The sequence below is a fragment of the Pezoporus occidentalis genome, unplaced genomic scaffold (genome assembly GCF_034315485.1).
Source record: "Pezoporus occidentalis ecotype Australia unplaced genomic scaffold, CSIRO_AGI_Poc_V1 ctg89, whole genome shotgun sequence".
Taxonomy (NCBI): Eukaryota; Metazoa; Chordata; class Aves; order Psittaciformes; family Psittacidae; genus Pezoporus; species Pezoporus occidentalis.
This window is the reverse complement of record NW_026916253.1, coordinates 3,585,752-3,849,382: the sequence shown is the minus strand read 5'-3', so window position 1 is coordinate 3,849,382 and position 263,631 is coordinate 3,585,752. Positions and strand designations below refer to the sequence as shown.

Sequence of the window (263,631 nt, the reverse complement as noted above, 5' to 3'; positions counted from 1 at the left end):
CCGGACCGCCTCACCCCCCTCCCGGCACGGAGCGCCCGTATTTACAACTCGTGTTTAAATAAGCCCGGGCCACATCCTGCAGTAGAGAGTTATTGCAACAGCACAGCACTGGCTCGGCGGTCCAGCATCCCCCACGGCTGCTCACACCCAAAAGGCATTGCTGTTAACATGCAAAAAACATTACTAAACAATATTATCTAACCTCTACTTGACCTTAATAAGGAAACCAATTACAAAATACTTCCCTGTAGTGCTATACAAAAGTTACAAAATTAAGGTTCTATCACCACTTTTAAATATCCCAATTTTCCAACAGTGCAGTTTTCCACCTTTTATCACCACTGAGCATTGTGAAGTTCAAGAACAAAAATAAAATGAAATCTGCAAATTAGAACAAAAGGTTTTAATCTTTGGATCCCTTTCTTTCTGTGGCCTTCATACACACAGATAGACACAAATGACCGAGTTTCTATTCCAGCGCATGAAAACATCATAACTAGTCACTCGTAATTGGCAGAGTCCATTCTACATCAGATGTGACTTCACCGTCTTACAACCAGGGTCATAATGTCTCCAAGCTATGGCCTAGCAAAATGCAAACAACTTCAAACACTAAGAATTCTTTAAATTGCTTATGTCTACAGGTATTACAACAAAGTTAACAGCTCAAGAATTGATAAATGGAGACATGTATCAGACCCAGGCACTCCAGGAGAATCACAAACTTGTGTGCCTGGTCCATCATTAGAAAAAGGAAGTTAATATTTATCACTAAGTAAAATTAACTGTAAATTTGACACACTAAATTTTCTGTTCTCCTTATTTTAAACTATCTCCTTTAATTTGGTCAAATCCTGTGATATGCCAGAAACTAAAAAATTATATCCTTGCAAAAAAAAAAAAAAAAAAAAAAGGAAAAGTGTATCCAGTTCTGTGTGATGGAAGCAAAACGTCTTCATTAGAGTCCAAATACAAAAAAATCAAACATTTAAGCCCCAAAAGCTGCTAAAAAAAAAACCAACTAATTCAGTGTTCTTCAGCATATCAACTTTTGCAATAACACAGTATGTTTGCTGACTTAAAAATGTTTATTCCTTAAAAAATTAGTTGCTTTTTATACAGCTATACAAAATTTGTGATGTTTCTTTGGCAATGGGATATAATGGAATTTTACAACTATATAAAAAGATTCCTTTGCCTAAGAAACAGTATTTACTGTGTGTACATACTTGACTGACAAAGCAAGTTACCTACTGTCCAGCACTCTAGTTGATAAAAGTACAACTATCTCAAAAGGGATATTACAGGATTTCCAAAAAACAACCTTCAGTGGGTCAAAACACTCACAGTATCGACGGCCTTCTGCATACAATTGTTCTTACAACTTGAAGCAATTATCAAATACAGTTTAGTAATAAGAAAAATCCTTTCAGTGATGAAAAAATACTTGAACTCCATCGAAGTACTGCTTTATAATTAACTATACATAAGAAATTACTCATCCTTCTTTCTCAAATATATTTAATGTTCACTGCTTTCAAAGATGGCCATTTTTCATAAGTAACTGCATGACACCCCTTTGAAATTAAATAGTTAAATCCCAGTGCTGGTGACAAGTATACAGCAAATTAACTTCATTCTTTTCAGAGATTGAAACTAATTCTCTGGATCAAGAAGATCTAGATGTTCACCCGGTTTCAGCTTTCCTGTAGACTATGCAGCAACCTTGTTGTCTTTCTAGAGGGAACAACAGTGTAAGATGAGAATTAAATCTGCAAAACAAACAAACCCCCCTAAACAAAACAAAACCAAACAAAAAACACACCACAAAAACAACTACAAAAATATAATCACAAATTAATCTGGGCAACAGCATTAGACCAAGACACACTGTGATGGCTCCTTACAACAGGAAAGGAGACCTCCTGGTGTGAGCAGGGTTAGTGTCTGGTCAATGCTCCCCTCACCTGGCACATACAGAAGCAGCTCGTCACTTGGACATGGCATAAATCCTAGGTCTTTACGCTACCTCCCACTTATGTGGAAGGCTGTGAAATTCTTTCACACAGAAATTCTGATCTTCTACCCCTCATTTCAATTCATACTCGGCTACCAAAAATGTCTTTAAATCACAGGACTAATTGTTGCAAACTAACAAAGGAGTAATTGAGGGACAGTCAGAAATCCTTAACCAAGAGAAAAGTCTCTCCCCCCCCCCCCCCCTTGTTTTTACTAAAAATATTTAAATTTTCAGACATAAAGCAACTGCTCATGCCGTAAACTACCAGAGAAAGTTTTTCTGTTCCAGTCAGAGTTGTAAAAGCCTACAATTCCTTGCACCAACTGGATTAATTACATTTGTTATTGATTCTGAACAGGGTGCCAGTTATTACTGCTGTTCCTTCACAAGCCAATGTTCCAGTCGCATATACACATCTGATGCCAAGAAAAATGTCCTGCACTGAAATGAAGAGATTTTGCTTTTCCAAGCAGCTCAACTCTGCTGACTGAGATCATATGTATAACCCACAACCTTTCATACAGAACTGAATTTATACGGTTTCCAATGCAAACTGGAAAATTTATTTGCAAAGTATTATTCAAAAAATTCCAGGTCAACATCAAATCTAATAGCAGGAGGTTTTTTACTACTAGTTTCCAAGAACAGTGGATCAGGTCACAGTAACATTAAATATATTTTACCCTGTATTCAAAGTCAGCAAATTCCCTGCCTCCACGACCTCCTCTGAATCCACCACGGAACCCTCGGGGGGCAGTGAAGCCACCTCTTCCACCTCCTCGACCTCTTCCACCTCGGAAACCAATTGCCCCTCTGCCTCTGTACCCTCCACGGCCACGATTGGGACGCAGTGGAATCCCAAAGGTCTCTGCATTTAATCTTCTTTCCTCAGCCCAGGTGGGTCGCCGCTCTCTGTCACACAAAAGAAACAAGGCTCACCGTAAAACACACTTCAGAAGAAAGATTGCCTGTCTTAGTCAGAATCACCAAAAAGCCCATGAAATGAAAAATGATACATTAATCCCACTGTAAATCTTCATTATCCCTTCTGCAAGAATCTAGGTGTACACCACAATTCATTTCTCTCAACAAAAAGAGGTATGTTACCACTAATTATATATTAATAATGCTGTAAGAGTTTCCCATATAGAAGGACACAGTCTGTATCCTCTGCATATAACATCATATAATTAAATAAATCTTAAAAAGTTATATGCAATTTAAAATGACACAGAAAATATGAGTTTGCAGTTACAGATATTATTCTATCTAGCTGTCAGTATATGTTCTGCTGACAGGCAGAGTACACAACAAAACAGCATGTTATACACTAGCTGTATAGAGTTTACTAAACAAGTACACTAACATGAATAGGGTCTGTATCCGTCTGTATACAGTAAATAAGTACAATAAAGCAAATCAGTTATGTGTGTATATATATATATATATATATATATACATATACACGTATATACACACGTAAGTACAGAGGAAAATTTGCAATGGATCAAGTCATTACTCCATGGAGAGAACAGAGATTAAGAATACATGACCAATCATCATCCAGGCCCACACTTTCAGCTGGGAAGCCCCACTGCAGCCAATGCCAGGAGTTTCAGGTAACTGGGAAAATTCCTATGCAGTGTGTCCACCCATAGGGGATGCTCTGTATCTGGCCACAAGAGGGTCCTGCATTTATACCCTTTGAAAAACAACTGGCTTTATGTCAGATCTCTAATTGTTTACTTGTGGGGCCATGCAGTTTCTCATTATCTCCCTTGTCCACTCTTGAGAGTGTTGGCCAGGCACACCGGTGTAGCCAAATTATGAAAGTCACAGAACAGCTGCACATCTATGTTTTCCTGCCTCTTTGTGAGAAACAGTAACAATGAACATATACATTCTACCAAATACACTTTGACAAAACATACTCCCTTGTATCTCTTAGTCACAAGAGGGAATCAACTCTCAGCTAGGTTCCCATCCATTACATCTCAACACCTCTCCACCCCATAGTTCATATAGGTCAGCAATCCATACCATCTTGTCTAATAAGAAAGACAACAGCAAAAGACAAGCTCTAACATTCCTGAAATGCTGTCTTCCCATTCAAACACCATGACTTGCCAAGACAGTTATGTGATCCACTTAGAAGCCATTACCAAAGCAGAGTTGCAACTGATTTAACTGAAGTGGTAATTTAGTAGGAAAATAAATCGCAACACCTACTTCAGCAAATCTGTAAAACAGATTCTGGAGTATGCACACCAAGTTCCAGAAGCACAGTTTAAAAAAAAAAAAAAAAAAAAAAATCAAATATTTTCTTATTATTGCACTGGACTTGCCCAAAAAAATTTTGTGCTTGGTATTACTATTTTATTTTTTGCCTACTGCATGTGGAAATAAGCTTTACTCATTTTCAAACCAGAGTTGACTTTAATGAATAGTGCTGACACTACCTTGCAACATAAACAGGCATTAAGTAGACTAACAAGTTTCCACTCACAGGTCATACCTATTGTCATCACAGGAGATGTTATCAAAGAAGGATTTGGTTTTGTCATAGTAGCAGTTGGGTCCAAGTGGATCTTCCTCATCCGCATTCCCTTCACTATTTTGGGTATCAACACCTGAGTCACCTTTGTCTTCTCCATTTACAGGCTTCTCTGGTTTCTCAAGTTTATCTTCTGGAAAATAAACAGAAGCTTTCCAGACTATCACACTAAATAAAACAACACTATTAACTTATTCCCAGACAGACAGAAACTACACTGAATGCTCAAAAATACACCACCACCACCATCCCCCACCACCCCACCCCTCCCCCCCCCCCCCAAATTTAATGGGAAAGTCAAATACTTTGACACATAAATTAAGATGTTTTGCTGCTACTGTCTGGAGGTTTGATATCCTCTACATTCTCTGTAGGTTTAATTAAGAAAAACCAACCAACAAACCAACCCCCAAAACAAAAAGAAGCCTGTGGTAAAATGCATTTGATAGCCGTCTATTTTCTACCATCCCAGATACACCCTTTCTAAACATAAAAGCCTCACTCAGTCATTCCTCATAAAAGCCGTTCATGTTTTTCTCATCCCTGTTGCCCTTCTCCTTTGTCTTCCAGCTTTGCCGTTACTCCTTTGAGACACAGGGCCAGCACTCATGATATGCAATGAACTGACTTTGTATCTGCTTCCTAATAATGCCTGAAGTTCAGCTTACTTTTCTGAATGGCACTGAAAAGGAAGCTGGTAGTTCAGCAGACCTACCTATTACAGTCTTAAAGCCTCATTCCTGAACGGTTACAAATTTACATCTCATAATGCTATGCACAAAATTCAGATAGCCAGCTCAACGTTTCCACAACACTCACACAAAATCACCAGTTTCATAAAATATAGCTCTTTATGGTTTGCGTTCCCTTTCCTCTTATTCTGAGTAATAAAAAAAAATATTGTATCAACAGCAAACTGTCAACTAATTTCTCATTTAAGAATGATCCAAAAAGAGGTAAGCATCACAGAACAAATACTACGGGACTCCACTGGTGGCTTTTCTCTACACTGAAATCTGACCACTTATTCCCACCTTTTGTTTCCTGGTTTTTAGAAGTCATCTACTGAAACAGGCAACTCCGTATTTTAACCTGTGACAATTTTGTCCAAAAATAGAAGTGGCAGTGTAACAAACAGGTGGCTGGTCACAAAAGAATGAGGTAATTAAAACAGAAGCCTGATAGGAAAAATAGAGACAAACATGCTGGCAATATAGATTCAAACTACTCCTGTTTCCTTGGAAAAGGGTAAAAGTGAAAAAAATGGCAGAAACTTTCTTAAATTGAAACTCCTGTGGATTCTCCAACAAAGTTTCGATTCCAAACTCATGGTTTTATGACTGCTTTAATCTATTAATAATTGGAAACATAAATGCAGGTTTTCTTTTACTGTCTTTTCCAGAATTCAAAAGTAAACACTGTTGGGACTTCCGCTCAAGTAATCCTAATTTTTAATTAACAGACTTGTTAGAACATGATGTACGGTATTTGGTAGCTGAAATGCCTTCAAAACCCAAATACTGACACAATCATTTAATTAAATAGATGATTCCGGTTTGCTTGTTCATTGATTTTTTTTTTTTTTTTAAGAACTGCAAACAAGACTTAACAGAATACATCTTTTACAAATTCTTCTTCAAGACAGGATTAAAACAGCAAGACAGATTTTCCCATGATTAAAGCAAAAATGGTTTACCTTTTAGTTTAAGTTTATTATGAAATTCTCTATCAATTTCCTCCTTATTGAATTGTGCATTTGCACTTTCAAAGTCAAAGTCCTTCTCAAACTTCATTGGACCATCCCTCCTAATACCGAATCTTCCTCGACCCCCTCTGTGACCTCCACGGCCTCTCCGTGCTGTAGGTCCACCTGGAACTGAAAAGAGGGAAACTGCATTTTGCTTTGTGGACTGGCTTTTCTTTGAGGGTGGTGGTGATGGTTGGGTTTTTTGGGTGGAGTTTTTTTGTTTGCTTTCTAATTCCTGGGGTAACAGGTTGGGACTTCATGCATCCTCTTCCTGCACTTCTGTTGTTAGAAGTCCTGTCGGAGCAGCTTGTAATTTGTAAATTCACTTACAGTAATTATGGCAGTGACACACAAAGCATAATGGTACTGAACTTGGCACTAAAATGACTTTCTAGAAGTCATAAAGCTTTTGGAAAAAGAGTTAAAATGTTAGTGGCTTTTCAGTTCATCGTTTTTGTAGAAAGGTGACAGGTTTTATTTTATGCTATTGTGTTTCTAAATACATGCATACTGCTTGGTTTTGCATTTTTATTCAAATTCCTTAGTATGGAGCAATCAGAAGATTGCTCTTTAAAGAACACTCTTTAAGGAATTCTCTATAATGTTGACTTTTTGTGCTTGTATGATTCTGACCCCAATGCAAAGTTACTGTTACTCATTAGAAACAACTACATGAAATAATTCTAAATACATAAATTCTTTACTAATGTAATCCGAACTGCAAGACCTCTGGCTGTTTATGAAGTCCTAACACTTTGCAAACTACAGAGAATGATGTATTTCAGCAGACTTTTAAAAAAAACTTGATGAAGTCTGGAAACATGACAGCTATTTCTCAAAACAAGATTTACCAATTTGTCGTTTGTTTTCATTTCTGAGTTCATTTTCTGATCTTGAAACCTTGTGTGCTTCAGCTAAAGTTGGAAATAAAAAAGTTAGTTGTTGATCCAATTAGGTATCTTTGATTATACTTTTGTATATAGTGATGTAGTTCATATTTCAAAAAAATTCCAAACTATAAAAAAAGTAAACCAGAAATGCAACTCATAAAAGGGGGAAAAAAAAAAGACATTTTGAATATATGCTTTGACTTCAAAAAGAAATACATGTAACCTAGGTCTCTGCTAGTCAGTCAAACAGAAATGGACAGCAAGAAAATTCCTAAACGTTACCCTTAAAAAGAGCACTTCATATGTGTATGGAAAAAGAAAGCCATATGAAAATTATTCAAAGCTACCTCGTCTGTGCTCCTGATTCTCTAACAATTTTTGGCTAGCAGACACCAAAGGTCTGGCTGATACAGGACTCCTCCTCCCAGCTGGCACTGGAGTAGGCAAGTGGGCTGAAGCTGTTTGTACTGACTGCTCCACGGAGGGGCTCCTTCTCAAGTGCTCCATCTGAGGGCTTGAACGACCTGGGACAAAACCAGAACAAAACCAAAACCCAAGGAGTTATTTCTCATCTACAAATTTGAGTTACTGGTCTCAAGCAATCTAGACTGACAGGTTTATCTGCCTTACCAGTCAAGACAGCTATGTCCAAAGAAATAGGTATTTCTTTACCCTCAGATTCACTAATCTAGAATGAAGGCTATTTAGCAATTCCCCTTTCCACAGCCTAAAAGAAAAAAAAAAAAGGGTAGGACAACTGATCCCTACCAATCCATCCATGATGTGCACTTAGCTGTGGAATTACAGTTTTTGATCAACTGGAGGTAAAACTACTCTTTCTGCTTCTCTGGAAAGCCAAGTGGAAAGTGACTTCTCCTAAATGCAGAGATGTAGTTATGATACTGAAATTTCATTTCATCAAGCACACACTGTTGTATGATCATGACAAAGTAAACGAATGGTGATGGCTAGGTGCCACAAAGTGCTGTTCATATATTTCAGTTTGCAGCCATGAGTGACTGGAGCCAGAGGCATGCTTAGAATGGAGACATTTGACCCAGCCAGACAAGTTTATGACAGCATATAGGTAAATCTACTAAGAAATTATAATGAGATTCAAAACCCAGTAAGTAAAAGAGCAATGTTATATCCTGTAAAAAAAGAGCTTAACAAAAGAAGAAACCACCACAATAAAACCAAACAAACAAGAACCCACCACACCCAACAAACCAATGCCATGGAATCTATGAAGATGACAAAGATTTTAAAAGCAAACACACAGAGATGAAAACTTGTCGGTGTCCCCAGGAGATTTGGTGTCAGAATACATATTCATCTGGACTATGTGTCATACATTAAGTCCAAGGATCATACGTGTTTCAATTTCACCTACAGAAACCCAAGGCTCTCTCTCAACACAGAAACAGTAAATGCTGAGCATACTTCCCCCCCCACTTTCCATTAATGCAACACACACCTAGAACCTATTTTCGGTAATCCCCTCAACTAACCCTAGAAAATAGTCCTAACTGGTATACAAATCTCATGTCAGAAAAAGCCCTGTTTCCTGCGTTTTGCATTTTAACATGACTGCATAAACTTAAAAGCAGCATCAGGAACATATCTTAGAACACACTTTTATAAGCAGCAAAGAAGAGTGAAGAGCAGGAAATAATGTCATTCAGATTTTGAGGAGAAATCAACAAATCTGCATGAAAAGCGAGGGTGAAGGTGGTCAACATTTAGTTTCTTTTTTCTTTGCCACTCAAAAAAGCATAAAGAAGTTCCTTTTTGCTTCTACTTTCTTTTTCCAGTATTACACAAACTACCCATACGTTCTACTACTATTAAGCTAACTTAACTGTCATGTCACTTTCCTCTACAGGCGATCAGGTCTGTTGTTAATATTACTCATCTAGATACACATTAACAAAAAAATACCTTTAAGAATAAAGATTTTTAAAGTGTAGGCTGAAGGACTTCACAATTCAGTCAGTATGAAGTACCTTGAGTTTTGACATGTAAGCAGTAACACTAGGTATTGAGTTTCCATATGCATCTATTTGCAAACAGTATTCAGTGCAACTAAGTCCTGCTGTTCAATACAGATGCTTTAAGAAGAGCAACAGATATGTTGCTAACAGTTACCTATGCAGCCCATCAAGATAGGAAAACACTTTTAAAGAGGAAGTGCAAAGCCTCTCAGTGCTTTCTGGTTTTAATATCAAGTGTTTCATGTCAGGATTCAGCTGTTTGGTCACCATTTCTGGCAACCACATAAGTCATAGAGGCGCAATTGGTTGAAGAAGATCAGACAGTTATTAAAAAAGATCTACCTTGAGACATCTGTGTTTTTAGTGATCTTGCATCTGCTGTAAATGCAGAACCAACTGTAGTGCTTTGGGACACGCTACTGCTGGCTGAAGAATCTGTTCCAAAAGATGTTAAAGAACCTCCTGCTTCAAAAGAAATAATATAGTTGTAAAACTTGGTTTAGACTTTTTTCCTGTTTTTTTTTTTTTGTTTGCTTTTCTTCAAATTAGCACTAAACGATTAGTGAAGTCATATTACGCAGTTATTCTAGAATATACAAAAATCTGCCCTTCCCATATGCTTTTAAGAATAATGTGATACATGTATTCTTCCACAGTAAGTTAAGACTGTAATATTTTGATCTAACCCCCCACAAAAAAAAAAAAAAACACAAAAAAAAACCACCAAAAAAAGAAAAAAAATCACTGCTAACTTTTATGTCACAACTATTAACATAGCACACTCACAACAGCATGACAGCATCTTACGGAATAAACAAACTGTACTGGCATATGTTTCCACTTGACATATTTTAAACAAAAATATGACTGCCACATCTTATTAACTGATACCAACTTATGTCCAGCTCTACAGCCTTCCTTTCACATGGCTAACATTTTCAGCAGCAGGAGTAATGCTGATGCTGCAACATTTACACAAATGTAAGTTCCTATGTGAAAAACTAAAATGTGGAATTAAAAAAAAACAAAAACTTAAAAGGGAGGAAGCTGGTTGAAAGTTGGTTGGTGAGTCTCCAAAAGCATCTGAAAGGAGCATTTAACCAATGCAGCTCACAAATACTTTACGTATGTACTTCACACCAGGCTACCATCTTCTGAACAGCTGGAGGACTGTGCTGGCAGATGTATTGCTCAACAATCCAAACCCCTTGTTAAAGTCCACGCTACCCCATCAACCTGGAATACAGCTATGGAGGTTTTGTGGGGTAGCTGCCTGCCTCTTGTGAAATAAAATGAACATATGATGAATACACTGAATATGTACAAAATAGAATGCATTAATGCATACAGGAACCCTCTTGAAATAGGATGTTTAATTTTCAATCATCATTGCTTTGATTTGAGCTACAAAGTCTATGAAAGACACAACTTTTGAGATACACTGTGGGACTGATACAGATCGAAGACCTTGGATCTGCCTTTAGAGTAAGAAAGACATAGATGAAAATGTAAGCACTGATTACTGTCTATACACACATAACTTCACTTACAGAAAAACACCAAGTAATCAAAAGCAACATACCAACTCCAACGGCACCGAACTGCTGCCCCACCAGCGGGCTTGGACTGAACTGACTGTATGCAGGCATTCTGCCAAAAGGACCATAGGACCCCACATTCTGGAATGAAGATGCAGTCGAAGATCCTAATGAAGACTAAAAACAAAATACACTTGCAGAAACTCACATTTACGCAAAAAGAAATAGTTCTGCAAGGCAAGAAATGCAGATACTATCTTTTAAATTTACCCTACTACTGCTGTGGCTAGTATGTGTACAAGATCTCAACATTCACAAAGTTGCTTCTTTTAATATCAAGAATTCAACCACTTTAACCCAAGTGAAGACAGAACAAAAAAAAAAAATTTAGACACATTACTCTGTATGAAAACTCATCACAGACAACAGTTGGCAGAAAACATTTTCACAAGTATGACACAGTTTAGAAAGTACTTTTACCTTTCCAAGATCACAAACCTGTGAAAACAGTACCACAAAATTTTGCAATCTTTTCCCTAAAACCTCAGACTCTACACGTATAAGATTTCATAATCAAATCTGGAAAATGTCTTATCTTTTTCCCTATAGTTTCAAATACTACATGAATAACAAAAGACTCAAGCATACTGGAGAAAGGCAGACCCTTACTATTACTTGGCTTAGCAGTAATGCTATTTCACAGCTCTCAACCACCACTGACAGAAGGAGTTGCACCAAATTTAGCAAAAGAGCTCAGAGGATTGCAAGAGTACTTTGTAAGGAAGTATCAAGAATTTTATCTTATGGAGTAGTTAAACATCAGAAATGTAAGCACTTACAGAATTACTAAGCTCCATTTGAACCAAGAACTTCTATCTTGCTCTCAGGGATGATTTTCAAGACCCCAGAAACACAATCAACAAGGCAGCAAATTTCAGTCATCAAAAATATCCCTGTCAGTCCATTTACTATGAAATAATGGATTATTTAACCTTGAAGACTTGAAGATATAAGCTGCTTTCTCTTTAAGCAACCAAGTATTCCTTTTTCAGGTAACTGCCCTTTTGTATGAAGCCTTTTCAAAAACACATTGCTAGATGAAACTTTAGAATCATCAAAAAAAGATGAACATGAAAAAAGAAAACAAAACAAACAGAAGAACTCACTAATGATTTTGAGAGGTTTCAGCTTCTATTCCGTTTGACTTACACCAAGTCTTACCTTTCCAAGAAGTCTTGCATACATGTCCTCCTAATCCCAGTACTTTTCAAAAAAGACATCAAGGTCTACTAAAAGTCACTAGTTGTTTTGGAAAAACTGACAGCCTTGGTATCCAGTGCATTGTGCTAGAGTTAGATTTCAGCCTTGACTTTCAGTTAAAAGACATGACTCAGAAGAAAATCCTTCCACAGTTCTTTACCTTGGGCTGTGAACTTTACAGCAACAAATACTTTTAAACACTCAGCCAGAAAGCACTTAAAGCTACCAGATTATAACTTCAGGAACAAACATCTAAAAATATGCTTCGACTTACCTGAACAATAGCAGGGTCCTGTGGCAAAGAACACTGGGGCTTTGGTGGCTCACAGACAGTCAGGTCTTTAATGTCACTGCCACGGAATATAATATACTCAAAGACTTCATCACGAGGTGGTATAGGTCTATCAGTTGGTCTATCTTCTGTACCAAAGGAGCGAACTGCAAAATCCAGAAGGCCGGAAAAATAAAAACATCTTGCATTTAACAAAAAGGTTTCAAATATACTGTGGATACCAACAGCTTTAAACAAAAAGAAACAAATTTTGTTCAACAACAACAAAAAACCCCACCCAAATAGGCAGCATAACCTTTTGTTGTTAGCAATTGTTCAGACTTAAAACAAGTTATTTGATCTTATAAATTTCAGCTGAAAATGAAGCAGAAAGACACCTATTTTTCACTGAGACATCATTTACACTATCATACACATTGAGTATTTTGACTGTTTTATAAGGGGAAACAACAAAGCAGTTTTTTGCAACGTTAAAACCTTCTGGACGTTACAGCAATAGGAACACCAATGAAGTGTTTGTCATTCCTGTGAATCATAATAATAAGTCATTCCTGTGAATCAAGGGCTACAGGAGTTTGCATTCATATTCTGCACTTGCAGATCAGGAAAAAAATATGCTACTACTACTAGAAATTCAACTATTAAAAATTACATAAAGCAAAGTATTTCTCAATAGATTCCATGTCTGAATCAAGACTGATATAAAAATTAGGAATTCTATAGTAGGTATATGCAATTTTCAGTAAGCAAAAAACGCTGGTGGTGTAAGGTTCTCACGATCTCTGCCAAATTAAGTAAATTCACTGGGCCCCAACCATCTTCTTAAGTGGGCCCGCATAGGGTGCAACATATCAAGACATTAGATTTATTTATATGTATTTAGTTGAATTACAACGGTTTTCACATTGCATAGGGATGAACCTTATCATGCTTCTGCCTCTACACTACATAAAATCACTAGCACTGTGTATAGGTAACATAAGTTTACTTTCACTACCCTCTCAAAGACTTTTCCTCACCTTAGGACTACCAACCCTAGGTGAAAATAAAGCAAAACAAACAAAATTTGAAGAGTTACTAGAATTCTGTAATCAAAAACTAAACAACTGAAACCAAAGAAAAAAACAAAATCATGACAATCACATTCTATTGAACCTCAACTTGCAGAAGCTTCAATAATCCCTCACAACTATTTATGAGGCTTTTGTTTGCTTTGTAAGGTACTACAGGTTATGCTGAGAAAATACCTGTATTTTGCTTTAATTCACCAGAATATGTTTTCCCTCCATTTTCAAATGCATCAACAACTTGGAGACATCACTAGGCACTTATCTGCAGCCATAAAACCATTAATCAAGAAATGCAGTTTCCTGTAGAGCTGTGTAAAGCAATACCAAGTCATTTCTCAGGCTGTGCCAACTATCTACCATCACTGCTGCTTCTTCTAGTACTGCATAAACAGTCAAGTATTAAAAATCTCTGAGAAACATAGTTCAGAGGTAAAAGGATCAATTCCACACTACAATGAAAAGTAACAACAGGTGGTTACAATTATTTTGTTCATACTTATATCATCTGCTGAGCTTCATTTAATCAAGTTTTCTTTTTCTGTGCATCTCAAAATCTGTTCTGTATGGTAGTAAAAAAAAAGTGCTGTAAAAAGGCATATACTTTTAAGTGATTTTCCATTTTTGTTATAAATCTGTCTTCTCTTCTTCCGCTACAGAAAAAAAAATATCCAAAGCTGAAGAATTTCCAAAAGTTAGTTCAAAGTAATACAAAATAGCTTTACAATGTTATCAACTGGTCATGTGCATCACTGTTGCAAAATTTTTATTCAGCAGGCTTTTTCTATTTCACTGCCTTGACCAAGGATCCGCCTTCACTTTCTAGCCATCCTATACTCTATTTATCAGATAACTAATAAATTAACTTGGCTCTTCATTTTGCCTGCTGTCTTGATAAGTAAAACCAAAGCTGATTTTGTGTTGGTTCTCTTTACCCACACTGAAATGGTTGCTCCAGTAGCCATTTTGTCTACAAAGGTGCACAAGAATGGCCACAGTGTCATCATTAAGTGTCCTGGGTTCAGCCGTAGCAGTCATTTTTCTCCTTCTTTGTAGCCAGTGCAGTGCTGTGGTTTTGAGTTTCAGCCTGGGAACAACACTGATAACGCCGATATTTTCAGCTGTTGCTCAGTAATGCTTTCTCTGACCAAGGACTTTCTGAGCCTCATGCTATGCCAGGGAAGAGGGGAAGCCAGCAGGAAGCAGAGACAGGACACCTGACCCAAACTAACCAAAAAGGTATTGCATACCACAGCACATCATGCCCAGTTATGGGGGGCAATCACCCGGAAAGTCTAGATCACTGCTTGGGTTGGGCTGGATATTGGTCAGCAGGTGGTAAGTACCTGTATTTTCTCCTCTTATTATTTCCCTTATCATTATTATTATTGGCGGTAGCAGCAGTGATTTGTGTTATACCTTAGTTACTGGACTCTTCTTATCTCAACCCTTGGGAGTTACATTGTTTTGATTCTCCTCCCTACCCCTTCCAGAGTGGGGGAGGGAAGGGGGGGAGTGAGCAAGTGGCTGTGTGGTTCTGGGCTACCAGCTGGACATAAAGTTACCGAACTATTTAGCTTTCGAGCTATAGTGAACAAACTAAGCAGTAGCAACACCATAAAAAGAGCAGTAAATTAGAGACTGCATCTCACATTAACATACAGATAAAAATTTGATGAACTACTGAAGAAATCTGTTCTGAAAGTAAAGTCAAAGCTATGCTGCATGGATAAATATTTTACTATTAATACTAACATCACATGACTCTTACAGAACAGTTTTAAGAACTGGCAATTACCTTTTTCCCTTCTAAACTTTTTTTTTCCCCCCTTAAAAGTTGAAACACTTTTCATTTAATGATACCTTAAAAGATGTAAAGGGTTGTACTGTGTGTAAAAAAGAATTTGTCTTTCTCCCTATCATAAAATTATGAAAACATCAAAAGGAAGTATTTTCAACATAAAAAAAAAAATAATAAATCAGAATTCATTTTTAAGACACTCAGCTGTCTATGCAACTGCATCAAGACACTGATATGGTCATCAAAGGTTTTGCAGTGAAACACATCAACAGTTGCTACTAAGAGTTTGGGGTTTTTTCTCTCTACCCTTCCCCCGCCTCAAACCAGACTTGTTTTAGTGCAACTTTCTGCAAAATATAAAGACAATTTCATCTAGTAAGGACTCACACTAATAGACAGGGGTAAGCAAACTCCTCCAATTTGGAGTTAAATCTTCCCCTCTCATCCCAAAGTAACAAAAACAGTCACCTCCAAATCTAATTTCCTTCTAAAACAAGGAACCAGAACTGCACAGGCAGCAATCTAGCAATGCAGTTTAAGATGAGGACTACTTGATGATTTTGCAGTTTCAATCCCAACTAGGCTCTTCAGATAGTATTATAACATAAATGACTTGAATGTTACTTTTAGTATTTTGCAAAGGGATAGCTATCTTTACAGTTTCTTCCTAGCTTGGATCAGGATTTAACATAATCTGAGCTCATCAAAGAAAAAGCCCAATATTAAATAAGTAAATAAGTAAAATAAGAGTTTAGAAGGAAGCAGAAAGAAAATAGAAAGAAAACCCACAGTTCTGCATAATCAGAAATACTAAGTTGCCAGAGTATGAAAACCACAAGGTATTGTAGCGTAACAGTCTTAGAGCTCTATCCAGCTCTTGTCTCTTAAGGAATTCACTCGGACAACATTCTTCCTCCAGAACCAGGTACAATGGTTCATATATAGTAAAATGCTGAAGAGTGACAGGAAATTAAAATAAGCATGTGAAAGATAACATAGTCTTGTAACACCTCCCAGAACTATGGTAAACCCATTTAATCTTACCCTGTCAATTTAAGTGTGGTGAGGTTTTTTGCTGGTTTGGGATTTTTTCTGTGTGCACATTCTCTTGTTTGTTTTCTGTATTTTGGGGATTTTTTTTTTTTTTTTTGACTTTGGGGGGGTTTTCTTGTCTTTTTTTGGGGGGGAGGTTGTTTTGTTTTGTTTTTTAAATGAGTTAAACTGGCTTAGGAACTTTCAAACAAAAAGGCAACCATAATAAGTTAAAAGCAAACATATTTTTTTGTCAGTTTAAACATACACAATTCAGTAGCTAGCTAGAAAGAAACACCAATGAGCCTGACAAGATTCGTGTATGTAACATTATGCCCAAGCAGTTCCACTAACTTCGTATTAAAGTGCTGTGGGCAAATTTCTGAAGAGATTTTTTTACTCACTTACGTGTTACTACTATACTATATTTTAACAGATATTATTGTATTATACTACTACAGCATCCAAGGAAAACACTGCAACCATCTCTACCAGTTAACAGAAATGACTGCCTGTTGATTAACACACAAAAATACAGTGTTAATCAGAAGCCAAGCTATACATTCTACTAGCAAGAGGACTTTCTTCCTATACAATGTGAATTATTGTAAACAGTTCAGTCTCTGTACACAGCACTGACACAATCTTACCAGCCTTACTTCATATTAAGCACACATACGTGGAAACCAGTTTTTCCCCACTAACGCACCCATGAGAAGCTTGATGACTAAAATTTGATCATTTCCATGAGAACAAGTAATTTCAATTGCCATCTCACTTCAAAACATATCCCTTTCTCTGTAAGCATGCTTAGATGCCTGCACACACCATTACAGGAAAAGTATTAATGCAAAGCAGCCAGCTTGTGACAGGCTCATACCTTCAGAACAATTAATTCAGTCTGTATTGCCTTACTGGTAGGGGTGGTAAGCTAAGAGGAAGATAGATAGAAGGGAAGCAGCCAGGAGTGGGCTTTGATAAGGCGAATTTTACTGCTGTAACACACTATGCACAGGGTTGGTTTGGCACATGTGCCCTAAACCTCAAGACATGAAGGGATCATGTCATTTAACTGGCTAAAAAATAACTTCATAAAAAACTTGATACAAATTTAACCCTCCCCTTTCCTGTTCCCACCTCTGAACTATAGGAAATGCTCAAGCCTCCACGAGAATGTAACTAATTTTCCAAGTTTTTTCCCCAATTAATACTGCGTAAAAGTCTAAAAGAAAGCAAGTTTTCTCTTTCATGTGTCATTAAACTATGTAAAAAACTACCACAGATGGCTAAAAATGACAGAAATTTAACTACTACTTATATTACTGGAAGCTATTTCATTAACATCTGTTATTATTAATGACAGGGTTTCCAAATGCAAGTCTCAGTGGTCCAGTAACTGGTAACTGAAAACCGATGCATTATATCAAAGAGACAGGAAATAATTTTCTGTTTCTTATACCCACATGCCTACAGATTCCCCACTGCTGTTAGAGAATAAAGCCTTTTCTGACCCAATATGGTTGTTCTTACACTGCTTATCAACATTAAAATGTCTAAATCAGTGCCTTGAACTGGAAAGACATTATGTGCTATTAACATGACAGATCACATCTAGGTTTTAATGCTGCAGTATGCAAGATGAAGATTATTCTGTAACTCCCCCAGGTAAGGCAGCAATCACTCTACAGGAAGAAAATTTTACTCGCAACCATGGCTTGCAAACACTCTACTCTTAAATTGGTTGGCCTTGATGTTGACAAAATTAAGCATGAGTTGGAAGTACGGACTAAGAGGACATCCCAAGTTAATTTAACTTGAAATTTCAGAGTAAGAGTGGATAGTTTTTGGTTCCAAACACTAGCTCCGAAAAGCTGGCTATCCCCCCCGAAAAAGTATACATTGATAATATACAAAACCCTCAAATACTTGTACACCTTGCTTAACATTTGGAATCCTACAATGGGAATTTTCCCTGTTATTTAAATAACACACTTTCACGCTTTGTGAAAGACTGCACTGCTTTCACCTATCAGAGTCCATTAGGACAAAAATGCTGTTATTTAAATGCTGTTTTCCTCTAATTTGCAAGAGAGGCCACAACTTTTGCTAGCAAAAGGATCACAGCTTTCTAAACAAAATGGTGATTAGAGAACTGCAAGAGATTGCCCCTCAGTAGGCAAAGACTACAATCAGTATACCCTGTCAGCAACCCAAAAGTATTATTTCTGTCTAAAACCCCAGAAGATTTAAGCTAAATGAATTCCATATGTACAACTTTATAAGATTAATCTCAGACTTCAGTTTAGCCCACGGAAGTCCTACTGTTAGGCAAATCTGTAGGTACTCAAGAACAAATTCTACCTCTACTTTTGCAGTTCCTTCCACAAAATGTCAGTAATTTCAGTTAGGAAACAAACAGTGATAAGAGAAGACCCTGCACTCAACACAGGTAACAGCCACATGAACCCAGCTACCTAGCAGATCAACTGAAAGCATTGAGTCATCTTCTGGGGCCTTTCTTGTCTCTTTCTGGCAGAAAGTTTTGGTATCTGTGGTAAAGATCCATGGTGAAGAGTTCTGGTTCGACTTCTGGACTCACCACAGCAACACAAGATAACTATTATCTGATCAACATACTTAAAGCTACGGACAGTTCAGAAGGAAGATCTGCTTTTTTCACGTAACGATCTGGCCATAACTAACCACACTTGCCACCTTACATATGAAGCTATCATACCGCGTTCACGTGACCTACACTTTCATTTATTCAGAACCTTCAGTACCCTAGAGTTGAACATCTTGTTCATAAGCATGGCGAATTGTTTTGCAGTCTGATCTGGCTGTTACCAGCTTCCAGATTAACCTCAAGGTTTTGGGGTCTAGGTGACCTAGAAACACTGGTTTATTCTCTTCTGAATCATGACACTGTATTACAAAACACACATTCTTCAGCTAACTCATCTAAGTTTTATTTAATAGTTTAGATTTACATTTCTAATGAGAGCTATAGGAAGAGAGTAGATCAAATTCATAACTGCAGTTCTATCTATCTTAAATATGTACACTTTGGCAGATAGGCCATTATATGACTTAACCACTCTTGAGAAGTCATGCAGAATTGACTTGGTCATTAGTAAAACTATCTAATTTAGTGCAAGGCTATCATGGGTTTCTCAAGGATGAGATTCTTCTAAGTGCTTTTGTACAAACCTTAACAATCACAGCATGCAACTGGAATTTCTAACACTGCTCAGGCTTTTTCTCATGTAAATACTAGCTGTGGTTTTAAAACAGATAATTCCAGTAAGTTTATTATTGCAATGAACTATGCAATTCTGGGACCAAACCACCTATAAGGTGTTTCAAAGCATTTTGAAAGTAAAAATTTACAGACCAAAGCAACCTATTCCTTAAATAATACTTGTCGGTGGGGAGAAGGGGAATAAGAGGACAAGGCACACAAACAAGAATTACCACAAAGGCCAGTGCGAGATGAAAGCTAACGAACTGCTGCTACACAGCATCAACTCCACAGCCCAGCTATTACACACAATGTAAAATGTAACATATTGTCATTATGCTGAACTGCTAAACCTATCGTACCAAGCAGTAACTGAGGTTCAGAATACTCTCAGTGCCAAGTATTTAGTTTACACAAAGCAACTTCCTCCCTTACCTAATGACTGGATAAAGTCTCTACTTTTACATATGCATTTAGATTATTAACAAGACTACAGAGTCAAGAAGTGTAAAGTAAAATACCACTGAGTTTTGCAGACTCTATTATAAAGAAGTTATTAAAAAATCTGACTTTTTTTACCTCAATATTACACATTCACTGCCATGGCTAATACACTTGTGTTGAGTGCACGCTATCATGCACAAGAAACAGCAAAGTCCTTCGATGCCCAGTTTCAAAGATCCTCTTCTCTTTTTTACTTCTCGATCTGACTCTTCTCAGTAAACATATCTGCCTTTCTTATACATATATACACATACATTCTCTGGACAATACATTCTGATGCCAGTACTCAATTTCGATTTATATAGTGCCATACAGCTACTTCCGAAATCTAGATCTCACAGCCTTTGTCGATAGCCTAACACTCACAGGATCCCCTTTAGATCCCAGCTGCCTCGTAGCCCAGGATGTGTAACACTTCAGTCGAAGGCGGCCCTATACCCTGAAACCCTTACGATGCAAAGAAATTCTCTTTCCAGCCTCCCCTTTCTATTCCCTTTTACGCACTAACTCTGACCCACTTTCACCTCGAAGGGCGTTAATCTTTTACTCTATTCAGGAATCCTATGAGCAGCCCCTAAAGAGGTAACGTTCTTGGCTCTCTTTCGCGACGGTCCCTCGGCAGCCGCTCCGAGTCTTCCATACCGCTCCCTGAAGCCATGGACGCAGCCCGGGCCGCGGGAGCTGGGCCTCCGCAGCGCGGTCCCGCTGCCGCTCCTAACCCCTCACTCACGTCCACCTCTGCCAGAAAGCGCCGCGCGTCGCCCCAGCCCCGTCGCAGACTATCCGTTCGGGCGGATGGCGGGAGGTCGCGCCTCCGGCCGAAACTACGCCGACTCTTACTAAAGCTCTGCCAAGACCCTCACAGCTGCTGCTGGGCACTCGCAGGCTGCAGGCCCCCCCTCGCACTTTCGCATTGGCACACCACCACCGACAACTCCGCCGCGCTTTCAGGTTCTTGCTCGATCCCGACAGGGCCCCTGCGCTCCCGCTCCCATCCCGCCCTCTCCCGAAGGTGTTGCTGGGCCGCCGGGGCCCGGTCCTGCACTCCACCAGGTCCTTACCCTTGGCCAGCGCCACAGTGGAGTTTTCGGTGTCGATGGTGTACAAAATCCCTTCATAGCGGATCTCGGCCTTAGAGATAAGGCTGATCTTGCTCCCGATGTACGGCGTCCCCCCGCTCATGGTGCTGGCTTCTCGGTCAGGGACAGCCCCCTCCCTTCCTTTTGAAGCCGGCCACAAACAATTAAGCAAGCTCGGCTCAGAGTCGTAGTAGGCGTTCAACTCCTCCTGTTTCGAGCCCGACCTTCCGTCGATCCCCCAGCGACAGGTTCCCTGCGCAGACTCCCTCAGCACACCCCGCACCAAAAGCGCCCTGAAGCTCCCAACATGGCCGCCGCCTTCATCTTCCCTCAGAGCCGCCCCCCTTCGCTTCAGCAGCGAAATGGATGCCGGGAGCGGATATGATCTCGCGATAGGTACCGGCCGGAGCGGGGTGGGGGCCGTTGAGAAGGGGGTGCGGTCATTTGGGCCCCCGGGAAATTAATTCAGTGGTGTCGGAGCCATGCCCGTGTGTGCAGTGTGGCTTCTCCGGCGGCCGGGCTCGGCTGTGCCTCGTAGTGCTTGCCATGCTTGGCTGTGCTGGCCTTGGGCTGCGAGGGGCCCGCCACTCCCCCGTCCCCGGGCTCGCGCAGGTTGAAAACCACACCCACGGCCTGTAACCTGTGAGCACTGCGGGATGTAGGAGTTCGTTGGATGATCTCGTGATTTGTGATCATGAGATGGTCGAATTTGAGATCCTCAGACGGTGAGAAGAGCGTGCAGCAAGCTCACTGCCCTGGATTTCAAGGGAGCGGACTTTGGCCTCTTCAGGAACCTGCTTAGTAAGGTTCCATGGGATATAGCCCTAGAGGGCAGGGTGGCCCAAGGCTGTTGGTTGATATTCAAGGATCACCTGCTACAAGCTCGGGAGTGTTGCATCCAACCAGAAGGAAGTGCAGCAGGAGGGCCAGGAGACCTCCTTGGGTGGATAAGGAGCTACTGAGGAAAATTCGAGGGGAAAAAAGAGGCTTATAATGAGTGCAAGCAAGGAGAGGCTGCCTGGGAAGAGTACAGGGATGTTGTCTGGGAAGCTAGGGACCAGGTTAGGAAAGCTAAGGCTCAGTTAGAATTAAACTTCGCTAGGAATGTTAAGGATAACAGGAAGGGATTCTGTAGGTACGTAGTGAATAAAGACAGACTAGGGACAACATACCACCCCCCCTCCCCCCGGAAGCTATCAGGAGAATTGGCTACCCTGGATTTGGAGAAGGCTGAGGTTCTGAATAACTTCTCTGCCTTGGTCTTCACTGGCAAATGCTCTGACCACAACACCCAAGTCTTGGAAGGCAGACGCAGGGACTGAGAGAATGACAATCCTAGGCCCACTGTAGGAGAGGTTCTGGTTTGAGCACATCTTAAGTTTGGGTCAGGTGTCCTGTCTCTGCTTCCTCCCGACTTCCCCTCCTCACTGACCAGGGGAGCTGCCTGCTCTTCGCACAGCCACCCGCCCTCTGGCCGGTATCCACCCCTTACACCATACCCTTCACATCGTGCTCAGATCCTAAATTTTTCAATATACTATCACTCTTCTCTCATATATATATATACATATATATACATATATATATATATATATATATATATACACATCCACACACACACAGAGAGATATCATTACTTAGTACATGGACCAATCCCTATAAAGGTGCTGAGTTCATCTGCTCCATGATGCCGGGCTCCATCTCTTGTAGCAGTCTTTCAGAGCAGGAGAGATGGTGTGCAGTGTTGGATTGTTGCCTGCTGATGACACCATGGAACCCGTCTGGTCATTGCTGAGCACGTCTGCTTTCATCATTCCTTGTTGGGATGAAGGTCAGAGGGAAGTCAGGGCCAGTTGTTGGTGACCTGAAGATATCTAGTTGGTGAGCTATAAAAGTGCTACACAGCAGGCAACAGCATACAATTGAGTTCATTGGCTGTTTTCCCCTAAAATCAAATTCCCTTGAGGTACACATCAGACTTCCCATCTTCCCACGTTACCCACCAAGTATATCCGGGTCCCTGAGCAAAAGCAATCCCACGAGTGGGTTTGCCTTTACCTGAAGCAGGAATAACCCAGACTGTCTTCCCCAGCAAATTCTTTACGTGCACCACAGGAACTTTGTCCCCTTCTACAGTATGTAAAAGTTCTGACTGGGCTGGGCCAGTCCTGTCGGCAGATCCTCTGGTGTTGACCAACTAGGTGGCCTTTGGTAAGTGTGTATCCCAATGCATGAAAGTCCCACCACCCATTGCTCTCAGTGTAGTTTTTAACAGCCCATTGGGCCGTTCGATTTTCCCAGAGGCTGGTGCTTGGTAGGAGATGTGATATACTCACTCAACGCCATGCTCTTTGGCTCAAGTGTCTATAAGGTTGTTCCGGAAATGAGTCCCAATGTCTGACTCAATTCTCTCTGGGGTGCCGTGTCGCACAGAATGTGTTTCTCAAGGCCCAGGATAGTGTTCTGGGCAGTGGTATGGGGCACAGCGTATGTTTCCAGCCATCCGGTGGTTGCTTCCACCGTGGTAAGCACATGGCACTTGCCTGGGCGGGTTGGTGGCAATGTGGTGTGATATAGTCAATTTGCCAGGCCTCCCCATGTTTGTACTTCAGCCATCGTCCTCCATACCAAAGACGCTTTAACCACTTGGCTTGCTTAATTGCAGCACGTTTCACAGTCATGAATAACCTTGGCAATAGTGTCCGTTGTTAAGTCCACCCCTCCATCACAAGCCCATCCATATGTTGCATCTCTGCCCTGATGGCCTGAAGTGTCATGGGCCCACCAGGCCAAAAATAATTCACCTTTATGTTGCCAATCTAAGTCCATCTGAGCCGCTTCAATCTTAGCAGCTTTATCCACATGCTGGTTGTTCTGGTGTTCCTCAGTGGCCTGACTCTTGGGTACATGGGCATCTACACGGCGTACCTTCACCACCAGGTTCTGCACCCAGGCAGCTATATCTTTCCACAGTGCAGCAGCCCAGATGGGTTTACCTCTGCGTTACCAGTTGCTCTGCTTCCATTGCTGCCATCACCCCACAGGGCACTTGCCACCATCCATGAGTCAGTGTAAAGTGCTGGCCACTTTTCTCCTTCAGCAGTGTCCAAGGCCAGCTGGATGGCTTTCACCTCAGCAAATGGATTCGATTCACTCTCTCCTGCAGCAGTTTCTGCAGCTTGTCATTGTCATACAGCTGCCTTCCCTCTCCGATGCTTTCCCACAATAAGGCAGGACCCATCAGTAAACAAGGCATATTGCTTTTCACTTTCTGACAGTTTATTCTATGGTGGGGCCTCTTCAGCACGCATCACCTCCTCCTCTGGTGACATTCCAAAATCTTTGCCCTCTGGGCAGTCCATGATGACGTCTAGAATTCCTGGATGACTGGGATTTCCTGTTGGAGCTCGCTGTGTAATTAGTGCAGCCCACTTACTCCATGTACCATCGGTTGCATGATGTGTAGAGGAGACCCTGCCTTTGAACATCCAGCCCAGCACGGGCAACCTGGGTGCCAGGAGGAGCTGTGCTTCAGTACCAATCACTTCCGAAGGAGCTTGAACCCCTTCATAGGCTGCCAGTGTCTCTTTTTTCAGTTGGGGATTATAGCTGGCCTCAGGTCCTTTGTATCCCCGACTCCAAAAGCCGAGGGGTTGACCTCAAGTCTTCCCTGGAGCTTTGTGCTGGAGGGTCTAGGTAGGACCATTCTCCCTGGCGTTGTGGAGCACATTTGTCACATCTGGCCCGGTCCACTGCATGAACTCTCTCTCATTTAATTTGCTCAAAGGCTTGTTGTTGCTCAGAGCCCCATTTAAAATCATTCTTCTTCCAGGTCACATGATAGAGAGTGATGTGCATTCTCCAGAACCCCACAGCACCCAAGTAAGCTTGCGTTTCTTTCTTATTAGTTGGTGGAGACATTGCTGTTATCTTCTTGATCACATCTGTGGGGATCTGGCGATGTCCATCTTGCCATTTCATTCCCCCAAGTTGAATCTCCTGTGCAGGTCCCTTGACTTTGCTCCATTCTATGGCAAAACTGACTTTCAGCAGGATTTGGATTATTTTCCTCCCTTTCTCAAAGACTACTTCTGCTGTATCGCCCCACACAATAATATCATCAATGTATTGCAGGTGTTCTGGAGCTTGCCCCTGTTCCAGTGCAGTCTGGATCAGTCCATGGCAGATGGTAGGGCTGTGTTTTCACCCTGGGCCAGCTGGCTCCAAGTGTACTGGATGCCCCTCCAAGTAAAAGCAAACTGTGGCCTGCAGTCTGCTGCCAAACAAATTTAACACAGAGCTGTTGCAGTTTAAGCCCAGCCAGTAACTCAGATCCACACAGCTGCTCGCTCACTCCTCCCCCTTCCTCCCCCCACTCCCAGAGGGATGGGGAGGAGAATCGAAAGAATGTAACTCCCATGGGTTGAGATAAGAACAGCCCAGTAACTAAGGTATGACACAAACCACTACTGCTACCACCAGTAATAGTAAGATAAGGGAAATAACAAGGGGAGAGAATACAACTGCTCACCACCTGCTGACCAATACCCAGCCTGACCTGAGAAGTGATCTAGTCTTTCTGGTTAATTGCCCCAGTTTATATACTGGGCAGGATGTGCCCAGTATATAAACTGTGTATGGAATACCCCTTTGGCTAGTTTGGATCAGGTGTCCTGTCTCTGTTTCCTCCTGACTTCCCCTCCTCCCTGGCAGAGCATGAGACTCAGAAAGTCCTAGGTCAGAGTAGACATTACGAAGCAGCATCTAAAAACATCGGTGTGTTATCAGCGTGATTCCTAGGCTGAAAGTCAAAACCACAGCACTGCACCAGCTACGAAGAAGGAGAAAGAATGACTGCTGCTGTTTAATCCAGGACAGTATCTGAACGTGCGCAAGTCCACGGGACCTGATGAAATCCATCCACGGGTCCTGAAGGAGCTGGTGAAAGAAGTGGCTAAGCCACTGTCCATCATATTTGAAAAATCATGGCAGTCAGGTGAAGTTCCCAACGACTGGAAAAAGGGAAATATAACCCCCATTTTCAAGAAGGGGAAAATGGATGACCCAGGGAATTACAGACCAGTCAGTCTCACCTCCATGCCTGGCAAAATCTTGGAGCAGATTCTCCTGGAAGGCATGCTAAGGCACATGAAAAACAGCAAGGTGCTTGGTGACAGCCAGCATGGCTTCACTAAGGGGAAATCCTGCCTGACCAATCTGGTGGCCTTCTGTGATGGGGCTACAGAACTGATGGACAGGGGTAGAGCTGTTGATGTCATCTACCTGGACTTGTGCAAAGCGTTTGACACTGTCCCACACGACATCCTTGTCTCTAAATGGGAGAGACGCCAATTTGATGGATGGACCACTCAGTGGATAAAGAACTGGCTGGATGGCCGCACACAAAGAGTTGTGGTCAATGGCTCAATGTCCGGCTGGAGACCAGTAACGAGTGGTGTCCCTCAGGGATCGGTGTTGGGACCGGTCTTGTTTCACATCTTTGTCGGTGACATGGACAGTGGGATTGAGTGCGCCCTCAGCAAGTTTGCCGATGACACCGAGCTGTGTGGTTCAGTTGACAGGCTGGAGAGAAGGAATGCCATCCAGAGGGACCTTGACACGCTTGTGAGGTGGGCTGATGCCAACCTCATGAGGTTTAACCATGCCAAGTGCAAGGTCCTACACCTGCGTCGGAGCAATCCCAGGCACAGCTACAGGTTGGGCAGAGAAGAGATTCAGAGCAGCCCTGCAGAGAAGGACTTGGGGGTGTTGGTGGATGAGAAAATGAACGAGCTGGCTTCAGTGTGCGCTTGCAGCCCAGAAAGCCAACCGTATCCTGGGCTGCATCAAAAGGAGTGTGACCAGCAGGTCGAAGGAGGTGATCCTGCCCCTCTCCTCTGCTCTCTTGAGACCTCACCTGGAGTATTGTGTGCAGTTCTGGTGTCCTCAACATAAAAAGGACATGGAACTGTTGGAACAAGTCCAGAGGAGGGCCACAAGGATGATCAGGGGACTGGAGCACCTCCTGTATGAAGACAGGCTGAGGAAGTTGGGGCTGTTCAGCCTGGAGAAGAGAAGGCTCTGTGGAGACCTCATAGCAGCCTTCCAGTATCTGAAAGGCTCCTATAAGGATGCTGGGGAGGGACCCTTCATTAGGGACTGTAGTGGTAGGACAAGGGGTAATGGGTTCAAACTTAAACAGGGGAAGTTTAGATTGGATATAAGGAGGAAGTTCTTTACTGTAAGGGTGGTGAGGCACTGGAATGGGTTGCCCAGGGAAGTTGTGAATGCTCCATCCCTGGTGTGAGGTGTCCCTGCCCATGGCAGGGGGGTTGGAACTAGATGATTTTAATGTCCTTTCCAACCCTAACTATTCTATGATTTGGGGTGTTCATTTTTTTTCGAGAGGCCTAAGCCACCTGTTATTGAATGCTATGTTTATGTGATCCTTAATAAGCGATTTAGAAACCAGTCATGCAGAGACCTGCAAAAGTTGTGATGACAGTTAACTATTTAGTTTGCATTTCAACAGGATTCTGTTTTACTGGGTCATCAGAGCCTTGAGATGGTGGGATCTTGCCAAACAACACTGAACAATGCAACTGTTGATGTAATCTTGACTGAAGTGTGGGATTAATCTGTAACAAATACCCTTTTAGTAGAAGCACACACACAAAAAAATAATTTTGAGATTGCACTTGTACATCTCAAGTAAAAATTACAAATGGGGCTTCCTGTTGGAGGCTTTGTCTCTTAAAACATGATACTGTCTCAGGTGCCCTTTGTATATTTACAGTCTAGAAAATTGCATGCAACAAAAACTAACTTCTGGAAAAGAGCACTTAATAGCTTTTGTTGCAGCAACTGGACACTCGTATATTGCAAAGATTCAGCAAGTATTTTGTTCAGAATAGGGCTTTGAAGCACAATAGCAAGACAGATTTTTTCTGGAAGATCCTGTGGGATTCTAAATAGGAGCTATATTAGATTTCCAGAAACTTTATGCACAGGTTCAACTGTCTAACGTCGTGGAGGACTTGAGTGTCCAGGGAGCTTTACTGTGATGTTCTTTTAGCATGTCCTGAACTAACTGAAAGATTTTGGAACAAAGTTGTGCAGTTAATTACTGGATATACATGTCCGTGTCAAGTCCGTGGGAGACCACTGCTGAAAATCAACATTTTAAACTCAGCTCAAAGTAAAGCTTTCCATCAAGTCCTGTCTTGGTAAGTACAGACAAATATTTATAATGACGATTAACTTCAAAACAAAAGCCCTAAATTTCTATAAACCATATATAAAAAATAAATTTGTTTGCAATTGAAGTACATAAAACTAAAATTAGACATATTTCTAGAATAGCCTTTGGATACTGTCCTGGGTTTAGCAGTAGCAGCCAATTTTTCTTCTTGGTAGCTGGTGCAGCGTTGTGTTTTGACTTTCAGCCTGGGAACAGTGCTGATAATACTGATATTTTCTAACCATCTCAGTGCTGTCTACTTTTGTGGAATTTATGGTTTTTAATTCATGCTTAAGATAGGAGCTGAAAGAATATTTCTACAACACAAAGTGAATTTCAATTCTATGTGTAAAGCCTGATTTGAATTCATTTTAAAAGTTATCTGAAAGCCTTATTTAAACTTGGTAGGTACCATTTTAACATTAAATATAAACTTAAGATAAATTGTATATTTGAAGGCACTGAAAGTGTATATTTAAAAGGAACATGTCATTGAACTAGGCAAATAGTGCTCCTTTCTAAGTGCTTTCATTCTTTTAGCGGTGTCCTGGTTTTGTCTGGGATAGAGTTAATTTCCTTTGCAGTACCTGACGTGGAGCTGTGTTTAGGATTTGGTAAATCAGTGTTAGTAATACAGAGATGTTTTAGTTACTGCTGAGCAGCTTACAGAGAACCAAGGACTTTTCTGCTCCTCACGCCATCCCACTAGTGAGTAGGCTGGGGGTGCACAAGGACTTGGGGACACAGCCAGAACAGCTGACCTCAACTGACAAAAGGGGTTTTCCATACCATATGGTGTCATGCTCAGCATGTAAAGCTGGAGGAAGAAGGAATGGGAAGACACGTTTAGAGTGCTGACATTTGTCTTCCTCAGTAACCACTAACATGTGGTGGAGCCCTGCTTTCCTTGAGATGGCTGAACACCTGCCTGCCAATGAGAAGTGCTGGATTAATTCTTTGTTTTGCTTTGCTTATGTGCTCAGCTTTCGCTTTACCTATAAACTCTCTTTATTTCAACCCATGAGTTTTATCACTTCTATCCTTACAATCCTGTCCCCCATCCCACTTGGGGGTGGGAGGGTGAGTGAGTGGCTCTGTTGTGGCTTAGTTGCCAGCTGGGGTTAAACGATGACTGTCCTTTTTGGTGTCCAACATAGGGCACATAGGGTTTGAGATAACAATAGATGTGACTGGGATTGCTAGATGGAGTTTATAGCTGTTACTGCTGTTTAGCTATTAACTGACAGCATGCTGTGCTTGCCATGGGGCTTGCTTGCCTTACTGTGCATCAGTGTTGAGCTCATTAGTGGCTGCCTTTTGCTTTCACTGCTTGCTGTCCTGCTTATCATCTAACTGCTGTGCCTGGGAACATTTTGATAACAGGAATGGCAATGTGCCTGGGCTGGCAGATGGCCAGGGCATGGCTGCTGTTTCTGTGCTGTTTCTGCTCTTCCTGGACAGGCTGGAACTCCAGTGTGAACTCAAGTCAAAGGCACTGTGACCCGTCAATCAGCCCACATAGGAGCAGGACACCCTGAACCATCTGTGGCTATAGGTAAGTCTATGCCAGAGCAGGTACACATCTTGAAGCATCTATGGCCCTTGTTATTTTTGAGCTTCAGCAGGTATACCTCTGAAGGGATGCAACTCAAGAATGAGTCCATGCTGGAGAAGGTACACCTTGAAGCATCAGCGGCTGTGCATGAGGTCATAACTGCACCACCTCAAAGAACGTGGCCGAGGATAAGACTACAACAGAGAGGATACACCTCTGGAGGGTCTGCAGCTGTAGATAAGGCCATGTTGGAGCAGGTTTATTTCTGAAGGGGGTATAGCTTAAGGCCATGCTGGTAGCAGGAACTTCTCTGAAGGCATTGTGACCCATGGAGGCCATGCTGGAGAGGTGCACCTCAAAGCAACTGTGGCTGTGGATAAGTCAGTGCTGCAGCAGGTATGCCGCTGGAGACACTGGCTTGTAGATAAGGCTCCACTTGGAGCAGGTACACCCCTGAAGGACTGCAGTCTATGGGTAAGCTGAAACTGGAGCAGGGGCAAGGGGAGGAATTCATTGCAATGTTAAACCCTATGGTGCGGTCCAAAGGGACTAGGCGTGGAGATTGTTAATGGAAATATCTTTAAATTGTTACAATCCATGGTTTGAGTTGCATGTTATAGGAATTACTGTAAGTTATGTAAATATTTGAAAAAGATTTTTATAATAAAGGAATGAATATAAAAGTTCACCAAGATTCTGTGCTTTACCAAGTCTCATTCCCTACACAGAAGCACAAGCCCAAAGGCAGCTTCAGCAACAAGTTTATATACATTCTTACATATGTCATAACTTCTTGACTTGAAAGGAGTCCAATATGAATCAGTACATATCATGTTTTATTAAATTATTCTTTTATATTTCCTTATTCTGTGTGTTTATAGATATAAAATGGCTCAATTAAGAAGAGGTGAGTGGGAAGAAATAGCAATTAATGTTTTACAGATTACCCACCCACAAGTGTACTCTAAAACTGTGATTAAAAGTAGGCAACTTTTTAAGTTTTGAAATCTGTTGTGTAAATCATGACTTCCCATTTTCTCCCTCTGGTGTGAAGATTACTTCTTATCTTCTGAAGTCACAAAGCAATACAATTTTCTTCTGTGTGTGTTTTTTAATGGAGACGCCCAGTTTAATGCTATAGTGTTAGAAAAATGTATACAAAAACTTTTTTTGCCTACAGGACTAGTTGCAGAATTGTATGTCTACCTCTTCATTAGAAAAATACTGGGGATAGTGGTATGCAAATCAAGTCCAGGATCAGGGTATTTAAGTGAAGGAAGCATGGAGTCTTCTCTGAAGTTAATAAAATGTGCAACTCTTAAAGTAATAGTGGATGGCTTCTGATGTTTTTTTTCAACAAAAATGAATATTCTGTATTTTTGTGCAATAGCAAATTGAGTCATAGTCTACTAGTACATTTTAATTAAATTTCCAGGTAGAAACTTGTTTAAAGTCCAAATTTAATTCAGTTGTATCATTCCATAAAAACAATACTCACTTTCTAAGCAAATTTTTGATGCATAGATCTCCTGTGGACACTTACCACTGTTTCTCATAAGCACTACTGTGCTTTCACAGTCACTTAACTGCACTGTCTCCTGTTTATGCATCCTGACCACACCTTTGGGCTTTCAGTACTGTCACTGGCCACTTATGAAATACATACTGGTTTAATTTCAGGAGACTTGTAAACTTAATTAAACTGGTGCAACCTATTTTTTAATGCATTTTAAAAGCAGTTTGATTCATCATAAGCCTGCTCTTAAAGGTATAAACAGACAACCAGGAAAAACTACTCCAAATAAAAATGTAACCTACATTGAGAGGAAACAGATGGTAACAAGCCAGTGATTAGCAGTTTAGTGACTTGACAAGTCATACAATGTTTGACTTAACAGATTGAGTCTGGGAATGGAGACGAGTTGTGCATGCATACACTGTGAGCCCTTCACTCATTTCCATCAGTGGCTCATGCAATTGAAGGTGGGGTTTTCACCAGTGCACCTTTTTCAGTTGTGTGGAAATTCCCAAAAAATCACAAAATGGAGAATGAGTCACCATTTCAGGCCACAGCAGCAGCTCAAATACATTCAAGTTTGCAGACATCCAAGTTACTGCAGGCTGGCAGAGACAGAATGGAATCTAAGCTGTTTTCTGCTGGCAGCATCACAAATCCATGGTAGTTATCACCTGTTTGCAAGAACAGATGCAACAAACTGTGGGCAATGGTTATTCGTAGGGGGATAATTATTTTGAAGGCCCCATCAAACAAACTGCTCTGTCATTAGTCAAAGAAATTACAGTTTAGAACCACCACCTTTCTCTTAAGTTGTATTTCTGAATGCATGAGGCAAACCTTGATTAGAAAAGGGCATACAGGAGTGCAATGGCAAGTGTTAGTATCAAAATGAACTACCTCAAGTTTTCTGTGTGGATGCTGAGGGAATACAGTATGCCTGAACAGCTGCTGTGACGATGCAAAGAATCCTGGTTTTGGTTTACAACTCTTCTGTTAACAGCGTCCACATTAGGAATTGTATTACTGCAACCATTCTTGTTTAGGTGGAGCTGCAGCTTTGAACAAGCTCTTCGTGTTTCTTAGGATTTCAAACCGCCCCAACAGCATATGCAGTGATCTTCTTTGAAGGAGCTGGTGTCAGGCACCTGAGCCACTATAGCTGGCTGCAAACATGCTTTCAGTTCTACCTAGGCGTGAAGAAAATTGTCCTGGCTGCAGCCGTCCTCACAGGGTATGAAGTGAAGGCAAGGAGCATAATTACGGCAGCTCTGCTAACAAAAAGATGACATGACTGCGTGACATTTCAATTCCCAACGTGCAAGCTCACACCTCTCTTTCAGCACTAGGGCTTCCTCCAATAATCAAACCTCCGAGCCAAGTCCCTACAGACACAACTACCGGCACGCTCTCACACGCACCACCAGCACCGCACAGGCACCTGTTCGGAGAACACCGCCTCTTCCCGCGGCGCCCGGGGAGCAGCCGACAGCTCTCTCACTAAATGCCCCAGGCCCTGTACCTCCCGTGGCCGTTCCCCAGTCAGGCCGCTCCTCAGAAGCGCGGCGGCTCTCACCGTGCAGCCGCGGAGCCGGGCGCGACCCCGGTCACTCAGAGCCGGCAGCCGAGGCCGCCATCGCCTCAGCGCCCATAGCTGCCCCGCCCCAAGGGAGGGTGGAGGAAGCCGGTCCCTCCCGGCATGCCCGGCGCGCGGCAGAGGCCGGTGCGCTTGCGCGCTGCGCGGCCGGCTCCCAGCTCAGCGCAAGATGGCGGCGGGCGCCTCGGACCCCTTGGAAGAGATGCTGCTCTTCTCCGAGGAGGTGGACGAGAAGGCGGTCAGCGATCTGGTGGGCTCCTTGGAATCGCAGCTGGCCGGCAGCCGGAGCTCCGCCGAGGCGCCCCAGCCCAGGACTTCCGCCCCGTCCCAGCAGCAGCAGCAGCAGCCGCAGCAGCAGCAGCACCAGGGGAGCCTAGCGGGGGGCAGCAGCCCCGTCCGGCAGCAACAAGGGCATCCCGCGCCTCCTCCCACTCCTGTGGCAGATGAGGCTGCGACGGGGTGTCCCGGAGCCGCGGAGAGCCGAACCCCTACTCAGGGGCAGCTCCCGTCCCCGTCCCCCCCGGCGGCGGCAGCGGCGGCGGCAGCAGCAGCGGCGGCAGGGAGGGGAGTGAGTGTAAACAGTAGTAGTGTGCAGCAATCACATGGAGCGGCTCTCCTCAGCAGCGGCAGCAGCCCCGGCGCGCCCGCCGCCCCTGCCCCTGCGCAGCCCGCCGCTCTCTCGCCCTCCGGCGCCCCTGCCCAGCCTGTCAACAGCCATGTGGCTGCCGGCGCCACTGCCCGGGAAGCGGGAAGCCCCAACCCCAGCCCGCCCGCCGCCGAGAGCACGCTACCGCCGTCGCAGCGCAACGAGGCCGCGGGGGGGAGCGGGACCCCGGCCGGGGGGGGCGGGCCGGCGGGAGTGGCGGAGGGTGCTTCTGCTGCTGCCACCGCGGCGCTCCCCGGCGAGGCGGCGCCCAACGGGGAGGGTGCCAGGGGCCGGCCGGCGGCAGTCCCACCAGTCAGCAGCCACGGCAGAGCAGACGCCGCCACGGCACAGATAAAACCCGCGCACGGCCCGCTCTCCGCAGTAAACGCACTCAGTAACTCAGCCAGTCCCGCGCCCGCCGCACCGCCGGGGCAGGGCTCGGCCCCCAACTGCGCTCCGGCTGCCCCCGCAGCGCCCAAGCCGGCGGTCAGCGCTGCCAAGGCGGGCGCTGCCCCCCTCGCAGCCCCGCAAGCTCTTTCGCCCCGTCCGGCATTGAGTGGTGCCCCCAGGATCGTTGCCCCGCAGCTGATCATGAGGCCGCAGCACCAGACCACCATCCAGCTGCCCCCCGGCTTCACCATCCCGCCGGGTAAGTGAACCGCACCAGCCGCTCGGGATAACCTTTTCTATTTTCTTTGGCCGAGGTTGTTTTCATTCCCCAAAGTTGTCTTCCAGCTGCTCGACGCGCTGGAAACAAGAGGAGGCACCTGTCTGAGGGCGACGTCTGACAAACAGGCTTCCGTTAATGAGGGTGTAATTGGTACGGGACGGGCACTTGCTAATGCAGTTTAATTACGACTGTAGTGTGGTGAGTTACTTGTTCTATCCTGGGGTGAGAGCGGCAGCCGCGGTAAGTTGTTTTGGATGGATGTAGTGAGCAGTCGCGCTCCAGATAAAAGGCTGGGTGTTAGCGAAGCATAACTTTATATGTGCCTTGAAGGACTCTATTTTCTGCTTGCCTTCTGATAGACTTGAAAAGTTTTTTTTTCTTCAGGGAGTGCCTTCTGCTGTGAATTAGGCGGCGAGATGCAGGCTGATGTACATAATCTAAAATTTCTGATTTCAGCAAGTGTGATGGTGTAATTCTCTGCTGTGTCTAGGCAGTCTTTACATCAATGGATTTTATTTCCAACTCTGAAGTAACGGTTGCATTCAGTTTATTCTCCTCTTAGTTTTTAACTGTCATTACTAAAAATGTAAGTTCAGCAAGGTTGCTAACTAACCAAAACAGCCTCACTTCATCCTGGTGATTCCTATTCTAATTGTGTATTCTGTCAACTGAAATTCTAAAGGATTCTGTGATCCCCTACTTAGATTTTCATGTTGGAAAAAGTTGGTAACTTTTTGCCTTGATTTAGGAGATGATTTAACATTTGAACTGATTTTGATACATTTTTGCTAGTACTATGAATAGCATGATAATATGTGGAGCTATTGATGTAGTCTGAAACAACTTCTTCCAACATGTTTCTTAAAATATTTGATATTAGCTAAGTATAGTAAAAAGCTAAGTGTAGCAAAAATGCAATGGTATTGAAGCTCACTTCTGAGTGGAGGTTTAGTAGTTTTATATTTGGCTGTAGTTTTTGAAAGTCCTGCTCCAGATTCTAATGCTCCAAATGTAAAAAGCTCAGTGGTTTCAAACAGGTAAGAGGTTGCTATTCAGACTACATTAGTGACTTTCGCCTTTGATTTTCCATTGTTTATTTGATTGATAATTAGTATACACATATGATGTGTTGTAACTTTGCATACTGTTGCTGAAGTTTCTTGTGTCGACACTGCATTTTGCTACTTAATTTTTAAGCAGAAGAGGGAAAACAGAGCCCTTGAAAGCGATCTGATCCAAGATTTAGAAAATGTTATGGAAATAATACTGTGGAAAGTTATAATTTGAATTCGATTTTTATTACAGGTCAGCTTGAAATCCATTGTATTTTCATAAACAGTAAGATAGTATGTTCTAAAATGAAGTTATTTAGAAAATACAATGTTATTTTTGAGTTTTTCATTCCTAAAATTGGTGGATCATTTATAATTAATTTTGAAACTCCCACATTGTAAACTTCTCTCTAAAGAAGAAATTTAGAATCAGCTTTTGAGAATAGGTTATTTTACCATATAATAATCATAAGTTGTGTGTTTTGTCTTTATGTGGCTGACAGGAAAAAATAGTCTCATAATTTAACCAGATTCTAATTTGTATGTATTGCTCGGTAAAAGAAATTTCAAGTCCTCCAAACTGAATTAAAACATAACATCAATACATGAACATTTATTCATCTATGGTAGTAATTATGTCTAAAACTTTTATTGAAACTGTGGCTTGTGTTGCAATTAATTTGTCTTCTCCATTCATTATTTTTTTAATTCAGAATTGGTTTTAGAAGATTGGAAGATAAATCAACACACCCGTGAATCTGTGTAGTGGAAATAGAATGTGTAGTTTTTAATGTGTGGTAGGCATTATCCTAGGAGGATTTTATATAAAATTCACAATGTAGTCAGAGGAGGGATATGTGTTTGGCCAGTTGGCAATGTACTGGTATTTTTGTTTCTGGATGGTTTAGGAATGGCATATACCGAGTACATAATCTGTATATGGAATTATCTGCAAATACAGACCATGAGGTTTGCTGCTTAAATGGCTGATGGACCTTAAAAAACAAGTATATTTTGGAAGAGTTTTTATGGGCTTTTTTCAGCTTTTCTTTTAAAAATTGCTGTCTGGTCTTAGAGTTATGAGCGTGGCATTTGGATGTGGTTCTTCTCTAGAGGTCTGTTCCTTTAACCTTAAAGCTTGTTTTCCAAAATTGTTTAGTTTGTAGTGGCAGAAATTTGGCTCTTGTTTGTGTTTTTAGCAAGGAGGGTTGTGTGGGAGCACCTAAGAGTATGAGAGTGAGGGCTTTTGTTGGTGCTGCAGTTCACTCTTGTGTTCATTCCACAACTGGGATTGGTATTTTTATGTTAGAGACTGAAAGACTTTCTTGATACAGGGTACATCTGAAATTTGTTATTTGCTTGTTACAATAGTGTTGGATTTCTTTATCCTGGTGGTATGTTGCAAGCCATGTCTCTCTACTGAGGTAGGTTTTCCCCCCCCATGAAGCTAATTAGAAGTGAATGTATGCTTTTACCTTCTTTATTTTCCCTTGAAAAGTAAAAATAAAAAAAATAAAAAAGCAGTTTGCACATAGAGGCAAACTGTAGAAACAGTGTGAACTGACTCTTACCAATAAAATAAAAGTGACTTCCTAGATTCTTACATGTTTTTGGTTCTCCTGTAGTTGCAGTCAGGATATTTTTCTGTTTATAGACCCATTGTACCCTATCTAGGTTGAACTATGAAAGTGTATTCTGGACCTAACTTGGAAATTCTTTTAAATGATCTGGCTGGGGAATTGCTCCTTAATAAGGAAGCACTTTACATGTTTTGCAGTGATGTTGAGTAAGTGTGAAGCTCCAGGTGATCTAGGGACCAGCTTAGCCATTGTCTCCCCTTTTCTGACCTGATAATTATGGAAAACTTAAGACAAAGCTTAGTGGCACTGTCTGTGTTGTGTAGAAGGCCTCTATTTGTGAAATGTGTTACCAGAAAATAATCTGAGAAAAATTATCATTTACCTCCAAAATGTATTAGAAAACACTTGCCAAATACTGTGGTGATTTTTAGAGCAATTTTTTTGGCATTTGCCTAAAATACATGCTCATGTATCATTTTCTGCTGAGGAGTGGCTGGGTTGGTTCTCTGGATTTGGCAGTATTTTTCTCTTAATGTCTAAACCACAGGTAGTGCCTCCCAGTACAGTGATGATGGGTACCCAATAAATTCATCTGTTAATTCTCAACAATTAACTAGATCTCAAGTATTGTATACTCAAAAAGGTGGCTGGCCTGATGTTTGCATGTGCACATCTCCTGAAGCTGTTGTTTTAGTAAAGCTGTCATGTCATTGTCCCTGCTATGTTCATACTGAATTCTATTCTCAGCTACTAGATTATCACTATAGTTTAATTTTAATAAATATTTCTTTCTAATTTTATTCTGCTCATCCTGACTAGACTGCTGAAAGTATGCGTATACACGCAAGTGACCTTTTTTTTAGTCACTGTTATCCGTAAGCTACAGTTATTTGAATTCCAGACTGAATAGGGTATTAGTTTTTGTCTGCTGGTGGGGGTTACTTTTCGTCCTTGAAATAACGTCTCATGTTACACCAGAATAAAAAATGATACAGTGTAAAGAAAAATGTGCGCTGCTATCCATAAGTTTTACTGGTATTCCTTAGTTACATAGTACCTTATATATTATTCTTTATTGTATAGTTATTGTTACTTTTTTCTCATTAGGTATGGTCTTAGTGCGCACGGATGCTGGACAGCTTGTAATGGTGCCTCAGCAGGCTCTAGCACACGCCCAAATGCAGGCTCAAGTACATACTCAGGCACAGGGTCCTCCCACCATGTCACCGAGACTTTCCGTGCCCACAGCTGGCCCTGTTTTTCGCCTCTCAACAGCTCAGGTATGTGTGGCTTGATTTCACATTACTTTTGTGCCTTGTGTTTTCCTCTGTCTTACATATTGTTAGTTCATGTGTGTTTGCAAATATTCTTTCCTCGCCTTTTTTGTTGTGGAACCACTAAATACTTATTCAAATGCAGTTTATTTTCTGAGGCCTAGGATTACATTTTTTTTGTCATCTTTCAGAAAAGTCTCAGAAAGAGTCTCTCAAGACCTTTTTCAGACTGTGAGATCACTGGAGGCTCGAAGACTCAGTCTTAGCCTAAACCGAGTTTGGGCTATATACTACTTGTTCAGCAAGTGCCCCTTGTTCCTCTGAATCAGAAGCACTGTGATCCTGACATGCTGAATGGATGCACAAGATGGTTGGATTTTAATAGAAATTGGAAAAGAAAAAGCCAGGCACATTCAATACAAAGATTTTCAGGAATTAACTTTTCAAATAACACCTTATTAAAAAGAAAGGTTTGATTACTTCATCTTTGAGTGTGATAGGTCTACACTTAGTTTTGCCTGTGTCATAACTACATTTCCTTTTTTATATGGATTGACAGGATAATGTACTTCCTTACCACAAATTTGTCAATGGAGTGTTTACGTCAGCTCAGAAGTGATGTATATTCAAGAGTGGAGGGGTATTGTTTTTAAAAGACTTGGTAGGCTGCATTGGTTTAAAATTGTTTAGGGAGGTTGTTCATCTTCAGGCTGTTTGGAGCTAGAGCTGAGCTATCTTACTAAAATGTATAGTCAAACACATTTAGATGTTAGTACAGAGCAGCTGTGATATAATAATGACAGGCAGAGTTTAAGGTAGGTTTGCCCAAGTGTGGTAAGTTTGCAGAAGTGGTAAGTAATTCTGAATGGAAAGAGAAGAGGTGCCTTTATAATTTTTTAATTGATGGTTATATAGGTTGCCTGAAATAACTTAAATATGTGTTTCCCAATGTTTAACATTTGATTAATGTCCTGTTACATGCTTTGTGAGTTACACCATATTTTTAGTCTAAAGGATTAATAAGTTTAATTCAAAACTGAAAACAGTGATAAACTTTTCAGAAGAGAAGGAACCAGAACAAAATTGGAGAATTGAAAATAAATTAATAACATGGGGAAATCTAAACCACAGAATAGCAAGTAGAATGTAAGTTTTAGAAATGAGTATCACTAGGAGGATGGTAGCTCAATGGAATGCATCTCGGAAAAGACACAAATAAAAGTCTGGAAGCACTTGAAGGACTTGTGGTCTCAGGAAAGAGATAAGTGTATATTGGATGGAATTTGTAAAAGAACTCTTCACAGAAAAGGCAGATGTTCAAGGTTTAGATCTGTGATACCCTGGAGTATAAGAAAACTTGTAGAAGCCTTCAAAGTTAAAGTTACTTGAGGAAAAATACACAAGGAGATAAGCCTGTGTTAATTTTGAGATTTATTTCTTTTTACAAGTTTGATGACACTGAAAATCCAGACAAATCGTTCTTTTGAATTTATCTGTCTGTGTTTAGGGCTTTCTTTGTAAATGAGTACAATCAGTTCTTTAGTACCGAACTACAAGGGACTGTATGGCGCACATTCTAGTGAAGGATCCTGAGATAAGTGCATAACATAAATGCAAACCAGAAACTGGGGTGGGACTGTGCCAGGAATATGATCTCAGTCTGTTAAAATGAGTTAGTTTTAGCTGTTTCTGTTTCATACTGTTAGTTTTCATGTAATACGTTGTCATTATGTTGTGGCCAGCATACAGAATTAAAATTCAGAGTGGAAACATTCATAGCAAATTAAATATTGTCTGTAGTATGGAAACGTTCAAGGAATGCATTTTTATTGTACGTAGAGAAGCATACAAAAATGTAGGCTGACTGCTTGGCTATGTGTGTTCAGTCTTTACTAGAAGACTGGAGTTTGGATCTCAAAGTCAACCTCAAGATGTGTGCACAGCAAATATTGGAAATTGATCATGTTGGCCTCAGGGAGTTACAGGAAGCAGTTAAAGTTGCAGAAAGAGTATAATCTGATTTGCTGGATTTATATAAAACTGAATCTGTGAGGATACTATATGTTCATATGCTTGTAGAGATGCCTAAAATCTGAAGGAGTTCAGGTATTAGAAAGACATGATGCTTTTTATGCAGGGTTCTGCCCAGATAAATACCCCACTGCATTACAGATACTCCTTTACACATGTTAGTGCTAATAAGCTGGCTGAAAGTAGAGAAAGGCAGCAAGACCTTATGAATGATTAATGTCTTTTATAGGATGCAAAAGTTTGATTATTTTAACATAGTGGGATTAGAATCATGATGTTGCAGCTTGTCAGGATTCATCTCCTTTGACAGATCTTCGTAGTAGCTGCCCAAACTGTACAGCATCATTTCTTTATTTGTTGTAATTAGCAAGGATAAGAAATAATTAATATTGTCCTTTGGAAATTTGCATTGAACTTCCTTGACTCTGCATGTGGTCTGAGGCTTTTCTTCCATTTTGACAGCGCTTATGTTTTATAAATGTTTGACCTTAACATTTAAAAATGATGCTTGATGGCCTTTTAAAACCAGACAGTGAAGGTTTCAAGTCTAAAGGTTTATCCTGTCAAAATTAGGCACTAGACTTTTATTTGATTAGGTGGATTATAACGAGAGTCCTTGGTTTTCTGGAGGGAAGTCCAGTGACAATTATTATGCTAAGGTTTTAGAAGTGCTAGTTATTTGATTAGTCATTATGATTAATCAAGAAAAGGGATCAAGTTCTAAAATATAAGAAATTCTATATCCTGAAAAATAATTTTTTCAGTGAGTTTATTTTTTTTTTTTTTCTTTCAGAATCAAATTCTGGTATGTCAGCTAAATTCTGTGAATTAAAATTTTCAGAATTTAACAGGTATGGAAAATAGTGTCTTACGGGTTTATGTGAAGTATAATAGTTAATCCTAGTCTCAACAGTGACTGAAACGGAAAAAAAAAATGTGTGTGCCATTAGCTCAAGACAGACAAAATATAAACATTACTTGCTTGAGTCCTGCAAAATATTTTGCAAAGTTGATGAACATTACAAGCTATGCATTTTTTTTTTAACCTCTAGAACTTAAAATGCCTATCTCTGGTATGTTAGTGGGATGATTGTTATGTTACTGTGCAGAGCTCAGATTTACTGTCATGTTTTTATTCAGTTATTTCAAGTTAGTTTTATTTGAATTAAAATGCAAGGTGCTTTAAATACGTAGAATTTACTAATGTACTTCAGTCACTGACTTTGTGTTTTACTCTATTTTACTTACGTAGAAAGTCTATGCAGGTGGTAACTTGCATTGTGCTGTAAGTATTTTAGGAAATAGTAACTTATTTTATCAGAAAAAGTCAGGTTTCATGCTTTATAGGTAGTATGGTTGCTTTTCTTCAGCTTGTTCTAATTCCTAGCCACTGTCAGAAGTTACTGAGCTCAGTGATTGCTTTCAGTGTTAATGCTATAGACACTTTAAATAATTAATGTGTTAAGAAAGTGTTTTGAGCTATATAGTTAGATGTAAAACACAGGTTATTAAATAACATGGGAAAGAAATTGCAAAAGCTCACAGTTATTTTAGGCAAATCATTAAGAAGTGTTGAGAGTGATAACTGGAGAATATAAAATGAATTATGAATTACTTTCTTTAAAAATATGAGATTGTCTGAAAAGTTACCAAATTTGACAGCTCTTTGAATCACTCCCCTTGACAATTAAGTAATTCTTCCTTCACTTGCAAAAAAAAGGAGGAGGGGAAAATAAGGCAATGTTTTCAGTGCACTTGGATGAGATTGACTTAGTTGATACACACAGAGCGGTCCAGGTTCTAAAGTGCTTCTGCAGCACTTGAGAGATTTTTTTCTTGTATCTCAGGCCATCATTTGCCATATCTTCTCCCAGCTGGTTGGGAGGAAAAACAATTGGGTTTCTCATGAAAATTCCTTTAGCTTCAGCAGCTGGGCCTATATCCAGGAAGGAGCCACCTTTCCCTGGGAAAAAATGGAAGCTCTTGAAATATAGAAAGTGTAGTCTTTTTCCCTTGGGATTTAGTATATGGCCTTAGGATAATGCTTTGCTTAAAGACAGGGGTTTTATCCTTACATGTTGCATTGCTGAAGGTTGAGAAGTCAGGTACCTCTATACAGTAGTACTTACTTTTACAGGGAATCAATATGGCCATATGTAACAGATGGGAACCTAGCTAAGAGTTAGTTCTCTCTCATGACTGAGAGACATAACAAAGTATGTTTTTGTCACAGTGTATTCTGGAGACCATAGATGTTTATGTTTGTCATTCCTGTTTGTAAGAAAGAGGCAGGAAAAATAAGTGCGCAGTTGTCCTGTGACCTTCATGTTTAGCCGCATCAGAGTGCCTGGCTGATGCTCTTGACGTGGTCAACAGTGAGATATGAGAAACTGCCCGGCTTCACAAGTAAACAGTTAAGAGATGTGGCATTAAAGCTGTTTGTTTTTCTAAGGGTATAAAGGCAGGACCCTCTTGAAGCTGAATCTGGAGCCTCACCTGTGGGTGGGCACACTGCACAGGAATTTTCTCAGTTGAGACTCCCAGCGTTGACTGCAACGGGGCTTCCCAGCTGGAAGTGTGGACCTGGATGATGATTCGGTGGTGACTGGTCATGTATTTCTTCTTAATCTCTTTTCTCTCTATGCAGTAATGACTTGATGCATTGCTAATTTTCCTCTGTACTTATATGTATGTGTGTGTGTATATATATATATATGATTTGCATTAATATATATAGACAGATATAGACCCTATTCGTGTTAGTGTGCTTGTTTAATAAACTGTGCACATTATGTGTATATTATACAGCTAGGGTATGGTCGTTTTGTTGTGTGCTATGCCTGTCAGCAGAACGCCATCCTCTGCGGTTCCCAAGTTTAAGAAAAGATACTTTGATTGGAGTGCCAAGCACACAAATTTAGAAAGATTAAGATACATAACTTCCCACTCATCCTATACTAATTTCTTGTGTACGTATGCAGCAAATTCCTTACAGTCTGTGTGAGATAAAAGCACAGAGATAAAAGCTTCAGCTAGGCAATCAAGGCACAGAGTTGATGTTGCACAGCAGACATAAGTCTAATGTTTCTTATATTTTGAGCTCTTGACTTTGCTGTTTAAGTCATTGTTTGACTTGTATTGTTTGTAATACCTTTGGCTAATTCTTTTGCAGCTTTTAGGGGTAGATGATGTAAGTTAATGTAGTCCAGCTTTGGGGACAATTTTGAAGAAGATAGGCAAATCCAGCTTGAAAGAAAGGTTCTTCTTGACTCTTAGGTGTGCTCATCTGTTGTTAGACAGTTATGCTTCTCTCAATTGCTGCCGTGTAAAATATGAATAAAAGCTGCTTGTTTCAATTCCTAGGGGAATTCTGGAAAAGTGGCTAATGAGAATAAGCAGCTACCTTGTTGGAAGGGTTTCAGTTCTAATCGGTTTATTGCCAAGCTCAAAGGCTCTGGAGCATGGGCGTATGTCAAAAAAGGATGTACAATGTCTGAACCAGAGTCAGAAGTAGTGAAATGGATTCAATCAAAATAATTAAAATATCTAAATAATAGAATAGTACAGAGAAAGCAGTAAGTGAGAGAAGTGCCTTTAATAGAAAAATGTTCTTGGTCTTTTAATGATATTTTACATCAGACTTTCTGTTTTTTTTTTGAAATAAAATGTTCAAGAAAAGCATGAATAGATGCGATTGCACTATGCAACAGTTTTAGTTTAGGTCCACATAAGATTGTATAGGACTGTAATAGGGGGATATTGACTACAACTAACAAAGCTTTTCAGGTTTTTTGGGGGGGAAATATTGCAAGATATTCAGGTATATAACACCAAAATATTTTTCACATTGTGAATATATATTCCATCTTACTGATGCAGCTATGAGAGGCTTGCCTTTTTTAAATTGGCATCTTATGTTTTACATGGAAGTACTCAGACTTCCATGACTTGGTCAATGAGAAAATGAACATGAGGAGTGTGTACTCCCAGCCCAGAAAGCCAACTGTATCCTGGGCTGCATCAAAAGGAGTGTGACCAGCAGGTCGAAGGAGGTGATCCTGCCCCTCTACTCTGCTCTCGTGAGACCTCACCTGGAGTATTGTGTGCAGTTCTGGTGTCCTCAACATAAAAAGGACATGGAACTGTTGGAACAAGTCCAGAGGAGGCCACGAGTATGATCAGGGGACTGGAGCACCTCCTGTATGAAGATAGGCTGAGAAAGTTGGGGCTGTTCAGCCTGGAGAAGAGAAGGCTCTGTGGAGACCTCATAGCCCCCTTCCAGTATCTGACGGGGGCCTATAGGGATGCTGGGGAGGGACTCTTCATTAGGGACTGTAGTGATAGGACAGGGGGTAATGGGTTAAAACTTAAACAGGGGAAATTTAGATTAGATATAAGGAAGAAATTCTTTACTGTGAGGATGGTGAGGCATGATCTGAAGGTCCTTTCCTTAACCCTAACTATTCTGTTTCTTTGACTATTATATTGTAATTTCTTGATGCATTATGAACTGTAATTTTGTTGTACTGTGAATAGTTTTTCAGGGATAGTATGCTTGTTTGAACAAAACATATGTAATGAAATAAAAAAAAAAAGCTTTGGATGTTTAAAGCATACATTGGTTTGAGTTAACTGTGCATAATTCTTATTGTACTATTTTTTCTTCATAGTTTCTGTTTCCTTTAAGTTTTGATTGACAATTTAAGATGGGTATTAAAAAAATTATTAATGTTGCCAAAATTTTATCTACTTATAGGGTCTTAGTTAAGGTACAGGATTTTGAGGAAACATGCTGTAATGTAATGGAACTTTGGTTGATCTTAGAAAAAAATTGTTCTGGATTCTTGCATTGGAAGCAGGTTAAATAAGCATGGGTTTGCTTGAATTACTATATTCTTCAGATGTAATAAGTACATTTAGAAGTCTTCTAAAACGGATTGTTTGATGATGTTAAATTTTTGCCTCCACATCTTGTTTTGAAGCTTACACTTGTGAAATTATGAAAAATAGGTAGGTGCTGCCATCTAGTTTTTCTTTGTTGCATTTCTTTTGTTTACATTTTTCATTTGTACAGTTTATGGCATTTCATGCTTTTCATGCAGCTTGTTTGCTAGTTTTCAGTATCTTAATACCCAACTGGGTTTATATTAATAAAAAGCAAAAAATAAGTTACATACTTAAAATTATTTTAAACTAAAATTATTTTATTACTTACAAAATTAAAGTGCTACTGTCCTTTGAGAATATGAAGTGAGTATCGTACAGGAAAGACCAGTGTTAGCCTCACCCATAATATGTTATTACAGAATATCTGTTGCTGGAACTTACAAATGAGGGGAAATAGTGTATATTGGAATTTTTGTTCTATATATTGGAATTTTGGTCGTACGACTTTACTAATAATTTTGTTTCAAGTTTGATTCAAAATGTGTTTTCCAGCATTAAGTTGCTTTGTATATTTTAGTGATCAGAAAATGTAGTGTGAAGTTACATGTAAAGTTTGATGGTTTAGTCCATCACAGGCATCTAAGTAGGCTATTTAACAATTCTTCTTCTTTAACAATTCTTCTGTTACAAATATAATTACCAGTCACTTGAGTTTTGCTTCTGTGGCATAAGTTGTCCAATCGACAGATATGTATATGTATTTTTTAAGAAAATGATAATGCTTTTCTAGCTTTATTTCATCTTGCTTTAGGCATTTTCTGAGTTCTACTCTTCAGAATTTCAAGTTTGTGATCTAAACTTCACTGATTTGTTTCCTGTATTTTGTTATTCACTTTCTGTTAAGTTTCCCTTTGCCATCATTTATTAAAATAAGTCTTTTGAACTTGCGAAAAGTGCTCAATCACCTGCTCTGAAAGCGGCTGTATTCTTTGCTATGGAATATGCTCAGTGCAGGCAACAGCAGTTTAGTCTTTGCCATCATATATAGTGTTGAGAGGAGTTCTAAACTTGGCTGATGTTTCACAAGCTGCTGGTCTTGCTAAAGCAGAGCCTTTGACATGACATACTTCCACTGTCTGTTTTCATCAGTGTTTGTACTTTTATGTCATCTTTTAGTATTTTTCTTGTTTATTTTTCAACTGTTTTTCACACTCTTACTGCTTTTTTGACAAATACTTGTTTTGCTTTTTGCAAACATTGAAAGCAAATTGATAGATCTTTTTTGTTGCCTGAGGTACATTGTTATCAAATAGGCTATTCTATGCTGTTTCTTTTGTACAGTCAGTTTTTGGGCTTCTTGCACAATATTCTGGAGAACAGATTTGAGTTAGCAGGGCAGATAGGTTGGAAGGTCAGAGAAAGTAAAAAAATGTGTGGTCTTGACTGTGCTTTAACCACAAAAAATTTTCCTTCTCTTCATGGTGAGCTGATCTTTTCTGTATAAGCAGATAGTAAGTTCTCACTACTTACAAATTCTACTGCTTACACTTTCATAGTGTTAACGTATCTTCTAAAACTTCTTAGAAGACACTCAAATAATAGTAAAGCTGTAAAACTAAACATGCAAAGACTAGAAAATGATATAAAGAAGGTTCCTGAGTAATCTAATAGTGTCTCCCACTGTTCAGTGGGTTTCTTCAGGCTTAATTGTTGCACACTAAGTCCCCCTCTGAAGTGGGAATTAATAACCGAACAGGATTTTTTTTTCTTTTTCTTTTTTTTTTTTTTTTTGGTGAAGCTTATCCCTGTAACAGCTTTCTCAACAATGTATTTAAGGGGGTTATCAACCTCTTTTTTTTTTATAAATGGAAAACAACCTTACTGTCTCTATTTAAAAATACTAAATTAAAAATACTGTGGTTTTGTTTTGTTTCGGGTTTGGTTTTTTTTTTGTTGTTTTTTTTTTGTTTGTTTTGTTTTGTTTTTGTTTTTTAATTGAGCTTGAGTTTATTGTCTTCAGTTGTAGTCATGACCGCTCCTGGTCACAAACTTCACATTTCAAGTTGGGTACTCACATATATACCATAAGAGACAGAGACAGATCATGTCTGTATGCAAAAGGCTATCATAAGCATTCTCAAGTGTCCCTGTGGAAGTTGGTGGTGGACTGTACCCTGTATTCACTCAATTTCTAGTTTCCCACCTGTTAATGCCTGAGTGGAGGGGAAAAAGCCTCTTAAACATTACCTTAATATATTCAGGAAATGTAGCAATATGTGATACGTCTAATCAAAAATAATAATTATGTGTGAAAATATATTCCATTCTAAGCTCCTCTTTAATTAGGGAATTTAACAGCATCATACCAATTTAACCTCAGCAGGTTAAAAAACATCATAAATTCTTTTTGCTTTTTCCAGTAGGAGCTCGACATGTTGGGTTATGATTTTTTTTTTTAACATGATGATAACTTTTGTTTTCTGTTTGATAGATTCTCATGAGATCTGTTTACAGCTTTCCTTTCATAGAAAACACAGCTATTTGTTTCTAAACAGTTTTACAAGTTGTTCTTGAAGCATTTGTGTTGAGAGTCCTTGGAGTGTCTTCTGGTAACTTGTAGCTGTCATTTGAAGATCATTTCCATGATACTTAAGGATTTCTCTAGGCTAGTTGCTTGTTATGTTTCTCATCCCTGTATTTCATAGTTAGCATTTTAACATTTATGAGTTTTGGGACCACGGTAGTAAACTGTTGCATTACATTGTTTGCAGTTCTGTGGTAGTAAGGCTTTTATTTCATATCCAACACATTAAAATAAGAGGTTTTAATGCCATTTTGTAACAAAGGCTTTTGTCACTATTGATTTTAAGACCGAGGGTAAATTTAGTCTTCATGTTGCACAGTTTGCTCATGTGGTCTAGCACAGTAGAATGTATACCTAGTCGGATAACACAGTGTTATGATAATGAAATTTTATGTTCTAATTACATGTGGTTTTGCTTTCATGTATATTCCTGTGATGAATCATGGGTATTTATTAGATGAGGGGAAAAAAACCCAACCCTCTAGTTAGCAGTCTGAGCTCTTTGTATTTACAGACTTCTGGCTTCAGGTATTTCTTGGAACTGAGTGGCTTCCGGAAGTTTGCCTGGTCGTCTGCTTGCTTAGTATATCCTCAGCTCTGGAAGCACTGACAAGGGGGCAGATACCACAGACATGCTGCATTTTTAGGTTGGAAACACTGATACACAGTATTTCTGGGTTGGTTTTTGGATTTTATTTTTTTTTTTTTAGTTATACCAGTCATCAGGTAAATACAATTTTATTCACCAAGTATTTAAGGAAATTGAAGCAAGTGATCTTTACAATGAAGAAAAGGGGTATGATACTGAAAACCAGAAAAGGCTTTTATATGATCATTCTTCAAAAAACCCCCAGACATTCTACTTATTCATCATGATGCTGTTTATTGTTTCTAGGCTGTCTCAGTATGGAAGACAACTCTAGTCAATATTTTTAAAATCTTGAAAGCTGTTGAAACAAACAAAAAGGTTTTGTTTAGATCTCAGGTAGATTTTTTTTGTTTGTTTTCCTTTCCCTTCTCCCCCCCCCCCCCCCGAGTACAGAAGGTTGATATCCAGTAGATGATGATGCTGGACTGATTGTTAAGGAATGCTTGGGGCTTTGAATGCCTTCCTGGGCCTTTGTTCCTTTTGGAGATCTCTTAAGCATACTGGCTGTTCCTTGAAGAAGTATTTTATGTAGGCTTAATATAAAATGTAAGAATCAAAAATAAGCTATATTTTTATAAAAATATTAACAGAAGATACATAAATTAAAATTTCAATCAGGAAATATTAGTTCTATCTTGTGAGAAACAGTATTCTCCATGAATTTATTTACTAGAGCCACTTAGAAAATTTGCCGTTTCTGAGTATTTGTTTGAATGCAAATCTTGATAAATGCAAGGTATAAGAGACTGGGGAGCTCCATTTTTTGGTAAGGAGTGGTTCTCTTTTTGTCAAAATTGCCACGTTGTGTGATGTATTTCTTCCATAATGGTGTTTACTTTCCTGTAGAATTAAATAGCAACATACCTGAAGATATTTTTTATTCCTAAATCTTGTCCATTTGTATGATGGTAAGAGATTTTGGTCTCCCAGTTAAATTGCAAGACCAGCATGTTTGCTGCACGAGACAAATTTACAGAGTTGTAGAGTATGCTACTGAGTGAAAAGCTGTAAGCCAGTAATTTTCCTTTGTTTGCACTTGACATTCTGATCTGGTTACAGTGTTCTTTCTGTGACAAAGGTTTTCCTAATGTTTAGACTTCATTTCTGCACAAGTTAGTTTCTGTATAATTTAATCTGAAAGTGTTTTTCTGCTCTCTGGATTTTCTCTTAAGGAAAAGGAGTAGAACAGACCAGCAGATACCGAAATGAGCAATATGTGTTACTGACAATTATGAACCAAAATATTGATGAATACTGACCAGTAAATGTTACAACTGAACTAATGCATCGATGTAATGCCAATTTTTTTTTCAGGTCATGTCCTGTTTTTCCTGATCTTTTCCACAAAGCTGTAAGAGAAATAGTTTTTTAGCAGAAATATTAAAAATACACCATTAAGTGTAAGAAAGCTCATTATTACATTATTTGTGAATATATATTTAAAACATATTACTGGTTTTGTTGTTTTTTTTTTCAGCATTAATAATGATTCCTCATGTAATCACTATCATTAAAGTGTCTTAGAGATCAAATTACTAAAGAGGAAAACCAATAAAATGCTTATTTTTCCTTTATTAGCAACCAACTTCTGTAGCCACATCTCCTGTCCGCCTGGGACTTCCAGTGCAAGCCAAAGTTGTTCAGTCAGCTGCACCTGTCAGTGCTACATCTGCTGCAACTCTGCCAGGAGGCTCTATTCTTGCCCATACCACAGTGAGTAGTAACAATACAGAAACTATAAGGTGTGTGAAGAAAAGGATGTTTGTAGTTACATGTTTTTTTTTTTCAAAAGTGAATTTAAGGTTCTGATGTTTAGTGTTCATGTAGGACAAGGGGGAACTGGTTTGAGCTGAAAAAGGGGAGATTTAGATTAGGTATTAGGCACAAGTTCTTCCCTGTGAAGGTGGTGAGACGCTGGCACAGGTTGCTCACAGAAGCTGTGGCTGCTCCATCCCTGGCAGTGTTCAAGGCCAGGTTGGATGGGGCTTGCAGCAGCCTGGTCTAGTGGGAGGTGTCCTGCCCATGGCAGGGAGTTGAAACTGGATGAGCTTTAAGGTCCCTTCCAGCCCAGACCATTCTATGATTCTATGTTTGTTTTTATCACAAACATAATCTCAGAAATTGATAACAAATGTATAGTCAGACTGTTACACAGGTCCTGAGTGGTAGCCTAGATTTTATTTTCTGTTGTTTCCTAGGTAAAAAATTGCGGGTACTATAGATTCAGTTTAAGCTTCTTCTAAAAGAAAAAACTTAAATCAGCTGGACTCACATGCCATCTCAGTAGTGGACATGTTGCACTTCATTTGCCCCTGTAGAGAGTAGTGATATCCGCTGTGTGGTCGCTGATGCTGCAGGATCCATGGCATCTGTAGCATCACAGTGCAGGTGCATGGTTGGCTTGTAACTGTGTACAGCAACAGCTCATATCCACATGACATGACACTGGTGTAAACCTGATGACATGACCACAGATCGCTGGGAATTGACTTGTTTGTGTTAAGAGACAAATTTACAGCAAGTTGTGTTACAGAAGTCACATCATTGTGGTGATCTTAAACTGCTGGATAATAGCAACTAATTTTTAGTTGTACATTCATTTATATAATAAAAAGAGGACTTCACTGTTCAGTAAAGAGTAGCAAAATTAGGGTTAAAAGCAAGTAAAGTCAATGGTTTTATATTATCAGTAAGGCTGTATTTGAAAAGCAGCAAGTTTTTCTTGTCAGGCTTTGAGAAACTTTATGGTTGAGTAAAAGAATTAAAGGAAGATAATTACCTAGGGTTTTTTCAATATAAAATATGAACAGGTATCAGTAGCTGCGACGAGCGCTCAGAATTTATTCAAGGCAACAGTAGCAACTGGAGCATCAGCTTCTCAACAACTTGCAGTAATTACTGGTGGACAGACTCAAGCTTCAGCACAAACCCAGGGTCAGCCTCGGCTGCCAGTTCCACCTCATACAACAGCACAAGTACCAGCACAGCCCCCCGTCATACCAAGCTCTCCTGTAGCTGGAACTACAGTTGTATCACAGGTAAGCTTTAACATATTAGAAACTTGGTTTTCTTAGTACTTTTTAAACTTCTCAGGCCTATTCAGAAGCAGGAAGAATTTTTCCTCATGCCAGCACTCTTCCTTTGATGGAACAAACACTTTACAAACAAGAAACCCTTCCACTCATTTCAGCTAAATAGGATACATATTCTGCAAGGGAGGATGAACATTTGTGGTCAGTAGAGAAACAACTATCCTCTTTCTGCTGACAGAACAATCAGGCCTTCAGTCTTACAGACTTCATTATTATCGTGTTACTGGGCCTCAAAACTGTGGTTACACTGAAGTGTTTCCATTTCCGTGAATAATTATACCACATAAAAATAAAGGCTTGAAAAAAATTACAGCATCTGTTTTCCTTCAAAGATTAAATAAGGTGATATTTGAAGTCTATTTCTAATTTGATTTTAGTGCTGTAGCTGCATTGTACAGAATCATACTGAATCAATAATTTAACAAATTAAGACAGCTTGGTAAATGTTGTACATTGTGTATTGGGCTCTTAAAGGAGAATGCATCTCCCAACAGGTTGTTATTGGAGATATACTACTCATATTTAAGGTTGTTTTCATCAAAGCAGACTGTAAACTATTAAATAAATTTTTGCTTTTTTTTCCTTCTTTTTTCTCTTTTGTTTTTGTTAGTATTTGTGAGGTATGATGTTCAGTTACGTAAAAAAGGTAAGAAAATGTCAGGTGACTAGAAACAAGAGCAAAATACCAGCAGATGTATTTCAATGTCCTGCCTCAATTAGAACAATTTTATCATTTTTCCTATTTGGAGTGATCAGAGCATGCATTGATCCTGATTGCAGAATAGCATGGATCTGATGTTTCTTTTCTTTGGCTTTTGCAGGAAATGCAAGAGAATGTGAAAAAATGCAAAAACTTTTTAGCTACCCTTATAAAACTTGCTTCTCATAATTCACCATCTCCAGAAACATCCCGTAATGTGAAAGCTCTGGTTCAAGATTTGCTGGTAAATAGTTATCTTTCATTCTGTTATTTATCTATTAAGCTTGTTATCTGCATACGCTAAGGACTATTGCTTTAATCTTTGGGGTTTTTTTGTTTGTGTTTTTTCTGTAATGTAAATGAAGGGCTGCATCAAAATGCAAATATTCTGCATATTACATATCTTCAGAAGTCTCTTAAGGGTAGACTGTCCCTTCGATTTCTGAAGGGGGAAATGCAACAAAGCAGTTTATATGCATTTGTGGAGAACACTCTTGTTTTGATGGGTAATACTGTGGTCTTTTAGTTAGGTAAAGATAGTAAAATACGGTATTTTCCTTGAGTTCTCACTCAGTTTCTTTTCCCCCAAACTGTAGTCTTTTCTGAAACAGTAAGAAGCTATTTAATGTTTTAACCACAGAATGAATTTAAATGCATGCCTTCACAATGTGGTTTATAATTTATAGGGCTGAAGTAGAAGTGTTTTGCTGAGCTGCTGAGTCCAGGCAGTTCTGCAGGCGGATGCCCCTGCATGGAGCCTAAACTGCAAGTGGATTTCAAAAGGCAAAGTTGTGTTTCAGCTAGATAGAATCCTCAGGCCCAGAAAAAGTCTGAATTACAGTCTCCAGTACAACTTGCATTTCAGTGAATTGTATAAATGAGTTGCACACATAAAGTCACTGTCGAGCTGGGCCAAAAGGTCAAGCTTCTTAAAAAAAGATTAAATATAGCCTATGAAGAACTTGGATGTAAAAGCAGTTGATGCATATTTCTTTGAATTGATTGACAGAGTAACCTGTGTGTTTAGACAAGTCTAACACTTTTTTCACATAGGAGTCATTCAACAGTAATATTAATGATTCCAGTTTTGTTTTTACTTTTGAAAACTAAGATTACCTAAGTAAAGGTAATAACTATAGTATTTTAAACCAACTAATAAGACATATGTATAATAAATTCATTTATTGAAGGTTGGTTTTGTTTGTTTTTGTTCTTGTTCTGTATCAGTCCAGGAAAGTGAATGAATGTCTTTTTTTACAACCTGAGATTGTAGCTAATAATAGTTCAGAAGTATTATAAAATACACCTTGATTACAGAGTTTTTCTGTATTAACTGCTAAACAAACAATTATATATTTCGTATATTTAAACCTGTATGTTTTGTGAATATGCATCTATATACATTTATACAGGTGAAAATTTTATATATATACTTTTACGCATACTTTGTATATATGCATATGCTTTACATATATATGTGTATATATATCTATATGTGTATATGCATACACATATTCTAAGTTAAATTGAACCCTCAAAATTGGTTTTGGAATTAAGTAAAGGTAATTTTCATATTAAAAGGGCTGGCAAATTTTATAATAGTTGGTAAGGTTATTTCAACAACCTGTTTTTTTTTTTATCAGTCTTTTAATTTTAAAAGAAGAAACCACTATGTAAATGTTAGCATGAGAATGGAATCCCAAAAAAGACTTAAGTGTATGGGAGTTCATTGTGTCTTAAATTGTACATGCTCAGGGGAACTTCCTGAATTCCAAGGGGCTTGTTGCATATGTAGGTTAGCTCTTGACAGAAGGATTTTATAGATACACAGGAGCTGAGGGACTTCAGCTTTGGAAGTTGTTCTTGATATGGTAGCCCATTTAGCTAGAGATATATGCATATACTTACCTAGAAGAAAACCCAACAAAACAACTCAGATGAGTTGTTGACGCTTTTTTCTTTCACCCTAAAGGATGCGAAGATTGATCCAGAAGAATTTACAGCCCGCCTTCAGTCGGAGCTCAAATCGTCTCCTCAGCCATATCTTGTACCTTTCCTTAAGGTAATGCAAATCTTGCTTATATAAATTTATTTCCATAAAATGTCATTACATGACATGTTAGAATATACTTTTAAAAATATATTTTAAATAATTGATCTTTCTTGTACTCTGCAATTAATTTAAGATGGAAGTTCTGATGTGATACCAGATGGATTTATTGTAGGGTCCTAAATTAGTATATGTGGGGTAAACTTTTATTTAGTTCATGTATGTCAGCTGCAAAAGCATCTATATAAAAGATTATATGCAAACATACAAAATATGTTTAATTATGCCCCAACAAAACCACAACTGTAATTCTAGAAACATTTTTCTTCTAGTCCAGAGCTTCTCAGTTTAGGGCAGATATTTTTTTTTTTCCCCTTCAACTTTTCGTCAGAACTCTCGCCCTCTGCTTGTGTTTTTTCGAGTTATTATTAACCCTTATTTGTGCCTTTTCCTGCTGTTACACTGCAGTCATTTATAGAATCATGATAAGTTTTAACTTGTTTCCTTTCTTTGAAGTTCTTTCTTGGCAACAGAAAGGCATTAAGTTTTTAAATGAATACTAGAAGTTTAGAAAGAACTGTAGCTTGGGATAAACACACTTGAATTCTACAGCTGCCTGGGGGGAGCACTTCAAAAGTAAAACTGCTACTTAAAAAGTAAAAAGTTTGTTTGTGAAGGTACAGTATAGCTTTTTAGAACTGTTTTTGCTTGAACTGGTCTGAACATGAAGCATACAATAGTACATTTTTCTAATCCAGTCAGAATACATTAGATCAGTAAAAATACAGTAAACAGCTATTGCTGTAAGGCATCAGCAGTTGTATCATCTTGTTCTAGGTACTCGAGGCATGTCAGAAGTAAATTGGTGCAGCTTACTTCTTCTAGCATGCAGTGGGACTGGGGCTGTTCTTATAGTTCTGCCTTTTCTGTTTCAATTTGTTACCCTTCCAAAGACCTAAGCTACAAGTTCTAGATAGTTTGAGGAGACGAGTGTTCTGTTTTATGGCTATGGTGGAGTTAGGGCACATCAAAATTGACAGGTTGCAAAATCCAAATTGAAAGCTTATTAAAAGTCTAAATTGATTCCTGTCTCTTACAAGATATGCTCAATCTTACTTCTTTTTGATGAATAGGCCAATAGTAAAATGGGAAAGCAAGCTGCATTCTTTTAATTATGTTTACAGCAAATTTCAAAGTATTTTTTGGTCTGCGTGCTAAATTTGGTATTTCATAAACTTTCTTCTGTTTTTAGAAAAGTCTACCTGCACTGAGACAATCTTTACTGAATAGTCAACATTCAGTTTTGCAAGGACAGCCGTCTCAGCAGTCACTTCAACAAACCAAGCTATCACAAGTTATACCTCAGTCTGCCTCTGGAAGCATTTCCTCTGTTGTCACCACACAGACAATGGAAATAAGGCAACCAAACAACGTTTGCACAGTCTCTGTATCAAATACAGTGCAGCCTCCTCAGGTTAAGGTGGTACAGTCAAATCAGAGTTCACAACTGGTAGGTACTGTAGTATAAAAGAGAATTTCTTAAGCTGAATAGCAATTTTCAGTGTTATTTTTATTGCAGCTTGTTTTGGAAAATACTTTTTTGTTTGTATCATATTCAGTGATATTTAGTAGTTCGTCATTTTATGGCAGTACACATGTATGTGAACTTAGTTCAGGCAATGTTATTGGCATAGCTTAAATACAAGAAATTATGCTCTTGTCTGGGATACAGTGATTGTTATATGAGCACAGTGGAATGTGAGGTAATTACAAATGTAGAACAGAAAGCTTTTCAAGACTTGCAGATGGGTATAATTTTTACTGTGTCATTAGATATGCTGCTTTGTTTAGATTCATCTGCATAAAAATTCTTATTTTAAATTCTACACATAGTTATAAAATATTGTAGAAGAATAGCTGTACTGTACCAGAATTTTTAGAAATAGTGCTGTACTTTGTTATTTACCGAAATATGGTACTGTTGTACATTCTAGAGTATTATTTTGAAGGCACTATCAATAAGGCAACTTTACAGTCAGTTACTCATTCAGTGTGGTGAATTTATCCTGCTGTTACATAGGATCTTGCATGTGTGTTTACAGTGGTAATTAAAATAGGTTTAAGATTTTTACAAGGCCTTAATTTTACATAGGCATTATCATCCTTCAGGCAAAGATGTAAGAGTTTTGTCCGTGGTTTCCATGTATGTATGAATGAAATATTTGACTTAGATTTCAAAATCAAATTGACAAGTTCAAGAAGGTGTATCAGGTTGGCAAAACTTTGTCTGAATCATATTACCATGATTCAGAAATGCACATATGATAATGTAAAACCTTACAGTGATCTGTCTTTGAGCTTATAAGCTCTGTAAAGGATGTAAATAATTTGTAGGGTGTGTGAAGAGAGAAATATTTCTTTTAATTTAAAAGTAGCAGTGCACAATCTAAATGCCTACACCAGCAAAGCCATGTCTTTTGAAGCTTACAAATACTTTCTAGTAGCTAAATTACTAGCTTTAAAATGAAATTAATATAATTTTACCATCCTTTAGTGAGCATGGTTTGAATGTGTAAGAACATCTTTCGTGCTTAGACTTCTGACTCTGGCTTTTGTAGTACACAGACATTTGGCTGTTTTGTACCTTACCTTGGCTGCTTTTTGTTCAGCCACTTGCAGTCTGTCTTTTTCTCAGACGGGTTCTCCCTACCTCTACTGGACTGTTGCATTAATTAGAATAGAGTTTTTTAGGCTTTCTTTGGCTTCTTTATGATTTATCTTTGTTAGTCTCTGTTCAGTTACGTCTGTGTAAGACTGAATTGACAATAACTTTGGTTCTTCAAGGTAGGGAGCAGGAACAGGTTGCAATTACAGGCAGTAGATGTAAAAATTACCCCTTTTTCTGGGGAAGGCAGTTTCTCAGAGCAGCTGACAGGTTTCTTGAAAGTATAAATGTTAATGGCCACTAAGCATAGACTTACTTTATGCAACAATCTTACGACTAACCTACTGCTGGGTAACACAGCTTTTCCCAGTGTTTCGCAGCCCAATATAAACACTCTTATACCTGCTTTGCTGGTTGCACCCCACCTTTTGCCAAACACTGACGTAGAATAAAAATGTTTTAGTAAGTCCACAAGAATTTTTACTGTTCCAGTTCTTGTGGAATATTTTTGAGCAGGATAAAGTCAAATTTATGGGAAAGACACTTGTGTCTCTCTCACATGACAGTGCTTGCTCAAAGCAAGCAATCATGATGTTTACTGTGGTAGAGATTAGCAATATGAAGAGTTGCTCTGTCGTCTTATTTGGCATACCTGTGCAATATGAAGGAGATGAAAACTGCTAAAATAGTGTATTGTCAAGATTGATCTCATGGGCAAAAGGAGTTGTTTGTGTGTCTGTAGGAAGTCATAGGTCTAGGATTGATTTTTTTTTTTTTTTTTTTTCCATCTTATTGGGTGCATGAAATGATCACTGCATTTTTCAGAAGGTAGCAAACTGCATGGAGCAAACCTATGCTTAATACTATTTGTTTTCTAGAAAATATTTAGGGAGGAGCAAATAACTTAAAAATTGTAATTTATTGTTTTATTGCAAAACTGTCGTTCAGTATTTGCTTTCAATTTATCAGTAATTAGTTAATTGAACCAAACATTACATTTAACCAATCACTTCTTAATGGCCTTCAGATTAATTCTATACAGATAAAAGCAGCATCAGGCAGTAAGATCTACTGCATAAGAAAAAAATCTTATACACCACAACCACCATCAACTCAGGTGCCAAGCAGAAAACCTAGCAGCATCTCTATATTGCAGTAGTAATTGTTCCTAAGTATTGACTTTTTTGTAGTGACACTGATCACACTCTTTACACTTCTTTGTGCTCCTCAAAATCAGAGCATAGTGAAGAGCTGCTGGCCATCTTGCCTGGGACTTGTCCGGAAGAGGAAGATTACAGCTGGCTTGCCTAGGGGTGGCCAGCACTGATGGAGGAAACTGGCTGAGCTCCAGACTTTCCAAGCCTGAAGCTCACTGGAGAGAGTTCCAGCTGGCTTTGCAAACTGTCCAGCTGCAGAAGGACAAGCCTGGTTTGGAGTATAGATCCTTCTATACCAGCCACCTTACAGGAGTCTAGTTTCTTTAAAAGTGTGGGGCATCTGTTAGTTGTTCATTTGTTTTCACTTTCTCTTTTACAAAGGGGTCAGATATGGTGATACTTCTTCCAGTTAAATGGAGGTATCTTACAACATGGGAATTCTGTGTATGCTGTTTAGCACACAGTGTAGATTGCACAGAGGAGACCAGCATTAAAATATATAATGCTAGTAGATACAAAGGAGGAGACTATTTTATTTATCTGGCTTGTAAAGTACTAGAATTATGTTCCAAAACTGTGAAAAAGCTATGCTTTAAAAAGCTAGATAGTGTTAGTACTGGTAACTACTGCTAGCTAGGGAAAAAGGGAATAATCTTAGGCTAATATTTTATTGATGAGATGTTAGTGAGATAAGCCAGCAATCATTTTTTTTAAATTGTTCTAAGAGCAGCATTCAAAGTTTATCTTAGTTGTCAGGGTGCAGGAGCTCTAGATAGCCTTGTATATGTAGACATTACCTGTTTTGTTCTGGCTGTTACAGCAGGCAAAATTCCTATGAATGAGAAATATTCTCTATTAAATGTGTTGAAGTAGACCAATGAGTAATGGAGATCAATGAGCACTTTATATAGAGAGTTGACACTGCATTGTAAGGAGAAAGTACTGCTGGGGGGTGAAGCCAATTATTAAATGTAAATGACAAAGAAACAGTAAGAAATTGAAAGTGACCCATCTTAATTAAAAAGAATTTAATTATATGCAAGGCAATATAAAGATTTAGGCAGATCTGGGATTTGGAAAGATGTGTAGAAATACATCTGTACATTTGTTGCTGCAGTAAATTGTGCACAGAGTCTGGAGGGGAAATTTCGCTATCGTCCAAGTTACATTGAAAAAGTAATTGCTAAAATGTTTACTATTGCTTTTTCAGAGACTGTCATAGTGGTTGGAGGCTCCCAAAAGTAATGGAGTTTGGAGACAGGACACAAAAGCGGAATAAGCATTGTATTATATGGGGATGTTCTGCTCTGCTTTTTAATTCTCTACTGAAGCTTAAATGATTATAATTTGTACACTTTTTAGTGACATACAGGAAATAATTTTCTTCCTGTCCTGTATGCAAGACAGCTTAGGAGTAGAAGAGTAAAATATGGCCATTTGGATAAAAGAAGTAGTTTCTAATAATGAACTAATAAAGATTTGTTTGATGACTTAGAATTTGGTGTACAATAAAATTTAAGTAAAAATGGCTGTTGAACATAAAAACCATTTACAAATAAGAGTTTAAACATCAAAGGATATCAATGAATTATTTAGAGTGGTCTGAGAGAGTGTAAATATGAATAACAGGATATAATTAAGCAAAGTAGGGTTTAGGCTGGCCATAAAGTGAAATATCCTTACAGAAAGACAGATCATTAGATGGTAGATCAGGCTCCCAAAGGCAGTGATGAAACAGGCATCACTGAAAACGTTCAAAATTAGACCAGGTGAAATAATGTAGGAAGAATTGAATCATAAGATTCAAACCTACTCCTTAGAGCAGGTGGTGTAAGTGATCCAGTGGCTTCTGGTGTTATTTTTCTTCATGGCTTCTTTGAAAACATATATTCAATGGAGCAGTATTGTCATATTAACATTAAAAAAAAATGCTGAGTTTTAAAAAAGCCCATATCTTTCTGGTTTTGGTTGTTATTTTTTTTTCTTATGCAAATTTTGAGGCACTGTTGAAAAATAGTAACTGTTACTATTACAGCATGGTAACCAATGCTAAATATGAAATCTAAGCCCATGAGCCTGAACATTGTAAGTTAATGCTGCCAGATTACATGACAGCTAAGGTTTGATATGACATTTATCTTCAGGAGTGAGTAGACTGATAAATCACAAATGGCATAGCCACAAGTGAGTTAGCAAGTGTTTACTCATGAGTGAAGATAAATGTCATATCAGACCATAGCCATTCTGAATTTTGTATATTTACAAGTGGCTTGTTTCTTCCTTCCACAATACTTTTTCTTTCAAGTGACCAAAAAAAAAATAATAAAAGTTTGTCAAGGGATATATTTTCCAAATTTTTTTTTTTGTCTTTTTGCTCTTTTTTTGTTTTGTTGTTGTTGTTTGTTTTTTACTTTGCAAAAGCTTCTGTTCTGTTGCAAGGTATGATTTGTTGTAATTGAGTTAGGCTGATATTGCACCCCTTGTTAAGTAAGGGGAAGCATATTGTTGGGGCATCTGCATTGGTAAAGCAGCATTTAGATTGTTGAAGACTTGAAAAATCCTTGTCCTCGAAAACTTCAGCAGTGAGTTCTGGTCTAATTGTCCCAACCGATTTTTCCTTTCATTACTCTGAAGGTAGTAGCTTTCAGTTTTATTTAGTATCTCCTGTTTGCATAAGAGAAAGATAACAGAAATTATCAGTCTTTCTGTTTTTATACGTTTTCTGTGCTTTGGCTAAATTCTTTCTCAGCCTAAATTTGCTGGTCAATTGTGCTGTTCATTAGTGGCCTTCATTCCTATCTGTAATTTGTTCTTTGTCCTGCAATAACACATATGGTAGCAGATTCACATCTGTCATAGTATGATCATCACCTTTTGGCTTGAGACTGGGATCAGAGATCACTGTTACTTTATTCTCATGTAGTTACTGAATACTTTTAAAGAAGGGCCTTAAGGAAAACGAGTACTTCAGCTGTCACCACTTAGTTATTCTGGTTATCAGGAGTGTGACATACCCTTTTTTCATCTCTGTAAGTCGTCTTGTTTTGTGGAAACACCATTGTATAAACATCTTTTTACAGATGTGAAAATAAAAGTTAACTTTAGCAACAGACAGAGTAGTAGTCTGAAGCGTTCAGAAAGTTAGAAAAGGAACTTGTCTGGCTGAGCAGGCAAATGGTGAAAAAAATGTGAACGTGCCTAGTGAAATGGAAAGGTGGTGGTTAACAGGAGAATTGCGAAGATGAAATAAAAAAGGAGAGAATACTTTGTTGTGAGAAATGTGCATTGTTTATGCATAAAAGTGTTATTTCATAGAATAAAACTTGACGTAGCTTTTCACATATTGCAGTCAGAGAAGCAGTGCCATGACTTTCCTGCTTTAGTGTGTTCCTTGAAGAGCTCCGAAGTGCATCAGTCTAGGAGATGTTCTTCAACTTTTGATTGATAAATGAAGAGGAATGAAAGGAAGAGATATATGACAGTACTTGCTGTCTCAGTACTGTCTTGATCATAATTTTGTTTGGTAGTTTTACTATATTCCAATTTTTCAATGGCTAAATCAGATTAAATCTTTTCCTGTTTTCTGTAACTTTGTTGTTACTGTTCTTCTGTTGTGCTTGTCTTCAGTGGTGGAAATAATGAAAATGGCTTCCCTTCTACTTAGTGGAGATGTACCGATTAACAGTTTCTGTAAACTTTGAAGGTAGTCTGTCTTGTTACCTTTTCTGACTCAGCACTTCTGTAAGATCATTGATAATATGGTTACGGATGTAGTCATAAAAGGCTGGAAAGGACTACTGGAGGTGTCTAGTCCAGCCTTCTCTTTACCGGTTAGCATGTTGCCCAGGGCCTTGACCAGTCATGTTTTGAAGCATATTTAAGATGACATTACACAGCCTTTCTGGGCAACCTGTTCCAGTGCTTGCCCACCCTTGTGGTAAATCTTTTTTTTTCCTTACATTAAATTGAAATTTCCCATATTTCAACTTTTGCCCATTGTGTCCCATCCTTCTGCTTTGCATCTCTGAGAGAGGCTGGCTCTGTCTTCCCTACATCTTCCCATGAGGTGGTTGCAGACAGCAGTAAGATCTTCCCTTTTCTGAAGTAATCTCTGATAACCTCAGCATACTAAAACATCCACTTCTGAATCTTCTAGGTCAGGCTGGGTTAGTAAATTTGTCCTCATGAATGGATCATCTGGGCATTTAGCATCGATTTAGCGTATCAAGAGACAGCAATAAATGGGGTACACACATCGTGTGTGATTTTAAGGTGTGAGAAATATGAAATAATATAGTTAGTTAACAATCTCCCAGACTAGCTTGCTAGTACCTTGCTTGTTGTCTATACTTTTCATGCTGAGTTAAGGACATAATATATGTTTATGCTGTTAGCAAAATAGACAAGAGAGTTAGAACAGATAGAATTATTTTAATTGATGAAGAGTGGTTTAGGTTGTTTATAAATTTTAATGCACAAGTAATTGTTTCATCATTATTTACTATGTTCCTTGTTTGCTGCCAAGGAAGGTTACACATTCTATTTCAGAAACAAATTGCTAATGTTCATTCCTTAATCACTTCCAGTTCTGAAGATGACATCTGTGTTGAAAGGTATCTTAAAACGGCATAGAAACTGGAATATAAGTTAGTGTAAAATGTTGCTCTGAGTTCAGGTGCTGTTTTTCCTTTTAGAGAGTATACACTTGTTGCTGATTGGTTTCTGTATGAAATTTAAGATGATGATTTTGATCTGTGCCCCTTGGAAAAGTTATTTTTCAGTCATTTTCTATACTTGCAGCACTTCTACATATGTTGAAGTCCTCGTACTTACCAAAGGACAGTTTTGAATGTGTTTGATAGCAAGGAAATAATTAGCATTATTTATGTAATCTTAAAATGGTTAAATGCTGTTCTGTCTTTTATGGTGTTAGTGGGTAATCTTTTAGGGCATTCACATGGGAATATTGAACAGGTGAAATAGAACTTGATTCTGAACTGTAGAAGTTGCTTGCTTCACAGAGGAAAAAAAATGAAATCACAGACAATTGTTGTAATACCAGATAGTAATTCTATCCACAGGTCACACACATCTCCTTTTTGCCCTGGCTTCTGCCCAGTTAAGGTGTGGCTGCTTTTCTTCACTATTCTCTGAAAACTCACCCAAAAAATTACTATGAAAGTGGCAACATTCTCCTTGGGTTTTGTACCAATGTTTTGGGTTGTTTTTTGTTTTTTTTTTTTGTTTTCTGCAGGCTGTTCTACCTCTTTACTTATTGAAAGTACATGTATATGTACACTTGTACATGTTTCCTGTGCATCAAAATGCAGTCAAATTCCACTTTCCCCTCATTTTTACTTGCCACCTCTATTTCTTTCCTGTTTTAAGCATGGCAGCTACTTCACTCTTTCCTCTCAGAATGTCACTATATACTTACTGCCTGTCTTGAACAAGTAAATTGACATCCATTTGCTCCATTTTTGTGCTTAGTACATTTTCCTTCATTGTCTGTAGTTAAAGCTCACTCCTTAATCATTTTTTCCCTTTTTCTCTTTCTACAAGGTAGCTATTGCTAATACTTCTACATCCACAGGTTTATTAAGACTTAAACTGCTGTATTTTAGGATGTACAGGATGCAATTTTGTAACTTCAGAATGGCCCTGTTTGTTTGGTTTGGGTTTGTTTTTTTTCTTTTTCTCCAGACAACATCACAGGTCTTGTTCCCTCATTACTGTTTTCTTGTTTGTAGTTTTCACCTTCTCCTCATGGGAGCTGTAGTTCCTGCTGATGGAACAATTTCTTATTTATTCCATAGCCTGTTTATTCTCTATTTTTACATCTCATTTAAAAATGCTGTTTCTCCTTTCCTTTCTCCATAGCATACTTGCAAGTCAGAGATGCGGCCATTCATTATTCAGCTAATAGTACAGTTTTAGATATAATTTGTAAGAATAATGCCAACTGGTGCTGAACAAAGGTGCAGTGGTTCCTGTTTGCTTCAAGTAGCCATGTGTTGTGTGGCATGTTGTGCTCTATGAGGGAATACTGCACCCTGTGGATATGAGACTGATACCTGTAACTTGGGAACAGCAGACACATTAACACGGTTGTGACTGAAGAGCAGATGACTTCTCAAGTTGTCATACCTGAGCTGTGGTTATTTTATTTGCAGCTATTTGCCCATATTTTGTTTCCAAGTTTATGTATGGACTTTTTTTTCCAGCTCTGAAGCATTCACACATCTTTTAGACTCCTCTGTTTGTTACATGCATGCCTACCTTGTCCTTGATTTCATGAACATACATTTTGCTGTTGCTTACACGTAACCCTTACGGACTTTTTCTTTTTGATTTAATTTGTTTATGGGTCAAATTATAAGTTTCTAACCCAGTTTCAGTTTTGGGTAAGGGCTTCAGAACTTGGCTTAGTAGTAAGTGAAACCTTGAGTTTAACCAGTTAACATTTAAAAGATGAATAGTACATGATTGCTACAAAACATTATTTTCTTTCTTGTGCATATCTGACTTCAGAACCCATGATATTTTTGAATTTACTTTTAATAAATTTTTTTTTTTAAGTGTAGCTATATAGTGAAAGGCCTCATGATTGTAGGTGGAAACCACTAAACTTGTTGCAGGATTTTCTTCTACAAAAATGTTTTTCTTCCTAGTAAAACTTGCGAAGAAAAAAGTCTAAACTTTAATATTTACTTTGATATAGATTTTTGATGAAGGTTGTGACATGACATTTGTGTCGAGTATGATTTTTTTTTTTTTTTTTTAAGGCATAATGACAAAATAGGTATATACACACACACACAACCACATGCATTACATGAATATGACTTTTGTCACTCGCTGGTTGTGCTTTTAGAGATCCACATGCTTATATTAGTAATTACAGGTGTTAGTGTATTTACGTTGTGTGTGTTTGTGTATAAAGAGTATAATATAAGTATACTTTTTTTTAATAATAGCAGATTATCCAGTCAACATCTGCTCAAACTGTGAAACGAACCCCTGCTTGCCAGACTACCCAGATTAGGATGCCAGTGGTAATAACTCAGACCATTAGACCACAAGGTATGGGTTTAAATGTTTTAGTGAGATTGTTACCTTTGTATGAATTTCATTGTAAATACAAACTAGTAGCATGGGAAAATTTTAAAGTGTTGACATTGGCAGGCTTGACATATATTTTTTTATTCATGCTGGCTGAGGAATGCATGTTTTTGCTATGCAGTTTCAAGGTATTTCAGACCAACACAGCTAAATGTTTTGGAACTCACATGCTTAGTCCTTTGCTCAGCAGCTGTTCATGGAAGGTTCTTGAAAAACGTCACAATTACTGTCCTAAGCTTGTAACTCTGGGCCGAGAAAGAAATCAGTTTGTTTTATCCCTGAACCTAGAAGATGCCTCAGTGTAATCACCCTATTTCTAACTTACTGCTGAAGCAGAACATGATAGTCACTGTGTCTGGAGCTACAGAGGTCAAGATAGGAACTCCAGAGAAATTTCTCAACCCCAAACTGCAGCAAACTGACATGCCATGATCAGCCAGGGGAGCAAGAGGAGTGGCTTGAGTGCAAGTTCCTCATATCTCTCTGCACAGGTGAATTAATGCCTGGCTTATACATCCCACTTTCTAAGAGGGTTCTTGAAGCCTTCTTACTTTCTAATAAATAACCATTTGTTTCTTTCCACCACTAGACTTACTAGGCTTGGTCTTTATTTTTCCTGATCATGTGTGCAAGTATCGTTTTGGGTGTGGGCATTTAGATGATTCAGGGTTTGTAATGGAATACAGAGCTTGTCATATTTAGATACTCGGAAATCAAACTCGTTTAAACTCACAAAATGTGTTCCTGCCTATTTGACTTGACTGCTTGGTCTTCTCTGTCCTCTTGGGAAAAGAAAGCATCAAAACCAGTTAACAGCAGTTGATGTTCTGCCGTTCTCTTCAGAGAATCCAAAGGTTGAATGGACATGGAGACCAAACTGTTGCTGTAATCTTGTAGGCTGTTTTTCCAAGTTAGGAAGAAATGCCATTAAAGTTGCCAGATATTTGATAGCACTCATGTCCTGACTTTATTAACATGAAAGGTATTCAGCATCTTATAGCGTGAACTTCCACTTCTGACTAATGTGTCTGATATTGAAGGCTGATTTAATTTCTGTGCTTGTTCAGCCTCTGAGTTGTGAAAGTCAACAATGTGCCAAGAATTTGCATGATACTGGCATCTGTTTTCTAAACACTAGTTTTGGAATACAAATTTATTCATAATAACAATTGATCAGCCAACAAAATGTAACTTAGTTGGCAGTCTGACTTAAAGAAGGCAATGGTTCATAAAGGCAAATTCATGCAAACCCCTGCTTTCAGATGAGCATATTCCTAGTTGCAAGCTTGTTTAAGCTCACCACTATGTTCTTTTAATTACACAAGAATTTAGAAAACATCCCATTCTGCAGCCTGTCTGGTGAAAAGTCTGTCTGTGTGCTTGCAGCTCTTAAGAAATGCCGCTACGGCATACGGTCAGATACCAGATTATTTTGATCTTGATATATTGTTAAAACTTTATATATTTATTATTTATTTATTGCTAAAACTTTGTGTTAAACACCAGTATAATGATGTTGTATACTGGCCTAGGCGTTCCTATAGAAGGAAGTAAATAGTAATAGGATATGATCTATATAGAAAAATAAAGTAGTATAATTCGGTGGAGTGTGATTTTAGTTACACCAGAATTGAGCCACCTTCCACCAAATGGTGCATTTTCCTTCTCAGATTGGAGTGAACCTCCTAGTGTATTGTGTCTTAACGCATCTATGTGAACAGAGTATAACGCTTTTTAAAGCAGTCGTACAAATAAACAGGCTTTAAGGACTCTGATATTAATAAAATTACTTCCACACTGGGGAAAGTGACACTATAGTTACAGCCAGAAAAATTCACGCTCCTTTATCAGATCACTTGTCAGTATAATAGTAAGGTGAATTGCGCCTTATGAATGGGAGAATTGAGCCATGGAATAATTACCCAGCATATTCATTGCAGCTATTTAACCTGTGCCGAAATACAACTAAGCTCCTAAATTTGGGCTTATTTCTCTAGATCTTGCTACTAAAAATTTTGAAACAAGGATGCAGTGGTGAAAGACTCTGTATGTCATTACCAATCACATGAACTATCTAGGCCCACAGGTGATTTGTGATTTAAACCAGAAAGCTTCTATGTCACCCCAAAACTTATATTTACTTTAGCAGATCCATTTGAGTGGAAGTACATATACATGGGGTGAAAGAAAGTGAGACTTATTTTTCCATATCCAGTGTAGACGTACTCTTTTCTTGACACCAGGAAGCTAACTAACTGATCTCTTGCTGTACCTGTTTTTGTTTTTTCTTTTTTTTTTACCAAAATTTATCATATCATCTGTAGAAAACAAACTGTTAATACTAGTTCTAAAGGAATGTAGTTGTAATTCTGGAGGAGTTAATGCCACTGTTACCTTAATTTTGCCACCGCAATAATTTTCAAGGTTAACACACTTTTAATCTCCTTGATGTTAGTTGTAGAAAGCAGAGATCTGCTAATTTTTATTATTCTATTATTTCTTTCCTTCCAGTTCACTTAGTACTGTTCACATACCTTTCAATTAGTTAATCTTAAATAGATAGATGAACTGTCCTGTCCATGAACTAATGCTATCTATGACATCTCATGGACTCTGAATATTCTGATGACAAAATATTTTTTGTTCCCCAGGCTTGGAGCCTCAGGTCCTAAATCTTGTTTTGTATTTGCTAATGCTGAGAGTCCACACAATGGTTGATTTATCCAGATTGAAGAACTGAACAAATACTGTTAGATCAGTTTAGCTTTATGATCATATGTTGAAGTTGATGAAGACTTCAAAATAAAAGAAATTAATGCTGGACTCATTCAAAGCTAACACTTGTTTTAGCAAAGAAGTGTTCTCACAAGGATTTGTTTGGGTAATACATTTCAGGTTTTTATAATTCCTGAAAGAAAAGTAATGCAACTCTACTAAGGTTCATAGCATGTCATTTATATGCAGTTGAGTTACAGATGTGTAGAAATAACCTCATATCCTCTCAGAGTCTTAAGTACTATGTGTATGTAACGCTCAATAAAATTGATTGAAAAGAAGGTGAGATCTTTTAAGTTAAGCAGACACGAATTAATTATTTTCACATGCCAAAACACAGGTGGGATTGAAGGAAATATAAAATACAACCCAAGTAAACATGTTTAAGTAGTAAAGGAGGGCTTACTCCAAAAGTTCCATTTATCACTCATTTTTCATTTGTATACTGATGAAATATTTTTAATAGTAATAATACGGGTCTGTTGATTTTTCTAACTAGCAACACAAACTTTATTAGGTATTAGAATCATAGAACTGTAGAATGGTTAGGGTTGGAAAGGACCTTAAGATCATCAAGTTCCAACCCCCCTGCCATGGGCAGGGACACCTTGCACTAAACCATGTCACCCAAGGCTCTGTCCAACCTGGCCTTGAATATCAGAGAGGAATTAGTATAAATTTTTTAATTTACTGTCACAAGAAGCTGAATGGTCCACCACAGCCTGGCTCATTTAGAAAGCCCAGTTTTACTTCCAATTTATGTCAAATTTTACAAAAGTGTCTTTTCCTTTACATGCAACATGAAATATTCTAAAATATTTAATGCTTTCAACTCTGAAAATACATGCGTTTCACTGTAACCAAGAACAATGACTATATAAAAAATGTAAAAGGCATAGTTAATCCCCTGAGTGACTTAAATCGTCTGTATCAACACCATTTCAAATTCTGCTTCTTTATTCTGTGCAGATTAGCTAGAAAAGTGGTTTAATGGCAATTGCAAACACACTTATAGCCATTATGTGTATTATAACCAGTTATGGCAAATGGTTTTCAGTTTTGGAGTCCCCAGTATCTTATAAATATTGAACAAACTGTAATGTTAATGTAAATTTTTTTTTAAATTGTTCTTCTTCAGCAGTGTAATCCTTAAAAATAATAACTTCCTTTGTTTGCAATTTACAGACAGTTAAATTTAGTTCCTGGACAGAAGGTTCTTTGATGTAAATTGCCTAAGACAGCTCATAATAACATTGCTTGGTGTTTTTCAGGCACAGTAGGGAAGGCACCAACAATACAAGCCAGCAAAAGTCCTGGGGGCTTTGGTGTTCAGGTCTCTGCAAATCAGAAAAACAAGCTGAATGACCCTGGAGGTGGTTCTTTCAGGTAAAAAAATAAAAAATAACAAGAGAAAAATGCGGGGGATGGGGGGGTGGGGTGGGGTGTGCTTGGGGGGTGATCTTAAATATAAAATAGAATTTAGAATTGGCTTAACACCAGAGGGCAGTGTTTTACAATAATTCCTGCCTTTTCTTACTATTATTGGGTGACAACTTGCTTACTTAGTTCTATTTTAAAAAGGAGGGGGTCACAACATATCTTGAGGATTTTTCCCTAAATGCACTTTTTAATGTTTAGTAAAGCCTTCAGTTCTGTGGGTTATAATAAAACTTCTGGTAAAGGGAATGATGTGTATGAAGTTTTTAAAAAATAATGGGTGGTTTCATGCTATCAGATTCTAACATTCATATGGAATGTATCGTGACGAGAAGGTGTCCTGTCCTTAAGCTTCTGCAGCTATGCCCTTATCAGCATAGAGAAAATACTGTACGGGTTTGTTAGTGGGTTTGGGGTTTTTTGTTTTTTGTTTTTTTTTTTTTTTTAGTTTTGGGTTGTTTTTTTTTTCTGTTTGTTTGTGGTTTTTTTTTTGTTTGGTTTGGTTTTTTGCTTTGTTTGTTTGTTTGGTTTTTTTTTGTGTGTGTTTGTGACTGTGTGTAGGGTTGTTGTTCCTGGTTGTAAAGAGAAGACATCATTGTATATATTCTTCACGTGCTTACTCTTCAGTAGCAGAGGTTGGGGCATTCTGTGGGTCCCTGTACTAACCAGGTGCTGCAAAGGTTCAGCACAGTAGCATTGATGCACTGAGTTGCTACACCAGCTCTTTTGTACTTCAGAGTTTTTTTAATGTGTATTTTGATATTTTTACTTTTTGTAGTGAAAAGCTAGTCTTTACTGCATTTTGCTTATGCTACCATAATTTTTTTTTTCCACTGATGAAAGTACATTTTATTTGTGTTTAAACATTTTCTTTCTTTGTTACATGACAAAGTGTTCTTAGATTTTCATATTCTGTATCTCTTATGTTGCTCTGACATCATCAAGCCAGTAATTAATTTTCAGGCTTATGCTTTTGCAGGTGAAGTAGAAGAGAATTTGTAGCTCTTTGAAACAGCTCTGCTTTGAGGCATGTCAGCATTGCAACTAATAGTGGTAGTACTTAGTATTAATCTAGAAGCAAAATCATTCAATTTTTTATTTTCCAATGCTTTTGCCTCCCACTGAGTATTTAAATGATTTAAAATGTCTGTTGGGTTCAATTGTACTGTCTTAATAAGTATTTTTTATGTTTGTAAGCAACATGAACATTTATTCTTCGTTAGTACAGCTTTCAATTTTACATATACCAAAAGGGACAGCATTTTTTTTAACTGGATGTTGTAAACCGTGCCAGGATTGATTCTTGCATTCACTTAGTTTATACATAGAATATATTAGGTTAGCTGGAATTGTTAATTTTCCCTTGGGGAGAAGCAAATGCTCAAGGCGCTGATTGATAAATCAATAAATCTTTAGTGAGTTTGGTAAATAAGCTGTCAAGGGTGTATGTCATTTTTCCTCTAGAGAACAAATTTTAGTCAGAATGAATGTGTTTGTTTCCTTACATTGTTTTCTCCTTCAAAATAGTAAAACACAAAGCTGCATTTAAATAAGTCCATAAAATTTCAAGGATTTATTAAACAGCAGCAAAGATCAAGCTTTTTCTTGATATCGTAACAAAGAATTCAGTTGTTTGCATATTTGCATTTCAACCCCTAACCTCTCCTGAGGACAAATAGATGTCTGACTGTTAAGCCTGAAGGCACAGAGCTGGAAATCTGTATTAATCCTCTGAATGCTGACTAGTTTTCCTCAGCATTCCCAGCGTGTGTGAAGAATGTGTTTTTAGCCAGAAGGCAAACCAGCATCTAAAGCAAAGCAAGAATTTTGAAAAATAGTTGTGTTATGTATAAATTTATTTTGCCCTTAGTGTTTTATTATTGCATATTTGTTTCATTATTTTATATTCTGCTTTCTTTAAAATAACTTACTTGAGCTTTTCACTTTTGTGAGCAAAATCTTGGTCACTAGAAATGGAAATGTGAACTTTGTTATTTTCAGTTTCCTCTGTTCTGGACTGTGGAAAATAGAAGAAAGAATTACATAAAAGCAATGAGGAATTTTGCAAATTACAGCTTAACCTTTAATGTCAGTATTTATTAATGAACTCTACTGGATATTGTAGTAGCTGGTTTATGAAGCAGAGTTTTCAACCCAGAACTTCTGTAACATAAAGTTGTTGTATTAATGAATTACTGTCACTTTTTGATATTAAAGTTTGTTGTTGCTGAATTCTTCAGAGAGCTCTAGACATACTCCACCTAGTTGAACTTTCAACTCTGTTAGTATTTGAGGATGCAAATTTGAAATTTTTTTTTATATTTTTTTGTTTAGTTTACAATAGAGATCCAGACTTGCACTTGTACTGTAAGAGGTTTCTGTAGTCCAGAGAAATGAACATACTGACATAATCTACCATTGACAGCAATGAAAGTAGCAAACTGTCAAATTAGCCATAGTTCAGACTGTGGCCAATATATAGAACTAGTGGAAACATTTTTTCTCCCTTTTATTAGGTAACAATAGTTTCAGATGGAAGGGACCTTGGGGGGTCAACTAGTTTAACTTCTGACTTGGAGCAGGTTTGGTTAGATCAGGGGCTGGCCAGTCTACATATCTTCAAGGATGGAGATATGGTGTTTGTACTCTTGTATTATCCTCCCACTTCCTAACTGTATTGAATAAGGCTCAGTGGCATTGCATGCGCAATGAAGCAAGAAGCGGACAGAACCATTCTTAATGTGTTATGGACAACTGTGCGAATACTTTGTTTTTTCTTATTTTCAGATAAGATTATTTTTTGTAATTGCACAAATCTTTTTAATGAAGAAGAGATGGGGGAGGTATGTTACAGGAGGTTGAATGCAGGCGGAAGAGCTCAGCTCAGACTATTTTAAGATGCAGCTTGTGTTTGGAAGGAGTTTGAGAAACCGTGCTGTTTTAAAAATAGCATGTATGTCAGGATGTTAGAATTATCCCATAAGACTCGGAATTTAATCTAGTAAAAAAAATGGAAATAATTACTGAGACAATGTAATTAGTATGAGCACAGTAATATACACCAAGAAACATGAAATTGTTAAATACTGTTCTGGGATGAAAAGGCAAAGATAGACATTAATCATCAATCTAGACGACCACTGGATGGCATCTTTGTTCCACAGGATGACTTTGGAAACTCAACTGGACTTAAAAGTTGACTTTTATAGGAAACAGTTTTGAAAGAATGCCAGCCCTCTTAATATGTAAATGTGTGTGTGTGTGTGTGTGTGTTTCAGTATCCAAATCCAAGCTTTTACTCATGATGAAGTTCCTCAAAGTTGAAAAGAACATATTGATAGTTTTTCCCTTTAGACTGAAAAATTTTTACTCCCAACTATGCTTAAAACATATTTATTTCCATGTAACATTTAAAAAAAATAAATGTACTTGCATTAGATTGCTAATTTAAGATGGAAGAAAATTATTCTTTCCAGCAGTTAGTAATGATCATTATAAGTGCAGTTGCATTGATTTTTGGTAATTTCATTGGAATCCTGGTTTGTGCTGAAATTAATTGTGTGGGTTTATTTCAGGCAATATTTTTTTATTTATAATATGTTCTCAGACCTATACTAGGAATTAAAATTGGAACAGTGAAAATGCTAAACAAAAGGAAGGTACAAGATAGATTGTATTTCTCTGCTATTAAGTAAAAGTAGAGGTCAGTATAAACTTTTTAAAATTGTTTTCTTGAAGTCAAGAGTGCTATCTTGACTTTTTTATGGATGTTTGCTTGAAGAAGATGAAGCTCTGGGCTTAATTCTTTTTTCCAGTGGCTTCTTATATCTTACATAGTTTCAAGTCTGATTTATGAGAACTTCCTTTTAACTGTATTTGGTTTTGCTGCTGTTTAAAAGGCCTGATGGATTTGGGCCTTGTGACTCCTGGGTAGGTTACTTTGGGTGGGTGATGCTTTTTCTGTTTTGAGTGCTGAGGTTTTTAACCTCCCAAAATCTTAGTTTTCCCCCTTTCTTCAGCTTTAGTTCCTGTTTTTCATTTATAGCTAGACTCTTTTAACTCGTCACTGAAATATTTAAATCATTGTTAATTGCTATGTGGCCAAGTACATTTATCAGCTGTGGTATTTGGGGACAGTTTCACAACTGGTTGGACAAGGCGGAAGAGTTTTTTTGGTTATCCATGCACTGAATGCGTAGGAGCCCAGTTTCTCCATGGCAGTTCCTGTGTCCCTCCTGTGAGTATCATACACATACTATGGGAAATGTGAAAGTGAAAATCCTTTAGACTCCTCATGAAAACTGTCAAGTTGGAAGATCAATTTTGTGATATTGTCCTAAGGAATTTCACAGAGAAGAAATCATATGCTTAGTACTCATGGGAAATAATAAAAGCTCGTTTGTGTAGCATTTTTCTGGCAATCATTGAAAAATTTTCCATTTTTTGCCTCAATTGTTAAGCACACTTATCCAGGTTTATATGAACAGAAGTTCCTTCTTGAAGAAATCCATTCTCTAAGAAAACATAGAAGTCTTCCACCAGAATGGGCTGCTCTAGTGCAGATACCAAAGTGTAGAAGGGGACAGATAATAGATTTCTAGATTTATCTCATTTTGTCCTCAGACCTTACTTGTAGCTTTGGTTTTGACTGTAGGCATTGAACTTGTAACAAGTGACAGAAAATATTCTGGGATTGCATCTGTGTAATGTTTTGGGTTTTTAAATCTTTCAAATTAAGCTTTTATTTGTTTGCTTTATGCAGTAGTTGGAGTCTAGACTTGGATGTATGTGAGTCTTTTCATGTTTATAGTCTCTAAAGTTGTGCTTCTAGAATATGCTGAAATAGTGTTCATGTCAGTAACAGTCCTAAACAGAATGTGCTGAAAAACAGATGGTTATTTCCGCAATTATGAGTCATACCTCATAGAGGTAAAAGATGCTTGGGAGATACAGGTATGGAAACTCAGATTTGTCAGTGTACTTCCTCAAGCTGTTAGGAAGGCTATTGCAGGGCAAACAAGTGAAGTCCTGCTATCATCTTCTCAAATTGTATTTGAGAAGATGATAGCATCTAATTTTTCTAAGACTACTTGACATATTTAGCTAATTTTTGTATGTTGCCATGGAAAGTACCAGTGCACATTGAAACCACGCTTGGAACCCAAATTTACCCAAGAATTCATTGTGGTCAAAGAATCTTTCCTGACTATTGGTGTCCATTTTGATAGGAATTTGTGAAATAATGCAGTATTCCAAATTCATATTTTTCCTTTTAATGTCTGTGCAGTTTTTATTTATTATTTTACTTCTAGTTTTCAGCATAAAAAGACTAGCCAAATGCTGTGTCTTTAATGGTGATCATTGCCTGACCATCCTGGTTTCATTAATATTACTGACCCTCAGGTGAAGAAAGGACACTTCAGTCACACCTTCTGGTACAGACAGATTGTTCTGCTTCCAAAGTTTTCCTAATGTGATCAAAGAAATAGTTATTTCTGAATCTAGAATATGTTCTATGAAAACAGAGAACTTGGTGGTTGTGCTCAAGTTGGCCCAGCCACCGGGCATGTTGCAATGATGATGACTTCTTGCAAAGCAGATAATCACAAAATGAATGTACCACATGCAGAATTATTTTGTCTGTTTGTTTTATTATCATAGAGATGATGATGACATCAGTGATGTTCCCTCTATGGCTGGTGTTAATCTTAATGAAGAAAGTGCCCGCGTTTTGGCTGCCAACTCTGACTTGGTTGGAACTCAGATACAGTCCTGTAAAGATGAACCCTTTCTTGCTGCTATACCTCTACATAAACGCATACTTGAAATTGGTGAGAACCATGTCCTTTCCTTTTGATAGTGTTTCCTTTGGAATAACTGACTATGCTTAGCGCTTAAGATTGTTTTTTTAGGAGTTTTATTGCTTGATCTTGTATTACTAAACTTTCAAGGTTTTTGTGATAAAAGTTAATTATGTCACATTGAAAAAAAAAAAGTATACTGGTGCTTTTAAACATGCTTTCCCTCTGTTTTTATATCCAAGGATCTCAAAGCTCTTTGCAAACATTAATTATTTCTCACAATCCTCCTTCATGTTTTACACATGAGAAGATTGAAAGAGAGAGGTAAAGTAAGTAGTACAGGTCACAGAGGACACCTGTGAATAACATTTAACACAATGTTGAATTTATCTGTCAGAATTTTCTTTCACTGTGCAAACCAGTTATTTCTTAACACGTGCATCTGTTTAAGTTAATTGTGATTTTCGCATAGCTTTTTTTTTTTAAAAGGTGTGTTTATTTGTCCTGGTGATAAAGTGTATTTTTTTGTTCTGCTATTTGAAAACAGAAGTTAAAAACTAGTGGAAAAATAACTCATCAGTATTAGTGATATTTTAAGGTTTGTAAGTATCCTCAGAATGTATTTCATATGACATACTTAATATACTGTGTATGTTCTAGTACCTAAATGCATCTTTTTCAACACGATTTTGTGATATTTTCAGAGCTATCAGTGTCTTTAGATACTAAGCTCAAATTATGTAGGGGTGTGATTCATGTATTTCTTTTAGAACTATGCTTGTATCACTAGTAAAATTTTTAGGGATCTAGTAATTTTAAAGATAGAAAAAGCTTGTTACACATCAGTACCATTGGGTTTTTAAGTCATGATACTTCTGAAATGTTGTGTTTGTGTTCATTGAATTAATGGAAGCCTTTTTTATATTGCAGTTGCAGGTAAAGTTTTTCACTGGCTTATTGTCAAGCTTCATTCTTGGATTTTAACTAGTGCCCTTTTAAGTTCTAGGAGAAATAAATTATTTTGCATGCTGTTGTTACTACGTTGCGATGGTGCGATGATGGCATTATGTGATACTATCTGGGAAGGCGTATGCACAGCATTTTGTGAGATGGTTCACCACCACCTGAGATAGGAAGCCAACAAGGTTTCAATTAAACTTGAGTAACTGTTGTGCAGAGTGCTCACACAATAGATAATAATGGTGTAAGGAAACAAAAAGGAAGCAGATATAAAACTGTTAAAAGAATGGGAAATCAGTAATAAATTTGCCATATAAGCCTTAATGAACTGTCTGGGTGTAACAATTGCTGCACAACATGAAGCTGTAATTACAAGTGCAGGATTTAAAGGAATCTGTACATACTTTAAGAGCCACAGAATCCATCACTCTATTCATCACTGCCTTTTGGGGTTTGCTCCTCTGAGGAACAAATCCCTATGGCTGTTTTTGAAGCTTTATTGGCTTTGATAATTGAAATGAAACTTTCAAAGCTTTTAAAAGCAGCTGCAGGGATTTACTTCTCAAAAGTAGTGAATCCAGAAGAGCGGCCACTCCTAGTGATCTCCTGAAGCCACTTTTAGAGCTTTATTTTGGCTTTACATGAAGCCTTTTATAGTTTTGAAAGTGGCTGTGGGGTTCACTAGTGGCTACTATCTGGGATCTATGACTCTTGGGGAGAGAATTCCTTCAGCTGGTTTTGAAGTTTTAGGAGCTTCGTTTTCACTCTGTGTGGCCAGATTTGTTGTTTGCATAGGACCACACACAAATTTAGTAGTTTGTACTACTGGGCACTTAAAATAACGACACTGTAAGGTCACGACAAAACTCAGTCTTACCATATGTTGCTGTGCCTAGACACATGAAGGGTAAGCAAAGGAAGCTGTGACCTTCTCAAGCACATTGGGAAAAAGAATGATGCGTGAGTCTTCATTCTTCTGTTTTTGTTAAGCCTGTTGACAAATGACATAAAATACATTGTTCCTTCTTTGTTTTACCTGAATAGGACTTAAACAGACTTTATTTTCTACCTTTAAGTCTATTCATACTTAATCACTTCAGTTTTGGGGCACGCTTTTAATGTTTTAGTAAAAGAGAGATTTGTGGTATGTACAGTAATAGGAAACTGCTCTTCTTTCTTTCTCAGAAGCTAGATCTTTCAAGTTTTCTGTAATATTAATCTCCTTCTCTTTTCTGAGTAAGAGCTCTGTCAAGCAACTCAGTAGTGTTCCCCAAAGGCTGTTTCAGAGATTGTGCTCCCATTCACTAGAGTCGGAATATAAACTGCTAAAGTAAGAGCAGATGCTGTTCAGTCTTTGGCAGTAACCATCAGCCAGATGCCTCAAAGTTATAGTGAAAGAGGTTTCCTAATATATTGTACATTCCTACCTCTACTGTAACTTTGCAGTGTTATCGTCCAAATGTTATTTTAAATCTTAATGACTAATATTATTATTGATCCTTTTAAATGGAAGAAGTAACTGAAAGGTAATTCATGCAAAGTTATTCATCCACTTCCCACATGCTTCCTTATCCAATTCTGTATCTCATCTTTGGCTGGTAAACACTGCCACTTCTTTATGTAGGAAGACAGGGCTGTGACTGTTACAAATGCTTCTGATGCAAAATCAAGTGGGTATTTCTTAGCAGATAATGGTGGGGTTGTTTTTTTTTTTGCAATTCCATGCAGGATCATAAGACTTTAAACCTGATCTTTCTACATGACGGCACAGCACAGTGAAACATATGCAGAGCTGTAAGGCTTTTGTTTCTCTTTTTGGGAAGCTGAGAGGCAGAGTTTGATGTTCTTTATGCATGTGCATGCTGATGTCCATATAAACTCTTAAAACTTCCTAGGTCTTTAACTCTGTTACTAAAATGGGCAGTATTTCTTTAAAGGGCAAGCTAAGCCAATTAGACACTCACAAATAAGTAATGCTGAAATCCTAGCTTTTTTATGTGGTGGTATGGGAAAGAAACAAGAAAAATAACCTTCATAATTATTTCACCTTTATTAATTTGTAAGGTGGTTTTTCGTGGGTAAGAATGCTGTATGAGTGAAGTTTTAGAAGCTGTTTTGTGACATGCTATGTTTCTGCTGTTTACCAAAAGGGGCAACACTTCAATGAATGAAATAATTTGACTTACTAGGTTGTTCAGTTTCCTCTGGTTTGTACCAACCTTGTGAAAATAGAAACTTTTTTGGCTCAGGAATTACTTTGTTACAGCATTGTTTCTCAGAGCAGGTAAGAATTAGGATGCATTGTATTTTATATTTAGTATTCAATAGTAGTGAAAGGTAGCAGGACATAGGGAAGAATGGGATAAAAACTGAACACATTTTATATTGCCTGCTACTAAATCCATGGAAAAGGGAACAGCTATGTTATGTATTTTTCTGAGAAGTCTGTTGACTGGGATTTGGTGGTCTCTAGAACACCCAGTAGTGGTTTCAAAAAGCTTGCTTTATGTTTTGTGATCAACCACGTGTGATATTCTCACAACCTCAGAATCTGTAGCAGTTTATTAATTCCCACAGCTTTTGTTTTATTTCTGATTATTTTTTTTTTCTACAATCGATGATGCCATTTTGCTTTTATTGGCTATCCTGGAAATGTCAGAACTTGTGGAGAATCTTAACCATAAATTAGCTGTCTTAATGCAGTGATAATGAAACTCAAGTTAGGCATACTGTATTCATTGGCCTAGCTTGTTTTTTTTTCTCTCCGTTCACTTTCAGTGTTCTTCACCCTATTTTTCCTACTTAATTTTTTTTATCGTTACAGAGCACTGGCTAAATAGAATAATTGCAAATGTGAAATTCTTAAGAAATGTGGGACTGGCTTGACCATACTGAATACATTTTAACTGTCCATCTTGTATTTTCCAAATTCTTTTTACCTAAATATGTATGAAAAAATGTATTGGAGGATCATCAATTATATTTTTGGTTTACATTCATTTGGAATTATTTTTACACCTCCATTAGGAAATATTTTTTTCTGTTGCATGATTTTATGAAATACTGTATTTATGTCTGGTTTCTAGCCTTGTTGTAAATTTCCTTTGGAAAAATGTTGTTACATTGACAATATAGCATACACCTGCAACATTTCCTGTCACAAAATTAGTACTAGATTCTCTTGCTTCATCCAAATAGAGTTAGGCAAGAACACATATAGTGGTGCAGGCCAGTTATTAGGAAGCTTGAAAATGTGCAGATGAATCCAAATCCTGCTAGTCAGTTGTTAAAAGGCCTACAGTCTTTCTTGAAACAGTTTCAGAGAAGCTTGGCTTGTAAGAATTAAGCCACTGTCTCTGTTAACATAGCAGTTGTAGGGTTAGGCTCAACATAATTTATAGCTTTACATGTGATATATTTTTTTAAGTCAGTCTGAAATATTGATAATTGTTCTGCCTTCCTTCTTTCTTCTGTCATAATTGAATTGCATGTCTGCTGTAAAAATGCATGTTAAAATATAAGAAAATAGCTTATGCTTTTTCTGTATTCTGGAATGTATTGAATCTGCTATGTGGCATCACAGTGGCAGCCCAGTTGTATGCATGCATGTGTATATATTGTAAATAAATAAATTGGATACTCTAGAGGATATTTAATGTTGCTAAACCATCTAAGAATTGGTTGGGATATCATTCATGGAACCAGGCCAGTAGATTTCAGAGCTTCTATTTAAAGCATTTGTTACTAGTTTAATAAGAGTTATTCTGTCACCCTGCTTCATCTGTTTGTCAACAGTTGTGCTTATGTTTGAATGAGATGAAACTGCACTATTGATGATTGCTCTTTCATATACAGAGAAATTCTAACATGAAAGCACACTTCTCTGGTTTACTTTAGAGAGTTTTATAGCTGCTTACATTACAGCTGTGGGTTCTGAAATTCTGAGCTATTGTATTTACTGTGACTGTAACCTTTTGTTTTCACTGCACTTTTTGTTGATGTGACTTGGTCATTTTTATTGTTGACTTTTAACTTTTTATCCATGAGTTGATTTGTCTTCAATCTGAAACATTCTTTTAAGATCAGTTTTTCTACCAGCATCTTTCTATCAGGGTGATCTCCTTAAATGCTTGTGGACATAACTCTTGATTGTGTTTGGAGATAGTTCTAACATGTACTTGTTCATAAGCCTAGCATTTTGAAATTGTACACTGCCCTAATGACCCGCATGCCTGTGGCAGGGGGTTGGAGCTAGATGATCTCAAGGTCCTTTCCAACCCTATCTGTTCTATGATTCTGTGATTCTGTCTTAGTATCAGCAGCAGTATTGCCAAATAAACATAACCAGTAAGTATTTCAGCAGAATGTTAAACTGTATTGTTCTTTCTTTAATAGGTCCATGATCAGACTTCCTGTTTTACACGATGTCCCAACATGTGTTGGAATGATAACTTCAGTACCACCTGAGAGCTTGGAGTCTGCCTTTCTGTGAAAGGTAGGGCAGCTTCTGTTCAATATTTTTTGTGTATTTCTAAGGTTTTCTTTTTACTAATCTTACTGGTTCTGCAACACTACAGAATCAGAGTTATGCATTTAGCAGTATCACCTTTAAGTGGCAGAACTGGTGTTATTTCATCAAACAGTAATTTCTCAAATTAAATGTAGATCTGTTCAGAATATGATTATTTATGAAAATGAAGCTGTTTCAGGCATCATTTTCAAAGGTTTCACTCCAGTTGAACTGACAGCGCGAACGTAGTACTTGTTCCCAGAAATATTTGGAGAGTTCAGGTTTTGTTTTCACCATAATACCTTGCTTCTGTTTTATGAATGTAGTGGAAGAGCCTTCTTGAAAAGGTCTTGCTATTTCTGGAAGGTAGTTCCGGCCTTCAGGGCCTACCAAAATATGTTGCCCAGCCTCAAAATAAGTTTGTATCTGGGAATTGAATGGCTCAAAGATCTTGGGCTCTCTGCAAAGGAGAGCAAAATTAAGATCATCATTCTGTGGAGATGCATTCTCTACCAGTTTAATTTATAAAGTCCATCTCATAAAGAGATTTCTGGTAATACATATTGGATGTAAAATAAGAACAATAAAAAGAAAACCTTAGAGAACCATTTAATATTGTAATAAAGCTGACTTACCTTATCCCTATAGGCAAACTCCATGCTCTAGAGGTGGTGCTAATGTCCCTAACTCTCAACACATGTTGGAACATCTTTGTGGAGTAGGAAGTCATTGATCAGTGAGCAGCATCTTCAAGGATCATTTAAAGGGGAAAAGTAAAAGGTAATATATTCTGAAGTGTATTGAAATGATTGTTCATTATGTTTATTTGGCAATCCTGCTGCTCATACTAAGGTCGTAATGTTTTAATTTCTTGCATTTATTAAAAGTACTGAAAACCTCATAAACTTCACTTTAGTTGTTCCTTCCCATGAGTTTGAATTGCATTTGTTAGCCTCCTTCATGTTGCTGAGTCTACTGCATATAAAGTCCAGATTCTACTGTAACTCACTGCCAATTTGACTGGGTTTTTTGGGCTTTTTTTTTCAGTGGTTATAACATGGAGAGGGTTTGTGTGTGGTTTAACCAGTTTTGCAGTGTCCAGTTGTAAAACTGGTACAAATACATTCCACTGGTAATGAAAGGGTATTTGGTTTTGAGAAGTAGCTGTAACACCGAAGGTTGTGCTAGATGAGGTGCCACAATCTGTTCTTGTACAATAATTCCGATGTGCAACTTCAGTGTCAACTATTGTAAACTACAGCTATGTATTTTAACAAAATCAAATGACCATGTCTGATCTGAATAAATTTTATAGTGGAAGATGATCCAGCAATGCACAGGTTTGGTGTTAATGAATGTGGCACAATTTCCTGATCTTGACAATTTTTCTTCTAATCATGGACATACAGAGGTGAAGATGCTGATGTTTTGAAATTCAGGTTAAGGTCTTTGGTCTACTGTTCTGGTATCCTTCATAATTTCCTTTCTGGCTGACACCTCCATAAGGTGACCCTCATGTTGAGGGTTATCGTCTGCCTGTCATTAGGCTTGTAGTGGACAATATCTTACCAATAGGACTTCTATAGTGACAGAGAGGCAGTTTCTCTGGGAGGGAAGAGGGAGGAAAGTCTGCATTGTTTGCAGAAGTTGCTAGAAAAGAGCAGCAGCGTACAGGCAGATTCATATACTTGGTATTTTTTTTAATCCTCATGTGGATGTGCTTGAGAGTGTGTTCTGTTACTGTGACGACTGTGCTACAGGATGCTGACATTTGTGCCTACACGCATGTTTGTCATCTCTGACATTCTTACGACAGTTCTCCATCTTGGTCTCACCTGACATTCTTTCATAATCGTAGGCTTTGTACTTAAGCCTGAGGTCCTGTAATGACTTAGTGTCTTCTGATCTTGGGTTTAGCCCAAGAAGTACATTCTTCTAGCCTGCATGAGAACAGGTAAGAACTAAATCCCCAGATAAGAACTTCGCTGTTGCTTTCATAAGGACTCTTAACTTGCATCATTGCCATATTAGTTCTTTCTGATCTGGTCCCTCTAACAATCTCTTTTGATTTGGCTCTGTAGTGAGTACCCAAACAAAAGTGCACTGAAGCATGTACTATTATTCATAAAAACAGAGAACATATTTTCCAGTTCTGTACAGTAACTCTGTGTTTATTCTTGAATGTCTTTGGAGACACTTATTATATTGTATTATATTTTTGTATGGGGAAAACTAAGATTAAAAAAAAAAATCCTATTACTGTAATTTGTATATTCTCATTTGACTTGTTGAGTCCTGCACCTATTACAGTTCTTATCCCTCCTCTGTCTTTTACATTTTACATTTTCTTCACATTGTACAGGTGGTGCAGCACAGGTTACTGGGCTCATAGGGTAGGATCTGAATGTATTTCCCAAAGGTTCTTTGACATTCAGTTGCTCCTTTTTAATAACTTCATCACCTTCCCGGTTTTTTAGGATATATATGTGCAATTGAACAAAAGTAATCTTAAAGAGGAGTTGTTAAAGGAGAAGGAATTAAACATCAAAATTAAGGATGTTTCCTTAGTGCATTGAGATCCTGAATTTGGAGAAACTAGGTAATATACGGTTTAGTTACAGAAAAAAATAGGGAACAGTAGTAATAGCTTCTCTTCCTTCAGAGTTTACATTTTTTCTGTCCTCTCTGATGAGATGTAAGGCTTCCTTGCTATCTGAATATCAAGCATTCTCTTCTAGATGCACTGTTTATACGTTCACACTTTCATTATTTGTGGCAACTCCTTCCATTTTCTAGGCTTCCACATACCTGTACATAATGTTGTTTGGTGAACAGCTTGGTTCTGTTTCAGAAAAAACACCTAGGGATAATAAAAGGACTCTTTAGGGATGATTAATAGCTGCCTTTCAGCTGCTTAATTATCTGGGTTAGAGACAGAATTTTGGAAACTGGATTGTCTGGTTACATATATTTTAAGTCAGACCTCTTCTCAAATTAGTTCTTTTTGCCAAAAAGTATGAATTATGTGTGGGTTTCCCCGACTTACCCACCTTGTTGAGAATTCTTAGCAAAGTGAAAGCTTTTACTTAATTTTTTTCCTTTTTTCTTTTTTTTTTGGTCATTCTTGCATGCCTTACATCAAAAAAAAAAAGCCATTAATTGTATAAGTAGGGTTAAGTAGGATTCTTGAGAAGTTCTTTTTCTACTTGGTGAATATTTTTTTTCCTGCCTCAGATCCCACCAACTTGCATAAGAGCTCTGAATTGACACAGAAAACAAGGGCAGACATTTGGCCTGCGTTATACATAGATTTTGCATGGGTCTAACTATTTCTCTGGTTCTCTTGTGTTAAAATAATTACACTGGTATGTATGACCCCCATTTTTCTGGTTTCCCCTGTGCAAGAATTAGGGATACAAAATTAAATTAGAAGGTAAAGCTTAAAAAAAAACAGGGTGGGTTGTTTTTTTGTTTTTGTTTTTTTTTTTTGCCAGGAGAGTAGTGAAGTTATGGGACTCTGTTTTAAGATGTTGCAGGTTCAAAACTTCTCTTGAAAAATTGATAGGAGGTAAATTCCATCCTGACCTAATAGAGAGGATAGATAAGATCCTCTAACCTAGGAGCGTCCTAGGCAATATATTGTCACACAATTATCACTGCACACTTTTTTTAATAGTCTTCCAGCAGCATTTCCTCTTCTGCTGTAAGAGAAGGGATGAGAAACTGTATTATCCCCTGTATAACTTCTTATACAATACTATAATTCATAACTATTTATTGTAGTTGTAGTTAGTGGTAAGTTAATCCACTATAGTACCGAAAACAAGCTTTATGAGTGGTTTTGTACCAGTGTGTTCATACTACAAAGTTTGAGCCTTGGTTAAACCTTCCTTCACTAGAATAATTTAGTTAGCGTTTTGTGTGGAGGGAGAAGGAGAAGAGAGTATTAAAATCTATGTAACATTTATTAAGATTTTTTATTCCTTTAGGTTACATTCCAGTTGTATATCTGGTTATCTTTTTTTCTGCTCCGTTTTGCACTGAAAATTGTAATGTATTTTGAGGATTTTAATCTCTAAGTTTGGGATTTCTTAATTGATTTTTAAAAAGCAGCTGATTTTTCACCAGTTTCTTAATTTCACAAAATGTTTCCTGGGGAATTGTCTCAAGGTGGTTGTTCTGAAGCATAGAACAAATACTACACCCAGCAAGTTAGAATTCTCAAGAAGACCTCCCACTTTTATGCAGATGCTGGCTCATGAGGGTAGTTTTTATCCTATGAGAGGAGAAATCATAGAATGGTTTGGGTTGGAAAGAACCTTAAGATCATCAAGTTCCAACCCCCCTGCCATGGGCAGTGGCACCTCATGCTAAACCATGACAACCAAGGCTTTGTCCAACCTGGCCTTGAGCATTTACCACTTCTTCAAGCGACGTGTTCTGGTGACCCACCACTCTCACAGTTCAGTGTTCTTTTACAAACAAGATTACTGAAGTAATTCATGTTGGGTCTTCTGTTATTTTGTAAATTACAATTACATGGTGATAAGTCATTTTCTTTTAACAAAGTCAATTTATTACCTATGAATGTGAACTGGTAATGTTGAAAAGTTTTACAAAAACTTTCCCATCCCAGTTTGGGGCTGATTTGGAGCTATGGAATATATCTTGGCCTTGTGCCCCTCACAGAGGGGTGCTGAGTTTTACCTGCTAGAGGAAATCATTTACCAAATCTTGAATCACTTGGCACTGATTCTCTCTAGTTTGGCAGGAAATAATCTGTATCTTGTGGCTTCCCTAAATGCACTCCAGGTTATAGGTTCCTCAGAGATGCCTGTGCAAATGAGTTCATTTGGATTAACTGTTTTTGTGAAGAGAGCAACTAAAGTTTTATGGTTTCTCCTTTCTTCATTCTGTCTTCCAGCACCAGACAGGCTTAACGGTATAGCAAGTCAACATTTATTTAATTATTTATGCATTCAGCTAGAAAGACTTAAAGTGAAGCTTTTAGTTAAAGGACTGAAAACAGAAGCATCCCCTGATCTGTAGCTTAATATTTAAGGTGGGGCTTTCCCTTTGATAACAGTATGAAAGCTATATGGGAGATTTACCCTGTTCTTAAGTAGCACCTGACTAGGTTGTGGCAAGTTCAGTAATTACCATTTGTGGCTCCCCAGGATCTCAAGAGCTCTTCGTACTAGAGTTGTTCTGCCTTTGTGCCTCATCAGCCTGATAGTTAAATGCTGTTGCTCAGTTTAGAACTATTAATGCAACAGTTTTAGACAAAGTACCTATAGTTTATGTTGGTTTCATGACCTGCTTTCTGTAGAGACCACGTATGGTGTGTCATAGGACATAGAAATACCTAGTTTCTAACTAGAAATAGAAATTTCTAGTTTTAGGTGTACTGCTCTCTCCCCCATATTTTTTCAGCTGTTAGTATCCAGAAGTTCCTGTGTAGTGTAAGTCTTGAACAGTGACTACTTAGCTGATCACATGTTTGACTGCATCTAATTTTAGAGATTAAGATGTTTTGAATATCTCACTGCTGACAACTACAGCAGATCTGTAAAATCATTAGTTGCCCTTATGCTGCAAGTCCTGTAAAACTCTGCTGGTTCTGTTGGGATTAAAAGAGGAACAGGGCTCAAGCCTACAGTTGGAAATGCAATCCAAGACACAGCCTAGTACTTTCTGTGCTGTAGATATGACCATGTGCATCTTCATTGCATTATTCTACATCTGATGTCATTGAGGTTAAATAGAAGTTTAAACAAATCATGTCCCAGATTCATGAACTTTCCTGATTTGTTTCTGTTATGTAGTATGCAAGCCATCTGTAATAGCAGATGAGGTCTAGAACTCAGAAATCTGGTTCCAGTTGCACTTTGGGCCAGTATTTCATGCATAGAACTACAGCATGCAAGAAGTTCTTTAAGAAATTGCTCCTTTTTTTAAGATGATGGTAGACAGTGCTTTCTCCATTTCTGCCTGACCTGTGATTAGGGCAAATAGAGACTAATTATGCATTCTTCCAATGTTTCTGTTGAAGGACAAGACAAATTCAAGCCCTAAATACATGCTGTTTAACTGTTTAAAACCAGTTCTTCAGGGTTTTTCTGTTTTAAGTGTAAACGTAAAGACATTTTATATACAGGCACTCAATAATTTATCACATCAATAATCAGTCAGACCTGATGTTTTACAAATAATTTTTTTATCTTTGATCTCAATCCTGTCAGTCAGTATAAATTATTAAAGTAACTTTTTGATTCTTTGAAAGCCTATCTGCAAAGATGGTATTTTTCTTCTGCTTCTCAAATAGGGCAGTACTCTTCTTACAATTTATTTCAGTTTGTTTGATCAATAAAATATAATTAAACTTTTAAAGTGCAGCAAAGCATGTACCTTTCAGGTATCTAAGCAGATGATAGCACTCTCAGAATTTTCACTTCTTGGGACCTAAAAGTTTTCAATGACAAGGTTTAGGTGCTTTTATGTTTGTATAAAACAATCTTGTGCTAGTGACACATATGCCAATATCGGAATAATATTGCTGAATGTTTTTTCCCCTCAAGGTTTTTGGAACTTACATAAAAGTTCTAAATTTATAGAAACTCTGTTGCAATATCTCAAACTTTTAACTAGACTATAGTTTATTTGTAGCAAAAAAACCCTCCAAAACTTACACTTCCTTTGCATGTCATGTTGTATACTGTAGATCTTTATTAAATGCTGATTGAACCATGGTTTGCTATTAAAGTCTCCAAACATGTAATTAAGAATTATTATGTAGGTAGGCTTTATCTTGTTGTTCTGCAAGTATTTGGCAGATTAGAAATTTGCTTAGTTTGGGGGTATTGATTTGTTATACTTCATGTTTCTCATATAGGATAGTGTGACTCAACTGACTTGCTTTTTTTGTTGATTTTGATGCCTCTGATGTGTTGAAACTGAGTCACGCCACGAAGAATTGAAGTGTTCATGCAAACAGTCATCAATTCTTGATGGTCTTGTACAGCTCTGGTGGAGTGGAGATCTGGCGAGAACACTTAAATGAAGAATGTGACCTTAGTTATGTCTTTAAAAATATAAAACCTCAAATTCATGTGGAGAGAATGGTGAAAATTATTGCTTGGAGCATTGCTTTGCTCTGGCTTAATTTTTATTTTTATCCTTGATGATGTTTTTATCATAGCTCTAGGGAAAGTTCAGAATTGTATTGCTAAAGCAATTTTAAGAACTTGAAGCATATACTTGTTATCAAAAATGTCTAAATTTAACAAATGTGTTATTTATAAGCAAGAACTTTTTCAAGTTACACATGTTTTTATGTTTTACTTTCAAGTGTATGGCTCCTGTTTTAAATGAAGAATTTTGGTCTTAAAACTACAAATAAAGAGGGCCACATTACTGAACTTAAAGCACGTTAAGAAGGTCACCTGAAAGTCAGAAAAAAGTTCAACTTTTATTAACCAAAGACAGATTGTAGCAGTTTCTTGGTAGAACTAAGGTGGGAGGTTTTTTTATTTAATCCTAATTTTCTCCTAGGGTTTTATGTTTCTGTATATATGTAAGTGCAAATATTATGACTTACTATTGCATTGGTCAGATGGTGCAATTAAGACTGGAATCCAGAATGCTAGGACCTAAATAAAAATACCTGTGGATGAAGCCACTGTCTAGTGACCTGGTTAGAAAGATGAATAATATATTGAAGATATTTGTGGTTTGTGATGCAATTAAGTGTAGATAGTATTATATATATGTATATACCTTCCTAAAACTGTATTTTTATAGAATCATAGAATAATTAGGGTTGGAAAGGACCTTAAGATCATCTAGTTCCAACCCCCCTGCTGTGGGCAGGGACACCTTATGCTAAATCATATCACCCAAGGCCTCGTCCAGCCTGGTCTTGAACACTGCCAAGGATGGAGCATTCACAGCCTCCCTGGGCAACCCATTCCAGTGCCTCACCACCCTAACAGGAAAGAATTTCCTTCTTATATCCAATCTAAACTTCCCCTGTTTAAGTTTTAACCCATTACCCCTTGTCCTGTCACTACAGTCTCTAATGAAGAGTCCCTCTCCAGCATCCCTATGGGCCCCCTTCAGATACTGGAAGGCTGCTATGAGGTCTCCACGCAGCCTTATCTTCTCCAGGCTGAGCAGCCCCAACTTCCTCAGCTTGTCTTCATACGGGAGGTGCTCCAGTCCCCTGATCATCCTCGTGGCCTCCTCTGGACTTGTTCCACCAGTTCCATGTCCTTTTTATGTTGAGGACACCAGAACTGCACACAATACTCCAGGTGAGGTCTCACGAGAGCAGAGGAGAGGGGCAGGATCACCTCCTTCGACCTGCTGGTCACGCTCCTTTTGATGCAGCCCAGGATACGGTTGGCTTTCTGGGCTGCAAGCGCACACTGAAGCCGGCTCGTTCATTTTCTCATCTCATCTGTTTTTTATTTGCTACATACCTGTAGAATCCCTTCCTGTTATCTTTAATACCTCTAGCCAAGTTTAATTCTAACTGGGCCTTAGCTTTCCTAACCTGGTCCCTAGCTTCCCAGACAACATCCCTGTATTCTTCCCATGCCACCTGTCCTTGCTTCCACTTTTCATAAGCCTCTTTTTTCAATTGAATTTTCCTCAGGAGCTACTTATCCATCCAAGGAGGTCTCCTGGCCCTCCTGCTGCACGTCCTTCTAGTTGGGATGCAACACTCCTGAGCTTGTAGCAGGTGATCCTTGAATATCAGCCAACAGTCTTGGGCCCCCCTGCCCTCTAGGGCTGTATCCCATGGAACCTTACTAAGCAGGTTCCTGAAGAGGCCAAAGTCTGCTCCCTTGACGTCCAGGGCAGTGAGCTTGCTGCACGCTCTTCTCACCGTCTGAGGATCTCAAACTTGACCATCTCGTGATCGCTGCATCCAAGGCTGCCCTGGAGCGTCGCATTTCCAACCAGCCCTTCCCTGTTGGTGAGCACGAGGTCAAGCATGGCACCTCTCCTTGTTGGCTCCTCTATTACTTGCAGCTGGAAGTTGTCTTCCACACAATCGAGGAACCTCCTGGATTGCTTGTGCTGGGCCATATCGTCCTTCCAGCAGATGTCAGGGTGGTTGAAGTCCCCCGTGAGAACAAGGGCCTGTGAGCTTGAGGCTTTTCCTATCTGTCTGTAGAGTGCTTCATCCGCAGGTTCTCCTTGATCAGGCGCTCTGTAACAGATCCCCACTGTAATGTCTCCCATAGCTATATTCCCTTTAACCCTGACCCACAAACTCTCTGTTATCTGCTCACCTGTACCCAGACAGAGTTCCATACTCTCCAGCCTATCCCTAACACAAAGGGCAACTCCCCCTCCCCACCTGCCAGGCCTGTCTTTTCTAAAGAGCCTGTAACCTTCCATTCCAACACTCCAGTCATAGGAGCCATCCCACCATGTTTCTGTGATGCCTGTTATATCATACCCCTGTAGATGTGCACACATCTCTAATTCCTCTTGTAGTTTTAAGAATATATATTTATATTATATATAATATATATGTAATATATAATATAAAACTATATATTTTTATATATTTATCATCATCATCAGGCTAGGGAAACTTGCGAAGGGAAGCCTTTCTTCCATGTCACTTGATGATATTAAAACTGTGAAAAGCAGTTACACACATTAGAAGAATAGCTCAGGAATTTCCTAGTTAGAGATCAGCATTATTTTCCTTTGATGGCAGACAGAATTCCAGTGTGCTTTTTATGAATGTGATTAAACTAAGGAGGAAATGCAGCAGCAGAGAAAACAAAAGCCAAGAAACAACCCAAGTCTGTAATACAGAAGTATCTAGAAGGTAGTGGTTTCAGCCCTTTACATAGATTCAGTTTCTGCTTGGCATTTTCTCTGAGTAGAACAAAGCAAAAGATGACGATCTGTAAACAGTGGTATGAGAACTTCTCTTAGGTCAGTGGATCAGTAAAAGGGGCATGCATGATTGTTTATGAAAGTAGGCCAGCCTTCCCAAGCATAGATGAGATTGGTAATTTGCCCATCCTTGCCCCAAATACAATTCAGCTATTGAAGTAGGATGCCAAATCGTCATGTAGTATGCAGCTTTGGAATGCACCCTGCTTCTGACACCTTATGCTAACAGGGTTTTAACTAATGTTATTTATAGCAGGGAAGAGGTGATGATGCTTCCACACATGATAAATGTTGTGCATGACCAGCTGACTTTTTAAAAAAGTATCTTTTTGGTTTTTTTTGTAGTCTGACTTCTTGACACTAATTCATTTTTTGGGGGAAATTTGTTTTGTATTCTTTCTTCCTTAGCCTGTTTTCCAAAGAAAACTGGCTTTAAATGATTGAACATTCTATTCATCTGCCTTCTCTATCCCTTCAGGTAACTTTTGAATCAGCAGCTAGATTGCTGCTCTGTGTGTCACAGTTGAGGGGGAAATGGACCTTTTTCTTTGTTTTGCTTGGCTGCCAATCAGTGCTGTTGTACAGACTACTCAGGCTGTCCTCAGGCTGAGCAGGCTGTGCCCAGCTAGCAAGCTGGACAAATATGTGCTAGGAGGCATGCCAGGGGGTGATCCTAGATGTACGAGGGAGCTGGGGCATTGTGCAGTAAGGAGCATAGGAGGAAACTGGAGCTATGCAGGAGGACAGGAATCGCTGAGTCGCTCAGGTTGGAAGAGAACTTGAGTGGTCATCTAGCCCAACCTTTTGCTCTAAGCAAATGTTAAATACAGCCAAGGTTGCTTAGGGCATTGTCTGTCTGAGTCTTAAAAACTTGGAAGGTATGAGAGTCTACAACTTTTTTGTGCAAAGTGTGCCAGTACTTCATCGTCTTCAGAATGAGGAATGCTTCTCCGTATGAAGTCAGAACTTATACTGTTTCAGTTTATGAATTTATTTCTTTCAGGGATCCTCAATAAAGAGTCTGGCTCAATCTTCTCAATGACCTCTCCCTCAAGACTTCTCTGGGCTAAAGAACCCTCAGATCATCCTCATATAAGTCATATGCTCCAACCCCATAACTGTCTTGGTGACTTCTGGGGATTTAAGTGTTTTCAAGGCTTGTACAGGGTGACCCAAAATTGATCGCAGTATTCTAGATGTGGGCTGAGTTTAAAGGAATAATTTGTTCCCTTGATGTACTGGTTACTGTTGACCTACCATTTTGCTGTGGATACATATTACTGTGATGTTAGTCTTCACTGTTGCCAGGATGCACTGTTGAATCCTGGTTAGCCTGTTGACCACCAGACTCTCATGTGCTTTCCATTAGTGCTGCGGCTCTGATAGGAAGCTCATAGCCCATATTGTGGCATAGAGTTAATTCCTTTGCATTTGTCCTCCTAGAATTTCATGACGTTCCAATTTGCTGCTCATCAGGTCCTTCTGACCAGCATCGCTCAGTGTGGTGCCAGTTGCAGACTTGATAGGGGTGCTTCGTGTCTTCCCCCTCCAGGTTCCTGAGACACATATAAAAAAGGAAAAGTCCCAGCACACACTCCTGAGGGACTACATTTATAACTGGCCTCTGGGTAGTTTTCTGAACTTTAAAATACTGTGTTGAGGGGTTTCAGGAGTAGAAAGTTACTGGGATATTGAAGAGGCTGATGATAAGGATATAGGACAAGAATCTTTAGGAACGAGACATCTCGGAGAATAGTCCTTTGATTATGGGTGAATTTCTAATGAGCTGAATAAGCGACAAACCATATGATGGTTGAATTTACTTAGAACAAAAGTCTTTAAAATTAGGAAAACCTTTATTGTGGAAAGCCTAAAGTGGTGATAGTTCGATTGTGTTCAGTTTGGTAGCTGTAGTTACACCACTGAAATTCAAAGAATCATTATTTTAACAATTACTTATTCATACCCTTACCTGGAATACTCAGCAGAGTATTTCATCTCAAACCTGTTTTCTGGATACTAGTTAATTAAATTTCCCTTCTTACTTGCGTTTTACCTTTCAGACTAGGGCTTTTTGTTTGATAGCTTTGCTTACACATCTTTGCAGAATACAATGGTGCATGCTCAAGTAGGCCTTGATATTGCAAGTCTGACTTGCACAAATAGCTTGTACCAATATGAATAGTCTTACCAACTTCAAGGACTAAATTTGCATGAGTAACAGTTGCAGCGCGGGGATCTGAATGTATACGTCTGCTTTCCATTACACGTTCAGCTCTCAGCAACTTCAGCGGAGTTCTATCTATTACAGGAGACAAATTGGGCGCCAAGAAAGATGTAATTTCTTTCCACGATAAAGCGGAAATCAGTTAAAAAGCGTATGTGCATATTGCTAAAATCCTTCAGGTAACATGTACAGTGTGGAGTCGGTGGTGGCTTAAGTTAGCTGAAGAGATAATTTCCTTAATAACCCTTTGAAGTTGTTAATATCGGAATTACATGGCATAGGGCGCTGGGAAGCGCAGGAATGGCGTGCTGTAGTGATGCAGTAAAGCACGCACTGAAGCAGACACCGCGGATCAGAAGATGAAGGGGAGACGGGCGAGGGAGGGCCGCGGTATCCATGACCGCGCCAGGCTGCCGGCGTTACCTCAGCGGGGCCGCCGCAGCGCCCCCATCCGGCGGTGTCTGCGGCCGCCGCCCCGCCCCGCCCCGCCCCGTTGATGGAGCGGCCGCAGCCCGGCGCTGACAGAAGCCCAGGGTGATGGTGAACGCTGCCAGCTCGCCTCAGATCACATCATGGAAATAACAGACGTGTACATCCCCGTAAGATCGCTGCTCACTTGTTCGCCCTCATTTTTTAGACGTGTGACGGTTTCTTGCTCTTGAATTTGGCCACAAAATGCCTTGCAAAACAAATCCTCGTTCTTAAGCCTCTCAGGTTTGTATGAGCTTCGGGAACCCTCCCGCACACCAGGATTACTTCTGTAATTAGCCACTCAGGAAACGTGTTCCACAATATTCTCAAACGAATTTCCTGTGCTGTTTTGTACGTACCAAAAGCATATTCACAAGTGTTTTTAAAAGCCTTGTGGAAAAGTGATTCAGTGTCATCAGAGTGTTAACCCCCCTGCGGTGGGTCAAGTCCAAGAATCCATACAAAATGCAACTGCTGATTTTTTTTAATATGTATTATATATATATATATATGCATGTTTGTGTGTGGACACAGAGTTTTTTATCCAGAATACTGTCCCACTGGCAGTACTTACATCTGTGTCCTTGTAGGAGTATAGCTTAGATTAATATCTACAAATTTATATCCAATATTCAGGAATTATTTTGATGCATTTAGGAATTCTTGTGGGTTACCCATAATCCTGTTTCCATAGCTCAGGTGTTTTCTTAATATATTAGTACATTAGACTGTAGAGTTTGCTTTTCAGATAAACTTAGCACAAAATACCAAATATCTAAACTACAAATACGACTTTTAGCAGTGTTTGAGGGACAATTGGTGTTTCTTAATAACTGTTGTTAATATGGCTTTATTTGTTTGTATTTAATTAATAGGTTTTTTCCCTAAACTGTTTTTATTATCACTAGCATGCCAGTAGTGTAGGCTAAAGTACATAAGCAACAGTATGCTTTGGGCTGCAGCCTCATCTCATTGACACTGAAATTAATGTGCACTATTGCTTCTGAAAATAAAGGAATTGCTTTGTCTTTTGTAGAACAACAAATTGTTTATGCTTTATTTTAATATACGAGGATAAGGTTCGATAAAATTTCTTATGCTTAAATTTCTAAGTGGTTAAAAAAAAAAAAGCTCTGATATCTCTTTCAAACTTTGAAATGCAGTCACACCTCTTTTCAAGGGGTCATGAATGTATCACCAAAGCCATATAAATACACTGCTGTGGAGTTTTCTGTTCAGGAATATGAAGTTGTGACTTTACGTTCTTTAGAAGGTGTCTTTTTTTTTTATGGCGGGTAAGCTAATTCTCTTTTGGTTTCTTTTTGGTTTAGCTAAAAAACTTGGAATTACTGATGTGCCAGCTGAAGTGGTTACTTTTATTTCCCATGCAACACAAAACAGATTAAAAACAATGATAGAAAAAGTAACAATGATAACCCAGCACCGGATGGAATCGTACAAAGTAAGTGTACAAAGAAAGGTATTCTGTATGTTGCAGAATGATGCAGTGTGATTTTCATAACATACAGTAGATGTTTTGTGTCATTCTCTGTGCAAAGTGTGTTTTAAAGGCAGGTTTGTCCATCTCAGCAAATAGAAGGTGGTGTGGGATGATAGCACTGTTTGCCAGATCTGTCTTCCTTCTGTAGGAATTACATTTTCATCTTCTCTGCTAAAGTGTCTAGCATGGAGCATCTGTTAAGCTATTTCTGTTCATAGATTGTGACTAAGATTGTTGATTCTTGATGTCTCCTTTTCAGACCAAGGTATCCTTCAATTGGATAAAAACTGTTTCAATATAAAGGAATCTATGATAAATTTACATATCCTTGTCTGTGACAAATATTAATTTTTACAAAAGCTACCAATCTGTCTTAAACCAGCAAATAAATTTCAGTTGCAAGTTCTGCACTGTAATTAAACCATCATGCTCTGTTTAAAAGGAACATTTCAAGATAAAATGCTACCTTATCCCATTGTTAGTGATTGAATTCTTAAAGAAAATTAGAATTATTTAGATATATTAAACCAGAGAGGAATTTTAAGTAATACTCTGCAAACCAGCTTGAAATTCAAATAAAGCAAACATCTTTATTGATAAATTTGAAATATCCTAAATAAGATGCTAATAGCTGTTAAACTGGTGTAAAAGCAAGATTACAATAACTATTGACACACTATGGTCAAACACTAAGCTGTGTTTAGATTTCTTCAGCATATATATATATACAGTGAGTAGCTCTGGTTTGGGGCTCTTTTGCTTGAGGGATTTGTTTGTTTGCTTGTTTGGTTTTAACCTTGAGTGAAAGCCTGGGCAAAAAAGTTTGGACTGTACCTATGCCCACCAGTTTCCCAAACCTGAATCACAGTTAGACTAATTACATGTGGCATTTTTGAGAAAAATTAACTAGGATCTATGACTAGAATTAACATTACTGTGATAGAAAAATAGATTCAAAAAACCCCGAAGTCCACTATGCCTGTGTGCACTTACATCTTTCCTTTCAGTTGAGAAATACATTCTACTACATTGGATTAAAAGTAAGTCTCTGTTTCTCCCCAGTATTCTTCTTCAGCTTCAGCAGTGTTAAATCCTTCTTTCCTTCTCCCTAGGATGGCATCTGAGAAAAAAAACACTTTGCTTAGTCTGTGCTAAGCCAAAGATGCATTTAAAGGTTCTTAGGGGGAAACCAGAGTGTTGTCTCCAGTTTTCATTGTCTTCTGTATATTTCTTGGTTAATGGTTTTCTTTGATTCATAACATTACAGTCAGAAAGGAGAATTTTAAGCAGATTAATACGATGGAAGCAATGTGAATAACTTATTATTCTGACTGACATTCTGAGTGTTCACCCTGTTCATTGTCATAAATTCTTACTGTTTGTTGGGTCCTAGGAAAGCTTCCATGCTCTTAGTTGTCATAAAGTTACTCTATTTTTAATAGTAATTGGAGGCTTATTTTCAACTGAATTTTTAGCTTTAATGCTTTTATTTTTTTAATGCTGCATCTTGATCATGTCTGTTACTAGTTCAAGACAAGTACATATACAGGTACTCTGTATTGTACAAATACCAGGCTTATACACTATAACTAGGATTGTTCAGTAATAAAGTTGAGCATCCTGAAGATTTTTAATTAGTGTTTGCTTTAACTCTTTGATGTCTCTCTTGCTGATAAATCAATCCTTTTTTTTTCAGTTTGCTTAAATATTAATTAAATTTAGCTGCATTATTAACCACAGGCTGGTTGCATTCCCCTGAGCTTACAAAAATTGGTAATTCATTTTTTTTTATTGTTAGTACAATGGGAAGATTTTAAGTTATAGTACCTATAGTCTTCTTTAAATGCGTAGTCTCAATTAAAACATTTTATAAGACACTAGTTTTATTTTACAGGATGATGAGTGGTATGAACAATCTACAGATGTCCGATCACAGTTAAAGTTTTTTGAACAGTTGGAGCGTTTAGAAAAGCAAAGGAAGGATGAACAGGAGAGGGAAATCTTGTTGAAGGCTGCCAAGGTATCTGTTTTGCTCTATTTTTTTTAAACTACTAAGCAATTCATAGACTTCAAACAATTATTTAATTTCATTAAATCTGTTTCATAAATACTTTTTTTTTTCTTATAACAAAAAGATGTTGTGACATTACAACTTAAATTCAGTAAGTCATGCTATCTTATCTGATGACTACAGACCTATCTACCTGGAACTCTCCTGCATTTTTCAAGATACAGCTCTGAATTTGAGGAGTTCTTGGGAATATAGGAGGCAATGGCTAACATTTTCAGAATAACATGGTGAAATAATTTTCAGAATTGCCTTTGAAATTTAATAGATGCCAGGGTTTCTGTGTCATTTGAAAATCCTAGGCTGCACTTCTGGTATTTAAACGCAATCAGTAAATTCTTACAGATTTTTTTTTTTTTTTTTTTAGGCTTCTTACTTCCTGAGTTACTACATTTCTCTTATTTTAAAAAAGTTTTATTCATTTATTTATTTTAATTTAAATACTGTGTGTCGCTCTTGGTGTTCTTCCTCTGTATAAGTGCATTATTTTATTGATCCATACCTGTCTTCAGTTAGCTATCAGTTCTTCTGGACTTGTTCCTTTTTAACTTTAATTCCAAAGGCTGAATTTTTAAACTAGGATAACACTCTTTCAGGAGCATACAGGTATAGATAAAACCTCCTGTTTGTAGCTGAAAATTTAATTATATATATCATATCAAAGTGCAAATAAGTTTATCCTTTAGTTATCTCAGTTTTAATTGCATTTTCATTGAATTATTTATTGTATATTCTGAAGATATAATACAGAACAAGTTAACACTCAGTGGTAAGATTTAGCATCCTGATTTTGTGCCACTGATGTTCATAAATTAAGGTATTTAAAAAAAAAATCAACAAAAATACCTGGAAAAATAACCTACCTTTTCTTATGTCAGAAATTTGTTTCTCAGCGTAGCTGCTTTAATCTGTCCCATTTTCACTCTTAAATTGTGACTGTTCACATTGTTAAATATTCCACAAACCTCTACGTAATGTATATACTCTTTAAATGTTTAGACTGAAAAAGATAAGTAATGCTTATTAAAAAAAAAAGTATTTATTTTTTATCCCATTTCCTTAATTCAGTGAACACATCTTGATGACTCATGTTTTCTGTGTATCTTGCTGCTTGTTTGTTATGTTGGTTGTGGTTTTTTAAGGACATTGAGGAAAATACAGTAGCTTGTAATCCTTCAAAACATTTTCCCTGACTTCATGAAGCCTTATATATGCTGATCTCAGGTTGGGTGAGATGACCTCTCCTGTTGTCCCTTCCAACCTTAATGACTTCATGATTTGATAATCTTTGTGAGTTGTTTCTTTCTTTCAGTCTTGAATAATCTCCTGTGAAGTCAAAATTTAGGAAATAAGTACATGATCAACATGTTTGATTACTATAGATAACAGAGCAAACCAAAGAATTCTACAACAAGCAAATATAATAATATCCTATTTGAAGAAATTTTATTAATGAATTCATAAATCAATTTTATAACCAGAAAGTGATAAGAGGCAGCTTGGCGTAACTACGTGGTGTACTGGAAAAATATCTGAAGGTGTTAAATAACCAAAACTAAACCACAAAGTAGCCATGGAAGAGCAATGCTGATTGATCAGTATGAATGTTCAGAAAGAGAAGCTGGAGGTATTGTGAACCTTTTGGGAGGTGCTTATGCTGTTGTGATCTAAGTGAAAATGCTTATTTGGAACTGAATTTACGTTGATAGTGTCTTCTTTCTGGATTGTTCAGCTGGCTCTCAGCCATTCTGTTCTGAAGGATTGACAACCTATTGCAGCACTTATGTAGGACGTAGTTTGGCAAAATATGGTCAGATTACAACCTTAATTTGAAATAATAGATTTTTCATTATTTCCTTTGAATCTAGGGTGCTGCTCAAACTTAAGACCACCCGTGCAATAATATCAGTAACTATTGAGACCTTTATTCTGAATTTCTGTGTACTAATTCCTTACTCAGGATTTAGAATTTTCTGTCTTTTATAAACTTGCCTAGTAGTGTAAGGAGATAGACGTCTTTGTGGAAAGAATGCAGTAATTGTAATGACACAGGTATTACCTGAACACAGTTAAAATCTGCCCCAGCTGTCCTGGCAATCGAGATAAAGATCAGTAACCATTTCATGTCTGTTTGTGGGTGGTGGTTGATATTTGTGCCTGTAAAAGGGGTAATAGTTAAACTGTCTGTAGAGACTGAAGTACCCACTATGCAAAGAAGTCTTTTCCCCAGTCATGGCGTCTTTATCACCTTGACAGTGCTGTGTGCTTAAAGGTTAGAAAACTTTGGATTTTAAAATCAAATTTCTGTTTCTGATTTTTTTCTACAGATGCTTATATCTAAAAATCAGATTTTTTTTTTATTTATAACTGCAGCTTCTTAATGTGACTTTCAGATGAACAGATTTTTTTATGTTGTACATGTTTTGTGCATACTTCTAAAGTTACTCAGCAGAGTAATTTTAGGAAGAGTTTCAAAATTGCCTGCTAGTGGTATCTCATCTATTGTCTGTTCTGTGAAAATGCTGTTTTCATTATTTCCGCTTTGGAGCTTTGTTAACAGCCAAAGCCCAGGTTTTTGACAAAGAGTAAGACAAGGAACTGTTTTGGCTATTGGAGTGAGTGGTATTAAATAGTCAAACTTAACAAAATAATCAACTGAAAAGATGAAAAAACAAAGGGATAGATAAAAATGAAATGGGAGTCAGCATGAGTGTTTGGGAAGCCTTGAAACCAATTTAGTAATTTTGCATTGTAATTCAGCAAGGGGTAAGAAAATATTGGGTTTGCAGGTTTTGTTGTTGTTTTGGGTAGTGGGTTGGTTTCTTTAGGAGGAGAAAAGAAAATTTAACACTAGTGTTCTGATTGATCTGCAACCATAATTTCAGTTGTTATAGTAGGATGTGATTGCAGAATTTGTAAGCACCCAGGATGGGGTTGATTTTGCTTCAGAAAATGTTTTTGAGAGAAAGAGATAAAATTGGATTGGAAATAGACTCAAAGTTAGGTTCCAAAAGGGATTTAAAATTTTTGCCAATCTGAGAAAGGTCACTATCCCAGTTAAAAATAAGTGTGAAGCTAGAGAGTATCTTTAAAGCAAAATAACAGTATTATTTGGCCTGTTGAATGAGAGAATATTACAAAATTTTACTTGCCATGCCTGATAAGTACTAGAGAAATAGAAACTTCATACCACAATTTAGCGAAGAATGACTCATGTTTGCATTTCAGCGAGGTATTTTGGGGGAAGACACACTAGATAGGAAAGGAAAACTCATACTATGCTATAGTAGCAATGCAACACACAATTTACCATTACTTCTGGATCATCTTCCCGATAAGTGAACAATTAGGTAAAATAAAAATGTCACAGGGAAGGGGTGTCTTGAATATGAACACATACATTGAGTGCAGTTTCTTTAAAGGAGATAGTCAGCTCTTCACCCTCATTTGTTTTCCTAGTAAGAACCTGTTGTTTCCACATGTGTGCAGAAGCAGAGATCTTTCGAATGTGTCTTTAGTGACGTAGAGGGAATTGCAAGAAGAGCTAAGTAAAGTCTTAAGACTGCCGAAAGGTCAAAAGCCAGACTAAAATCACTTGAGGAGTTTACATTTGACGTGGTGTGTGCTGTTGGACTTTCTTAAAAAAGAAAAAACAAACCCAAAAGCATCAGTCTTGCTGTAGTAGAAGATATGTTCCTTGCTGGTTTCATGGCTATTTCCAAAACCTGGAAAATGCAGGCTGTGTGTGTCAAACTGAATAAGGTTCTGGTTCTGGGCTAATAATTGAAATATTTCCAGCAGCAGGAGGAATAGGAGATAGTACTTAATTTTTTTTTGGTTGGTTAGTTTTATTTCTGAATGAATTTTTTGAGAGGGTAGTACTTAATATAGCAAAGAGGTGCAGCTTGGGGTTGCCCATGTTTTCAGAAAAATCTATTTTCTATTATACAATCTATATAATAAAGCAAATCTTGGTAGAATTACTGTGTTAATTCATCCACTCAAGTAGGCTAAATGCATGATTATTACCAGATTAATTTTGAAAACTCATTTCCAATATATATATATATATTCCATTAGTCTATTATTTTGAGTGCTCTGTATTAGTAACACAAGCCTGTCAAGTTTTAGGGTCTTGTCTTAACTCCTACGAGAGTCATATTTCTATTTTGTAAAAAGAATAATTACATAAGTAAATGAAAATTGTTTAGTGTTGTTTGCAAAGTTAATTGATGTTTATGGGTGATAGTGATTTTTATTTTTTATAGTACCGTAGGCTGAAGGGCTTTTTTATTGGAGAGAGATCATTGAACTTGGGCAATGCAAATTTCCTTACTTGAAGGGGCTGCCTCTTTGAGCCAGAGATGAGTTCAGTCATCATGCCAATTAAATCCTTTTCCTCTCTTCTGAGAGTACAGTGCATGTAATGCAGTTTTCTGTGAGAAGTACTCTCTGAATGGAAAGTTATAACTCAATTCTGACGTGAAGAGAGCAAAGAGGGAATTATTGTGTTGAGATAATTTTCTGTATTTTTAGAAATTTGTTACTGCAATTTTAATGATTTTAAAATAAATCATTTTTTTAGACCTCCGTTCCTGCATTCCACCTCACTGTGGTCGTAGCTCTGAATAGGGTTTTACCCTCAGCTATGCTGCTTTTAACTTTCACTTTTTATTAACAAAGCTAATGTGAAAGCAAAGTGTTTCATGTTGCCAATTTAATTTCTTTAATTAAAAGTGAAAGTTATAAGCTGGTACAGCCGTGGGTGAAGTTCTAATGTCATCAATGGGGAAAAATAGGTTTAAAATTGAAACTGTTGGCACAGCAGTGACTCTCAATAGTACAGCACCTGCAGTTGTGACTCTTAACTTTATTTAATGAAAAAAAAGATGAATTTGAAGCATTAAAGAGTCCCAGTGTATGTAGTGGGAAGGGGGAGTAGAGTTGTAAGTGCCTAAACTGGGATCAGATGTTGCTAAGTGTAGGAGACACGTATTTAGGAGGAGAGATCTTGTGAGATGTTTTCTAACACAGGGTTAGCAAGCTGAGACTTTGAAATCATTATAAATCTGATAGGAAACATTTTTTGTTCGTGAGACAAAGAATGTATCAACATTTGTAACAAAGCATCTTTGACATTACTAATTACAACAAAATACTGGATAATGGTCACAGTTAAATACATCAGAAGGGCTGTTAGTCTGCACATCTGTATAGATACACAAAATACCCTCCAACTTGAAAAATAATTGCTGCATATGTTTAAGTAGTATGTGAATAATAGATACCATTATTTAAAAAATACTGTTACTTTCTAATTTAAGAAAATCCTATGAAATACAAAATCCCCTTCCTAAAATTATACTATTACAGGTATTATTAGATGTCTTTGTGGTATTCTTTGTTAAAACAAGCAAGGGGAAAAGCTGAGGTTTGGAACATTATGAAGTTTGGTAACATGTAAATGACCCCCTATATTTCTAATGTGTTTTGAATATGCACATTTAACATACACTGCTTTTCATACTTTGAAAGTCTAATATTTTCATAGGCCTGATGTGATCTATGCAGTTTTAAGATAAATAAGATAACAACTTCTTTATCACAAAGCATTTTCATTCTTAACAATTAAAATATCAGGCTGTCTGGTCTAATAAAAATGGCTTGTGTTTGGGGGTAATGTTAACAAACCTGGTTTGGTGAATAAGTTCTTAGTAGGAGAAGGCATTTGATGTATTTAAAAGTATATTATATGGTTATGATCAGTCTTAGGTTTTTCTAAAATGATAATGGGAAGCTACCTTGCTTCTAAAGTTGTTTATTCAGCAACATGAAAATATATTACACAAATCCAGCTTTATTTAGAGATCTAGACATGAAGATTAGAGAGCAGAAAGGAAAGGAGTTGTGATAAAGTCCTTTAACCTATTTGAGTTGGGGGGTTCAGTGATTGGTGTGTGTCTCCAAAGCTTTTTAGAGGAAGGAAGCATTGGTGTATTAAAATATTTTTGAAATATATGTTTCAAAAAACGGGTGAGTTGCAGCATGTTAAGATTTGGATGTTAGAGGGAAAGGGGAAAACAAGAAAAAACAAAAAATACAAGATGATATTGAAGAAAAAAAATGGAATTTCAAAAGAAAAGAATGATTAGTCAGTAGCTTGTCAGAAGTATAAAATGGTAACATAATTGATGAGTGAAAATGGTGGCACAGAAACAAGCACTACAAGAGCTGAGGAGCAGCAAAATTATTCATACTCTTCAGAGAAGAGACGCTTGTATGTGGAATGGAGTGTAAAGAGAAGCTAGTGACATTTTAAAAGCTTATCTAAGCACCTCTGTTAAGCTTGACATTTTTCTTTGTTTATATTTGCTTTAATCTGTGTTGTATTGGCTTTGAAGAAGCCTTTTATAATTTGCTTAAGATCATAAAGAATTAGTAAAGTAGTCTTTGTTTATACTTTACACATTTTAGCCTCCATATGCTGATGATTTTATTTCTGAACCTTCCTGCTTTACAAACTGGCATGGTAGTCAGCAGGAAGGTATTTTAGTCTTAACAATCTGTTAAAAAAAAATCCAAACAAACTATTAAAATGTGTCTGAACACAAAAAGAAACAGAAAATGACGTTTAAATTCCTTAATTTTTTTACTTAGTTATACCAGTAATAACTTATCCAATGTAAAGTTCAGATTCTACTTTTTGAAACAAAGCTCCTTGAAAAGGCTACTTGGTGTGAGTTCAAGCAAGAACTAGAAGCTCATTGCATTATTCTGAATATAAAAGTAGTTCTACCTTCACCTTCAGTATGGGTTTGTATATCTAAACATCACCTGGTATTTTTAATCTTCCTCACTGAAAAATTCCATGTACTTAATACCAGTCAGAAGCCAAGGACCTGTTTTCAGCTCTGCAGTAATTTTGATTATTTATTTACTGTGAATGAGCTGAAGGTTACACAGTGTTAGATCATATGGGGTTTTGCCTGCTTTTGGGCTCTGCTTTTTCAGAGTGCCGTGAATTCCAGATCTACTTTTATTTGGTCAGTTTCTGGAATGGGCCAGGGAAAGGCCCAACTTTTAAGTGTGTCGTAAGCTGTAGCACGTTCAGAGTTGTTCCTTCACTTACAGAGTCCAGGAAGTTGCAGTGTTACTTTGCATCTGTTACTTTAATTTTTCTTACAGTGTCCCCAAACGCAGTGTAGATCTGGTGTGTTTTCCAGGATTCTATCTTGTACAACTACTTTCTACGACTTTCTTGTCAAAAGTTGGGAACAATATTAGAAGTCTTAGTTTGATTCTCCCAGGACACCCTGCTTTCTCCTTAAGCTGAAATGCTTTTAACTTGTACTTTGCATTTGGCAAATGATTCAGCTTCATACAGTGGTATAACAACACTTTTTATTTCTGTACTGCTTTCACTGAGACTCAGAAGGCAATAGAAGTTCATTGCACATTTATAAATTTATCATCAAAACCCATGAAAGGACTAAATATGATTTTCCATACATCATGCTGGAGAAACTGAGGCACACAACAATTAACTGTCATCACAAAATGACAGAGCAAGGACCTAATTCAGCTCATTTCATAAATATTCACCTAAGTGTATCTCCTGGATAAGGAACTCATTGAATGGGTTTTTTTGTTTGGGTTTTAACCTAAAAGGTGTAAACATAATCATGTTCTTAGTAATTGCTGTACTGAATAGAGATCTGGCAGATCTACATATTTAATGAAATGCCTTTTTGTTCTTTAAATGTTAACTAGTTCATAGAATCATGGAATCAGAGTGGTTTGGGTTGGAAAAGACTTTGAAGATCATCTAATTCCAACCCACCTGCTATGATCAAATTATCTACATTTTTCTTATTGTCTGGCCACAGCAGTTAGAAGGAATCTCCATCTGCATTAAGTTGGAGTTCCTTTCTTTGTTGGCACAACTACAGCATTGAGAGTCTAATCTACCTACAGATTTTAATTTGTCATTACTTTACTCCATCCCTTCAAACTGCCTTTTATTATACCAACAGGCACAAAAGCTCTTGTAGGTGGTGGTGGAAGATGAAGCTAATGTGCATAGTGGAAGAGTAAAGCATATCTAAAAATCTCGTTATTGTTTAATTTGGCCATGTTTTGTCATCACTATGTTTTGTATGGGTGGTATATTAGCTGAAAAATAATCCTATTTTAAGAAAAACCCAAACAAACATGAAAAGAGGATAGAAAATTCAGTGTCATTGGTGCGCTGTATGCCAGATCATAGTCAAGGTTCTCTCCAGATATATCAATACTGTATGTCCTCTTACCCTTAAAACCTATCTCCCATTGGTTTTCTTCATGGATTTTTTAACTTCTGAGCAGAATATATTATGAAAAATTTAAGCAACAGGAAAAAAAAAAAGAAATCTAAGTTTGCAAGCTAAAATTCTTTCAAGTTTTAGGCTTGTCTTCAGCAGAGAAGAGGCAGAGAAAGGTAGATAGGAAAGGGTATAGAGATTCTTATTCCTTTAGGAACTGTGTAAATGATATCACTTTAAATGTCAAAGAAACGCCAAAATAAAACAATTACATCTTTAAGGTATCAGGGATAACAGTTCTCCATGGATGTCACAGATTTTATTGCAGCTTCTTACAGCTTTTCATGCAACCTTTTCTGAATCCTGACAAATCATGCCATTGAAAAGTATAATGTATATATTATCTATCTCAAGTTTTGAATTCCATCGAGTATGCCTAGTGAGCATGAATAAGAAGTTAATAGTTTTAACATATGGTTGTAAACCAGTTTGTATCCCAAGAAATGTACAGTTATGTATTGTCACTGTAATTTAGCAGTTATTCTTAGTGGAATTTTAGAGCTATTGTTCCTGGTTTTGAATGAAAATATTAAAGTTGCCATTTGACAATATTTCTCCAGTTTTAAAAATTATAACATTATAGTATTAGTAATGCATGAATGAGTTTAACTTAAGCATATTTGTATGCTGTACTCTTAAGTTCATACAGCTAATAATAGCTGTATTATGAGCATCTACTGTTTGGGAGGGTGACTTTACAACTGTTCTCTCCACATTCTCTACCAACAGCTGAATAAAAGCTTAATTGAAAACAGTAGATAATTTTAAAATAAGTGACTGTAAGGAGTTCAAATTAAAAAGTTCGGGTAATGGAGAGGGTGTTACTTCTGCTCTTGAATTTGTTTGTGTTAGATAATTGAAATCTAACCTGTATGGAAACTTTGACAAAAACATGTTGGTTTTTTGGTGTTTTTTTTGGTTGTTGTTTGTTTGTTTGGGGTGTTTTTGTTGTTTTGTTTTTCTTTAATTTAAACCAAGGGTAGATCTTACTTGCAACTGAATATTTAAGAGTCTTTTGGGTAAGGCCTACAGGTTTATAGTTGCACTTCCGTGAATTTAAGCATCCCATCTTTGACACCTTGTATCCTGTTCCCCTTTCTTTGTTATTTTTTAACTTACTGCAACAGATGAGGGGTTCTTAAACCATCTGTTAACCTTTTTTCCCCATTTTTTTTAAACATCTAGAGTCGCTCAAGGCAAGAAGACCCAGAGCAAGCCAGACTGAAACAAAAAGCAAAGGAGGTAAGCAGAGCTAGAGATCATTACACTTGACATTTCAAGGCTTGAACATATTAATTTTTTATGCCTTGCTACTTGTATATCGTTAATAAAAATCTGACTAAAAACTTTTTAGGATGTATTTGTTGCTTTGCCTTTGATCTTAATGTTTGCAAACTAATACATTAATACATGTGAAGCCTAAGGAAATTTTATAAGAGAATATTTCCATACATTACATTTTCATTTCCATTTTAGGTAGCTGTAGCTTTTGTTGGGTTGTTGATGACAGCAGCACTAGATTTTGGTGGAAAAACGTATGCCTTTGTCTTTCTGTAAAATGTCACTTTCTCACAAATGTGCTACTTAACAATTTTGTTCTGTTAATAGTCTTTCAAGTAATGTAATTGCCAGACATTTTCTCTGTGATGTGATTCAGTGGACTGTTTACGTATCAGTCTAAATTACAACAATCTAAAAATTACCAAATAATTTCAGATGAAGTTTTGATATGTTATCCGAAGAGTAACAATTTGTGAACTAGTGAGTACCTTAATTTGCTGTAGGTAAGAGTAGCTGTCCCTTGCTTAAGGCATCTCACAGTTTAGGGTCTGGTTGTATCTTAAATCAATTAGAGTAAAATATCTATCAGTTGATAGTCATTCCTATTTTAAAAATTTACAACATTATTTGCAGCAAATTGATGCTGGGATTTTTAGCCAACGTCTTTGGATATATGAACTAGGATGTAATAATCATACATTAGAAAGTAATATATACAGAAAAATGCAAATAAAAGTTTTTTCTATTGCCCTGTTCTTCCTGTCTTGTTTCCCTGTTGGCAGTATTCTACAATACCGTTAGCTATACAGATCTTATATATATAAGCATATAACAGTCAAAAAAATTCCAAGTACATATTGAGATGACTTTTTTTCCTTTTCATTATGTGTTTATGTAGTAAGATTTGCTGAAATAAGTTCTTGTAAACATCAGACTGTGCCTTAGTGTTTCCAGAGCTGGGTTTGTCAAACAAGTATTCAAATGAAATAAGTTAGTTGGCAGGAAAAGACATAGGATTTTAACACTACTTGAGTTTAGTATCTAGCCAATGTATGCAAAGGAAGAATCAGGTTTGTGAAATACTTGTTGGCAGGTAAAACTTGCTGTTGAGCTGAGAACTAAAACTACCACGCTGCTTGAAGTGAAAGCAAGCTAGAAATTACTGCTTTTCTTGCTGCCACAATATTTGCATTCATGGTAACTCTTTTTTGGACATTGGAAACTTGAGGAAGCCAAATTAAACAACTAGACCCACATTTTTCTAGTAGTCGGTGTGGTTCTCTTTGTAGCTGTGATGGAAGTCTTGCACTCCAGTAAGTGTAGTTGCTTTTGGTGTAGCTGCAGGAGTGCTTCTCTCTTGTATGAAAATTCAGGTTGTCTGTGTAAGCTCTGTTTCTTACCCACTAGAGGGAGTGACGCTGTGCTGATGTGAATGAACGTGTATGAAGTGTGTTCTTAGTAATAGCAATAGTGGTATTAGTGAAGAGGTAGCAAATATTTTGGTGGTAACCTAATTAAAAATGCTTAGATGAAACTGGTATGTAATTTTAAAGTAGCGGTGTTCCTAGATATGGTAACATGTTTGAGTAAATGCAGAATGAATACTAGGTTTTCTGTGTGAGTGCTGCACCCCATTCTTTTGTATAGTAGCCCTGCCTTTTTTTCCCACTCTTCTAATGAAAGTGTATAATTTATTGGCACCATGCCTCTCTCTGAAGTTGAATTTCATTCTACCTGTTTGAAACCGTAAGAAATATAAGCATGTCTCTCTTTTTAGTTATTAGCGTTCTAAAGCTCTTTCTTCAACTGATTTAGAGACTTCCACCTGAAATGCTCCAATATATTTAACAAAAATATTTTTTTGCATTAACTTTTGCAAAGGGGTGCGGGGATGTCTCAAATTGTACTGCCACTGCCAAAATTAAAATTTAAAAAAAAAACAAAACAGCCTGGAACTGTCCTCTTCAAAACTGGGTCTGTGCCAGGTAGAAATGGATGACCATCTAAAACAAATACAGCAAGTCTGAAAACGGGAATATAGTCCAGGATACTTAATGAAGACAAAAGTCAGAGCAAGAAAGCAAAATACCAAATAAGAAAGTCTTTTACATATTTAAGGAAAAAGAAATTTGTGGAAACATTGAAAAAACTCTAGAAAGCATTGTCTTGGAATGCAAAATAAAGGAACCAATACAAGGATAATAGGATAAAGAGGAAATAAAAACTAGCTTTGTTCAAAAACATTCTCCTTTATGGGTATTTTGGGGTCTTCCATTCCATAACACTCTGTTTTATTTCCTAACTAAAAAAAAAAGTTTGAATTCTTTCACTGAACTTACACCCTTAAGAAGTGCCCTTCTTGCTTATTGCTCATCAAGAAAATGTAAAGGGAGATTACTGTGTCCTTTGAACATATTTAAAAATTAATTTAATAAGGTGAAAGTTATTTTATGTTTTGTTCTGTAACTTCATTTTACTTGATTTATTAGCCAGTTTTCAGCCATTCTACATATTGTTTAAACCAAACTGGCTTAAATCCAATTTAAATTGTGTTTAAATACTTACCAAAACAAACAGAAAGTCTGTCTACATATGGTCTTATTATGGAGACTAGACATAACAGTGAGGTTTCATTCACACACAGACTAGCACTGTTTTAGTTCAGTCAGTGCATACCCACTCTTATTTCAGTTTGACTTACTTTGTTTTAGCATTAACCTGTTTCAAATGGACTTGAGTGAAAGCAGTAAGAGAATGTGCCTGTGGTCATTTATATTGCTTAAAACTCTGTTTACTTTCACACTTCTAAATTGGTGTAGCTTTTTGTCAGTGGACATTATATGATAGTTTTAATGATAAATTTCTGTAATAAACTAGTGAAAAATATTTTCCGTGGAGATTGTTTCTAGGAAAAATGTTGCTCTTCAACTGTTAGTTGTTGCATTGTTTTGTAACACAAATTTGGAAATATTTGAATTTCAGTGCAATTTAATGTAAGAAATAACATCATTTGTGAGTAGTGCTTACCTCAGGTTGCATGATCTTTCAGATTCAAACTTTAGAAAATATGCTGATTTATGTAGTCTGTTGGAAGTATGAAAAGTCACAAATATAAGTTAAAGAAATTACCAATTCTCTCTAATTTCCAGGAAAAGGGTCATTAAATAGGTCATAAAACAGGCCATATAACAGATAGAAGGAATTGATCAAGATTCGGAATAATGGAGTCAACACCTAGTAATTAATAATAGAAATAATTTAAGAGGCAGGAAAGGCAATATCCTAAACATCCTTTCCATCATGGATATTATTCTACATATTCAGTGTCCGTTGGCTAAAAATCTTTTAATTTAAAAGTCAGGTAGTTGAGTTTGATCTTTAAAGATTAACTTGGTTAACGTCTTTGTGTCATCACCAACCAACAACATTGCATAATAATAAAAACTTAAACCAGACACCATAAATGTCTGGGCATGTATCCAGAACCTAGATCAGTTTAGATAACACTCAGTTGAATCTGTTCTCAGATGTACTTGTTAACCATGCAGGCGAAATCTCAGACTGGTTGATATTCATAACAAAAGCCCTAGTAATCTGAAGAAAAAACACAAGACAGTCCTTTATATGCCTTCGTCAGCACAGATATCCCATCTTAGGGGGTTGGATCAGTTCCTTTAACAGTGAAATTTATTTAGGCGGGTTGCTGTTCTGACTGTTACACTGACTGGGAATTCTGGGAGTCCTCTACTCTTCCAGAAGCAGACCAGGGGCAGGTATTTTCCGTACTTCCAGAAGGGGTAGTACAGTATAATGGTAACCATTCTGCTTGGGTGCTGTCATTCCCCTGGGTTTGCAATGTCTTCGGTAATAAGAGCCTCACTCAACTGTGTTTCAGATTTTGAACTGTATCCTTTTCTGAGTTAGATACGCGAAAACATCTGGGCTGTGAGCATATAGAGGTCTATAGGAAGCCATACGAACTGATTAAAAATAAGAATGAAATATGTACGATGTATGATGTATTTCTTCTGTGGCTCTAACACTGCCTTAGAAATTGTGAATACCACATAAAAAAAGCAAGTTGGCAAAATTACTGTAACTCCAGCATCATATATTTAATAGATCATGAAAACAATTTTGCTTCAAATAATTTCTTGTCACCACATTAATATTTATGCATCAACTCGGTAGGAGTGGTGCCTTTTAAAACACTTACAGTTTACTGTAGTTATCCTGTTTTCATAAGGTGTTACTGAAAATGAAAAGCAAATAAAAAATATTTTGTTTTCTTGAAGTTCGTTTATTCCCCTTTTTTTGCAAAATCAAGGTCCTTAAAGATTGTAGTAGTAATGCAGTATCTCTTGTGATGAGAAGTCTGAAGGAGTTTTCTATTTTATCAAGCCTGACATAAAAATATTGATTCAAAAGCAACAATCTTCTCTTAAAAGTGTTTCTTATAAAACATTCCACTGAGAAATGGAGCACTTTGACAGAAATGAGTTTAAATTAAATTTTCAGTTAGCTCTGTAACCCATCTGAGAGTCAGTAGGTGGAAAGAAGGAAAAGCTAGGAATATGATACCTGAAGTAATCATAGTGCAACATTTAGGCAATAATGATTCCTCGGAACTGAGTTATTCTATAGATAATTTTCTGCATCAGGTTACCAAAGCTGCATCTGTGATGAAGAAGGAATGCAGGCATTTTTGTCAATACGTGTAGAAGGTTAGTTAACAGAGTTACTTTGTGTTCAGTCTTCCTTTACTACAGGTCTGTTATTTGTACCCAGAAAAATGCTTCTGATAAGTGTTTAGGCTGTTCTAGTACCATCTAAGGCCATTCAACACTGCCATGGATTTGGCTTTAGAGTACAAGATTTTCCTGAAGTCATAAAGTTGTTGCAGTAACTTCATATGTTAGTATTAAACTTGCATTTCAGAGAGAAGTGGTCCTTTCATCAGTCAAAATACTGTCATGAAAATCCTGCTGCATTATCAAACTTACTGTTTTATCTTAACTGGATTTTTTTCCTTTTGAGTACATTTTACTTTAGATGTAGAGATACATTAGCATAAGTTGATAAGTCACAAATTCTGAACAACTGAAGTTGTTTATGAACTTCTGGGAAGGACAGGAGAGGACTAGTGTTACGTTTGCATATACAAATACTGCTGCTGAAGAAACAAGAAGATCTGTAATCAGTAATAAACTTAGTACATCTGAATCTTGGTGTGTAGCTCTTCGGAGTTTCAAATTAGTTTAAAGACAGTGGGTTTTGACAAAGTATTTCCTGTGTTTCCAAGGATAAGGTGGTACCCTGTCATGAATTCTACAAATCCTGAAGAACTTCAGGCAGTAATAGTCTTACTATTAAGCAGAAAAAAATCAAACACATCCCACCTGGTTTTGTGTGCTAAGAGCAGAAGTGATGGCAGTTGTTTGGCTGAAGATGAAGTGTGGCATTACCCGTGCAGTAGAGGGAGTCAGAAAACTGGGTAACTGATGGAAAAATGCCATGGGATCAAAGGAATGGCCATAATGTTTTCCAACTAAGTCAAATTGGTTTATTCCTGCTTGGGTGAAATGTATATTAATTAGAGTTGAGTTAAGGGCTAGGTTTTGGGATTGATTTTGGGTTTGATTTTTTTTTTTACCTAACCCAAGCTTGACCCAAGATTACCTGGTTAGTGTAGTAGAAATCTAAATTAAATCCAATCCTCTCAAACATAATAATTTCCTTCTACAAAATCATGTTGGTGGAGTTCCACAGTGATGCAAGATTTTAGTGTATATATGCTGCCTAGCTCTTGCTTAGTTAACATGAATGCTTATTTTTTGTGACTAAAACTTATTTTTAGCATTCTAAAAGCAAATGCTGTTTTACTGATACATGAGCTAAATACACAGCCCTTCTTACGTAGCAAACTATTTTTATACTTCATGCATCTTTAAAATATAAAGAACACTCTTTTAATATTTAGTTATACCTGCTATCTAGAAAACAAAGTCTTAGAACTTCATTTACTCCTTCACTAGAGTTACATACAAATTTGAATGCAGTGTGTGAGGAGGACAGTCAGTGTTGTATTGATGTGTTGTGCTACCTCACAGAGCCATGTCAGAACTGCGAGTCTTTGTATGTGGGTTGTTTATAAGCACAGATGAATGAGGCTGCACATCTTTGAGAACGGGAGCTAATGTGAAACAAAATGGGGACAGGAGATACGAACAAGAAGGCAGGCTGCCTAGTCAGGCATTTTTTTGTTGTATAGCTGATGTCTCAGTCTAGAAGAGGTATTTGAAAGATAGCAGCCTTTGAATTAACACAGCAACAGTGCAATTTCTTTTAGACTTTGTATGACAACTGTATTTGTACTAATGCAGTCTGCTATTTGAGACATTAGCAGCAATGTATGCAAGTGAAATGTAGTGATTGTTTTACCTTGCTACCAAAAGGTTCCCATGTGACTCTGAGAATTTGGGAACATTAAACAAGTAAAAGTTGTATAGACTTGTATAAGTAGGCTTTTCCTTTCAGGTTTCTTTTTGTTTTGTTTTTTTTTTGTTACTTTGCCAACAAAATTTTAAGTGACTATGTACTCTAATTCTCAAAACTAGTGAGGAAGAATGAAGACTGAATTTAGCTCTGTTATGAAACACATTTGGTTTGGTTTTTTAATATATCAAAAAAAGGAGTACCTGTTACCAATTCAGCTCTACTTAACGGGTTTCATTTTTTAAAAAAAGCTGACAAGAGGTTAGGGGAGGATAAATCCATCCTTGTGGTTTACATTGACTTCCAGAGTGTATACTCACAATGGAGTCCTGCCTAATAAAGATTGTTGTCTGTCATTATAAAGCAACAGGACTACTAAAATATGAATTTCCAGAACATGGATTTAGAATGGTATAATCTCTTTGTAATGAATTTCTTTAGCTGAAGGTGACTTTGCTTTTATGAATCTCGCCAGAACACTCCAGCAGCAACTTTCTGTTGTAAAACGAGTTCCATGAAAGTGGTGTCTGACTTCAACTGCAGGAAGGTAACAGGAGAATTTGCAGCCCTTCAGGTCCCTTGCAGTTTTCCTTCCATGTCTGTAGGAATAACCAGTGGTACTGCTGTTGGATTTTGAGGGACTGCTAAACAAGTGGAGAATGACGACCCCCTTTTTATAATTGCTTTTGGATGCCCAGACAACAGAGCTCAGTGAAGAGATAAGGGAACTGTTTTCTTCCACCTTTACAGTGTGAGATTTGTGATAAGGATGGTTTGGCTTTGCTTCTCCTGAGTACTAACGATTGCATCCAGAGGTTCCAGGAGGGGCAGTGAGGAATGCATGCAATGGTATGTCCTTTTTTAAAAAAAAACAAACCCTTTTTAATGTGTCTAAATACATACAGATCAATTTGCACAAGGAAGATATCAAGACTGAATTCCCAGTTCCTCTTCTGCTTCAGTGGTATGTTGTCTGAATATTGGTCTTCCGTAGGTAGAAACAATCTTTTACTTAGTCTGCAACGTCCCAGCCAGAAAAGAGGAAAGGGAAAAGTGTGTGTGGGAGAAAAGATATTTTCATTTGAAGCAAGCCATAAATGTAGAAAAATCACATAACTGTTTTACCTGAACACTGCAGCAGATTTACTTCCCTGCTGATCTGACAAAAGAGTGGTGCTTTAGACTTCAGAATATGATTGCCTATTTAATAAGTAGAGGGCAGCAAATGTCAGCTGTGTCAGCTTGTCAGAAACTGAGGAGTTTACTTGGACAACAGTCTAAATTATTATTTAGCTGTTTTGTCCCTCAGTCAAGCCTGCTCTACTCTATAGAAGCTTGCAAGGAGAGGTCAAGGTGTACTTAGGCTTCAGCCTGCAGGGCAAGTTTTCCCCCATCCTCAGTATGCACACTGGTTTCTTACCCCAAAATAAACTCGAATGAGGGCTTTAATTCTGCCGCTGAGCTAACATGTTTGTAAGCCCTGTTTGGCAGCCCTGGAGCGCCTGAGGCAGCACACAGCTGCCAGCTTTCATCTGCCCCCAGTTCCTCCAGGCGCTCCCGTCACATGAAATAACCTAAGGGGATCGAGACGCACCTACTAAATCTTCTGTTCCTCTGCCCACTCAGTCTGGGTGCTGCACATTGCACCGGCAGCAGGCAGCTGGCCATCAGCAATCAGCTGCATACCTCCTGCTGACAAATCTTCAGTCTCTTCTTTGTGCAAGCTCCACATACAAAAGTCTACCCGTGGTCCCCACATCTACTTCCCGGCTGTAGTCTGGAAGGGTATTTGCATGTTCTTGTCCTTTTGCAATGGCAGGACTTTGTTTCAAATGTATATATTTTGTAGAACACGCTGTATTTCATAAAATCTGTGGTCTTCTAACAGTCTTCTAACCTGTTAGTGGAAGATGAAAGAGTTCATGGGAGCAGAGTTAAAGCTGAAGTTGGAGCTGTAGTAGTAAAATTTTAAAGAGTAATTTTAAACTTCCTTGCCAGCATATTTTTGAGAGAGTTAAAATATGTGCATGCAATATTTCTGTGTATCTCCAAGTAGCTTATGCACAAGACATTAATTTTCACAGATCTCTTCAAGAATATTTTATTTAGCTGATTATAAAATCAGATACAAAGAAATAATCTGATTCTGTAAATGTGCTTTGTAAAAGTCTCATAATTTTTGTGCAAGGCTCATTAGCATCTTCGGTTTGTGCTGGGATGTGAGGATTTGCGTTTATGTATTTACATATGTATGTAATTATTGTGGAGTAATGGGAATAGTAGCTTTGTTGTCATTTTCAGGTAGTTTACTGTGGTAAAGTCATAAGGAATATGTAAAACACGCAGCAGCAGAGTAAAAAGTGTCAGTATTACTAAAGGTAGATACAGCTATGTCTAAAAGGTACACTTGAAAAGTATCACTGTATTTTTAACTTTATTAGGCAGTTGTGTAATTATTTATAAGGATTTTATTTTCATTTAGAGTTGAAAGTTATTGCTGAATTAGTGGTTAACTTCTAGTTTTCCGTAGGAATGGTCAGAAAGATGAGGATAGGATTTTCTGGAATGGGAAAGCATGTTATATGTTTGTGCTGACAGGTGTCTGTACACTGGGGTGTTACAGCTTCCTCAAAAGTGATACCTCACTATATGTAGGGTAGAAGGGGAGGGAATTGAAAACCAGTATGATCCAATTACAGTTCATGGGTTTATTGACTCTGCACAGCCATAGGAAAACCTAAATAAGCCATCTGAAATAAGGAGTAGGCTTCCTTACTCTTCCGTGTCCTTTCTCTTTGCAACTACTAAATTTATATTCAGAAAGGCATTTCTATTATTAAAAAAAAAATAACACCATGTAGATTTCTGAAGGTTTCTCTTAATCTTGGTTTTTTTTTTTGACATACTATCAGGTTTTTAAAGTGATTTTCACCCTGTATGGCCAAACACCATATTCACATGTTAAGGTGTATGAAAATCTATAGATTTCCCCAAAAGTAAGAATAGCTAAATAAATAAATAGATAAATAAATCTAACCTGGCAGAAGTGCTCATACCTGGCAAACACGTCAGGCAAGTCAGGTAAGCTTTAGGAAGGTGTCACGTAATACCAAATGAGAAATTAGAAGCATGAAAAACTTAGGTGTTAATTTTGTGCAGGAAGACGGGAGAAAGAGCAATTTAATGAGAAATCGGATAATTTTCAAAATCTGTATTTAAGTTTTTGAAAAGTTTGCCTTAAGGCATCCCAGCACTTTGTGGCTGTAACAGACGGCGTCAGCTCCAGAGAAGTGAGATAGGCTCCCCAGTATAGGGGTACCTGCAGAATACATAGGGATATCTGCTGTATCTTACTATGACAGGTAATAATTGAGAAAGTTATTCAATATACCTTATTACTTCACTGTATATGCTGCTGTTTAATTAAGTAAAGAAATTTTTACTTCCTATTTTAAGGCAGAATAAATTCAACATGAAACAAAATTGTTCTCTGTTTTAATCATGGTCTGTCATTAGCACCTGCCGGTTTCTCCTTGTTAAGCAATATGCAGAGGGAATCCAGTGTTTACTGGGGTGTGTCAGAATACACAAATACAGGGTGATTTTTCCCCTTTCTAAGAATACAAATTGTTTACATTTCTTATATATTTTACTTCGGTAGAATGATACAGACCTCCAGCTTGAATGGAAAGTACCTAAAGACCATGAAGCTACAGTAGCTAACCCTAAAACACCCTAATTTAGTCTTGGATTGAAAACTTGTACCTTATTTTAGGATGCAGAAGTCAAGCAAGGCTCTGGATTATATTAGAGATGTATTTTCTTAGGGGAGAAAAATAACTTGAGGTCAGGAGAGATTGGCACGCTTATCAGAAACCAGTTGTTCATTCCAGTTTTCTCCAGGTTTAATCTCAGTAGTTTACACTGAGATAAAATACACTTCACTGTTGAGCTAAACTTATGTACGTGTTGCATGCAGTTGTGGTGCTCAATAGAAGGTGCTGGGTTTCAGTAGTATGTGACAGCAGTCTACTCTGTTTTGTTTTTTTTTTTATATTCTGGATATAGAGTGATTATAACATATTTATCTTGTGTCTTGTTATGTTATCCAAAATGCCTGTATTTCTTAGGTTTGTCAACTGGTGCTTCTGTGAACATTGCAATATGTGATGATTTCTGTGATCTGCTCAGTTATATGAAAGAAAAAAATCATAAATGTACATTTCTTAAATATCTTTACATAATTTTAACTGAGGCATTAACAATAATTCCTGGGTAAATGACTCTCATGTGTCCAACTATGTATATGCAGACATTATTTCTGGTTAAGTACTGAAATTTGAGAAACAAACCCCCTAAATCTGATGGAGAAGGAAATGTCTGCCTGAACAGGCATGCCAAGATAGGGAATGCTGAGGACATATGGTAGACTAAGTGGCAAATAGGAGAATGATCTGACTATTCTGTCTTGGGGGTTTTATTTTTGCCCTGTTTGCCGTTGTTGTGTGTTTTTACTCCTGTCACTTTTTAAAGTATGAGTTCCTCATACTTAAAATATTGGAAATTAATTTCTTCTCTGTTACACCATTGTAACTCTGGGATAACTCTACTGACATCAGTAGCAGTATTCAAAACAAACAGAATTTGTCTGTCTAGTATTACATACAATCTCATATCAAAGCATGTCTTGTGGACAATTATTTTGTCTTATCAGCTGCATTTAACATTTTTCCTTAAATGCAGAATATTTTTGTAATTACAGATATATAATTGTGTTTATGTATACCATTTAGTTGAAAATCAACTCAAAATTTTGTGATCTTTTGCATTGATTTTTTTATTTTGCATATTTAGCATGTATTTCCAATCTCCTTGCTTTGATTTTGTTATTTAAGATGCAAAGAAGAATGTAAAGCTTTTTAATGCACTGAATCTTTTTTCTCTTTGCAGTAGTCTTGCATTTAATTACAGTCTTTGATAATAAATTGTGTGCCAGAGTTTGTAGTGTATTTTATAAAGCAAAGGCCTTTGGTGAGTTGGTTACTGAAACAGTAAGCATTTGTGACAGGTTGTTTGCTGAATACTTCCTCTGTGCATATGGCAGATCATAGTTCAGTTGTTAGCAAATTATCTGTTGTGCCTTGATGTTAAAAGAGGATACTTCTCACCCTGTGTTTAAAGCTCTTCTGCACTGTCCTAAGAAGGGTTATGTTGAGTGGGATCTAAGAGAAGATAGGGGAGGCTCAAATGCTAAGAAGGGAAAAAAACATAGCAAATAGCTTGTAGTGATTTTAGCTTTCTGCTTATGATCTCTGATACTATTTATTGTGGATATTCCCACTGAATTTAAAACAGTTTTAAAACAGTTAATCAGTTCTATAATAGAACCTCATTATAGATTCTTCAAATTTATAACCCCCCAAAAGAACCTTTAAAGGCTTGTAGAACCCTTTATTACTTTGGGGCCAGTATTTTAATCCCATGGTTTTAAAACTGGACTGATGAAAAAAGCGAAGGTATTTTTTCGACATCAGTATTTTGAACATTAATTCTAGAATGTAAGGAGATTTTATCCAATTAGAAGAAGAAAGTCAGAAATATTTCTTTTCAAGATTGTGAGGAAGAGGGACCTGTAATGAGGGGAGGGAGAGTCTGTAGCCTACCTACCTCACTTAATGTACCAAGGAATAGAGAGCTAAGAATATAGTGGAATTTTTCTGTGAAGAATTATATTCCGCTTTTAGTTATATGCATTTTAGACTTGCAATAAGTTGAAGAATTGTTAAGATCTAAATCAAAGGTTCAATTTGCAGTAGATGGAAAATGAATTAAACCCCCATGTGTTTTGGAGATGGGGAGAAACAGAAGGAAAAGTGGAAGATTTAAAATACTTTACTTGAAAAGATGAATGTAAGGAGGTACATTTTAGATCATCTCATTTCTTTTTTAATGCAAATCTGCTTCTTTGATTATTCACTTTTATTATTTATTTATTCTTTTACAAAAGTTAGAAATTATTACATATTGGTAATATAGGCATTTTTATAATGCAATAATAAAAGTGCTGTTATACTCATTTTATCTTCTGGTGAAGAATGATCTCAAGAAAAAAATTCTGAGTAGAATTAATTACGGGATTCTGCAAGTGCTAAGCGTAATGTAACTGCAGTTCTTTAAAGCAGAAGACGAGAGAAAACAAATAATGCCCCTTAAGCAGATGCTTACTCACGTAGGATAGCTACTCTTTGATTTTGGAGGGGTGGTCCAACTTGCAGTTGGAAACCTTGATTTATTGTGTCGTTATTTATATCTGCAATAAATGAGGAACAAGCATAAAACATGAAAAGGGAAATTAGGTATTATGCTAGTTCTCTTTTTGTATTTTATTTACGTGAAAGATACGTATTTTTTTTAATGGTGTGCCTTTTGTTGACCATATCTGTACGCCAGGTCTGTCTGCTTGTTTCCATTGGCTTGTCATGTTCACTAATTAGGGAACTGCTGCATGATTCACCTTGTTAATTAGAGGGACTTGCACACAAAGGCCCTTCGGGCAGTGCGAAAGAAGAGCCTAGCACTAGTGCCCTGAGAAAGCTACAGCCTGTGAAGTAATTCTTCTCATCTACCTTCTATTTTTTATTTGAAATGAATAAATCATTGAGATTTTCCTTGTGGAGTGAGAATGCAAGAATTCACATCTTTATAAGATGTAAATTATATGTGATCAATAGAAGGGGATGACTACTGTATTGTACTTACAAGGTTCCCTAATTTACTACTTGTCAGTGTATGAAAAATTGCTTGAAATATTTTGTCCCCACACTGTGGTGTGTTGTTTCCTTGATCTGCAGGAGAAATGAGCGGTAGTGGTTTTGCTGTCGTTAAATCTAAAGCAGAAAAGATGTAGATTATTTAAATTTTGAGGTTGTTTTGCATCCCCAGTGGAACTTCCATTTTGCAAGTGAACCTGTCCTATCCTTTTAAGGGGGAGAAGGAGGTGGGCGTCTGGCTATTTTTGTTCCCGAAATTGCTCTGCCTCAAATTTTGCTTCGGAAAAGAGTAGCATACTTGCTATACTGTGAGTTCTGTAGTTGAATATAGTTTCAGAATAAATTAAAATTTTGTCATGTCACTTAGACTTGATCAAACCACAATCCACGCTGAAAAAAAGGATATTGTGTTAAAAGTGCACAACCAGTCTCTACACTACACATTTCCCATCTGTTTATGACTTCAGAAATTAACTTCAATGCCATTCTCTCTCTCTATTTGATTAAAATTACTTATTACAGCCAAATGATTTTTAGTAGATTGCTCCATTTGCCTCATTTCCTCAAATGAGGCTAGCAGTTTCAAGATGCAGATTTCCCATAAGAATGTGAGAGGACTGGTATCAAAATCTGGGCATTTTCTTTTGGAATAATCTAGATAATAAAGCCTCTTACCAAAATTTCTGTTAAACTATTTTGAAGTTTTGTGGTGATGGCATACAGGCAGAGAAATTGCACCAAAAGAGATTTTTTTTATTTTTTTTTTCTTTTTAAATGGGCAAAATGCTTCAGGCTGACTTGAGATTTTATGGTATGACTTCTGTCACTCTCCACTTTCACAGAGCTAAGATCTTCCTATGTACCTTGGTCTTCAGTTAACTCCATTGATGCACTAACCGAAAACATACATTCCCTGGGTTTTTGCTACAGTTCTGTTGTTCTTAATTATTTCAGATTTCAAGTGTGTGCCAGAGATGGAATAGAAATAAAAGTAACAAAAGGCCATGCTCTGCTATCAAAACTCGTGATGCACAAAGATATGCAGATGAAATTCTTGATTGGAGTCTCATAGTACTAATGCAGAGTTGTAGCCGCCATGGAGAGCTGTCAGTATCCAAGAGCTGTTGTATTACTCAGATACAATGAAAGATTCTTTAAGGGGTAGTTTCAGAATTGTTTTTTTCAGGGACACTTTGCCATCTGAAAAATAGAGCCATTGATTCATGTTTTAGTACAACCTTTAACACTTTGTTACAGTGGACAGCATAGCCTCTGGGAGTTACTGCATGCACTCCAGCTGCAGGCATAGGGGCTGGTGGAAAGCTTGGTTGTGAGGTTCATCTGACCCTTGTGTTTTCCAGTGCATGATTTTAAAAAAATAAAGCGTATTTCCTTGCTTTTATTAGTTTGAGTTGGCTCCCATTATCCCACTGTTTCTGTCAGACCTCCCTAACTAAAGCCGCAGCTCAACACGTTTGCTGCTCTTTGTAACTCCAGTCTGTAAATCTAGAAATGATCATCATTCATACAGGTTTTCACTGTGTTTTATATTCCCAAATCTTCATTAAAATATCTATTCTGGAGCCCTCATACAGTGTCTCACTTCAGGTGGAAAGGGGAGCATCCTAGAAATCTTGGGAGGATAGTAAACCCCCACTTAGATTAACAAAGGGCCTGAGAAAAGATCTCAACCAGTCTTTTCTCAACTGTGCCCCAGAAGTGAAGGTATTCTTCTGTTGCTTGCACTTGAATTAAGGAGCTTGTGAGTAAGCCATCAAGCTTTTTGACAGGTATTCTTACTAGTCTTATTTATGCTTTACGGGTATATCCTGTTTCCTTTGAAGAACAGTTTGAGAAGATTTGTCATTGCCCATTCTTGAGTTGCTTTGAAATAAAATTAAGACCAATAACAAAAAATAAAATCACAGATCTTAGGGAATTTTTTTTTCAAAACTTTTTCTGATTTACTACAAGTAAGTTACTGACATCTCAGAAAGTTGCTAGCTCTGGTAATACTGATCCTGCCAGTTTTCTGTGCCTCAGAAACCCTTTGCTCAAATGATCTGTATCTGCTTAGTACAGAAGAGCTGGAGGTAAGTTGTTTGAAGAATAGTATAACCAAGAACCAACAACAGATTTTGAGGAATTAAGAAATGTGATTATTAAGGTTACTATAAAGACAAAACCCCCTACATAGTTAGAGAACTCTTTCCAGAGGAATTTGAGACGTATCTTTGTTAAAATAAATATTATATCTTGTATTACTGTAGATGGGAATATGAAGCTCAAGAAATGGTTGGACAGCAGCAGAAATAAATGGTTTTAGGTTAAACTAAAACAGTGCATTGTATTTGGAAAATCAAAAAGGCAACCAATCAGGAATATACAGAATTAACCAAAAGAACTTCATAGATACCTATAAAGACCATTAGTTGATTAAAGGGACTAGTGGGGTAAGAACTTCAAAATATTTGCAGAATACAATAGTACTAGAGATGAAGTATGTTAAAAAATGACAAGACTTTTTAAAATCACTCTTAAAATTCTTCATGCTTTTGATCTTTTGTAAGCTGTAAGGAAGCTTCTAAGGAAACTTCCAAGAAAATTAAGCCTACAAATATGAATATATATATGAATCAGTTCAGACAGTATGTGATCTGAGTAGTAGTAAGAAGATAAAGCTAGTTTTACTGATAATTATTTTAAAAATTGCATTAAACTCGGTAATGTACATGACAGGAGAAAAATTACAATTAAGGTAGCTTTTTTCAGGGAAAAATAATGATGAAAGGCAGGATGCACTTAGTTTTCTGTATCAGAAGTTTGACATACATAGTGTTCAAAGTAATAGGGCAAATGTTAATGAAAAATTTGGGTAAACTTCTACCATAATGAAATTAGATGTCATAAATACAAATGCCTACTGTAGGAAAGACACTTGGTCAAAAGTATCGCCATTAAGGTTCCAGTACTATAATCAGATGCTCATTATTTTGAGGAACTCATCTTGGGGGCTGAAATGTTCCCAGCTTAGTCTTTGCCTAGGGTGTTTTTTTTCAATACTGTGCAATAATTTTTGACTGTTGTTAAAAGGAAAAAAAAAGGAGGGAAGAAAAGGAAGAAGAAAACCAACCAATGCACACACCTCTTTGAATAAAGTAAAATCTTGATCCATATCAAATAGATGTACAGCCATTGCAAGTGAGGATCAGAGCTTTACTGAGTTGTGGGAGAGCATTTGTGGAGAAGTAGCATCCAGCTTTGTATTGTAGAATATTGCATATAATTCAGTAGAGCTGTGATGTTTAAATGTATCACAGAACATGTTCAGTGCATGGTTTACTGTTACACATGTATAACTTCTCTGGTATTGCATTATTGCAGTGCCACTTCTAAACTTTAGCTTCTTTGGACCAGTTTCTTACCAGTCAGTGTTATTGCTGTAGGAGTTTTGCTGACCTTTAGAGACTTCAGAAATGCAAAAGAGAGGCAGAAGCACAGCATGGGCAGTCTGCAGACATTATCTGTTTTTCAAGACACGCTATCTGATGTTCACTGTTCCTTCTTGATCATTGTCCTGAACTTGTTTAGGTTACTGCCAACATTTTTAATGAGTTTCATTTTTTAATCGCACCTTCTGTTGTGGGCGTCTTAGGACATGTGTAATGGTTCCACATTTCAGGCCCTCCTCAGTAAAAAAGGTGTTTTTCTAGGGGGTGTAATTACTGTCTGAGACTGATAGATATATGTTTCAGAACCATCAATTAAGACAAGCTTTTCCCAGCATATGACCCTCTTACCAGGAATTAAGCCATCCATCGCAAACAGCATTAGGAGGGCTCTCCATTGATGCCTATTGGCTAGAAATCAATGCTTAAATCATTGTGTATATGATCTTGCTTTCACCAAACATTTCTGCCATTTTGTGCTCTCTGTTGCCAATTTCCTGTTTGTTATTCATTCCTGGCTGTATTCATTCTTGATTATGGTTTACAGTCTGTCAATATTTATAGCTTCTGTTGTGCTGTTAGCCTCTTCTTGGTCCTCTTTTCTTTTTCTTAGGTGGTATTTCTGAATGAATTTGGGAATTGAAAGTAGCTAAAATCTAGTTCTTTGTGGGCTGAGTTGGCTCTGAGTCTTATAGAAACTTACTTTTACAACTTAGCTTCTCTTCCCTTCTCAAATTCTGTATTGACGATATTTAAACATACTTGAATATTTCCTCAAGCTCTTACTCCTTCTTTATCTTCACAATCATCTATGTGTCTCTGTCACTGGATTATTTTCCTTCCAAGCCAAAAAGCATCCATGATTCCTGCCTGTAGGTAGCAAAACACCTCTTTGATCCCTGTCTCTTCTCCCTTTTATTTTTGAAGGTGTTTATATGTAGACTTGAATTGTTAAGAGTTCCAGTCATCCTCTTACTTTCTGATTATATTGAAGGAAATTTTCTCTAGGTGTGGTCATTACTAGGTCAGGCCCATATTTCATCTGCATCTTTTGCTTTAAACAAAGCTAATTTAAGTTTGCTTAGTCTTTGCCCTCCATTTGGAGCACACTTTACCTTCCTTTCAATATGCTTTTTGCTCATGGTTGTGTGCAGCTCCTGTCTTTCTGATGTGTAGTGCAGTGCTTCATTTGCTGTGTGACATTCCCTTTTCCTGTAGATTCAGCTGAGCATGTTAGGTTCACTGGGATGTTTGCATAGCTGACATTAACAGACTTTTGTGCTCACTGAAGAGGGAGAATTCTCTGTTGACAGTAGAGATTACAGCCATTGCTAGGCCATTTAATTTTCTGGATTGGAGAAGGTGTTTGATTTGAGATCTGTAGGCGTTCATACCAACTATCCAGCATTTGTTTTACAGTTGCCTTTCCAGACTAAATTCATACCTTGAAAAAAATCCATAGAATTTATTCCTCTAGCAAGAGCTTCCTTGAAGTTACTGATGGTTTAATTGATTTTTTAAGAAAGCGGAAAATAATCTTCGCTGTTCTCTGTGGTTATTATAATACTAGAGTAATGGATGCAAGTTCTTATGTCTTGAAAATTAAATACTAAGTCTTTAAACGGGTGGTTTCTTATAGTTGCGTGGACTGTCACAACTGCCAGTGGAAGTAAAAATCTAAGTGTGGCTGCCACATTCCTGGCAGTGTTCAAGGCCAGGTTGGACAGCAGTTGGAGCAACCTGGTCTAGTGGAAGGTTTACCCTGCCTGTGGCAGGGGGTTGGTACTGGATGAGCCTTAAGGTCCCTTCCAACCCAAAGAAGCCTGTGATTCTAAGAAGAAAAAAATATCCACTAAGCATATTAACACCACATATTATTATCTCAATGACAGTTCTCACGGTGGTTTGTAGTGCAGAAATGGCTTAAAGTGAAAAAGGCTTAAAATGCTTGGATTCTATTACAAAAATTACTTACAAAGCATGCCATTGATAAGTGAGTTCTTGGTTTTTTGAAATTATTAAATCTAGATTTTAAGATCTAATGTTGATACTTTAGATAGACATCTGGCTGTTTTCCTTGTGGCATATGGCTTGTGGCATTTCTTTCTGAAATATGTAAATGTATCAGAACAGAGTGATCTAAGGAAAACAAACTAAAATTCTAGGACCTCTCTTCTTAGCTGTATTGAAGTAGTGGTGTTCTTCCTGGGGTTTTAATGTCATTGCACCATCACAAAAATTTCGCTGTGTGAAAAAATGTTGGTGCTTAATTTTTATACCGTACTTTTCCATCAATAGCATCTAAGTTAAAGTTGTCATTAAGTGATGAAAATCTTTTCAGTAAGTAAATGGCATGCTAAAAATAAATTGGGATCAGATAAGGAGCAAGGAAAAGCATCTCATCTATAAGCATTTTCCGTGTATAATATGGCAGAATATTTGTGTTTTAGATTAATATTTTGACTTTCAAAAAAGTTAATTGTTGTTGATTAGTGTGGTTCTGAATGAAGCATTGTTTTTTTCCCAGAGGGTAGAAATTTGAATATACTATTGATATATATCTCCATATTAATTGTGATGAAGGCAAGTTGAAGAATGTTACTGCATCAGCAGTCCAATATAAAAATGGGAATGTGAATGAATATAGGTATCAAATAGTAGCATCTTGTTGGTTGTTGTACTGAGTTAGATTCACTTCTGCTAAATCATATTAATTAACAGGAAATTTATTTATCAGAATGTATAGACATTAACAGGTCCTTCATTTGTTCAACTATCCAGGAATTATTAACTAGCTTAGTTAGAAGATAAACTATACTGTAGTAACAATATGTTTTGTTACTTTAAAGTCGAGTAAGAAGCTTAAGTAGCTTTAGTTTTTAGTTACTTTTAAGAGTGATTTCAGAACGCCGAAGATAACTATTTAATTCACCCTATTCTTAGTGCTAAGGATTCAGAGGGTGATTACCTTGGAGCTCTGTGTGCAGAACTGGTTGCAAAGTCAAACTGGTTGCAGAGTCATTTCCACTTGTCGCAGGGAATACAGTTCTAGAGTATACTGGGGAGAAGATGCTCCAGTGGTCAGGGTCATGCATTTGGCATCTGGTGGTACAAGAGGTGCATCTTAAAAGTAATCTCTGTTGGCACCAAAGCAGGATTATTAAATCTAGGTTATTTACACACCCCCCATGAAGCTTGGATATTCCTAAACTTCTTGCAAGTTACCTGCAATAACCATATCAGGTTTTACGACAATTAAAAATAGCTCCTATCTTCATGCCATTAATTTTGAAAAGCTCCTGTTGAATCAGATGTTAGCAGCCACATTGCATGTGTAAATGTCTTTATGAAGCATGTAGCGTCCCCTTTTTTTCACCAGAGCCAAGATACTGCTTTTTTAAACAAGGATTACAACTGGGGATAATATTTTTTCTGAAGGGTCAGGTGATGAGTAGGAAAGAGACTAGTACAGATAATCTCATGTAGGGTATAAATAAACATAAGTATGTGCCTTGGAGAGGGAAATCAGAGCAAGCTGGAATAAGGGTACTAAGAAGCCAACAGTGGTGATTGTTGTGCTCCAGGATGTTAAATAACATCCAGGAATCTTGTCAGTTGTTTTACTAGTAAGTATCCATAAACTGCAAAAATGTTTTATTGTAAGCAAATGAGTAGTGCAAAGATGTTCCCTTAAGCCAGCTAAAGTAACCACTGCAAGATAAAGGCTTCTGTTGGTAATATCAGTATCAGGGTCATAATTCTCTTGATTATTTTCAAATGTAATTTTATCATCCTCTACCTTCAGATGAGCTGGGGTGGGCAGGAATCACCAGCAATAAAGAATTTTTAAAAGATTGATGAGAATTTGTGTACTGTAATACCTATCAAGTATTTCACTGCGTCAGCTCTTACTATGTAAAACACCAGGATACAGTGGTTGTACTGATGATGCAAATATATTTGCTGTATTTGATATTTTTATGACCAATATTCCTTGAAGTATTCATAAGGAGGTTTTGTTTTCTATTGTAGTATACCAAGGTGTGTACTGTAAAACCAACATCAGAAACTGTATTGTGTTTTTGTCTGGAGTTTTTGTACCTGGCAGCATATTCCTTACTTGTATTAGTGTGTATTAGTCTCATTGGGGCCAGATTATAAGTAAGGCACATTGAGGAAGATCCATGTCTTGAAAATTTACAGCCTAAATAATAGACATGCTGTGTGAAGCAGGGTGAGAGCCACGGGAAAGTGAAGAAGGGAAGGATCTTGGTGGTATTCACCCAGTTTCAATAGAACAGAGCCCGGCTCCATTACCTGACCCAGATTTCATGTCATGTGCTAAATGGAAATGGTGACTTTGAAGAAGATGCTCGTGTAACTTCTGCATGATACCAGTTACCTGTCAGACTTTATCTTTGACCCGCACTTCCAGGAAGTGAATACTTCCTCCAGTGCAACATTTCTTATTCTGTGAAGCCATCCACTTTACAACTTCGTCTGAGATCACTCCAAGCCAGTTGTCCCTTGCTTAAATATTCATCAGACTTTGGATAATTGTGATAACCCTTATAGGCTGGCAAGCATGGCAAATTAGCAAAAAGATGATTGATCTTTTTTTATATGCAGTTTTATCTTCAACCTTTCCTGGATATATGTTATACTGTAGTAATAATTTCTTCTCTAAGGTATTTGCCAGTATCTGGATTTGCACATCTATTTACAGTTGCCTTGAAGCCTCATAATTACAATACAGCTGAAATGTCCATTTTCTTTCCCTGACTACAAATAGGGATCAATCGAATTTTAAATGACTGCTTACGGGCTAGCTTCCGATCATGACCTTTGTAAATGATTAGAGCTCACCACTGTTGCTATCTACCTTGAAAGGGTAAGCGGGCAAGTCTGTCTAACTGGCATTTAATCTGGAAGAGAGCCAAAGATATTTGAGCTAAAAAGCTAATATGAGTTGGCAAAGGGAAGTATGTATAGACCTTTGCACTATTATTTAGATATTTTTCCACATTTCATTTTGTATTTAGGAAATTCTTTTGTCCTGTAGATGAGATGTGTGTTTGTAGATAATGTTATATTCAACGTATGATAATAACTGAAGTGACAAAATATATAGCATAAAAATGTGGAAAATGGGGTTTCGAACTCTAAATGAACTGAATTTGATTTTTCTGAAGGACATGAAAATATGTTGCATTTCTAAATGAATGAAACTAAAAAATACACTAAATAGAATGCATGAAGTGGACCTGCTCTTTCTAGGCAGAAGCAGCTGGAGAAAAGATACCATACATTGGTACTTTTAGTTTGAATTTCCTTTCCTTTTCACATTGGCCAAGATAGTTCAGACCCTGCTTATGTATATTCAGTTCATGTAACTAATGGCTGAGACACTTCCATCTACACTTGTCAGTTCAGTTTTATTTTAATGAAGAATTGTTTGTATCATACAAGGTTTTCATTACCAGTACTGAATTTCTTGAGGTAGTGTTCTGTGCATTTCTGTTGAAGTGAGAATAAGTATGACAACAAAGAGATTAGAAAGCAAACACCTCCTCTGAATTTACTGAAGGATTATGCAAACCCAAGGTTTTGAAATTTGCAAGAATGATTATTAGGAGCTATGGAGCTTTGAATGCTTTTATCTAATTAAAATAATATGCTGCATTACCTAAGTTATTCTCATGTAGTATTGCTGATCAGAATATTTTTTACAGTAAGATTGTTCATGGGAATATTCTGTTACCATTAACTCTCTGAAAGGATTACACTTAAAATGAATACGCAGACCTTCCTCTTCAGCATGGGGTAGTCAGGATACTTTCTCTTATTTTCTGCAGTTTGGTATATTGTTGCATAATGCATTGGCAGGTTATTTTCTTAGCTTCAGTCTAGTCAAAGGTGGTGTTACCTGAAGTCTTAATTGCATAAATCCGTTATAAATTCAGTTTGTAGGGGGTTTGTGTCAGCACTAATTTCTTCTAATACTTAGAAGTGTTTTATAAATTTAGGTATGTTGGGGTTTTTGAAGCAAGTATCAAGTATATTTGAAATATTCAAAATAAATCTGAGATGAAATAATGTTTGAGATATTTTTTGAGGATTTGAATTGGTGTTTACATTCTTCGTATCAATCTTAAGCTGGAGATGTGTGGTTGGTATATCGTACTGGCTAATGCAGTTTTCAATAAGGGTGGAGATTTAAAAAAAAAAGTTGAGTTACTGGAAAAAAAAAGAAGTCAAGAGATCTTCTGTGTCTTCATTACTCTACTGCAAGGCTGCATGCTTGAGCTGCTAAAGTGGTATTTCTAGGAACAGCAGAGTATTCTTAGGGATTGTTCATGTGTCAGTTTTACTCGATGCTCACAGGGCTGAGAATAACTTCTTGAAATGACAACAGAATTAAAAGTAACCAGAGTTTTTTCCTCTCTCTAATAGATGCAGCAACAAGAACTTGCACAGATGAGACAGAGAGATGCCAATCTCACTGCATTGGCAGCTATTGGTCCTCGGAAGAAACGGAAGCTTGATTCACCTGGAATGCTTGCCACAGGGGGAGAGGTACATGTCGATGCACAGAATCAGATAAATTACTCTTTCAAAACCTGGTAGGAATAACTAGAAATGCTACATGCTGATATTTTCATTGAACTGTGTAACTTGAACAAGGTGATGCAAATTCCAAAGTTAGAAGGACTGAGTCCAGTTTATCTTGCCTCAGTTAAACTGGCATGTTAATTGTATTTTCAAGTGTTAACTTTCAACAGATAATGGAAGAATATTTTTAGAAAAAATAAGTTAAATGCGAAGTATAGATCTCTCCCTGAAACTGTTCACTGCCTTTATACTGTTTTTCTCCTCTGCATACTCCACAGGAAGACAGGAAGAAGAGTAGGGCATGAAGAAATATCTTGAGAAACATAACTGTATTCTTGCTTACAGTTTGGACTAAGAGCTTGTAGTAGTAACATTAAGTGCAGTTTGCTTACAAATATGTGTCTAAACTTTTTACAGAATGGCTAGTTGTCCCCTGCAGCTGCAAAAATGTGTTTGCAATCTTGCTAAATTGTATGCTTTTTTAATAAGAATATTGTACTCTAGAAGCAGAATCTGGTTCATTAACATGATTCTTCTGTTATCTTAAATGGAGAAGTAGCTACACTACTCAATGGAATGCAAAATCGTCGTAAGCATGATATATATTAGCCAAAGTAGAAAACTAGGATAATTAGGTTAACTTATGTTAGATAATGCAGTAAGAATACTGTGTTGTTTAGTACAGATAAAGTTTGGGTGCTTTTGTTTCTGCTAATATGACTACAAATAAGAATCAAAGTAATTCTCCCTATTATATGCATGTTCTGAGGAAAATGCAAATGTTTTGTTTTGAATAACTGACTAACAGTTTTGGCTCTGACATTTGGCTATCTAAATGCCAGGCGATTCCAAAGACCTTTTTGTTTCCTATTTTGGATAGCTTTTATCTGACTTCTCTCTCTTTTCATGTGCTAAGATTAGTGCAAAGGAATTAGCTGAGCTAGGAACAGAAACGCATCTTGCGTATATTCTGAAGTTGACTTATGACTTTAGATATGTTGAAGGTGCTCCTGTTTTCTAGTCAAATTAGTTTCAGGCTGAGGGAGCTTGCTGGGTTTTGTGCTGTCTTGTTGCATTGCCTTCCTTTCAGTCTCCCTCCTTCTCTTACATTCAGTAAAGAATTCTGTTCTCATCTGCAAGCACTTGTAAGAAATGCTGGGGCAACAGAACAAAAAAAACAACTTCCATTAGAAGCTAAGCAGTGATAGCTTTGGCTTCCATTGTTTAATTTAAAAATAATTTGAAACTTTGAAATAATATATGGTCCCTTCAGATTCATGATGTACAAATGTACGTCCTCCATACATCTTTACTTGATGAAAGGAATGTTTTTTCCTAAATACCAGAATTTCATTTTTATTTTCTATTGTCCCCTTAAAAATATCTTTTTTTAAGCTTTTATAGTTTGGTTAACCAAATTGTGGTCACCTTTGGTGAAACATTTTATTCAGAGCTATATGCCTGGATGGGTTATGGTGAACAGCTTCCCTCTGTCTAGAAGCTCCTTGCTCTCCTGGTATAGTACTTAAACGAAAGATAAAGGTCTGTGGCAAATTCCAAAAGTTTCTGGAGATTTTTTACTTCCTTTGTTGCACTCTTAGTCCAAATTTTGCTGAACTTCTTTGTTACTCAATTGACAAATTACCCTTGAGGCTTTTGCTGATACATAGATATCCTGGAGTCATGAATTGTGTGACTTCTGCCAGTTCAGACTGAAGTGCTCCCATCCCTCTCCTTCTGTCTGACTTATATTGGTGTCTGGCTAAAATTGATTTCAAGGACTTGGATGCTGTATCTGGATTATTCAGAGTCTTTTGGGGGGGTTAGTATTGTAGAAGCTGTGTCATACAAGTTGGCTGCTAGAAACTCCCTCTCTTTTTCTAAGCTACATACGAGGGCTGCTGTGCAGAAGTAAACCGAGCTCCTCAAAAATGTTTCGCTTTAAAAAGGTTCTGGAAGTTTGTATTGTTTGTCTAAGGCTATCTGATTTATCTTCTTTGGATTTCTGGAAATTATAAACAACAGAGAAAACTATTTTAAAACTATATCCTGTCCAGACATCCCCTTAGCCCAATTCGAGTTTCAGATGTCTGATTTCCACTATGGTCTGTGACCTTCTGATCTCTCTAAGCGATTTCTAAGCTGCTTAAATCCTTGCTACTGATAATCTATTTGCAAGGTCTGAGTTGGTAAGAGCTTTCTTGGCCTACCCTTTTTGACATACATGTCTTGCTTTTGTTGCAGCTAGGACACTGCACATTTGCTGATCCAAAGTGATAACATTTACAAATCATCCCACCCTGCATGTTACATTTTTTCCATTTCTGAACTCTTGTTTGATATTTTACTTGGTTGCATTGGCTATTTCTTTTCAATGAGAAGTGTTGAATTTCAGTCCAGTTTCTTGGTTTAACAGAAATACTAGCTCACAATTTCTCTTTGGAAATTAGATGTTTTTAATAATAACTTTTTGATCTGAGCAGGAGGTCAGTTTGGGGAGTAGTGGTGGTTATTCTGCTTAAGAGAAGTTGATGGGAGAGTTTAGTGTTTCTGTGATCAAGTACTGTTTGTTGTATACAGAGAAACAGCTCTTTTAAATGTGAACAAGTTTGTGCTCATGATTGGAAATATTCTTCTACCAGCACTTTGTTCAAGAGTGTTTTCTTTAAACTGTCTCACATTGCCAGGGCTCATTTGAACTTGTTTGCTTGTTTTCCTGTTGTAGATAAATTGACTTTTTTTCTGATGGTAGAGTTAGTTTAAATTATCAAGGCCAGGCACATCATTTGCCTCTTCTGTACTAGTATGGCTGCGGGTTTTGACCACTTTTACCTGGGGAGAGTGAAAATTAGAAGTTTTGGAGTGAGGCTGATTTTATATCATATATGTTTGTTGTTTTGCTTCTCCATGCACCCATATTAAAAAAAAAAAAAAATCCTGTCAAAAAATAGGAATAAAAGATTTTATAAAAAAGTGCATGAGCAGGGGTTAGGTGTCCTCAAATAACACTGCCACTGAATGTGTAACTAGTTTCAGACTGTGATTACACAGTAACCTGAGCTAATCTGAATGTGATATGTGATCTCTATCCCAATCCCTAGTAGTGCATTCCTGCCCCTTCCCTTTCATTGGCTCTGGCTCTTGTTGTACCTTGTGCTAACCCGTTCCCATTTGATAAATTGGCAGAAAACTAACCTAACAGCAATAAAAAGTGAATAGTTTCAGCTTAGCTTGTTGAAGTAGTTTGGCCTAGGGCCCAGTGGGCACTGGAGAAGGAACTTACAAGAAGACAGAGACGGCAAACTTGAGATCACCTGCTCTTCATTCACTTTCTTTTTAGTACCTTTCTTGTCTTCTCATATTTTAGATAATCTGCTAGAAACACAGGTTCCTCTGTAGCAGCTAGCAGCTCATCAGTAATTCATTTTGCTTATTATAATATTGTGGCTTAGATCAAGAGTGAAAGAGAAGGAGTAAAGAGAAATGAGGTATCTTTAGAAGAATTCAGCTTCTCTGCCTTGCAGAGTTGAAAATACTGCATTTGCAGATTTTTGTTTTTTCATGTTCTTAATGATAGGACAAGCTTATTGGAAAATAAATGTTACTGCATTTTGGAATTTAATGCATGATTATCAAGTTAGGAATCTAGTAATCTTGAGCTGTATTATGCATTTATCAACAGTGCTGTGTGATTCTTATTTGCTGTGTCCTGTTGATGCTTGTGTTGATACACAGCAGTGGATGGCAAAGGATGACATATACAGGAATGGGAGAACAACCACTTAAGCTCTTTAGTTAGTATCCTTAAGCACCTCTAATGTCAGGTTATTTTGAGTTGCTTTTGTTTACCTTATGGATTTTGAATCTATTCAGTTCATGTTTTTCAAGCGTTTGTCTTGAATCTTAAGGCTTTTTCTTTTTTATTATGTAAAGTGTGGAGGTTAAATACAAGTAGTTTTCTGTATTTAATAATAATAAAATAATTTGGCTTTACATCAAGACCTATGGCTAGTATCCCAAAATACATAAATACAGAGTATATGTTTGAAATATCTCAGGGTATAATTTGTTTAAATATAAAGTGAAAGCCCTCTCCTGGTACTTGCTGGCACAGATGGTTTTTAAATACTGAGCTTCCAAACGCAGCTTCAGGGCTAGTTCAGTGAATCACCGCTTATTGAAGACAGTCATTTTAGGGATAAGAAAACCCCCTCTTTCTCACATAGTGGAAGAGCACTCATGTTAAGAATATTCACCATACTGTACCAAACACCATCTTTCAGAATTTGCAGGACCATATGTTGGGTCAGCGCTCAAGGGAGATCTGATACTTTGAGTCTTTTCTTATCCAGTATATTCCAACCATCATATTAGTCAAGGAAGAGAATGTTCTTGCAGATCTGGAAGGTCCCAAAACAGCTACAGTTCAAACAGTGATGTTTTGTGTAGAGAAAAGCTAATTATGCAAGTGATTGTAATATGTATTTTGGGCATGAGGCACCACATTTTTTTAATTAATCTTTCAGATGGCACAATTTGAGCATTTTAACACTGTTTTCGTTTTAAGGTTTTGTATAAAATATAATTTAAAATTCTGTCTTGAGACTTGGAAATCTGTGTTATCCCAGAGACTTCCAAATGCAGACATAGAGAAGTTACTTAATATTCCTGTCTATCAGATCTTTATACTAGTAGTCATTCCTAATTTCTAAGTGGAAATATAGGGATGTATTCATGGTGATTTGGGAGGCATTTGAGTTCTATGACAGACCTGGAAAAAAGAACTTTTGACTACCTTTTCTTTTTTGTTATCCAGGACTGAATATGATTAATTTGTTTGCACACATTACAGCTGCCTTCCTCACTTCATGCTTTGGTTATTCATAGACATTTCAGCCACTACAGCAATTATTCGTCAGATCTGCTTTTAATATTGTAACAATATTAAGAAGAAATCAAAGTCCTGGGTAATTTTCAATTTGGAATGGGTCAGACATGATGAAAAAGTAGGACAGAGCTGCCTCTAGGAAAATCTGGCTTTGTTTCCTTCCTTTCTCTCCCTTTTAAATAAGAAAGTATGTCTTGCAGAAGTCTTTGTTACAGGAGGGTTGTGCATTGGGTTCTCTCCAAAATGTCTACTCAACAAATATCATGGAGATTCAGAAGTTCATGAATCAGCCAATGTAACTGTGAGGCATAACTGCTTCTGACACACCTGAAAGAGTTAGAACCAATGAATAGCCTTATTTTGAAGAAAAACACCAATCAGTGGGATTGCCCTGCTCTGAGCAAATCTTCAGGGTATTCCTTCACAGTTTTTGGCACTGAAGTAATTCTATGGCATGCACTTTCAAAGATCCTTGGAAGGACTTGTTCTACAGCTCAGGTCACAGCTTGGTCTTCATACTGTATAGTTCGCTCTTGATAAATTACTTTTTGTTTAAAGTGGTCAAGATGTGTTTAGAAAGGACTGGAATATAAAGAGCCTTTACACTGGTTAAGCTTGAGTTATATGAAAGCAGATACAATAGACGAGAACACCTTTTGCAAGTGTTTATGGTTCAAGAAGTTAAAGCTTGCTTTTTGTGCTTTTAAACCTGTAGACTAATGGCAGAACAGGAGGAATTTTTATGATTTATTGTATCATTGCCTTTTCAAGCACTCTTTGCTCCACGTATCACTGACATGATAGAATGCAGTGGTTCTCTCAGACCTGTTTTGATGTAGGATGTTATTGCTGCAGATAGTTATGATTTCGGTTGAGATATCCCAAAACTACCAGTTAAATACACATGTTTGAATTTTCAAGGAGACAGAAGGAAGTTATGGACTTTTCTCCTCTAATTTTTTTTATGTAATTCCATGCATATTACTTTGAGTCTTTGAAAATCTCAAGTTTAGTTTCAGCTTCTCTGGCCTGTTTTATTTTCTGTTTCCAAAAGTCAAATATATATTAAAATAATTCACAGGAGATGTTTTAATATCTATTTGAAAATTGGTCTTTTGAAAGACTATATACATGTTATCCTAATTAATAATTGCCGCTATTTTTCTCATTCTAAAGTGAATGAGGTTTCAGTTTCAAAAAAATTTCCCCAATAATAAATTTCCATTTAAAAAGCTTTAATTTCAAAGTGGTTTTAGCCCATGATGAACACAGGTGATTTTTTTTAGAATTCAGGGGTTTTGTGAGACAAGGTTTGTAAACATGACTCTAATGCATCTTACAGACTTAGTAAAATGTAGGAAGGCTTAAGAGATGATGGTTAATGCTGTGTTTGCATTGGTGATAAATAATTCTAATCTGGAGAGAACATATAGAAATACATTTGTGCCTGTTGCAGACAGGCAGGAATACAGACAGTGAGTCAGGAGGCAGAAGAACAATTTTGCATGGATCTCAGCTGACAGGAGGAAAAAGCCAGGCAGCAATGCAAGAAAATAGAAGGTGGCTCTCTGCCAGCAAAAACATTCTTTTTTGCTAGTAGAACAGGTTTGCATACTGTGTGTATTCCTTTGATCTGTGTAACACAAAATATTCTGACAGAGGTTCAATGATACTAATAATTTTTCCTTATTGGGCAAGACAAATTTGATTTTTACTTCATTTGGAGATGGAAATGGTAGTTGATCCCTCCTGACTGCATGACAGCCCTAACGTGTTCTAGCATACAGAAGAGCACTTTTCTCTGCTTTTCAGGGGTTCCTTATTGGAGTCTTAAATAGCATTTGGGGGGGGGGGGGGGTGTTGATATTTTTTTTGTTTGGTTGGTTTGTTGTTTTGAGGGTTTTTTTTGTTTAATTTAAATCCTCCTTGAATTAAAAAGAAAAAAGTTGCATTTTTTGAAAGAAAATAGTTTTATCAATGTGGTAATATTGAATACAGTCTTTATTTACAGATATTTTATAAATATACTGTGTGCAGCTTATTAGCATGGAAACTGAGAACCTGGCAAAATGACTTTTGAGTAGTTAATAGTTCATCCATTATTTGGCACTCCCTAAATAGGTTTGCTGCTGTTGCTGTGAAAGAGTATTGTTTTTCCTCTTGCGAAAGGCAGCTACCTTGAGGATTTGTGGGGAAAGAGGGTATGTGAGCTTGCTTTTTGGTTTTGGTTTGGGGGTTGGTTTGGGGTTGGATTTTTCTGTATCTTCAATTGTCTTCTCCATTTGTCTTCGTGATTTTTCAGACAATGAAGGATAAAGCAGATTTTACAGCCTATTTTTCTGACACAGTTCTAGCCTATTTCTTTCTTAGGGCTAAATAAAACTAGTAAGACTAAGACAAAGTCTGAAAGGGTCTAGCTGAGGGTTTGTCAAAATTGGCTTGAGTCTCTCCATTGATTTCAGAAGGTGAGACCCAAAGTGCTATGACATTTTTAGGTGTCAGTAAAAATAATTTTTAAAACCTGACCATAGAATTGGAAAAAAATCTTAAATTTAAAAAAAAAGTTTAAAACCTGACCATAGTATGTGGAAAGATTTAGACCTATATCTTAAAGTAGCGATGTTTCCCCTTTAATTGGTCCTCATCCAGAAGAGTCACATGAGTCACCAAATAGATTCATTTCCTTCAATGCCAAATAGATTTTGTGGATTTTTTTTTTTTTCTTTTTGCCTAAAAAGTCATTTACTGAAGTTAAGGTATTGAAAAAGTCTCAGGAATTTGAAATTTATTGAGATGCCTATTCTGGGATATTTCCAGCTTGATTCTTTATAGGAAGTCAAGGTCATACAGAGAGTGACTGTAATTTAACATTTTAATCATAGAATACCAGGTTAGAAGGGACCTCAAAGATCACATGGTCCAACCTTTCTTGCCAAAAGCACCGTCTATGCTACATGCCCCAGTACCCTGTCCACCTGAATCTTAAAGTGTCCAGTGTTGGAGAATCCACCGCTGCCTGTGGAGAAGGACTTGGGGGTGTTGGTTGATGAGAAACTGAAAATGAGCCAACTTCAGTGTGTGCTCCCAGCCCAGAAACCAACCGTATCCTGGGCTGCATCAAAAGGAGCGTGGCCAGCAGGTCGAAGGAGGTGATCCTGCCCCTCTACTCTGCTCTTTGTGAGACCTCACCTGGAGTATTGTGTGCAGTTCTTCAACATAAAAAGGACATGGAACTGTTGGAACAAGTCCAGAGGAAGCCATGAGGACGATAAGGGTGCTGGAGCACCTCCCGTATGAAGACAGGCTGAGGAAGTTGGGGCTGTTCAGCCTGGAGAAGAGAAGGCTGCATGGAGACCTCATAGCAGCCTTCCAGTATCTGAAGGGGCCTACAAGGATGCTGGGGAGGGACTCTTCATCAGGGTGATAGGGTGATGTAGTGATAGGACAAGGGGTAACAGGTTTGCACTTAAACAGGGGAGATTTATGTTAGGTATAAGGAAGATACTCTTTACTGTGAGGGTGGTGAGGCACTGGCACAGGTTGCCCAAAGAAGTGGTGAATCACAGAATCCCAAGGGTTGGAAGGGACCTCAAAAGATCATCTAATCCAACCCCCCTGCAAGAGCAGGGTAACCTAGAGTACATCACACAGGAACTTGTCCAGGCGGGCCTTGAATATCTCCAACGTAGGAGACTCCACAACCCCCCTGGGCAACCCGTTCCAGTAAACAAGTTTTTTCTGATGTTCACATGGAATCTCCTATGCTCCAGTTTACACCCATTGCCCCTTGTCCTATCCTTGAACATCACTGAAAAAAACCTAGCTCCATCATCCTGACACTCACCCTTTACATATTTGTAAACATTGATGAGGTCACCCCTCAGTCTCCTCCAAGCTAAAGAAACCCAGCTCCCTCAGACCTCTCCTCATAAGGGAGATGTTCCACTCCCTTAATCATCTTTGTGGCTCTGCGCTGGACTCTTTCAAGCAATTCCCTGTCCTTCTTGAACTGTGGGGCCCAGAACTGGACACAATATTCCAGATGTGGCCTCACCAAGGCAGAGTAGAGGGGGAGGAGAACCTCTCTTGACCTACTAACCCCACCCTTTCTAATGCACCCTAGGATGCCATTGGCCTTCTTGGCCACAGGGGCACACTGCTGGCTCATGGTCATCCTCCTATCCACCAGGACCCCCAGGTCCCTTTCCCCTTCAGTACTGTCTAGCAGGTCAACCCCCAGCCTGTACTGGTACATGGGGTTGTTCTTCCCCAGATGCAAGACCTCTACACTTGCCCTTGTTGAATTTCATCAAGTTCCTCCCTGCCCAACTCTCCAGCCTGTCCAGGTCTTGCTGAATGGCAACACAGCCCTCTGGTGTGTCAGCCACTCCTCCCAGTTTAGTATCATCGGTGAACTTGCTGAGGGTACACTCAGTTCCCTCATCCAGGTCATTGATGAAAACATTAAACAGCACTGGACCCCTGAGGGACTCCACTAGTCCCAGACCTCCAGCTAGATTCTGCCCCATTGACCACAACTCTCTGCCTTCTTCCTTTCAACCAGCTCTTGATCCACCTCACTACCTGATCATCAAGCCCACACTTCCATAGCTTATCTATGAGGATGCTGTGGGAGACAGTATCAAATGCCTTACTGAAATCAAGAAAAACCACATCTACCTCTCTACCATCATCCATCCACCTAGTTACTTGCTCATAGAAGGCTATAACGTTGGTCAAACATGACTTCCCCTTGGTAAAGCCATGTTGGCTGCTCTTAATGACCCCCTCATCCTTGATATGTCTAGAGATGGTGTCAAGAATAAGCTGTTCCATCATCTTTCCAGGTCTATAATTACCCGGGTCCTCCTTCTTGCCCTTCTTGTAGACCGGCGTGACATTTGCCATCCTCCAGTCCTCAGTCACCTCTCCTGTTTCCCACGACTTACCAAAGATGATGGAGAGTGGCCCAGCATGACCTCTGCCAGCTCCCTCAGCACCTGTGGGTATATTCCATCCGGACCCATCGATTCATAGATGTCCAGATTGCTTAACTGATCCCTAACCCAATCCTCATCTACCAAAGCAAACTCCTCCTTTATCCTGACTCCTTCTGAGGCTATAGGAATCTGGGTTCCCCAGGGAGAGTCTGCAGGAGTAAAGACAGAGGCAAAGAAGGCATTCAACACCTCTGCCTTCTTTATATCCTCTGTCTCCAGGGCACCCACCTCGTTCAGCAGTGGGCCTATATTGCCTCTTGTGTTAGTTTTATTCATTATGTATTTGAAGAAGCCCTTTCTATTGTCCTTAACCCGACTTGCAGGATTAAGTTCCAAAGAGGCCTTAGCTGTCCTAATTGCCTCCCTACATCCTCTAACAACTGTCCTGTATTCCTCCCAAGTGGCCAGCCCATCCTTCCATAATCCATAGATTCTCTTTTTCTGCATGAGTTTGCCCAGCAGTTCCTTGTTTAACCATGCTGGTTTCCTGGCTCCCCTACTTGACTTCCTACCCACTGGGACACTGATCCTGAGCTTGGAAGAAGTGGTCCTTGAATGCTGACCAACTATCTTGAGCCCCTTTACCACCTAGTACCCTTTCCTATGAGACTTCCCTTAGCAATTGATTGAAGACGCCAAAGTTGGCCCTTCGGAAATCCGGAACTGTGGCCTTGCTAGGTATTCTATTCCTCCCACACAGGATCCTAAACTCCACCATCTCATGGTCACTGCAGCCAAGGCTGCCATTGACCATCACCACTTCAACCAGACCCTCCTTGTTGGTGAGTACTAGATCCAGCAGTGCTCCTCTCCTAGTTGGTTTGTCCACCATTTGCATTAAGAAGTTATCATCAATGCACTGGAGGAATCTCCTAGACTGTGAATGATTGGCTGTGTAAGTCTTCCAGCAAATACCGGGTTAGTTAAAATCCCCCATGAGGACCAAAGCATGTAGTCGTGAGGCTGCTTTCAGTTGCCTGTATGAAAGCCTCATCAACTCCTTCGTCCTGATCAGGAGGTCTATAATAGACCCCCACAACTGTATCGCCCGTACCAGCCTGTCCCTTGATTTGTACCCACAAACTTTCCACTTGCTCCTTATCTGCCCCTGAACAGAACTCAATACATTCTAGTCGCTCTCTCACATAAAGAGAATGCTCCATCACTGGTTGTGTTCAAGGCCAGGTTGGACAGAGCCTTGAGCAACCTGATCTAGTGGGAGGCATCCCTGGCCATGGCAGGGGCGTTGGAACTAGATGATCTTAAGGTCCTTTCTGAACCCAACTAATCTATGATTCTATTATTCCAACAGTTGATAGTTCTCATTGTGAAAATTTTTCCTCTTGTGTCCGACTGGAATCTTCCCAGGGATAAATTTTACCCGTCACCCCACATTTTTTCTATGTGACTCCATGTAAAAATGGAGTCTCTGCTGTCTCCGTAGGCACCCTTTAAATACTGGATTAAGGTGATAAGGTCTCCCTTGAGCCATCTTCTATCAGGACTGAACAAACCCAGTTGTCTCAGCCTTCATACGGCTTCCCACTCTTTGGGTCATCATTGTGGCCATTCTCTTGACTATGTCCAGTCTGCCCACATATTTTTTGTATAGAAGGGACCAAAACTGACCGCAGTATTCCAAGTGTGGCCTGAAAAGCATTGAGCAGAGTGGGGTAATGACTTCTTTATCTCTGCTGGTGATGCCCTTGTTGATATATCCCATTTATTTTATCTTGAGCCTTTAGACAAACAGGCTTGAAATTCAGTCTTGAAAGATTAATGTTGCCATCTTCTAATGTGTTGTGGTTTAAGCCCAGCCGGTAACTCAGAACCCTGCAACCACTTGCTCACTCCCCTCCTCCCCTGTCTGGGCAGGATGGGGAGGAGAATCCAAAGAATGTATGCCCCACCAGTTGAGATAAGAATAGCTAAAGTGTAATACAAAACTACCACCACTACTACTGCTAATAATAATAAGAGAAATAAGGGGAGAAGACAGAAAACTGAAAGAGGGAAGTAAATTAACCAATAAACAGAAGTGATGCACAATACAATTGCTCACCACCTGCCAAGCGATACCCAGCCCAATCCTCTCACAGGTATCCAAGTGATCTGCCCTTCTGGGTGACTCCCCCCAGCTTATATACTGGGCATGGTGTGCTGTGGTATGGAATACCCCTTTGGCTAGTTTGGGTCAGGTGTCCTGTCTCTGCTCCCTTGCAACTTCTTGTGCCCTTCCTCACTGGCAGAGCATGAGACTGAAAAGTCCTTAATCGGGGTAAGCCCTGTTGAGCAATAAGTAAAACATCAGTGTTTTACATGATGTAGGCACCTTACCTAGAACTACTGAAATTTTTGTTATTTTACCTGATGTAAACTGTAGAATCAAACATTTGTCCCAGTTGTGTCTGTCCATCATGCATAGTCTTGTTCCTCATCTCCCCATCCCAAAACAACAGTATCTAAACTCTGCTTCTGTTCAGTCTTGACTATTTCAAAGAATGAAATCTATCTTGCATCCTCTTCTACATTTTCTAATGTAATACACAGAGAAAACAGTTTAGAATTATCAGATAAGCTCTTGTTTTTTGAAAATGTAAAGTTATCTGGATAAGCTTTATTGATGATTCTTAAATGGATCTTACCACCACTATGCATCATGCTACAGTTGAATGTTGCATTTCAGTCAGGACTTCCTGTCTTACATACAGAAAAGGTTATCCCTTCAGTGTAAGTAGTTCATATCAAAATAAAGCTCAATGTGTAATAAAGACGAATGAAGACGGGGCCTTAATGGTTGCTATTTACCATACACAAGTCTTCCAAGATTGTACTGTCATCTGAATGCTTTTTTTATCAGTTTGGGAGTATTTCACGTATCATATTATGTGTATATGTGCACAAGTTTTAGAGTTGGGTCCCTTCTACAAGTTTCTTAACTGATGTCATTATGAAATTACGCAATATCAGCAGTATGGGGTGCAGGCAAATTTATTGTGATGAACTTTGGTGTTTATTGAACATGACGTTTTTAAATCCCCATGATATAATCTGTATTGTAAGAGTATTTTGAGCAATTATTTTATGAGTTTGGAAATTAAACTTCTTCCACATATGTTGACCAGTGTTCTACTGTCTCCAGGCCTCTTCAAAATTTGGCTGAAATTTGCCAATGAAAAATATACTGAAACTTTGAGCTGAAAGTAACCTTCCAGCTTTTTTAAGAACTGTTTACAAGTTTGCTTGAACAGTGTGTATTGCACATCCCTTCTTTGTAAGAGAGAGAGTAAAATGGGTCCTGTTTGGCCACATTCACAAGAAGTTAAGGATTTGAGCTCTAGACCTGCAGGGACATGTGTACATGCTTAACTTTAAGCACAGTGGTTAGTTTGTTTGAAGTTAGTAACATGCCTTGTGTAGTACATTAATTACATGCAATAAGCTTTTGCTGGATCTCTGTGTATGTCAGTGTTCCTGTCAATCTTCTTGTGTTTCCCGCTGCTTGAACTTGGGTTTGCTAATCCCCAATGGATTCTGATGTAGGAAGTGCTTTATTTCTCTTTTATTTTTTCAATGCTAAAGACAGGAGTTTCTTTCTAGAAATTTTCATATTCATGCTTTTGAAAAGCTTTATTTTATTTGACCACAAAAGTCTGTGGGACTTTGAGTGTGTGTTATGTGCACGTTTATGAAGTTTTCCAGTGTGTCTTGAATATTATAGGCTATATTTTGCTTTCAAAAAAATAATGTAGTAAAAATATCTGATAGTGGGATCTTCGTCTTGGTGTTCCTTTTGTTACATACTCTGTTCTAGTCAGTGGCTAGGAAAAAAGGGGGTTTTGTTTTTGTTTTGCCTAGAGTCACACAGGAGCATGCTGGTTAAAGGGATTCTGTGGGGGAGTTGGGCTGAAGAAGGCCTTAGGGAACTCGGAGAGACATCTACCACCAGCAGCTTGTCTGTGCTACCTAATTATAGCTAGGGTACTGTTTACTTTAGTGGTATACTCCTTATTTATTAGTTACTTAGTTACTGCTTGCCTTCAAGTTACAGGCTTGCAGCCAGCTCCTGCAGGGGAGGTGCTATAGGAAGGGCAGAGCATCATGCAGGACTCCAAATCACAGCTCCCCAGCCTTGGCGTGGGGTTTTCTTTAATATAGACAATAGGAGAGACACTCAAACACAAAATCAGACAAGTTAAAAAATGGCAACAACAAAAGATTGAGGAAATCTTTTACAGTCTAGAGGGATGGGGGTGATAAAAGTATGTCTCCATGACTTATTAATCAAACTGGGGTTTTCCCCTGTGTTTCCTCCTGAGTAAAATCTCACTTTTTGGTCTATATGAAGTTACATTGATTTCAATAAAATTAAAGTTTTTATACTTTTTTTTAACTGGGGTCCCACTGCAGGAATCTGGAGTTAGTTTCACAGGGCAGTTTCACTAACTGGTTAGTTTTGCTTTAGCACTTTTCCAAGCATGAGTGAATCCACACACATTTCACACAGTTTAAAATTAATTTAAACTTTTAGACTGTGTGTGGAAACCCTAGGTCATGTAAGAGTCCAAGTCATTAGGGGTTAGACTCCTAGGCCTTTAAACCACTTTAGGAAATCTTACCATAATTCACCCTCTCATTTTTAGGATACTTTGAGCAGGGCCCATGGATTAGCTCTCTAAAGAGGGTAATACGGTACACCTATTTCCACTGCTAATTTTGCTGTTGCTCTTGTTATTCTGTTTGTAGTAATCTTGGTGTAATAGTTATCTCAGCAAACAAAAGGACAAAGAACAGTAGGGGTTCTTTTTGTAGAGGTGAGGGCAAATGAGAGAATTATGAGATTTTCTGCAAGTGTGTTTGAGAAAGTAGAAGGTATCGTAAACAGTGATTTCTGTGGTTTAGCAGCATGGAATAATGTTGGCCCATGCTGTAATTGTCAATAAAAGAGACATTTCTCTAGTCTTTTTGAGCCTGACAGTCTCTTGCAAAGCCAGGAGGATAATAAGAGCTGAACCTCTGTGTGATGGACCAATTACTGAGCAATTTAGAGGAAGCTCTGTTAGGACAATGAGCATCCTGTAAGATCCATAAAAAAGGCAAAGTTTCTGTCTCCAAAGGAGAAGGTAGGAAATAAAAGGAGCACAACAGGTTAAACAGCCTTGGCCAAAGAAGTGAGTACCCCTAGGCAGACCAGCATCTCTAATCAGTGGTAGTGGTACTAGCTCTGAGGGGAGGGAAATTCAGGCTGGTGCTCTCATGTAACATTAAAAAGGACAAGCAGTCTGTCAGGGGAAACAGTCATTGGTGTGGGATTTCTTCTCTTGATCAAAAAGACAGCAGCGCTACAGCCTGCTTTATCTACTGGGGAGGTGTTTGGCAGAGGGAATTTTTTTCCCAGGCCATATCACTAGCCCGTGATACAATTTCCTAAACCATAAAAGAAGCCAGCAACATTTTCATTAATCCCTCCTTTTCTTCTTTCATTTTCATTTTTATGTTATTACAATAAAAAATAAGAAGTATCTTTACAGAGTGGAAGGTGAGCTAAACCTGATGAACCTGGAAAATATGCCTGGTGCTTGTCTCCAAAGCCAAAGTAAATTTTCTTATAAGTAATTTTTTATAAATAACATAAAATAGAAGTCCTTACGTTGTTTCCCCTTCCCTCCTCTGAGTTTCAAATTATAGTCTTCTCAACCTTCCCCCCACCCCAGATAACATTGACAGCCATAGGTCTATTGCCTTTTGATAAAACTTATGTTCCCAGAAAATCCTTGTACCAAAAGTTGTAATCCTCAGCTGTAGCTACACTGAGATGGGATGAATTTTATGCTGCTGTTGATTTAGCTTTTATCTTACAAAATGACAGAATAAATCTCTAATGAAGAGCTGCAGGTACGGTTTCTACTATTGTTGTCAGCTATGCAGGTAGTCAAAGTAATAGTATTTGTGAGTGATGTTAGAAAAAAACAAAATAATCAAGATTCCAAGTATTCTGTTCATTTCATAATATACCTTAAATAACTTAGAACCAATATAGAAGGGTTTCTAAAACAAGAAAATTAAAATGGAAAGTAGGTTTGCTCTGTTTGAAGAAATTGTAAATAAAAATTGCCTCTTTGGAAATACTTGACATCACAGTCTCATTTCTTGATTGAGAATCTAGAAGAAGAATTATTTACTTTGAGTCTGAATCTTCAATTTGTTACTTCTTAGTATTGCAAAATGCTTATTTGTATGATCTCTAATGGGACATGTTTTGTGGCTTTTCTCGGTTAAAGGCAAAGAGAATTACAACAGGTGATCTCATTCTACCCCAGATCATAATTTTCGGGTTTGAGCATCTGTCAGTGTCCAGATCACTCAGGTGGTAATACATTATCTTAGAAAACTCTTAATGAAGAGTGTCCAGAGTAAGGTCTTAAAGTAACAGGCTAAACTGAATTGACTCTGATCCCTCCATAATCGTATCTGTAGATTGTATACATGGTGCATTTCAGTCCTACATCTGATCAGTTTGCAACAATTAATGAATGTTAAGAATGCTTAATTAATATTTTAGTACTTTTTAATTGACATTCTTGATACGTGTTGGAGACTTCAATGTTCCAAGTGTCTTTAGAATTCTCTGCCTAGATCTACTTTGTGGCCCATTAGCTGATGTTATTCACAGTACATATTTTATCAATAGTGATTAATAAGTCAGTTTGACCTATGGGGATTTCTTTTCTACAGTGCCATATATTAAAAAAACGTAATGTAATCCATAATTCAGCTTTTTCAACCTATATTGAGCAGTAAATCCTGGTTGGTCTGAAGTCAAATGTGTTTTTACACTAGCTCTACTGAGATAGAAGATTTTCTGGACTGCAGTCAGACAACTTTTAAAAGGTTATATATTGTCTTTTAAGCCATTGCTTAAAAGTGCTGATGAAGATTCCTTTTAACATAATTTTCTATATTTCTGCCCTTATGTACTGCTGTGGTAAATCTATTAAATTGTACTAAGTGGCTGGCTGGGAGATAGCAAAGCTGTGTTTCTTTTTGTGAAAATGATTCTCCAACTACAGATTCTCCGAAATTGTATATTCACTTTTATTTAAATGATGAATTTAAGTCTTCTAATCTCAAAATAACTCTTTTAACAAGGCTACATCATCTCTAATTTACTTCTGAGTTATTTCATTAGACTATATATTGAGGATCATTGCCTTTTACATTAAATGTGTAATCATATGCGCCTTAACAAAAATTATACACTTTTTTTTAAGGCTTTCAGAGGTACATTTTTATCTACAGCATTCAACTGGTATAACCGAAGAATTCCAATTTGTACTGAATTTCTGAAACAGTTTTCCTCCAGAAGAGCAAAACAAACCCAAGCCAATAGCAACTCACTAATAGCTTTTTTCCCCTCTCTACTCTCTCGCTCTCAAGACAGAGCTACCTGACTTATGTCTGGTTAGAATGAGCATTGCATAGAGCAGACGAATCAAGCTGTGTCAGATTAATCCTCCTTAAGCCGCTTACACTCCAGTTGCATAGAAAGACACCATAACATGGAGAACTTATTCAGAATTGACACCCAACTAAAGATTGCTTATCAAAGAAAATGCTTTACCTACCTATTCTGAAGTCTACCCTTTAGTGGGAATTGTTCTTCTAGATCTGATAATACAACATTTTTCTCTGGCTGTGCTGTATCATCTTGACATTTGAAATACAGATACATGAGAAGCATGTCATGTTAACAGAACACTACAACAGTCATACTTTGTCTCGATGGGGGAATTGCAGTGTACAGAGTAATTCCTGTTGACAGTAAGAACTTGCAGATAGGCAGCCTAAAATGGTGAAGTCATTATAGAAATTTATTTCACTGGTTGAATGGCTGTAGCAGATTGGTTGAGCCAGCCAAAGACATGGACAGAGATACCATCCCTACTGCAATTTTCAAGATTAATTTGTGGCTGGCTTATGTATGTTTGGAGTGCATACATTTCTGTCTTTCAGTATCTATACTGATATCAAAGCTAATAGTAATTGGTAAAATATTAAGTACATCCTTTAACCTCTGTTGTTCAGACATATAAAGGTATTCTTTTCATGGTTAAATTTTGGGGAAACATGTTGAAAAGAGGGCAACCATATAATTGAAAATAAACTCATTGAATTTTCATTTATATTTCATTCTCCTTAGAAAAATGTGTTAGCCATTTACTGAGTAATATAGTTTCACATCTTGTTTTAATTAATTCACAAAATATTTTCCGATTGCTTCTTACTCTAAGTATCTAAATCTCTTATCCATGATGGACATCTGTCTACAGAAATTGGATAGATAATTTAGAGGACAAGCTGCCTTAAGTATTTAAACAATACTATTTAATGAAGGATCTCTTTTTACTTTCTTCTTTGCAAACTGGTACTGTAGTTCTTCCCTCTTACACTTTTGAGAGTAAATTCTTTTGATGTGTGTTAGCTGCAGCATTATGTTACCTAGTTAAAAGAGGAATGTTGTTACCTGGGTCTATCAGTCTAATAATGCAGTGGCATCCCTAGGTGAAGAGCAAGAGGGATGGTGGTTTGTCACTGCGTTTTGTTTGCAGGTAGAGCTAGCTCCTTTTGCTTAAGTGTGACAGCGTAAGTGATCTTCCGGACATTTTGCTCATACAGGACAATGATAGCTTCAAATGAGAGAAGGAAGCCTGTTGGTCTGGCAGTTTTTTTTCATTTTATAGGAATATTTTGCATTACTCTTTTTATCCAAAGCACCTGATACCAGTCAACCCTGTGTATTCATCATCAGAGGCAACTGGCTATGAGAGACAGACCTGGGAGTAGCTCCTGTTCTTGACTTTAACCAAAGCCTAACCAATCACTTACATGTACATATTTTTTTCGAACTTAATTTCAACAAGTTTTAGTCATACCCTCTAGGATCGCCATAATACAATCCTGTAGGTACAGCAAATTCTTTAAATTGCCGTCAGCACCAGAGCACACAGGCATGTTACAGATGTTAAGCACGAGAGACCTAAGTCTGTAGAGAGAAATATGCTTTGAGTATTACCCATATAAAAAAAGAGAGATATTCCAAACTTTGCATATAAAAATGCTTCTCTAAAGTGTCTTTTTCAGTGTAAATGGTGTGCATTGGTGTTGAATGACTATATAGAGAATGCTCTGTAGCCCAGTAGGAATGGAATTCTTCCCTTGTCAGTCTGGCTCTGCTTCTGTTTGTGGCTTACTGTAGTTGACTTTATCTTATGTGTTCTTATCTTGTTCATTGCTATTCATAACCCGTACTTTTGTGTGAAGATGGGCCTTTATTCATAAGAAATATATGCCAAGTTCCTTGTTCCTTTATGTAAAGAAACAATAAATACTATTTGAACATATATACCTTTGATTTGTTTTCATGCTCAGTTTAATTATGCAGTGTGTATTTTAGACAAATATGTCTGATTCTTGTCTTGTATTAATTTGTCTTTGCATGTTAACAGGCTTGGAAAGAAAGAAAACAAAACCAGTTCTGCTTTCTAGGTATGGGTATATTTCGGGTCATCTGTAAGTTCTGGTGAGAGGCCTGCTTTAGGAGAAGGTTATAGCCAGGTGTTCACAGTTTCTGGATAACTTAAGAAAATCGCCTCCTAAGATGTAAAAGATGAAAATTTGGCAACTCCTCAGCTATATGAGAAAAGAGGTCTGACATTTGACTGTACTCCTTTTTTTCCCCATTGATTCCCCAAACTCCTGCTTTGTTTAGTGTTTAGTCAGAGGAGAAAAGGGGTGATTGTGTAGGTTGTGGAAAGCAAGTGGAGAGTAGAAGATAGAGTTTTCAGTAACTTCTACTAACTTGTATAAATTCTGTTGACTAGAACTAAAGCGCTGCAAACCTCTTCCTTTAGTTGTTCAACCAGTTGCAGTTCAGCTGACCTACATGATAGGTAAGGAAAGAGTAATTACTAAGAATTCATGAAGCAAATGAAAGGTGTATGGATCTGGGATTGATACTCTGGTACACTGCTGCACAGGAACTGTTTAAGGTTACCATTTCTGATTGAAGTCTCCCCTTTGTATGAAAGCAGCATAATTAATCAGGCTGTAATGAATTCAGGTGCTTCCAGTTTGTCACCTCAAAAGAGAATTTACCAGAGCAGGCTGAAATCCAATTGAAATTATGGTTGCGCTGAGTATTTACTATTTAAAAAACCTTTTTAACATGTGTGGTGTAATAGTAGACACCTTTTGGTAAGGTTGGGAAGTGTGTGTTTTATGTCTTGAATATCCCTCCAAAAAGTAAATGGAAGATGATCCAAAATTCTCCTGCAAATTTAGAAAAAAAAAAAAACAAACCCAAAACCAAAACTGATTTACAGTGCATTTACACATTGGAAAGGGGCTATTTTAGAGCTAGATATGGAGTCTGCAGCTCAAAATGTTACCTGATTTGTATATTTAGATTTGTCTTTATTAGCAAAAATCTCAGCTTATTTTAATGTGAAAGTTGAGTCAGGCATAATCTATTCTCTCAAAACCGAGAATTACCTAATGGTGTTTTGGCTTATGGTTTAAGTTTTTACTCTTAGTGATTTCTTAACAAGCCTTATTTGAACAAAGGTGATGATTTTGGTGCTGTGCACATTTGATGGGAGATCTATATCATTATTGTTTGTGCTGTTTTCAGGTATCAGTGCTATTCTAAGTCCTATGTGTAGTTCAGTAGGAAAATAGGTGGTTTTGTTGAGTAAATAAAATAATCAGGTTTTAGGCATTGCTTTATTTGCTTAGCTGATTTTTAAAACGCTTTTTATTTATATTACTGGGGAGATGGTATTTTAGAAGTGACTGTTTTCTAGGGCATCAGGAAGACAAGCACAATGCAAGCAACTATACTAGTTGCCATCCATGTGAATTCTTATCAGAGGTCACCACCATGAAGCTCTGACAGTGGAACGGTTTGTTCAAGTGTATTCACTTCAGACAAAATCAACTGGATTATTCTAAATAATGTAAATAGGTGCTATGTGTTCGACAGGCTGATATTGCCTGAAGTGAATTAGGGAGCTGGCAGATCTTCAGGATAATAACTTCAGCAGGGGGCAGTGAGGAGCAGCTGGGGGGCATAAAGCCTTTGATCAGCACAGCTGGATCCAAAGCTAACATCTGTCTATAGTCTTAGACTCGACACTTTTGTTAATACTGTGAGCAGTATTTGCATTTGTTAGATTATTTTGGTAACAGTACTTTCCTGTCTCTAGTGTTCCATTTCTTTCTATAATCCCCTCTCACAGCAAAATCAGTATTGGCAGTTCAGGAGAAATAGAACAATTATCATTGTGTAACCCTTTAACAATTATTAACTTTCTTATAGTTTTCTAGCAATGGTTATATGTGTAAGTCTCAGTAAAGAACAGCTGTGAAATTAAAATACAGGAATTACAGAAAGAAGCTGTTTAGTTGTGCTGCAGTTGCCATCAAAGAGTTTGTATACACACTCGGTCTTTCAAAACTGATGAGGTGGAGTCCATGTGCCCATGTACTCAAGATATTTCAGGTTCCTCCAGTCATGAAAGTTCTCCATGCCTTGAGGAAGTGAATAGCTGATGGGAGGACCAGAGATTTAAATTTACAGTCCAATGCGCTCTTGACCATAACTGAGCTGATTATAAAGATCCTTATAATAATTTAATGACAATTTGAGAAACACAGGGAGGAGAAGCTTAGATTTAAAAAGGGTGCTGTGAAGTAGCAGTTTTGGTATCTATTCAGCTTCCCTGTGTATGCTTATTCATGTCTCTTCCTTGTATCTTCTTTGTATGCTTCAGAGAAAAAAATCTTGTAAACATTTGCTTATTTTTGGCATGGAATAATAAAGCAGACAAGTGTCACATGAATGATTGTGACACTTGTACAAATGTCTCTGAGCTCAAACAGGACAGGCAAATTATGTTTTGACCTATTAACTATAGCTGTCCTAGGTAAAAAAAAAGAATACCAATTTCTCTAAATACTTTAATTCAAATGAGCACTTCAGACTTAAAAATTCTACAGAATCATACCTTCAAAGATTAATAATTTGTCTGCATACCAAAAGCATGTTAAGATGCATTGTTCCATCCTCAATTTACTGAAAAAATACAGCTTTGAGTGGGTGACAGGGAGGAAAATCCAGCAGTGTTTGGATTCCTTTTCATACAGACACAGACCATCTTTTTCCCATTCTTACTGTTTATCCATTTAACTGCAGTACTGTGGAAAAGAGAATGCTGAATGAAGGCTTTGGATATGTCATTCTTTGGCATTAACAACTTCTCAAATTTCCTTTCAACTTCTCATAGTGTTGATTCTCGGGTGATAGTAAGAAGTTTTTGACAGCATAGTAAAGTGTCTGTCTGTCCATAAATGAACATGGGACAGCCTGGCTTTGGGGCTCAGATACTACAAATACTTTATTTTATGATTTATTATTATTCATGTTGGAAAATTTTTAATTTGAAAGATTTTTTTTTCAAGAAAATAGACTGTATATATTCTGTCATGTCTCAAAATAATTAAAATTTACTGCTATTTCCTTTTTAGTGTAGGTGTTTATGTAGTTACATTACTGTGTTGGAGTCTGATGCCATATGAATTTTTCCAGCCAGTTCCCAGCAGTCTTATTCTAGAAAGAACATTCCATACCTGTGTGTTGCAGTAACTGAAGATTCCCATCTTTTGCTGTTGTTTTCTGTCTTCTTCCTTGCATGTTCCTTACCTGAGCTTTTCCTTACCTATTCTCCTTTTTCTTCAAATAAGCAAAAAAAGTCAAGGCAATTTTTTTTTAATGCTGGATTTCATTTTCTGTAATTGAGACCTCACTTGTGAAGCATTTTCTGAAAGATGTGTCAATGTTCATGAATTCTCTGTTGCTTGGTTTTGATTATATGGTCGATAGTACAGCTCAAGAATTTAGGACAAAGGATAAAAATTTTAAGTATTCACATACTCTTAATTTAAGCATTCTAAAGTGTACCTTTACTCAAAGTGTAACCTTTTATTAAGGAGGGTATTTTGGAAGAAGATTAGCTGTCTGTAGCAAGTAATAAACAGGCTGAATGTACATTTGTGTAGACGTCTTTAGTATGAACAAGGAAGTGAGATTGGATCTGCTTAAGGAGGAGATAAAAAGCCTTAACTTAGTTAAAAGGCATAATAGGAGTAAAAAAGTGAGGCACAGTTTTAGAGTGAAATGAGAGTGAAGACTTGGCAGATTAGGTTTGCCTTAAGTCTATGATAGTTAAAATAACCCCTTTAAAATGTTGAGAGTAATTTACATGTTCCTTTATTATTATTCAGATTAATACTAAAAGGGCAGAAGTCATCCAAGGAATTTACGCATTAATTTTCTTCCCTTTCAGTACTTGGCAGATTTGTTTCAAAATATTTTTCTAGCACCTTGAATTCTGTTGTTATTTTTTTGTTTTGACAAGAAGTAACTTTTCTTCCTGACTGTCTATTAATGCTGCTGAGAAATAAAGATGCTTTTACCAAATGCTTTCGAGCACAAAAGGAGATGGTTTTCAAGAGATTATTTTACATATTTACATATTTTACCTTAAGCATTTTGTAGTCACTGCCTACTGGTGAATGTATCAGATTTTTACACACACTTTCAAAATGAACCAGTTTTGCTTCTAAGCCATTGCAAAGGGAGGAAATGAATTCTAACTTTTTTCACTTCATTTTCACATCCTCACATTTCCTTATTTCACATGGTTTAAAACAAAATGCCTCTAGCATTATTTTTCCTTTCTCAAGAGCAAAGTGAATGTGACTTTTCTAAGGGGGTCACAGGATGCCTCTGAGGCCTGTGGGTGTTACTGGACTGCTGCCTGCTTTCAGCTTAACTGAAGGGCTTGTCATAGTTTTCATCTCCTAAGAAATTAGCCCTAGGTGCTGGCCAGAAGCAGGAGAAGGCAGCATTATGAGTCCCACGCTGGTTATTTCCCACTGACATCAAATCCTGAGGTTTTTAAATTAATCCTGCACAAAGACAACCCTTCATTTTGGTGCCAGTTTGAAATTAGACTGCGGTAATGACCTTCTAAAGATGTCTAGTTGTTAAGATAACCCCCTGTTGAAACTTGAAGGTAGCTGTTGCACCCCGTGTTGATAAGACCTTACTGACGCTTTAGCAGATTTTGTAAAGGTGACTGGAAGTCGTGGCCAGTGCCTTGACCTGTGCTGCCAACAGGAATGAAACTGATAGCCCACTGAGGCTGCCTCGCCTTGTATCTCCCTAAATCCTGGTTCCAGGAGCAAACAAAGGGTCTTTATAAAGTTCTGTTGAGCAGATTAGTTACAAACTAGTAATAGAAGACTTGCACAAAAGGAGACTCTTGGCCACCAAAAAAAGTTAATACTTGGCTCCAAATGTGAATTAAAAGCACACTTTCTAATGCTTTAACACTGGCTGGCAACTGGAAGAACTTGGAAAATGGAGTGTTAACAGCAACTGCTAATATAAACAAGTAAAACAAAGTGATTTAATATATGCTACCCTCAAGTGTTACTACATGTGAGTGAAAACTGGCCCAGTAGAAAACGGGAAACATAGAACAGATCTGCATAATAGACAGGATTTTTGGCTATTGGAATAAATAGAAATTTGTCTTGGTCCTCACTTAAGATTACCTACCTAATTGTTCCTGTCTTTTCACCTTAGGGTTTTGCATCATAAGCCTGTATGAATTTACCATGTGCAAAATTGTCTTTCATTGCTATAATAAATAGGTATGAAGTTGGAGATGATATCTCTTCGTAGTCAAAATAGGTGTGTATAAACAAAAAGGAGACGCTGTATATCTATGAAAAATCTTTTCAGTAACCATTACCATAGCAATTTTTTTCTACATTTAAATTATGAAAAAATGCTATCAATCACACTGTATTTCTGCAAAAAATGATACCTGTGTCATTTTCAAAACGTAAAATTTGACTATGCTCAGTTTTTCAGGGTTTTTGAATTTTGCAGTGCTTAAAGGCAGTTACAACTATATAGAGTATAACTTCGATTGTGGAGACAAATTTGATTATGATTTTAACTATATGTAATATATGAAAATTTCAGCTGTATAACCAGCATCAGTGGCATGTTTTCATGTAAAAACTGTAGTAGGTCCTGTGGAATGAGCACTCTTCATCTGTTTCAGTACTCTGCCTTTGACTATTTAGTTATTTCAGTTCTGTTCATCAAAAATAGAAAATATGCACTAAATAGTTCATTATTTGATGGTGCACTACACAATCTGCTGCCATAATGCACACAAATCTTCCTTGCTTTGAGAAACATACTGTGAAATCTTTGTTTGAGTTTGTATATTTTGAAAATGTGCAATATACAGATGTTTAAGAATTCCTCTTTTAACCTCTTTTAACATTGTTAGAGATTTCACAAGCTTCTTTACAGCATTTCATCAATTGAAGGCTTACCAAATACAGACATAAGAAAAATGCTGTTTGTATCTTATATTTCTCTTTTGGCTATTAAAATAGTGAGATTACTTGCTTTATCAATTTAAAGAGATAGTAGAAAAATTGTATCTCTTATTTTGTGATCATTTTTCTTTCTTAATACATTTCACCTAGTTTTAGAAGTATGGATCAGAAACTCACAAGGAAAACTGATGCCCTTTCCTGCAGCTAAATTAACAGGAATCACGTGGAAAACAATCTGAGCCTTGTATGAAAAGGGGAGCCATTAAAATTAGCCCTAAGCTATGGACTGCACCCAATATCACTAGAACTGCACTCACTGCAGATGTGGAGGCTGGCTCTCAGGCAAACTGAGCTGTGTTGTATAGCTACAATTAAAATCAACTCCTCTGCCAAAAAATAAAAGGGAGGAGGGTAGAAGGAGAACATCAAAGACAGATTGAAATGTGTAGTTAGTAATAAGAGTGGTCTCCTCTTGAACCAAGCCCTGCAGCTATTCATGGCCCCCTTGTTAATGAGAAATTTTGACCTCTGGTTTGTAAGTTAAACTTGTAATCCCAGCTAATGAAGTAAATCAATCCCAACTTCAGTCTGTTGTTCCCATTTTTCTTTCCACACTGTGTCTGGGAGTTAGTATCCAGGTCTACAAATACAATTTGGGGGAAAAAAAAATATTCTGCTGCTATGTAACTTCTCCTATTTTGCAGATTCATGTAAACATTATCTGAAGCAGACAGATTATTTTAACTTGTCTGTGGGCTTGTAGAATGTTCTATTAGTTTGGGTGGTTTAGAGACATTTAAGTAATAGGCCTGAGTTAACATTTTAGAAGGAAAGCTGAATTTGTAACTATCAAAAAATATTCATCTCATAAACAGATATATGCTTTAGATATGTAGATCTGTTTGAAATTATTTGAGGAGCCTTAGTTTTAGTTCTTGTTTAAGGGCTTTGTGTCAGAAAAAAGGTCTCCCATTTCAGTCTCAATTCTGAGAGAAAACAGATTCACTAGCAATAAAATGAATGTGAATCTAAGATACTAATTCTCACGATGGGTGGATCGTCCTTTCAAATACATACTTCTGTGTCTGGTAAGCCACTGAGTGACAATAAACCAAGCCTCAAATCCAGCCCAAAAGCCCTGGTAAAGCTTCTGAGTTGATTCCATGTCATATCGTGTTATTAAAGAATCTGTAAAAGATCAGCAAATGGTATAAAAGGAGGTGAATCTGTGGCAAAAACAAGGAGATGCCAGGTTCATAGTAATCCCTTAAAAGAAAACATAACCAGCTAGAGAGAAACAAAAAAACAAAAAAAACAACCAACCAAAACATGCTTGCTTGTAACTGCTTTGCTTTCCTTCTGCATTAGCAATTGGTATCACTCTGGTCCCTTCTAAATGGTACGGGCCCTTTTTTGTTCTGTTTCTCTAAAAACAGAGAGGTTTTACGTTATTTTACTGCAGTTTAGTGCTGCAGATACTGTGTTACAGGAGCAGAAGAGTCCTAATAAAGTGTGGTTTTCTAAATGAAGGGGTTCACAGGTCCCCCTCTAACTGCAAGCAACTTGCTGCATCTTTGCATGCACCTTCACTTTCCCTGGCAGCTGTGGCACAGAGCTGCATGGAGTTGCGGCTGGCAAGTGTTGGCTCATATTCCTGCCATTTGCCCAACAAGCCTTATAGCATACTATCTTTTGTAGGCATCACACACTTAGATTTCTGTCACGAAGAGGAAACAGAAGACCAAGTGCTGCTGCATTTTATGCAATTTCATTATAGAAAAGTTTTTTACACCAGTGAAGTAGGAATCTAGGAGGATTGACACAGTTCAGGAGTTGTTTCTGCGGTGACCCCGGAGGTGCTGTATTTTGGTTACCTCTGAGACCGAGCTTGGTCTCAGTCTACTTCTTTCCAGCAGTAGAAGCTGTATTATTTTTATTCCTTAAAAAAAAAAAAAAAAAAAAAAAGGATTAAAAAAAAAAAGGTGACTCCTGACTGGATTTGGTTACTTGCCGCCAGAAAGGCGACACCGATTTCCTCAGGGCAGGCAATTGTCAAAAGGCTGCTGGGGTACCCAGAAGGGATGCATTCCCCCGGGGTGGGGACACAAAGGCTCCTGACAGCTTCAGTGAATGATCTGTCGTCAGCAGGTGACACCTGGTCGTTATCCACTGCTCTCCTAACTGATGGAGACCGGGGAGCTCTGGGGACCGTGAGATTCAACCAGATTTGGATAAGAGGCTTCTTTGTAACAAAGGCTGTTACAAAAAAGGTGTTACCGGAAGAAGAAGCTCAGGCTTGCAGGTATAGACCCTGAGTAGTTTCTTTTCAGCCTTCCCGAAGGGATGGGTCTGGAAAGAGGTTAATGAACAGTAGACCAGAAAGCTGTGGAGGGTGATGTGCAAGAGGCTCTCCCAGCGAAAAGGAGGAAGAACTTTTCTGTAGAGTAACGAAATATTAATACAGAGATTACATCCCCTAATAAGTTTTAGCCTGTAATGTATATTTTTCCTAAGGATCAAATGCAGTGAAATTTTTTACTACTCAGAGTTCCTTTGTATCTAGAGGGTCTCTGTTTGGTTTGAAAGTAGTGCATGAAGTGATACATATGATCCGCAAAGGGGTGAAGGGTTAAACTGTATGCTATTTTTGTTGGTGATAATACTGTACAGTCGTTCACTTTACCTGTATTATTCTTTGAAGATGCTCACAGCCTTCATAATGATTTGAATCTGGATACTTTAGACTGCTGCAAATCATTAGTACATTGTAAGCAAGAGTTTATAATAACCTACTTTTTGTCTCACTAAATTTAAAAGAAGCTTTGTTAATGCTGACAACAAGTGGAAATCGCAGCAGTGAATCTGTTCTCAAGTGATATACCTTAGTATATGGAGAATCCTGTTGCGAAGAACTTCGAAAATAATCACGGTTTATTAGCTGCACAGTCTTTTCCCCTTTGTTTCTATTCATTTAATTTAAAGTGAAACAACTCAGCATGCAAAACTAAAATTAGCTGCAAAAAAGGTGTAAGTGAATAAACAGGCAAATCCATTAGAGTCGATGGGTTATTGGATCCCTTGCCATTCCTCAGATGGCGGCCTATTAAAAGTGGTAATGTCTGCCTTCAGCATGGCCTTAAGGCAAGAAAGAAGGCCAAGACAGGCATATTTCACATGCATCAGACACAAGAATTAAATAGACCAATGTTCCCTAAAAGACTGAAGTACATCTCTTTCTGACGTTCATCTCGGGCAAAAATTCATTGATCTCAGTATGTCCCTTGGCAATTATAAAATATTAAATCCAAGTCACACTTTTCTAGTTGGCTTAATTTTTTCTCTATTCACAGCTTTCTATTTGATCAATTTTAACAAGTTAGGAATAGCATCTAATAATAAAATAAAAACTGCAGAGTGAAAAAGTTTGTTCATTTGACAGTCTTATATTTCTGTCTTTAGAGCTGCCTCATTTTACTGTATTTTAAGTAGATTTGCAGACTAAATAGATGAAAAGAATATATGTTTATGCACCCAAACCCTCCCTCCACTGTCTCGTTTGAATTAGCAACCTCTTTTTAAAGCTGGATACTTGTATGTGGTGATGGTATTGCAGTGAAATCTGTATTTTAAAGCTAAATCTGTGTAGTTAATCACCATTGTTTCTTCTAGAGTCAGACAGTAATTATTTTTGCTTCATGTTTCTCTTATGTCAGACTGGAAAACGTGATATTGGTAGAACCTTACTTCTAAATGACTACGTACATGAGTATTTGTTTTGTTTTGTTTTGTTTTAACTGAAATTTGGGTTTGTGTAAATACCAGTCAGGTAGAAAAATGAAAAATAACCTGTCAGAACCTGGATCTCTTTTAACATAAATCTGGAGATTGCAGCATATGCAGTACAGCAGAAAAAATGTCTTTGCCGGTGGTCTTTGCTGATGAGAGACTTATTTGGCGGAAATCTTTTCCATATAGGCATTCTACCTGTTGTGTTAGCTTGTTCCCTTTCTGCTTAGCATGCTCATCTGGCTGGCACACTTGCAACCTTCCATTCCTTAAATAAGCTCATTCAGTGGCCAACAGCTAAAAGCAATCTTGGCTGAAAAGATGTCAAGAAGAATGCTTAGAGACTTGGTTGGCTTTCAAAAAATGACAATTTTGATTATTTACTATCAGCAGAATTAGCGCACAGAGAGGGGGAGGCTAACCAGTGGGTCTTAAATTTTCAGAAAAGTGAAGTTGAGGATTATGTGTTACATTTTTGGAAACAAGACCCCGTTCCCATGTCACTACATGTTTATAGACTGCTTCATTTTTTATTTTAGTAAGAAAAGGTATTGTAACTATTAGAAAGAAAAAACAACGTCAGGGAGTGTGGCTGCTAGTGTAGCTCCATCAGCACCATTGGAGAGGAATCAGCTTGCCTTGGGTGCATGGTTAAAAACATGGACAGATTAGATGCATATTTCTGTGCTTTCTCAATTTAATTTTTAACCTGGAAAACATTTACATTAACATTCAATCCAGCATCTGTAAGATTAGTTCTTTTATCCATGTTTATAGTCCTTGACACAGTTTTGTATCCACTTGCCATGAGTTGCAGCTTCCTGGGTGGCCCTGGGAAGTGGACCAGCTCACTCCTATGGCTGTACTGAGGTTCCCTGGTTGTAGAGACATCAGAACAGCTTATCATCCTTTTTTTTTTTTTTTTTTTCCAGACTGCTAATTGTGCCTGTTCTTGCTGTGTCTTTGTAGGGCATATATTGTAACAGAGCTCATTTTTAGATGGGACTTAAAGGTTGATATAGTTACTGATTGACCAGCATCCATCTATCCTGTCTGTGACGAACAAAGAAGTGTAGGTATAATACAGTATTCAGGGATCACAGGAAAAATGTACTGGTGACCCAGAATCCCAGTAGCTGTAGAGATTTTTTTTCCCCTTTTTCATAGAAATTGTGATCCAGCCATTTAAAAGTCACTTCAAGAGCAGTGTTACTCAGAAGCATATTGAGTCTTGGAAAATACAGGTATAATTTTCCCTTTTTAAAATTCATTTTTTGTTCTTCTGAAAGAGCTGCAGTTTGAAAAAAGGTCTATAATATAACCTCTACTGAAATGCTTGTGTATTTTCCTGTATGCACACACTTAGACATGTATGTGTGTGTGTATATATAATATTTTCTAAGTATATATCTGGTTTACAGTCAGCCATTTGATATAGCATTATAAACTGTTTCAAATATGTCTGAGACTAATATCAATGAAATTAGAGCAGTTGTGTTCTGTGTTTGGTGATTCTAAGTTGACAGGGTAATTGGATCGTTCCAAGTTTCAGCATACTACTTGTTAATATATTCTCAGTAATGGTGGTTTTGTTGAACTGCCAGCAGCACACCTTTATGACCAGCCAAAATTTGGTTTCCATTTCTTACCTAATGGACTGACACATAATATATTATTTATTAAAACCATGATTCTAATTGATGTTTAGTCTAAGTAAACATTAGTACATTGGCACTAATGGTACTCTGTTCACAATGTTGTTTCGTTTATTGAGTCCGTGCGGCATTAGCCATACACTTTTAATTTCAAGCTATTTGTCTCATCTGTCCTGAACACCACTCTCACTTATTCGTGTTTGAATGTATAAATTGCAGAACTAGATTTGCTTTTGAAATCCACTTAAAATTCTGTATTTTAACAAAATGAGACAAAGTAGGTTGATTTTAGGTATTCCAGTTACTAATGTTTCCATGACTTCACATAATATGAAAAACTGACCATCTCCAGCTATCAATTTTGTTTTGTGAAATAAATGGCAAAAATAAATACAGCTATTATTTTTTTTTTTTTTTTCAGTTCTTTGAACATAAATTAATAATAGTTTAACAATTTTCTGGGTGTTTGCATGTTTTTTCCTAGTCAGTTCTACATCATGATATCCTTATACATTATATTATGATGCTGCGATACAGAAGTAAAATTAATAGCTGTAAAAAGTGACAGCATTGTTCTGTAAGGATGTGCAATATTGTTTATTAAAGTGATCCTGTTTAAAGAACATTTTACTGAACTTCATTTTTCTTGAACTGCATACTAATTTTAAAGGTCAGTGTGGTTAGTTACCATAGTAGTGACCTAAAAATAACCTTTCTAGTGTACCTGTATATTTCTGATCTGTAGTGTTAGCATTCAGAAATGTTCTTTCCCTTAGAGTTTCAGCAGCTAAATAAGTTGCAACCCCTTCAGCTATACTCATAAAAATTTGCTTCCAGACAACATGGTCTGTTTATTGTGTAATAATCGAAATGGCACTAAATTGCAATGATTGCTGAACACTTAGGAATTGCATTAACCACTTAACTGCTATACTTCCATTTTCTTCCTCACTGTGAAGTATTATACTGATTTTCCTCTTAGTTAGAGCTGCTTAACTAAACCTCTGAGATGAACAGAATATTTTAGTAGCCTCATACACCATCATATTTTGAGTCAATCAGTAGTGACCTTGGCTAAGAATTTTGGAGAAGTTTTTAAAAAAGCTGTCAAGCAAAATAGCTCACAGTGCATTGCCTTGAATCTTTACAGAAAACAGAGGGAAGCACAAAACATCTCTAAGTGAGTTTAAAAAAATATAGGGAGGATTAAGTCTTTCTCTTTCCTTCTATATTAGATAGGTTATTTCCTATTCTGATACACTGCTGCTAAGACAAAACAGTTAATAGTTTTGAGGCCTTATCGAAGGACTTAATCATAATCTGTAATGTGGTGCTGAGAATGTAATTAAAAATCTAAATACACTGATAGGTGAAGGATTTTAGTAGTGCCATTGTTTTTATGGGTATATTGATGATTTTTTGTTGTCTACCTATTTGCTGTTAACTGGGGTAAACCAGACAAACATTTGAACAATATCAGACTTCAAAGCTCCATGATGATTGCCAGCTAAAATAGTTTTGATTCCAAATATTTTAGTTTAGAATTGATTTCTGTTTTCTCTCAAGGATTTATAAATTCTGGTCCTGTTTGCTTCTAAGAAAAGTTGTCAGGAAAAGGAAGAGGGGTTTTGGTTTGTGGCTTTGTGTGTGTTTTTCCCTTTTTTAAGCAAAACTCTTCTGAAATCTTGCTGCAGAAAAGGGGGAAAAAGGCTGATACAGGTAAGGAAGAGTTAAATAGAAATTGAGCGGGGATGCTGGGGGGCAGCAGTGCTGCAGAACATAGCAGTGTTCGTGCGAAGGCAAGTCATTTCCCGAAACACTGCAGACACATGGCCTGAGGCAGTCTAAAACCTTTGGAGACCAAAATGGCTCGCAGGAGTTAGAAGTAATAAGGTGTTTTTCCCTTCTTTCTCCTTCACTGAAATTCTGTAAGGTTGCTATGCATTACCAAGGAACAATGCCACTATTTTTGTGTTTTATATGGGTATTAAGATCCATTACAATTTGACATTTTTAAGATTGGTTATCCTGTAGTTTGGTGTTAAATTGAAATTGTTTGTTTTGAATTTAATTCTTTCATTTTTCAAAGGAAAAAAAGGCAGCACTGCTGTGCTGATAGCTTACTGAAGTATGCCAGGATCTGATGTTTGAACTGAATGTTTGCTATCCCAAAATATAGGCAAAATTATCCGTAAAACAGTTCTCGAATCTGGGGTTTTATATTTTTTAATAATTTTTTTAAGCCTGAAAGATGCTTTCTGGCTAGCTTTTCACAGGTTGTAGAAGATATTGCACATGTAATATCTTTAAGGCATGATGTTTCTGGGATTATTTTTAACACTGTGTTAAGCATCCAGGATGTATTGTGCTTTATGCAACCTGCTTATGATTATTATAACCCTGTATGTTTGCAGCAGCTAAATAAACTGCACATCACATAAATTACTGCAGCAATGTTATTAGGCCAGCAGCAATTTTAAGGACATCTGTTAACTCTTTTTCAAATGTCCTGTCCTTACTCGTTTATTCTAAACATTTCTGTTGTTAATTACTACTTAAATACGTGAAGCAGTTCTTCAGACATAGCTGTGAAGAGCAGCTGAAGAGGATGAGGCAAATTTTGGTCCCATCTTTAGCCTTGCTCTGAATGCCACAGTCAGAAGGGACCTGTAGCATATTATTTTACGGTAAACACAGGTAAACCAGGACAGAGCAATGGATAATAGACATATATACCCATTGCAGTAATAGTCATTGCTTTAGCCAGGAAGGCCTCCTCTCTATATCAACGAGGCACAGTCCAAGCAACTTTCTCCACTTAGGCCCTAAAAGTCTGACTTCTTGTTATTGTAGCTGGTGAAAAAAAATTGCGATGAAACTTTCTCTCTCAAAATACGTTTTTGTCAAAGAATAAAATGTTTAGCAAAAATACATCTGTTTCAAAAACATATTTGGCAAGGAGGTTTCCCAGCTCCATGATGACATTTCTAGTGAGAAAGAGTCTGTTGCCAAGTGGTGCCAGCCTGGGTGTGGGATTTGGAAGATGAATAGTGCCTTAGCTACTGCGTTGATGCGTCTCTCTGCCGCTCATGTTTGTTCAACACAGAAAAAAACCATGGTTGAGAATTGAAATGTTTTCTGGCCTAGTCTTTATTGTGTAATAAAATGTTACACCAACAAAATGCCCAATTCATAGTTCTCTTAAATATTACTTCTTTCCATGTGGAATTCATGGGAGACCATAAGGTGTTTTACTGGCACCAAGTCACCCAGGTCTCCTCTTCATTTTTAATTCAGTGAATTGCAAATACTTGATCATGAAAACAAACAGGATGCTGTTTTTCAAAGGTTAGATGGAACTTAAGAGCAGCTCTGGTAAATTAAACAAGCAATAATAAAAGGTCCTGCAGAAATTCTTTTCAGACAGTGTAAAAGGTTTCTGTTTCTGCTGGGAAGTTTGCCAGGATATTGTGAACGTATATAGCTTTTCATCAGCCTTGTAGGAAAAATAGATGCAAAGTAAGGAATATTCAATAAGTGGGTTTCGTTTCTGTCTTCTGAGCAGTGTCTTATTTTCAAATTACAGTCTTGTCTCTCGATGCAATTGAAGCAAACCTGTAGTATATACTTACAGTATTGCCAATTCAGGTATTTTCTCTTGCTCACCACTACTGCAATTCAGTTAATCACAAAGTGCATATAGCTTATTGCAGTGCGTGAAGCTGTGGAGGATCACAGCTCAGGTAGAAACCTCTCGTTAAATGATCTACCTGCAGACAGGCTGATCAACCAAAGACAGACTAACTGCCTGCAAGTGTACAGGTTCCAGGTTGCAAAGCAGCATCCTCTCCTTTGTCCTCCTTCTCCTTGGTGAGACCAAGACACTCAAGTGGAGCACTTGACCTCTGTTTGTAAAGCCCAGCGGCTGCCGCCACCCCTGACCAGTGTTTCTCCCATAGTGAGATTCCCACAAGTGCTCCCCAGAGTCTGTCAGATAAGATCATGGGTTGGCCAACTTTATTTATGGACCAATGAATTATGCAGCTGGGGTAATTAGATGTTTTTGTTTTGTGAATCAGAATTAGCTCCTGGGGTGCCAACATAGGAAAGTCTGTGAAACGGCATAATAAAAGTCATTTTTATGCAGAGGTGGAAATATTTGAATGCAAAAGAAAATTGGGAGGAGGGGGGTGGGGGAGCTGAGCTTAAGTCCTTATGTATTTGTAGTGGAAAGGTGAAGTGTAAACTCTAGTTGTTACACATTAAAGCTTTTATTTCTCTTGCATTGTATAGGGAAGAAGGAGGCTGTTTTAGCATAGACTCCAAAAGAAAAGAAGTACTTCTCCCTTCCCCCAAGTATGGCTATAAAATACAGATGCTTTTGTGTAGCTGGAAAATATGTATGGAATTATATATGTATATTCAGGGACTCTATAGTCACCGTATGCTATTTGTAGAATAGACCTGGATTACAACTAAATTCAGCATAGTTTCTATGATACCCTTCAGATGCATATTTTGAAATACATTTGAGGTAGCAGACTAGTATGTAGTTTTGACTTCTCTAACTTATATGCCTTATGTTTATGCCTCAAGATAACATTGAATAACATATTTAAACTACTCATGTGTGAAAAAGCAAAATTATATCTCATGAACTGATTTCACACATTCAGAAAATTGAATTCCTGTTTTGTCCAGATACTAAACAGAAATCAGAAGGGAAAATGCTTGTAGAAATGATACGGTGTTTCAAAATGGAGAAGATACGAGTACTTTTAATGAGAAGGGACTAATTTTAAAAGTTGAATCATTTTACAAAGGTATTCTTTACAAGTGTAGCTTACATTGTGTAGGCATTACAGTCTGGTTCATTTGATAATGAGTCAGAGAAGTTTACTGGGCTGTTATGATTTAATATTTGGAGTTGAATCTAGATATTGTAAAACAGTAATTGGTAATAGCCATATTTGATTCTTTCTTCAATTTCGTCATCCATAAGAACTAGTACTGTCAGGTGGTAATCCTTTATTTACATATAATAAAAACTAGAGGTGTATATAGTCTTGTGGCTATCATCAGTATTTATTAAATATGTATTTGTTTTCCATATGTCTGTGTGTACATAGTAGTTTTGTATGGGTATGTATAAATTACACTAAAGCCATGGCCTTTCATGGATTTTAATTACTATGTAGCTATCCTGTGAGTTTTTGTAAACAAGAAAGACATTATATTTGAAAGCAGTACACTAGATGAGCTGTTCTGGCAATCCATAGAGTTTAAAGCTTAGACTTTTGAATTCCAACATCTATATGAAATAGCGGTTGATGACATGGCATGCAAGTCTTAAAAAAACAAAACACAGAATCAACCCCACCACCAGTAATTACAGAATTGCTAAAGGTCCTCTCTCAATTTACATAATCTGTCTGGGTTTCTGAACTTTAGAGAGGATTTAATGTATATTGCCATAAAATTGGCATTTTATTTTTCAGTATGATGCTACTGTTTATGAGTATGCAGAGTTAGGAAGATGGTAAGGTGTTATGGTAATGGTGTTTCATAGTGTGAGTTGATTAGAGACTGAGTCAAGCACTGTGGGGAGCATGGCTGAAAATTTGGAAGTTTGCTCTCGGAAAGGAGAGTCCACTGTAGTTCCATTGAAGGTGATGCACTGCATAATGAAAACCAAGTGCTTTATAAATGAATATGTAAAGAATATAGCAGGATCTTGAGCAATGTTTTTCAGAATAAGGAATGTTCTGGTTGTTGTTTGTCTTACTAGCTGGAAAAACAAACAAACAAACAAAAAAAAGAAAAGACTACTGTGATTTTGTAGGGATTCTGTATTTAAGACCCTGACCAAATTAAGTCACCTGGGGAGCAGCAAAGGCGTCTGAAGAGCAGCGTATAATCCAGCTGTGCATTTTGCTGCAATTTAATTTTACAAGGTTAAGTAGAAGCCAAAATCTTAAGAACTGCGGCAGTTATCAAGAAAAGCTGAACGGGATTATCAAGGTTAGGGTTCAGATAGAACAGATGGTAAAATAGTTATAACCAACTGTACCATATGTTACTGCTGCACACATTCAGGTAGCACATTATATGTACTGTGTGGAAAGTTCAGTGATCCTAATCCAGGTTTGTAGAAAGACCAAAAAAGCTCTTGAAAATCGATTTCATAACTTCAGACCAGGTTAATGAGAAAGCCGTAAGTGGTTAAACTGCACAACAGAACTCCCTATTCCAGAAAGGAATGCAAAAAGTTAGGCATAGTATGCAACTGTTACCTTTTCTAATTCCCAAAAAGCTAAAATGAAGCTTGCATTTCAGGAAGTGTGTTTCAGGCTCCTTTTACTTGAATTTCTGAGGAAAGTTACTTAAAGGAAAAACAAATTCACAGCACTTGAATTCAGACCATTCAAAGCAGGTTAGGATTTATGATTTTTGTAACTTTTAATCAGGGGCCAGATTTTAAAGGTGCCAATGAAATGATAACATTTCTTATCAGAAACAACTGGAGCTTCACAGCATCAGAGTAATTCAGAAAATGTGACCCCTGAATCTATAATCTCTGCTGTTATTACTCTCATGCTTTTTAAGGCATCTGATATGATGCCATAGGAAAGTAAAAGACAAGAAAGAGAAAAAAGGGTTAATCAAGTCAGAAGTACTGGGAGAAGTGGAATGGTAACAAAGAAGAAAAATGAAGGCAGAGAGTTGTGATTTGGAGTGGTGCTAAAGAGCCTCTGGGCTTGAGATTCATCTCGCATTTTATAATGCTCATGTTGTGTTGTATCATAATGCACTTGCTCCTACCAGAGCTAGCTGTTCCTCCTCTCTTATTGCCAATGGTAAAAATATGCCAGTAGCACCATTCCGTATTATTGAGCAAATTCTGAATTTCACGTTATTTTTTCACTTGTCTCTCTAATTAATTTAGTAATCCTCTGCAGTGTGTGTGCATGTGTACATGTGTACAGTTGCCCTCTTCCATCATGTGTTAGAATTCTCACGTTGCTGATGATTGGTCCTGCCAGCTCCCTTCCAGAGATGGTGAATATGTTACTCTCCACTGCCTTTTGTTTAACTTTGCCAAAAAAATTCCCATCATGAGCCTCGGGTTCTGGCTGGTGCTTTGGGAAAGGTTTTTCTTCTGTAGTTGCAACCCTCTTTTTTAATATAACTTTTATTTTATTTTGGGAGTAATTAGATATGAGAGACTTGTCAGTTTGTACATTGGTCATTGTCAACTGTGGAGATCTGTTAGTAATAGCTATTCAGTATGTATCGGATGATTTATGGTATTAGGTGGTTTTGTGTCTGTCTTAGACTTATTTTCTATTATTTATTATTATATCTGTTTCAGTTACAATTGTTCATAATGGAGCCTTTGATTTTGGCTATCAAGGTTTTAATTTATTTTAAATAATTAATAACTATGTATGTTGGTGGTGTTTCTAATACAGGAAAGATGGAGATAGTTGATTCTTCTTTTTGTTGATTTTGTTGATTTGTTGATTCTTCTTTTCTTGCAGTAGTCTTGAGTGGTATTCAGATTTATGAGTATAGTAAAGTTTACAAGTTAGAGATAAGTAACAGGAGAGCTTTAACATCTGAAAGAAGCATTTTGTGTATCACCATGTCTTCTCTATGTATCTCTATCTGTAGACTGAAGAGATATTTTTTTATATTGATATGGATTGCTCAATCATTTTCTCACAACAAAAAACAGTTGGTGAAAGGATGTTCTTTGAAAGCTTTTGTGATGCATTTAATCCCACTTCATAAAAAGAGGTGGATCTACAATAATTCTGAGAACATGAAAAGGTTAACTTTACAAAAAAAAACAAGAGAGTTAAGGTGGGTTTTTTTTTTCAAATTACTTCAAATTACTTTGAAATTCAAGATTTATTCTCTGTTGTCTGTGTCTTTAAAAGGTTGGTTGCTTTGTTGGTGAAATGGGTTGGAGGAAGATAGGGATTTGGAAATTCATGGAGAGGGGATTACAGGTTTTCTAAAATGTTAGAGCAAAGTTTAAATTGTCAGTATAGTGTCAATAAGTTAAACTGATCTGCTTTTTATTCAAGGCTTGGCTGTCTTATTTTGTCTGATAATGGAGACAAAAAAAACTGAATAGACATTAAGAGGTTAGGGTTCAGTATGAAGCAGAGGTTTTTGTTTTGTTTTGTTGTGGATTTTGGGGAATATTTTGTGTGTTTTGTTTTTTTTTGTGTTGGTTTTTGTTTATTTTGGTTTTTAAAGGTGTTTTAAACATGTATGCTGAAACAATTTGAAGTTTGGTGGCAGGTTAGATTGCAGTCTGGAGGACAGAGAACAGTGAAGAGTGGCGGAGATGTGGAGGTTACTGAAGCATATGTACTTTGAGTCCTGGATAAGTGATCCTGGTGTGGAAGAGAGAGGGGGAAAGGAGACATAGAAAAGGACTTCAGAAAGAGTACAGCATGATAAGCAGCATGGAGTGACCATGACGTGCAAGGGACTGTCTGCGTAATGTAGAAGGGGAAACAAAAGAACCTATTGAACAGGGGCTCCTATAAGCTTACTCATGTCTGCAGGAAAGAAAACCCACCTTGTTTCTTTTTTGGAGCCATTTGTCCAAACGCACAAAACCACTAACTTAAAAAGAGTCAAGAAGAGTGAGACTTAACCGGTGAAACAGAAATGTTAAGGAATCACAAAGTGAGTGGCTAAATGATTCAGCATCTTCTCCCTGCTGAACTCTGGATCATCTCTCCCTAGTGCCTGAAATGCACCATGCCTTAATTATATTCTGTGATATTTGCAGTAATAGAAAGTGTTAGCCTCTTTCACATTATATTTACAAATGTTAACATCTTATTTCCTCTACACTGGCACTGTGTTCTGACAATATGTTCATCCTGCAAGATAAAGGTATTAGCATTTAGGGCTTAATTTTATTGCCACTCAATCCAGAGTTATCAGGACTGTCTGCTTTGTTTTGCTTTATTTAATGGGCTGGGTGTACGAGTTAGGGCCATATACTACCCTCAATCCACAGAGGAGCCTCTGGTAATTATAGAGAAAGGTTTATACTGCTGTTCATGGATGGTAACTAATCTACAAGCAGATTTTACACAGGAATAACACGTGCCAAGAGCTGGTAGATCTGTAGCTATTTTGCCTGTTGTTTGGCAAGTGGTGCAATAAAGTCACTTGATTGGCACTTGCACAATTGCTGGGAGTGCGCAAGATGACCAACAGTTGCAAACACAATAAGTCTGCGTGTTATACATCATAATTAAGCTTAAGAACTGAAAGTCAGTTGAGATGAATGAGGGCAATTCATGCTCTCAAGAGCTGAGAAAGTGATTTTGTGGTTGCATTAAGATTTAGATACTTTTCTCTCTGTCTGCAGCTCTTCCCCCCTCCCATGGGAGGACTGGCAATATATGAAACAGGTATATGGTATCTGTGTCTCACCTTAAAAAGGTGAGATATAGCTAGCACATGAAATGTCATGATGTACTTATTGTGCTGATTTCTTCATCAAAACTAGCTATGAATGAATCTAGTTCCCCACAGTTCTGCTCAGCGTGTCTTCAGTAAGAGGTAGACCAAGAAACAACCTTTACTGGACAGCAGTTGTATATATATTAATTAGATATTTAAACAATTAAGTTTTACAGTTATATGTGTCTAGAGATTGATGGATGTCAAGAGTATTTTAATTATTTCAAGTTTCTGATTAAATTAAAGTCACCAACAAAAAAAGAAGGAAGAGGACAATTAAAAGCAAGGGGCTTCCTCCTATATGTGTTCTCCCCACCCAGAACCTCTTTGCTGTCCTGCAGGGGGGCTGATGAGGAAACACACTCGCACCATGAATTGGTGCACTGGTAAAGAAGATCACTACTGGTGCTGCCAGGAAAAAGCGCTGGGTTGTAGTGGTAGGCTACTCTGAAAGGAACAGAAGCACCCATCTGTTGGCCTGACCCAGTCTCAAGGGGGGTGTGTTGCCTACCAGGGGCACGGATCAGGGATGTTGCAGAGAGGCTGCCTGCTCTAGTAAGTCCCACTATTCCCCACTTCTAGTGATCAATGTGGGTGCTAGAGATACAGATAGAAGTAGCCTGGAGAGCATAAAGAAGAAGGACTACAGAGCCCTGGGAGAGGTGGTTAGAGGCTCTGGAGCTCAGATAGTCTTTTCGTCAGTTCTCCAGGATAAAGGGGAGGACCCTAAAAAGGCTAGGAGGATTGGCCAGGTTAATAAATAGTTAGAATGGTGGTGCCATAGGCAGGGGTTTGGGTATCTTGAACACGGGACCCAAGTTTGTAGGCCAGGTCTAGTGGGGGCTGGTGGAGCTGGTCTGAGCGGTTTTGGTAGGAGGCTTGCCAGGCTGGTCAAGAAAGCTTTAAACCAGATGTGTTGGTTTGCCAGCACCTATAATAAATGCTCGGAGCAATGTAGAGATATTCCAGCTGCTCCAGCCAATGAGCCGGCTTCATTTGGAGCTCGGCTCAGATGCCTCTATACAAACACCCATAGTATGGGGAACAAACAAGAGGAATTAGAGATGTGTGCACATCTACAGAGGTATGATGTAATAGGCATCACAGAAACATGGTGGGATGGCTCCTATGACTGGAGTGTTGGAATGGAAGGTTACAGGCTCTTTAGAAACGACAGGCCTGGCAGGTGGGGAGGGGGAGTTGCCCTTTATGTTAGGGATAGGCTGGAGAGTATGGAACTCTGTCTGGGGACAGGTGAGCAGTCCACAGAGAGTTTGTGGGTCAGGGTTAAAGGGAGAACAGCAATGGGAGACATTACTGTGGGGATCTGTTACAGAGCGCCTGATCAAGGAGAACCTGTGGATGAAGCACTCTACAGACAGATAGGAACAGCCTCACGCTTGCAGGGCCTTGTTCTCACGGGGGACTTCAACCACCCTGACATCTGCTGGAAGGACGATATGGCCCGGCACAAGCAGTCCAGGAGGTTCCTCAACTGTGTGGAAGACAACTTCCTACTGCAAGTAATAGAGGAGCCGACAAGGAGAGGTGCCGTGCTTGACCTCGTGCTCACCAACAGGGAAGGGCTGGTTGGAAATGCGACGCTCCAGGGCAGCCTTGGATGCAGCGATCACGAGATGGTCAAGTTTGAGATCCTCAGGACAGTGAGAAGAGCGTGCAGCAAGCTCAGTGCTCTGGACTTCAAGGGAGCAGACTTTGGCCTCTTCAGGAACCTGCTTAGTAAGGTTCCATAGGATATAGCCCTAGAGGGCAGGGAGGCCAAGACTGTTGGTTGATATTCAAGGATCACCTGCTACAAGCTCAGGAGTGTTGCATCCCAACTAGAAGGAAGTGCAGCAGGAGGGCCAGGAGACCTCCTTGGGTGGATAAGGAGCTGCTGAGGAAACTTAGAGTGAAAAAAAAGAGGCTCATAAAAGGTGAAAGCAAGGAGAGGCAGCCTGGGAAGAATACAGGGATGTTGTCTGGGAAGCTAGGGACCAGGTTAGGAAAGTTAAGGCCCAGTTAGAATTAAACTTGGCTAGAGGTATTAAAGATAACAGGAAGGGATTCTACAGGTATGTAGCAAATAAAAAACAGACTAGGGAGAATGTAGGCCCCCTCAGGAAGCCCTCGGGAGAACTGGCTACACAGGATTTGGAGAAGGCTGAGATTCTGAATGATTTCTTTGCCTCCGTCTTCACTGACAAAGGCTCTGACCACACCACCCAAGTCTTGGAAGGCAGATGCAGGCACTGTGAGAATGAAGACCTTGGCCCCACTGTAGGAGAGGATCTGGTTCGAGACCATCTTAAGAACCTGAATGTGCACAAGTCTGTGGGACCTCATGAAATCCATCTGCGGGTCCTGAAGGAGCTGGCGAATGAAGTTGCTAAGCCACTGTCCATCATATCTGAAACATCATGGCAGTCAGGTGAAGTTCCCAACGACTGGAAAAAGGGAAATATAACCCCCATTTTCAAGAAGGGGAAAATGGATATCTGGGGAATTACAGACCAGTCAGTCTCACCTCTGTGCCTGGCAAAATCTTGGAGCAGATCCTCCTGGAAGGCATGCTAAGGCATATGAAAAACAACAAGGTGCTTGGTGACAGCCAGCATGGCTTCACTAAGGGGAAATCCTGCCAGACCAATTTGGTGGCCTTCTGTGATGGGGCTGCAGAACTGATGGACAGGGGTAGAGCTGTTGATGTCATCTACCTGGATTTGTGCAAAGCGTTCGACACTGTCCCACACAACATCCTTGTCTCTAAATTGGAGAGACATCAATTTGATGGATGGACCACTCAGTGGATAAAGAACTGGCTGGATGGCCGCACACAAAGAGTTGTGGTCAATGGCTCAATGTCCGGCTGGAGACCAGTAACGAGTGGTGTCCCTCAGGGATCGGTGTTGGGACCGGTCTTGTTCAACGTCTTTGTCGCTGACATGGACAGTGAGATTGAGTGCGCCCTCAGCAAGTTTGCCGATGACACCGAGCTGTGTGGTTCGGTTGGTACACTGGAGGGAAGGAATGCCATCCAGAGGGACCTTGACACCCTTGTGAGTTGAGCTGATGCCAACCGTATGAAGTTTAACCATGCCAAGTGCAAGGTCCTGCACCTGGGTAGGAGCAATCCAGGCACAGCTACAGGTTGGGCAGAGAAGAGATTCAGAGCAGCCCTGTGGAGAAGGACTTGGGGGTGTTGGTTGATGAGAAAATGAACATGAGCCATCTTCACTGTGTGCTCACAGCCCAGAAAGCCAACCGTATCCTGGGCTGCATCAGAAGGAGCGTGACCAGCAGGTCGAAGGAGGTGATCCTGCCCCTCTACTCTGCTCTCGTGAGACCTCACTTGGAGTATTGTGTGAGGTTCTGCTGTCCTCAACATAAAAAGGACATGGAACTGTTGGAACAAGTCCAGAGGAGGCCACGAGGATGATCAGGGGACTGGAGCACCTCCTGTATGAAGATAGGCTGAGGAAGTTGGGGCTGTTCAGCCTGGAGAAGGGAAGGCTCTGTGGAGACCCCATAGCAGCCTTCCAGTATCTGAAGGGGGCCTATAGGGATGCTGGGGAGGGACTCTTCATTAGAGACTGTAGTGATAGGACAGGGGGTAATGGGTTAGAACTTGAACAGGGGAAGTTTAGATTGAATATAAGGAAGATATTCTTTCCTGTGAGGGTGGTGAGGCACTGGAATGACTTGCCCAGGGAGGTTGTGAATGCTCCATCCCTGGCAGTGTTCAAGGCCAGGTTGGACAGAGCCTTAGGTTAACATGGTTTAGTGTGAGGTGTCCCTGCCCATGGCAGGGGGGTTGGAACTAGATGAATTTTATGTCCTTTCCAGCCCTACCTATTCTGTGATTCTATGATTCTATGATCATACAGGTAAGGAGAGAAAAGGCCTCCCACTATGTGAAACTGAGATAGTGTTGAACTAGTATCAGGGATTACTACATGAGAAAATTCGGATGGGAATCAAATATGATTCAAGGAAAATGTGAATCCTGAAAGTTCAGCTATAGGGCTTCTACCAACATTGGTTTGACCTCTCTTGACTCCTGGTAAAAGAGAATACAGAATATAGGGGTGTACAGCATGTCTAGGCTGGAGTAAGATAGACAAATACTTAAAAAAAAGTCACCAAAAATCACCAACCCATCCAAAAAAAACCCTATGCTAATACTGAAAAATGAGAAGGAAAAAGCACCACAATGCTTGGGAAAAAAAAAAAAAGCATTAAAAATTTTGGCAGGATTAGTGTTTCAAAGGGAGCAGCACTTGATTAAACATTTGGAAAGCATGGGAGGAGAAACATTCCAAGCAAAATGAAAATACATGTGTATGATGGAAACAGGATAAATAGAATATTCCACATATAATTACCACAGCAAGAATGCAGCCCAAACTTCGAGTTCTTAATCAGGTAAAATTGTCATTGCTTTTAATTCCAAGTAAGGCAGTGACTTGTGATAGGTACGAGATGTTTGTGGATAAAGATGTTGGCAAGATCTATAGCCGTGGTGAAAGCAAGTCCATGAGCGAAGTAAGTAAAAAGAGCCAGAGACTGTGCCACAGAGCAAATCATGAGTGTGTTGCAGGAATTCAGAGGATACAAGCCATTAGTTTTTATCACATACCAAGTGGAGGATCAAGGGATACAGAAAGATCTTTGAGAGGTTAAAAGACCTCAGAGAGTGCAGAGCTGTATCTCTCTGCAGGAAAAACTGGAGGCTTTCTTTCTCACGTTAGCACAGTGATTATTCAGAGATGTACATGATTAAGAAGTTCAAATTAGTTGCAGTCTGGTTTCTTCCTGAGAATGACCTGTTGAGGGCTGGGTGGTTGAAAACCTATCTCCCTTGAGCAGGTAAATGTCATAGCCCATAGCTGCCTTACAGCTCATCTGCATTATTTATTTCCATTGGGGCAGACTTCTTTTCAAATTGTTCCTTCCTGCAATGCTGCCCAGCCTGCTTTTTGGCCTTGCTCTTGTGCAGTTTTGGGGGGGGGGCGCTCTCCTAGAGGAAGGAATAGGTGGTCAGGTTTGGAAGAGATGCCCAGTTCTCTCAACTGGAAGATTTTGGTATGATGGTGTTTTACAAAGCAGGTTTTCAATTGTAATAGTGCTTGCATATGTGACTTAGCTTGACATAGTAATGGCAAAGAGCAGGTACATATAAAGCATTCTTCTTGTAATGGCAGCCCATTTCTTTAGGTTGAAATTGCATCATGTAATTACAAACTAAAGAGATTGCATTGAAAGAAAAAGGTTTCACTGTATCCATGTCTTAGTATGATTTACCTTCCTCTTATTATTTCTTAATATAAAAATTACTGCATGCTGTCTTTGAAATGTTACAATTGTGTTGGTATTTGAAGTACTTGTAAATACTTGTGCAAATCAGTTTTTCTGATGTTTGTCTGCAGGGCGAGGTGTGTGTTTATGTGCCCAGGGGAAATGAGATGCATTTGCATCCAAGAGGGTGTAGCAAGTGAACGTGTGCCAAGATGGAGTCTGTAGGAACAGCTGCACTAAAATAGTACAGGATAAAAATGTTTGCAAATTAAAATAACTAGCTTCCGAAGAAATAATGGTAGCTAATCCTCCCTGTTAGTGTTGCTGATCTGAAGGCCTGAATGCCAGCTTTTGGTAATGAATCCTTCTAAAGGTACTTGTCACCCTACTGCCCGTATGAAGATGTACCATCTTTTTGTAGATGTGATTTATGGTACTGACAAGTGGTTATAACTTACTTTTCTGTAATTCAGGGGAATACTAATCTAAGGATGTTTTGGCCCTCATTTGAATCAGTGAAATCATTACTATTAGCCTCAATATGTGCTGAATTAAACCCTGAAATATGTGGGACAGCTAATCATACATAATATACTTGGTTTTCATGTACAAAGTGCCTCTCAGCCAATGATCTAGTAAAACTTTAGGCAAGTAAACATCATCGCTGCAGAGTATCTCCACAGTATTTCTTACGATCCAAGACCTCTGATTGGTAAGAGCAGACTAATATATACCTTATCTTCCCACTTCTCTTCAGTGCATGGAGGTTGGAGAGACAAAATTCCTGGTGTTTTTTCACTCCATATATAGCTTGGCTTTGAATTGTTACTGTTCAATTCCCACTTTCAGACTTGGGCTTGAAATGCAAGGCTGCCACAAGGATGAGCCATGTAGCCTGGGAAGAAAACCAGCAGATCTTTTATCATTATTGCCTTGTCTCTCTGGGTCACAGAGAAGCAATAGCCGCAGATCAAGACTATGTTCAAAGGAGAGTTGTCAGGACTGAATTGTTTTCTGGTGAAGGAAGGATGGATAAAATATTAAATGCAATCTTCTATTTGCCCTTATCTTTGTTTTTCCTGACAAGAATATCATGCTGTATTTCCATGGTTCTATAATTCAAAGCTGAAGGTATACAGATTTGTGAAAAAACTGATCTAATTGTTCAAATTGTCATTATTATAAAAGTAAGTGTAGATTTTGTATTACACGTGCTTTCTTATGTGAAAGCATTTCTACCTCAAGAAAGAAATGGCACACTTTGGGGAGTTACTTGGTTTAATTTTCATACTCCTGATGAAGTAATTATTGTAATTTAGTGCACAAGGACATTTTTACTTACTGAGCAGTTTGTCCATGAAGATTTAGAAGAGGCATGTCTGTCTCAATCCTCTTTCCCAGTTAAACCTTTTGGGAAATGCTGATCAAATCTGGTGGTGGGGACCAGCAGAAGAGAGAGAGAGGTAGAAAGGATCTTTGGATTCTAAGTGCCTGCAACTTCCGTGTGAGCTGATGACTTGGATACAGGAAGGAGAAACATGCCAGTCTTGCCAGCGAGGAAGAGGCTGTGGTATGAGCCCAGCAAGCTTTGGGGTACATTTAGCTTGGGGGCCATGTGTCTTCTGGGTGTCTGATGAGCACATGCATCCACCCTATGGGACATGTGATAGGTGGAGGGCAGCACTGTGGACCAAGAGTATTTCTAAAGCAGGCAAGAGGTGATGAACACTCTGTAGAGGAGATGGTTTATTGTGGTAAGTAGTACCAGAGCAATACAACACGTCAGAAATGAGGCTTCATTAGCTTTTTTGCACAAGACTGTTGTAATTCCTACCCTGTCACTGTGTGAGCGTGTTTCTTTGGCAGTTTATTTTTAACCATTTTTATTCTGCTTCTCTAACAGCATGAGTTTTCCCACAGAGGACGATCATGAAAATAGCAAACAAGCTGAGATGGGTGACCCAAACCTTATGTCACATCTCACATTAATTCAGAATTACTTCAAAATGTGCATGCTGAACTAGTACTTACTTTGATTCTTCTTCTTCCGCCATCATTTCAAGCTAGGTAGCTTCTGACAGTTGAATTAGCTTGAGAGTCCAGCAGTGTTATTTAAAATACTCTGAGCTCTGTGTAACTGAAGTGCATTAAAACCCGTTAAAGTAAATGGACTCCAACAGTTTCAGTGTGTCCTGGATTATAGGTTAGCAGAGAGCATGTCACCATGGCGGTCTGTAGAATTCCTGAACTTGATTTCCTTGAACTTATTTTGTCTTCATTCCCCGCTGGGAGTGGGAGCTGTGTGTGTGGGTCTTGGGAAAGCCCCATTGTAGCCCCGCGAGGAACACGTGGAGCACAAAATAATTTGTTTGCTCTCTGTGTCTTCCTTGCTGTCCTGTGGGATTTGCAGCTTCCAAGTTCAAGGCTGTCACCAGTTGCTCTGGTGTGTTACAAGCGAATAGGATTGAAGCGGCAAGGGAGAAGAGGCAGTGGGGGAAAGGGAAGGGTGAGATGGAAGCAGATGAGAAGTCACTGTACCTTGTGTATGTAAGCAGTCTCAAAATGAAGAGGAGAAGGAGTTTACATATAAATTAAATGATTTTTTCTGGTCTGGAACATCTTAAATTTCCCTTAATTTTTAACTGATACCAAAGCTGGTACTGATGTATATTTGAGTGGGTGTGGCAGGCCAGGAAATAAATTATGTAAAAATTTTTTTTATTAAAGCTTTTGTCTTTGTAACTTATATTAGTTGCCATTAGACACAGACAACAAAGGGCTTGTTGGGGTTAATGAAAAGTCTGTCATGCTGACAAAAGATGTAATTTTTCTGGAGAAAAATCTGCATTTTACTTCAGTTCCAGTATTCTTGGCAATTAACTCTGCTAGCATTCATGTATATAATTAAAAACTTACAGCATTTAGTAGTCTGCATTTCTTATATAGCATCTGCAGAATAATTCTGAGTACCAAACTAATTAGTCTTTAAGTTAGAAATCATATTGACAGATCTAAATCCCTGTTCTGTCAGCTTAGAGGTGCTTCTGTACTTCCTAAAATCTTACAATTTTGTATCCACCTTGCAGAACAATTACGGAACATTGTCAGGTAACTGGCTCACCAGTGTGGTTATGAAAGTGCACAGCTCCATGTCATGATGTTGCATGAAGTATTTGCTCTTCCTATGTGAAAGTTCAGTATCTTGAGTGATATATGCAATGAATATAGAGTCCCAGACTGGTTTGGGATGGAAGGGACTTTAAAGCTCATCCAGTTCCAACTGCCTGCCACAGGCAGGGACACCTTCCACTAGAGCAGGTTGCTCCAAGCCTCTCTGTCCAGCCTGGCCTTGAACACTGCCAGGGATGGGGCAGCCACAGCTTCTCTGGGCACCCTGTGCCAGGGCCTCACTATCCTTATGTCTTAATTCCAGCTGTTTTGTCCAAATAGGAAATGGGTTTATGTGAAGAAAAAAAATTAAAAAATTAAGTAGCTTTTCTATGACTGTTCGGTAGTGTGTGCAGGGCGGCTCCAGTCCAGTATGCTATAGACAGTGCTTTTGAGTAAGTTCAAGATGGCCACATTTCTTACTAGCGTGTTTGTCACTGTTTGGGAACTGTAGTGAGGGTTAATTTGAAGTACTACTGGGAGCAGGGGGAAAGATGCAGCATGTGGGGAGCAGAGAAGAAAGAGAAGTATTTTTGCATCAGCTTGACTTAAAGATTTGGTGGTTACTTGGAGAGTAGGAAACAGTGGCAACAGCCCTGGAAAGTGGATGCATGGTCAGAGCATGAGTGAGAGGCAACTTAAGGTAGTGGATCATTCCAGACATGTGGAAGATGAAGAGCAGGAGTTTAAATGATGCTATTTCTTTTACAAATGCAGACTGTTTTGGCATAGAATTCAGAGCACTACGAAATAAATGAATTGTGTGCTGGGGATATGTTTGGCGTCAGCATGGATGAGCAACCCTTGCAGCTGCAGCACATGCTTTTCCTATGAGCAGTGAGGTTAGGTAATAAATCAATCTGTTAACAAAAGCTGTTCCACACGGGAGAACAGAATACTTCAGATCAAATGCTCATGGTACTCAAAGGCTGTGGGCTTCTTCCTCTCTTGCTTGCAAGCTTAGCCACATTCATGTAACTTTTGTGGTTTTGGTTACAAGAGAAGAGGATTTGCTCCACTACCGTGGTTTATGTATGTATAGGAGAAATTATCTTGAGTGGCACAGCTCTGCAAGGAGTCTGACTGCTGATATGCTGTGAGAAAAGCAACAGAGAAAACAGTACCATGTCTTACTTGCAATGTACCATATATGTTTCCCCTACAATCTTTCAGTAGTAGAATTACAATTAACTGTATTTTTAATGCCTAGAATCAAGATCCTAGAATAAGTATTTCCTGGGGAAAGAAAGGTTGGTTTGTAAGAGCAGCAGTATGTAAATTTGGGATTTCAAAAGTATTGAAAACTTCTCCAGATATTTTAAAGGCTTGAAAAATAATTTAAATAATTTTAGAGATTAAAATCTATTTTTCTAAGTTAAAAGTTTGTTTTGCGAGAAATCAATTGGAATTAATAAAATCAGTGGTCTCCTAAGGATGAAAAAAGGGTTGCATGTGTGTGTGTTGCATTTCAGTTTTAAACTCAAGAGGACTGCAGAGTCTCTGTAATTTCATCCTTTCAGCTCCTAAATAATCAAAGCACAGTGGTCTCATGCCCAGTTTGTGTGTTTTCTCTAAGGAAAGCCAGGATAAGGTACGCAGTAATTCAGTACCCCGAACCAATTTAAACAACAGAAATAAAAATTATTTAATATAACTGTAGTACTGATATTTGTCTTTATCATCACACAATGTCCTTGTGATTTTTCTGTTTGATTTTCCATCTCTGAGCTGAGCATTGGTTGTGTACTGGAGCAAGGTTGCTGACCATCTCCCCACGCTGAGCATTTCTCTTTGGTAGATTCAGAGAGAATCAGGGTCCCCATGGGACTCACAACTGCAGAGGTTATTGCAGTAGCAGTATCCTGATACACCACTCACTTTTTTCCAGTCCTAGAGCCAGGATGTGGAGTAGAATGGTGCACACATTCACTGTACTGAAGATGGCTTTATCTGCTGCAAATAGTTTTGTCCTAAATAGATTCCTGAAATTAAACTGGTCAAGCCTATGGTTAACATGAGTGTAGCAGGAGAATTAGTCAGACATACTTATCCCCGGTTTTAAATGAACCAAGGTCTAGCCTCACGTGTGTTTTCAGTGGGGTTTCTTTACTCAGGATAACTTGGTGAGACTCAGAAGAATAGAAAAAGAAGAAAATAAAATCTTGTGTAATATTTTCAGAATTAAACTCATAGTAATCAATCTAAGATGTTTCAAATGATACAGCAGTCAGTTTATAACTGACTGCTGTAAAAAGTAGTTGTAAACCTGAGAGTATGAGGAAACTCTTTGCTGTTGCAGGACTTTTGACTTTGCTATGTTCTGTTTGCAGGGTCTCGGTATGTCTAGTGGAGGTCAGGCTGGTTTGGGCACTCCTTCATCCCGGCAGTATGCACGACAGAAAATAACTCGCATAAACCTCAGGGACTTCATCTTCTACATGGAACAGGAAAGAGAAATGAGCCATTCTCTCCTGCTCTATCGAGCTCTGCTTAAATAAAGCCAAGAATTGTACTGAATTCTCCATACAGAAGCTCAACCTGCATTAAAAAGCTGTCATTTTAATGTGCCTTCTATTTTTTTCAGAAGTCAATGTTCCAGTAATTTTATTTTGTAAAATTGTCAAACACATGCAATAAATTCCCTTTATGTAAAAAAAAAAAAAACAAAACCAAAAAAAAAACAAAACAAATAACAACAACAAAAAAACACCAAAAAAAAACCCCACACAAAAAAAATGTGCAAAAGGTTTTAAAATGTTAAATGCAGAGATACAACCACCATCGAAGTCTTGCTCCGTTTGGCCACTTTAGGTACAGCTGCAGTGGATGGTATTGACTGGTAAGGCTGTTGCGATGGCTCACCACAACCATCTGCATAAGGAGGACTGGGACAGGTTTACGGGACTGGAACCTAACTGTGATGTTAACCTGTATGTTCATGGAAGGCGCTGGGTTTGTTTCCTCTTTAGTTTTGCTAGCAGTTTCCACTAACCATGGTTACAACATATCTGTTATTTTAGATTAGTTATAGTTGCAGTCTTTTGCACAGCTAAGAGAATAGCCACTGCACACTCTCACACGTTTTATATAGGTAGGATTTCTGCTTTTACTGCACAGCTCCTCTGAGCCATTTGCTGAACCAAATCCTAAGTGTGTGAAATCTGTGTGCTTGGGTCTCAGCTGAGTTACCTGGACTAGTGTCCGGTTGTTTTCTGAAATCTTCTCAACCTTTTGCACATTTGTAGCAACTGGTTAGTGACATGAATCAAAGTTGGGTTTTATTTTCTAAAACAAAGTTAAAAAAATCTTATTTATTGCAGAGTATGGTTTAATGGTGGTTTTAAAAGAGAGGTATTGTTCAGTGAAGATTTCAGAGTATTGTACACGTGGATTTTAAAGTCGCTGTAACAGGAGTTTTGGGGGCTGGTTCCACTTGTGGAAGATCAAGTGAGCCCTGGTGCCACAGTGCCTGGGGCCTGGCCATGTCCTGGCCTTGGAAGACTGGACTCCAGTCCAGAGAGGCACATGAACAAGTGCATGACTGAAGCATAATGAGTAGTGCTAAGTACTTAAAGGTGGGATGAATGCTTTCTAAATGCTTTGCTGAAGTGGGATTTAAAAGGCCTACACCAAAGCCAAGTGACATTAGTGTGAGTCTCTTAAATGGGTATTGGCTAGGAGTATTGATCAGGCAGGTAGGCACAAGTTCTACTTCAAACATAACAGTATTAGGAGTAACCATTGAAGGGGAGACGTTTGCTTATTTATCTTGTCAATTTTTACCATGTTATGCTTGCCACTTTTTTGAGGCAATTTTTTTTTTTTTCAGATGGGGAAAACATAGCGAAAGCACAAACAGAACTATTTGTCCGATAGTTTTAAAACAAAAGTTTTAATTATTTTTTAAGGTTCATGAAAAGCAGAAGAAAATTTATACTGCTGCTATTTAGCCAAAAGATTATTCATAACATATTTAAGGCCAGAAAGTGTAAAATTATGTTTTAAATTTATTGATAATTTGTACATGTTGTTTATAAAGGCCTTGTGTTTATTAGAATTACGTTATTTTGATGATTTCTGTACATATTCGTAAATATCCCCAACTTGTGTGAAAACATACTCCCTTATTTGTACTTATTTTATAAAGAAATAAAACAATTTACTAAAGTAACACATCGAGTAACATACAGTATTAATTTATCAAACAGGAATTTCACATTGTCTTGTTCTTGAGCACTGTTCAGGAACATTTTGCATTAAAATATTAACAGAATACCCTCAAAGAAATATTAAACCCAAATACTTCAGTGTTTTGTTGTGCTGATCCTTACCCTTTGTCAAACATCTAATAAAACTGTCATCAAACCTTGATGCTGTTAATACAGTGAATGAATGCACTCAGCAGTTGTCAGTTCGAGAAGCACAACAGAACATTCTCTCTCTCGCTTTCCTTCCGAGGCTCGGGACCACAGTGGTGGGAAGTGCATGGGAAGTGCTAGTGAAGACCCAGGTTCTTCCAGCCACAGGTTCAGTTCTCAGCAACGGAGAATTGGGACTGCTTTGTGCAGCTGAGTTGGGCGAGAAGCCTGGCTACGTTTGCTTCTTGGCCTCCGTGTTTTTTTAGCCTTCACTGGGCTTGCTGGGGTGTTCTAAAACCCGTCTTAGCAATGCTGAGCAATGTTCTTAAGTTATGTTGCTGCGGTCTAAGGCCAGAAGAATTCATATCAGTTTTTGCTGCTATTGCTGCCTAAAAATATAGGGAAATAAGTAAAAAAAGATATAAAAGAAACTGTAATAAACTTTAAATAACTGACCTGAAGTTACTAACTAAAAGAACGTGTCCTAGCTTAACTTTTTTTTAAAGGCATATTTCTTCTATCCAGGTGATTGTTTCCACATGTCTTCTTTGCCTTAGTGCTATTTTGCAGTCAATGCTGTGATGTCATGGCTCAAACTTTCCATCTCAAGTTCACATTTAACTTGGCTGGCGCAGCCTGGAACCCTTTCCAATGCCACCTTAGCAAGCTGCCCAAATCACTAGAGCTGCTTTATTGAGCTCTAAAGAAACACAGGGTAAAAACACCAATCTGAAGAAAAAAACAGCCAACCACAAACCTCCCTGTCCAGGAGGGCAAGACATTAAGTGTATGTAGGATTAAAACAAGAAGCTAAACAGCTTATTTAAGGTTACTCTGAACTCAAAGTGAACTCAATGTATGAAAGTAATAAATAAAACACTTTTTTTTCCTCTTTGTAAGACCTGGCTACATTGAGCTGAATGGAGCAAAAGCCAGAGGCGATGCAATCGAAAACTCTCACATCTTTCAAACAACATGGAAGATACAGTGAGTGTTCCACCCTACTTGCTTATTTTTGATCACTTACTTTACAGAAATGTTTATGGCATGAACTACTGTATGAGAAATGTGCATACACAAATACATGACAATTACGTTAAGTTCTTTACAATATTAAATGTATAATATACAATTCTACAGATATCTTACATACAAAGGTGAATGTTGTGCCATATATTCAGATATGGCAATGCCTAGCAACTTTAGAATGTCATACAAGTATAAAACCACAAAATAAAATAACTTTACAACTCTTTTGAAGTAGACAGATGTGCTCAAAGTGTTTGGCTAAGTTAGCAGGCTAACACTGACCGGCTACAAGATTGCTGAGTTGGGCAACCAAGGTGAGGAAACCTGCAGAGGTCTGATTTTCCATGGACAGGTATCCAGCCCTCTTCCAAAAATTAGACCCCTGCCTAGATTGTCCCTTGGGCAGTCAGTGCAGCTCACTGCTGTTGAAAGTATTAGTCTTAAAAAATGATTTTTTAATTTTGTGATCAACTGCCATTAAGGAATTTTTGACCACTTCATACTCTGTCCCTTGTTCTATCTGGCTGTATTTATGCATCTAAGAAGAGTTTCATTAAAATTCAGCATCTACAACAGTATTCTATAAATTAATGTGGGATAAACTAAACTGTGATTAACACATGAATTACTTACTGAGGACCCAATCATGCCAAACAGCAATCAACAGGATTTAGCAGAATGCTATTTATAACCTTGCACCTGCAAACCCAGTGCTGTCTCCTGAGTTAGGAAGCCCTGTGAGTCAGAGTTGATACCAATTTATGGAAGGAGCAGGCACCTCCTGCAGACAGCCTGCTTCAGTAGACAAAATTACAGGTGGGGGCAGCTGCCAAACTGTGTTTTAGTAATAGTTTACAGAAATAGAGGGAAACGAATCTAAACAAGCATGTCTGGCTTTCATCGGACAGTAGAGAGGGGTTTAACATAGTTTTGCAAAATTACAAATAACAGTAATTTTGCAAAAAAAGTAGGCTTGTCTAAAATTCTTAACGCCTTCTCCTAAAACATGGTCAGTAAATGATTAACAAGAGATGGCAGAGCTTGCTTGGCAGAACCACGCTGCTTTGATGATGCCAAACTTAACAGTTTCTGAGTCAAAACAAGACTAGCTTTAAGAGAACTACAGCTCCATGTTGGGTATGTGACCCTTGTGGGATGGCAGCATTTTGTTTTGTGCTTCCAGATCCCTACTTTTGCAAACATTGCCAAAATTGGCCTTGTCAAATTTTTTGTCACTATTTTTTTGTTTAGTGCAGGTTTTTTTTTAGTACGGAGCACCAGTTGACTATAAATTGGTCCTTTTCAGATTCTAGAGTCTGTCCACAGGGAGATATTTCTGTTGAAAATGTAGTATAAAAATAAGCCATTTGCTAGTACGAGCGAGTACAATCACAGAAGTGTCACGTCATGTATGGAGGTGTAAACCACGTCTGATATGAAGGAGGTGCGGCAGTCAGGGAAGATACTCAGTGCAGTTTTTAGGGAACCATCTTCCTCTCGAGGCTCCTGCTTCCATGCGTCACAGCGTCGGGGTACAGCTGGAACGGCTGTTGGAACTGCTTCTCCTGCTGATCTATTCAAATTGCTTTTACTGCTCTTTCGCAAGTCCAACCTAGGGCCAGTGGCTGACGAAGCTTCGCCTTTTCCACCACCACCACCGCTGTTTAGCCCAAAGTACATTCCCAGCAGGCCTGGTATGCTGAGCACGTTCAGGAATTCCATTGTGAAAAACGAACAACTGGTTTTTCAAATGCATTTCATGGCTGGCTATGTGACAGGTAGTTTCAGAATACCACTAATTGGCAACTTAAAGTCAAAATCTGTTTGCTAATACTGTTTTCCAAATTCTTAGTGTTTCACATAAGGGACTATTAAACACTTGTACGGTTACAAAGGAGTAGGGGGGTAGGGTCTAGTCCAGGGGCTCCTGTTTTATTCTGATGGTTGGGGTGGGTTGTGGTCGTCTGTCCTCACGACACAGCACATATTCACTGAACTGAGAGGAATCCACCCCACCACCGCATGAAGCTGCCACACTGAACCCCTTCTGAAATAATCTTTCAAGCACCTGCAATGTGGGGAAAAAAATTCAGATTAATATTTAGCAAATTTTAGTGATTAAAGCATTCAGGGAGACTGGATCTAAATGATGGATTTAGTCTTTCGAGTCCTCATTGAATGAATATTATTCAGCTATAATTCTTTAAGTTATTGTTAAATGACTATGCTGTGATTAAAGTCTCGCTCTCAGCAAACCTCTGCAGAAAACAAAAATTAATCACAAAAATAAGAGCTCTGCAGAGCAGCTTAGTACATTATATAGTAAAATACTGTACTGTGGTGATATTGATGTTATCTCTTACTGCTTACAGAAAGCAACATCAGGTTTAGGTTGTAATGAAAAGCGCCCATTACTCATTAGTAGTATAAACAGGCTTACAGGAAGGGGCTGAAAACGTCTCAGCTCATCCTTGGCAGATGACAATGTCTTAGGAGGCTGAGTGACACATCTCCACACATTCCACCACATCTCCATGGACATCAGAGTCGTGGTTTTCACTCGCTGGAAGGGAGTGCTGCTGTATGTGCATGCAAAGCATGGCTGGGATGGGATGTGGACCCAAGACAAGGACAAACAGGAAACGTTCCGGCCCAAGAAAGAAGTTAATTTGTATTGCCCAAATACGTATTTTCTCTTTCTCCTTCTGAAGAAAAGCTGGTGCAATTTAAATGCATGAATTTAAGGAACCCAGAGGCAACTTTAATTTCTGAGGCTGTGTGACACAGCACATTACCCTAGGATATACTGATCTTGGCAGTATGTTCGGGGCCATGTTTCCACATGCATGAGCATGTTGATACATGGTTTCCCAGCAGAGCTGGACGTAGGCAGAGTTTTCTCAGAGCAGATGCCAGGTCCACCTTCAGCGGATCCACAATGGCAGATCTACTGGAAGAGCTGCTGTGCAGCCTCCCACACAGTGGTGGCTCTCCCGGGTCCAGGGCAGCAGCCTGGAAAAATGGTTCTTCTACTGGTAAATGCCATCAAGAGGAGCAGCCTGTACCGGTCTGTAAGTGCCCAAGACACTGCGTCCATTGCCACAGCACACGAGCCTGCTGTGATGGGAACTGAACCTGATGATTGATTAAACCTGAAGAACTTGGCAACACCAGCACCCCCATGTGCCAGCTGTCTGCTGCCCACAGCGACAGACTAGGGACAGAAAAGTGACTAAGCCACTTAAAAAACTTGACCATAAAAATGTGGAATCCCAGACTGGTTTGGGTTGGAAGGGACCTTAAAGCTCATCCAGTTCCAACTGCCTGCCACAGGCAGGGACATCTTCCACTAGACGGGGTTGCTCCAAACCCCATCCAACCTGGCCTTGAACACTGCCAGGGATGGGGCAGCCATGGCTTCTCTGGATCACTCAACCTGAGTGTGTTTAAGTGTCTTAAGCAATAGACACACCTTCAGTCAGAGGCAACTCATACACTTTTACAGGTTTACGTTATAGGAGGAACTTTATTTCTTTTTTGGTTTTACTAGCCCTGCGAGCTCTGCAGCAGTTACACTTACTGTGGTAGTACTGAGAAGTCTTACATTTCACATCCCAAGCTGACTGTTAAAAGATCTGCACACCAGACTGCTGCCCTGACACACAGATCCATGAGAGGCCATGTTGCATTTCTTAGTGTACGCTTTCCTCAGCCTGTATGTTTGGTTTGCTTTCTCCAGAAGCATCAACTTGGAGCCTATATTAAGGACAGAAGAACAACTGTATCTGAGGTGGTACCATGGTGCAATGCAAGCCATGACAGCAGCATTTGCTGGTTTTAATCCATGGGAACTGAAAGATCAAAAGAGCACACCAGTGTATGGTAGAAAAGTGAACCTGGGAAGATTAAAAGAAGGGGTGGGAGGGTGGGTTATCACAATACATTTAAGATGTTTACAACTCTTACTGGGGTTGTATGCTACCTGCAGGACAGAAACGGGGTGCGTACACTAACACTTGTTCCAGCTGAAAGAGGAAAGCAGGAGTTCGAGAGGGAAGGAGGACTATGACATCATCAGACTGCTGTTCCATGAGCTGGAGAGTATTTTGACTGTATTACATTCCTAGAGCTGGCAAGATGAATATGAGAGGCAACCCAGCTACAGGAAAGGAGGCTGCTTCCATTTACTTCCATTTACTTAACAGTTCCATTACTTACTTACATTCCAATCCCCTGGATAGCAAACCAGAGGATTGATGGGTAAGATTTCAGAGAGAGATGTGACTTCAAAATCCTTGATAAAAACTTTTTTAAATCAATTTCCTTGTAATATAAACCAAGAGCAGGGGTGCCCTTGGCTTGCCTCTGTCCAAAGATATGGAAGGCTGCCTGTTAACATAGGACTCCTCTTCCCTCAGCCAGCTCTCTGCACACACACAGTCCAGGTAGACATTACATCTTAGAGCACTGCACGCAGAACAAAGCAATTCGGTCTTACTACCTAAGTGCTCAAAGGACTAGACTGCAGGCTATCTAACCTTAAAAACCTCAGTATCATCCAGTTTCTCAGCAAGAAACAAACCAAGGCAAATCCTGTAAACAATGCACAGAATGTTTAAATATTGTAGCTTTTTAAGTGTAACTCAGGTAACCTTGAACTCAGCTCTGTGGAGAAAGGCTCCTAAAAGCTGCTTCCATGAATGCTGAGCACTGGTTTGCACGTGCTGGTGCGTGCACAAGACTCAACAGAATGTTAAACACGGACAGATTTAAATGCCATTTACTGCATTTGGTTCTATGCACATTACTTTTTCCAAAGGTAAGAAGATACAGATAGAGGGAAACTAGTGTCTCGAGTCAAATTGGAGCTTCTGTCCTGTAAACCTCCAAAGAGAGTATGTCAAAAAGTGACCATTAGCTGCAATTCTCGTATGTATGGGGGGGGACACACTATATTAGAGGATTTGTGAGTGGTGAGGCCCTGGCACTGGTTGCCCAGAGAAGCTGTGGCTGCCCCATCCCTGGCAGTGTTCAAGGCCAGGTTGGACAGGGCTTGGAGCAATCTGGTCTAGTGGAAGGTGTCCCTGCCCATGGCAGGGGATTTGATCTGTATGAGCTTTAAGGTCCCTTCCAACCCAAACCAGTCTGGGATTCTATGATTTAATATACTCTGTCTCCCAGTATTCTGAGCACATCTGATTTCGTTGCACACTTTTCTAAATAGAAACACAACATTTTCACTTAACGTACCTCATTTAAATTTTGCAGAATGCTAACAAATACATTCTTAATTATGAAGACCCAATGCTCAACATAAACAAGCACCACAGCATTTTCTCTAAGGTAAGCTCCTGTATCTTGCCAGAACCTTTTGCAAGGACTTGAATAAACACTGTCAGCCCTAAGAAAACTGTATACCTGTTAGTAATTACAAATGGGCATTAAATTAAGAGCTACGGTATTTTTCTGGCTACCACTACACTGTTGACATTCTTTGAAGTGCACAGCTCTGGAAACAAAGCATTTAATGGAAATACCTTCCAAAGATAGGAAGAATTGAAAAATATTGCAGCTTTGCCACCAATAAGCTAGCAAGGCACAGGGAGGCAAAAGTGCTGTACTGGAGCAAGCAGCAGGCAGACTGACTGCATTGCCCTTTGAGCTTCTTTGGAAGTGGTTCTGCTGTTCCACCCACTTCCCCTTCTAACCCATCTCCCTTAAGTCTGGGGCATTTGCTTCCCTGTACTTCCAACTTCTGACTTTTGCCAAAAAGCCCTGGGAAAGGAGGGGCAGCACCTCTGTGCTGACCAGAGTCCCGCAGAGCCAATGATAATTAGCTGCTGATTTCATCAGCCTTTGGTCTCAGAAATGCATCATTTTGCAGAAAATGTTTGGAAACACTTTCTATTAATTATATAGTAAAATCATGTAATTTAGTAAAATCATGTAATTTAGTATTATTATTTATACTGCAGACAGAAATTTTTTCACAACACGAACTTGTGAAGAGATGCTTTGATTCCATCTGAATTCTGACTGAATTCAAAACACATTCAAATATTAACACTAATTAGCATTCAGCTTCTACTGCACACCACTTTGGCTTATCCAGAGCCAAGTGCTCAGCCTGGTGGGCATCCAGCTCTTTGCCCGACTGCTGGCAGTGCTGAGCCCACTGGTGGCCCTTTGTTGCTTGGGTATTCTAATTTCTGTCTTGTGAGTAACTGTGTCACAAGGATAGGGTGGCTGAAATACAGACATGCTTCCCCATCCACTTACTTTAGCTGAAGTGCAGCTGCTTCCTTCTCCACCCAGCACAGTGATGAATACATCACCATTCCCACTGCCAGCAAATGGATCTGCCTCCAACCCACCTCGAGCCTTCTATTTCTAGCAGTCCACCCTAAACCTTGCCAAATGTGAAACTGCAAAGGACTGCACAAAATCAACCACAGGCATCAGCCTGATCAAAGGTCAACCAAATGAAACACTTGGGAGACTTGAACCAAAAAATCATCCGAACCAGCTGGGTTTAGACTGGTTCCAGAGAAAAGCATTATGAGTGCAAGGAGCACCAGGGGGTGCTGCCCCACGGAGGGAGGTGTCAGTGTCAAATACACACCGTTAAAATGGCTGCATCCACCTTTACTGGTCTTCAGAGTCTGGCCAGCCAGTCCCATGGGACAGCTCTTCTGTGGGTATTTGACCACAGGAAAGTTCACCAAGGCCACTAAAGCCTTTCCAACAGCCCATTTAGCATCCACAGCCACAGCCCACCAGCAAGGGACAGTAACTCTGGAAATATTCCTCACAGGCTGATTTCATTTTCCACAGTATTTGCAGCATATTTTAGAGGCATACAGGCGAAAACTGAGAGCTGTTTTGACCTTGTACGGCGCAAGTTAACAGCATCACCAACGCTGTTCCTTTCTGCAGCCAAAGGATAACTACAACACCACGGCCTTGGCCACAGTGGTGGTGATCCACTGTGAAATGGCATTTCTTGTCCATAAGTCTGCTGCCTGCACACAAGCCACAGATTTATTTCTGCTACCATCTACCTATCTGTCCAGTTATCTTCTTTTGTTTCATATGTTTAATTTTAAGCCTAATGTCAAAACTCTGAGTATAAAATGAAATACATTTTGTTTAAAATACTCTGGGCAATTTTTATAGAACATCCTTTTGAAAAAAAAAAAAGTGCAGAGATCAATTTTTTTAAGTCCATCCCGCAGGCACCATCATTTAATTATGAGTGAGACATAAATTATGCATTTACACATTGTTGCATTTTCTATAAAATGGTGTGGAGACTTTTTTTTTTTTGTAGTTTTTGGAACTCTCTCTTTCTTCCTGGGGGCACTTTGGAGGAAAAAAAAACCCTGCTGCAGGCTGTACATTGATGAAAAAATTAGCATTTATCAGTGTAACACCATTATGAGACCAGCATGGCACTAACATACACAAAATCTAAATCTATTTTTCTGCTTAGACTTAGGAAAACCTGAAAGACTGTGATCTCACCAGGCAGAAAATGTCTCCTTGCAGTATAAGCACTGGAAGTAATTGGGCAGAAGCAAATAATCTGCATATAATTGAACAAGAAATACTAAAAAACCCACCCCAGCAAACAGATGAGCCAGCACCGAAAGGCCATTACGTTACCTGCACTGAGTTCAACCGGCAGTACCCGTTCAAAGGAAACCTAATAACGTGGGTAGGGTCCTGGTTCCAGCCGGCGTTCACAGAGTTGCACATGACATCCCCAGTCTCCGGAAAGATCTCTTCTATTAAAGCTTTCTCCCCACTCAATGCAATTCTCTCTCCCAGATCTGGAGTCACTCTTACGACCAAGCAGTCACAAGGCTGGAAATGTTTCCGTTGTTCTTTCTCTTGTTTCCATCGCTCAAGTTCCTTAATCATTGGCTGCAGCTGGTAATATTTTGCTTCTTCATATAAAAGATTAAAGTCCTGGGGAAGAAAATAAAAGAGAGAGGGAGAGAGATAAACTAGAAATGCTGACAGAGTTCTCATTTAGCAATGAGTATTGTTCCTGTTTGACCTACTTAGGCTTATGTATTGTCAGCAAGAGTGCAAAAGCAACAGGTACCCACGTAGTTTGTCTTCGTGTTACACCTACACAGAAAACCACACTGTGTTAGTGGTGAATCTGTTAGAGCTGACTGTGAAGTTCCCACTGCACTGAATTATTTGTTCATTTACCACCCCACAAACTCAATGCCAGAAAGCTTTACTTTTGGATTAAAAAAATCAAAATAACTGTTTGCATTAAAGAAAGCCTGCTGACGTAAGAGATGTCCCGAGCCCTAATCTTCACTCTTGGCCTCAGTCAGTCACTTCTGATTTTGCCACAGAAGATCTTAGACTTCACTGTCACCTCTCACACATGTTAGAGATTTAGATGTAAATTCAGCTTCACTTCTCACCTGTCTTTGCTGAGTCTGAAATTCAGCTACGGTAGCTGCTCCCTACATTTCATGGTTATTCCTATATTTAAAGTCTACTTTGGATCCTGGAAAATTATACAGTGGTAGTCACGACCCCACTCCAACAACTTAAGACACAGTTCTTCCCAGCCATTTGTCCATCACCTCACTTGGGCTTTGGGCAATTCAAATTCCCAATCTGATCCAACTCCCAATTCACTGACTGTTTTCTGCATATACTCATTAACAGCTTTGCATCAGATCTCCAACAGATCTTTCCACCTCAACTGTTGAGTATGGTGAGACAACGGGTGTCAGCAGCCCATCAGACCAAGCCAGAGAAGGAAGAGATGGTTGAGCACTGGGTTGACAGTTTGCTTACAGTGGCCCCACCACCTCCTCCAGCCTCCTGAAGGGAAGAGGAGCAGCAAGAGCACCACCAGCTCCTCTCTGCAAAGACGTGTCGTTTGCTTTCCTGGCTCGTATGCCTTCTGCAGATGGAAATGCTGCACCACAGGTATGCTCTCTGACTTTTGCGGAGCATGCTGCAGGTCAGCACACCTGGATGTAAAGACTGCAGTGAAATAAAATGAAAAATCACAAGAGTGAAGCAACTGGAATAATTTGGACTGGGAAGAATGGCATGACAAGAAGTAATCAAGAAACGGGCACCAAAATTCCATGAAAAACAACAGCAGTGCTACTGCTCCAGGACCTGGGGAAGCAGGGAAATCAAAGGCCAATGAACAGGCAGCACAAAATATGCGACTCTTCATAGTGGCTTGGAATTAACCTGTAAAATCTGTTGCTGCAGGATATTACTGAACCAAAGCAGTTAGCTCTGTTCAAATTTGGCACACAGACCCACCGCTGGTAGTGGAGAGGTGCTCCTTCTCCCCAGGGCTGCCTACAGCCTGGAGATGTATGAATATTCACTGACACTGGTAAGGTTATCGCGTTTCAAAAGGGACATCCAATCCTCTACATCTCTTTGATGTCTGTTAAGGCTGGGACAATAGGCACACTGCTAAGGGAGAAAAAAGGACCAGAGAAGGCACAGAGAGGGAAAAAGGGGAAGAGGCAAGTGGGAAGAAACGAGGGCAACAAACACACAGGAAGTAGCTGGAAGATGAAAAACAACAGGAAGATTAAAGAAGAAACCCTATACAAAGCATGCTGCGAACAACTGGAGCTGGTTACAGGCCAGCCAAAGAGGCATGAAGACTGGCTGCATCACCTGATCTCAGGTAAGACAGCATCAGCCCCAAAGCTTCATTCCCTGATGGATGGTATTTTCTCCCCTCCCCCAAACCATTACTGCTTTTCTGTATCCACCAGGGAAGCTCCCTGGTTACTGAGCATAGGAACAGTTTAAACCTACACAGATTAGTGGCCTAACTTAAAAAGAGCCCCTGCCCTAAACTTTCTGAAGTTTTCGTGTGGGACACACAGCACACCACCTAACTGTGTTCATTACAGAGATGTGTGCAAGGGCCTATCAAACATTCACTGGGCATCTGCTGGTCCCATGTATCTTTTTTATCAAAGGAAAACATTCAGTGCTAAGGAAAAACTTAACTCTGGAGAGTGAACAGGAGCATCCAGTGCTCACTGAAGGCAATGGACAATCTCACAGTTTTCAGTAGGTCCTGAAAAACTAGTTTTAGCCTATCTGTGTTCACGGTCACTAAAAAATAACATATTAGTTATAAGATCAATCAAGTGAGTATGTGCTAAGTAAACTCAACAGTAAAACCTAGAGGAGATGGTACAGTACTATAAAAAGCAGTCCTTTATTTCTGGAAGAAGAGAGAGGTACAATGCTCCTGAGTGTGGATGCAAAGACCACCACAGTCACCAGAGCCTTTTTGACTGACTTCACTGGGCTCTGTCCTAGGCTGACAGTATCCTGAATCACAGCAGTTCACTGGTCCAGCACCTCCAGGCCAAAACAGTAAAGCCGTAACACAAACAAAACAAGGATCATGCCACCTCTACCTCCCTCTAGCCAGCTGTTAGCCCACCGCATCAGATGCAGCTCTTAGTGGCTCCTACTAGCCATCGTTTATCTGAAATAATATCTAAATAAACAAGATAAATTTTACATTCTGATATAATTTTGTGATAACATGACCAGTTTTCAAATGAAACAGCTCTTCCACTACTGTCTTTCCCAGAGGATACAGCCACGCTTCAGATGGCTGTGTGGAAATCGGGCTGCACTGGAGCATCACATGCTCTGTGCGATGAGGTCTGCAGCTGGTCACAACTGCCTGGGTTAAACCAAGGTGTTTGGGTTAGTTTCTGAAATAAGACACTCTGTGTCCATTCCACACTTGGGTTGAGGGCAAATATCTGGAACGGGTTCTGCACCTGGAAAAAGGGGTTTGTAGCAGAAGCTGGGAATCTGAGGTGTGCTGGTGTGGAGAAGCAACACACGTGCAACGTCAGGGAGTCTGCGCACCTATTATCAGGCAGTGCAATAAAGAGAATTTGTTGGACTCTAACGAGCGGATAAAAAATGTGTCTTCTGCTAGGCAAGAGAAAATTCACCTTCCATGGCCCTCCCTCCACGTACCACACACTGCCCAACCCAGGCACCAGCATCCTAGCCTGCCCCACTGCCCCAGCCCTGTACTGGACTGCTGGTGCTTCTGCACTGAGTGACTTGGGCACTGTTCAGGCATTTGACCACATATTTAGCGAGGGAAGAGAACTTTGCTACATGAGGAACAAAGAAAGAGTGGCTCCCACTGTGGGGGTTCAGTTGTCTGAAGCCTGTGCTTGGCCAGCGTAATGGACTCACCACACTGCTAACTACAAGATTTTGTCATTCAGGTTTTATACACCACTCAGAGTACAGTGCATCTGAGATCTGACTGGACGCGATGCCCGGCTCTGGTTTGCCTACAGAGGATGTTGAGGACAGGTAATACCACCATAGCTACTTCCACCTTGCACTGTAGATATAAAATCCTATCCTGATGACTTGCAAAAATTTAATATGAAATGTGAAGTAGAATTCAACCCACAAGGGACCTCACCATGGAGGTGCCACAGGAGCCACAAGAAAACATTTCCATGCTGCTGGTTTTGAAAAGTTATCAAAGGCAGAAGCAGACATGAATCTTCCTAGACCTATCCAGAAGAGGCACATTTCACTGAGGCAGGCACACGAGTAGCTACAGGGCATTAACTGCCTAGCACAGTGGCAAAGTGCACACAGTCTCATTGAAACTTAGCCTCAGAGCAGCCTGGTACAGCTTTTGTCCCAGGCGCATGCTGATAGATGCACACAGATATTGCACTCTTTCTCTCACAGAGGCTGCAGCCCTGGTGTCAGTGCAGTCCTGCTGAGCTCAGACAGCATCCCACAGCAGATTTTGTACAGCATCCAGGAGTTCCTTGTCCTGCAGGACTAATGATGCACCTCCCATTTATTCTAAGGATTATTTCTCTACCTTCACAGCTTCTTAACAGCACTGCACTTCATGGCAGCACAGCCCAGAGTCAAGCAGCATGTATGGTAGCTAATGAAGTTGTCTGTGTTTAGCTAAGGTAAATCACTTTACTCCGAAGGTGATTCCTACCAGCCAAGGTCCCTGCTCATGTGCTCCTTGCTAGACTGAAAGGGGAAAGGGGACATGGACAGACCAGCCTCTGATTTTGCTGTAACATACCACAGAAATTGGATGCCCTATCCCGGGCAGTGTTCAAGGCCAGGTTGGATGGTACTTGGAGCAACCTGGTCTACTGGAAGGTGTCCCTGCCCACGGCAGGGGATCGGAACTGGATGAGCTTTAAGGTCCCTTCCAACCCAAACCAGTCTGGGGTTCTATGAAAAAGCTACCATGAGCTACCATGAGCCTTCAGCTTGTGGCTGTTGTAGGAACTAGTGAGGAAGCTGTGTCAGGTCACCCGCAAGAGGCAGCAGCTGGCCAGGTGGCATGAGCACAGCCTTTCCCCATCCACAGCTTCTGGACATTTAGACCTCATAGGAGAGGTAAACACATCCTTCAAAGACACAGCTTTTTGCCTTTCACAAAATAATTTTCTGCTCATGACTTGGTAGGAAAGCTTTTTTCCTGGTGGATTCTACAGTCACCACTGACAAGCATGACATACTGCTGAGGAGGAGATTGGCAAGTGTGACTGCAAAGCCAGTTGTGCTGCTGTTTCCACATCACTGCCAGCAGGTCACAAAGATCAGCTAACTACAGGCAGAGACAGCCAACATAAACCGTAAAACGGTGTCTCCTGTGAACCTGATACTGTTCTCTCAGTACTGAAGAGGTCCTTTGGTTCTGTACCTAATGGTGACTCCTAAACAGGCCGGAATGGCTCTTCCTGCCTATTTTCCACTTGTTATTCTTTGTTACATGAAACAGCAAACTGTCATCCTGAGTCAATGTTTCTTTTATATTTTAGTGCTGTGAAGATCTGACTCCTGGCTACGTGAAAAAGTTGCTCACTTCTACGATGACAACTGCACCATTTGGTAAGGTCAGTTCGAGAGCACTTAGAATTAGATGCAAGCACTAATTTTAAAACAATAATAAATTAGCGTGTTGGCCCTGCGGTTCTGGTGCTACAGGTGAGCTCTATATCCCATACAAAACTCCGATGTCCTGTGTATTTGTCCTCCTCCCCTCCTTAAGATGGAGCAATAATATACACATTCCCTATATCTGGTTTTGTTTGACAACCTCTAAGGGAGGTGTGAGTCGTGTGAGTCTCAAGTAAGTAGGTGTGATGAGTCCTGGTTCTGAATGAAGTTATGTCCTGGCAGTGAAAGGGGCAGATGCTGCTCAGAAATGTCCTGCGGAAACACCTTTGATGGTGGGGGAAGACCAAGGCAGAAAGGCCAGGTTGGATGGGGCTCAGAACAATCTTGTCTAGTGTGAGGTGTCCCTGCCCATGGCAGGGGGTTGGATGAGCTTTAAGGTCCCTTCCAACCCAAACTGTGGGCTGCAGAGAGGTAGCTCCAGAGCCAGCCATCCCCTAACCCAGCAGCATGGCAGACCAGGGGGTGCTGGCTCCACACTCTGCCCCAGGACATTTGTTGCTCAAGATGTCATGGTCCCACACACAGGTCTCTGAACCGGTGCAGGAGGAGGAGCTGTGAGCAGCTCCAGGCTGCTAGCAATTGCCTCGCTCAGCACAGGCTGGCTGCAAAAAACTAAGCCAAACAGCTCACAGTAATTTCTCAGCATACTTCATGTGGCTTAAACTCCCCTGAACACAGGAAAATTATATGAACAGAATGTTGCTTTCAGCAGGGAGACCTGTCAGACACGAAACACTTTCAAGTTCTGGCTTATTAGTAGTTGGAAGTGTAATTAATATTCACTGTAAACACACCAGTCAGACTTGATAATAAAGAATCACTAGCCTTGGAACACATACCCACTTTCTCTGCATTTCAGTGTTAACTTAGTCTGAAAACAACACTTAAATAGCAAACACAATAATGCTAGTGCGGTACTAACATTCCAAACTTTCCAAAATAACCATCTGAGCAGCAATTCAAGTTGAAAAGCAACTTGGCTAAACCTTGAGGCTAATAAACTGCTTGATTAAATTAAGGAGTAAAAACTAATAAATATTCAAAACACTTGATAATGCTTTGTTTGACATAAAGAACATTTAATGCAAGTCTCACTGGAAAACCTGTCAGGTTTTATACCTTAAATAGAGTTTTGCATTTAGAAACACCAAGTGATTCCATTTGCTGCCTTTGATTATTGTCTTCTGTCACTTTAATCATGCTGGTAAAATTACACAATTTCTGTGAAGTCAAATCCGTTTACAATGCAATTTTAATACAGCTTTGCAGCACATTCTTCTATGCATTTTTATTTAGTTACTCCCTACCTAGCAATACTTTGCTTTGTTCTTGAGCCCTCATTAGCCTGGGGTTTGCTCTAAAGCTCTCCCAGGGAAGAACTAAATAAAATACAGTTAACCCTATGCAAAGAGATGGTCTGGATCAACGGACTTAGCCCTGGCACAGCGCCGGCTCTCCTGAGTCTCTCCCAGCCCTGCCAGGGCTCACTGCGCAGACAAGTCCTTGGCACCCACCAGCACTCTCACCTCCAGGCTCTTAATGAATCTTGCTGGTTTTGTTTCACAGCACCTCTGAAATCTGGACGCCAGTTGAGGCTATGATCATCTTGAACTTCTCTTTTACCCTCCTTTCTCATGCTTTCTTGTCTCAATGGATTGTCCAAAATGCTGCCCCTAAAGCATCCCTCTGGCCTTTCATCTGTACTGCTTCCCCATCCACCCTCCTCAATTTGATCTATCCCATGATCCACACAACTAATCTGGTCTTTAGCTTCACTCCCACCCCTGTGTTTTCTCTCTTATCTCTTTAAAGAACTTTTCTTGCATCCACCCCTCAGTGCTCTGGCTCTCACCCTGCCTCATGCACCCCAACCCATAACCTGCCCGCCACTCTCCAGAAGGAGCAGTGCCAGGGCAGCCCTTCTGGGCTGGAGCTCTGAAACCACCCACAAATGCCAAAATTTCTCCCTGCCTTTAGATCAGATGTGTTCTCCCCAGGCACATGCAGGGGTCAAACACAACTGTACTTGTAACTTAGGCAAGAATGGCTTAGGAGAGGTTTGCAGCATGAGGATTAGCTGTACTCCAAAGCTAAAGCCGCCAGAGCAACCACAAATCCGGACTGACTCAGTTATGACTGACCAAATTATCTTGCCTACCCAGGCCAACATGCAAAGTGAAATCCCACTGCAAGGCTCAAGAACCTTCCTTTCCAGCAATGTTCCACATCCCCTAACTGAGCAGATCCCCACTGCCATCCCAATTTAGTCATCATTTCATCCTGGAGTTAGTGCTTTTGTTGAATCTTGTCATCTACAGTCCAGACACTTTTGTCTTCTAATTTTCGTACATAAGGATGACAATGTTACAAGTTTCACAAGTGCAAAGCCAACTGCTCTCCAGAGGAGAGCTTTTAGAAACAATCAGGGTTCGCAAAGTGACAGCCACCACTGTTATTACACAGAGAACACGTAATGCTCCTGAAAAAGCCCTCTGTAAATTCCATCTCCCAACAATATTTTCACATTCATAAATTGTGTAAAAGCTTACTTCCTGAAATCAAAGTATCTGCATCTAACACAAATCCTCATGGGCTTGTTTAAGGGTATCTCTTTTTTATACCTACAAGAAAAGAAATTATACAATTTAAGTCCTCTAAATATCAAATTTTAAACACTTCTTTCAGATCCTGAGCATTAAGCCCTGGTAAGCGCTAGTTGCTGATGTTGCTTCTTAATTGTTATAACCTGATAAGTAAGCTAAAATGAGAAAATACAATTAGTTTAGAAAAACTGATCTAGCCATAAGCTTTGTTGTTTTTTACAGTATCCATGACAACCAGTGGTCCATTTATTAAATAATAGCATCCCTGGTGTAATACACAAGTACTAAAAATCCTAACAATAAACAGCAACATTTAGTTAAAAGTGTTTAGGTCAAGCACACAATTCAACCTGCACCAAAAAAAATGACAGGAGGAAAAGATAGGTTGCATACTATAGCTTTCCTTACCTTAAAGTCATCTGGGAGCAGTAGCTTAGATGTCCTTAGGAAGCTTAATATATATCTGAAAATTTCACCATCTCGATCAATGAAATAATGTTGTTTCAAACTGTCCAAGACAATAGGCTCTGTGCCATTAAACAGGCGACTTATTCTGAAAAAAGAAAAGAAAAAGAAATGGGCAAAAGAGGAAAAAATGTCATTACACCCTCAGGGCTTAAGAACATCCAGCCAATTTAGTTGCATCAATTCAGTGTGCATGAAGTAATATCTTAATCTGGTGACAAACAAGTGCACAAAGAGAGACGCCTTAGACACACATGTGCACCCACATGCTCACACACAAGAAACATGTGTGCACAGGCACACACCAGCAGCAAGTGCCTGGAGAATGCACTGCCTCGAATCAGTGCTGCAAATTAGGACCATGACCCCAGCAAGGCAAGTGCCTACGAAATGCTCTCCCCATGGCTGGCAGAGTAATTTTGGTGAGAACATGTGTCACCATTATACAACGCTGTCCACATGTCCTGCTAACGGAGAATCAAATGGTTGGTTACTCAGAGATGGGTTCTCGGCCATGAGCTTTTCCTCCAACTTGGCTGTCATTCTGATCAACCACCATCAAAACCTTTCTGTGCTAGAGGAGAGGCTGCCCATCCATGGAGATGAGCTGCATGAGCCCCTCAGTGCTGGATAAGTGGCCATACAACACCAAATGTTTTAGCAAAGCAGCAATCAGTGGCCAGTGCAGCATCCGCAGCACTGCCTGTGGGACCAGAGTCCCACCACCAGCAGTCCTGGGGATCAGAGTCTGGCAGGAGAAAAGCAATGTGACGCATCTTTTATGAGCAAAGAAAAGGAAGGAAGACCTACGAGACCTGATGATCAGCTGGTTACAGGACCAAAATCAGCTACATCACCCCAGCTTTCTCCATGTCCTGAGGAGCACGCTCTGCAGAAAGCAAACCAGGCGTCTGCTTGCCTGCTGTTTCTCCCGCCTCTCCCCTCCAAATGCCTGGCTTCTTTCAGAATGCTTTGTCTTCCCATGAGAAACAACCCAGCTGAATATATGTTCTTGAAAGGAAAATCACAGGAGACAAACAGCAACGACCTATTAAGTAACTGAGTCCATCTCTCTCAGAGAGCAGCATTGTTCCCAACTGCAGAGTGTCTCATGTTTCAAAGTCGAGTCTTATATAATCCTGCCAGTGAGGTCTCTTCCATTTCCCAGAGAGAATATCCCACAGCCTGCTGGATTTCACTGTCAAGTCATCCCTTCGACTCAGCCATGCAATCCTGCTGTGTCCTTCACTGAGACCAGGGCAGGGCTGTCTTCTGCCATGGTAACAAGCTCACCAAACCATACCAAAAGGCAGTGGCCAGCACTGCTGGTGGATGCTGCAGCTGCAGCCTCACTGCCTCCATCCTTACAGCAGCACCACCCCAAGGTTTTTGGTCCACCAGTGAGGGAAGGGATTGCAAGGGGAAGGCATACACCCACCCCAGCAATGGGAGGAAGCAGGTTTGCTCCATCACCCTGACGATGGGAAGGAGCAGGTCTGCTCCATCACCAGTGCTGGTGCTTCCGGTTGTGCCTCGCGCTCCATGCCTCGGGCTGTGGGTTCATGCAACATGGTGAGATTTGCTCTCAGACTCTGAGGCTGCACCTCAGCCTGATCTTTTAACTTGCTAATTTATTTGCAGATTAACATGACGTTTATTTCTAAATTAATTAACTATGGAGGTATTAAATAAAACTGGACTTAGCAAGTCCCCACTGAATTCAGCTAAAAAAGCCTTCCTGCCCTCTTAAGCAAGTTCCAGCTTTTACTGCCTCCTCTCATGTCTGTCAGCAATCAGCTAGTCTGAGTTACTTATGAGAATAACCAAATGCTCCACTAAACCCTAATTATAATATGTTTACTGTTTTTCTTCAACTTCTAGGTTTTCAATGATATCAAAGAACATACATTTAATTTATATAATCCCAAATTTCGGTAAGCCTCCAGTAATTATTTTCTTTTTCGTTGTTATTTTAGGGCTATTTGCCTGAGATGGTTAAATGTATTCCCTTGTACAGTGTTAAATTTTATCCCAGGAGCTAGACAATTTATTTCCTTAGACATACACATGAGCCAGTGTGCTGTGAGGGTGAGACTGAAAGCAGAGGGAACACTGATCGAGCAGCTTAAGATTCAATATAGTACACTTATTGAATAAATGTGGGTAGCTACTGAAAGTTTTGAAATCTTACAGCTCAATAAGCTGGGCTGTGGCTTCAACCTCCTCCCCTTCGGTGCCACTGCCCTGTGAAGCCTGTTGGGCTCTGCCACGCGTATGGAGAAAGGTCTGCCAACAGTGACAGGGCGCAGGGAAGACTGGATAGGAAATCTTAATGGGCTGCTCTTTAATGCAGTGAAGCTTTTTTTTGGTAATGAAAACAAAACATGAATTTTGAGGCCTTTGTGGAGTGCCCTGAGCTGTATTTCTTCACCAGCAAAATTACTGCTGGGGAAGAAACTTGCAGAGTGTTGAAAGACTTAACTGCCACCCCAAAAACAGAGTGATGAATAGTTTAAGGATTTATTTGGCATTTTTTGGGGCTGCTATGTTCCAAGAACCAGCTTTGCTGCAGCGCGTTGTAACGCTGCGCACAGGAAGCGCCCTGGCTTCTCCCTTCTTAACAGGGTAAAAAATACCTGCAGAAAAGTCCATCAGAAAATGTAACACTGCAAGAGCACAAAGTGTACTCAAACAGCAGCTTCGAAACGAAAGTTCTCCCCACAGGCGTGCAAAGCCAAAGAAAAGAGTACAGTGCCCGGGGGCAGCTCTGTAAGCCCCACCAGGACCTGATGTGCTCAATGGGTGGATCTTGGGCGGCCAGAATGAAATGCTGCGCGCAAAAGCATGGAAACAAAATGTGTGCGGGCAAGTCAGCAAGTGCAAGGGAATGGGAATGGTTTTGCACTGTACAAACTTGTTAGTGCTCAATCAGAAATGAGGTACCAGCCTGGCTGGCAGGCTCAGGAAGCTCCAGCGCCCTGCCATGTGATGAGAGCTAGAAGTTATGGGAAGCTTCACTTTCTAATTTTAAAACCATCTTAAAACTTCTGTCCAAGATTTAATCTCCAGACAGGGAACAGACTGAGCCAAGATCAATCCTAGCAGTTGCAAGCCTAAGGATGCAAACTTGCCTTTCTATTGCCTCCACCTCCCTGGCCAGTCCTGCAACGCTCACACCATCTTCCCAGTGCACGGTCTCTTCCCAGCCATCTATCCCTCCTCCTCAGGTCCTCCTGCCCTCCCAGCAGTGAGCTCTCTCTGTGCTGCTGCCCACCCCAACCCCTGCAGGGTCCGTGTTCCTGGCCACCGCTGTACCATCTCCCAACAGAGCAGAGCCCTAACAGGGTCAGTGTCCAGCCTCCAGCTTAGCAGGTATCACCAGCACCTAAATCCTGTCTGGATGCTCTTCCCTACTCCTCCCAACACCCAAAACACAACCTGTTGATCCTATTTCTACAATTTCTTTGTGCTTCTGTTGTTTCTGCTAAAGGCTTTTTACATTTTCAATCATGTTTCGCCAAAACGCCAAGGGGTGAGTTTCTACCTTTGTACTGATTTTACTATGATATTAAGATCTCCTTTTATTAGATTAAAAACAAACAATGCATACAGCCAACCCACAAGGACAAGAGTGCCAGTAAATTCTTTTCTTAGTTTCTTGAGCAGGGGAGGAAGCTGCGTGTGAGCACCTACCGATGGCTGCTGCTACCCACAGCCCCCAGAGTGTTGGCAACTGACTGTCCATACGAGCTCCCTGCAGTGCCCATCAAGATGGGAACACAAGGGTGGGCCTGCAGAACAGAGACTCTGGCCCCCAGAGCAGAGCTCACCACACACCATCTCTTTCATAAATTCATCCAACTCCATCTTAAAAGCACCCAGGGCTTTTTGCATCCCCAGTTCCCTCTGGAGCACCCTCAAGTCTTCCTGAGACCATCACTGCACACAGCCACAGATCTGTACCTCACACACCACTGTCAGGGGGTTTAGTGGCACTTTGGGATAGGTTTGGGGTGGAGGGGGTTCCTTTCTGCTTTGCGACAGTTTAGCCATTTTCTTGGCAACTCTTACAAAGAACTTCTGTTTTCTGTTCAAAGGCTTTACAGGCTGAGAGAGCTGGGCTTGTTCAGCCTAGAGAAGAGAAGGCTCCAGAGAGGCTTTACAACAGCCTTCCTATACCTAAAGGGGCTAACAGGAAACCTGCAGAGGGACTTTTTACAAGGGTGTGTAGTCACAGCACAAGGGGGAATGGCTTTAAACTGAAAAAAGGGTAGATTTAGATTAGATATTAGGAAGAAGTTACTCCCTCTGAAGGTGGTGAGACACTGGCACAGGCTGCCCAGCAAAGCTGTGGCTGCCCCATCCCTGGCAGTGTTCAAGGCCAGGCTGGATGTGGGTTGGAGCAACCTGCTCTAGTGGAAGGTGTCCCTGCCCATGGCAGGGAGTTGGAACTGGATGAGCTTTAAGGCCCCTTCCAACACAAACCAGTCTGGGATTCTGTGAGTAAATCTGATTCCAGAGGCTTTCAGACAAGCACCCAGTATCACAGGACCTGTGGGACAGCCAGCAGTTGGGATGTGGCAAGTACAAGCAGAGCGCTCCGCTAACGAGCCCAACCAAAGGGGAGCTACTGTGGTTCTGTCCCATCCCACCCAACCAGCCAGCACAGCAACACCGTTTAAGTAAAACACTATCACAATGTTGCACTAAAAGTATTAATTTAAGTAATTACATGATTAATATTTAACTGTTCAGTGATATTTTTTGTCATTCATAATTTAGTTGTTTACATTTATTAAAAATTGATTCTGTAGACACTCTTCCTGCCCAATGTCAAATCAGCAGGGAATGCACATTTAAGCAAACTGTCAGCAAGATGTGTCTCTCTCCTAATTTTATGAGAGGAGAGGAGAAGAGAGAAGTGCACCCTCCTGCTCCACTCAGTGCAAACATGCAGCGAAGCTGGTAGAAGCTCTGCAGCCTTCTATCCGGCGGCTGTCAGTCATTCTTGGCTGTTGGGCTTTCCTGTGGAGCTGGAGGAAGAGGTGGTTGTGGGAAATGCCAGAGAGAGGAGGAAGAGGATTGTTTAGAGCTGGGACACTGAGCGTGACCTGAAACTGCCCCATGGTACATGTTAGCAAAGCATCCCAGGTGTACAAGCAGAGTCATTGCTGCTGAGCACAAACAGTGCTGCTTATCTCTTAAATATTTGCTCAAGGTGTGTAGGATAGATACTGTTATCTACTTGGAAAAGAAAAAATGCTGTGAATTGGAGCAGAGGTGCTTGAGACTGGAGCGCCTTAACACTGTGCCTGGCATAACTGTGTTACAAGCCTGTACGTCCCATCACAAGGAAGTAACTTCTGCAAAAGAATGGGAAAGCAGCTAGAGCAGTTGTGGCTACCCAGTGCCTGCATGCTGTGAGCCAGCTCTTTGCTGGCACTGCTGCAGCCCAGTCACAGCAGCACAGTCTGGGGTAGGCATGGGACAGTGCTGCCAGGCCTTCACAGTACTGGTTTTCATATTCCTATTATTTTAACTGTAAAACTCATGGGGGTTTGTGCACAAGTTCTCAGCAAACTCACGGAGAAAGCACCTGCAGCTGCTCTCCCCAGGGAGGTACGTTAAAACACCCAATGCACTAGAAAAAAGCAGGCAGGACTGGCCAGAGGAGGACAGGGATAACCCAGCTCAGCAGCAAGCAGGTGTCTTCTGCCTTCTGGCCTGACAGTACTAATGAGGGAGGGATGTTAAAATATGGTCTCTGCCAGGACACATGCTCCCTCACACCCTGTACAGTGACGAACATGGCTAAAAGTTGCATCTGGCTGCAGTAGGTTTTCTGATCTGCCTCAATTTAAAACTTCAGCTATAATTAGCATGAAAATCCATAAACAAAGGTCTGTTGTATGGTTATACCATACCTTTACACCCTGTTACCTGACCAGTGGTTTTAAGCCCTTCTCTAATTATAGGAAACTAGCATGTAGGAGGGGCACTGTCTGCAGTCCAGGCCTGTGCACAGGTGACAGGCTGCACAAACTGTGTGGGCTTCAGCATTATGGCTCTGCCACAAGCTCCCATTTTAATCCAAGGTAACATCTTGACCACCTCAGATTGCTTCAGGCATGCACTCAGACTGGAGGATGCTTCAGCTGAGGAGAATTTTGTTTTAAGCATCTTCTAAATGTTTTATTTGTACAGTGATGGGGAAAAAGTGTGGGGGGAAGAGTGTCAGTCTTCAGCTGGGAGCATAAACTACTGCTCTGCAAACTATGGTAAATCCAAGCAACCATGTGTGCTTTGGGACCAGTTCATGTGCCTGAAGACACAGAGAGATGCTCCAAAGGGGTTTTCTGGCATAAACAAGCCCAGACCAGGTACTTCTCCCACCACTCCTACAAGATGAGGGTGAGCACCCGCATTTCAGCAGAGCAGCCTCAGATGTCCAGCACCCTCCAGGAACTGCCTCACACTGCGCAGGCATCGCTCAGCCCTGGTCCCTTCAATCCTCATGGCACAAGTGATATATTCAAGTGTTCAGATATTCAAGTACAAAACTGACGTATGAGAACTAAATGGAGACACTAAAGCTTCTAGACCCAAAGCCCCTCTTCTCAATCTGAACAAAAAATGAGTAGGGTCTGATCTCAGCAGAGATGGAGGAGGTAACACACAAGGTTTATCCATCTCCAATTCTTATAACCTCCTGTTCTTGCCTTCCAGTACTGATCCCGGTATGCCAAAGGAGATTTTTTGAGCCATATGCTCACTTTGCAGTGCTTTTGAAGGATATTGCACTCATTAACTATTAAGCACCTGAAGGAACTGCAGGATCTATTACCTAGATTTAATACTTCGTATTTTGCAGCTCAGGCTAGAATATCTATTTTTGCAACAATCAGAGCTAGTCTATATAGTATCAACATGTATTTTTACAAGTCAATAATCCATAAAGAATATTATCATCTACCACACAGAATCAGTCTTAGGAAGTTCTAGACGGACTTTTTTTCTGTTCTTTATACTATCACTAAAAAGCAAAATTAGATATGTAATGGATTTTCTAGTTAAGACAAAGGCATAGACAAGCATGTCTTCAGTTCTCTGCTACTATCAATTGAAGGCCACTGAAGCAACAAGTAATACAATCCACTGAAGTGGAAATTACCTATTACTTTTGAAATACCACAGTGCATTCATGGTAAGGATAAGAGATCCTAAAGTTCCTTCTTTTCCACCTATTGTTAACAGCCTATCTCCACACTTAAGACACTTTCGCAGGTGACTATGATACATAAGTTTATGGAAATATGTATATATATTTAGACCTTAATACAGAACACTTATTTTTTAATTTGTAGAGACAGTATTGCCTATACATAAATCAGCAGTTAAGACAAGAAATTGGGAACACTAAGGCTAGCAAGAGAAGCCAGTGTCTTTTCCTGCATTAAAAAATTGTCTTGGCAGTCAAGAGCCACGCTGGTCCTGCATCCATGCAGCCAAGCACCCCATCAGGTCTTGAGGGTGGAGGAGGAGTGCTCAAACAACTACAATGAGCAGACCAGCAACTAAGAGAATTGGAGCCCCCATGAGTTTTCCTTTCAACCCTTTCCATGCCCACCAGACTTACAAGAATATTAACATTAAGCCCTTCACCTCACTGCAATAGGGAGATTTTAGGCCCATCAGCACTGGCCACTCATCCCAAATTTATCAGCAGCATGTTTGTCTCCAGGGTCTGCCTTCCACCACCCATTTCACAGGGAGTCAACAGCTCAAGAGCAAAATGCTGCTTAGTCCTGAGTAATGGTGGCAGAGTCCAATTCTCTGTCAGGCTAATGGTTATAGTTTGCCTTATGAAAATAGCATTTGTCTATTTCAGTGTGTTATTTTAACAGCTATAAAAAGACTTCATTGAAGAAACAGTTCCTTTTATGTTAATTGCTGTATTACGAATCCTTTTCGCTGCATTTGGCCTGTAACCACACTTATAGGCAGAGTACATAGACACAGACAGAACAGCACTTATCACTACACACACTAGCATTCCACCACATTTATTTAAGTCATCAGTCAGAAAATGCCTTTGCTGTGCTTAACAGGAAAAAAAAGTAACTTTCAGATACAGTTACAATTTGCACCTCTCCATTAAAAGTTCCCTATGTGCTTGTTTATCCTTTGTAACAGGGACAGTGACAAACATCCCCCCATCAGTTTTTGATGCTTAACCATAGTGTTTGCATTCATTTGGTCTGGCTGAGCTGTTTCGGAACAACCATCACCAGAACAGAGGCTTTGACCATGGAAGGTGTGCAGATGCAAGGCAGCCCAAAAGGAAGCAGAGAGGCTGCAGCTACTGTCGTTCAAGACAGGCCAGTTCTGCCACCCCTGTTCCTACCAAGCAGTAACTGCTTGGGGAGAGTAAAAAGGTCAGAGTCCGGCTGACTTGCATATTCTTAATAAAAGTAATCAAATAATATTACAATGTAATACAAATCCCCAAAATACAGAACTTGTTAACACTAGAAGCTAAATACTATTCTTCCAGTGAAATACTCCTAAATCCAGGTAACTGCACAGAAGCTCACACATTCCTGGTAATACTTAGCTCTTTGGGAATCCCTCTCTATTTTAAATCATGGACTTACACTTAAAGAAGCACATGTTAGATGGATTTCTAGCACCGTAATTTTTTCTGGTATAAAGTTCAGGTTACTTTTACTCTCATGTCTTTTACTTCATTCTAATTGACCTTTCGTCTAAATAGCTGGTGAAGATTAAAAATATAATACAAATTCGTACTGCAAAAGTATTCTGATTTTATTATGCCATTGTGTTGCTGTTCTGACTTGAGCTCTGCAAGGATTCTTAGCCTTTCATATTTTCTCAACAGAGAATTTAAACTAAATTTTGGCTATGAAAATCAATGCAAGAACAAAAATTCTTTAATCTAAACAAACTTCTAAACTAGCATCTTAGTTTACAGAAGTGTTCCCTAGTTTCCCAAAAGTCCCAATCCTGCAAGAACTGCATTTCACTTCAAAATCTGTGGGAGTAGTGAGCACTCAACAGAATGAAATTGTTAATACATGAGAAGATGCACAAGTCAAACAAAACATGCCTGCCTATACAAGCCTTTTCTTGCTATTCCTTTAACCATCCCTTCCCCCTAAATCATGGTACTTTGAGGCCCTGATGAGGACAGAGCTGCATCAAATGCCAGCTTTCTTACTGCTCACCTACTTGCCGTAACATCAAGTGCAAGCTAACAGTATTTTTACTAAGATTTGCAAATCTGACTAGATCTGGACATTACTTACATTACCATCACCCTTGTACAACTGGGAAGTTGAAAAACATATAGATACTAGTTGTATTTTAATATAAATGGGCTAAATCCTTGCTCATTGAAAGAGCAAAGAGCAAAACTCCCACTGGGACTGGTTGAAGGCAGGGAAAATTTCAAATGTAACTCACTGATTTACCTTTCAGGGTGCGGGTCTGGCCCTCTGCATCCTTTGCATGTGTGGGTGCTGTGAAACCAGCATGTTCCAATACACAGCAGGAGAAAGAGGGATAAATACTGAAGGGCTGCACAATCTTTCATAAAGTGTAAATAGTGACAGTTAACACATTCACTTTGGAACCTGCTGCTCCCGTAAACAGCCAGAATATTTACTCTGCTTGAGCCGCCTCCCTTCACTTCTGATCCCAGACATGCAAAAGCTGAGCAGCTTTTTCCTACAGTTCTTTCATTTTTCTACAGTTCTTTTTATTTCCACATCCACAACACAGACTGTCCAGGACTCTGCAGCACTGCACCATCTCGGATGAGCACCCTCAGTGCCCGCGCTGACCTCTGCTGCAGTGGGACATCTTCATACTGAGAACAGGAATGATACCAGCCTCTCTTGAGTATGATAAATGAATAATGCTCCTGTTTATTCTTATATTTGATTAAGTTGTACCCAACATACTTTTCCTGGCTGTTCATTTAAAGAAACTGAACACACCAAGAATGTGCTATTTTGAAGGGAAAACAACCACCAAAGCCCATATACCCACACGAAGTAGGAAGACTAGTGTAAGAGTTTTTGCTGGTGAGCCTGAACTACTGGCAGATGCAAGGCAGAAGCAAAGAGGAATTTTCAATAGTTTTCTGTTCCTGTAGCTGGAGAGCAGGGACAGAGAGGAAGAGACCCACTGAGATGTCCACTGGGAAGAGCCTGGCTCCATGGCCAAATTCCAGCAAAAAGAGGGAGCCCGTGTCTACTGACTATGGAGAGGGAACCCAGACCTGGGAAGGAGACAGTAATACACCTGCTGCACAGAGGACACACACAGAATTAACTTTGGTAAAAACTTTAAAATAGTAGGAAAATATTAACTTTTGGATTGATGAGACACTGAAAGCTGAACCTGGCTCTTTTTATGTGACTGCAAGAGATTCATTCTTAAATACAATATTATGGTCATGAGTTTGATTCTGGTCCCAGTGAAGTCAAGGACAAAACATCCTCTGATTTAATTGAAAGCAGAAGCAGGCCCCTACTTTAACACTCATGCCTGAGAACAGAATACAACTGCATGTGAACAGAAGCAGAAATATGTTTGGAACTGGTTACAAATACATGCGTGATTCCCCTTTGCCCCCCTGCAAGATTAAAAAGCCGTCATTGAATTCTTCAGTCAACAGCTGTATTATGTACTACTGGTCCAAATTCAGCCCTCTTTTCTTTCCAGACAATCCCAGCACAAGCAGAGGACCCTGTTTCTCTGTTGTCATATACCAGCTCTTACGGAGTTCCACTAGCCAAATTTGTCCTAATTCTAAGTTTTACAAAGGCATACCATGTGCCCCAAATGCCAAAGCTGCAGCCTTTGGTATAAACTGTCCTGGTACAACTTGTTGGTGTAACATAGTATGACACCAAAGAGGTTAAAAAGAGTCCCAAGTGCCTGGTTTTCACTGTCCGCTTTCTCAAGACAGGCAGATTTGCTGCTGCAAAAGTGTCTACCAGATCGAAACGGATTACCTGCAGCACTGGCAGCATCTGCACTCCATTAGGAGAGCGACGTAACAGGAGCCTGCCTTTGGACTGGGATTCCTTCAGCGTTTCAGCTTTACAGTACAAATATCAGTTTCCAATGCTTGCCAACTGATCCCTAGAGTCTGATGAAGAGTAACGATGCAAATGCCGCATAACAGCTTCCCAGCATCCACGTGCAGGACTCCTTTCAGATTTTGCTTTATGTGGTCCTCAGCAGATAAAAAAGCAGCAGTTTTAGGCTTTGAATGCATATCATACTAGAGTAGAGTGAAATCAAGACAGTACAGGTGAACACCGCAATACTCTGCTCAGCCTCTGTCCTGGTACCTAGCTCTGACAGGCAGGCAGTCATCACAGTGACTGCAGCAATAAGGAATGCAACCGCACACACACGTGAAGCTAACTGCCATCCTGCCTGGAGTTTCAGGTGAGAGTAAATCAGTTAGAAAAAAAGACCAAATCCCTCTAAAATGTTTACAGACTGTCATTTCTTTTTTAAGCATCAAAAGATCGAATTATATGCTAATCACAGAAGATGAGGTGAAGGAGTAGGCAGGCTAGCGGATAGAGCATGAAGAGGAGTTTATAATTCTGGAGTTTAATTCCAGCTCTGCAGCTTCTCCCAGCTATCAAATTGGCTTAGGAGAACCACCAGCCTCATGTAACTCTGTATCAATGGAGTTATACCAGGGATGAGAGTGACTGACAATACTTACTGTTTCAGTCACCAGATTATGTATTTAATGTCAGTACAGCACAAGGGAACAAGCCGATGTGCTGGAAGGACTAGGGATACTGATCAATTTATTACATTCCATGTACCAGAAAAACTTGGCAAAGTTCTTGTGGCTAGCAGCACCACGGAGCATGACCTGCTTAAGCTATAGCCTGGCATCCTCCACACAATCCTGTTACTCTGCTTGAGAGATCTAGCATCCCTCATGCTTTCACACAAGAATCCTGTGTATGCACACCCGCATGTTTCTTCTATTTAAATATGCACCTTGCTCTTAAAGATTTTATTAGCCCAGGAATAGTTTAACTCTGATTCAGCTGAACCCAGGACAGTTACACAGGTACAAATTTGGAGTAGCTCCTTCAAAACCAGCAGTCATCTCTTTCAGAAGGCCATCTGACCAGGAAGGACATGTGCTGGACCCGTAAGTGCATGATGCTTTGTCTTCATTTGCCTGTTAGTTTTGAGACTCAGTGTTGTGGATACCTAGCAGAAGCGTTTTACAACGTTCAGCTTCTCCTAACTCCTCTCCACACATCACATCAGTATACACCCCTGGTATAACTCCACAGAGGTCAACAGGGTTACACTAGGGATTATTTTGGCCAGGTTTAATTATTAGGCAGTTTTCTAAAAGAATAGGACTTATTTTGTTTTCATTTAATCTTACAGTAAAATTCCCATTGACTTCACTGGAAGAGAGGTTTGACAAAACGTATCAATATCCAAACCACCTCTATTTATTTCAGTGAAAGTAGGCAAGAAATTAATACGGTCCAATGTATTTTTAAATGTTAGGTTTCATAAATGATCACAAGCATGTAGGTCACAATATATACACAGAACGACACCTACAACAGCCACCAGTGGGATCATTAAAATAATCAAGTTAGGCCTAGAGACAAATTCATTTCATAACATCCTCCCTACAAAACAGATACCCCCTTACTTCATAATCTAGGGAGTCCATTTTATAAACTTCTTAAGTAGTTCATGAAGTATCCCCCTAAGCAGACTTGGTCTACTTGCTTTGGCAAGGGTCTTTATAAATCAGAAGACAAATACCAGTGTATTCAAAGACCAAATATGAAGACATAACCTCATTTGTACCTCATCTGCTCCACTGGTCTGGTGGCTACCTGTGACCTCAGGACACGATTTCCAGTACAAAGTTACCAAATCCACATCTTTACATAACTCCTCTCCCTATGATGAGTGAGCTAGTCACACAGCGCATGAAGAAGCCATCAAGAAAAGAGATTACCCTTTGCTTTAAGTGTAAAGCTGCTACAACTGTGAACCTGAACATAGGTGCAGTACTTTACATTGGCAGGAAACAGCCTCCACCAACAGCACATAAAAGGAGGAGACATGTTGCTTCCATACATTCCATGGGAGTGGTTTCTCAAAGTATGCTGCTAATGCTTTTCATATTAACATTGTGAAGATGACTGCTAAAAAATATTTAAATTGTGCTGCTGGCACCAAAGTGCCCTGTCAGGTGAGTGGTAAGTAAAAGTAGCAAGAAAGAAATGACAAAGTACTTGACCAACTAACCTCAGAGTCTGCTAGAGTGGTAAACAAAAAAAAAAGACCCACAAAAAATTGAATTTTTGGCCTCTCCATCAGCATTTCCATGTGAGTTTTAATAAACCAGACTAGTTTACAACCTGTTGTAAGCAGGAAGGGTGGAAATTGCTAATGTGCTTAGTGTAAATCAGCTAGAGTTGTGTTACCACTGTAGAAGAAGAAACGGAAGAGAAGAAAATGAGACAAGATCAGCTAGGTTTTGCACCAATGGTACTGGAGACACTGTTAAATGTTTATCTTCTGGACTCCTCTCAGAGGCTGTAAGTGACATTCCTCCTGACCACTGCCAGGCTGCATGGAGATATCTGTTCTTCCCTTCCACTATCTGGGCTAAGCAAGCTAGTATCTGAATAAAGAATGTGCAGTTTTCTCAGATTCAGGCTTTTTGAAAAGCCTGTGCCAGGCATAGCACTATAGCCATAATTTTAATCAGACAAGTGTTGATTTGCTACCCTCTCCACTCTGTGACTATCTTGGTCTGCCCCTTCCTAGATGCCGTAATACCCATTTATGTCTAGAACTCCACACAACCCAGGCTGTAAATGTATATGGAGAAACAGTAATTTCCCAAAATGTGTTCATGAGAGACTATCTAGGCAGTATTTTCTTCTACATTTCATCAAATATTCCAAGTGGACACACAAGTAAGTCAGACATCAACAGGGCCCAATGTCATCACTCAATTACAGATTTGTACTCCTGAAAGGTAAATTGCTTTCCTCTCCAGAGCCTGCATGCAGTCCCTGGGCAGTGCTGTGCTGGGCAAGGCAGTGGTGAAGAAGTCCAGGAAGTAGTAAACACCTTTATCACAGCAGACAGCTTAGCTCTCATGTGGCTCCCTACATGCCAGCTAGTAGGAGATCCCGGAGAGGTGGACACAGGCACATGTGAAGAATTAGTTTCCATATAAACTCCTTCCTCCCGTCTCCCCAAGTCACTTCAGTGACTTAGGGTTACAGGGACTAGTCTCCTTTACCACCAAAGCCAACACTGCAGCTGTGGAACAACAGCCCTGGGTAACGTGGAAATCTGCTATTATGCTGAGCTTCATGGGCTCTGTCAGACCCTAAATCCAGGACTTTTTCTCATTAGCGAAAGCTAGAAACAGGGTATCTAAAATCGGCATTCCCAACTGTAATTACATCCCTGTTACAGATTGTTTTTATTTTCCATAGATGCCAAGCCACACGCCCCTTCTCTGGCACAGGTCATGCCCTCGTACTCACAGATCTAGGACTGGTGTGACTCCTGCCATAGTGGCTCTGGCCAGCCTGCAAGAGGAAACAGTTTCTCACCTCCACCCATTGTGCTCTGCCCCAGGGGAGCTGTGCTGGATGTATCCTAACAGCGATGTTCATCTGCCCAAAGGAACAAACACTTTCCCCAAAGCTTATCAAAGTGCTGCATGGACTTGTGCAACCTCAGCCACACAGCATCTATACCATAGTGGCTTTGCAGATGGGGAAAGACTAGTTCAGCAGCCTGGCAATCTGGCAATACAATTTCCTTCGTTTGTGCCAGCTCCATCTCTGGTAAGTGCAACATCCACAGGCAGGCTGGGGGGAGACAGAGGATGGGAAGGGGAAACACCCTTTTTAAGAGTTTTTTCCTTAAGGGTCAAAATTCCCTTGGAAACCGAAGAGAGATTTGCCCAGTCAATAACCAAGTAAGAAAAACTCAAAAGATTTATCTCTAAATTGCAGGTGCGTGAAATGAAACTGAAAATTATTTTAATCTCCGTGAAAATTCTTATGTTAATTCAAAAAAGGCACTGCACAGAACCAAAACCTCTGGTTCTCAGCTCCTTTACTGGTTCTCATCTGTAGCATACACCTGATTGCCTTAAACAACGGCAGAGCCCCAGGGAGCCCTGGCAGGCTCACCCCTCTCTGCAGAGCTGCTACGCTGGTGCGTGGCGTCCTTACGTGCGGGCAGTGATTGTGCACTATGTCCATGACCTGCACCTCTGAGCGTTTGTAACATGCAGGGAAACACACTGCTGACTCTTCAAGTGTTTTGCTTTAAAGTCTGTGTATGGTTTAAATTCACAATACCTATTAAAATTAGTGAGCTTTTACACTGCAGCTCATGCGCAGGCACATTTTGTAGCACTTTGGCTGAATGTAGGCTGCTGGCTCCTACTCAGAAACTCTGCTTTTTAGGTAATACACAACAGTTCAGAACCTGGTGTCACCCCACAAGCAGGGTGGTCAACAGCTGATCTCAGTGGGAAGCACAGTACCTTAGGAATGGTGAAAAGTGCCATAGCAGCACACTTGCATACATCCTACACTGTACTTAAACCAGAGTCATTTAGTAGATGTGCATGGATGAGAGAGGGACTCAGGAGGAACAAGACACTATACGGATGCTGTGAAGGTGAGCAGTGTGGAATGGCAGTAGCATGGAGAGGTTTGGGAGACACCTTATTCAAGATGAACACTATTAATCTGCAGTGGTGCAGGACTCCTGTGGCACTGGGCTGGCAGGAGGCTGAGCTGGCCTGACAGCTGACACGGCTTCTGCCCTAGACCAGGATCCTGCATTTGAACACACCATGCTTTCACAGGCACCAGCAATCTCTGGTTATGAAGAAATCTGGTCTCTGCTTAATCCATCTGAGTCCTAGTGTTTTCAGGACTGACTGACACCCTAAACTGCCAGCATGGGGCAAGTGACAGAATTTGCTAACTGGACATTGGGTTTGGGCAATAACATCAATAATACACATATTGAATGGGAAATTAACAAATACAACTGCTACAGTGAGTGACACTGGATTGATCCTACATGAGCAAGAAATATGAGATGTTCTCAGGTATGCCAAGTCTGAAGAATTATATAACCTAAACATATATAAATTAAGAATTTCCCTGTTCTCTCCCACGAAGCGCAGAGCAGGAGCTGGTACAGAGCCCTAGTGTAAAAGATGATGTGGTAAATCTGTCTTGTAGATCTTAATAGCAAATGTGTTTGAGCTGTACCACTGTATCTGGCTATACTGGGTCAGAAATCATGTTCTGTCAGGCACAACAGAGGGGTCCTAAAAATTGAAGAAGAGCATTCCCCTGACCTCAGTCCAGCCCAGTGTGGCTGCAGAACAGGGGAAAAGCAGATCTCAGGTGTCAATGCTGAGCTACAGCAACCAGAAAGATGGAGGAACTGAAGGAAAAAGCAGGAGAATTAAACCCCGCAGATTCCTACAGAGCATCTGGAATCACAAGGTCATCCTTGGCAGGAGAGCTTATCTGAGAGTGGGTCTATACAGGAACGACAGTTTGACAAGAAACACTCAAGAGGAGAAAATGTGCTTTAGGGGACTCCTTTTGACCAAAGAAGTCCATGGGTTCAGAGGCAGGGGTACGCCTGGAAAACTCTACTATGTCTTATTCCTGCTTGCTTTTGTCATAACTAATGCCATAAAAACCATGAGTTTTATAAATACATTTTGAACAAAAGAACATACTTATCTTTAATAGAGGGTTATGCAACAAATACTAATTCACCAAGAATGTAAGGTAAATACATTCACCTTTTATACCAGAAAAACTGACAAAGAGCTCACAGCAATTCTCTGAGTTAAAAACACTATTAAGGGCTGCAAAAAGGACAGGCTTCTAATGAAAAATCTTGTTCTGCTTTCTAATAGAAATTCAAAGTGATATCGAAATTTCCAGTGAAATTGAGAAGCTGGGGCTTGCTGTGTTAGACTGCAAGTCTGCTATCGAGTTCAGTAAGACTGAAGGATCTAGTAATGTCTTTGGGTATTCTTGACTTCATGTTAGGAGCTTGGCTTTTGGTGTGGGTTGGTTTTTTAAATGTAATAATTGTCTCACTCCCTTGGATAAATACACTTTGCAACTTGCTTCATAGATGTGCTAGAGGTTTTGCAGCCTTTACAATCTGTCATATAAATCCACATTCAAGTGTCAATGTGTGAAGGGGATACTTTAGAGGTCCTCTGGGTGAAAACATGAATGGAATTTCTAGAGAAAATGCTCTCAAGGATGAAAAATTTGTCTACTTATCCAGTTACTTCAGAAATAAGATGCTGATGGTGAGAGTCACTAGACTAAATTCAACAGTGGATTTTTCTTTATACCTGTAACTCAAAACTACCAGAATTAGGAGTTCTGGTGGAAAAACTTGCTATATCAGTAAACTATTGAAACCAAGCCTCAGATTCACGTAAGACAACATCAGCTCCCATGTGCCTCCAAAGCTTGTTAACTTTAATGGCTATTTTGGGTATGCACAAAAAACAGCTTCAAGTAGCTAAAGAGGGATTAATAATATTGTTTCTTAAGTAATTTCTGTGACCACCATCATTATGCTGTTGTTGATCATAATTTCTTCCATGCTTTTCATTTTTCTTGCCTTTCACCCTCTTTCTTGTGTTTCATTCAAAAAGCCAACTGATGAGATGTGTAAGAGCAGTGCATAAGGTGAGCATAAGTGGTTTAGAAACCATCTTTGGCGCTGGCTGTCTAACCCTCTTCTTTGTCACACCAGTTGTGCACTGCTCAAGTTCCCCCCTTCTTAGGTGTATTTATGTAGCCTATAAAAAATTACTAGAAAGAGGGCCTCTGCCCCTCTTAATGCCTAATCTGGCACCCTTCACTTATGCAAATCTAATTAATGGACAAAAGCTTTTCTCTCAGCAGCTGCACTAATACAAACAACATCAAAGGCTGTCAAAGTTGCTCTGAAACAACTCTGGAATCACTGAAATGCAAGAACTTGCCTCTGACTTCATATCACCAGCCATTCACTCACTCACGTACGACTTCCAGAATCAGGTCCTTTCTCCAAATTAGAGCCAACCACCTAACTTGGGAACAGCCAGGCAGAGCCAGCTGAGTGGGCTAAGCACAGTCAATCCTAACAAATTACAGTAAGAAATCTACCACACTGACTGCCGTCAGCTGTAATTTATATCATACCAGAGGGGTGACTGGAGAGCAGGCATAGGCAGGAACTGGTCATACCTATACTTGCTCCCGCTGGGCCTGATCTGGCAAGCTGTTGGAGCTCTTCTGTCTCTTCAAAGTCAAAGTGAACTGAGTTTGTTCAGGACTTCACATGACTGGACCTCCTCAAAATACTATGAAGTATAAACATGATTTGATGATTTATTTTCTTCTGTTTTCCATTAGCATGTGATGTCTCTGTGTATGCACACCCTAACTGTATTTATACACATGCTCACAATCTGTATGTGTCCTTTAACATTCATGTACAGTACATGCTACAAGGTAAAAGCCTACTTAGGATTTTGGAGCACTGATAAATAGACATTGTAACAGAAATAAACAGGAAGCGTTATTTCCACAGCTTCCAGTTTTAGTGGGTACAAACTACGTGCGACTGGGGCTATGATTTAGCAAAGCACTTCAGAGTATCAGCTTACATCTTTTGCTGAAATACAATGTACGAATATAATTTCTTAGATTTGGAGTTTTAAACTCACCCTTAAACCGAGAGTTTAATATGCTAACCAAAGTAACCCAGGAAGCTCTGCGTGGGATGAGTATGGTCACGCCTCTGTGGCCATGCATGTTATCACTGACCACAAGCTAACAGTACTCGGCCATTAATTAGAATCATAGAATACTTAGAATTGGAAAGGACCTTAAGATCATCAAGTTCCAACCCCCTGCCATGGGCAGGGACACCTCACGCTAAACCACATCACCCAAGGCCTCATCCAACCTGGTCTTGAACACTGCCAGGGATGGAGCACTCACAACCTCCCTGGTCAACCTATTCCAGTGCCTCAGCACCCTAACAGGAAAGAATTTCCTCCTTATATCCAATCTAAACTTCCCCTGTTTAAGTTTTAACCCAGATGTCTTGCTCAGAAGAGCTATTGCTTTCCTAATGCACCTGTGACAGACCTGGGATTCCTCTCCCAGCAAGACCTGTGAAGATAAGTCTGTGCCTTATGGAAGATACACACCATGGCAGCAAAGCACCATCAGGAGCTTCAACCATCCCCACTGAAATCAATGCAAGTACTCTGCCTGAAACAGGAATGAGAGCAGGCCAGACTTAATGGGGGGTAACCAACCAAGTCTACTATGCAGCACTGCAGAGAAACAGATTTCACATAAATAAATTAAGGGGGGAGGGGGAGGAAACAGATTAAGGTGCACCCTTCATAATAACTTCATAATGTATCTAGCAATATTCCTACTTGGGATGCTGGATAAAATTGTCATCTGAAGATTTCATCCTGTAAGCTTTTACTCCAGCAAAAAATAGCTTTTGAGCAGCTGAAAAAGCATTCAACCCTCATTAGATAACACAGCAATGGAAACAAAAGACAGTAAACAGCAAAATATCAGGCAGCACACAAGCTCTGGTCACGGTTTTGTACTTTCAGTTTTAACATAGTACAAAATCTTAAGAAATACTCTTGTTACTATCAAACGGGAGGTTTTAGATCAATACCCTATACTCTTTAAATAAAATCTGTGAATTTATATATATTTTCCCAAAGCTTCCATAACTGAAGTTTTCATTAAGTCTGATATAGGGCGTATTTTAAAAATACTGTCAGCAGTGATATTTTAAAATGTGGAAACAGATGTGCTACTCTATTACAACTACTGAATCTTCCCTGTATTTTTTTATATTATGAAGTATTTGTCTGCTTCTCTGCTATAAATCTCTCCCCACTGAACAGATTTCTTCTCTATGATTAAAGCAGTACTACACAGGCATCACTAAACAGGCATTGTCCAGAAAAATCATATTGTTTGGCCTGACCATAAAATATAGGTATTTCAGTAATTGTTTCTTTTCCATGCAGAATTTCAGCAACTCCCATTCCTTAGAATGAAATCACAGCCATATGCTTTATGACATCAGAGGCATTTCAAGGTGTGTCCATAAATGTCATTTATTGCTTGGGAACCTGCCAAATCTGCAAAAATACCTCATTCTTTTAAAGGAAAAATCTTCAAATGAAACTAGAGCTTCACACTGGCTGTCATAGAAAACAAAACAAAACAAAACAAAAAGACAAAAAAAAACAACCCAAACCTGTCCTTTATGAAAAGGCCATGCAGGTAGCAAAACCTCTGGCGATGAAACCTGCTGACCTGGGCTCTGGTTTGGAGTCAAGAGTGCCTCCTTTAACCAGTCTGCTGGGCACCCTGACACTGCACATCCACACCTTCTCTTGGCTACATAAGAGGCACTTGCCTTTCTGAAGAACAAGCAGTCTGAATGATGAAGAGCTCAACTAGTTTAGTGATCATAACTGTAAATCAAAATCAGGTAGGTCTTAATACACTGCTCCAATGACCGTGCTTTAGCCATTAACACAGCAGTTTCTTCCACACTACCAGCACAGGGCTGATACTGTCCAGGATCCCCCACCCTTCACATACCCAGTGGGACTGGGAGCACACACAAACATACTTTCAATGCCACACCTATTCGTAATTGGGCATATATGGAGTGTAATATATGATAATGTTGGCCAGATCTAAATAAATCTTGCCAGATATGTCACCAACCTGTCCAGCACAAATCAACTACCTTTAAGCACGCAAAGATTCAATCCTGTTTGCAGCTAAGAGCAGACAGAGTGGGTCAGCTGTGTGGCCACTACGCACAGGAAATGACCACTGACAGTGAGCCATACAGCTACCACTGGCGTTAGGATTTTGGCTAGCCAACAGAAGCATTCCTGAGTCCCAGTATAACAAAGCCATACAGTTTTCTTAAGGAAGGAGAAAAGGATTTCCCCCCTCTAAAATATGAAAGAAAGATGTTTCCTGGTACAGTTGGAAATAATCTAGAGCAGCACACCAACAGGTGTTTCAAACACAACGGCAGAGTGCAGAAGACATTAAGAGAGAGAATGAATAGACTCTCTAAATAATACCTAAATTTTACAGGCTTTTTTTTCTGTAGAAGCCCAGTGAAGTTACTGTATAAATCAGAAACTAAATTATTTATAAGTGGTGAATAAATCGTATTTCTCATTGAAATATTCCTCACAGGTACATGCCTCTCTCCATGCAATGAACAGAAATGGGCAACGAGTCTGAAAACACCAAGGTCTTACCTGGAATCTGGGTACTTCGTCAAGGTAGCCAGGCTGCTGGTGTACATGTGTCCTCCTACATCGATATGCACAGGAGCATTTGACTTGGTGAGTTGCGCTGGGAGAGGAATTCCTTGCGCAGCCAGAGGAGAAACCGGGGACCGTGTTAGAGACAGACGGGACATGCTTCTTCCCTCCTGCAAAAGGAAAGAAAAAAAGAACAGTTTCTCTTAAATCTACCAGTGTGTTACCTTTCTTTCCAGTGTGATCACAGATCTAATCAGATCATTTTTGCATCTGCCTGATCACATATTCAGTTAACAAATTATTGCCACCACTGTAATTAAGTGTATTTGCATCATTTTCTTCAAAGTACCAGAGGGGAAGAGAAAGATGCTTATTAGCAATAAGAAATCAAGAAAAAAAATTTTCAAGGTGTCAGCCTCAAGGGGCATAAAACAAACTGCAAAATTCTAATTAAAGGTCGCGGGCTTATGTGTTAGATGTGAAATATCCCCTGACATACGAATAACCAATTTGTGAATCGGGATTCAGGCGTTTTTGCAAGTTTGTCTCAGTAACAAGACACCTCTAAATTAGTGACTTCCTCAGTACCTAAGGCATTTAGTTTATACATGTAGTAAATTTCACATCAAACTAAGATCAATTTTCTGGTTTACTTTCAATAATGGTGAAATAAATGTATGATTTTCAGTTAAGCCTTAATATCAGACATAAAGAACTAATAAGCTTTCAAACCGAAAGCAATTAATACCTGGAAGCAGTGAAAACAGGAAGGTAAGTAAACTGACACATGCTTTCATGGCAAGACACGTGAAAAAGTACTGTACAATCTGGCATGTGAAATTACAAATTCAACAATCCACCTAATGCTTACTACCCTGAAAATACTTGAAAATTGGTGAAATTTCTGAATTGAGTCCAAAAATCCTCAGCTGATGTACAAGGCAAAAAAAAACACCACAAAATACTGAAATGTCTTAAAAATGAACAGGACAACCATAGCAAAAGAAAATTCCTCAATTCTCTTCTGGAAGAAAAACACAGCTTATTCTGCATGAAACGTGTGTCTCAAAGCTGATTTCAGTTAAATCGGTACAAACAGCATACATGTCAAACAGAAAAAAAACCTTTTATAAAAGTTTAAGAAAATATCCATCCATTCTCCCCCTTATGGGTAAAGCAACATACGCAAAACATTACAGTTGAAGACATTTCTGAATATAATCTAATTTTCTTGGTATTTTGTTCTGCAAGCATGCTACCAAGCACTCAGGCTCTTCCTTGTATCTGACAAGCACTTTACATGCAGCATGGCAAAGTGAATTCCCATTTCTCCCGCATTACTTTGACAGTCTTTCTTAGAAATCTAAAGCTGGTCTTGCCTTTCTCTTAGCAGTATTTTGCACAAGATGCCTGCCTAACCCACTTGATGAACATGCAATCAGCAAAAATTCTTTGTAAAACAAAACAAAACATCTAAGCTGTATAGAAAGGGAATGAGAAATGTTAATACATCTGGACAGCTTCACAAAGTCACTGCAACATCTCCATTTACTGTATTCCATCTTGGTTAGCTCCTAAGAATTTCCTGAATCTACAGCACAGAAATACATCACCCCATTATGAATCCACATCCTTTCCTCTTCAGAGGCTGGACGGACATCTGCACTGAACACGAAGCAAATACCAACTCTGTCTTTAGGACTTCTGTGTCAGCCGATGCAAAGTTGGGCATTAACATTTTTACTACAGCACCACCTTCAAGGAAAGTGATTGAATCCTTTCATGGCTGAAGACGTTGCTTTCTTGTTTCCCACAAGAGCCTGTTGTGGGCAATCTTCAATATGTCATAGAGCATAAATAACAGAACTAACTTTTAAGAACAACTTGGTGTGTAAGTACCTGCAGTATTTTAGCGACGTGTTTACTAATCTGTGGGTGCCTCATCTGTCTGCCAACACAGACAAAGGTTTTTGGTTGGGCTTTTTTTTTTTCCTTACCAAAGAGCACTGCAAACTCATGTTCACTCTCTACTCCTTCACTTAAATGAAAGGGTCAGAAGATCCAGGCTAAATGTCAACCCTTTGTTCAGACCCTAACCATTATCACTAATGATAAAGGTGCATGGTACAGAGCTGCCTTAGAAATATATCTCATGCAGTTTCACAAAACAAGTGCCTAATTAGGGCTTATATGCACCCCTTGTTACAATTTCCAAACGAAATCAAAGGACTTCCAGTCTTCTGTAAAAGGTGTCTTACATTTAACCATTTGTCTTGAAACACAGACTTCAATTTTAAAATATGCACAGATAGCTAAAGATCAAGTGATCTGAATCTATTTGTGCATATTTAAACACCGCTGCTATCTTAGGATTGTGTTTAATGTTAGTGTACCAGTAAATTCCTTGATCTGTAGAGAGTCTGAGATTCTCAGTGAGGCCATACTCACACAGTAGATATTTAATTTATACTATTCACTGGAGGGACCTTTTGAACAATCCTCTGCTTTTGGCATCTCTCAGCTAGAGCATGTGTTGAAAAAACACTTAATTATAGAAAATCACTGGAAAGCTAAAATAGTTCTCAAACTTTTATGGCTTTTCGTACTTACTGAAGGTGCCACTGGCTTTCTGGGGGAGAGGAGGAGAAGGGGAATTAAAGTAAAGGCTTTTCCCCTGGTTGGAGAGGATTCATATTAAAAAAATGAATCCTATGTTTTTATTAAAGTTGTGGAATTCAATCATTTTCATATGAGCAAATTATTGGGGGCATAACTACTAAGCATCACAAGAAGGGGTCTGAAAACACTCTTATTGCTCAAAAAAAAAATTAAATCCCTATTTCTCAAGGTATCGTAACCCTATTTCTAATGACTCCTTCCTCTTCTTAATGTGAAATGCAGCTAAAATTCATCACACTGAGTAATGTACTTACTTTATGCACAAAGCAAAATCCTAAATGTATTTATCCAGCAAAAGTCTTTATGCACATATTCTCTAATACTGACGTGAAAATTAAAACCTTAAGGGTAAATATCACAGAAACACTAACAAACTTCATTTATTAAACCATGTAAAATAATCCTTGCTCTTAAGTCGCCTACAACAGCATACAGCATCCCAACTAGTGGCACAGGCAATAACCCTGCTCTAATAAGTAACACAGAAACCTGCTGAAGGCAAAATCAATAGAGCCTGATTCCCAAATTATGTGAATATTTAGTTTTTCCAACATTACACACCAAGATCTTTCAGAGCCAGCTTATCTTTTTCTGCCTTTCTAAGCTAACTGCATAAGTACTGCTTGTAAAAACTATTTGCCCATGCAAAGTGAAATAATCACAATGCCATGCTCATTTACACACAAAATGATTTTGTGTCCCATTGTGCTCACAGTTGTTCAGCTCTCTAGGGGTGATTAAACTAGCTATGCTGCTACAGCTTGAGATGATTTCACTGAATCGTTTCTCCATGAAGTTGCTTCTTTGCTAAGCTGTTATTTTAACCATAAAAGGTAAACAGAAGGCAGTTGTAAGAGCTCCATTCAGCTCCGTGCCCAGGGCTATAACCCTAGGGCAGAGAATGCTGAAAGACTGCAGAATTTTCCAGGGTGTTGCCTTTCTTGCTCTAAAGCCTTTAGGAATACTGTTCATTTAATACACACTCTAGATGATACATTTCAGATCCTACTAAAAGAAAGACTTCAAAAGTGTAAGAACTTTTGGGCGGATGAAGCTTTCCCACCTCTGCACATAGCTCGGGGCCATGGTAACCAATACTGCTGTTGGATGTTGGGAAAATACAGCAGGAATAAACCGTGCAGAGCAGACATAGAGGGACAAGGGAGGTGAAAGGTTGCAGGGTAGAAACCGGCAGCAGGCTGGAAGGGGCAAAGAGAAAAAAGGGAGAAGAATGAAAAAGGAGGCGGCTCGGAAGGAGGGACAAAGTTAAATCAAGAAGCAGGCACTTAAAAGACTACAGATGGGAAGCAAGACTAATTAAGGATGTAAAAGCGCTTTGTTTCTAAAGTTTATTGTTGCCAGGATAAAAAATTAATTGAAACTAATGCTGTTATTCACTCGCGCAGTTTAATTCCTTCATGCACATTTAGGACGTTAGCTGAGAACTGCAGGTTTAAGGACCTGCCATGAGGCAGCCCTTTCCCCCGGGGGGCCAGGGCCCGGTCCAGCGTCTGCAGAGCCCCGGCTCACGCTCCCCGGGACTGCTCCCAGGCCGAAGTCAGGAAAGAGGAGGGGGAGGGAGCTGTCCTCCTCCCCCTCTGCCCCCCGAGACCTCCATTCCCATGCCAACAGGCCCTGAAGAGCTCCGGGGTAGCCTCCCCACGCAGCCCAGCACCCCGGGGCGGTGACCGGCTGCAGGAGTCACCCGCATGGCAGCGCTGGCGCGACCGGAGGGACACGGCGTCTGCAGACCCGGCAATTACCTTTGTCTTTACACACCCAGGGAGGGCGACCACTCGGGTCTGCCTCTGGAGCCACCCCGAGACAAACGCTCACGCCGTGAACCGGGCCTACAGACAAAGCGGGGGGGGGGGGGGGGGGGAAGGGGAAGGGGGTGGGGGTCTGCAAGCCACGGGCTCCAAGGCTCCAACACTAAAAGTCAGTGAAGGTTTGTGCTCACACCTCCACACCTCCTCGCTGTTTTCCTCAACACTGGACCGAGTGACAGAGGATATGGTGCCCAAAACTTTTACGGGGGGGGGGGGGGGGGGGGGCGGGGGCAGCTCCCTCAGGAAATCTGCCGGAAAAAAAAAAAACAACCACCTTAAAAAAAAAGAGGCTTCCCCCCTTCCCAACCCGCCTATCTCCAGCCTATTTAGTGCAAGTTTCACGTCACCCAAACGCCTTTCCAGGCGTGATGTCCAGGGAAATCACCAGCAAGCAACGCACCCGGTCACTCAACTTCTTCGTTTCTCTTTTTAAACACACTGTGTGCCCAAAGGTAAAATTCAACCAAAAAAAAAAAAAAAAAGGGCACAACATGGCGTCCTTTACTTATTCCCATATAACAAGAGAGGGGATGTCTTAGATGAATGCAAGAGAAAGGGGAAAAAAAAAAGAAAACCACCAAAAAGCCAGCCCCGAATCCCCGCTCCTGCACATTTTCCGCGCAGCCAATGGTGGTGAGCATTAGCCAGGCTAATGTATTAATTTTGCAGAAGTGTGCCACATCGCATGCAGGAGCAGAAATGCAAACTATAGCCTAGAGTGGTTTGAAGTCTACCCCAGACCAAGCCTTCCACTCTCACTGGCGCCAGAGTTTCATTCACAGCCCGCCCGTCTTTTCCATACGCGCCGCTCCCCATTGTCGCCCGCCTTCCCTTTGTGCCGAGCCGCCCCGTCGCCAGCCCCCGCGCCCCGCTCCGCGCTGCCCTGCGCACCGCCCGGCCGACCCCCGCGGCTCCGCTGTACCATGCGAGAGCGCGGAGCGAACCGTGCTGCCTCCGCCGCGCTGGGGCTTGGCCGTCGTCTTCAGAGCCGGGGCCGGGACGGCAGCGCGGGCACCCCGGGCCGCGGGGCTCCGCCGGCGCTGCCCATGCTGGAGCGGAGCAAAACAAAACATACACACACAGACGGAGACACGGCGCTATCAAAGCGGAGCGGCTGCAAACGGGTCCTGTAGCTTTAAAAAAAAAAAAAAAAAACAACAAAAAAACCGCCCCTCTGCCGCTTCTCCTGCGGAGCCAAGACCCGAGTTAGTTTGAAGAGGCACTTTCCAAAAAAAAAAAAAAAAATTAAATAAAAAGGAGGAGGGGGAAGCGGGAGAAGGCGAGAGCGCAGTGCGCCGCGATGCAAGGCGATGCACGACACGGCGCGCACTGCGCGCTCCGGCCCGGGCAGCCTCGGAGCCGCCGCCGCGTTCCTTACCTTGAGCACGGAAGAGATGTGCAAGCCCCCCTTTGGCTTTGGGCTCTGTTGGGTTTGTGTGTGATGGGCTCAGCTTTTTGCTTTTATTACTGTCTTTGCTCCGCAGATCCTGCTGTGATTATTATTATTATTATTATTTTTAAAGCTCCTCAGTCTCTCCTCTCCCCCCGTTTTTGCTGCTGCTTTTTCTATTTATTTTGTGTGTCTGTGGATGTGTGTGTGTGTGAGGGGGAAAAAAACCTTTAAATGAAACTGCCGAGGCTGTTATGAGAAGAAAGGCAATAATCCCGTCTCTAAATAACAGAGGGAAGGGAGAAGAGGAGGAAAAAAAGCGAATTCTTGCTCAGGGCTTTGCAAACGCCTGCAGGGCAGAGGATTAGGCTACAATTAGCTCAGCCCTTTGCTCTCGCCCTAGCTAATTTTGCGATGAAAATTGGATATTTTCCCCTCCTTTTGGTGAAGGTCTCCAGATTTATTCTTACTTCTCCCCCCCCCCCCCCCCCCCCCCCCCCCGGAATAAAATAAAACACAACCCTTGAAAATGAAATTAGGCTGGGAAGGCGGCCGGCTCCCCGGCCCCGCCGCCCGCAGAGCCCCTCCGCGCAGAGAAGCGCGGATCGGGGCAGGAGCCCCGCTCAGCCCCGCGGAGCGCTGCCCGGCCCTGGGGATAACGGTTCGGGGTTGGGGAGGATCAGGCCACTGTCACGTCCTTCAACAGACTTACTGAAAAGGAGGAAAAGGGGGATGGGGGCTGGAAGGGGGAAAAAAGCTGATTTTAATCATTGTCATTTGGTCTGATGTAATATTTCCCCAGGCGTTTTCAACTAGGCATAAATTTTCAGCTCCCAAATAAGTAACACAGGGCACGTTTCTCACATTTCTTGACTCCTCTGTTACAATTAGGGAAGCACCCACTCTGCACTTGTTGATAAACTAGATCAAGTTCAAAAATAAATAATAATTTTAAAAATAACCCCGACTCCCCCCTTCCCCCCCGCAGCACCCCACGCCGCCGGGGCGCGGATGGGGGGTCTCGAAGGCGGAGGGGGCGCAATTATTCGCCTCTCTCCCTCCTGTCTCCCCCTCCCTTTCACCCTTTGCTAATGTCTCGCATTGTAAACGCCAAATTTCCTGTAGGCCATTAAAACCAAATGACGTCTATCGACATGCATTGTGCTATTGCGGAGCGCCCTGGCAGCCCGCCCCCGGCCAAAAGCGCCATTTCAATTAGAGAGCGCGGCGCGATGGCGCGGGGCTCCGCGGGCGGCTCCGCGGGCGCGCACCGCGCCCGCCCCGCGCGGCGGGGGGAAGAGCCGGCAGGGACACCCCCCACAGAAATCCAAAAAAAAAAGGCAGAAGAACCCTCCCTCAACTTTCAGCCAAAGACGCGGGTCTGCCGATGCCTGCGCGGGGATGCGCGTCCTGCTCCGCGCTGCCCCTCGCTCAGGTTTGGGGGAAGGAGCCGGGCCGCTCCGTGCTTCACAGCTGGCGGGGTAACCCCGGCGCTTGACCGCCGTGCCCAGGGCAGCGGGATACCGCCGCCTACCGCGCCCGCGGAGCGCTGCCGTCCGCATTGCCGGCCGGCAGCCCAGCCGCGGCGTCAGCTCGGGCTGCAGCGCCTACTAGTGCCCAGCGCGGCCGCGCAGCGCAGTTATGCAACGCTGCGCGGCGGCCCTTAAAGGTCAGCCGGAGGGGGCCGCAGTCCGTACCCCTGCTGCGCTCCGTGCACCGTCTCTTCCCGAAGCAGGGGAGAAAGGCAGGACCCCCTAAAACTGAGTGTTTTTTTCCAAAGTTCTCTTCCGTGTCAGGAATAAACAGAAACTTTTTTCCTAAGGGTAGCTTTTTTTTTTTTTTTTTTTTTTTTGGAGTACAAACTACAGGAGAAGAGGGAAATTTTCTCATTAAAGTTACATCCCTGCAGTTAGTTCAATTACTTGATATATGCAGAAGATGTTGTAAATTTAAAGATTTAAATAGCTTACAAAGATGCCGGAGGCTCCATCAGTTAATTTCCTTAATTTATGGATTTTTAGCTGAGCTTCTGAAATGAAAAAAGAGAATGAGAACTAGGTCAGCAGAGAGATTTGCATCCAGAACAGACTAAAATTTGTTTTTCTTGACCATCCCTTCAACCAGGTGCTGACACTGGGGGGGTCACTGTCCCACCTCTGACCTCCAGGCTGGGACACCCATTTGCCTGTGTGAGCACAGCACAAAGGAGTGGATTTTATTCTAGAATAACCTGGGAACACCAGCGTGTCCCCATACCAGCTGCTTCACCTGTTTGCCGGATGAGGCTGCAGCCTAAGTAGTCTCATTTCCTCAGCTCTTGGGTCAACAAGTGAGTACAGGGAAGACAAACTCCACTGAAGCTCAGTGACCTGTCACACAGCACAAGTTTCACTTGGCTTTCCCATAGGAGTGTGGGCAGACACTTTGGGATGACTCGACATTGTAATTTTTACTTCCTTTGTGAGTTACTAGCTGCTAAATGAAAAATAAATACGAGAATCTGAAACAGCAATCAGAGCATCATAAAAATAGAATTCTTCTGCATCCAGGCACAGGAAAGAGGGAAAAGAAGATCCAAAGTCTCGGTGCTGAATAAGAAGTAGAAATTGTGTTTTGACTCATCCCAACGGGTCTGTGACAGGTACCATTTAACTGTGCTGTGTGGAAATAGGATGCGGGTCTAATAAAGATTTGGTTGGTTGGTTTGTTTGTGGATGAAAGCAAAGACGTAGCAGCACTGGGGATGGAAAAGGCACGCGCGGGGTATGTAACTTGTGTGGGATTGATTTTACAGTATCGAAGAAAAGGACAATGTACTTGAGAGCTTTGAGTTTTTTCTTGCTTGTATTATTGCTGAGGGTAATAAAGGTACGCATTACAGCTCTACATGCACTCACTCCCTTTCTTCTCGCTCCAGTGTGTGAATGCTTTTCTGTTGTTGTGTTTCAATGTGCATGAATATATACATACGAATTAATACTTAAAAGATTGATACAAACTAAACAGTTTTAGGAAGCAACATTGCAATATGATTAGCATTGGTGTTCGTGATTTAACATTTCTTTTCCCACTAGATGAAGTTTCTAAGATTTGCAAGGTACGTGTCAAGGACGGGTATATAAATGGATTTTTATTTATTCACAACTCCAAGACTAATTGCTTCTGTTTGCCTGAAGGCCAAGAGATTGGTTTTAATATGAAACTTCAAAAGTATTCATAGAACTACAGAGATACTAAGTGTCATTGTTTAAGAGAAAAATCTCGCTATGCTACTTGTGACCCTGAAAATAAAATCTTCCAGTGTATTTTGAATCCTAATGTTTTTCAGAGTTTCACTTAAAGCTCAACTATTAAGAAGTGTACAAAGGAGAGTATTAAATAGTATGTAGTGAACAAAAAAAAAAATACTTCTAGAACTGAACATAACTTATTTTCTCAACAACTCTATTATCCTCCCTATAAAGCAATACAAAATTTATAACAGGAGATTCCTGAGCTCGGTTACAGGGTATTACAATCAAAAGTGATAAGTTGTAACTTATCATAGGTGTTTTGAAAGTTCTTGGTCAAATGACCAGCCTATGTTTTAGAGACTAAATACTTTAAAATAAATGCTTTGGATTTTTTTTTCTTGCCAGCAGTTCTTTGTATCCTATGCAGATGTTTTAAAATAGAATCGGACAGAACCTTTCTGTAACCTGTTTTTTATCTGATTATTCAACAGTTCATTTTGCTTTTATTTTTCAATAAATAGGTAAAAAATACTGACATTCTTAAGAGAAGCCCATAAAGAAGTCCTGCTCATTTTTCTGTGTTTTTTTTTGGGGGGGGGGGGGGGGGTGGATGTTCTTCAAAAGTAACAAATTGTGGATATTTTACAGGACGGAAGATGACTAGATTGTGAAAAGATGCAGATTTGAATGAATATAAATTTCCTATCAAAAAGATGTTCCAAATATATTTTGAAATTATCAGATTTGAAACTTATTGACAGTGTGAAAGAAAGTGTCATGAATTGAAAAATAACACTGACCTCTTCTACACTGTACTATTCAAATCAGAGTAACAACTTCCAGTTGGTATTTATTGTTCTTGAAGGCCCTGTACTTATGGTAGTAGGCCTCATCCTGAGTTAGTCCTTTACTTATATTATGTGTCTTACCTTGAGGTTTAAGCCTGACTTAAAGACTTCTTACATTACATACCTTAACCCAAGGCTTGATCCTGGCTTCACAGTGATGATATTTCCACTGATTGCAAAAAGTGCAGGAAGAAATCCATGGCCTGCCTCACCCTCCACTCTGGGCATTTGAAGATAAAGCATTAAATAGGAGAGAAAATTGATCATTTCCTGAGATGTTTAAAGCAGATAAATGAGAATTAGGGGGTTGTTCCTTTACCGCAAATGAATTGATATTAAATGTACACTAATACTCTTTGCAGTCACAATTAAGACACCACTGTAACCTAGATGGGCTTTTATATAGGGAGAGAAGATTTGAGAAAGAAATTGGTGCTTCAAAGTAGTTGTTGGACTTTTCTGTACCTTTAGTCAGCAAAGCCTACCTGGCTTTATTGCCTTCAGTGAGGTTTTGTGGATGTGACTGCATTTAGCTCTGTCTCCTACACTGCAGAGGCACAGGGGAGAAACATGTCCAAATACAGAGAGTAGGCAGGCGTGGATCCTGTGACTAGCACCATTGCTTCCCTCACTGAAAATGAGCTAGAAACAGAAGGTGTGGAAGGCTGATGTTAGAAATGAGTTGAGCTGCCAGAAAGGTTTGTTCTTGTGAGAAACCTTAAATATAAACACCTTGAAATCTCAACACTCGTTACAGTCAGTTGACGTATAAGGAATAATAAAAAGGAAGAATTAAGGACATCTCCCAGTTTTCAGGCCAGTTGCAGTGCCAGTCACCTGGAATAGGAACTTCACCTAAGGTTTGCTAATTAAGTCAAACAATTGTTTGTCATTTGTAAGCAGATAGGGGGTTTCCTGGCAGCAAGTAAGCATGATCATGCAAAGAACTAAATCTGATTATTAGGAAATCACCAAGTCTTGTCACTCTTTTCCCTTGAATGCTCTTCTGTTCTTTTCAAGAAACAGCTTGGTGCTGAGTAAGTTTACAAACCATTACTTTATTGACTAAATACAGAGGGACTGCTTTTAAAATTATCCATTATCCAGTGCCTAACTCCTGCCAACAGCGTGATACAAAGAAATAAACACTGGAATGCCAAGATGAAATAGGTTTTTGGGAAATACGGTATAGGAAAGGTTTGCCTGTCTCTTCTGTTTCCAACTCTCACAAGACAAAAGTAGTTTACAAAAATTTACTCAATCAAGATGTCCCATGTTAGCATTCAGTTCAGTGTTTCTCAGTTTTATACATTGCCATTTTGTTGTGTGCTCTCACTCCTCTTCTTAAGCAGTTACAATAACAAGAAGTATTTTTAACAAGTAACAAGTATGGCATTAGTTTTTAGCATCATATTAAATTAAGCTTATCCATATTATATATGTCATGGAGAGGAAACAAACATTTTTATGTCTGACTGTAATCCATTCGTTGGTTTATTAGAAACACAAAGTACTCTGAAGAATGTCACAAATCCACATGGTGTCCCTGAGCACTTGGTTTTTGCATATGGATCGCTGACTTAGCTGAACGATGTATAAAATCCTGTGTAGCCAGGCAGCTCCCAACTGAATGCACTTCTAAGGGAGGTTATATGTGTTGCTTCTGCCAGCAAAGGTCTGGAATATGTTAAGCTGCAAAAATACCACTTAACAGACTACAGAGAATGGAGGAAAAAAAGCCATAATGGCCTTTTTGCATCAAATAATTTACTGTTTTTAGGGTATTTGGGCACCAGCACACTTAGAATCATAGATGAATTGCTTCTTATTTATGTAGCAGTGTTTTAGTGCTTTTTCTTTGGCAAATAACAGACTGAGGGGGTTGGACCATGCATGGCTGGTACAGAACCTGAGAGAGCAGCAGCTCAGTAAAGCATCATGACAATGACATGAAAATGGAAGAAAAAGAAGACAGAGCAAATTCTTCCAGATATGGAGGCCCTCTGTGGTTCCAGAAAGGGCAGTCAAAGAAAGAGCAAGGGAAATCTAGTATCAGTGACAGGGAAGTAAATATTCTCAACTGCTCAACTTTCAGGTCCACTTTAAACGAAAGGTGGTACAAGCTGTTGTGACCCTCAGACAATAGGCTGAGTAGGTAGATAAATTCTCCTGGGAGGCAAGGGAATGACTTCTTGGCTGCTAAAACAGAACCTGAATTTGACAGCATGTGCAGATGCAATTAAGTGCACTTTTATGTTGCAAATAAATAATAGAAAATTACAAAATAACAGAAAATAGAAAAAAAAAAACAACCCTCAAACAACCCACCACTGGAAGCTGCAAACTAAAAAAATTAATTTGAGGTTGTGATGTTCATCTATTGGATGAAACAAACTGTGAAAGTTTGTGGAACTGCAACTGACTTGCAGATTGAGACACACTACAGAACAAAATTCATTACTGCTAACAGTATGAAAAGGCAGCAATAACAGGATTGTGGTGTAGGATTTCTGCATCCTAACCCCCCCGTTGGTTATCCTTGCCCACCTGTGATGCAAGCAGGCTCAGGTGTAGTGTTTCCTCACATGCTGTGGTGGGAATGATTTCCTACCAAATGGGTGATGCATAGCAGTGCTGCTGCCAGAGGAGAGCTGAGCTGCAGCCTCCATGCCATTGTTTTAGCACAAAGAGAAAAGCTCTAAACCTGGCCAGCTGAGCGAGAGCCTGTCCAAATCCCGCAATGCCAGAGACCCTTGGAAAGGAAGCAGTATGTCAGACATATGGTTGAAACATGCTGTGATCCAGCCATCCTCAGCTAGCGTATGGTCTCCTGAGTACCACTGCCAGCTGGGCTCTAATTTACACTGGGCCTGAGAATCGGGGACCTTAGCAGTCTCCCTGATGGTCTCTTCTCCTTTGCTTCACTGATTTCAGATATGCAGCTATTTGGAGCTTTTCATTTCCCTTGCCTGGCATCCTTTCAGGCAGACACAGGGGAAATACTTCTTTACTTAAACAGTGTTTTGGTTGAAAAAGCAGAGACCAATATTCTGTGAGAATAAAATTTCAGAATCCTGACTGTAAAATTTTTGATATCCGTGGTATCACCTCAGATGTTGTGCAAGTATGTGAAGTTAATAAACATAAAGGTCCCCAAAAGTCTAACATAGGAACAGCATTACCAAGCAGTAGAAATTACACTTACCTGTTCCAACCTCTATTTTTGAGGATGCACGTGCTGCACCACCATTGTTCATAGATTTGTGCTCTTGACTTCTTAAACAGTGTATTACTCTTAATTTTTGTAATGGATTTATTGTTACAAAGAGAAGATTGGGAGAAGAAGGGGATACTTTTTTTTTAATAAACACCATGAATAAGGGGCGTTATTTCTCATCATGAAGTAAATATTGAATGGTGCACAGATGAGAGAATAACCAAAGTCTTCATTAAACCCTTGTTTAACCTTCAGTTCAAGTATTTCATTACAATGCCACAGGTTTTGCCACCTTGTAGTCAGTCTTCATTTAGAAAGGTTATTAAAGGAACTAGAATTTGTATTTTTAAATCCAGCTTTTAGTCTGCAAGTAGCCTTTGAGATGTAGAACTTGCAGAAGGAAACAGATGAATTCAATACAATTTGAAATAAAACTCACTTGATGCTACTGGACCCAGCATAGTGGCCTTAAAATGGTTTGTAGCAGCAATTGCATGGTTATGTTTTTGTCCATTTTTGGAACATTATACTCATTCTGCTTTATGCAAAGGACTGTTGTGGATGTTTCATATTTTTGTGAATGTCATTAAGTTAAGCTTTCCGTTGTCAAGACATCCTTTTTAAAAAAAAAAGTGAAAGTAAATTTTCAGATGTGATATTCTTTGGTGAATAAAGTTATGGAAAAAGTCCAAGCATGAAACAGTTTCACATTAATCCTTTACTTATGAATACAGTGCATTATCTCTAACACAGGAAACCAGCCTTGGCTGCTCATCTGCTTGCTCAGAAATGGCTGTCCTTGTAGAACTTCACCTTGGGGTGAGTCTTCTAGAGCATCTCCTGTTCCTCACAAGATATTCCTGAGTAATGACACAACCAAGGGACCTGGTGGCTAGCAATTGCATTTCCTCTGAGGAACTGGTGATTTAATAGTAAAAGGGCAAATAAAGTGAACAGGTCAAAATGATCTTCAGTCAACATGAAGGTGTCCCAAGGCCACATAATCCTGTTTACATCACTGTGACTCTCCAGTCCCTTCCTTTCACTGCTCTTCTGTTCAGTTCTCTGTCTTATTTCAGATGATACGGGGAATTTTTGGGTTGGCAATGCTTTTATGTGGCCCAAAACACTGGGAATCTCTTTTTCACCTGGATGCCAGCGCTCACCACATGATGGCTTACAAGATTCATGTCATCAGCTCTAGCGAGATGATTAAATGATAAGGGTTGTAAGAATTACACTTAGGTCTGCACAAGGATCCCATATTGCTTCTGCAGCTGCTGCTTTTCAGTTTCAGTCTTCAGTCACAGGCCTGAAATTCAAATGCAGATTTCCCCTGCTGTGGGCCAGATACTACCTGCTTTTCACAAGCATCTACATTCATATTCCCAGAATGGCAAGGGGCGTGTGTGGATGCTTTGACTGTGAAAAGGGCAGTTCTTCCAGGAGGATTAAAGGTTCTTCTTTCATGCATATGGGGAATGATAAAGCAGGGTGGGTGACCACTGCAGTGTCTTCCCAGGGGTCAGCAATGGCAGAGATGGAAGCTGCTCTCCTTTCATCTCGTCTTGTCTCTCTCCATCTGTTGGAACCAGTAGGATATTGGCCTGGTTTAGGGGAAGGAGAAGGACTAGTGGCCACTCTTAGAGGACATCCACAGTGTTCCTCTTTTGTCCCCTCTTTGGCCCAGTACATGTATTTTGCCTTTCATTTCCCCAAATGAAGACCCCTGCCCACATTTTTGTTGTTCTTGGCAGCTCTGCCAAGGTAGAATAGCAAGTCCCCATATCTCTTGTTACGCTACACGAAACTAAAAATACCAACCCCACTGGAGTTACTCCAACATTAAAGATGTAAGTGAAATAAAAATCACTTTTGGAGCTTTTTATTTTTTTATTGAATTTTTAATTAATCCTAATTTGAATTTTGAAGCAATATGAGAAATAATTATAAATTTATATATATATTCATTTCCAGTGCTGAGAGCAGGACAAAAGCTGCGGCTCCCCATTTGTATTGCAGAAGTCGGGGTTTCGTGCAGGACAGCATCAGGCAACCTGAGGGCCGGGTGCCCCCATGTCAGCCGGGTGCCCCCATGTCGGCCAGCCGAGCTGGCCCCGGGGCACCCGCAGGCCCTTTCTCCCAGTGGGTATGCGGAAGCCCTCTCGGCGCCGGGCCGGGCGGGCAGGCAGCGCTCGGGGGCCGGGGGAAGACGCCCGCAGCCTCCCGCGCCCCGCCGCGGCGCCGCGCCCCCGCCTCGGCTCTCCATATGGCCTTCCCGCCACCCGCTGTTGCCGTGGAAACCGGCGGCTGCTCCAGGGCGTCTGTGGGAGCTGGCAGGCGGGCGGCGCCCCGGGGGCCTGGCAATGGGGCCCGGCGCTTTGAGGGGGGCTCGTGAGGGGTTACGGTCCAGTCCTAGCACTGCTGGGGAGCGGGGGGGCAAGTACTGCGGTGCTACAGGGCTGAGGGCTTGGCACAGTGGGGGACCCTGGAGGGTGAGGGGCTGCCACCATGGAGAGCCCAGCGGGGTGCGTGCCTGGCTGCAGAGGGGCCTGTGGGGCTGATGGCTTGGCAGGAGCCCCGAGGGGATGAGCTGTGGCGGGCAGGGTGAGGGCGCAGTCGTGTGCTGGGTATGCTGCTCGGGTTGGAGTAACAGCTCTGTGTGTGAGCAGGTGGAAGGGCTCAGGATGGGACACCGGGGCAAAGTGAAACTCCCAGCAACCCTCAGGCATGAGCAGTGTGAGGTGTCTGGGGACCTGCAGGGAGAGCGCTGTCCTTGGAGAGGTAGGACGTGTTGTTGCTTCTAATTAATGCCTGTGTGGTAGCCTAATCTGTGTTACGGGGCTCTCATGGGTATTGTAGCAACAAGGTATGTTTTAAGGTTCTGTTAATTAAAAATTATTTGCACTTAACTGAAAATTGGTGTTGTGGCTGTACCACTGAAGAACACATTTGTTCAGTTAGTTTGACTAACCTCCTGTAGAGCTCTTTCTCTGCTCGTATCAGTCATTCAGCATTGGATACTAAATACTTGCTCTCCCGTCAGTCGAAGTAGTTGTAGTGGGGAGGGTAGGACTGATACCTGCTTTTAGCTATCTCAGTAGAGGAGCATCCAAGTGGATTCTGGAAAGAGTATCAGAGCTGATCTCTGCTGCAGGTTTTGCTTCCAGGGAGTGGGCTATACTGCTCTTGGAACTGCTTGGTTGTAGGGCTATAGTTTATAGCATGCTTTAGGTTTTGGATATGGCTAAACGCTGGGATAAAGTTTTGTCAGCAGTCCTCAGGCAAAATGATGTTATGAATTAGCTTCTGATTTTATTTTATAGTAAGTTTAATTTTTTTCTGGGGCTAATTTCAAGTATGTACAGAAGTGTTAATACACTTTTTTTTTGCTATATGAAGATATAATTTGTATAAATTCAGTAGCAGAAGGGCACCTAAGTACGTATTTGTAGTGAAGATGTGCCTGCCTGACTTGTTTGCAGTTGTGTGGTTCAAGCAAACAACTTGATTAAAAACCCTGTTGTGTTTTCTTGATGCAAGTTTGTGTGTGTATGTTTATTTTGAAGTTAAGTACTTTCTGAGACTGATAATAAGAAAGAAGGTCTCTCCCAACAAACTAAAGTGAAAGGAATACAGGATTTGGATTCAGTATCTATAGTGACTAAATAAATGCAGCAGTCTAGGTGCCTGTAAGATCTAGTTTCACACTGCATTGCAAAGTATGGCAAGTTTTCCTCAACTTCTGGTTTTTTTTTTTTCTTTTTTTTTCTCTGTGTCAACTCTGCTGATGCTGCTTCCCAGAAACAGGTTTATTTTCAGGATTCAAACCCTTGAATTAATAATACAGTTTCTCTGTGGCCTATACAGACTAACAGATTAGTAAGTAAAATGATGTTTGAAGAGAAATACTGCATTCCTAGGATAGAAAATACACAGTATAGGAAATTACGAGTCAGTTCTAAGAAAATGTTGGCATAAACTACTTAAATAAGATAATAAGCACTTCAGTATTTTGCTTTTATCAAAAAAAAAAAAAAGATCTAAACAGTATTTATTCTTGAGCTTTTGTACTTTACAAATAGAAAAAAATTCTCTGTTCAATAACAGGTGGGAAAGCTTGCAAATGTGCATGTCAGATTTGGAAGCAAAGCATGATCTTTCTTGAGCATTTTTGAGGAAAAGGATTACTTAATCATGAAGGATTACTTTTTATTATTTTGAGAACAGCTAAAAAATCCCAACACACTGAGAGTGTTTCTGTCTTATTTCACAAATGTCTCTTGCAAAGATTGTCTCTGATTGTGGAAGTTGATTTGTAGTCTTAAGAATTGAATCTCTTTGTCATCTACTTGTGCAACTTAAAAAAATCTCAAGAGGAAAGCACAAGAAGTAACTTGTCTTGCTATCTAGATTCTCAGACTCTATATGCTGCTTAGAATAATTTTCTGAATAAGGCCAACAGTATCAAGATAGAATAATTCTGTGAAAATGCTGATATTTTTGGAGAAAACTGCTTGCCTCTGCATGGCTTGCAGATCCCCTTACAGATTTGATGACTCTCTTAACATGGGCAAAGGCAAGCAAACAAAAACCCCTGGTGGTATTTAACAGTGCAGATGATATTTGAAAGTTAGCAGAACAGTCCTTGTAGTGTTCTAGGACTCTTCCTTCTCATTATCTTCTAGTTGAAAAACATAGTATTGGTTCAAGAGGTGTACAGAGTTGTAGTCAACTATGTTCATTGGATAAATTTATTTGTCACAAACTGCCTATAAGAATATTTCATCCTTTGTGGAGCAACTGGGGAAGCAATAATTTCAGGACCAAAGCCTGCTGGCAGCTCTGCTCAAAGCAGAGCTGTTTCAATGAAAACATGGGAAGGTTTTATCCTGGGGGGAGAGGGGAAGGTGTGCTGGAAGGGAAGACTGTACATGCCCATGTATTTGGGAGAATATAGTACACTTGCTGCATTCTTTGCAAATAACTGTTCTTGGCTTTTCTTTTCACATGCTATTATGAACCAGTGTCCATTGTGTAACTTACTTCCTTGTAATAGCTCTATTAAGAAATCAAGAGAGGACATACTTAAGCAAGGAAGACCAAAGCCAGTCTTGCATTGATTATCTGGTGGATATTTTATTTCTCAAATTCAGAATTTGTATGAACTAAGTTCTGGACTTTGTTCATCCATAGTAAACTTGGTTATGCAATTTAATGTGGTTTTTTTTTGTGGTGCTTGATAGTCAAGCTAATAGACTATTAACTTTGTGCTATTTAATGTTTACAGTGTTAATAGCAAAAGATAATAGCTGAGGTTTTATTGTGTTGGAGATTTTCAGTATGTTACTTACACATCTGAAACCTACAAGATATGATATAAAAGCCTTCAATATGAAAAATGTTACATTTCCGAGCAGACAGTGAGAAAATTGCCTTTTAGAGGTCAAAACTCCCAATGCCTCTGGCAACATGGCCTTGATATCATTTGACAGGGTGGAAACAGCCCTTCATGGGAATAAACAGCCAATACCTGCATGATTCATTTCGTTAGGAGGGTTATCCCATTGTTGCTAGGCAATATTTTGTAGGTGGAGTTTAAAAAAAAACCCCAAAACAAAACAAACGGCAGAACCCCCAAAACCCAGCTGCTGTCTCCTCAGACTAACACTTCTTTCAAGTTGTCTTGCTGTTGATATTAATTTTTTTTTTTAAATTAAATGTTAATTTCTCCTTTCTGCAGTATTAATAGAAGCCTTCCCCTCTGAGAGGCAGGGAGAGGAAGAGGTGGGTAAGGGTTGCACCTGGTTAGCGGAAGGTTTGCTTTTTATCTTTTTCCCTCTGTACCTTCTTAGAGCTGTCTGTTTGGAAATGCTCAGCTGTTTTGTGATGTTCAAGTCTTAGAGAAGAAACATGGCAGAGACCAGCAGACATTCATTTGAAATGATTTTCATTCACTGCATTCTGGAATGGACTTGAAAGCAGGTCTCAGAGGCAACTTTTATGTACCAGTTTGTCTTACATATTTATTTATGACAGACTTGAATCTTCAGGATGGTATTCTATCAAGTGACATACCCACTCAGTGTGATGTGTGTCTGAAAATAGGTCATTGTCAAAGGACAGGGAAGGAATAATAGAAATTTATGAACTGAACTATTGCAGTCTAGTATGGTAGCACACTAGCATACTCGAAGATGAGGTTGTGCTGTGTTCAAAATTATAGCTTTCCATGGATCATTTTTCTAGAACAGTATAGTAATAATATATATAATAATATGTAGAATAATAATATAGACCTCATAGCAGCCTTCCAATATCTGAAGGCTGCCTACAAGAATACTGAGAGGGACTCTTCATCAGGGACTGTAGCGATAGGACAAAGGGTAATGGTTTGAACTTAAACAAGGGAAGGTCAAGTTAGATATAAGGAAGAAGTTCTTTACTGTGAGGGTGGTGAGGCTCTGGAACAGATTGCCCAAAGAAGTGGTAAATGCTCCGTCCCTGGCAGTGTTCAAGGCTAGGTTGGACAGAGCCTTGGGTGACGTGGTTTAGTGTGAGGTGTCCCTGTCCGTGGCAGAGGGGTTGGAACTTGATGATCTTAAGGTCCTTTGCAACCCTAACCATTCTATGATGCTAGCATTGCTTTTATCAGAATAGGAGAAGGCTGGTTGAAGACCCTAAAGATAGCTAATGCTAATGATCAACTCCTGACACAACAGTTTGAAAATACTGAAGTAAACCAAACCAGAGGTCATCTCAGAAGGTAGCAGGTTTAGACCAAGCTTTGTTCTTAAAATATCACAGATTTCAAAGAATTAATTTTTCATGTATTAAATCATGTCATAAAGCATTTATTTAACTTTGGATTTGGACATTTGGATTTGAAAAATAATGTTCCTGCTTTGTACATTTGGCCAATACGAAAGGAAAATAAAACTGCATAGAAATTATCCTTTTTTAAAAACAGGACATCAGGAAAGGGCTCTTTGTCATCTTAACCTGTTGATGGGATTTGGACTGTAACAGAGGAATAATTTTTTTCTGGTTATGACAGTATAAGCACTACTATATAAATAAGGGCTGGAACTTGACTACACAAGTAACGCATGTTTTGATGGTCACTTAGGTGTTGTTACTGCAAACCAATTAGAGGGGCTAATACCTAAGGTTAGACTGGAAATGGTCTGTGGTCAGGAACAAATACAGTTGTGTATAGGGTTTGAAGTTACCAGATATAGGTGTAGGCAAGAAAAAAAGGAGAAGTGTGACATCTGGTGGAAAGATGGTATCAGGAGCAAGAGATCTGTTAATGATAAATGGGATTATTTGACATGAAAATGCATTATGTGATGTTTGAAAACATGTATTCCTTCTGGAGATGAAACCAGGTTGAGTGACTTACTTGTGATCTCATAGTTCATGTCCTAACCAGTAATTGTGGCAAGCAGATAATACGCTTAATAGTTATCCCTTTTTCTAAGTACTAAATAATGCTTATATCATTAAGTAGCTTCCTCAAGCCCTTAATCTGCATTAAAAAGAAATTAATATGGTACAGGTTTAACTACCTTTGAAGATTCAAGAGTAATTTTTCAGAAAAAAAAAATGTAACTACCTAAATGTCATATCCTAGCACTTGTTTTAAAGCTTGAGTTCTGCGAATTTTTTGTAGTACTACTTCCAGGTACAAGTCCCAAGTTACCAGGACCATGTGCTGCTGTATAGTCCTGCTTGCTGCTCTTGGAGATACTGGTCTGATACTGACTTGCAGACGTAACTCAGGAGCATTAGGACCTCTCTTTGGTATTTTCTTACAGCTGGTTGGATACTGTGTGCATGCTCTGCTGTAGAGAGTGGGAACACCATAATATTGCATGCTTGAGGGAGGAGAAAAGTAGAAGAAGGGAGGGGGAAAAGTGTAAATGCCTCTTGCTTGGTGACAAATTGGTAGTTAGAACTTACTCTCCTTCAGCCAGTAGAGCTTGCATCAAATCAGGGTAGGCTCAGAGCTGCAGAGATCTTGCTTTGTTATGTTTATTTCCAAAGTGTTATAGTATGTTGTGGAAAAAAGTCTGCAATTCATTGGAAAATCTTTGTTTTAAGGATGTTTAGGAAGCTTCTGGGTCAGCTGAGAAGCACAGGGGAAAGAAAAGAAGAAAATACATCTTAATCTTTCAGTTCTACCCTAAAGTGTCTGATTCTTCTGAGGTTTCATTCTGTATGATACTGATCATCCCATGTCACTCTGAGATTTTTCAGTGTTATGGCTTAGCTACTGAAAGATTGCTTTATCCTAACCATAGTACAAGTTCAATCACAATTCTGCTTTGTAGCTCAGGTTCATCTCCTGTGCATGCCTGCCCAACTCAGTTGTGCCAGGTTGGACATAGCGTTGTGTGACATGGTCTAGTGTGAGGCATCCCTGCCCATAGCAGGGGGGTTGGAACTAGATGATCTTAAGGTCCTTTTCAACCCTAGATGATCTTAAGGTCCTTTTCAACCCTAACCATTCTGTGATTCTGTGTGGGAAATTCCACTTCATCAAAAGGGAATAGGTCTTGAACTTGTCTTGTTCTTTATGTGTTTTTCTTCTATTTTTAATGTTAGCATGTAATTTGCTGGAACAATATATTATTAAAAAGTTCTGTATTACTATTGGCAATGACTTTTTCTTGCTTTGGGGGTAGACTCTGTCTGCAAGTTTTTGCCTGCTTGCTCAGAAATAATGCTTTTTGGGAATTGGTCGGTTCAAGCAGGGAATCTAGTTAGTAAATATCTAAAATCAGAGACCTGGCATTTCAGTCATTCAGCCCTGTCTGAAATGAAGCAATATGGGAATGGGATAGACCCATCTCAGGTGGATGGCTTCTTGGTCAGTGTGAATAACCTGTTCCTCAGGTCACCTGAAGAAACCTGGTTGTTAAATCACAAACGTTGATATTTATGTTTAGTACCCTGATGAATAAAATTTATTGTTTACTCCAAAGAGTAAACTCTTCTGCTGTGCTAGCAGAACTGCCATGCAGTTTTCATTAGCTGTTGGTAATCTAAATGGGTTTGAGTAGAAGAGGGTCTTCGATAAACAGTTCACTGGCACATTATAGTGTGGTTCATTTCAGTGCTGAACACTTTCTTCCTCCTCATCAGTGTGGCAGTAATTACCCTTTTCTGTCTTTGTTTACTGGGATAGATTGTGTAGGCACTCGCATACTCGTGGAACCATTTAAAATTAAATTCAGTTAACTACCAGTTACTGTACTGTCATACAAAGACTAGATATAGGCTTCATTTCTTTGTGAGATGCTTGGCTTTTCATTTTACTAGTTTGGGGGAAACAAGCCTTGTGTTTTCCTCCTTAGAGCCTACTTACATCTCAGTAGCTTTCTGAAGGTTATTGTGGGGTGTGTAGATAGAGATATTGTCCTATTAAAAAGAGGCAGATGCTGTAGTTTAGCTGTTTTGAAAATCTAAGTGAGAAACATAATTTTTATTGAATGTGAGGCCCTAAAGTAGAGATCTTACTTTAAAAGATCTCTAACTGTTACATTAAAAACAAATCAAATCAAGGGTTTTGAATGACCTGAGAGCAGGACTGAAAAGTTTTGGTTCTCAGCGCTAAGCTGGTGAGGAGACAGTTCTCCTTAGCAAGTTGTAACTGGTGGTGGTACTGAGCTTGTGCTAGCACAAGGTGCTTTCATAACTGTAAATATGATCTCAGACTGAAAAAAAAAAATAAATTAACTGGATTTCCTTCTGTAGTGTACTTTTGGAATTCTAAGACTTTCATTTATGCCCAGAGCATCTATTTAGATATCATAAAGTGAAAATAATCTTAATGTCACTAAATGAGAAAAAAATGAACACATTGCTTTGAAGAGAAACAAAATGGAGAGAGGGACTGAGGAGGCAAACAGTACAGAGTAATATTTGCTGCACTCTTGTGGACACCAGTGGAAAAATGTCCTTTGTGTTTTCTGAGATTAAATTTAAAGTGTGTTTGTATCAATGTTGCAGGTTCTCAGTAACAGTTTATTTTTTTTTACTCTTGCAGATATGATATATAGCCTTTGAGAAAGCTGATAGCTTGTATTTGTGCACCTTGGTCTCCATTACTGGATTTGATGGCTGGTGTATGGTAGCTGTTCTGGTAGTGAATGTCAAGGGAAGAGGAGGAAGGGTTCCTTGAGAACCTGTTGCAGGGAAAAAAAAAAAACAAAAAACAGAGGAAGCCAAAAGTAAGCAGGATATGAAACTTGCTTGTGAAGCATACCACTGGATGCCACTGTTGCTTCATGGAATGTCATACTGCTTATTTGAAAAATTTTGCTTTTCTTTTACTCTCATCTTCTTGGTTCTTTATTACTTTAATCTTTGTTCATATCAAAGGAAAAGAGAAATCATGCCCCACTTATTCTCTCCAGCAACATGATGATACGGTTCCTGTATCTAGAAGTGACAGCTTGTCACAGAAAAGAAAAGGGAATGACACAAAGTTCTGTCTTCTTCTTTTTTTTTTTCTTCTCTTTTTTTTTTTTCTTCTCCCTTCTAAGGTAAAACCATCTTCTTGAAAAGAAGAAAGGTTCAGATGAAAGAGCAGCCAATTTTCCTTGTAACTAAATTCCTTCTCTGCCTCTGAATCCTGTGTTAATCGCAACTAGATTAGGACATGAAGCCTTTATTCCTGTTTTAAGGTCATCCTATAGAGCAAGGCAGGAGGTCACTTTCACAAATGCCTGTTTATTTCCTTTCCCAAGTGTTGGACATTTTGTACTTGAAAGAATGTTTTTTGCTTATTACACTTTTTTTCTCCCTTGGAGGGGGGGGGGGAGCAAGGAAGGTGAAGATCATCAGGTGAATTTTTGATGGCTGTTGCTTGTTTTCACAGGCTTGTTTGTAACCACCTGATTAGTAACTCTGGGGCTCTTCTCTAGGTCATACAGTGTATTTTTTCATATTTTGTTTGTTTTTGTTGTTTTGTTTTGTTCTGGTTTTTTTTTAGTGAAGCAACCCCCATAATTAAATGAAAAACCCCCATAATTAAATGAAATCAAATCCAAAAAACTGAAGCCTAATTTTCAGATGGTTTGGGGTTTGTATTTTTTCCCTATCTCCTATGCTTTCCTGAGAGAAAAAATGTTGGAAAAAGCTCTGAAAGATGAGCTTTTTTTGGTGTGGTGGTGGTGGTGTGTAGGCAGCCTGCTAGCCTGGCTCCTTCAGAAACGGGGACCACCTTCTGCTGCATGCTTGCTTAATTGGATAAACTCTAAATATTGGGGGTTCCATAAAGTGCTAGCTTAATTAGTGACAATAGAAATGTGAGAAGCAAGCACAATGGAAGCTATCTGTTGAGAGGGCTGTGAAGGGAAGAGAAACAATAACCACGTAGCCCTGAGAGAGCACGTTTATTCTCTCTCCTCAAGCTGGACTGGAGAAGGCAGACGGCAGGGTTCCAGCCCGGAGGCCTCAGCAGTGCCATGGAAACAGCACAGGAGCATCACATCCCTCCGGCTCTCCAGGCCTCCTCCAGGCTCTACTGCGGATTTAGAGGCAGCAGCACCCACACAACCTGTGTGTGTCTGCAGGAGGGGGAAGGTTAAAATGCACATCTGTTCTGCTCCTTCACAACTGGCTTATAAGGAAAATTAAGGAAAAGAAGAAACAAGCAAATATACCAGTTGTCAAAGACTGACAGCTGCGGCACAACCACTGTGCTGGGTTTTTGACAGCCAGAATGCTGTTTAATTCTGCTGCTGTTCACTGATGACTCTGTTCTCTCTTCTGAAACCTGGACTGAAGTTTTGCCTGGATTAGATGTAATCAACGTTTTCCAGTGGATGCTAATACTACATAGTTGTAGGTACAAAAGGGAAGCCTGCCTGCAGAGCTGCTACTGCTCTTGATACTGCATAAACTTGTAGCGGTGACCCAGATAACATTGTGACTGACACAGTAAGTTACAGTGTCAGGAGAAATAAATGTCTCCTGCAGCCCCTTGCAGAGCTCCAGCTGTGTCCCGGTACCTGCCCTTAAGCCCCATCTACCAAGAAACTAACCCACTGCTGATGGGCTGTGGGACTTGCTGGGCTTTGCTCCATTATGAATGAGTTGTATATGTGGGTTCAAAAAATATATAGTGCTTCCAATTTGGAAATTATGGTAATGTAGTGTACTTATGAATAGACCTTTCCAGAATGGTTGCCTGTGCTCTGCCGTGTCTGTTGAGACTTCCTGGTAGTCATCAAAGTGTGAGAGCTCTCTGCAGAGCACTCGGGTGCTCTCTCCCCTCATCTACCACTCTCTGCTCTGTTCCTGCTTCTGGTCTTTCAAGGCAGCGTGAACTGGTGAAAATGGAACAGAGCAGGATTCGAGCCTGTATTCTTGAGAGGCTGTGGTGAGGTTAGCTAGCTATGTAATGTAGAGGATGAGGCAGAGAAGGACTGAAAAAGCATGGCATACATTCAGCTGCTTCTGCCACTTTCCTCCCACCCCCCCCTTCCCTTCCAAGTTTATGCTTGCTTCCTCCCTTGTTCATTTTAGAGCGAGTGGATGCAGAAGACTGCTTCTGAACACTGTCCCCAGGGTTCCTATCTATTGTGTGTGTATGTATATGGCATATATATATATATATGAAGATCAAGAAAATTTCCACAGTCTTGAGCACCTTTGGAGTGTTTCTTAAGTGTACGGAATTCAGTCCCTACTGCATCAGGAGCATCCTGAAGATAGAAATTACTAGTTCATAGCTGTGATGTCTTTTGTTAACTGGAAGACTTAGTGCCTATATATAGTAAACTCCACTGACAGAAATGGCGGAGAAAGGTTCTGTATCTTTTACAAGAGGCAGTAGACAAAGAGCAGATGTGTTTTGGAGCAGAGGTTGTGAGCACTTCTCCATGCCACAGGCATTGTCAGGGTTGTGCATATGGCTCTGTATCTGTGTTTATACCCGTGAATCATGAAGCAGAAACCAATTGTTTTTACCCCATGTAAGCCTCTGCTTGCGTATCTGTTTGAAAGCAGCAAGTAATTCTTTTTGCCTTATTTGTAACCTTCACAATTTAATGTTTATTACAGTCCTTGTCTTTTATCCTGCTGCAGTATATTAAAAAAGTGAGCATAGTTGTTTTCAGTCTCCCGTTCTGTGGGGGTGATCCTCTGTCTGCTGGTATAAGGAAAGTCCATTGGTATGAAAGATATCTGTGGTTCTTCACTGCAAGCCTCTTCAAACTCTCAGAGGAGATTTTTCAACAGCTCATAAGCAACAACTTCCCTGTGATAACCCTGCAGCCACTCACTTTGTTCCTTCAAGCTTCTGTCTCTGTTGCCAACCCAGTCATTAGACTGATCATTATTTAAGCTGATTGTGAATTCTGTTTTGGACTCTTTGCTTTTGTAGTGAGTAATTAGAGAAGGCATTTTCCCCATCAATTTGTGCTATTCATGGAAATGTTATCACTTATAGAAGATACAGAATAGACATTTGTAGGTTTTTTTTTGTTTTTTTTTTTTTTAAAAAGGAAAAAAAAAGTGATTGAGTAAAAGTCGATGGGAAAAGTGAGGCTTCTAGCTGACTTCTAGAAACTGCTCTGTTGGCCTTGCTATGTACTAGATGTTTAGGGATTTGATGCTGGTGTTTTACAACATGCTTATATTCTCCAATGGTGTGGGTGTTTTTTTCCTTTTCTTTCCTATCCTCCAATATTATAAAATTAAGCTCATGCTATTTCTGTTCTAGGTAGGACAATATTTAAACAATTCATGAAAATATTCCTATATTATATATCGCGACTAAAGTCTACAGGTGAATTTGAAATCAGAGCAGCAGATAGTGGCAAGACTGTCTTCATGAAGAAAAATATTTTTATAATTTGAAATAATGTAGTCATAAATATGTAAATTTTAAAGCTGTCCAACAACATTAGTTCTTTGATTAAAAGACACGAAAGTTTAAATTCTTCAGTTAGTATGTAGGCTTTCCTGAATGTTCTGGGAGCTGGAGCAATGGTAGGAACTGAGTGTCAAGTGGGTAAGGCTGCCTGGCTGGTCATTAATCTTAGTTTGCCTGTGGAATGTATCTGTGAAGATGTTCCTGCTGGAAGAAGATTACGAAACTGTGGGGTTTTGTCAAATATGACTTTAGAGTGATAGAAGAGAAATAAGAAATGTAGAAAATTTTATCTTTCAGGTGTTTGTGGGGGTTTTGTTTTGTTTTTTTTTTTGAAGGGTGGGATGGGTTATTTGTTTTCACAAGAAAACTTGCAAGAGGGAAGGCTTACTGTGATTCAAACCAGTTTAATTTCAAAAGAATAAAGGCTTGGTGAAACTGCCAGTCTTTATTCAGGTCTGAAAGCATGTGTACTGGATAAAAGGTTTGACAGGGACAGTTAATCTCTGATAACTTCTTTGTAGCTACTGCAGATAACAAGTACCTCTGAACATGAAGGTGTCTGGATTTCAATGTAAGCAGCCCAAGAATGTTCCAAATTTTGGCACTGATTCTGTGCTTTCTGTGCTAGTGCCCTCTTCTGCTCCACTTTTGTTGCTTGTAGCAACTAGTTTTCTTGAAGTTGGAATGAGAATGACTCCAATTTTAAGTGAGAGCAGCACAACAAAAAGTCCATTTTAACCATATACTTTGTCAATCAATCTTCTTATGCATTAAGTGGGGTGTTGAGCGCATGAAAGATCCTGTGGGTCTAGCTACCTTATTTATGGAAAGTAAAAGACCATACAAGATGAAAGTAAGTTGCATTACTATAATTTCATCTGAAGTACTTAATGATCTAAGAGGATGTAAAAGGGACAAGTGTTGCCCTAAATAGCATCAGAACTGCAGCTCTGTGTAGAGAAGTACACATTTTGAATTGGTAAAAAGGAGTTAAGTATATGGCATGCCACGCTGCACATGAACACCATTAAAAAGTCAGCCTTTAAATCTTAAAACACTTCCAGTTCTTACTTTCCTCATTATTAACATCCATAATCTACATTAATGCTGCTGGCAAAAGGTGAAAGCCATCCAGGGTGAAAAGAAATTAGTTTCGTTTTTCAGTAATTATGGGGAAAACTCTTGTTCACTGGCTTTAGTTACCCTCTCAAGTTACCCTAGTTGGTTGAAAAGATCCTGATCTATGGTGTTTCACTTATGATCAACAGTTTTAGAAATTATGTTTTCCAGCAACACAGCCTCTGTTACTGGGACAATTTTTCCCTCTTAGGCAGCTGCCAGATCTTCCAAAAGTACTGGGGAAACTTATGAGGGGTAAATTTGGTTTGGTTTGGGGCTTTTTTTCTCTCTCTTTTCCCATATCCTTTAAACTTAATATCACTATTGGCTGAGATGCAAAATAATGCTTCCAGTTTTCAAAGGAGAAGGCCACCCTCCTCCAAGTCAGATATTTAATATTTAAGCAATCATGGCTGAGGGGAAGCAACTAGTTGTTAGTATCACAACTAGGTAAAGGAATAGACACTGGAGAGCATGATAAAAATTAAGTGGAAATGACAGAGCAGCACACTGAGGTAACAGCTGTCTTAAAATGTGGAAAGTTCTATATAGGTAAATAAAATACCTTAATTTGTTGTGTGAATTTTCCTGTTATTTCAGATGGGCCTCTTGTTTTATAAGGTTGAATGACAGAGTAAGGTTGAGTAATCACCAAGAGTGTAAGATTAGACTATATTTAAAAAAAAAAGTGTTTATTGGATAATAGGTCAATTAAGTGCCTGCAGCATGAAGCATCATAGCTTAAATATTTTTCATTAAGGAATTTAATTAGATCTTGAAATTTCTTTTCCACCAGGATACCTTATATTCCCCCAAAATATAGAACATAGGAGTTTGCAGATATTCAAACTGCAGCAAGATGTTTTACATGAATAGTTTATACCTTTCTGTCACCTGATCACCTATGTAATAAAATGTCCGTACTCTTTAAGGCTACAGGCAGACAGTAGAATGCAAGGGAAATATTTTAGGACAAGCTACATAAGACTTCTCATAGAACATCAGAATTGTTCTTCTATTTCATATGAGTATGAAATCTTGCCTTTGGCAGTAAGCTATATTGAATATTTCAGAAGGGAATAAAAGGAAAAACCTTTCTCTAAGCAGGAAGGTAACTTTGAATGCAGAGCTGATATGTGTGGATTTCTACCTCTTCTCCATTTGGTGCTTTGATTTAATTTCCCTTTGTCTTGACTGGCTGTGCTACAATCCTGTCACTTTTTTTTTTTTTTTTCAGTTCTTTGGAGGAGAACAAAAACTAACACATAAAGCTGGTATTCATGAAATCTTATCATGTGCTGTAAACACCGTTATTTCTGATTCATGGTAAATATCATAAGATCTCACACTGTTACGATATGGTAGAAGGTACAATGTCCTTTTTATTCTAATGGTTGCTTAGGAGTTGCCTTTGATCAAAATTAATGCTTGTTTTGAGATGGCTTGATAAAAGCTTAAAAAAGCCATGCACTGAGCTATTACACATGTTTAAGGTAACAAGACTTTAAATTAAACAAGACTTAATTAAACAAGGCTATCATTGCCTGCATCTTGGACTCCCTTTCTTACTTAAAGAAATTGCCTCTTTGGCACTGACTACCCATACCTCTGGATAGACTGTACATCTGTCTTTAATACAGTTAAAGACCTTGATGGGTATATATGCCTATGTTGTAAGTTTAAGGCTTTGATTATCCACTTCTTAGCCTTTCAGTAGATCTTTCCTTCTTGCCTGTCCTTTTGTTTGTGAGCTAGTCTTCTGGATTCATGGAGAGAAACAAGCATTGGGAAGATTTTTAAGCTGAGGTTCCTCAGGAGGTGTAAGTGTAAGCTGGAAGATAGCAGATGTATACTTATTTATAGATATGCAAATATCTATGCTTCATAACTACAGATAAGCAGTAAGGGAGAGAAAGTGAACAAAATAGGGAACAGACAAAGGATTTGGGTGATCTAGTAGACCAGTAGTCTAGTCAGTTCTAAAATGTTGTTACCATGAAGGAGAGTCTGAAAGGTTGAACTGGGTCTCTCAGGCTGGCACACTGATAGAGAGGAGGGGAAAGACTAAGGGAGATTCTTATAGAAACTGTAAGATTAATGCAGAAAAGAAACTATGAAAGCCAGGATCAGAAGGTGAAAAAAGTATGAAGCCCCACAGAGAGCATGTATGATCATGGTTTGGAAATGAAAACTTGGCAGTGCTCTTGCCAGAGGCAGGAGGGATGTGGTGGCTTTTACTAATGTAGGGATGCTTGTGGAAGGGCTACAAAAATGTAATGGGCATAGAAGCCAAAAGAGAAACAAGAATGCCCTTGATACAGCTTCTGTAGATGAGAGGAATGTGTAAAAAGCAGTTCCATTGCAGGACCAGTCCTGGACCAGCTGCCCAAATGTGTAGGTAGTGTGTTCTCTCATGGCTACATCCTGTAGTGCTTCTCCCAAAACAGTACTGCCTCTGTCCAGGATCTCTTAATAGTCCTTCCTTTCATGTTGCCCTGTAGATGACTTTCTGCTCAGCACAAGTTCTGTGCCCTACCTGACTTTGTATCCATTTTTATGCCCTCATCTTGAATGATGAAGGGCATTTATAGTAAGCTTTAATGTACTTTGGCTACCTGACATGAAATTGGTTCTTATAGCCACCATAGCTTACCTTCTCTTGCAGTCAACCTTGTAAAGTAAGCCATGTGGTATTTTGTGAGGGCATGTGATCTTGCTGGATCAGGGGAATGATGCAGAAAAATTCTTAAATGTCAGTGAGGAGCCAGATTTTTTAGGCTTTTAATCATAGTGAGTTCTCGCTTGATTTAGTCAAAACCTTCCCAGATGCTAGTTAACAGTGAAACTTAACTCTGAAAATGTGAAGACTTGAGGGCCTGTCTGATTCACAGGAGGGATCACTATCAGCCTAATGGGACCTTGGTTGCGACTTTAATTACAAGAAGAGGGTAAAAAGCACTGTTTAAGGAAAAAAAAATAAAAATCCCCTTATCAAATTTTGTTGCTAGTCTAGTCAGGCTAAAAATTCTGCTTAATCTTAATGATTAGTAAGAGTTCTTCATTTCTGTGAGATTTATAGTGGTGTTAAATAAATTACGAATTATTCAGAAGCAGTATATTAAAGGAGATCTAATCAAGATATCCAGAATATTGTGACATACTTAATAATAATATTTAAACAAATAACATTTTTGAGGGAGTAAAGATACTTTATATACAATTAGAGGCAGGATGATTAATAACCTTGGGCTCAGATTTGACATCTTCCTTTGGGATTTGAGTTTTTCTCTATCTCTAGAACCAAATACATACCTTAATTACCAATCAGTCAGTCAATGAAGGATGATCTGGAATGCAGATGTATATACTTGAATTGGCATTAGTGTTTCTTTCACAGACTTGGATTAGTGAGGCTGAGTGTATCTGCAGAGTTTAATTGCTCTCTGGAATAATGTGAGTCCATGCTATGATCTTAGATTTTCAAAACTGGCAGACCTGTCTGTTTCAAATCAGATGATGTTTACGCAACATGTTAAACCTGCAAAAGGTAAGTGTTATTCCAGATGCAGATATGTTTTAAAAGTGCTAAGAAGATTCAGCCTGTTTAAAACCAGACCACTAATTGGGCAAGGCAGTGCAGTTTCTCCTCAGTCCCATTTCTTGAGGGTTTTTTTTCTGGAGGGATAGGAGATTTTGGTGTGTGAGAAACCAGCACATCAGATTTGAAACAAATATCGTTGCAGTTAATCTGCAAGACTACAGTGTAAAATCTGAATCAAAGACAAGGAAAGTGGGTACTTTAGAGATTTGAACACCTCTGGGTTGCAACACAGTCAGTGAGTGGGCAGTGCTTTTAAATAGCAAGCCATATCAGTGCTTCCTTTTTACTGCAAAAACAAAACTGATGAGTCAGTGCATTCAAAGTCATCTGGGTTGGGAGCTCAGGGATTTGAAAGGTATTACTCCGTGTTGTTTTGCTTGTCAGATATATCTGCAAAGGAACTGATTACTGGGTTGAAATTAGGTAATGGAAAAATGTGTTCAAAACTAGTCTTTATTGTAATTTTATTGTAATTGTAGGCTGAGAAGGTTGGGGCTGTTCAGCCTGAAGAAGAGAAGGCTGCATGGAGACCTCAGCAGCCTTCCAGTATCTGAAGGGGGCTTATAGGGATGCTCTGGAGGGACTCTTCATTAGGGACTGCAGTGATAGGACAAGGGGTAACAGGTTAAAACTTAAACAGGGGAAGTTTAGATTGGATATAAGGAGGAGATTCTTTCCTGTTAGGGTGGTGAGGCACTGGAATGAGTTGCCCAGGGAGGTTGTGAATGCTCTATCCCTGACAGTGTTCAAGACCAGGTTGGACGAGGCCTTGGTGTCCTGGATTCAGCAGTAGCAGTCATTTTTCTCCTTCTTGGTAGCTGGTGCAGTGCAGTGTTTTGACTTTCAGCTCGGGAACAGAGCTGATAACAATGATGTTTTGGTTTGGCCAAGGACTTTGTGAGCCTCATGCTCTGCCAGGGAGGAGGGGAAGCCAGGAGTAAGCAGAGACAGGACACCTGACCCAAGCTAGCCAAAGGGGTATTCCATACCACAGCACGTCATGCCCAGGATGTAACAGAGTTACCCGGAAGGGCTGGGACTGCAGGGTTGGAGGAGGTATCGGTCAGAGCTTGGTCAGGCTGGGGGGGGGGGGCGAGTTATCGGTTGGCTGGTGCTGAGGTGATGTATTCTCTTCCCTTGTTATTTCCTTTATCATTATTATCATTGGTGTAGCAGTGGTGATTTGTGTTATACCTTAGTTACTAAACTGTTCTTATCTCAACCCGTGGGAGTTCCATTCTTTTCAATTCTCCTCTCCATCCCTCCGGGAGCAGGGGAAGGGCAAGAAGGAGGGGAAGTGGGTGAATGAGTTGCCTGACTGGGTTTAAACCATGACACTTGGGTGATATGGTTTAGTGTGATGGCTACCACCCCATGGCAGGGGGGTTGGAACTTGATGATCTTAAGGTCCTTTCCAACCCTAACTATTCTATGATTCTATAAGTCTGGGTACCATGTATTTCTCATAGTTTAGAATGATGAACAGTGAAGTAGTTCCTTGTGAAAGAGAAAAAAATAAAATAGCATTACTATCTGGGACCTCCCTGGGCACTAAACCATGCAGAAGGCAACTGATGGTGCATCTTTTCTTGGAGGAGGCAGAGATTCAACTAAACTCATTTATTACTGAATTAAGTCAATGCAACACTCTAACTTAATAAGATGCCAGTGAAAACCAGTTGATTTGGAAATCCCTTTCATCAGAGGATTACCACTTTCAAGTATTTCCCAGCTTTTGTATGAGTCAAATTTGTCTTCGGTGTCTTGCTAATCAAAGATGAGAATGTGATTTCTGTTATTATCTCTGCTGGGCTGTCCTGTCCTGTGCAGTCAGGGCTACCTCTGCCTGTTTAGCTTGACTGTAAGAAGTGGACTCAACTTGCTGTTATTCTGGTGCTGACCAGACTGTTCCTCACCATCCTCACCCTGGCCTTGCTGAGGTGTGGCTTTAGGAAGCTGTTTTTGTGCTCAGCTGGTGTTACTCCAGAGCAACTGAGTTCCGTTTAGGATTGGGCAAAATGATTAGGTGAGTGTCATGATGCTATTTTGGAGCTAGTGGTGAAGAAATGAAAATATGTTTGGGTTGTGTTTTTAATACAACTTACTGGAATGTCATTGTTCTTGTATTTATTTGCTTCTCTTTCTTCTTTCTGTAATCAGATAGATGCAGTTTCATTATTTATCATCCATCTATCTTGTAATTTTTTTCTAAAATTGATTTTACTTCTGCACATGGTCATTCTTGAGTGTTTATTAAGCTGTATATTTTGGTCAGATATGGCAGGCATAGTGTTTTATTCTAAACAGTTGATTTTGAAACTCCCTCTGAAAGAGCTCCAAGGTAAAATGGTTTTGATCATTAGCAGCTGCTATGTGCTTTCTAGACTGTAATATAAACCTGACGTTCAGTTTTGGTGGGATGATCTGATGAAGTCCTCAGATTTATTTTAGCTAATAAAAATAAACTCCCCCCTCCCCTTTTTTTTTTTCATGAACATGGATAAATTGTCAGACTCATAACCTGTCTTGTATTGTGTCTGCAACATTTTTCACACTGCTTGGAATGGTCACTGTATGCCTGATTTATATAGGCAATATCACCTTGATGAGTACACAGTGTGTCACTTGAGCAGGATTCATGTCTGTATGGATTTCAGTGTAGAAATATAATAGGAGACTATATAAATATTGTGGCCTCTTACTCTATCACATTTTTTTATTGGTGAGATTACCTGTGCTGTAGTGACTATGGCTTTTTTTTTGAGGTAGTGTAAAAAAACCCAAACAAACCCAGCTGATAAGAAAAGGAGATACTGTGGGGAGAAAATACCAGGCTAAACCCAATTCTGTTATATATTGCTATAGGTGAATTAAATGAATTTAAGATCAGTAAATAAAATATGATGAAAACCACTAAAATCACATAATTCTTGAATTTTCCTCCACACCAGTGATGGAGAAAGATAAGTGGAGCAGTTTTAGGGGATGAGACCCAAAACAGATAATGGATAAATCATAGACCAAATCTCCCAGTTACTTTCCCTAAGCATTAGCATACCTGATTACCACCAGGTGTAGAACTGTTGTGAATTAAAACTGTAGAAACAGGTTAGCTATTTGACACTTTATGGAAATGGACAGCTAAAACTGTGCCCTGTGGTCTTCAGCATGTGTATCTGCATATAGGCTAGCATCTCCTTCATGTGACTTCTCTGGCTACATCATGGTTCTCAGAAAGGGTTATGCTGACTGGATGAACACTCAAAACAAAGATAAAATAACTTGTGATCATAGTGTACATTAGTCTGTATCTATAAACTTGAAGGTGAACCGTAGCCTGGAGCTTTTGTTTCTTAAGAAACAAGCCACCTCCACTAGTCTTTAATGGGTTGGGACAAGCTCTTAGGGCCAGTCACCTTAGGCCATTGCCTCCCATGCTGCTCCTCCCTTTGCTTCAATGTAATCTTACCACCTTTTGCAGCTAGTGACATTACTTATGTTTGGATATGTTTGAGAGGAAATTTCCTATATTAAGTGAAAATAAATTTGGACAGGAATCCCAGATTGAGAAAATAACTGTGGAAAAGTTGGCTTGTGAAAACCTCTTTAATTTTTCATAACTTGACAGCATAATTTTAAGCTCCAGGAAAAAATGATGACGCTGCTAGGAAAGATCACTGATAGAGAATCCTATAAAGCTGAATGTGAAACATAGGCCAGCACTGCAGTAATATCTGAATTTGAACAAAGAAGTCAAGTCTCATATAAGGTAGGTACATAATGGAAAACTTGACCTCTGCTGCAATTCTCTTAAATGTGTGTCTTCAGTTAAAAAAGAGTTGGTGGCAAAAATGGCAATGGATGGCAGAATTCGAAAGTGCTTTTTCATGCAACTGTGTAAAAATCACTGTGGCACAGACTGCCTAGAGTATGATACTTAAAAGCTTTGCCCATGTAGAAGGTATTATGTATGTATGCTCCTCACTACATGGAAGGTAGTTGCTACTGAGATCTGTGTATGCATCGGGATACCTAAAGTGTTGTTTTTGAACTAAATATTAGGAGTTCTTCATTAAATTGGACCAGAAAATATTTTTATAAGGCTGAATTTTTGTATTAGGCTAGTCCTAAAGCAAGCATTCTTATTCTCTAGCATGAGTGAAACCTAACTGTATCAATTGCTTTATAATACGTGAACCAAATAGCTTGGTGGCAGCAAGAAAGACTTAATGACATCTGTCTTCCCATTCTGTATCAGTATGTTCTACACTTTCTTGCCCTTACTGCTCAGGTGATGCATTATGTATAACACAGTCATATATTTCAGGCTTAAATTGAAGTCTGGAACAGGTGAGTGCCTGCTATGCTTAAAACTTGAAACCATTGTGAGTCTAGCTGCATGTTTAATTCTGGACCCCTCAGTTTGAATGAATAGTCTGAGAAATTATGACAAAAGTGACTTATCAGTGGTAAATATCAGTTGTCACTGGTATGTAAATTCTCATTCTCTCATACTCCAGTGCATTCTTACAGCATGCTGGAAGCCATTGAAGATGTTTGTTTACAGGCTTGTCTGCTATGTTCCCTTGATGAAAGCTGAGAAATTTGCTGTTCTTTAACCAGTAGCTGTTGTCTTGGGATGAAAGTTAGTTACATGTGTCTTGCCATATGGAACTTGGGACACTTCTCAAGTCATTGTTCAAGAGTGCACAGGAGCATGCTGGGGGTTTGAAGTCTCCACAAATAACACTGCCAACCTGAAAATAATCCCTTGAAGTAGTATCAGCTCAAACAGGCTGTGACATGTCTTGTCTTTTGTGTTGTGCTCTGAAAACAAACTACTGCTGAATGCAGATGCTGTTCTGGTGTTGCTGAAATTAAAATGAACAGATAAGGCTGAGCTTTGTACAATCATGTTTCTCTTCCAAGTGGTTGGCTGGATTATGCTCAACTACCTGTGCAATTTCTTGTTGGGGGTTGAAAAAGGATGTCTGTCTACTCAGCGATTTTAAGCAGTTTGTAACAAAGCAATCGTAATTAAGCAAAACAGCAACAAAAAAGAAACCTCTTTTCAGCTTTTATCTGGTAATTCCAGGTAACCTACTGTTTGAATCAGCCTGAGTAATTAATTTGTATTATTGCACAAAGAAACAACAAATTTAAAATCAATGCATATATTTGATATTTCTTGTATTCATTTTCAGTTAATCTTTGGGGGATTATATGTTCCACTCCATGCATTTGTGAGTTGTTATATTAAAAATCTTTTTGTTCATAGATACCTTAGTATGCTATTTGCACAGATTTTTTTTTCTATGATGTACTTTATATGCACTTATGTAAGTAGATAATTATACATGAATTTGTGATAGGTGTGATCTTGCTTCTATTGTCAGCAATTGTATTACCCAAATGGGAAAAATATGTCGAAGAAACTTAAGAGTTAATGTACTGTGTTGTACATGCACTCCATATATGTTTCTCTCTCTGTGGATCTTTCTCTCTCAAATAACCCAGCTGTCTGATCATCCAAAAAGGAGACTTCTGAGAAAGTTGCTCAGAAACAAGGCTGGGACAGGGAGCAGGACCTCCATAACTCAGTACCTATATTTTAAAAACTTTAAGAACCCTTTGCTTCAGTTGTTATCACAGTATCACAGTATGCTAGAGATTGGAAGGGACCTCAAAAGATCATCTAGTCCAATCCCCCTGCTGGAGCAGGAACACCTAGATAATGTTACACAGGAATGTGTCCAGGTGGGTTTTGAATGTCTCCAGGGAAGGAGACTCCACAACCTCCCTGGGCAGCCTGTTCCAGTGCTCTGTCACCCTCACTGAGAAGAAGTTTCTTCTCAAGTTTAAGTGGAACCTCTTGTGTTCCAGTTTGTACCCATTACCCCTTGTCCTATCATTGTTTGCCACTGAGTAGAGCCTGGCTCCATCCTCATGACACTCCCCCTTTATATATTTATATTTACTAATATGGTCACCCCTCAGTCTCCTCTTCTCTATAGAGACCCACCTCCCTCAGTCTTTCCTCATAAGGGAGATGCTCCACTCCCTTAATCATCTTCGTTGCCCTGCGCTGGACTCTCTCCAGCAGCTCCCTGTCCTTCTTGAACTGAGGGGCCCAGAACTGGACACAATATTCCAGATGCGGTCTCACCAGGGAAGAGTAGAGGGGAAGGAGGACCTCTCTCGATCTACCAACCACCCCCCTTCTAATACACCCCAGGATGCCATTGGCCTTCTTGGCCACAAGGGCACAGTGTTGGCTCATGGTCATCCTGTCGTCCACTAGGACCCCCAGGTCCCTCTCCCCTACACTGCTCTCTAACAGGTCGTTTCCCAACCTATACTGGAACCTGGGGTTGTTCCTGCCCAGATGCAGGACTCTACACTTTCCCTTATTATATTTCATGAAGTTATTCCCTGCCCAACTCTCCAGCCTGTCCAGGTCTCGCTGGATGGCAGCACAGCCTTCTGGCGTGTCAGCCACTCCTCCCAGCTTAGTGTCATCAGCAAACTTGCTGATAGTACACTCAATTCCCTCATCTAAATCGTTGACGAATATATTAAATAATACCGGTCCCAGTACTGACCCTTGAGGCACTCCACGAGTTACAGGCCTCCAACTAGACTCAGCCCCATAGACTACAACTCTCTGGCTTCTCTCCTTCAGCCAGTTCGCAGTCCACCTCACTACCTGATCATCCAGTCCACACTTCCTCAATTTAGCTGTGAGGATGCTGTGGGAGACTGTGTCAAATGCTTTGCTGAAGTCAAACCACTCTGCCATCATCCATCCACCGTGTTATTTCCTCATAAAAGGCTAAGAGATTGGTCAAGCATGATTTCTCCTTGGTGAAGCCATGTTGACTGCCCCTCATAACCCTCATAACTTAAGATGGCACCAAGGATAAGGTGTTCCATCACTTTCCCAGGGATGGAGGTGAGGCTGACCGGTCTATAGCTACCCGGGTCCTCCTTCTTGCCCTTTTTGAAGACTGGGGTGACATTTGCTTTCCTCCAGTCCTCAGGCACCTCTCCCGTTTCCCAAGACTTGGTAAAGATGATGGAGAGCGGTCTAGCAATGACTTCCGCCAGTTCCCTCAGCACCCGCAGGTGCATCCCATCTGGACCCATGGATTTATGGATGTCCAGATTGCTCAACTGGTCTCTAACCCATTCCTCATCAACTAAGGCAAACTGCTCTGTTGACCTGACTTCATCTAAGGTCTCAGGGGTACAGGGCTCTTCAGGACTGCCTGCAGCAGAGTAGACAGAGACAAAGAAGCCATTCAGTAACTCTGCCATCTCTGTATCTTCTGTCACCAGGGCACCCATCCCGTTCATCAGTGGGCCTACATTGCCTCTGGTGTTAGTTTTGTCTGCCATGTATTTGAAAAAGCTCTTTTTGCTGTCCTTGACCCTTCTTGCCAGGTTTAATTCTAAGGAGGCCTTAGTCCTCCTAGCTGCCTTCCTACATCCTCTAGCAGCAGCCTTATATTCCTCCCAAGTGGCCAGCCCCTCCTTCCATGACCTGTAAACTCTCCTCTTCCACTTGAGCATACCCAGCAATTCCCTATTTAGCCACGCAGGTCTCCTGGCCCTCTTCCTTGACTTCCTATGTGTCGGGATGCTCCGATCTTGAGCTCGGAAAAAGCAATCCTTGAATGCCAACCAACTATCTTGGGCCCCTTTACCTTCAAGCAGCCTTGCCCATGGGATTTCCCCTAGCAATTGCTTGAAAAGGCCAAAGTTTGCCCTGCTAAAGTCCAGGGTTGCAATTCTACTTTGTATTCTACTAGTCCTACCACACAAGACCCTGAATTCCACCTTCTCGTGGTCGCTGCAACCAAGGCAGCCCTCAACCCTTACTGCTTCCACCAGACCCTCCTTGTTAGTGAGGATGAGATCCAGCAGCACTCCTCTCCTGGTTGGCTCATCCACCATTTGCAGGAGGAAGTTATCATCCATACACTGGAGGAACCTCCTGGACTGTGGCTGGGTTGCCGAGTGGTCCTTCCAGCAAACATCAGGGAAGTTAAAATTCCCCACGACGACCACGGCCTGTGACTGTGAGGCCTCTCTCAGCTGCCTGTAGAAGGCCTCGTCAACTTCCTCACCCTGATCCGGTGGTCTGTAACAGACACCTACAACAGTATCCCCCCTGCCAGCCTGCCCCTTAATTCTCACCCACAGACTCTCAACTCGCTCGTCATCTGTCCCTGGACAGAACTGGGTGCATTGTAGTTCCTCCCGCACATAAAGAGCAACCCCACCACCCCGCCTGGCTGGCCTGTCTTTCCTGAAGAGGACATAGGCCTCCATGACTATATTCCAGTCATGTGAGCTGTCCCACCACGTCTCTGTAATTGCCACCAGATCACAGTCTCCTGACTTAACACAGGTTTCCAGCTCCTCCTGCTTATTTCCCATGCTGCGCGCATTGGTGTACAGACATTCCAGGGCGCGAGCTGAGCACACCGATTTCACCCTAGGATTATAGGAGGCCTCCCAGTCTTCATCAATTCTGGAGCGCTGCCCCTCTGGGTGCTGCCCCACTGGGGGTTATGAAGCTAAGCTGTAAACCAATAAACCTTGAATGTCCACTTCCATATGGAATAGAATATAAATTTGTTATAAATAAATATGAAAAGAAGGATAAAATATGGAAAAATCAGAATGAACAACTCTGAAGAATGTTCACTTGCATTATCAAAAATGAAAACATAAAGATTTTGTATGTGGGGGAAGAAAGAATTTAAACAGAAATGAGTGGCCTGACAACTTAACACTATCTAGTTAAAACTGTTGCTTTTTATTTAAACATTTTGATTGACATGAAAATATTAGTTTATTTGTCTGTTGTCTTAGCTGTTTTCTGATCAAGATAATGCATCTCTTCTGGCTTTGAAATACACCTTTACAGATCTGATTTTGTTTTTAAACCATTTCTTGCCTTCTTTCTACTAGTCACAGGGAGTAAGTGATGAGAGTAATAAAGTCAAATTAATGCAACTAGCCAGTATTAAGTATGTTCAGGTATTTAGAATACTTCTGGCTTCCTTGAGATACTCTAAAACAGATGGTACCGTGCCATATGCAGCTTGTCATAAACATGCAAACCACTTATTTACAGTCTCTGTTTAAAGTGTGCTTGTTACCCCAGACAAAATAAAACCCTGCCAAAGTCTTCATCTTCATTTGTTGTTAAAAATATTATTCCCCTGTCATTAGCTTTTACTGGAATAGTAAAGGTTTTTAATTAAAATAGATTAGGGAGGTGGGGAGAGGGTAGTGATGGAAAAGCACCAGTTTTATACAACCAGAAGTGCAGTTTTGCTGGTGTATTTTTTCTACTCATACAGGGAACACTTTGCTGATGTGTAGCTGTCCAACAAAGTCTTTCAGGTACAAACATGACCTTGTGGCTCTATCAGTTAATGTGGGTATGTAGATTAAGATGAAAAAGAACTGGAGTGAGGGAGGAGGAGGAAGGGGAAAGGTCTTTGATACGAATCTAGCTGTAGGATTAAGTACCTTAATCTTTTCCCTTAGGGATCGATCTAGCTAGCAGAAGTCTGAATACAAATGATACCCAGTTTTCCTCTGATTGCATCACAGAGCTAACCTAGGAGTTAGCATGGTCTCTTCCACTGTGATGGTGCTGCACTAAGTTGAATTGAGATTCTTCTTGCAGTGGAAGTTCACCTGCACTTAAAGAGTTTAGTGCTAGTCTGCAGGAGCAGTGGTAGCACCCTGTGCTCTGGTACACTGATGTGCTCACAAGGTCAGACCCTGAAAAAGAACCTTGAGTCTTGTTCCAGTATGGCCAATTTAAATGTTGTCATTTCCAGTGGTTAAATGGAATGTAAATAAGGGTACTGTGTCCAGAATTAGATTGAAGATTTAATATTCTCATAAGAATAGAAAATTAACAACTGAACTGAACCACCTGGAATATTTTTTGCATGTTAAATCAGATCTAATATTACTGCAATAAACAAGTGCAAATTGTTTGCAGCAATGAAAAGAACTACCCTGTTGGGCAGGAAGTTGCATTTACTCTTGCTTGTTATTATGAAGGAAAGATTTGATATTCCTGGTGACTATGAAGATTAAACCAGAGATTTATGTTAATGGAAAGGATTAAAAGAATCTTAATTACATTTATAAAGATGCAAATATTCGCCTGCATTTTATCTTTTTGCAGATGAATGTGCCATGAGGGATATACTGAAGGGGGAGAATGTGTCCTCACTCTGAATTGGAACATCTGGTTTAATACTGCACTCACATGGTCATTAAGTATTAGTTGTTTTCACCAGTGTGGTTTGGAACAGTATGTGATAGACTTTTTCTCCTTACCTGACTTCAAAT

The 263,631-nt window shown here is 39.4% G+C and overlaps 3 protein-coding genes and 2 long non-coding RNA genes across 19 annotated transcripts; 2 read left to right on the top strand and 3 right to left on the bottom strand.

Moving 5' to 3' along the window:
* Positions 1–400: 400 nt before the first annotated feature.
* Positions 401–21,378, bottom strand: LSM14A (LSM14A mRNA processing body assembly factor). Of its 4 annotated transcripts, none has more exons than XM_062604918.1 (10): positions 21,002–21,378; positions 12,278–12,441; positions 10,788–10,920; positions 9,548–9,670; positions 7,559–7,735; positions 7,173–7,235; positions 6,271–6,450; positions 4,536–4,707; positions 2,704–2,932; positions 401–1,737 (listed from the first exon to the last, which is right to left on the bottom strand). In XM_062604918.1, the coding sequence occupies exons 1-10, from the start codon at positions 21,120–21,122 to the stop codon at positions 1,714–1,716; spliced, it is 1,386 nt and encodes a 461-aa protein (XP_062460902.1). In that variant the 5' UTR covers positions 21,123–21,378; the 3' UTR covers positions 401–1,713. The 4 variants fall into 4 exon arrangements, with proteins under 4 accessions (XP_062460902.1, XP_062460903.1, XP_062460905.1 ...); XM_062604919.1 differs by having other exon boundaries at positions 9,548–9,667; XM_062604921.1 differs by lacking the exon at positions 9,548–9,670.
* A 9,080-nt stretch (positions 21,379–30,458) lies between these two features.
* On the bottom strand, positions 30,459–32,956 carry LOC134156635 (uncharacterized). The gene is made up of 2 exons (XR_009961985.1): positions 32,832–32,956; positions 30,459–32,599 (listed from the first exon to the last, which is right to left on the bottom strand). It is a non-coding gene; the product is annotated as an uncharacterized LOC134156635 (long non-coding RNA).
* A 95-nt stretch (positions 32,957–33,051) lies between these two features.
* Positions 33,052–182,869, top strand: LOC134156620 (transcription initiation factor TFIID subunit 4-like). Of its 8 annotated transcripts, none has more exons than XM_062604849.1 (15): positions 33,052–34,222; positions 37,983–38,155; positions 49,879–50,013; positions 51,111–51,338; positions 52,214–52,336; positions 54,065–54,154; positions 55,395–55,652; positions 64,945–65,047; positions 69,133–69,247; positions 74,960–75,129; positions 94,520–94,650; positions 96,584–96,709; positions 106,303–106,359; positions 129,566–129,688; positions 180,831–182,869. In XM_062604849.1, exons 1-15 carry the CDS (start codon positions 33,097–33,099, stop codon positions 180,996–180,998), a joined length of 3,126 nt encoding a protein of 1,041 aa, XP_062460833.1. In that variant the 5' UTR covers positions 33,052–33,096; the 3' UTR covers positions 180,999–182,869. The 8 variants fall into 8 exon arrangements, 7 of the variants coding, with proteins under 7 accessions (XP_062460833.1, XP_062460832.1, XP_062460835.1 ...); XM_062604848.1 differs by having other exon boundaries at positions 64,942–65,047; XM_062604851.1 differs by lacking the exon at positions 180,831–182,869 and adding an exon at positions 157,244–157,415 and having other exon boundaries at positions 64,942–65,047.
* Positions 182,870–185,708: 2,839 nt separating this feature from the next.
* Positions 185,709–227,788, bottom strand: KCTD15 (potassium channel tetramerization domain containing 15). 5 transcript variants are annotated; one of them, XM_062604860.1, is made up of 6 exons: positions 227,325–227,787; positions 226,869–227,073; positions 221,433–221,608; positions 199,913–200,057; positions 191,553–191,858; positions 185,709–185,955 (listed from the first exon to the last, which is right to left on the bottom strand). In XM_062604860.1, exons 2-6 carry the CDS (start codon positions 226,869–226,871, stop codon positions 185,800–185,802), a joined length of 786 nt encoding a protein of 261 aa, XP_062460844.1. In that variant the 5' UTR covers positions 226,872–227,073; positions 227,325–227,787; the 3' UTR covers positions 185,709–185,799. The 5 variants fall into 5 exon arrangements, with proteins under 5 accessions (XP_062460844.1, XP_062460845.1, XP_062460846.1 ...); XM_062604861.1 differs by having other exon boundaries at positions 226,869–226,995; XM_062604862.1 differs by lacking the exon at positions 226,869–227,073 and having other exon boundaries at positions 227,325–227,788.
* A 12,593-nt stretch (positions 227,789–240,381) lies between these two features.
* Positions 240,382–244,914, top strand: LOC134156662 (uncharacterized). Its single transcript, XR_009962015.1, has 3 exons — positions 240,382–240,421; positions 242,455–242,634; positions 244,689–244,914. It is a non-coding gene; the product is annotated as an uncharacterized LOC134156662 (long non-coding RNA).
* Positions 244,915–263,631: the final 18,717 nt, after the last annotated feature.

Bases quoted from the DNA above. Each gene is read 5' to 3' on its own strand.
- LSM14A (XM_062604918.1), bottom strand. From the start codon at position 21,122: ATGAGCGGGGGGACGCCGTACATCGGGAGCAAGATCAGCCTTATCTCT. The intron at 9,671-10,787 runs GTATGTTGCTTT...TTTCTTTTGAAG, and splicing joins GTTCGGTGCCGTTGGAGTTG to CAGGAGGTTCTTTAACATCT. The intron at 1,738-2,703 runs GTAAAATATATT...TGTTCCCTCTAG, and splicing joins TTGCTGACTTTGAATACAGG to AAAGACAACAAGGTTGCTGC.
- LOC134156620 (XM_062604848.1), top strand. From the start codon at position 33,097: ATGGCGGCGGGCGCCTCGGACCCCTTGGAAGAGATGCTGCTCTTCTCC. The intron at 38,156-49,878 runs GTATGTGTGGCT...TTCCTTTATTAG, and splicing joins TTCGCCTCTCAACAGCTCAG to CAACCAACTTCTGTAGCCAC. The intron at 50,014-51,110 runs GTGAGTAGTAAC...AAATATGAACAG, and splicing joins CTATTCTTGCCCATACCACA to GTATCAGTAGCTGCGACGAG.
- KCTD15 (XM_062604860.1), bottom strand. The intron at 191,859-199,912 runs GTAAGGAAAGCT...TTTCTTCCCCAG, and splicing joins TGCTCCCAGATGACTTTAAG to GACTTTAATCTTTTATATGA. The intron at 185,956-191,552 runs GTAACGTAATGG...CCCACATTGCAG, and splicing joins GCCGGTTGAACTCAGTGCAG to GTGCTTGAAAGATTATTTCA.